The following is a 288,358-nucleotide window of genomic DNA, read 5'->3' on the forward strand; positions in this document are numbered from 1 at the left end:
ACTCTTCAAGCTCACTGTACTTCTCCATACTAACAAAATTGTGCGTCTAGATCAAAATCTAGAGTCATCTTGCCTGTTTGGAGAGAACTTGCATTCGCAAAACTTTTGACAACTTGTTTATCTTTAACACCATAAACTAGAAAAATTCCTTTAGTGCTTCTCAAGTACTCAAGGATTTGTTCTTGGTAACTTTCCGTATGCTTATTCTGTATTTTCTTGAAACTTGCTACACATGCACAAGTCATATGTAACATCTTGTTTTGTACATTTCATGGTACATGTAATGGTCCCTTTTGCAAAAGCATTAGGTCCACTGCCTTTACAACTCAACTCAACTAGCTTTTAAGGCACTGAGTTTTACTGAGTGTAAAACCATGAGACATGGGAAGAGATCCTCTCTTAGAATCTTGCATCTTGAATTTGTCAAGAACCTTATCAACATAAGTCTCTTGATTAGGTCCAGTCATCCTTCAAGATTCACTTTGTGGATTTTGATTCCCAATATGTACTCAACATCTCCTAAGTCTCCCATATAGAAACAATCTTTCTAACCATTGCTTGACTTATTCAAGTATTGATATATCATTTCATATGAAATGTATGTCAACTACATACTAGACTAAGAAGACCAATTGCTCGCACTAAACTTCTTGTTTCTACAAGATTTCTTTTCATTCTTCCAAGGTAATCAAACTGTTTGATTTCCTAATGAATATTTCAACTCCTTAATGCTTACTTCAATCCATAAATGAATTTCTGAAGTTTGCAAAACTTTCTAGGAATTTCTGGAATTCAAAATCTTAGGTTGTATCATATACATGTCATCCATCAAGAACATTTCATGAAGGTGATTTTAATTTCCATAACTAGAAATAATCCGAATAGGCTTACATGACTAATAGGTTTGACCCTATTTGTAAGACTATCATGGACTAGCACATCTTTACAGACATGGAGTCCATTCTGGATTTCTTGGCTTTCAGCCACTTCCTGAGTTGGCACTTGTCCAAAGCTTGCTTGTAGGTATGGATTCCAACCATTCCAATAGGAAAATTTTAGAATCCACTTATTTACTAGAATTCCAACAAACCGTTTGTTTTAATCCTAAGTAACCTACGATAGGTATGAGCGACAATAGAATTATTCTCTTCAACTCATTGAAGCCTTTCATTCTAGTAGGACGATAGAAGTCTCGCTAGTTGAATTAGCTTGCTTCGACACATGTTTTATCAAATTAGCTGATTTCATGCGCATTCGTCTCTAATGTAGTGTTATCTACATCCATTTGTTGCTCCCTTTGTTGCTCGTCTCGAATCTCATCGAGATCTAACTTTACTCCCACTTGGCTTTGTAGGAAGACATTTCTTTCTATAAAGACACTATCGCGAGCAACAAACATTTTGTTTCTACGCGATTGTAGGAATAATACCTCTGATTTAGGGTTTATTATGTCATCTTTGTAAACAATTTACATAGATTTCATATTCCTTCAATCCTGTTTAGAAAAGATTACTTTGGAACATTTCCAGTCTATAACATTTATGACATCTTTTCTACTGCTTTGGTTAAGTTTCTGTTTAGTATATTCGCAATTGTTGTTGTTCTAATGCATATCCTCAAAACGATATTTGTAAATCATTAAATCTTGGATCGAACCATGGCAAGCAAAGTTTGATTCCTACTCTATACATACATTTTAATTGTAATGTTCCTGGATTGTGAACTAATTCAACAATTCCTTTAGATGATCATTTGATTTGAGTTAAATATTTATCACAACAATCATTTTGTGGTGCTAAATTGTTTATCTCAAACTTGATTTTACATTTCATTTTGGAATTTTGAACATTTCAATGATTCCAACTTTTATTTCATTAAGTAAGTATCGACATATTTACTTAAATCGTTAATAAAAGCAATGAAATAGTTTAATCTTTTTGCTATATCTTGAACTTATGGTACACACACATCATATGTTTGTGTTCCAAAACGTCATTTTAGCTCTTTTACCCTTTCAACTAAAAGGTAACTTGGTCATTTTATCAAGCATGACTTCTAATTCTCAAGTGATTCATAATCATATAAGAGTAAGACTCCATCCATAACTTTGGATGTGCAAATGGTTTATGTGACCTAACTTTACTTTGTTATAAGTATGTTTGCTTTGAATCATCTAAATTTACTTTTGTGATCTACGTATATCAATGTCATAAATAAAATTAACTCATATCTAGCAAAATGAAAACAATTTATTACCTTGGTCATGGATCAACATTTGTCCAAGCCAAGTAAAACCAAATCAGTATTCAAAACAAGAAAACCGAAATATTGTCTCATCAAAAACTGGAAATAGTTCTAAATGTCATGATAAAATAATCAGAAATTAAAACTATGAAGCTATCTCTGGCCACTCAAATACTTCTAGTGCACCTTCAAGCTCCATCTCCATGCTAGCTTCACTTGCTTGCAGTTCCTGTGCAACATCATAATGTTAAGCACTGCAACTTGGTATCACATACCTTAGTGAAAGTTAAAATGATTATAACTTAATACCTGAGGTTGATGCTCCATTCTTCTTCTTGAGGAAATCAAGGTATTTCTGGCAATTGCGTTTCCAATGCCCCTTCTTCTTGCAGTAAAAGCATTCACTCTCACTTGCAACTTTGGGTTTTGGATTCGCCTTAGGCTTTTCAGGAGCCTTGGCAACTTGCTTGCATTTGCTCTTGGCATTAGCCTTTTGCCCCTTCTTCTTGAACCCCTTTCCCTTTTGGATCATAAGAACTTCCTTCTTAGGTTCCTTAGGGATTTGTTTCTCAGCACTAACCAGCATTGCATGCAATTGACTCATAGTCTTTGCATTTGCAGTCATGTTAAAGTTCATGATAAACTGGTTGAAACTTTCTAGAAGTGAATGGAGAATGATGTCTGTTGCCAAATCATCACTAATTGGGTACCCCAGTTTCTCCATACTTTGAATTAGGCCGGTCATTTTGAAAACATGATCATGAACTGTGGCACCCTTCTCCATTCTACAATCCATAATCTCACGATGAAGCTCATACCTTTCAACTCTAGCTTGTTTCTTAAACAAAACTTTGAGCTCTTCCATGATTGAATAGGCATCCAGGTCCTCAAAACGCTTTTGAAGACTAGGTTCCATAGTAGCAATCATTAAGCAAGTGATAGGCATAGCTCTATCATGAGCTTCCTTGTGCTTCTTGATATCTGCCGCAGTTGGATTTTCTGGCAGAGGTCCTGGTAATGGGGTATCAATGATATCCTCCTTACCCTCAGATTTCAGAACAAGCCTTAGCATTCTTTCCCAGTTGGAAAAGTTTTCCCCTGTCAACCTATCCTTTTCAAGGAATGGTCGCAAATTGTAAACGTTGTTGTCATTGTTATTACGGCTACCCATCTATGTCAAAATAAGGCAAAGTTTAATAATTATGTTTAATAAATTAAAGTACCACAAAACATATTCATTTGGTAACTTTAAAACACTTTATTCAATGATTAAATGATCCCAATTGAATTTTAAGTGATTCCAAGATCCTTTATTTGTGCAATAATTGACCGGACTGAGGCCCTGCCATCAACCATTACATTTTCAAGGTGAGTAAACTCTTTACTGATTACAACTCTTGTAATTCTTGGTTGAATAATTAACCATCACATGTTTAATTATTACCCTTAGCTTCAAGGTTCTAAACTGATCTTTAGGTAACCTTGTTGAATTTAACCAATTAAAAGTGTAGAACGTGATCTACCCCCACTTCCCCAAGATATATTATGATGCTCTGCTGAGGCCGACCCATCACAAACGATCAAGGTTTTCATCGGGTTTTTAATTGGAAAAGCTGCATCAATATTGCTGGGATCTAGATTCATTATGTTGTGATTATTTAGTGAACTCTAGCGCATCATCAAACAACATAAATAAACCTAAACATGCATAATCTACTAATGCAATAAAATATGACATAGTATGGCCCCTTAGTCCTAAGAAAACTAGAAATGAAAATGCTCCCACTTGAATCATCATGGATCTTCATCCACCTTGCTCGTTTGGGCCTTCACTTCATGGGCTTCTTTTGGGCTAACACCATTTAAATAACTATTCTATTTACATTAAATAAAGGTTATGAAAATACTCAACGGTACGCAGACCGTATTTAGATTACAAAAATACATCACGATACGCAGATCGTATTTAAGAATCTATGGGCCATACTAGTCTATATATATAGCAACATAATATCATATATTATAAAAGTGCCATATAATAAATCACTCAACATGCTTGTCTAAACTATAACATCTTATGATCATAATAAAGACAACGCATTTCCTAAAATATCTTACATATTTTAATCATAATTAGATAATATCATATATTATTCATGACGGTTCATAAAATATCATATATCTAATTTAGTCATGAGATAGAATCAAATCATATTTTAATCTAGAAAGATAAAATCATATTTAATCTTCCATGATTATCCTAACTAATTTAGGAGATTCTATCCTAATTACTAGCCAATCAAATAATTTTAAAATCAATTACATCCTAATCTAATTATGGGATAATCACATTATTTAAATCAATTATTATCCTTTTGGAATATGCTCAGAATATCCTCATCAATCTTATCCTTAATTAACCACTTTAATTTAGGATAATTATCAAAATAACAAACTAAATATGGATAATATCAAATATAACAACTTTTGAATATTTGATTTTATCCTTAAACAAAAAGATTTTATCCAAATAAAACCAACTTTATCTTTTAAATTAAAAGATCATATTTTGAAAATATTTTAACTTATCCAAAATAAAACCAATTTTATCCCAAAATAATTCGTAATTATCCTGAAATAAATTTTTAAAACAGAATTTTTTTTTTTTTTGAAAAACCGCAACCACCAACGCCGGCCACCGTGGTTGGCTAACCGAAGCTAGCCACGGTGGCTGGCTGCCGTGACAGCAGCCACTGCCGCAAAGGGCAGCAGCGTGGAGCTGCTTTGCTGGGGCTGCAGGCCACCGTGTGTGGCCAGCCGAGGCTAGCCACGGTGGCTGGCTGCCATGACAGCAGCCACTGCCGCGCAAGGCAGCAGCAGCACCGAGCTGCAGCCGTGGCAGCAGCCGTGCAACGGTTGCACGCTGCTGCCCACAGCCACCCTAGACCGCCGCCCTCCCTTCCCTCCCTCTTGGACGCCACCTGGTCGGCAGCCGCCGTGGCTGCGCCACCCAGTCGCGGTTGCCGGCCAAAATAAATTAATTTTTTTTTTTGTTTTGTGTTTTAATTTAATTAAAATAACATTTATCTTAATTAAATTAAATTAGTCCATAAGATTAATTTTAAATCATATTCAATTTCAAAATAGGGTTCATCATAAAATTAATCCCAATTTAATTTTAACATTTAAAATTAAATCTATGATCATACATAAAACATTTTTATGCATAATTCAACCTAATTAAAATTATGAAACATAAAACGATTCGAATAAAACCATAATCAAGCACAAAAATCATATTTTAGGGCTTGGAATTTTCGAAATTTAGGGTTAGGGTTTTCGAAATTTTCGAAATACTAGGGCATAATTCGGTCTCTTTATGGCTATTTGAGCATAATTAAATCGCATTTAACCGATTCGAAAAGTTTAATCACATTAAAATAATAATCGAACCATAATTAAATTAATTTCTCCCTCTTAATTGATTATAAAATTAACGTGGACATCAAATTATCGTATTATTATGATCTAGCGTGTTAATGCAAGAGGCTAACTGATACCACTGTAAGAGTTTATAGGTACTACGCAGCGGAAATAACATATATGAATCATATTCAATAAAGTACCTAATCCCAAGAATCACATGCATAACACACAAGACACATAATCATACCTTTGAAGCGTGAATTCCACGAAGCTATTCGACAGGCAAATCAGGGAGAGAATAGAGCCCCAAGTGTTGCTCCTCTACTTAGTCCACGAGATTCGAACGAGCCGTCCACCAATACTAGATTGGTCGAGTGATTGAGGAAAACCGCGATCACCACCTTTTCGGACAACCGACCACCGCACGAACCACCACCACGAGACACCACCGTGCGCCGGGAGGAGGAGAGAGCCGTGAGAGAGGGAGTATGAGAGGGGTTTGGTTTCGTGTTTGCTAATTAGGGTTTGATCTAAATGATCAGTCAATTCCTTGCATGCAAACCTAGGCACCTAGTCTATTTATAATCTCATTATAATTAGACTAGGGCACGAAGCCCAATAGCCTCTCAAAGCCCCTACATGGCCGGCCACCTAGAGTGATGAGGCCCATGATGTGCCTCGTCCTCTAATGCTCGATCTAGCCCCTTTGTGTGACCTTATAGGATCCGTCCAATTGGGCTTTGGCCTATTTTACTAGTCTAAAGATCGTAAGTACCTCTAGCTATGGCAAAACGACGACCCAAATGTCCGGACTTAATTATCTCCATAATTTGATCCAATTATATATCTAGTAATTGCACACGACGAAGACATAACTCCTTCAGAAGCATATTTATGAATGGGCATGAGTGAAGAGCGAATCATGCTAGTTTCTATAAGTATATGATGTGTTTATTGCTTTATTTATTTATGACATTGTTATTATGCGTAACTAACGAAAAGGTTTTGAGTTCGGTTTGGTTTTAATAAGGGCCTACAATGGTTCCAAGTTGTAGGTTGACTTTATTTCACTTTGTTTGACTTTGGTTTGACTTTACTTTCGTTGGTTGACTTTTTAAGTTGACTTGTTTGAATGGTTTTGAAATTAGTCTTCCGCTGTGTGTCTTTGATAGTTGCCTTAGCCGTTTTCACGGTGGCGGTAATGTCTTAGATATTCCTATTTAAAGTTTTAAACAGGGCAAAACAGGTATTTTAAAAGAAAGGAATTTCTAAGGTGTTACAAATAGAGAAACCAGATCATCAACGACGAGGTGCAGAAGCTGATCGAAACTGGAAAGATTAGGGAAGTGAAATATCCTGATTGGTTAGCAAACGTCGTCGTGGCCAGCAAGAAAAATGGCAAATGGAGGGTGTGTATCGACTTCACCGTCCTCAATAAGGCATGCCCCAAAAACCCTTTCCCTCTGCCTCACATTGATGCAATGGTCGACGCCACAGCAGGACATGAGTTGCTGACATTCATGGACGCCTATTCTGGATACAACCAAATATTGATGCACCCGGAAGACCAGGAAAAGACAGTGTTCATGACGGATAAAGGTATATATTGATAAACTTATGCCTTTTGGACTAAAAAACGCAGGTGCAACATATCAACGGCTCGTGAACAAGATGTTCAAGGACCAGCTAGGAGACACGATGGAAGTATACATCGACGACATGCTCATCAAGTCAAAGAAGGCAACAGATCACATCTCACATCTCAAACAGTCCTTCGACGTCCTACGTCAGTATGGTATGAAACTACTACTAAATGTTCCTCTGGAGTGTCCGCAGGGAAATTTTTAGGGTACATTGTGATGCAACGAGGGATTGAAGCCAGCCCCAACCAGATTAAAGCCATAATCAACATTCAATCCCCAAAGAACGTCAAAGAAACGCAAAAGCTAACAGGACGTGTCGCAGCGCTAAACCGCCTCATTTCTAAATCATCAGACAAATGTCACCTATTTTATGACGTCCTCAAAAAGAGTAAGGGATTTGAATGGACTGAGCAGCACGAAAAAGCTTTACAAGATCTGAAAGCCTACTTAATGACTCCTCTACTACTATCAAAACCGAAACAACATGAAACGTTGGAGCTATACTTGGCCGTCAGTCCAGTAGCAGTCAGTGTCGTCCTTGCAAGAGAGGACCAAGGACAATAACTGCCCGTATATTATATAAGTAAGTCTTTGCTTGATGCAGAGACCAGGTATTCCTCACTTGAAAAACTCATACTTGCCTTATATACAGCTGTTAAAAAATTACGTCACTATTTTGAAACTCACCCAGTGGTGGTGAGGACTAACTTCCCGATTAAGTCTATGTTGCGTAGGCCCAAATTGACACATAGATTAGCTAAGTGGAGCATATCCCTCAACACTTACAACATCACTTATCAGCCTAGGACCGCAATCAAGTCCCAAGCACTTGCTGATTTTGTGGCAGACTTTAGCCCAGAACTAGAGACTTCAGCGAGCAAAGAGTTAGAAGACATCAACAACGTCAACCAGCAATCAGTTTGGACAATGTTCTGCGACGGCTCGTCTAATCAACGCGACGCCGGGCTAGGAGTTGTGCTAAAGTCGCCACAGGGGGAGTTGATAGTACAATCCATCAGTTGTGACTTCAAAGCAACAAATAATGAAGCGGAGTATAAGGCGTTAATAAAAGGAATGAGGGTAGCCCGGGATCTACAAGCTACGGGGCTCAACGTCTTCAGTGATTCGTTACTAATCGCCAGCCAGCTAAATGGAGAATTTGCCGTTAAAGACTCCAAAATGATGGCATACCTAGAAAAAGCAAAAACCCTCGCAAAAACATTCAACCCATTCTCCATCAAAAAAATACCCAGAGATAAAAATACTCAAGCCGACGCATTAGCCAACCTCGGCTCAGCCCTCAGAAAATCACCGTTCACCAGCATACCCCTTGTCCACTTAACAACGCCATCAATCGACACCACATCAACACCAGATGTCATGGAAATAACAACTGAAGACAATTGGACGACGCCTATCTTGAAGTATTTGAGAGATGACGTCCTCCCAAGCGACCCCCTCGAAGCAAAGAAAATAAGGTATAAGGCGTCCCAATACACCATTTTACATAACGTGTTGTTTTAAGTGTCCTCAACAGGTCTTCTTCAAAGATGTCTTGTGGGCGACGAACGATGGGAAATGTTGCAAGAGCACCACGACGGAGAATGCGGTAGCCACGCTGGAGCGAGAGGACTAGCAACCAAGCTGCTCAGAATAGGCTACTTTTGGCCAAAGTTGAGAAAAGACGCAGAAAAATACATTGCAAAGTGCGACAGCTGTCAACGTCATGCAGGGGTATCACACCAACCACCAGAAATGATGCACCTTACGCTATGCCTCTGGTCATTCATGAAGTGGGGTATGGACATCGTAGGCAAACTACCCCAAGCTCCAGGACAAAAAGTCTTCATGCTAGCCATGACAAACTACTTCTCTAAATGGATCGAAGCCGATTCATTTACCCGGGTACGCGACAAATAAGTTATATCTTTCATATGGCGTAACATTATATGCAGGTTTGGCATCCCATCCGAAATTGTATGCGACAATGGATCACAATTCATCAGTGACAAGACCAAGAGATTCTGTGAAAAATGGAACATCAAACTCTACACATCCACTCCAAGATATCCACAAGCAAATGGGCAAGCAGAATCAAGTAACAAGACCATTATCGCGTCATTGAAGAAGAGATTGAAAGATACCAAGGGAAAATGGGCAGAAGAATTACCTTCCGTCCTATGGGAAAACAGGACAACTCCGAGGACGTCAACAGGCCAGACGCCCTTCTCTTTGGTGTACGGTTGTGAAGCAGTGCTCCCATCAGAGGTGCGTATCCCAACAGCAAAGTACGGACTCATGACAACAGAGCAGAATGACGAGGAAATGGTTACTAACTTAGATTCAAGTGAAGAACTCCAAGAAGCAGCACTCATAAGGATGGCAGCGCAACAGCAAGTAGTAGCCAGATGCTTCAACAAAAAAGTTAAGGCAAAAGTCTTTAGAATTGGTGATTGGGTATTGAGGAAAGTCTTCCAAAACACCAAGAACCCCGCAAATGGTAAGCTTGGGCCAACATGGGAAGGACCTTACCAAATCATTGACGTCGCAGGTAAGGGGGCATATAGACTTATGTCTCAAGAAGGTAAAATCGTTCCATGAAGTTGGAACGTCACACACTTAAAGACTTACCATTTTTAAAGCTTTAATGTTATGTCTAAATTTCAAAAGATTTCAAGTTTGCCGAGTTTTCAATTCAAGTCGTTATTTTTTCTATTTCATCACGAGTATTGACTTTGGCATTAGAGGGCTGTTGGCAAAAACGCCAACGGCCAAGTCTAACGCTTGTTTTGCAGAATAACTTACGCGTCAGCGGAGAATTTTCTCAAATCACAAGGAATGTTCCACGCCAAACGCTCAAGAACCCTAAGATATTGGCGTTACCGTCATACATTGGGGGCAAACATAGGCTGTAACACCAAATTCAAATAAGGCTCCCTACGCCAGTGGCCTTGACGCCAGTTTCACAAGCGGCCTTGACGCCAGTTTCACAAGTGGCCTTGACGCCAGTTCCACAAATGGCATTGACGCCAATGGCCTTGACGCCAGTTTCACAAGTGGCCTTGACGCCAGAAACCCCTTAGCAAAGATTATGAAAAGCTTGTAAAAGACTTAAACGTCTTTTTCGTTAATTAAATTTTTTCAAATATTTTTTGTAAATACGCATGTTTTGGCTTTACCATACGAATAAAGACAAAAGTTAGAAACATTTGCATAAGTTAAAGTCAAATGCATGTTAACAAAATACTGCAGGAAACAAAGAAAGCAAGTTGTTCAAAATACAAACGCCACAAACAAGGCGTCCAAAACACAAAATGCAAAAGTTCACAGATTCAAAAACATAAGTCAAGCAGAACATCAAAAGAGAAAGATGCCAGCAGTCAAGCGTCCTGAGCAACATCCTCATCAGCATTCCGAACCTGCTCAACATTCTGAACTGGGGTCTCAATCAAGGCAAAAGACATGTCCTGGACATCGGTTGGCACCGACTCAGCTGTAGACTTGGCCTCTTCAGCTTCTTTCTCTGACTCAGACTCGATATCAGTTGCGGTGCCCAAAGACTGAAGGAAGATGTCAATCTCCCTCTGAGCATCCTCCTTAGTCAGACGATCAACCAAGAAGCGCTTCAAAACCTTGGCACGCCCAGTCAGCTGCTCCAGACACTTGGAGTCCTTGGCATCCTCTTGGACGTCAATCAACTCTTTCTCCAACTCAAACGCATTCTTGGTCATGGCAGCAACTTTCTGGTTCAAATCTTTAACACTTGTGTTCAAACCTGCAATTTCATTGTTTTTCTCCTCAAGTACTTTTTGAGCAGCGTCCAATGAACGCTTCACTTTGGCTAACTCCTCATTACTAGTACGAGCTTCCCCTATGGAAGCAGTAAGTGCATTCTTGACATTGCGCAGCTCATTTTCATTTGAAATAAAGTGGCCCCGAATGGCCAGCGGATCCTGAAAAGCCTGCAAAAACAAAGTAACGTCAAATGACGTGTAATACATTCAAATAAGACAGAAAAGAAGAACAATCCTCTTACATGCAATTGCAGGTTGATAGCTTCGCCAACTATCTCTGGAGGTTTGAACTGACTCAAACGCTTAGCAGAACCAGGAAAAAATAATTTTTCTATGGTAGGCCATAGCGACGCAGTATTCGGTTCCCCAGATAGAAAACTGGCAGGATCCCTAACTTCATATTCTTCTTCTTTGATTTGCTTTTCTTTACCAGATGAAGAACGAACGCTGGAAACTTTCTTGTCCACAGGTTTCTTCTCAGCAGGTTTTTTCTCACCAGGCTTCTTATTAGGAATCTTGACGTCAATGGGTTTCGCGTCAATAATCACCTCAGGGGCAGTCGAAGCACCAGATGTTTGCTTCCTTTTCTTCGCAGTCTCTCTCAATCATCTCACCCATGGTCATGGAACTAACTCGGGTCTTGGAAGAGTGAGCAGCATCTGGAAAAAACCAAAGAGTCAGGAAAAATCAAAACCTTTAAAGAAGCATAATAAAATAAGGTGTCACCTGAAGTCATAGTCGTGGTATCGCCAAGAATTCTCACGTCCTCCTCCGTATTAGAGCTCGACTGTTTTGAAACTTCAACACCAACACAAGGGAACATCCTATCTTTAAAAGGAACACTCAAAAAAGCCTTCACCTTGTTGTCACTCTTATCTCTAACAGCGACAGCGTTTACGTCAATCACTGCAAAACGAAGCATATAAGAGAGGTGTCAACCACAAATACCAGCAAATGACAAAGAAAAAGCGAAGTATACCTCCGCCATGCCACCCAATCCTTATCCATTGGGCGTCTTCCCCGAGAGTCTCTTTGTCAACAAACACATAACATGTCTTCCATCCACGATCATTGGCATTCACTTTCCCAACTAGGGCAGAACGACCACGTCGCACATGAAGGGTACATCTGTTAGAAGCTTAGACATGGATTTTGTATACATGAGCCAAATCAGAAATATCAAAGGGATCTTCCCAGCCTTCAGTCACCTTCGCAATCACTTGAGCAACTCCCCAGACTAGGGGCATCACTTGCCCTGGGCTCAGGTCAAGCACCTCCATGAAGGAACGAGTTAAAGTATTAAACTGAAAATCAAACCCCAGCTTAAAGGGATATTCATAAAAAATAATGTGGCCTTCAGGGCAGTCCTCAGGACGCAGGTCCTTAGAAGGAACTACCATCAAAACACTCTCAGGGAAGCCCGCCATGGAAGCAAAGGACGGAAGCTCCTCTTCGGTAACTGTCCTAGAAGGAATCTCAAGCGTCGCCATAGTCTCAACGGGTAAATCCCTAGATTTCTGGAAAATTCTAAGTGAAAACCTAGATCTAGAACTACCCCCTTTCATCTCAAAACAAGAAATTAAAGAAATTGAAAGTCAAAGTCGAAGAAATTACCTGAGTAAGAGTAAGAAGATCGCACCAGAAAAGCCTCGAGGAGCACCGGAATTCTTCGATTTGAAAAGTTTGAAAAGTTTAAAATTTTTTGAAAGAGTTCAAAGTGAATCAGGGAAAGTAATTTCTCAGCATTTATAAAGGGTAGTTGGAAGTTATTTCATCAAGAGAAAATGGGGAAACGTGAAGCAACGTGGAAGTTGAATAAATTGGACAAGGTAAAAGTAACGGTCAGAAAATTCAGGGTGAGTGCGCTGAGTTGGCAGTGCAAGATTGTTACTTCGAATCTTGAGGAATCCAAAGCAACAATCAGGGGCAAATTGTTAGTGCAGAATTTTCATGACGCGTCTAAGGCTCAGGCGTCGCGCAGAAGCGTCATCCTAAGTTCACAACTGACGTCCCTATAATCCAGGGAATCATTTGACTAATTCCGCAACCCAAGAAGCCCGGTATATTCAGCAAGATAATACCGTTGTTTAAACCTAGCAGGATCAGAAGAATGGGTCAATAAACTAACCTCCTTATTTCATGGAAAAGATAATCATTGAGATTCAACGGTTACCTTGAAGACTTAGGCTGTCGTTTTCTTCTTATAAATAGGGATGTATTTTAGCTGTAGAATACAGACTACACTCTCTCTCAAGTATTCATTAAGCTCTTAAGAACTACACTGTAACAATTGATTATTCATAGTGCAATCGGTGGATCTCTCCCACCCGCAGTTTTTCCCACTTCATTGGGTTTTCTGCGTCAACAAAATATCGTTTTGTTCATCATTTATATTTCGCATTCTTTTGATTATAGCATGATTGTCTAGCCGTCGACGTCCCAGCCTAACGTAGTTCCTTGACGATTTTTGCCATTAACAGTAAGTATAGTCAATTTAGGGTTCTTCGATAGTGGATTATTGAACTTTATTTATAATTACTGAATTTATGAAAGATTATAATGATCCATTTTGCTGGTAGAATTTTGTTGTGTGCAATTTAAGTTGATATACTTAAGCGAGACGAATTTGATGTGATTTTTGGAGCCTAATTTGATAATTTAGTCAAATTTGGTTGTTAATACCCAATTTAGAAGCTTATTTACTTTGCAATTTCGCCTAAAATGGAATTGTGAGGTTGGGATCATGGATTCAAACAAGTGATATTTTGAAATGTGTTGCAGGTTGTTGTTTAAAACCTTCTATTGTAGGACAAATTATGTAAATAGACCTTTTCTTCCCCGGTTCAGGGTGGCTGCCTCTCTCAGAGTCGATTTTGACAATTTGGAGGCCCAGGGCAAATTGATTATTAAAAAAATTATTTATTTTTATAATTATTAAATAGTTATGTAATTTGTTAATTCGTAAATAATTTTATATAATTTGTTAAATATTTTTTCTCTTTATTTAATTGCATTATTTGGACATTTTCACTATTCACACTTTTCTTTTGCCTTCTTTTGTGATTTATATTATAATTAAATATTATATTTTTATAATTTATTTAAATAAATAACTAGTAATCATCAATGAATAACAACTAATCAATCATCCATAAGTATATATTTCAATAACTATATATTTAATGACACTGCACACTAAAAAAATTCGTTCTTTTTTTTTTTTTTTTTTTTTGAAACAATTCATTCTTGGTTTGATAACGCACCATTCTTTTTTTTTCCTTTTTTGTAATTTTCATATGGAAAATATTAGTGTAAAATAGAAATGCATATACATATGATAAGTAAAAGGAAAGTCTCACATAATACAATAAAATAATGAAAAAAATAACCGCAATAAGTCGAACTTTAGGTGATCTTCCAATATTAATTCAACTTTAATAAATTAAAAAATAAGTCTAACATTGATGTCTATATTCCATAAAATATTTTAAGTACTAGAATTTACTTGTGATCAGTCAAATAAATCATCATTTGACTTATACTATAATGAACTCTCATTTAAATAAGAATTGTCTTAATTAAAAATAAAATATAGCTTAATATTAACATATACAAAAAATTAATTTTAAGTTTAATTATAAATAATTTTTTAAAAGACTAGGGTGTCGGGTTTGGTGTGGAGGGCTGGGTGGTCATAGGTTCGTGCCGACTAGAGTGGGTGAGAGTTGTGTGGGTTCGATGAATCAGCTAGGTTGGGGCTAGGTGGGAGTTCGCCGCATAAGTGTGGTTTGAGAGTAAGGGTTGGGCTTTGGTTGAGAGTTTGCCACATAAGTAGGGTTCGAGAGTTAGAGTTAAGGTTTGGGTGGGTATTCACTAGACTGGTTGGGACACTAAGGTGTAAAGTTAAAATGTATCCAATTAAAGGAATTGATGTAGTATTAGAGAAACTCCAATAGTAAGCTAATTAGCAAATTAGCTTTTTTAGGCTACATAAGATTTTAAAGCTAATTTCTTTTGTAACTAGTTTGTGCATGCGTAGTATTAAAGAAGAATTTGTCATGCATGCGTCAAGATTACAGTTTAGCCCAAGCAATTTGGAGTAAGTGCAATTATTATGTGGTTTTGTTTTACTCTCTTTGTAGTATGAGTGACTGGTGGGAGCACTGTTTTGGTAATTTTTGGTAGGAAATAGTGAGTTTAATTACCATGTATTGGGCTACGTGGGGCGCAAGGAACAAATGAATGATTGAGGGTGAAAATCCGAATGTTGAACAAATTGTTGCCTATGTTTTGAAGATTAATACGAAGGGGCGTGAGGTGGCAAAGTTGTATAACAAGGGGAATTGATGGGTGGAAAGAGTGTCTTTGTGGGCGGGTCTCCTCTGGCATCTAATGTGGTTAAAATTATTGTTGATGCTGGTGTTTTGGGGGAGATGGGTCTGGGTGCAGTTTGCAGGAATAGTGAGGGGGTGGTACTTTCGGGAGCTACGGTGTAGTGGAGTGAAAAATGAGAGACTAAGTTTGCAGAGGTGAAAACGGTATTTTAGGGCATGAAGATTGCGAGACACAAGGGTATGAGTTGCATTGAGATCGAGAGTGATAATCTGGTGGTGATTGAGGCAATGAGGAAGCGTTTGTATGGCCCTAGTTCCTATCATCTAATTATAAAGGATATTCTAGAATTTTTTTTTCTTTTAATTTTACTAGTGTTTCATGGTCTGTTGTAAAGCGAGGGGGTAATAATGTAGTACACAAATTGACTCACTTTCAACCATGGGAGTTTGGCCAATGGGTGTGGAGTGATGTAATCTCTCCTCGCATTTTGGAAATTTAGTTGATCTAGATGTGTTTTTTTTTTTTTAAAAAAAAAGTATTAAAGCTGTCACTTCCAAAGTTATTCATTAACAATTTCCGTTTTACACAGAACACTAACCAACTCATACAATTAACTAAGTGAATTCTACACTTGCTAGTCTGCAACTGCATTTATAATAAAATGTAGGTGACCGTCAACTGATGTTAAAACCGCAAAGGTAACACTACCTATACAATTGTATAGTTCACACTTCACACGGCACTATTAGTATGCCATAATGGCCATGACAAAACAGTCATCCTAACCACATTTCTTTGAGGAAAACTCATCCTAAACACATGATAAATTGTGATTTATTTATGTTACCATACTTTCCTTTCGTTTGTTATAAACTCAGTTTAATTAATGTAATTTCAGTTGTTTTCAAATTTTATAAAAAAAAACAAAAAAAACCTACAAACAATTTATACAAGGTTTTTTTTTTTTTAACAAGACAAATTATACTCCCTCCGTCCCTTTATTACATGTTTATTTCTCATTTTACACGGGAATTAAGAAGGTTAAAGGTTCTTTAAAACTAATGATTGGGTGTATAAATATGCATGTGGGGTTAGAGAGAATAAAAAAGTGGTTGGGAATTAGGATAGAGAAAGTATTGGAAATTGATATTAAAGTACAAAATAGAAAAGGAAAAAGGGTGACAAATCATCAAAAAGAGAATAATATTGTAAAAAAGTACAACCTATAAATAAAAACAGGCACTTAATTTTGATGACCTAAAAAATGAATACAAACATGTAATAAAGGGACGGAGGGAGTACAAGCTTTGGTGTATGATGATAAAATTTGGGAAAGGAAGTGTAAATTTAAACTACGGCTATTTCATGAAATGCCACTGAGAACTTTAAAAATTCACCAAATGCCATCCAACTTTTCAAAATTCACTGTCACATCGTGCCAATAATGAGGCCTGGACGTTAACACTCCGTTAATGGGATTCTTAATTCACCAAATGCCACTGACTAATTACTAATTTTCACCAAATGCCATTACTTATTTAAGTTATTACACAGTATACCTCTAAAGTAACGACTAGTTTTTTCCAACAATTTTGTATTATTGTTGGGGCAAAGTAGCCGTTGCACACACATTCTTGTATAAATGTAAGACTTAGAACACATATTGCAACCCTCTTACTTGCATAATCATGAGTTTGAAATCAAACACATCTTCATCAACACACGAGTGTGCATATGTGCGCGTTCCAAAAAAAATTTGCGGTTGTGGCAGAAAATATGCGATTAGAAGTTCGGAGTCAACATCAAATCCACAAAGGCTTTATTACAAGTGTGACTCATGTAATAGCTTCAAGTGGTGCAAAGTTTTGAAGCCGCAAGAAGGTCAAAGTACGGGAAGCTACTATGATAGGGATGGACCGAGACATAGAAATTTGCATGATGAATTGAAGCATTTGAAGAAGAAAGTGAAACAGCAGCAAAAACTTCTCAATTCTGTTTTGAAATTAGGTGTATTGATGTGTGTAATATTTGTGATTGTAATGATGAAGTGAACAAAATGTAATTGCAATGAAATTGAATAAAGTGTTACTTTGAACATGTCTTTTATAATTCTTCCTGTTTCAGTCATGTTCATCCAAAAAATAAGGCCACTGTTCACCTAAAAAATTAAGGCCACTGTTTTCAAGTTTACACATAATATTTCCCAAAAAAAAACCAACACAACACAGCACACATTAGAATTTTAATGTTAAAAAACTAGACTCCATTAACAAGTATTTATGCATTCAAAAGTGCAGGGGTTTGGAGTTCAAGCAGCTTTCATTGCTCTCTTCTTGGGCTTCGAAGTGCTTGCTTCAGCTTCTATATTGTTGTTGTTTGCTGCACTTGTTGCTTCAGCTTCGGCATTGTTGTTGTTTGCTGCACTTGTTGCTTCAGCTACTGCAATCTTTTTCTTTGCTGCACATGTCAACATGTTGTGACCCAACTCATTGCATAGGATGCACTTAATTGTGATATGCCTCTTCCCTTTTCTTGCTTCATTTGCCCCTCTTCTTCTCTGCTTCTTAGGTCTACCCGCAGATTTTTTCACTGGGGGTGGTAGTATGTCAGGGAGGTTGAATGAAGGCCACTGAGTTTGGTCAGGCATTGGGTGCATATGCTCTGCATAAGTGTTTTTGTATGCCCTCCCTTTGAAATAAGGTGACACAAAATCAACAGGTTGTACCCTTTGGTGGTAAATCACCCTAAGAACATGCTTGCATGGGATTCCTGAATGCTGCCACATCCACATGTTCCAGCCCCTATCTTGATAGGAAAGTAGACATGTTGATCCCTCACCTCAAACTCATCACCACCACATGGTGTTGCATAGCAGAACCTGGACTCATCGGATCTTGTTTGCAGGATCTTGGTTGCATAGTCAGTGAGGTCTCCATCTCCCATGGTTGTTGCTTTATCAAACCTTGGAGCCATCCTCTTCATACACCATTGCCTTATAGCTGCAAAATGGAAACCATTTAACTGAATTAACAGAGAAAATAGAGTGATGTGTCAAACTGATTCAAGAACAGAGACAAAGCATTTTATTACCTTCAAGAAGTTCTAAAACTTGTAGATCTCTGTATGGTTGGGTGCATGAGTTGAAGGATTCAACAAAATTTGTTATGTTATGATCACAACAAAGTGTTGTGTCAAACTACTGCCTTGACCATGCCTCAGTTATACTGTTCAAGTACTCAACAGCCTTTGGATTGTAGGCATGAATCTTGGTCATAGCTTTGTTGAACACATATGTGTTGTAAGCATCAGCAGCAATCCAGAATAGCTTGTGAAAAGCTGTTCCACTGAATCCTTTTGTTTTGCAGTTGTTGTACAAGTGCTGACAGCAGATTCTTCTACTAGCTCTAGGGAATGTTTCCTTAACTGTTGCATCAACCCCCTACATATGCATTTGACAAGTCAATAAGCTGGAGTACAAAATAGAAGAAACAAAGTATGAACGAAAAAATGAAAAGTTACCTTCATCTTGTCAGAAATAAATGTCCAATCATCTCTGTTGCATCCCTCCTTCTCAAACAGACATTTCAAATTCCTCATAAAATAACCCCAACTATCAACACTCTCTGTACTCACTATGCCATAAGCAATCACAAAAATCTCATTGTTCCCATCAATCCCAACTGCTGTCAGTAGTATGCCTTTATAATATCAACTTAGATGGGCCTCATCAATGCCAATGATCGGCCTACAGCCTGCCAAAAACCCTCTCACTTAGGCCCCAAAAGAGAAAAAGCATGCCTTGAACCTAGGTTGGACATTTGCAGAAAGTTGTGTCCAAGTCACTAGAGCATAACTCCCTGGGTTGGTTTGCTTCACCATCTCAGCATACCTTGGAAGGAGACTGTAGGCCTCACCAAAGCCCTCATGTATCATCTCCTTGGCAATGGCTTTAACCTTGTAAAATAGCCTTTTCTTCACTTGAATCCTGTATCTTTCCATACAGATTCTTTGAAGAGACTCAACAGAATTGTTTGGATTGGCTTGAATATTAGATTGCTGATGTCTGCAAAGCCAATCAGAAGTTACAGCAGGATTTATCTCAAGCCTACCACAAGTTGCATGCTCCCCTGTTAATGTCTTGATTTCCCAACTGATCCTATCAGTCATGGTGGAAGCATGAATTCTCCAGTTGCAACCATCTATAGCACATCTAGCTATAAACCTTTGTGGGTCACTCTTTTCAACAAACACACCAAAACCTTCTTGTACACAGAAATCCTTAAAGACATCACTGAATGACTCTTTGTCTGCAAAGATTAACCAAGGCTCTAGTCTAATGGTTCCAAATTCCTAATGAGTCCAAACTTTTTCATTCTTGTATGTCTTATCCATAGGTGAACTCCCATCAAGATAATCTTCAAATTGCTTTTGAGGGATGTCATCATATAAGCATCCAACTTCTTCCTTATCTTCTATGAAGTCAGCAAGATCATCATCATCATGTTCACTGGCAGATGTTATGTAATCTGAATCCTCACTGTCACCATCATCAGATCTGTCATCCTCACTTGTGTCAACCCTAGCTGATGACCTCCTATTTCTTTCAAATTTCCTTAAACTCACCCTTTGCTCATTACTTCCCCCAGCAACCCTTTTGCCACTGTTCTTTTTTGTTCTGAAGCCTGGTGGTCTTGACCTACCCACCTTTTTGGATTTCTAAGGCATGGCATTTCTAGTTTGAGTTGTCACTGTTTCTGCTTGAGGTTCAACTAGTGGAGGTGGAACTGGTTGCTGAGGTGAAGGGGGTGGTGGAGTTGTTTGTGGTTGAGGTGAAACTGGTGCTTCAGGTGATTGAGGTGGTGGGGTTGTTTGTGGTTCAGGTGAAAGTGGTGGTTCAGGTGAAAGTAGTGTTTCAGCTGGTGGGGTTATTTGTGGTTGAGGGGAGGGTTGGGTTGTTTCAGTTAGCCTTTTTTTGGGTGTTCTTTTCCTTTTCCTAGGAGTCATTTTCCTCCTTGCACATGAGGTTTTAGGCTGGTTTAGAGGAGAAGTTGGTTGAGGGTGTTTAGGTGGAATAGAAGGCTGAGTACTTTCTTCAGGCTCAGGCTGAGATACCCCAAGGAAAACCTCATCAGCTCCTGGAGTGTCAAACACTCTAACATACTGAAGATCACCACCATCAACATTAGCAACAGGAACCTCAACTGCAACTTTAAAAGGTTGTTGTTCCTCCAACTCTCTCTCAGTCTGGGCCTTTTCCTGTTCCAATCTAGCTTTCTCAGCCATGGCCTTAACCCTTTTTTGCCAATTAGCCTCAGCATCCTTAAACACCTGCCTAGGACTTTGCTCTTCCTCCAAGAATATTACTATTGTTTCCCTACCTTGAAACCACTCCCACATTTTTAGCATGTCCCTATCCCCACATAACTCCAACTTCCTATTAGTTCTAGGTGGCAGTACATACAAAGTGAAGCATTTGGGAAGCTTTGAGGGTGACAACATGATTGAGAGGTCCACCAACCTTGATTGGTATAAGGGACCGACCGTTCTTGAGGCTCTTGACTTGATCAACGAGCCAAAGAGGCCCTCAGACAAACCCCTTCGTCTGCCACTTCAGGATGTGTACAAGATTGGAGGTATTGGAACGGTGCCAGTGGGACGTGTTGAGACTGGTGTATTGAAGTCTGGTATGCTTGTTACCTTCGGTCCCATTGGACTGACCACTGAAGTTAAGTCAGTTGAGATGCACCACGAGTCCCTTCCAGAGGCTCTTCCTGGTGACAACGTTGGGTTCAATGTTAAGAATTTTGCTGTCAAGGATCTCAAGCGTGGTTGTGTTGCTCTGATACCAACTGTCACGGTCCGGGAGTTTGGACCCCGTAACGTGCGGCGCGCTCTAGCCTTTTAGCCCCTCTCCCGATCAAGGCTAGCGTCCTTGCCGCCAAAAGGCTAGAGCGCGCCGCACGTTATGGGGTCCAAACTCGCGGACCGTGACAGTCAAACATGAACTCATACAAGTCCATTAGACTTGTTCTGTCAGTATCATCAACCAACACATCAAAGCCTTGATCTCTGTAATGGACGTCAAGCCACACTCTACTCGTCCTATCATCAATAAATGACATATTACTTTGCTGAACATCAACACACATCATTCATATCAACAACCACATAACAAAGCCTAACATACCAATACAGACATTGCCAAAATTCTATTTCAAGGAGTTCACAATCAAAAATCATAACAATGCCAAACCAATACCCACAAATACCATTTTCAACATGAATTTTAACATTAAATAACAAAATTCAAGTCAAATAACCACATTACACTGATCATTTCATAAAACCCTAACCCTAACCCAATTTTCGCAAAAAAAGTCAGATTCAAAACGCGAAATGCAGAACGAAAGTGAGATTATTACCTTGCTTGCTATTTCCAACACCTTGAAAGAATTTCAACTCACGAGTTTTCCTTCTACTTCCTCCAGTACTTGTCACCACTCTTCTGGTTCGCCCAGGTTCGGCAACAGATAAAGCTTCAACTTTTTTGCGTTTTTCATTCAGGAGAAGAAGAAAACTTCTTCTTTGTTTATGGATTTGAGGCTTTCAGTGATGATGAAAGCTCGAACAGAGGAAGGGAGTGGAATTTTTTTTTTTTTTGATCGAAATTGAAGAAGTCAGATAGTCAATGCAATATAAGGCGCCATTAAACACAATAAAGGGCATATAGGTCAATTCGCATTAACAGAGTGTTAACGTCCAGGCCTCATTAATGGCACGATGTGACATTATACTATTTGTCAATGGCATTTGGTGAATTTTTAAAGTTCTCAGTGGCATTTCATGAAATAGCCGTTTAAACTAATACTCTATATTCCGTAGTTTGTAAAACAAGTTAGTCAAAACCCTTAAAAGGCCTGCGCTATCCCATTTATTTATTATTAGACGGATCGATCCCTTTAATAACTGTGACGGCCCTGACGGGTCACAAGGGATCCATAGAATTGGTCTCTCTCAGATTAGTCAGACATCCATTGAAGCGCACTCAACGTTCTCCGTTGAATCTAGTTCTTGTATCCCCCATTGAAGCAACTTCTGAGGTAAGTTGTTTGTATTTGTTATCATCATATCAAATATCTCTGAAATCATGAGATCGATAATTGAATCAAATATCCCTATAATTATGAATCAAATTGTATTGCACAACACTTTAATGTTAGGATTTAACTATGAAATCAGAACTCTTTTCCCTCCTGCCCTGCCTCAGGGACGGGCCTGGTTGTAATTATTGGATTTTCGTTTTGTGAGAGCAAAATAAAAATTGTTTGATGCTACAATCAGGTAACCGGTAATTGATAAAAGTTGGCAAATTCGGTGATTTTAAAAAGAAATTTTTTCTGATATTATCCTTGCTAATATAGATATAGTTTGTTTAGCTCGAATATTAGTAGAATCTTAGGAAAATTATAGGTTTGCTTATTATGATGAACATAAATTGTTAGATAGTAGCCATTTCTTCACTCATATATAGCTATACTCATGTGATATAGTTATCATGTCCTTTTCTCCTTTTGTTTCCATGTCATTTCGTTTTCAAGATGAAGATGAATACCCAACATGCACTTATTGAATTCAATCTGTTTGTCTCAATATCTTTAGTTTGTTGGTACTATTCTGTTTTATTAAGGTGTCTCAACATAAACCTGTAGGCTTTTGCTTCCTAAAGTTTAATACAAGTATGTATTATTTTGTTGTATAAGAGAACTAGTCTTTTCCTTCCTAAATTTTTTTATTTGTTGTATTTTGATTTTGATTTTTTATAATGTATATATTAACCATGAAAGAAACCTTTCTAGTCATGCTAGACCCTCCAGGTTCGACTGGCTGAGTCCATAAATCATGATTGCTAGGGTGCTTATTTGGTTCAGTGTTCAGCCAAATGGATATATTGTTATTTGTACCTTCTCTTTGTAGCTCTGCAATGTATCAAGCTGATTATGATCATGTTTCTTTTATAGGAAACGCACTCCAGGAGCAGATATGCTAGCTAACAATTCCAATGATGACCAAAAGTGCAAAATTAGAAGGCTAGAACTCGCTGACAAAAACAAAGGTTTTATAGAGCTGTTGCGTCAGCTGACAGTTTGTGACTCAGTCTCGGACAAGGAATTTGAGGATAGATTTAAGGAGCTTGCCTCTGAGGGGGATGACCATATTATATGTGTAGTAGAAGATAATGACACTGGAAAGATTATAGCAACAGGAAGTGTATTCGTTGAGAAGAAATTTATTAGAAACTGTGGTAAGGTTGGTCACGTCGAAGATCTGGTAGTCGATGCTAATGCACGAGGGAAGCAATTGGGCAAGAAAATGATTGAGTTCCTCACTGAACATGCACAATCAATGGGATGCTACAAGGTTATCCTTGACTGTTCTACTGAGAACAAAGCATTTTATGAGAAATGTGGATTTAAGGAAAAGGAAATTCAGATGGTAAAGTATTTCCCTTAGTGAGAGTTTTCCTTGTGTTTTCGTACTTCTTCCATATGTGCATGCTTTACTGCAATAATAGGAGGGCAGGCTGATTTTGACAGATTGTAATCATTGTACAACACTCCATGACTTCACCATTTGAGGGAATGGTCACAATTTTTGTTCTTTGAGGAATTGAATAAAATGACCAAATTCAAGTACTCAATTTACTTGTTTTATAATAGTACTTATTAGCCAGTGAAAATATTCTTCATTATTTTTTACCATGTCATATCCTCAATTATGAGGAAATGGGTTAACTCCAACAAGCGGTGTACATTCATGATTCCCTTAAACGTTATGGAGCCAAATTGAAAGGCAAGGGATTAAACTCCTGAACTTGCTCACAGTCCTAGATCACCACATATCCCTGCCATGTCCATGTCAAAAAGGCATTAGAAGATGAAATATCATGTGGACGTAAGCAAATATGTGATGCAGATGCAGATAGAAACAAAGTGGTTGTGTGTTTACACATACTGATCATTTGCAAATTCTCGAGAATTTCACTTCCTAGGAAGAATAAAACTGTTTGGTGTATTAAGTCATGATAGGTGTCTGTCATCTTAATAGAAAATCATACGATTCAAATCAGGCCTCTGCATCAGATGGAAGCACAAAGAAGCTTCGGAGAAAATTTTGTGCAGCAGAATTCCCCCAAAAGTCTGTAATTTCGGGTGGTGAACAAAGAAATTTGTTATTCCAGTCAAGGATAGTTTGGCTCGTAGAGTTGTAGTAATACACGGATTGACAGTCAGTGCCCAAATCTTGAGGAGGCAGGAGGAGACAGTGAGCCACCTGCTGCTTGATGTTCTGAAGCAAAAAATTTGGGGTATATTATAATATTATTCCCCTTTGTGTTGATACTGGACAAATGAATAAGCTTTCTCTATGGAATTGGTGTAATTCTGTGATAAGTACAAACAAGGATAAGAACCGGTGGTGTATATTTTGGGTGATTTAAATAGTAGGAATTTTGAAAGATGACACAGCTGGAGAAGAATGCAATACATGGAAAGAGGTAGCACATACCCCCAGCAAACAGACATAAGTTCAATTCAGATGCTACCACTTTCAATGAAGGTGCTTGTGCCGTTGGTGCTGTAAAGAAAGATTGTGTTGGAGATGGTCACGTAGATGTTGCAAGGGTGCTGACAGCCTGTCATGGCCTTATTATTTCCTTTGAAGCTGGACTCCGCTATGCCATACTTGTAATAAAATGCATGTATAGCCATTTTAAGTAGGCATCAATTCTAGACTGTATCGTGTAAGATATTGTTAAGCATGATGCTAACTTTAATTCTTGCTCCTAGTTTTGCATGTAAACTGGAAATGGTAGCTCATAGTTAAGCAAAATTATTACGAAGATTTGGGATTGTGGATCAAAGTTCCCAAGAATTTGGATAGTGTGATTTGGCAGCTTAAAAGTGAATAAAAAAGTAAATACTCGCTAAATAAAAGTGGGACTTGATTGTATAAAAGGGAATGAAGTAATCCATAAAGGTAAAATGAGACTTTTATTTAGAGGAAAAGTTCTAGGGAAAAAAAAAATGGAACTTTTATTTTGGGACAGAAAGAGTACTAGAATATCCCAGTTGATCACCCAAAGAATCAGCTTAACTAGTGAATACATATATTGCATCAACTTTTACATATACACTGAAAATGTACAACCCTACTGCTAATAGAGCAACTTATTCTGCAAACCAGAGAGATTGCATCGATGTTAGTGAATTCATCGAGACGTTCCACAGCCCACCACCGTTCCACAGTAATTGCCTTCAGTTGTATAAACCATACTTTACAGACTGACCATGTCCGAACCAAAAGAATAAGTATGAAAGCAACTAAATTTTTGGGACTCAGCTTTAACCAATGTCGACAAATAGTGAACCAAACCAATAAGCTTTTCTTTTCCCTTGCTTAAATACAAATATACTATCTGCATCACTCTACACCTTGGGCTAGAAAAAATAATAAATTTACAGGTTAGTACGTGTTTGTCAGTCAGATCTCTCAAGTTCTTCAAATCTTCTGGTCCATTCCCGTTCTTCATAGTCTTGCTCATCTAGACCCTTTTCTGTGCTGTATACAATCCTCTCCTTACCAATGAATGTTCTCTGTGCCATGTCCCTAGCACTCAAAAGCTGAATGATAATCACGTTAGCTTATGAAAAATAAAAATTAAACAACAAGTTAATAGTAATAATCACGTTAGTGAGCCAAGAACTAGGAGGCAAAGCTAAACATGCAAATTAACACAGGAGCTTAGAACAGGTGAAAACTGAAACATAAAATGGCCAGATATAGCTCTGCAGAAGCAAATAAAGTTGCAAAAGTAATGTTTTGATTGCAACTTAAGTAAGAAACACAGGGTGATATGTGCTAGATCAAAAGACTTCACAAAATCTAAAAAAATAGTAACACCTGAAAGGCCTTTACATACTCATTCCGTTCTCAAATAATATTCTTGTTAGATTTGGAAACACGTATTTTGTAAAGTGCGGTTAGAGTGCAAGGAAAAGAGAGTTAGTAGAAGGCTCCACTTCACATGGGTTGAGTGAAATCTTTTCAATTTTAGTAACAAGAAGATTATTTAAAAATATCCTTAAATAATACGGAGTAAATGGAATATAGGCCGATTATTTGTGGCAATACAAATTCTAGAACAATCCACCAAAGGATCCTAAATCACATACTCCCTCCATATTTTATTCGTATTTTACTTGCTCCACTTTTCTTTTGCAGCCATATTTTGTTACTTGCTACATTTCCTCCTCACTAGTGATCCCCTTATATTATATTTTGATAATTTTCATATTCTCTCTCCTCCCACTTATACTCACTCTTGCTTTTTCAGATTTATTTAATTTTCAACCAACCCCATTTCCAACCAACCCCATTTCCATAATATTTTATTACTTTCGACTAATACTCCTAAAACTCCGCACATGGAGAAATGGAGCAAGTAATAAAATACAGAGGGAGTAAAAATAAACATCTAATTGAACTAGGATACCTAACAATAATAAAAAACATCTTTTTTTACACGTTATAAAAGAACAAGTAGAACCAAGTAGAACTAATAAAACATTAAAAGGATATGACTTATCCTAACTAGACAACTGGCCTAGCATTTTCCTAGAACGTCAAGCGTCTTTTTACCACCTAATTACCCTCACATCATAATAGACATATAACTAATATAACCAACCCAACACGACAACATATAGGTTACTCAAAAAAGATGATGACTTTGATTCTTTAGCAGAGCTACTCAAATTCATATCAAGGGGCATATCTGCATATGTAACCATTAGAATTTAGAAAGCACAAGCATACTAATAAAATCAACAACTCTAAGGCTATTAGTCTCTCATAAACATGAGGAAAGAGAGTTATCATTAGTAAAGACTTACAGAGAGGAAATCTACAACAAGGTTTTTTAATGTTGTCCATGACTTCTGTGAAAGTCAATATTGAATAAACGAGGCAAAATTGGCTCTTTGTTATTAATCTGGTAACTAGTATTAGGCCCAAGCAATGCTTCCGGTCAATACTTTGAAAATTATCTATAACTATACTAAAACAAAAGTTGTTGACATCATCAAGGTCCACATGGCAGAATATCCTAAATTGATCCACAAGGGCTATTGTGGTGTTTCTATAGAATAAATGGGGCTAGTGTGTGGCCCTATGCTGGCAGAAAAGGTTCCTATAGCAATTAGCAAAGCACCTCATCTCATAAAACCTTTAATAATCAGCAAATTTAGCCAAATTTCACCTAATTTCCACCTTTAACAAAAAGCAAGATACCAAGAGTTCCTAGATAAAGTATAAGAGCTTCTAGATAAAAATTTGTCAAGAAGATGCAGAAACACTCCCACAGAAACATTCCTAGAGGTGTCAAGAAGGATCCAGCATAGAAGATTTAGAAAAACTTCATGAAATAACTAGATCTTCCACGTTAAATGATAATTTCAGCAAAACCATCTAGCAACGACATAAAATTCAATAAATATTATGATTGAACACGTGCACTGGAAAACTTACCTTGCGTCTTAGAGAAAGATCGGGTGATTCAAGTGCCCGAGCTCGTAGTTTTCTCACTTGATTCCGTTTTTCTATTTCAGAATTTTTCTTGAGAGTCAAAAACCAGCGAACCAAGGGTATTGCAAAGAAAGAGCCAGCATAAACCTACAAAGTTTACATTGAAAACAAACATATACTATTACAATAGATAATTTCTCAGATCAACAAATTTCACTCAAGCAGATTTACTAATGTCAGGTGTAACTGGATCAACAAATTTCACTCAAGAAGTACTATAGAAGAAGATCAAGACAAACCTGAAGCGCAGGCAACAATGTCGAAGCTAATGAGAGGAATCCACTAGGTTTTACAGCCATGTCCCTTAATTTAAAAATATATTGGAAGACTAGAAGTTAGAAAATGAAAATTAATTCAAAGAAGAGAAAAAAAAATATTTTGATAGAGCCATACTTAAGCATGGTACTAAGAACAACCACTCCAAACAAATTAAGTCCACCCAATCCAATGACCATTGCTCTCTCGGCAGCACTGGTTTTGCTGCAAATATACAATGAAAAACTTAAATTACTGCTAAACAGGCAGGGTAAGGCATCAGGTATTCAGGTCCTCGACGCTAATGAAACATGCCTGAATTGCCACTTATTTTCTTTGAAGAATTTTTGTATACCATCCATAATTGATGATCGTTTCCCAACATACTCTCTCCTTCCAGTCCTTGCCGAGGAAGCAGTTCGCTGAAGTGATGGAAATCTGTATAATATGTTTCCCTGCAAAATGAACAGAAAAGTTGCAAGACAATTAATAAAATACCATAAGTCCAATGACACTAATGAAACCTACACCTAGCTTGGGTTATGCAAGACATCACATGTATTAATAAAAGGTATGTTCCTTCCTACTTTAACTCTTTTATTTAAGGTTCTTTTAACTCTTTTATTTAACGTCTTATAACTTTTTTTAGAATCAGGATTGCATTCAACAAGCAACTGCCTTCTTTCAATCTAATTTATCTATCCAAGTAATCCAACTTCCTAAATGCTGTCATTTCTCTCTTTGTCACCATTGAAGTTGTGAAATACACACATGGTTAAGTCCCAATGCACCGTCTACAAAAGAGAGTTAAGTCCACGGTTGCAAGAGAGAAAGAGCCCCAGAAAGACCAAGTAAATTAATCCATCCATACCTTTTAAAAAGTCTGAGATAACTTTTATGAATAGTGTTTGGACAATTATACCCTATAAAATGTTTATTTACTTATTTGCCCTCATTAATGCCAATTGCCTTTTTTTTAACTCTTAAGAACAGTGTACAGACCTTTATTCCCCTAAAATAATATTTTACATACTTTCTCTCATTGATGTTGTCTACAACTAAATTTGCAACATCAGGCCAAACCGAAATAGCTCCCCGGACATGGTTAGCTATCATGGTAGCAATTTTATAAAAATAGCACAGCTAAAATGACAAATATAGAGTAATAATAAAGGGAGAAGACAGCAATATGAGTTCACAATTCAAAGTTTCAAACCTCTTCATCTACTTCTGGCTGACCATCAAACCGTAGAAGCACGGGCAATATATACGAGTCATCACTCTGAAAAGACAACGATGGAAGCTTAATCATCGACAATATGGTAAGTAGTAAAAGTTTATCTAGATAGACAAACAAACGCCTCAGCAAGTTAAAAAATTCACTGCATGTCTTCATGTGCTCAAAGGCTCACTATTTTACTGAATAAACAATATAAGCATATACACAACTTAGGCAACTATTTAAAAAAAAATTAAAAAACAAAGCCTGGAACCTATTCCCTTTTTCAGATGATAAGCAGACAAAACCACTGAGAGAAGTTTTCAACATTGTAACTCTGCCACCTAAACAAGTATTAAGAATTTTAAACTCGGAGAATAGGGCTTGCAAAGATAGTAGTGAAAAAAAGTCCAGCTTCAAGAAAAAAAACTGGAATATAATTATAAGAAACCATTTTTTGTTTATTGGTTGGTTTGGCTGTTCGAACAGCTGAGTATGGATCTCAAGCCTTTTCACTAGAGATATCTTCTTTACTGTAAAAAAGGTGTTCTGACTTTTGAGTTCAGAGATAAATTTCACATGCCGAAGTCCCACCACATCTTAAACAGTCTCTTCCCTTCAAATTTCCCCTTCTTATCTTTCCCACAATTACCTTTCTTTGTCAAGATTTTTTTAGTTTAAATTCCATACATGGCATTCAGAAGGCACAGCGTACACAGCAAGGCAAAAATATCCACCCAATCAATTCCAGCCTCCGACTTTGATCTCGTTTCAGAGTTTCCATGTATTCTATTCCTCTTTCCATTCCTAACATTAAAGACTCTTACTAGAAGTGTACAACTATATTAAGGTACTAATGACTGTTTGCCCGAATAACTTTTGTAACCAAATGATATATATGCAACAGTGAATCATTTTGATGGGGGAGGTAGGGAAATGAAGGAAGATGTATGGCTGTTTGCCCAAATAATTTTTGTTAGCAAATGATAAAAATGCAACAGTGAATCATTTTGATGAGGGAGGTAGGGCAATGAAGGAAGGGCAAGAACTGTATTGATAATAGAGTTTCCATGAAGCAAAAAAAGAGAAATGTTTAGGAACATATGATTTTCAAAGTTTTAAAAAACAGAATTTAAGGTTTCTAATTTGAAGGTCCTGATTTTAAGTTAGATGAATACAGATAGAATAACAACTTTCCACTGACAGGAACATGATCACGCATGGCCATTTTGATTACATGAGCCTTAACTATTCAGGAAGAAACTATTTTCGGAATTAAGTGTCACCATAGCAAAAATTTACAAAAATCCAGTACTCAAATAAACGATACTGGAGATTTCATTTTCATTATAAGTGCTATAATAAACAAAATGTAAGCATTTAGTATTCAATGTCTTTGTTTGCCTGAGATATCATTATTTCCACTAATTTAATTTTCTTTGTACTTCTAAAAGCTTCTTTCATAGATTCACCTTAAATTAGAAATTTGGAACATGATGCATGTCGAGATTTTATCCTGCTGGCAGCAGCAGCAGCAACAACAACAAAAACAAATATATATAAAATAATAAAAATAAACAACTTTATACTCGTTTAAGAGCACCCAGGAACCAACCTCTTCTTCTGTCAGCACATCCAGATATGGTGCAAGTTCTTCAGCTGTAATCACTCCACCATTTGCCGCTATGTACTGTCCTATCTGCCAAAATCATTAAATTGAAACATTAAAGCAGTAATAAGATGATCACATGAAAACATATTTACATTAAATGAAACAATTGGACTAGCATATATTTTGACTTTTTAAAAAAAGATCAGTATACCATCAATGCAAAAAGGAAGCTCAGGATAGTAGAAAAATTGAAGGTTGAGTCACAGGCAAAAGGGTTAGGTTTTGCAAGGGCAGAGAAAGAGGAAATGAAAATTGATAACAAAACAAAGCACTGAAGATCTACTCACTAAAAGTTCATCCATTAGTTTGCTGACTTGCTGGCATTAGTTCAACAACACTATATACTACGATTCATAATTCATATCATCATCGTGATCAATCTTGGCCACAAAACATGTCTTAACCACATTTTACAGGTTTTTGAGCTTACTGTAACCAGGACATTAGCCAGCAACAGCCTCAAACCAGCTGTGTTGTCTGTGAAAGTTGTTCCGTGACTGTTACCACGATTGCAACAGCAACCAAGATTTTTGTCCATGATCATTACTATGAGAAGATACTGTTCATTACCTATTTATCAGATGATTCAGATCTTATTAACCTTAAATCAGAGATGATTTGGGGTTGAGAACTAACTAAGCTGAGAAGGTAAACCCTATGACCTTAGTAGCTTGACCTCTTCTCAAATCAAGTCCTAGTTATTTGATCTTACATCAAAGATCTTACTTTATAAGTCATGCTGCTAAAGTGCTAGATGTATCCTCCACTGAGACAAGAAGTTTGACAGAATGTACTCTAAGATAACAGATTTTCTTTTAACTTTTTTAGTACATTCTGCTACTAGCATCAATCATTCACAATATATCTTGTAGACGTAATGTTTGGTGTGGTTGGTGTCTATGCAAATTCAGACATTCAGTACTAATGTCATATTTCATTAGGTCGATTCAGGAGCAACCTAACACAATGACATCTGCCATCCCATGCCTGTATACATTGACTGAGCTTCAGGTCATTATTTTAAAAATTAAAGAAGATAAAATTTAAAAATAGAAAGAGAGAGAGAGAGAGAGAGAGAGAGAAGGAAAAAAACACACTATGTCAGTTAAAAAATGAATTTCTCAACAATGAAACAAACATCACCCTTGACTTTAAAAACAAATTTATAAGATCTCTCAAAAAAAATAAAAAATAAATCCCCCCCCCCCCCCCCCCCTCTCTCAACTAGAACTGAAAGATTGAAGAGGAGCATTTACTAGTCTGACAGGAAGGAGTACCAGCTCAGAACATGGATAACACAGCATAAAGCTTTAGAAAGAAACTAATTACTAGATGCAATGCTAATATATTACCAGCTTCCACCTCTCTTCTTCAATTCCTTGGTTTGGATCACCATCACCAAATACAAATGAGAAAACCTACAGCATAGCATCATGTCAAATAATTTAATGCTCAAACCCTTCTCCCCCAAAACATAAAGATGAAATATTTTCCACTATCAGAAAATTGAAGCATTATTCTGACTCACAGACTCAATGAAGTTCATGCCTTCATTATTCCCTCGTCTTTGAGTTCTCCTATAGTAATTTATATCAGTGTACCTAAAAGGTAAAATGGAAACAAAAATCTCAAAGAAGTTTCACCAGAAACAGACAAGTCTGAGATTTCTAAAGATAAAACAGATAGCAAATATAAAGGGACATTCTCAGGGAAACTTCTCAAGCAATATACTTCTGCAAGAAAAGTCTGAGAATCTTAAATAACCAAAAACGGATGGCAATCAATTAAAAGAAAACATTGAGCCATGATCCAACGTTATTCTTGTTCAACAGATAGGAGAACAATAAAGTACTCCATAGCAATAAAGCATAATTATTTGAAAGAACAAATCTTTACCAAAATAAATCTGCTGGGTTAACAAAGAAGCTGATATTTGGACCCGAACCAAATGATCTACCTCCTCGCCTCTTACGACTGTCGTCTTCACTGTCAAAACCAGTATGTATAGGAAGTTTGTCAGACCATGGTACTAGATTTGGGTATGACGATAATATGACAATGACTTGTGGGCATAGCATTGAAAACATACCTTCCACTTGAAGCAGCTATAAGAATTGCTGTAAACACAAGAATAATTGAAGCAATTAATGTTGTCCCAAATGAAACCCTTATAAGATATTCAGCTCCAGACTGCCAAAAAAGTTAGCAGAGGTGTTGACAAAAAGAAAAAAAATCCAAAGAATAGACCTAAAAAATCATTTATTTCCATGATAATTAAAAGATGATAATACCTTCGCCTTATCAGCCCAGGGTTCAATTTTCATTCTGAAGGATTTACCCACAAGCCTTGAACGATAATCCTTTGGGAAAACATAGAGAACATCACCTTCATCTGATACCTATTAAGCATTTGCAATGAAAAACTGAATATCAAGACAAGCAAATAAGATGACTTTCACAAAATATTAGGAAAATTAAATTGTGGAATAGCTAGGAATATATCACACAAAAAGTTGAAGATGTACAATTAAATCAGTGAAAAGTACTTTCAATTGAACTCTCTAAATCAGCTATGCTGGGATTTCAGAGGACAAGTAGCAGTGCAAACTGCAAAGCATATAATCACCATCAACCGAACAGATAATTCATACTTACATCAACAAAACAGGTAATTGAGGATTTAATTAGGCAGTGAAATTTGCATCAAATGTGACTATTGTTCATACAAGGAGTGGCAAATTTTGATAAAGCAGTAAATATCTAGTTGTCCAAAGAAAACAAGAAATCAATAACACCATTTTAATACCTCCGGCTCCTTTAAGCTAAAGGAGTAATGTACTGGCATCGCCTTCAGGTATTCAGGCTAGTCACTTACCCACCCAGTTAAGAGAGTAATGTACTGACATCGCCTTAAGTAATAGACTTTACAAATTTTACTAACTGCGTTAATCAATTGCTTGAACTGATCTAGTCGATTGTAACCCGAACTATGACTGAAAAAGCTCCTTTGATATTAACTAGTTCATAGTCTCCTACCATCACTATGCGCGACTAGTGATAAACTGATAAATTGCCAGTCGTGCAAAGCAAGCGCACAAAATTTCTCCTCACAAATTATAGTTTTACAATCACCCATTTAATTCAATTTGCTATTTTAACATTATATAATGAACAGTCTTACAATTACAAACAACTAGCTGTAAAATATATATGCCAAATTTGAATATATCATTCAATCAAACATTCAAACTAACAATTTAACAGATTAATGATTACAATTAAACTACTAAAAATTAAATATACTTCAAATTCATGATTATACCTCTAAGAAACCCTCAGTATCAGCAGCAAGTGCTTGCAAAGCTTTCTGAGCTTCGTTCAATTTAAGGCCAGCTTTGCTAGCAACATCACCAATGGTGACTCTTCCTCCATTAGAATCAATGGCGTCCATAGCTCGCTTTCGAACATCGGACGGAAGTTTATCGCTCTCCACCAATTTCCCCGGCTTAAACGACGTCGCAACATCGATGCTACTGCTGCTAGCTCTAATAGTCCTAATTCTAACCCTAGAATTTCTCAGAATTGGCAATGGTAAGTTGAATTTTTGAAAGGAAGGATGGTGGTGCTTGAAGACGACATTAATGGCGGAAGAAGAAGAAGAAGAAATGGGATTGATTGAGAAGTTTCTGGAGAGAGAAAAATGGCGGGATTTGGGAGTTGAAGAAAGACAGATTGAAATCATGGATGTCATTTGAAAGGTTGAATGAAGGAGAAAAGGGTTTGGTTTACATTACAGGTTCTTTTGAAGGTTTATTACAAAGGTTGAGTTGTGTACTTGTTTTGGATTGTTGGATTTTTTGTTGGAAGTGTGATAATTTCATGATTTGGAGTTGAGTGGTTCACAAAGAGAAGAGTAGCCACCTTGAATCTTTTCATCCTACTTCAATTAGGGGTGGGCAAAAAACCGTAACCGTTAACCGATATAATTGGCTCGTTTACACGGTTAATTTACCGAATTGTTAATTTAAACGGTTATGGCTAACCGAACCGCTATATATAGCAGTTAACGGTTACGGGTACATTTAAAATTTTAAGCAAACAGTTAACCGATGGTTAATCGTTAAAATAAATATATATTGTTTTATTTAATTTTTGTAGGAAAATATTTAATGAAAATAAATATATATTGTTTTATTTAATTTTTGTAGGAGAAATATTTAATGATGCAATTTAATTTTCTAGGTTGCTGGTTTGCCAATATGTCATGGTCTCAATTTGAAGATGATAATTTAATATGTGTAATATCATTAGATTGTATGTCTTTGTTATGCTTTAAAAAAAACTTACTAATTAAACTTTGTAATGTATTTGGTTTATCAGCTTGTCTTCTTAATTGCAACATGAATTTTACTTTTTGGTAAAGATGAATTGGAACATGGAATTTTATTTTGGTAGTGGTTTACCTGTAACCGTTCCTTACGGTTATGGTTCGCATTTTTTAGTAACCGACATAACTATAACCGTACCGTTAAGACTAAACGGTACGGTTAACCTATTTTGCCCAGCCCTAATGTCTTCAATTATGGGTATGATATTACAAGTAACAAGGCTTCGATTCGACTCTATGGTTTAACTCAATTACTTATAACTCTGTATCAACAATCTCTAGTAGATGTGCGCACACACACACACACACACAAAAAAAAAAAAAAAAAAAAAAGGGTTTACATTAAGTAAAACATTTAAGATAAAATACTCTTTACTTTATAATTTATTAAAAAAAAATTCGATTAAGGTCATGTTTACTTCAACATATTTTAGATTGGAATAGAAAAATAAGTTCATATCAGATCAGAAAAAACAAGTTCAGTTTAGTTAAGAGATAATAAATTCTAACATATGGAGTATATTATCGTTTTATGTGCGGTTTTTATTGCTAAATACCTTTAATTTTGTAATGAAAAATTAAAAATATTAGTTATTAAAAAATATGCTACGCACATCATTACGAATCTAACTAGACCTAACTTAATAGATTTTTTCTTTATAAATTATCATACAAGCCAAAATTTGATCAAATCACTCAAGACTCGGTATCAACTATTTAATCTTCTTATTATAATTGTAAATGTTAATGGTCAAAGATCTAAGATCATATTCACTTCACCTTAAATTATAGGAGTACTTCGTATATTATTCAATCAATTAATTAAAGCCTTAATCCCATAAGTAGGGTCGGCTAACATAACCAAATTTTATTATTCCACGTAGTATCAACGAAATAATCAAATTTGTTTCATGTTAGCCGACCCCACCAAATTTTTATTTAGCAAAAATAATTTTAGTTCAGTAAAACTTAGTAAATTTAAAGAAGAAATTAAACAAAAAAAAATAGTAAATATAATTTTATTTCAATGCAGCAAAAAGAAAAGTAAAGTAAAGCGAACGAAGCTTAAGTGAAATTAAAAGGCGAACACTAAAAATAGGGCCACATTTAGAGCATCAACACTCGTGGTACAATTTTATACCACGGTGTAAATATTCATTCAAAATTTGCAAATTTTTACTACATTGGTGGTATAAAACTATACCATTTGATGGTATTGCTTTGGTCCCCGTGTAACCTGAACTAACCAGGTCATGCCATGTGGCCTGGTTATCATGTATTTTTTTATTTTTTTTTTAATTGCACTTTAAGAAAAAATTATAAAGTAGATAATTATGAAAAAATTACCATTGTTCATAATTTTTCAAGACCTACACATAGACACCCATATTGATATAGTTTAATATATTTTTTGAATTCGCTTTTTACCATCTAAATTGCTTATTTTATTTAATTAACTTTACAAATATTAATTAGCTATTTCCAATAATAAAATAAAATATAATTATAATTAAATTAATTGTATAATTAATACATATAGGAGAGAAAAAGTGTGGTGGTAAACTTTTTTTTTTTTTTTTTTTATACCATGGATGAGGTGATTTTTGGAGAAAGTATATTGTATTGTGATATACAATCGTTAACTTTACCAATGACCACAAAACGGTAACTGAAACTGCATTTCTCCATCTTCACGTATTCTGGGCTGAGTGCACTCTCTGTTTCTTTCTCAGCATTACAAAAATGGCAGCACCAAAACTGCCAATATCTATACTCAATAATACTACAGTTAAATCAATGGCGAATGATGGCAACATGCTTCGTTCTCCTCCTTCGAAACCGCTGCAGCGCCCAACCATGTCAGCTTTCGAAGCTCGTGTCTCTCTCCTCTTCGCGCTCGCTTCGCAATCTGCTTCTGTCTCTCAACGAGGTTAATTATGAAATTATTTGTTTATAATTCAACGAGTTTCAATTGATTTTTCCGTTTTTGTCTGGAATTTTCTAGGTTTTCTAGTTTGATTGATTTTAGGTATGTTTATGTGCTTTGATTATGTAGTTGTGGCAGATTTAGTAGCTGAGACTAGCAAGTATGTTGTTCCGAAGCGATTTGAGGGTCGGAATCTCGAAGAAGCTTTAATGACTGGTACTCCTTCATCTTCCTCTTAGCTTAGCCTCTTTTGTTAATTATTTTACTAATTGTAGCAAGTTTGATTAGTATTGAGAAATTTGATATTGTAATTGTATATTGGCATTGAGAAATTTATTTACATTAGCATTGAGAAATTTATTTACATTAGCATTGAGAAATTTAATTTACATGAATAACATAAGGTTGCTGGTTTGTGCAAATTATTTCATTAGGAGAAGTCATTCAACTGTTAATGATGAAAGTTTAGTAACATAGTTGAGTAGATCCGCTTAGGCTAATATTCTGACATTTAAATACAAGTCTGATAAGAAGATTATACAAGTGTTAATTGTAGTGTTCTAGTGTTTGTTGAGAAGCGGTGGATAGGGAGTAGAGTTTCCGAGTGTATCTTCACTTATTTATTGAGGTGAAATCAGCTCGTCTAGCAGCTTCACAATCTAGCCACCACATAATATTTATCTACTGCTTGCTATGCTTACAAGAGAATGAAAAGGAATGGTTTAAAGGAACATAAGAGGATGGTTGTACCCCTATTGTTTCAATAAAAATTGAATTTGTTTTAGGGTAAAAAAAAGTTATAACTTTCTTTATTTTATAGCCCTCATTTTCTATCAGCATACTCTCATTCCAAGTCCTAAATTTGTCACTAGTTGGTCCTTTTTTGAGAAGTAAAGAAAGAAGAGGGTGTCTTTTGTTGTGGGGATTTCGACTTTGATAGTAAAGACAATTGGCTAGAATTACAAGTAAGATTGTGGAGTATTCATAACAACAAATTAAAACAACAACGCCATAGCCTTATTCCCAAATGCATGAACCAAGAGTCTATCTCATGTGTTCATCCACAAAGATCCTCCTCCTTGAGCATGAGACAAGATGATATTGTGGATTATATTGGTAAAAGTAGGAAAAACTTAATGAAGGAAATTATGGCAAAGTAGACAAAAGTATTCACAAGAAGTGATACCATTCTGATGCATTTGTCTTGTGTGAGAGGATTTCCATCAGCAAGAACATCATGCATTAGTGCCTAACGGTCGCAGATAAATTTTGTGGCTAATTCTAATCCAGTAAATTTTGAAGAATTTGGCCATATCAATTGTACTACTTTTAAGAATAGCTTCTATTTGTTGTGATATATCATTCCACTAAAGCTATTAATGTTTTTTGGGTCTTGTTTCTAGTTCCGGACCTTGAGACTGTGAATTTTAAGGTGTTGAGTAGGAAGGACCAGTATGAGATCCGAGAAGTTGAGGTATCAACACTTCCAAACCACATTCTTTATTTTGTTGATAAGGAATACTTAAGAGTGTCAACTTGTAACTTAAGTTGCCTAGTATCTTTTCTTCATTGTTACAAAAAATATTGTTTTTGTGAATTAATGTTGTTCTCTGTTTGAGTTCAATGAGTATAATAGAGGGAGAATTTGCAATTGTGCATACTTGTTAAAGCACTATCTCTACTCCCCAACATATGTGTGCATTTGTTTCACTTGAACTAATTAGACTTATTGAACCTAACATGCCCTAATTTTACCTTATGTTTACACCTGATTGGACCTGATAACCTTGATTAGCCAGAAACTTATTTTCAAAAGGTGAAGAGAATGCACCCTAAATACTTACTCTTAGTTCAAATGTGTTTGTGCAATGATTTGTATGTGGAGAAATAATGTGTGATTTTGTAAAGTGCAAACATATGTTTGGTTTTCTTATAGCTTTTTTAGCTCAGATTGGAGGAGGGAAGCATAGAAGTTTTATTGTTTATTAGTCTGTTTCCTTCTATTATGTTGCTTAGACTTTAGTTAGTATCTTTTCTGTATCTTCGTTCACTTTTCATGTATTGGTTGGCATTGAGCCTTTGAGGGTAGTGTTTTGCTGAAAACATTTCTTATTTTCACCTTTTGTGTTGGATTCCAGCACTTTGAGTTTTTTCATGGTGGAAAACTATCTCACTGGATGGGACAAACAATATTCTCCAGTTCTCCACTACACAATTTTAATATTGTGGAAAACTATCTGCAAAGTTCTACTCATATATTGTTTTTATAGTAGCATTGATTATGCAAGTTTAATACTTTGTATGTGGTAGCATCAGATTTGCTAGTTGATTACTTTGAATGTGGTAGCATCATTCTCCATACATTTGCAATCTCTTTGTCCATTCCTTATGAGCTAGTGCTTCTAACTATTAAAGATTTTTGAATTTGCACTAGCCTTACTTTATAGCAGAGACAACCATGCCTGGGAAAGAAGGCTTTGATTTCTTTGGATCTTCTCAGTCCTTCAATATGTTAGCTGAGTATTTGTTTGGTAAGGTATTCATCAATATCTCTTTCAGTCTTTTGAGTGTTATCTCTTATTTTTGTAGTGCAAGCAAGGGTGGTCCACTCTCGTAACTTGTGTACTATATTGTGCTGAGATTGTGGCTCTAACGTGGATTTCACTTCGTAGAATATAACAAATGAGAAAATGGAGATGACAACACCTGTTATCACTCGTAGGACATCTGATGGAGAGAAAATGGAAATGACGACCCCTGTGATTACAAGGAGGGTAAGAATTTATCATTCTAGTTCCTATTTTCTGCTTACAGTTTCTGCACTATTTTTTTTTCTTTTTATAACAGGTTACTTTGAACTATACTGGTCTTTTTTGTGTTGTCACATTTAGCTGCCCTAGAACATTATTTATTTATTATTATTTTTCTGCAAGTTTATATGATTCTTCATGCATTTGGGCTTATGGAATATGTCAAACTTATTAGGAAAGGGGTCAAGAAAAATGGAAGATGTCTTTTGTCTTGCCTTCAAAATACGGTTCCAATTTGCCCATACCTAAAGATTCAGCTGTGAAGATCACTGAGGTGCCAAAGAAAATGGTTGCAGTTGCTGCCTTCTCAGGTTTGTCCTCTTATTATTCTATGAGGAGAAATGGAGGGAAAAAAAAAGATATCATTACTGATTTTGACTCTGAACTTAAACCGGAAAAAAATACTGGAGGATAATATGTTTGATAATTGGCCATTGGCAGCTTAACTAAACATATTGAAAATAACATGGCTTAATAAGGATATCTGAACACATGGAAATATCTATCTACAAATAACTAGTGTTGCTATACTAAACAGGATTGTGCTTAGTATATAGTTGTGATTGATTTCAAGTATCGTATACTACACAAACAACCTGCATGCAGCCCGAAAGATAACATACCAGACAACGCTATTGTGCAATCCAGCTGCATCATATTTCTGAAGTATACATCCATATACATTTTCTTGTAACTCTTGTATCCGAGTTTTATTTATTTATTATATTATTATTGTTTCTGTTGTTGTGATGTGAATAATATCTTCACAGCACAGAGTTCTGCCATCCATGAAATGCTTAAATTAGATTCCTGATGGCTATTTATGAAACAAGTAACAAATTAATTGCACTTCTGTCAATTCTGAGCTCCATTTATTTACTGTAGTAGTCTGAGAGATAAGATAGATTGGAAAACAAAAATTAAAGACAGTTTTTTAAGTTTTCTGTATGGACAACTATTACACCAGTTTCAGTCCCCCTCTGCATTTCACATAAATCATTATTAAAGGGATGGTGGCCTTGAGGATAAAGAATATAGCCATATCCTATTGGCAATGTGCATTTAAGTGTCTATCTTGTTAGAGAAACTTTACCCAATGAACTCTTTGCTAAAAGCAGTAAAGCCAAACCTATCAAGGTAGTAGAGGTTAGAAAGATCACGTCTTGCACATGAAGAATAGCATTGATTGGTATTAGAAGAATATTCCAAGAAAAATCCTCTGAGTATGGAATGTTAAATTTTGAAAAAGCTCAGGACCTTTACTCTAGGGTGAATTGAAGAGGTTTTATACTTTTGAGTGTGCTTAAAAGTTGCTCACCGGATGTTGGTATGACAATATTTTCTTGATAAGATTCTATCAGCTTGGTTGTTTCTCTGATATCTAAGATTATATTTCTTATTGTTTGATTCTCTGTGCAATGCTTGCTTAGTCTAATGTTTGATATTCTTCTACTCATGGTAAACTTGCTCTAAATAATTTGTTGTAATCTTATAATTGGAAACTAGGTAATGTCACTGATGAAGAGGTCAAACAACGAGAGTCAAAATTGAGAGATGCTCTGAAGAATGACTTGGAGTTTGAAGTTAAAGTGGGAGCTGAAGTAGAAGTTGCACAGGTAATACCATAGGGTTTCTGAGAATGATTTGGTAGAATTATTAAATTTTTGACCCCTACTTTTTTCCCAGATAGGTAATACATTCTATTTCTAATCAAGTGAATAAAGTAGAGGTAGAATGTTTGGGGCAAAAATATTCATTTTTTCATAAGCAGAGTTTTTCCAAGTGTTGCTTTGAATTTAACTTAAGGTTTTATTTTTGCAGTATAACCCCCCATTCACACTTCCATTTACTCGCCGTAATGAAATTTCTCTAGAAGTTGAAAGGAGGAACACTAGTTCTTAACAGCTCATACGAGATCCTTGAATGGAGCAGCACCAGATTATAGTCAATGACTTGATGAAGAACAAAATGATGTAAGAGTGTGCTTAGATCCTTTGAATGTGTATATATACAATTATCTTGTAATATAATTTATTTATGTATTTATCTTTTTCCTGCCTGTAGTCAATTTACAACTATTACCCTATCACCTTGGAAAAAAAAAAGTGTACCATCTTGTGAGTTTTAAACTTTCAAACAATGTGAATATCATTTAAAATAATTTCAGGGCTTTGCAATAAATTTTGGGCATTATATGGTGCTAGTTATCTGTCGTACTCTTCCAAACTCATAGTTACATTGTGGAGTGATTGTGTATGTATGTTTTTACTAAAGTTGTATGAATATATTTGAGCTTCAATATGCCGAGTTTGCTTGAAATGCTAAGAGAACAATTAGATTTGTGATTCCTAATATGTTTACCATGCAGAAGGCCATTTCAATTATTGTTTGCTCCCAAAGTTTACCGTCAGTTTCTTCTGTCGTTTCAGAAAAGTGCTCTGAAGGTTAGCACCTGTTTCAGATATGTTTGTTCAGCTTCTTAATCCGGTCCTTTCAATTTCATATCACTTTCATATCAATTACGGTTTGAATTCAATTCCCTTTCTAGGTGAAATCCTTGCACTAACAGATGTTTGAGAACCACAGATTATGATTCAGATAGTTGCTCCAGGAAATAGAATGGTTTCTTTGGAAAATTTCTCCTCTTTTTTGAATTCAAAACATCAGTTCCCTACTCTTAAGCACTTTGATAGGATTGAGGCTTCCTGATGAATGCAAGTATTTTCTTGGCTGACATAATAATAATAATAATAATAATAATAATAAATAAATAAAATAAAATAAATAAATAAATAAATAAACTTGGAAAGTGGAAATTATGGAGTAGCTTAGTTGACGAAAATATTATGAGTTAGTATTACTTTTCATTAAATGGGAGGAATTGCTTACCTCTAGCCAAGTTGAACTTTTTATGTGGGAAGTAATATTACTCATGAAGTCATGATTGATCAAACAACTTTTTACTCTTCCTAGGAATTGGAACTACTTAGGAAAGTCAACTTCTTAGGAAGTATTACTTCCAAAGGCTCCTATGTTCATGATCTTTTGATTGAACATAGCACAAATAGAAAGTTGATTTTTTTTCCATATGATTTCATATAATGATAAAAGTTGTTTGGTTAATCATGGGAAGTAAAACACCCCGCAAGAAGTTTAACTTCATTCTAGGGGGAACTATAACTTTCTAGGAAGTGATTTTATGGTGTCTTCAATTATTTTTGTTTCCTTAATTAGTTTTGTTTCTTTGTTTATATTACGTAAACCAAACAAGCACTATATTTGCTTATAGTTGCAGATTACTTTAGGCTCAGTTCACCATTGTTTGGGTTTGCTTTCTCATTTCTTTACCAGTCTTCTTTTCTTTCTCTGCTGGTAGATAAGCATGACCCTTGTGGTGCCAATGGGGTTGATAGATGTTCCACTTATGTTTATTTTCTATTTTGCATTTTTTAATCATCTTTCCATCTTATCACATTTTTGTTGTTTCAGTTTAATTTAAGAACCATTCATTCTATATTTACTATTCAATGCAGAAAATTATTATCATGTTAAATGTCATGGTAATAATTAATTGAATCTAGTAGTGGGTTTAATTATGGAGTATGAATATAAAACTCGAGATGATGTAGAATCAAAAGGTGAATGATTTGTAAGATAGAAAAGAAAATTTAGGAGAAATAAAAAAAGAGAAACTAGTTCTCTATATGTGATGATCAGTATTTGAACATGTCAAACCCCTGTATTACTTCAAGGCCCCAGGTTAAAATGATTATCATGCAATAGGTAAGAAGCAACAACTACTTTAACCAATTTTTTCTGAGGTTGCTATTATGAGAAGTGTGGTGGGGATTATAGTCCTACCTAGTAAATTTGCCTGGTCAACCACCAATATATCATGGTGCTGGTAGTGATATCTATTTCTTGACTATGAAAGTAGTATCTGTTGTAACTTACACATATTAACCATCCATTTTCGCAGGAGTTGAACATGCCATTGCTAAAGAAACCTTTTGTTTTTTGTTGTCTTTGATTGTAATGGACTTGATCAAACCTTTGACTTAACTGTACTTGCTTCTTTTGAAGTATCGTGCTAGTTGATACTTTTCCAGGCCAAGGGTATGGTGAAATACTGAAATACTTGATGTGTGTTATGTTATGGTGTTATTCATTTATTTCTGTTGTCAAAGACATTAAAGCCTTTGAAAAGAGATCATTAGGTGATTCTTCCTTGGATTTTCTGCATAAACTGCAGAGTTCTTACCTTGAATTGAACATATAAATAATAGTAATTCTTATAACTGACATTTTTCCTTAATATAATAACTGGAATGATCTTGTAAAAATGCATTGCATAGAGTTGGGATCATATGGTTTATATACTCTCTCTCCTTTGGGATCTATGCACCAACAATTACCATCATCTATAGCGGATTTCATTATTTGCATGATTTGTGGGTAGTGTAGATGTACATGATCTTTCCTCAAAGAGTCAGATTAATTTTGTTTTGGATCTTTAGAAAGTGTAAGCTGGTTAAGGCTTGACTAAATTTATTTGTGCTATTGATTGTAGGTTCTCCTCCTGATAAGCTTGTTATTCCTTAGGTTAAACCCGACTTTTCAAACGTTTCCTAAAATCTAGTTGGTAAAGTTAAGTTTGAGAAGAACAGGTAGGTGCTGAAGTAATAATCAAAGAAAGAGGGTACCATGGATAAGAGAATTAGAGATTAAGGAATATAAATAGAAGATAAGAAGAGTTGATTAGAAGGTAAGTCTGTCCTAGAGATGTTGACAGCCATGCCAGTTGAAAGACATGCTCTTTAACACCAACATAGCTGGACCAATTAGGATTATTTTTACATACATCACCCTACCCGAGTTATGACATTCTCTTTTCACTTTAAACTTTGATTTTCTGTGCCTGAACTAGACTTGCCTAATGAAGATCTATGGTCAACGCAGACAACTTCTTCAGTATGCCTCCATAACAGGTCTGAAGCTCTGAACTGCAGCTTTATTTGTACTTAACTTAGTTAAATCTGTGTAAGTGTTACTAGTTACATGACCTGCCTTGACACAATAAGAAACTTGTATGAAGGTCACGTTCTGTTTTTGAAGCTGGGAATCTTAATTTTTCAATTTCCTGCATGTTTTTCCCCTCAACAATGGATCACAAAATGACTTTTTTTTTTTTTCTTTCTAATAATATCTTAAGAGTAAACAAATTAGTTTTAATTAACCATTTAATTATTTTGTTTAGTCACAATAAAAAAAAAATGTATTTTTTTTGTTTAGTTTATGTGTTTACGTGTTGTATGGGAATCATTAATCTTCACCAGTCTCCTGTATCTGTTTTCATGCAACGTAGATGACTGTATTGGATGCTGTAGGCATGTAGATGTTTGGACAATGAACAAAATAGACACAAAAGCAACACTTGAGAGTAAGAATACTAGCTAACAGAATGTTTTGTATTAATATGTTAGATTGTATGGTGTTGAAACAAAATATATGGAAACACTTTGTATTAGTCTACTTCATGTATGCTTTTTAAAGCAGGCATCCATGTCTTGCTTCCATAACTCTGCTCATCGAGCTTCTCAGTCCGACACCTATCATTCTGTGGCTTTGAAACTAGTTCATCCAGTGAGACAGCTCCTTTTTCTAGCATCTCCTTCAGCTCTTGCTTGCTGATGACCAACTTTATGGTTAAACTTTTGTCTTCGCTCTTACTTTCTTTCACTTTTTCTGGTTCAGCAAACCTTACCTTCTTTTTAACCTTTGGAGATTGAACTGGAAGAGGTATAAGATAGTACAGGTGACCTGCCATCAATTCGATATTTGGCTTCATATATTGCAGGACTGGAAGATTATCTGACAGTCCATGTCCCTGGAATTCTGACAACACGTCGATTACTCTCATGGATGCTTTGTATTCGAGTATCTTACCATCAGGTTTCGCAACCTGTACTAGTTTTCCTTGTGATCTTAAGCAATTCCCCATGACTGAATGGCTTTTAAGTAAGGATATTTTAGAGATTAATATGAGAATGAGAACTATTTTTACTGAACTATCAATGGATTATGTTATGGAATTTACAAATTTAAAGGCCAGTGGCTAAGAGCTTTATATACAAGTCTGATTTCTTCTGACCCCACTTCTTGATTTGGTTGATTTTGAGTTGGACTAAAAACTTTGTTTATTGCTCACTTTTTGTGAAGTGATTGTGACTTGATTGAGAGTTGAGACAGGATTATCCCATCAAAAAGCACTAAATTTATAAGTTGTGCAACAATGTGCTCTATTGTCGTTATCTTGAAAGTGACTTGAACAACATAATAAAACTCTGTTTTTACTTCTTTTGGCTGGTTAGCAAGGTAGGAGTAAGGCAAGACAATCCAATCCTTGGTAGAAAATTGCCGTAGTGGTAGCACACGGCTAATTGGTTATGGTGGCATACTCCCTCCATCCCAATTTAATCACTACACTGACTTTTGTACTATTCATATAATAATTTCAACAGTTCACTAATATATAATGCATAGGTATGTTTGTGATATTAGTCATTTTGATGTGTAAATTCATTTATAATTCATGCTAGAAAATTATTCAATATAATGATTAAAATTATGTGTTGAGCCATTGAAAAGTATGAAAATCAAACGTGGCAATCAAATTGGGTTAGAGGGAGTACATATTCGTAGATACACTTTGAATGATTTTAATATATATCTTACAGTAAATACCTTAATGATTTTAATATATGTCTTATAATAATACCTTAAATGATCGTGGTGGTATATTAGATTATCGTGAATCTCATGATGGTATGTGCACAAGTTGGTAATTCTCAAGTAGTGATTTTATCATTGCGGAGCAAGTTGGGGATAGTTTTTGGATTCACTGTATGCCATATTCATTTGTTATGATTAGCTACTTTATTTTTTCTATTTTGTTTTTTCTAGAACCACTAAGGTTAATTAGATAGTGGGCGGTTGTATACAGCCTGATTTGCTTGACTATTGTATTGTAAAATTGACTATCTTTTTATTGTAGGAAATGAAGCTCATTGGATTAAGAACGCATGCTTGAAGATATAGATAAAGAATTAAGTCTTTGCTTTGGTCTTGGTCGGTAAAAGCTTGAAAAGCATAGCTGATCTTTCATATAAACATAGGGCTGTTAATCAAGCTTTAAAAGCCAGAGCAATATAAATCTTTTGTTTTAAGTTATATCTTTCTTTTTTCGATAACTTAAATGTTCTTTCATATTTTAATAATTTACAAACTCCAAAAACACAAAAACAATAAGGATACTACAGTATATATTTTTTTAAAAAAAATTTAAAGTAAAACTATGTGAAATGTAATTCGAAAAGATTTGGCCCTGTTCTAGACTTCTAATTGCCTTAATTTCATTTATTTAAAGTTAAATAAGGGGTTTTTTTATTAAAAAAAAAAAAAAAAAAAAAAGAGTTATCTAAATTCAGTTTATAGACAAAATTATACTCCATATGAAGAACGCATTCTTATTGTAATCATACTCGGGATAAAGTAGATAATGTGTAGTTTATTGGAACTACTAGAGGGAAGAAAAATATAGGATGGATGGAAATTACTAGCTGCACTTTTTTACCGTCCAATTGTGTCTTTCAAATTCAGGTAGTGGAACTTGCTTTTGATTGCTTTACTATTTGAAACTTGGGTTATGGAATTTGTACTGCTTGATGGCTGAATTAATTCTGTATTTACCTTAATTATGTCTCCTTATTACTTTCTTGGACGCCACTAAATAATGGCATAATTGGGTTTGGATTAGGTGCTCGAGTCTTGGCTGTTGTCTCAATTAGTGCTTGGTGATGGGCTGATGGTGTAAAAGTCTCAGCATTTTTGTGTATGTGAACTCTGTTGTTTTCTCAAAGTCTACCCCACATTGGCCATTGCTTAACATGTTATAGTGCAATGCTGGTGGAGTTGAAAATAATTCATTGGGTGGCCGAACTTATGTTGATAATGTGTATTTATTAGGAAAACTATGATAAAACTATGGCTGAGAATAAAGTTTTAATGAATAAGTGACTAGTGTGCGATTCGAGTGATGTCCTGCATGGAACTGATGGGAATCAATAAAATGCAAAATAAAATATAATCAAAGTTGCGTAGGAGATGTATTTTGAGTAAAAATAAGAAAGCATAAATATGATTATTTTGGCTAAGATAGTAAGACTTAAGCTAGTTATTTCAGGGGTGGAAGGAGGGTTTCTAACCAATTAAATCAACTTTGATTCTCCTCTTAAGTTATTAAGTGATGGTCATAAGTTCAAACTATATAAAAACCATATACACTTCCATACTTTAATACTTTTTATATATTACCTCCGATTTTTTTTAGTTGCAATTTTGGAATAAAAATCGGAGATAGTATATATTACTCCGTATCATATTTTAATATTTCATATACTAAGGACTCTTGGCACATGATGAAAGAGTGGAAAGGTACTTTTAAGAAGTACAATTGAGAGTTATTTTCCATGAAATACAAATATACAATTACTTAGTAAAACCTTACGTTTTTTTTAGAAATGAAGTCGCAAATAATTTAGGTTGTAATACATGTCAGCGTGATGGATGTGCTTATGTAAAAGATACGAAGTACATAATGAAAATATCCACTAATGAAGTAATGATATATCCACTAGCAGTTAATCTCATGATTCATGCTTTACTTTGAGGAGGAAAAATTAGCCACTAATAGATATTGGCCAATACACCGTAGAACTATTAGTTAAGAGAAAAAATACAAGTTAAATTACTAGGATAAACTTTTGGTGTGTTTATCCTAAGGGTAGCAAACTAGCAACATAGTTTTTCCACCAAAAAGTAAGGACATTGAAGCCAAAAAACTTGAACTAGGTCTATAGCTTCAATGTCCTTTATTTATCCATCTGTTTTTAGGGTTTTCGTTTACTTTAACCCCGAAAATGATTATTGGGTTGTCTCCATTAAAGCATTGAGATCTATATCCTCCACTGAAGCTGCTTCGAAATTCTACATTGAAGATGGTGTTTTCCATTTTTTTAAAAAAAAGATTTGGTTTTTTTAATCAAAAATATATTTATCTAATGATCTAGCACGAAAAATTTAATTGGATATTGCTCGTTAGTTTATCACTTAATCCTCTTAGGCATGCAACTAGATTTATTGGGAAATGAGGAAGAAGATCATCAAATGAGCAAGCTATTGGGCTCAAAATAGATTTATTCTATAAAATTATAAATTAGTTTAGCACTCTTGTTTACAATTCATAACATTCATTTTACACAAATTTTTACAAAGTGACTTTAATGAGTAATGGTTCCCTTTTTTTTTTTTTTTTTTTTTTTTTGTATTCTTGTACAAAGTGAGTTTTATATTAATATATTAGTTTTCCCTCAGAAAAAAAATTAAAAATAAAAATAAAAATAAAAAACATAATTAATTATTACTTCATAGAAATTTGTTAAAATATCAATTATCAGTATATGAACGTTTAAAAAAAATATCTTGTATTATATAGATTAAAAGAGAAAAATTAAATTCATATAGGTTCGTGATTTGGTTCATAAGAACACTTGTGAATAGTAAAATATTAAAGAGATTTCCTTACATTTAATATGTGCAGCATGCAAGTATAAATATATCTCATAAAGAATGAATATACTCATTTTTCTAATGCAAGAATGACTTTTGATAGTTTTATATTTAAAGACTCCTTATCATGATTTCGTTCATATATTGTTTGTTGCAAAAAGTTCGGTGAAATTGTAAGTTAAGCATTGCATGTTTGCAACCATTATTTCATTCACAATATATTTGCAAGTCTCATGCTTGTGAGCCCGTGTCAATAGAAAAAGGCCTTGTTCAGTAAAGTGTTTTTTGAAGAGCTTTTAGCTTACTGTGCCCTATTAGAGATTTGACTATTTAAATAAGCTAATTTGGGTGTTTGGTAAATAACTTATCAAAAGAGTTTTTTTACAAAAAGCTTAATATAAGAACTTTCTAAAATGAGCTTATTAAACAATTAACTTTTTGGTTGTTAAATATGCTAAAACAACTAACAATTAACAAATATTTACCAAACACTTTTATGCAATTAGGTATTTACAACCAACTAATATAACCAGCTAATCAAATCAACAAGTATAACCAATTAATTACCAAAGAGGACCTTAGTCTTTGATCATATGTTCAAATCCAACAGTTATACTCTTGGTCTCATATTCAAAATAGCCATATCTATACTTAGTATTTAAAAACACAAACCATAATTTTTCATATGACACATGTCATCACAAGTCACTCAATACCACATATGACACATGTCACCCCTTTTAATCTTTTTGTTTAAGTCTTAATGTATTCCATAACTTGCAAATTCAATTAAGAAAATGAAGTGTTTCATTTCCATCATAATAAAATGAAGTTGAACCAATTAATATACTTCACATAAACATATGAATTGAATCCCTACCTTATAAAAAGTAGAAAACATCTCTTAGGAATAGTGTACTACCAATTATACCCTCAAAACTATGTACAAAGTTGTGTACAAAGTTGTGTATTTACTTTAATACCCTCATTAATATGTTTACTATCATTAATATATTTAATGTTTTTTTTTTATCATTAAACATATCATCAATTATTTTTGTTTTTGTTAACTAATAATTTGTAATGATTTTTTTTAAATAAAAAAATTCTAATGCTTTACACTTATATGATATTATTATTATTATTATTATTATTATTATTATTATTATTATTATTATTTAAAAAGAAAAAATTTGTATGTACAATGAAACAGTTTATTACCAAGTGACTGTTTATTTTTACTTTTTCATAGTTGATCTTCTTATTTCCACAAAGTCTCTTGACTCTTGAGAACTTTGATTTGGAATAAATTCCTACTAACTTATCATTCCACCGCCCCCCCCCCCCAAAAAAAAATATATTGTCGTTTTTTAATTGCAACTATTGCTAAGGTTTATAAGCTTTTTTTTGGTGTTTAGAGAGCCACAACGGCGGATGATGAGAATCGATCCAAAGATCTCTTGGACCGGAGGGGAGCTCTAACCACTTGAGTTATCCCTCACTATGTGATTTATTAGCTTTTTAAGTGTACATATAAATAACATCATAGAATTTGAATGGGATTCATATATTAAATAGTTTGGTGATATTTGAGCAGGCGTATGTTATCAAGAGGTATAAAGAACTAAAAATCCTAAAATCAAGGGAAATCGGTGGTAGAAAAAAAATGGTATTAATTATGAAGAGAATTTAAGATGAAAAATATAACTAATTAGTTATTGATTTAGTATTGATATAGATATTAGATGGTCGTCGTAGAACATTAAAGAATTTGCTTACATATTATTACTCCATATGACCAAAGATCACAAAAATATTCATTTGAAGAAAAACACGATAGAAATATTATACTAAGTACTATTGAAACATGCACAACAATTAAGGGCCTGTTCACATTTACTGAACTAAACTGAACTGAACTGAACTGAACTGATTGGAACTGAACTGAACTGAATTGAGCTGAAATGAATATTTTATGTGAGAGGGAAATTAAGAGCTGAACTGAACTGAACTGATTGGAGCTGAACTGAACTGAACTGAACTGATTGGAGCTGAACTGAACTGAAATTAAGTAAATATGAACAGGCCCTAAGAGTTCTAAACTAACAATGACCGCTTAAAATATGAAGGGATGGAAAACAATTAAATATTATATAATAATAATAATTTTGAAATAACACTGTCAAACTTTTGAGGATTTAAAAAATAATTGTCTTAAAAGATTTTGGTGGCTTTCTTATAATTCTACAAATTCACCAAATATGCACATAAATCAAGTAGTACGTATTAAAATTACTAGGTCTATCACCCTAACCAAAAGTGTAAATACACGCCAATACAACTTCTCCGCAAGAGCTAGCCCCTCCGCGCGCATCGCGCGCGTAGGATACCCTAGTTATATAAAAATTGTCTTTTTAATTCCTAGACTTAAAACATAACTTAAACTAATATGTCATTTCATATCCTACAATTTTCATGTATATATACGTAACTAAATTTCATTATCTTTTTCCATAGTTCTACCCTCATTCTTTTTTTCCCTTTAAGTTTTAGCAGTGAAACAGTTACTTCGTACTTCGTATTTCATATCAAAAGTTTCAACTATTGAAAAACATACCTACATATAAAATAACTTAGGTAAGAACCCGTGCATCGAACGGGCCAAAAGGCTAGTTTGTTATAAAGGAAGAAAATAATAAAATCCAATGGTTGCAATGTTATGAAACAAGAGAAGTCCGTAACATAAGTCCAAGTTCCGAGAGTAGAGTAAGCTGACCCGCCAATTTTAAACACTTGTACGTGTATTCGTATTTGCCACCAAAGGAAATCTACTAGATCTTCCTACACTTGTGATTTTGTGAACTAAAAAAAATCATCACTTCTTTTATTTTTATTTAATAATAATAATAATATCTCCGGGAACTTCACCGGAAAATCATGGCCGGAGCTTTGAATTTCACTCCAATCCCAATTTTCCGTCCAAATTCCGGCCGGAAATTGCCGATAAACTCATTTCGAATTAGGGCTTCGACGGAAATCTCAGAATCAACAGTAGATTCAAGCTCTCAAGGTGGTTTAAATGCCGGAGCTTCGACATCAAACCCTAATTTTTCGGCGCCGCCGAATTTCAAGCCGCCGGAGCCGAAGCGGTTCGGTATTAGACCGGATAAGACTCTCGATATTCTTGGCGCTTCTCTCTCTCTCATCTTTCGATTGGGTACCGGCGTTTTTGCTGATGGGTAAACTCTAATTTTCTTCTTAATTACTGTTTATTTGTAATTTCTGAGGTAATTAGATGATTGTAGTATCAATTAGATGATGATATTAGAGTGGTTTTGTTGATTATGGTTGAATGCATGGAAGTTTATTTGGGATTTTTGCAATTTTGTATTTTGAATGGATTATTTGATAAATGATTAAATGATAATATATGCAATCATGCATAGGATAAAAGTTCCTCAAGTATATTTTGTGTTTTGAATGGATTATTTGATTATGCATGAAGAAGTATTTTGGCAATTTTGTATTTTGATTGGATCATTTGATTGTACGTTGCTAAGATTTTGTATCATTGTATATCTAGTCTATGGTAGGTAAGTAGAACTTGAAGATCTAACGCTGTCCAACAAACAACAAACAATGTTTGCTACTCACTTGACACTCCATATTTAGTAACAATCGAAACTTTTCGAAGTAACGATTGCCTAACAAATGTAACGACGTTCAATCTTGCTTTTACTTCTTGTGATGCCAATTCGGAGTTAGTTACATAGCTTGGAGCTTATACACTTACAAATCATCTTTTTCTCTTTTCTACTTGTCTGTGAATCCAGCTTCTCTGTCTTTTTACCTTTCCGTTCTCTCGTGCACACTTGTCAATTTGATATATGTGCTCTTCTTTTTCACATTGTTTGTCCTAGTTGAATTCTCACAAAGATTGAGATAGTAATCATAAACCACTAATATTACGTTGTGAAGTAGCACAGTTAGTGCATAGTGAGAAATTTGTTTTGGAGGTTGGACTTGGGACATTCCTTCTAAAACATCACAAAAAGGAAAGGAATACAAAGGAGATTCCTTATTGGAGGAAGTATGTTTCCCTGTAAAACTAGTTTGTCAGTGACTCAATGCTACCGTGAAACTGTTTGTTGCATTATGGGGGCGTTTGATTCGGAAACTGGAAATGGAGTAGAAAGGAAACAAATAAGAGGGGGGAAATGAATCATTTAGCTATTACCTTTTCATTTGTTTGGTTTAACCATGGAAAGTGTATTTGTTAAGAGGAGGGTAAGGGTATTTATTACCCCAAGTTTTTGAGAGGTAACAAATGAGGGGTAAACATTACCCTTAGATAATGGTAATTGTTACCATACCTTCAAACCAAACACACGGTAACAGGTATCGGTTTAATCGAATCCGTTTCCAATCCAAAAAATACACTAACCAAACGCCCCCTATGTATCTTGACATTAATTTACCATCAAATGCCCAAATATTGGACAATATGAGCTGCAGAGTAACCAAGGCTTCCTTTATATCAGTGGTAAAGTACAGGAAACTTGAAGTGGGAACCTGATAAATTTTTTACCCAATGTAATTATCCGGTTCCTTGCCTGCATCTATCTAAATTAGGAGCCCTCTCATATACCTCTTGAAAATATTTTCTGCTTGTTGCAAGGGAGTGCAGTTTGATGTTTTATATAATTAACTAAGCTCCTTTACTTTGTGCCTACAATTATCTATTCTTCAAATGTCTGCTGTGATAAACTGAATTTTGACTTATTCCTTGTCAAATAGAATGGCTGGAATTTTGCTTGATCAGAATAGCTGGTCTTGGCTTGTACAGTGGTTCCAGTATATGATTTACTTTTTCTACTCTTTAACAGGTATTCTGTTTCCCTTGTTTCAAAGGATGAAATCCCATCTGACCAATATGCTCTGGAAATTGCTGGTAATATGTTTGTTGAACTCCCTCGTTGTATAAGGTTTGCTTTCCATAAGACTTTATGAGGCCGTTCTCCCTTCTCAATTTTCTTGGATGAGTGTTCCTCTCTTTGGAGATTGGGGGTTCATGAATGTTCTATAAGTTTCCCACTAGAATTTATTTATACAAAAGTATTGATATTTTGAATCAAAGTAGCTCTATTAAGGAAAACGCAAGGATGTTTGCAGTTTTTTCAATTATCTCAACCTGTTCTATAGTTCAATGAGATAGTTTTTTGTAAAAACAAGTTTAAAGTTCCAGATTTTAGTGCAAGATATTGACTTGTGTTGAGATTCTTGAAAGTTAAGGATTAGAATAACTAATTTCAAGCAGCACACCAGTTGCTTGCTAGCTTGGACTTTTTGTTCTTTTTCCTGGATCAATATCTTTACTATCAGCCTTGCATAGATCAACCTGTTAGAAAGTTTCTCCGTTAAAATTCTTGTTGTGTTCAAAATGTATACTTAATCAGGTCACTTAATAAGTTAGCTTCTCATTTGCTTGGATTGGTTAGAATTCGGAACTCTTTTTGTGAATAAATTAGTTTTACATTTTCTTAACTTCCTCTTGGTAATTTTGGAAAAAATATGAACTATATCTGATGCTCTTGTTTTTGTGTACATTTGTCTTTCCACATAGGGGCTTTAGATTCTTACAATGTAGATTTGTTAAGAAAGTGATGTGTATAAATGTATTTGTGTAACTTTGTCAGCTGAAGATGTTAAACTGTTTTTTATATAAATTTTATGTGATAATTTTGCTCCCCACTCTTTGTAATAGTCCATTTCTGGATGAAATGATTGTTTATACTTTATACTTTGAAATTTAGTGTGTGATTAACATATATACTGCTTGTTCTTCTTCAATTTTATTTGATTAAGGTTTCAAGTTGAAGGAGAGCTCAAAATTAGGACCACGTCCTGAAAAGCCTATTGAGATATATGAGTTTGAAAGGTATTGAAACTGAACTGGCATTTCATCCCATCTCTGAGTATTGGTGTTTGAAGAGCAATGGACAGCTTGTGGCATCTTCATCTTTAGCATAGCCTTTTACAGCTTATTGGCATTTAACTAATTACTTTGCTTCTTTGGCATCATCATATGTGGCCTGCAACACACTGAGTACATCAGTTGTCCCTTTTGTCGAAAGGTACTGATGATTCATTATTTCATTCACATTATCACGATATATATGGAACTTGACTGATGATAATTTTCTCCAGCATGTAATTTGCATACCTTTCCTGGGATTGTCCATATAGCTGATCTTCTAATGTGTAAACAGGTCAGGGAAATTGTAGCAGTGTTGGATCTTGATGTTTTGTACTATCCTTGCCCTAGAAATGGGCCAAACTTCCGTCCGAAAGCAGTTCAGTTGGGTGGAAAGAAGATGTTTCCTTACATGGTATGACAACATACCCATCAAATCTTATGCCATGTTATTCTAACTGAAAACCATTTTTTGCTGTAGAAATCCTTTCCCACTTATGTGATTTCACCATTAATGTGGCAACTCTGGCAAGTTTAATTGTTTTGTTCGTAATCAGATTTAATTTTAGCTCATGTAAATGGAAGAGATATAATAATTTTTGCACCCTTAGAAACTGAATTCCCCCAAAAAGATAGGGACAACAGTCCTCTGCTGTATTTGAGAAATTTAGCCTTGAAACCCTTTGTTTTTGTTATTTTTGTGTGGTGAAGTAACCTTATAGTTATGTATCAGATAAAATTTTAAGATTTCCAAAAAAAACCCCACCATGAGAACACTTTTATCACCATGGCTTCACCATAACTACTGAACCCAGAGTTGACCACTAAATAGTTCCGCAAGCCCCTCCATGAGAACTAGCCACCAGAAAACCTTTTAATCCGACCAAGAAAGGGAAAGAAAACAAATCACCATAATCCGACGAAGAAAGGGAAAGAAAACAAATCACCATAAGAGCTGAATGATGGAGAGTATATGGTGGTTTAATCTGGCCACAATGGTTATATATTTGAAATTTATGCCAAATTTGACCGTCAAAGATGCAAATATGAGATATTGTATTTTTGTCAGAGACAAGAAAGAATAAGATGATGGTGGGTGTTATAGGAAGTGGTGGTGGAGGAGATGGGCATGGGAGTGCAATGGGGATGTTAGTATCAGTGGTGGCTGTTGGATAGGGGCCTATTGCTGTTGGTGGTGGCTGGTTGTGGAGGTGATGGTGGAGGCTTTTGTTGCAGTGGCTGTTGGGTAGTGTGAAGGGGCCACTTCACCACTTAACGGGCTGTATCCATTTTCAGACTATTGTTTTCTGACTTTCTCTAGAACACACATCATGTCTATGAGGTCATTCGGTAGTATTTAATATGTTATTGGCCTACTGCTATAATTTGCACAGGCATAAGGATGCGATGTAGGATTTTCCTTTCTTTAAACTTATACAATCTGTATGAGCATATGGTCATCCACTCTCCAAGTTAGTGACCCACAACTTGAGGCTACCACTCTCCAAGTACCACTCCAAGGTAGTGACTTTAGGTCACAGCTCTCCAAAATGATTTTACTCACAAAATGCCTTCCTAATCCTTTCTCATCTCTCTATATATGTAAACGGTTTCAACCCCTAGGATGATTCTAGAATGAGCTTTTGTCTCATATGCACAGGTGGCAGCTCTCTCTCTATTTATACTAAATCTGATGACTATTAACAGAATAATATTAGACTACTTGTAATGCCCCTCCTTTGGTCTGTTCATTACAATTATGTGCATTTGTTTTGATGACAAGTCTTTCCAGAACCACCAACTTTATAGGTTGGCCCAAGTGTTTGGTTTAGTATTATAAGTACAACTTCTGATTTCTTAGAATCTGGCCTATTGATCCAGTCTCTTAGTGTCTAGTTTACCTCTCCTCTCCTTGGCATTATGTTAAGATTTCTTTTTTACACATGTTTGAATAAAAGAAATTAAAACCAGTCATTGATTATGTGATTGCAGGTGGATCCTAACACTGGAGTGTCTATGTATGAATCAGATGATATTATTAAGTATTTGGTCAACAAATATGGTTCGTCACCTTCTCCTCATTATTTGTCCAAGTTTCTTAATTTCATTTGCCTTGCTTGCATGCCAAGCCCATTGCTTAATTCTGCCATTCCTTCTCTTACATATGGCTCTACATTGTTTTTTTTATTTGTGACCCATAAAGTTTGGTCATTTAACTTCTTTTACATCGACTCTTCCTGCCCTTTCTTGGTTTGCTTTCCAATTGAACTGTACATGTTGGATATCAGGGGTTCTTCGTGTTTGAGAAGTGGTAAGCTGGGGATGCACTTGTATTTTAACCACTATACTTTATCTTCCTTAAATGATATAAACCTACACATTTACTCATAGAAGAACAGGTTTGTAGTTAATCTGTTGATGGAAAATTGATATAACTGAGATTAACATAAGAAAATAATTTGGCTCAAATCTCTGCTTGTTTGGCCAATGACGATTTTATCATCCTTTTTATTTATTTATTTTTCAAAAGTATGTGTAAAATTATGTGGATATTCATGTCAGGTGATAGCTGAAGAATTGATTAAGGTATTAGGTAACATTTAGTTCAAATTACACTCTTAAGCCATTATGCTTTCTTGTTTAATTTTTCGATTGTTTTGTTGTTTTGTGTAATATCTTAGTGTAATTTTTGTGCTAGGAACCAAGAGTGTTACAAGTTACAATATTGAAGTACCTTGAGAATCTTTTTGAAAACCTTTCTATCAAACATTTTGAAATGATTTAATAAACAACCTGAACAACAGTGAATCAAGGGATTTATGGGATGATAATTAGGTAATAAATAGCAGAGTTGGCTTAAAATTTGCTGAAAGTCAATTCTACTGATTTGTATTTTTACTTTAATCTCTTAAGATTTAATTATCTATCTTCATTCTTCAATATATAAAAGAGCCCCTATGTGATGATAGGTGTAAAAGTATATGTAGATGACTTGATGCTATGAAGCTTTATTTAAGGTGTTTTGATCTGATTTTTGTAAAGTGTGGTCTTATCTATTGTGCATTTGATCTTTTTTTTCCCCCCTTATCTTGCCTAGAATTTTGACATGATTAAATATAAAGTAATAAGACTAAGGTGAAGAGAACAAAGTTATGACTAAGGTGAAGAGAACAAAGCTTTAGTCCTGTTCTTAGATTTTCTATATTTACAGTAATTCAATCAGTATAACGTTTATTGAAAAGTCACATGCATCATGCTATCCAGTCTATTCATTCCTAAAAGCCTTTGATATATGCAGCCTTCTCCTGAAAAAACGAAGAACCTTATATTTTTTTTCCAACTTATCCTTTGATTTAAAACACAAGAAAGAAATAGTAGATATCTAATGAATAATTTACCCATCATAATAGCTCATTAAGCTGCACTTTTGTGAAGTAGCGTATGGCTATTGACTTCTGATTACGAGGCAATAAGAAGCAATCTATTTGTCATAGCAAATAAGATTACATTTACATGACCTCTATCCTGCCATGGACAACTGCTGTTTTGATAATGTTGAGGTTATACTTGTCTTCTAATGAACAACAGTTATATATAGGATGCTTATGACATAATACTATCTTAATGACTCCAGGTTTTTTCAGTTTCCAAACCCTTTTCGATGAAGAGATTAGTGTTTTTTACTAAAAAGTTTTACAAAGTAAGGAAAGCGCTTGAACGTTGGATTGATTATGGATATAGACTACCAACCCTTGGTCTCCTTTTTAGTTACCCCCAAAACAAAGTTCTATCTGCTGAAACTTTGATATTTTATTTGGTTATTATTTATTAGAGAAGCAATTCTTCTCCAATCTTTATAAATTTTGTTAATTACTAAGGTCTGTTTGGCCAAGCTTTTGAAAAACAATTTCTGTTTCCTAGAATTAGTTTTCCAGAAACTATTTCTAAAGAAACACTTTCCAGAAACAAAAGTGTTTGGTTTCAAAAGAATTAAAAGTGATTCTGAGAAACAGAAAGTATTTTACCGTGTTTGGCCCAATTAATTAGAAATTGTTTCTTACACATGCTATTTATAATAATTTATTTAATAATTTTAACAATTGAAACACCTAAATACTCAAATCAGTGCCACATGATGATAATCAAATCAGAGCCACATGATGATAGATAATTTATAGTAGCAATTAAAAAGAAGGGGAATAATCCAATTTTCAACTTGAAGATGACGAACCCAACAATAAGGACAAATAAAATCAACATCAATTGCAATTATTCACCTCCTTAGCAGATCTCCTAGTGCGTGAGTATGTGGGTGAATTGGAGGAGTAGTTGAAGTTGTGCAACATCAAATTCAACAGTACATTACAATAAAATCAAAACAACCTTAAATTAAACTCAGACATTTGATGTTGTAATTGCTACTTGTGGGGCAATAAGAACAGGAAATTAACAGCAACCACAACCACACCAAAGCTTTTGGGTGGTCGGAAAGGCGGCGTCAGTGGTCAAGATTCCATTTTGCCAGTGTTGATGGAGGATGTATTGCGCTGTGAGTTTGGACTGATGAAAGTATAGACTTATGAGAGAGAAGATGGATCCTCTTTTTCTATTAGATAGGATATTAGAGGTCAATTTGCAAAAATTAAAGGGTGTTTTTGTCCAAAAAAGAAGTTTCATTAAATGGGTAGAGCAGCTCCCCGAGAAACAGCAAGAGGAAGCTACAATTTGGTGCTTCTCCTTCTACACTCCCTAGAAGCTATTTTAGGCTTCTTGATAAAGTGTTTCTATTTTTAAAAAATCCCTTGTTTGGCCCAGCTTCTATTTCTTAAATTGAGAAACACTTTGAAAAACTTGGCCAAACACCACCTAATGTGCCACCAGTGAAAACTCCTAGCTTGCAATTATTATTTGGTAAATGTTGATCTAAATACTACTTTTTTCCTTTTTACCTTAGTTATTATTTATTATTTATCTCCCTTTTAGTTATTATATATATCCCAAAATTTGTAATCTATTAAAGTTGCTATTGTCTAGTTAATAGAGAGGAAAAAAAAACATCTTATGTGATACAAACAAGTTTCAGGCTTGCAGCCACATCTTAGTAAAATAAGTCAATTGCACTTTAGATAATGTCAAACATCCTGAATTTCCTAGATAAAATATCTCCTCTGTGAATGTGCAATCTAAAATATATTGCAACTTATCTATACTTCTCTAGAGGTCCTGTACATTTGTATGACTTTGAGGGTCTTTTATGCAGGTAATGGTCAAGTCCCTCTTTTGTTGTCTCTAGGCCTACTTACGGTTAGTATCTCAATTGCTTTAAATGTAGTTATTGAAACACTAATAAACGACTAATTCAACTTTTTTGGCTAATTTAGACCTTAACTGAAGGATTTGCGATGATTGGGCGCATGGGTAGAGTAAGTTGCACTTGGCAAAACATTTTCTGATTGCAAAATTTCTTTTGGTAGCTGACTCCAGTAACTGACATTTGTTCTTCTGCCTTTCCAATTTCCTTTTCCAGGGATCATCTTATACTCCAGCAAAAATGCCACCTAAGCCACTTGTATTGTGGGCATATGAGGTTTACTTGTCAACTTTAATACTATCCTTTTTTTTTTTTAGTAATTGCAGCATGTCCCCTTGGCACACATGTTAAGGGAGCGACTAGAGAATTTAATAAAAATAGTTAGCTATAATACTTAATCACCAATAACTCAACATGTCCCTATTATCGGTTTTCAAGTTAATTTAGCTTATTTGTCCGTCTACCTTCTCTAATCTTTTCCTTGAAGTGTGTCCCTAAGGGACCTGTTGCAAACTTGCAATAGTTAAACAAAAAAAAATAATAATAAAATAATAATAATAATAGTAAAAAGGCTTCATTGTACCCCTTATTTTTTATTTATTTTTTGAGTAGAGGGGAGGGGAATAGGAAGACAAATTATACTTCTTGTATTGCCTATATTTAAACATCAATTTTTATGGAGTTTAATACCATGTCTATTACTTCAGGGTTCTCCCTTCTGTAAAGTTGCTCGTGAGGTGCTTGTGGAATTGGAGTTGCCACACATTCAACGCAGGTACTGTGTAGAAAGTTTCTATATAGCTTATTTGTTTGTTCATATTTTATTGAATGAAGTTGCAATGTTTTTTCTTTGCACAACACTAATGTTGAATAAAGTATTCGTCTAATGTATCATACTCCTTCCATGCTATGTTGCTAAATTTTCTTCTAAGGATGTCCTGACATTGTTGTCCAGTTCCTATTACTGTACACACTAAAGTATTTAATACCTTCAATATTTTAGAACGTGTTTGGATGAAAGTAAGATGGTAATTTTCTCTGAAATAAAAAAAAAAAAAAAAAAAAAGAAACAGAAGTAATATGGTAATTAAGTTGATTTTTTTTTTTTTTTTTTTAACCTGATAGCGAATGTGCAGAGTAACAATTTAGTGAAGCAATACATCTTTTGTCCGACATTGAAGGTCTGAATTTTTATATGGATTCTTTGTCAAAGAAAGCAAGCATTGAGCATAATTTATGAAAAAAAAAATTTTGAAAGTCATGGAATTTTTGTTTTTGAGAAAATCCTAATTCAAAAGCTATCAATATTTATCTTTTCTTATTTAGAAATATTGATGAAGGTTTACATGTCCTTATTTTCAACTATGATAAGGTTTAATACTTTTTTTTTTTTTTTTTTTTTTTTTTTTTTCCAGCTGCGCTCGTGGCAGCCCCAAAAGACAGGATCTGTATGCAAGAGTTGGTCATTTTCAGGTAAATTCCTTTTTGAAATAATAAGCTGCTTGTCCCTTATGTTGCATTAGATGATGCAGTAAGCTCTAACATTATTGTTTATGCTTCAATAATATCTTTTTAGGTGCCTTATTTAGAAGATCCAAATACCGGAGTGCAAATGTTTGAAAGTGCCGAAATAGTAGATTACCTAAAAGCAACATATGCTTTTTAGTAGCAGATATTCTGAGGCGAATGAAGGTTCTCTTCATCTTGTAGATAACTATATGTGCTTGATATACCTTTGTTTCTTCTTTCTACATGGAGGTCATGTTTGTGTGTACATTTAAATCTAGTCAGAAATATATTCTCAACATTGTCCTCATTGTCAGTCCATAAATTTGCCTGGAAGATTCTATTCATGTTCATCAAATCTCAGTTGTGGCATTATTTCTTTCAAGTTGTAACTTTTATTCATTTAATTATCCCTATATATCTTATGACCACTAATAATGCTAATAATTTTGTACCTCTTGTGAATTGGTAAATTTGGTTTTCTTCTAGGACAGTACTCTGTATTTATTTATTTTTGGGTGGTTAAGGAGAAGGCGCTACTGGCTAGAATCCAGGCTGGGTTAGCTTGCAAGTTGCCTTGGGAGAGGGGGAGGGTAAGGAAATTCTTACCCCCAAAAAGTGTTCTAGTGGGGTTTGATTTTATAACCACATGGTTAAGATATAAATCTTTCCACTAGGCCAAGGCATGCTTGGTTCAGGAATAGTGTGGGTCTCAAGAAAACACTTATACACTATTTTGGGATGTCTCTTCATTTATTTAACCAGTATATATGGAAGAAAAGTGGTTGGTCATAGGCTCCAGCATGGCAGTGCCGCTGTTATTCTGTTTTTGGTTACTGAAGGCAGTGTAGATCGAGTTGTTTTGGTGTTTCCTGTCTCTTTAACCCAATTTGACTACCTGCTGCATGAGATACCATCCAAATCAAGAGAGATTACAAAGATTGTTCAGACTTTCACCATGTCATCTGCTGTCTAGGTGAACAAGGATTACCTAGAAACCTCTAAAATATTGTATAATTGCTCCGTATAGTTTATGTGCTCTTAAAAGCACGCATATGCTTCATCCTCTCAAAGAAACTATTACCCAGGTGAGGTTTGTGTTTCTAGACAAGTACGACGCTCAATGTACTGGGTCAGTGGCGTAACTTGTGTGAAACAACAATCTTGTTGGCGTCGCAGGTTCTACAGGAGTACATGTCATTTTATCTGATGAGGGTTTAGCCGTTGAGGACCCTAAGACGGCTAAGACAATGTTATACAATGTTTCAAACACATCCCCAAATCTCAAAGAAAATCAACAAAAAGAATGAGAAGGTGACAGGGGACTGTAACAGAGAAGAATTTCAATCCTATAGAAAGTTAAGCAGCAACAGTCTTTGTACTAGGGAAACATGATTCTTAATCTTGATCCACACTTAAAGAATAATACGATTTTATGGTTCGATGAAAGGGAATGTATTTTCATCTTTGGTAGACAATTATTATCTGCTCAAAACATCCATATTATGATGTTAACCTAGAAGGCCCAAGGTTATTTCTGTCTATTTCTCCCTGCCTTTTATAATTCTTCCTACTTCTCATTTTTCATTCTTTGTCTCTCCCATTTTGTGCAAATCCAACATAACTGTCACAAAATATAGAACTGGAATGAATGAAGACCATGTTTAGTTAGTTCTTCACATGAGAAATCATGTATACTTGTAGGGTTGTAGCATACAGCAATAGCTTGGACCAAAAGGATCAGATTCCGTATTGCATGGCTCTAGAAACCGAAACAATCGCGATGCTTCGAGGTGAAGAAGATATCCTCTAGATGTGGTGATAGAATTATTAAGCTGCCTTTTCTTCTACTTGTGAAGAAACAAACAGAAAATTCCAGAGTAGTTGTTCCTTTCACAGCATGGCACCACCATTATCTTGCTCAATGTTCAGAGTGCAACTGTTTAATTGTGACCACTAACAGTGCACGGTGCACTCAAAGTGTGTTAGGAAATGCATGCATGCATTCCAATATGTATGTGGGAGGTTTTATTTATTTGTTTGACTTATAAATTGCTACCTAGGACTTTTTATTTCATCCTTACATGGTGGCTTATATTATATTATGACATTCTTTTTCTTTAATTTTGGACCAAATAATTTGTTGATTTTGGGTCGTATAATATTTACATGTCATGCTTGAGTAAAACAGTCAACCCATAATTTGAGCATACATCTCAATAGTTGATGTGTGGCTCATTTCAACTTACTCCCTCTGTTTCAAATTAACTGTTACATTTTTTTGTTTTTGGGCGTATCAATAGTTTTGACGTATGTGTAATTAGAATCGAACATATATAGTGTCACCATGAATACAAACAACTAGTGTTTAATAAGCCTAACTAGTGTTTAATCGCATCCAAAAATAACTAGACTTCAAGACAAGGACAGACATGATAAGATACGTTGCTCTTTAGTAGACTCTTAATTTTACTATATTGGCATCAAATTTTGGTTGCGTTGCTCTTAAGTAGACGCTTTACTTCAATTACCATTATTTATGACTATTATAGCAACAAAAATTAAGATCCTTTAACTGTGAAACAATAATAATCCTGTTAATGGCATATCTCATCTCTAATTAATTTTACAGGAACTTCCTATTGTTAATGGACATTTTGGCCCACCAAGCCATATCTAATTAAGCTCAACATAGTTTTTTTTACATCTTATAATAGTTTTTTTTTTTTTTTTTTTTTTTTTTTTTTTTTTTTTTTTTGAGGAATTTAAGGAGAAGAATTGCTATATATACCCATCAGTGTTTCCCATCATCGAGTGTAAATGCAATGAGCTAAATAAAACAAGAGGAAGAGAAAAACAGAAAAGCTTAGCCATTTATTCTTTGGTATCACAAATCTAAGTGTGGTAAACTCTGTAGGTAGAACAATATACAATTCTAGAGAGTTTTTTCTGTTTGTGATTCAGAAATAAACTAGCAAAGGGCAAGAAAATACAATGATTTCGTCTTTTCCTGCCCTTCTCTTGTTTTGTGCTTCCTTCGTGTTCATCGGTGCCTTTGCCTCAGGTACTCTATATCTCTAACGTCTCCTTGTGTATATTACACAGCCTCTCCAATAACTTTAACTAGTTTAGGCCTAATCGCCTAAGGATAATGTTGCGTACATCAGGACATTCTTTACCATGATTAATATTATGTCTTTGTTTTAATTAGTTGTATAACGAAAACTCTTTCACTTGATTGTTTTGAGATTATAATGTTTAGTTATGCTGTTTAAGCTATTGAAATTGACCTTATCTTACAAAGTTAAAACTGATCAAAGCATAAATGATTACAGTCCCTTATAATACATATATTTTTTTTTTGTTACATGAATCAGAGGATCTTCCACTGTATAATTATTCAGAAGTAGATAAATGGGGAAGCAAGCACCCAAACTATACAGCTTGCTCTGCCGGCAAGAGGCAATCCCCTATCGATATCAACACCAACGACGTTGTCATCAACAAAAACATGAAACCTCTGACTAGAGACTACCACATTTACAATGCTTCATTGTCCACTGATGGCATTGAAGTCGAGGTTATATATTTTCCTACTAAAGCCCTTGTTACATATAATATGTTTGAGTATTAATTCTGAAAGGAATTCCTATGAACGGTATGTAATAATTCAGGTTGTATTTACTGGTCGAGGAGATTTGATGTTCGATGGAGAGACATACAAGTTGAAGCAGATGCATTGGCATACTCCTTCAGAGCACCGCCTTAATGGTGTCCAGTAAGCTAAATTCTTCTTCAGTCCTTTAGATTTCAAGACTTGATTACGAGGGATTGGGACATTGTTATTGTGATTAGTAATTTTAGACATAATATTTTTCATTAATGAAAGTGTTTTGTTTGAATATTTGTATGTGCATTACAAAGATACGCGGCAGAGCTACATCAGGTATATGTTGCTGCTGATGGCAGCCGGTCTGTTGTAGGGATCCTTTACGAGTATGGCAGACCTGATCCTGTTCTTACTATGGTATGTTCTTGTTAAATCTAATTCATTTAGCTGTCTTTAAATTTTAACCTTTGAAAATATGGCGAACAAATCCATTTAATGCGTGTACGTGTTTGTTTAATCTCAATGAATTTCAGCTAAAACCCCAGTTGGATGAATTAGCTAAAGAACCATGTCAAGATCATGAAAGAATAGTCGCGATTCCAGGGTTTGATTCAAGATTCTTGAGAAGGAGGCCTCGCAAATACTACAGATATCCTGGCTCTCTCACTACCCCTCCTTGTGATGAGAATGTCACTTGGAATGTTCTTACCAAGGTATGTATATTGTATAACAATAATTACTCCCCCCATTCCTTTTTGTTTTTTTTACGTATTCTATTTTAGGTGTTTCCCTTCGTTCTTTATATATCCTTTTATAAAATACATTATCTTTCAATTATTTCCCTAAAATTATGTGTCCACCATCAATTTTATATCCATTAAAATCTTTTTTTTTTTCCCAAACTTTTTTACTCTATATTTATGCAATAATTTTTGTTACATTTTTTCCAAAACTCCCCATTTAATTAAATCAATCACAAAATTAATATCGCACCTTGTTAAATTGAGTACAATGATGAGTAAATATTGTTTTTTTGTGAAATATGTCAAACTTATAATTATGGGAAGTCGAGACAATGTGACAACTAAAACTTGACATAACCGGTAATGAATGAGAATAGTTATGAGCCAAACTCAATGCACACAATAAGAATGGCTACATATCATGCTATTGAATACATATGTGATAAATGGCTTATACATTCCTCCTTTTAATTTGGTTGTTGATTTAAAATTTAGGTGAAATCGATTACAAAGGATCAAGTTGAAGCTTTGAAGGCACCTCTTTGTGAGGCCAATAAGGTCAAGAATGCTAGACCAGCACAACCACTTAATGGAAGGAAGGTCCAACTTTATGATGGCAATTAGCAAAGAGTATAAATCTAATTAAGTTGTAACCTTTGCTGGTAAATAAGTCAGTTTTTAACTAATTCATGTTCATTTTGCTTAGTCGAGCACAAGATCAAGCCTGAACTTTCATCTGAGCTCAAAATTTTGCTCAAGTTTAGTTTGTTTAGGAGACATATTGTGTTAAAGCTCGGCTGTTGAACAACTTGTATAATAATCAATCCGAGCTCATAAACTATTTTGTTCATCTATGAGCTTCAATTTGTAATATAAAGCTTTGCTATCAAATATACATTTCAATATCATGTTTTGATTGATTGTTTTTGGTATCAATCATATAGAATATATAGCTTTGCTCTCATTTATATATTTTAAGATTTCAATATCACGTTTTGATTGATTCAACCTTTAAGAGTCTCCACTTCAGATCACTTATTCGATCCAATGCTTGTGAGCATAATATAAAAAAATTTGTTTGAATTTTCCAAAGCTTTATACTTAAAGATAAAAACTCATCATAAAAAGAAAAGGGTAATTTAAACACACGTACTTATTATATATGTATGAATAGTTTGGGCCACTGCCTTAATCAGCAGCTAGCTTCTACCCCGCACTAGATAGATAAGCTCATCCCTTGAAGTTTTTGTTTGTACAACTTCTCTCGAATTGACACCCTTTGTGATCACCTTACCCTCTTAGGCCTTTCCACAATAATAATACTACCTAGATATGCTCGAGCTACTTCTCTAGCACATCAACAATTTGCACACTTTTAACTACTAGCAACAATTATGGGCAAAGATAATAATGCTATCATCCCCAAATAAAGAATAGATAGGACACTTTTAAGACCAAAAAGGGTCACCAAATGCCACACAAGTTTCCTCAATATAGTTCTTGGTGCGTATTAAACCAAAGTTTCTAAACATAAAATGTACACATATAGTGAAAGCGGAGGCTTTATAATGGTTTCCTTGTACAATAAAAGGAACCAATGAGATGTGGTTAATCAAGCCATAAAAAGAATCATTTATATTCCTTTTGTTTGTCTTTATTGTTTTCTTAACTTTTATTAATCAGTAATTTGAGTACGTAAATCAAACACATCTTTTATTTCATGAGAGAAGTCCTATCAATCCCATTCCCACATTAACTAATTCATTTCTATATACTATGCACAATTCTTCCTAAAATTGCGTGTAAACTTTTGTCATTTAAATCAAGTATAAGTCAAGGTAAAAAATTCGTCTGTTTAGATAAGTATCTACTCCATATTATGTTTAGGCAATAGAATATCTATTTACACAGTTACCACCTACTACAACAAATAATTAATCTGATGAGCAAACTTTACTTGAATAGTGAATAAGTAAAATTATGAATGACCAGAGTGCATTATATCCTTTCGAATCATCATACCACTTTAATTTTCTTTTTTTTTTTTTTTTTGCTCTCTTTTTGTTACCTTTTCAAAAATTCTTTATTAAGATGATTAATTACCATTGTTTAATGTTTATAAAGAACATCATTTCTATAAATAGCATATTTAATCAGTTAAAAATAACTTTTAACCAAAATTCCATCAAATTTTGACCATTTAACTATTTAAGCACAATATTATTAGTAAGCAATATTATTAAAAATTGAATGAGTGATTGGCTTTTAGATTTTCTAGGGATTAACTAGCCAAGTTTAGCTATATCTCCTATCATCTAGTAAAAATAGTTTAATTTACGAAAGGTGGAGAAAATCAAGAAACCAAATCCACAAAGTTATGAGAACAAAACTTGTCAAAATTAAGTTGGTAATTAAATAGTTTTGCTTATCATTTTTGAACAAAAGTCACATTACAATGGCATTCAATTCTATCTTGATCTTCTTCTTTGGTGTTTCCTTCTTGTTCATAGGTGCCTTTGCCTCAGGGCCGCCCGCAGGTACTGAGTTATACATTTTTGTTAGCACTCATGCATGCATGTTTTACAAACTTATTGGAACATTTCCTCCCCTAAGGACCCTAACATAAGTCTCCATTTGCGCTTATCTTTACATGTATTATGAATTATGATTATATAACTCGTATAGTTGTATATTACAATATATTTATAGGGAAAAGACAAAGTTTAAAAAAGGATAACAATCATAACGTACTTACTTAGGGGTAGCTAGGTCAAAATATAAATACCTAAAATATTGAGATTGCAGATGTCATCTGATCTAAACTATAAATTGGTTAAGTCTAGATGTAGTATGTCAATTATGTTTGAATCTCACACAAAGCAAGATAATAGAAATGGGCACCATAAGAATGTTTACCCTTGACTAACATGTGGAGACTCATCAAGATTTTCTTAGTTCGTGAATAATCTATTATACTATAATATTCGGAATTTTTTTTTTCTTCACATTTTCTGCATCCTTATTAATTTATATAATATAACATGTTGGATAAAAAAAAAAAAAACGACGACATTTTGAAGAGATAAAAAAGCTACAGTTTGAAGAGAATGATGCCAAATAAGTTTCATTATTATTCTTATTCCTTGCACAAATTATACCTAGTTTTTTTGTTAATGTTCAATTGGTCGGAAATATATGTAGCAAAATAATTGTTGTATTAACATAAATTTTAATGGTAAATTTTGCAGTGTGCTCATCGGGTAAGAGGCAATCCCCAGTAGATATCAACACATATTTTGCAATACTCAACAAAACCTTAGAACCGCTTGAAAGAGAATACCATTTTCATGATGCTCACAACACTACATTTGTTACTGATGGCAAACATTTGGAGGTTAATCAATTTTCTATATCATTTCTTCTTATTCTTTCACTTGATTTATAAATTACTCCCACAAATTCTTCCCGCTTGTTATAAATAATGTAATATGTAAATACTTTTCCAAGAGAAATATAAACCGATAATACGAAATTTAGCATTACAATTCACTGGATTAAGTTGAAATAATATAATTGTGATTTGAAAAAATTAGAATAAAGCAAAATAAAATACCTAGTTTATGAAATGACCACTTTAAATGAATGGTGGAATGAATTTTATGGAATAGAGAATATGCTTTACCAAGAAGAATAACTCTTTACTCTCCATTTGCCTAATTTTACACCATGAGTTAAAAACTAAGATCTCATTGCACTGTTGGTAATCACATACCCAACTTGTAATCACGCCTAAAACGTGCAACTTTGTTAACTTCACTCTATTGCTGGAATAGAAACAAATGTTCAAAAAAAAAAAAAAAAAAAAAAATGATGATAATGAAAAATACAACAAATCACATTAATCTGCTTCAATTTGAACAATAATTGGTCATTTTTATTTTATCCATGGTTGGTATCATCTTATTTTTTTTTTATCTTTTATACCCTTGGCACAACATGAGTTGTTGATATGACTAGCAGAATTAATCAAAAATGATCAAACAATTTGGAAATGAAATAAAGAAAAATAATATAAAGAGAAAGTTTCATTATTAATTTTTTTTTAGTAATACGGGTCGGTTCACATTTACTTAATTTCAGTTCAGTTCAACTCCTAATTTCCCTCTCTCATAAAATATTCATTTCAGCTCAGTTCAGTTCATCTGTTCAGTTCAGTTCCAATCAGTTTAGTTCAGTTCAGTAAATGTGAACAGGCCCTAAAAGTAAATATATTATTAAAATATAATATATATGCTTTTTTATTACACAAAAAATTCTGTAATTATTATACAGTCAAATAGAGAATAGTTATGTGTGTTTCGTATTAGACTATTATGCACAAGTATATATACAACCTAACGAGATTAGGGCTCATTAATTCGACCCAATTACTATACACTGAATAGGCTTAACATATTCTCCGTACTAACTAGATAATCCGTCATTTGAAATTTTGACTTGAAAACTAAATATCATAAATTTTACTATAACTAATACTTCGTTACTTTTTGATCTCTCTATTTGTAAGAGAATACTACCCACTATATATTTTTTATCACATTCATTGCTAATTTAAATCAATAAAGGTTAAACCTTTTAGAATTGTCACATATAAAATTTTGCTATTATAATAGAGGTTGCAGTTTTGTTTATCTGTACATAAATTATAAGAAATTATTTTGAAATCAAAATGTTCACGCATTATGCAGATATCTTTAGGTGGGGGTGGAGAATTAAAAATATATGAAAAGACATATAATTTGACACAACTTCAATTTCATACTCCATCCGAGCATCGGTTTAACAGTGTCCCGTAAGTCATTTTACTCATTACTATTTACTTTGTCTGGAATTTAAACCACCTCTTTCTAATTAGTCATCGTCCTCATCGAATATAAATCATCTCATTTTTGCCAGAGGAATTTCAATCCAAATCCAATTGTTAATGGAGATTAGACATTGAAAAAGATAAATAGGAGATTAATTTATCACATATAATAAATATGTCTAATGTCTCATATTTATAGTTGATTTATGGAGGTGCATAAAGTGTGTAGAAAAATCTACCCACATAGTTCTAAATTAACTACATAACTTTAGAAGTTCCATGAGCATACACCATTTCTTTTATTCTTTACAATTTATTGCCAATAAATCAACATGACAGAATTTCTTAAAAACCATGAGACATACAAGTAATTGGACTTTAAAAAAATTGGCCCACATTGGCCATAATAGCCCCACACGTACATTGTAATACTTTTTTTTACGCCTTACAACATTTACGAGCTACAATAAATAGTGTGAGACTTGAGATTGTCTCACCCAATACTTACTACCAAGTATAATATTGCACACAACATAGCTTTTTTTTTTTTTTTTTTTTTTTTTTTTTTAACATAGGTGGTTTAATTTTTTTTTTTGTAAAAGTTTTATGTATAATGCTAATAAAAGTTGGATGTGTGCATGAACCATGTAAGATATGCTGCAGAGCTACAACAGATACACGAAGCCGCTGATGGCAGCCGAGCAGTGGTGGCGATTCTATTCAAATATGGACCACCTAGTCCTTTCATTGACATGGTAATCATACGCTTTAATTTTTTTAGTTTCTTATTACCATTATGTGGTTAAAATAAAATATGTTTGATTGATAAGAATAAAACAAAACAAATTAAAACATCATATGAGAATTTGCTAGTTCCTTCCACGATGAAAATTGTTTCAAATGTAAAATTTAAAATCTTAAATTTGTAACTTTTCTAGTAAAATCTTAAAATTTGGTAGTTGGTACTAAATAAAAACAAGTTACTCCAATATTTAATTAAAGAAATAGCTTATTATTTCATACGAAGTACTCGAGAGGTATAAAAGAAAGATAAATGAGATAATATAAGTAGTGTGTAAACTTCTCTTTTAAATAATTAGTAATGTAAAGTAGTAAGAGAAATTTTTGTACACCTTACCAAACATAGCTTAATTAGGGCCTTTATTATTTTGGTGTTTCACCCGTTTCACCCTTTGGACTAATTCGGATTCAGAGATCAGTTTTGGGTGATTAGGTTCCAGTCCCCTCCCAATTATTGTTACAGGAGATCGAACACACGGTCCTTTCTACCAAATGTAGCCCCAATAACCACTACACAGTACAACAACCAATTGGTTGATTAGGGCCTCTATGCATGGTTTATGGTATTTTAATTAGGGCCTCTATGGTTCATGGTTATTCAATTATACCTTTTTTACTTCATATCATTATTACAAAGTAAGCCATTTATAGACAATTTCAAATAGTATAAGTTTTTTTTTTTTTTTTTTTTTTTTTTTTTTGATATATGCTTAATAATCAAAGAAAAGATTACAAACGATGGAATAAATTCGCTATGTATATGCTATTTAGAAGAGCTTTACTAGCTCCAAGATTATATAGAGTACAAATAAAACATAAGTACAACTTCCTCACAAGAACACGCCGGCTTGAGCATCCAAGTTGCCTTCGAACATGCTGTAGGAGATACCCAAATTTTCCTGTGTTGGCTTTGGATCCCCATTTTTGTTGATGTTGGGAAAAGTACGGAAAGGCAGAGAACACGCGGTTGTTGGCATACATTAACTCGGGCTCAAAAAGACACAAAGAGTCTTTAACATTAGATAAAACATGTAGTAATAAAAGACGATCAAGGCTTAATGACACAATGAGTCCCTTTTACAAGAGGCTCGGTACCCTTAAGTGTGGGTACCTTTGATCCCTTCTCTAAGGAAGAGATCATTACCATACTAAAAATCCCCAAAAGAAAATTTTGGGAGCCCCCATGTTGGAGAGTAGGGTTGGGATAAAGGTTTTTCAAAGCAATAGATTGACAATCCATTGCTAAGCTGAAACGGTGAGTACCAAGTGATAACACACCATTACTCTGTCGACCGAACAGGTCAAAAAGCGTAACAAAATAAAAACCACAAGCCAAGACCACCCTCAAGAACCAAAACAGACCACAAACAAGGACTATCCTTGAAATTACCGAAACCTGAAAACCAAACCACTTAACGAGAGGCTTAAAACACCCCCTTAGCCCCCCAAACATCATGTAAAACCACTTAATTAAACACAAATTAACCCAATCAAAACAACAAAAGCATCGAAGAATAAGTTTATTGGAACGTAATAAATTCAAACAAAATAAGTTTAAATACTATTAATTAAGTTCTATTCCGATAAAAACAATTTTAGACAAAATATTAAGCAAAACAAAGTCTTAACTATTAATCAATAAGGGGTCTAAAACATATTAGTCTTAATCACATGGGGCTTCCACTGATTATTAGAACAAGCTACGAGCATGACATACGCAATAAATTGAAAAACCTTTGTTAAAATATTAATGAAGAAATAATTTTTGTATAAATGTTTCCAAATAACAATAAAGAAAACACGACCACGCTTTTTATGTCCCTTTGCATTATTATCATGAGAGATCAGCACTTTCCTAATAACTTCATACGAGTATATGTATATGGTTCTTGTCAAGCCAACATTCACTTGCGTCGGTTAGGAAGAATAAGCAATCATGCATCATGCATTCATGCATGTCTAATTTTATTATGTCATTTTTAGTCCGCAATTTTTTTAAATTTCTTGATTTTTATTAATTTACGCTCCATCCGTTTCTAAATACTAGTACTCCTCCGTATCATACTACGAGTATATTTCTACTTTAAGTGAGTCGTTTTGAAAAAAGTAATACACAGGGGTAAGTCTTGTATGTGGCTAGCCACATGGGGTGGCCACATTAGGTTATAAGAGTAATCTTCATTTATATGTATGAGTAACCTCAATTTTTCATAAGAGTAACTTCATGGTGTCCATAAAAGTAACCCAAATTCATTATATGAGTGAATTTAAGTAATTTAAAAATAAGTAACTTCATTTGTTCATTCGAGTAACCCCTATTCTTTTGTTTTAAAAAAATGAAATAATAATTCCACTTATTTAAGAGAGTAACCGCTATTTCTCATTTAAGTAACTTACATACGCGTTAAGCACTACTAAAATTCGGCCGAATTGCGACCACTTATTTACGACCGCCATAAAAACGGTCGCAAAAATTGCAATTTGCGACCGTTTTTCAAGCAGTCGCAATTTTGCGACCGTTTTTTAAACTGTCGCAAAATTGCGACCGTTTTTGGCCAAAAAACGGTCGCAAGAGTGGTTGAACAATTTTTTTTTTAAAAAAATACATGTGTAAAATAATTATAAACGAAAATTAATCTATTACGACCGTCAAAACGGTCGCAATTTGTGAAATTTGCGACCGTTTTATACACGGTCGCAAATATCCAAAATTGCGACCGTTTTATAAACTGTCGTAAATATCAAAAATTGCGACCGTGTTTTAAACGGTCGTAAATTTCCCAAATTGCGACCGTTTAGACGGTCGTAAATACGGTTATATTTTTTTTTTAATAAAAATAGGGTATTTAAAGGTGCTCACTTCACCCTAACCTAACCTAACATTCATTCAGCCGCTTCTTTCCTTGCACACTCTCTCTCCCCTTTCTCTCTCCTCTTTCCCCTCCATCTCCTTCTCTTTCCTTTCTCCTTCTTTTTCCTTTCCTTTTCTTCTCACGTCTCTTGTTTGTTCTCATCAATGGTGTTAATTTGCATCAAAATTCTTTCTCCCCCATTTTTGTTCTCTTTTTCTTCTGAATTTCGTCAACTTGGGTGTTTAATTTTGTCTACAAACCAATAATTATGGTGTTTTTGGTCAAATTCGACCATAAAAATTCCAGATTTGGAGTTTTCATGGTCGAATTTGACCTTATAAACACAAAGAGGATGAATTATTTTATAAGGTATGTTGATTTTTCTGAAAATTTTGTTTGGTTTTGTTATTATTTCATTTTTTTTGTTTGACTGTATTTATATTCATACGGATTTTGTTTGATTTTTTATTTTTCCCGATTTTTTTGTCTGATTTTTGTTGATGTTTATTCGAATTCATGTTTGGTTTTTGTTATTTGTGGTTTAGATTTTTGTTGATTTTTTTTCGATTTTTTGGTCGGTTTTTTGTTTGTTTTTTTTCGATTTTTTGATTTGCTTTTTGTTGATGTTAATACGAATTTTTGCTATTGTAGTGACAGTGTTGTTGATTTAGTTTTGAGGGTTTTTTTTTATATATAAATTCATGTGTTTGGTACTTTGGTGGTATGTTTGGGATGTGGGTTTAATTTTGGTGGATTTAGTTTTTGTGGGTTAGTTTCTTTCGGAGATGCTGACCCGGAGCGAAGGAGAGATGACAAGGTAGTTATGGTTAACGGTGGTGGTGTGTAGAGGTTGTTTAGGGATGGCGGTGGTGGTGGGTAAGGTGGTTTGAAGCGTAAAAGTATGCAGGCCAGTGGAATGTAGCTGCTGGTTGCATTTGATTCTGTTTTTTTTTTTATTTTTTTAAACAATTAGCGACCGCTGAAAGCCGTCGCAAAAGTACGGTCGCTAATTTGCGACCGCTTATGACGGTCGCTATTTTCCAGAATTACGACCGCTTTATAAGCCGGTCGCAATTATTAACATTTGCGACCGTTTTTTGAACGGTCGTTGAAAATTATAAAAGCGGTCGCAATAAATTTGCGACCGTCAAACGGTCGTAATTATCTTTTTTTGCGACCATTGAAATAACGACCGCCACGTTACGACCGTTGACGGTCGCAATTAATTTTGCTATTTTTACGACCGTTAGAGACGGTCGCAATTTAGCTTAATTTTAGTAGTGAAGGTAACCTCATTTGCTCACCACCGTAACCCTTTATTACTTAATTAATTGTCTTGTATGTGATTATGTGAAGTGGCCACACCATGTGGCCAGCCACATATAAGAGTTTGTGAATACACATTATATCACTTTCTAAATAAAGAATTACTCGTAATAGTATAGAACTATAGACAGCATCGATATTATGTTAGAGACACAAACTTTCAAATGATATTTTTAGTATTAAATTTTAAATTCTTAGAATGATATTCAATCAAACGTGGCTTCTAATTCAGGAACATAGTTGTGTTATTCAAAAGAATAATACGTAATATACATATTTCTTATTAATCGATCAAAACGGAGTAAATAATACTTCGTATATATTTATAGAAGAATATGTAGCTTAACAATTTGTACACGTCGTTTATTTTAACCTTGTACTATTGTCGGATTTGATTTTTTTTTTTTTCTTTTTTTCTTTTCTTGTTTTAGTTGAAGCCCCAATTGCAAGAACTAGCTAAGAAACCTTGTACAGAACAAAGGATTGACATCCCAAAGTTTGATTTGAGCTTCTTGAGGAAATGGCCACGCGATTATTATCGATATCTTGGCTCTCACACTTCTCCTCCTTGTGATGAAAATGTCATTTGGAATGTGCTTTGCGAGGTACATATATACACTTTAATTATTATCATCAACTTATATATATATATATATATATATATATATATATATATATATATATTTCAAATTTATCATTTATTAATATACTCTTTCAGGGGGGAAAAATACACCCATACTTTTTAATCGGATTTGTAATCACGTTAACAAATTCAATTTGGATTAGTATCGTGGCAATTAAATTCTTAAAATTAAAATAGTAGCTAAGGGTCTGTTCTCTTCATATTATTTTCAGTTTAGTTTATTTCAGCTCCAATAAGTTCAGTTCAGTTCAGTTCAATTCTTAATTTCCTTCTCTCATAAAATATTCAATTCAGTTCAGTTCAGCTCCAATAAGCTCAGTTCAGTTCAATTCAGCTCAGTTCAGTCAATCAGTTGAAGCCCTAAACTCTCAAATTTATCGCTGTTATACATGCATATTATAACATAATAACATAATTAAAATATTTTTGTTATAGGCTAAAACAATATCAGTGGAACAAGTGGGTGAACTAAGTGCTCCTCTTTGTGAAGAAAACAAGAACAATGCACGGCCCCTGCAACCATTGAATGGAAGAAAGGTCGAGATGTATGATGAGGTTTAATTTAGTTAATTTAAGCATTTGTTTAAATGGGGCTTGCAATTGTCTAGCTAGCTAGCAAGACAAAATTTTAAAGAGCTAGTACGACTCTTTTTTTTCTTCCACTTTTTAATTTTTATCATTTATTTTTTTAATTGTATTGAAAAATTATGAGAAACAACATTTTATTAGTGTTCTGTGAGAAACTACTTTTAATACATTTTTCTTTTTACATAATAATACCAAATGCATGCCGGAATTTGTTACATCCATAAAATTCTGGCGTTGATCAATCATGTGTTCACTATTTCTTGCATTAAAATAATATTACACTTTTTTCATTTCACACTCGTGTTCGCTATTTCTTGTATTAAAATAATATTATACTTTTTTCCATTTCACACATTGTAATATTTTTCTATTTGCACATGTTTTCTCTTTTTTACTCTCCTTATTAATCACATAAGTCCATATCTTTATTCCTCTTTATCTCCTTTCTCTTCTTAAAATCAGTGTCCCGTCACCATGTTGCAATATTTGGGGAACGAATGAAATATGATACTAAATTTTCTACAATTGACAGAAAGCACAATCAACTACCAAACCGTCCAACATATACTTGTAATAATATACAAGTAGTATAAAAAATTTCGGATCCTTGTAACATCTACTCCATTACACGATAGAATTTGATCTTAGGAATATTACACCTAAAACAGACCAAAACTGCTAATCATGTAATGACTTCCAAATAGGGAAATTAAATATTTAATTTCAACAATAAAGATTGAATGATTGGAAAAGCTTAAATAATTGATATCAGGTGTAGTAGCTACTAGTTAGGATTTCATAGTCATAAACATCTATCATGGAGATACTATATTGTATAAAACAACTGTATTTACTACATACTAATCATTGTATTGATCTAGGATTAGTTTCAAATGCATGGCAGTTAGCTTCTAATTAACCACTTTGGTCTGTAGTTAGTGGATTTGGTTGCAAGCCAAGATATTTCATTTGTGCATCTCAATAATAGAAGATGTCACCTTTAACTAGCTTAATTCGCAAAATTTACACATTTAATGAATACGTAAAAATCTAGGATTAAATTCTATTTATCTGTGTTTGAAAGTTGAATCTTATTCAAGTCGTATGAAATTTCTCAAACTTAAATGTATTCAGATATGGCTATTAATACGTAGTATAACTTTAGATGAACACGCATAATTCTATATGCACCCAGATACATGTAAAAACATCTCTGAATCACGTGATTATAATGAACTAAAGAAGTACAAAGTATGTACTAGTATAATAGTTTGCAAAAGCACGAACATTGTGGGGATATTGTAAGTTTGGAAGCGTGTGAGAACAATTATTATTAAAATGGAGTAGTAATTGTTCACAATACCCTTGCACTAAGGTGGGTTTTTTTTTTTTGGAACAAAGGTGGTTGACATAGTGACATGTATAGACAAATGACAAACTTGTCTTCAGCATAAACCTTTAGCTCGAGCCTCCTTTGCCACTGAAAGATTAGCAATGTTCACATCAATCACATGTATTTTAACAGTACAATAATGTTTCATTTTTCATGTTTTTTTCGCCTACAATTCAAGTTTAATTTAGAAATTAAAGTTAGTAGTTTCGGCTTCTACTTTATATTGTTGTCAATCTGGTCAATTTTAAGAATCGAGATGAGTAATTTTAAACTCATACTTAGTGAGAATGATATTTATAGTCTAAACAAAAAATTGAAAATTTGTGGAGATGTCAAATTTGCCTTAAATATTCTATGTCTATTCATGAGGAACATGAACGAAATAATGAATGTTTAAAAACTCACCAAATTGTGTCAATGTAATATAACATTAGATTATGTACCAAACTATTACATGAAATGTAGTCGTATGTATATATTGGTGAATATGATATTGTGAGCTATCATTGTAATATATGTACTCCTTCTCCTGTTTACTTTTTAATTGCAATAATTCTCTGATCAAAATGTTATAACTAAATGTAAACGGAGGAAGTACCTTATTCACTGAACTTATTTGACTAAATAATACGGAGTAATTGGTAGCACATCTATTTTATCAATTGGTAGTGCATGGTAGTGCATGAGAGTTGTTAGTAGTTACTAGTTAGTACACCAAATGGTCAACGTTTGAGCAAAACAAACATTTAATTTTTGAAAAAGTCATAACCAAAGCGCCAAATTTTTATCAGAGCATTATACACTACTACTCCGTATTAGAGTAGCTACTTTAACCCAAACATCTAATGCAATTAGTTAGTAAAGTCAGCTAATGATGCACCCAATAAAGCTAATACAAATGACTAATAGCTAATTGCTTACTACCAAGTACAATCTTATTCAAGCAAAGGTTAGGTTGGAAAAATTAATCAAAATACTTGACGCATTCCAACAAGCTATATATGGACCTATAGAACTCCATGATATCACAAATTTATCCAATTTTTGTACATCTAAAATGTCTCAAAATTATTGCACCAAAAATAAAATGTCTCACAATAAAAAATATGCTTCGGTCTTGTCATTTGGATGGAGATGGAAGCAACAACCACTACTCCATCCCCCCGATTCTTCACTAATAAATATAGAGAACTTACGTATTATCAATAAAGCGTTTATGTATTCTGGATAATGCGATATATGATTAACTAAGTCTAAAGTTTTATCTATAGCAAGTAAGATTGATAAGTTTACATAAATTTCAAATTCACACGCTTAAAACTCCAAAGTCCTAACATTCGATGTTGTCGAGTGCTCGAGTTAGAATAATTTCAATTATTCATCTTAAAATTATCGTGATAATTATTTTTATCAAAAAGTAAATTCAAAAGATCATGAATCTATATAGAAGAAGAAATCACAAATTGTATTTACAAACTATATAACAAAATTCTTCAACCATGTCACTAAAAATATGAAAAATCCTATAACCTAAAGTATGAACATATATAAAAACTCAGACGTGAAGTTGAAACAACCAACAACACACAACATTACACCAATGTCAAAAATGACCCAACAAAATATAACAAGCTCATAAATTTTGACGTGTATATATATAAATCCTGCGTCACCCTATCAAAATGGGACCCACTTACCTTCTCCCACGTCATACAGACATTGGTCCCACCGCCCGCCAATCACGATCCACATCTACCTCTACAGGTGGGCCCACCTCTCTCCGCCGCCAGATCGGACCACCACCCAACGGCTCAGATTTTGCCCCGTCAGCCTCCATGTCACCGGCCCAACTATCCGATTTCCGGCCCGAAGCAAACCGCTTCATTCCTCCTAAACCGGGCGGTTCAACCGATCCTGCTTCACTCAAACCGTCACAATTATTCGGGTTAAATCCGCGTTTTTTCTTCGAATTATTCCTCTTAACCACTCCAACAAATTCCTCATCGTCTAGTCGTTGAGGTTGTGAACTCAAGTTATTATTACCCCGTTTAGACTGGAAGATAGAGCGGAAATTCTTCCAAAACCCGGGTTTCCTTTCCTTTACACTCTTATTCCTAACCAAACCCGACTCAATTCCCTTCTTCCCTCTTCTACTCCCTTTCCTCGACTTCACCCTTCCCATACAAGAAACCTTCGGCGAACCCGGTTCAACCACCGGTTTACCTGACGGTTCAGACCGTTTCGGAAAAAGCCGCACCCTCGACGGCCGACAATGTCGCCGGTTTTTAACTTCAGCGTAGTTCTGTTTCTGCGGTTTAGGAAGCGCAATTAACGACGCTTTAGACTTCAAATTCGCCGAATAACGCTGAGAACCGGCGGAAATATGAATAGGATTTAGGTTACTGGAATTAGTATTGGACCCACCTTTGCCGGAATCTTTCCGGTCGAGAAAAGCGTTGCGATCGAGCCAATCGAGTTCGGCGTCTTTGGAGAGCCAAAATGACTCCGGCGCGTAGTCCGGTGGTGGGATCGGTTCCTCCGCCGTGGAATCGTCGTCGTCAGCGGTGATGGCGGTGGTTTCGCAGGTAACTTTGCGGTCGTGTGCGACGCCGGCGCAAACTGAGGCGAGATCAACTTGGGGCATTCTTTGATGAAAGAGAGAGAAAGAGAGAGTTTGAATTTTTTTTTTTTTTTTTTGGGGAGGAAAGGAAAGAATAATGTAATAAAGGGGAAATTAGAAGGTGTGATGTAATTGTAAATTGGAAGTTTTGTGGGGTCGGAATGAGGTGGATGTGTTTGGGTTTGGTGATGATTTTTGGAGGGAATTTCAACTATGTTGACTTCTTGTGTTTTGTAAATTTTATGCTTTTCTTCATGATTTTTATTTTTTATTTTTTATTTTTTTTTAATTACAATTATTATTATGTTTCATTGATTGTTTAATTACAAAGTACTTTGTATATGATCTTCATTTATTATGAGAAAACTATATGTAGCACTCCTTTCCTTCTCATTTCCAAATTGGAATAAATATGAATGATTTTAGACGATCAAGCCATATAAAAAAAATGGTCATCTTTTATTTAATGTATCTTGATTGTCGAGGGGTTAATTTGCGGATAGATTGTTATATGCATTCAGGTGTACCATACATCCAATTAACCGTAATGTTAGTTTTTGTTTTTCATTTGATGCTAGAATGAAAAACAAACATCATAAATAAGAGCAAATAGTTATAGGTGTACGGAACACCCGAGTGTATAAAACGATTTCTATTATTTGCATAAGTACACTTTGAGAGGTCGAAAGATTATTAAAGGTTTATGATGATGTATAATGCAAATTTCACTTTCTGAAGTGTTAAATTTAGATTTTTTTTTTTTTTTATTTTTTTTTTTTTGACAAATAAAGGACGTTTTCTTTTTTTTGTTACCTAAAAGTAGTCTTATTGAAGTTGATATCTCAACTTTGTCATAATTAATACTCCGTAATTTTATAAAATTTGTACTCCGTATTCTTATTTTTTGCGATAATTTTTTAAAATGATTACAAGTTGTAGAAGAGATAATTCATCCATAGATATTTTCTTTTTTTTTTTCAAATGTAAGATGAATGATCCTACTAAACCGACACCTCTCACAGGCTTAGTCAGTCCAGCTCTGTAGGTCATCGCTTAAGAGTGTAAAGGGAGGAGATAAGGGAATCCCCTTACTCCCAAGCATTTTGTAGTTGGTGGGGCTCAAACTCATAATCTCAAAGTAACAAGGTGAGTTCCCCACCAACTCCACCAAGCTTTGCTTGGTTATTCATCCTTTGCTTGGTTATTCATCCATGGATATTGCATACAAATATATGAAGCTGTTGTGTTAATAATTCGCTTTCGCAACCATCCTCCAACCAAACCTATCCACCTAAATCACTACTAAATCAAAGATTAGCTAAGAAGTGGGCATTTGTATTACTTTCGTTTTCAATATTGACCAAACAAGATGAATTCTATAATGTAATTGCTTCCTCTAAGATAGTACTAATTATAGATTATTATAGTAACAAAGAACCTTTTTTAAAAATTAAGACAACTATACAATCACAAGCTAAATTCAAGAGTTGAAAACTACAAATTATACCATTTACGGTATATCTAATACTTGTATGGTGTGTTCCAATTCTATTTACCTGATTTTTACTTATCTGATCTTATCTAAACTTATCTGATATTATCTGAACTTATTTGAACTTATTAGCTCTTATTTGAACTTATTAGCTCTTATTAGAGCTTATTTTAGTTATAAATTGAACTTGGCTATTCTCAATTAACCCTTATCACAACTTATCTAAACTTATTTTCTTGAACTTATTAGACCTTATTTTAGTTGTAATTTGTACTTAGGTAATCCTTATCAGAACTTATTTTTCTTGAACTGAATTTATATAAACTTAACTGAACTTAGAGAAGGTATTGCATGCGTACGTGATATGTCTATTTTATATAGTATTTTACCCCCGTCCCTTGGTCATAATTAGTAGTGTTTTTGGCTCTTTAGAGCCACTTTTATTACTAATATGTGTTTTCTAGTGTTTTCGTAGTTTTGGTAGAGTTTTGTAGGGAATTGCACCTTTGGAGCATTTTCCCGGGATTTTATGGAGCAACTACGAGCATTGGAGGAGCACGACCATCTTTCATAGCCCAAGATCGGTTAGAGTAATCAAGCCGGTGAATAAGGGCTCGACTTGTGTGAAGATGAGGCATTTGGACCGAATGATTTAAGCCCCAAAGAGGATATTTGGTTTGGGCCAAGTTACGAGCCCAAACGAGGAGTCCAAGCGGCCCAAAGGTGTCCGCCCGATGATCCGCCCGATAGCGCGCCCGATCGGGCGGTGCCTCGCCCGATTGGGCGCATGTTTCTGGAGGACGTTTTAAGCGTCGTTTAATTTGTTTTAACTTAGGATTTTCTAGCTTAGTATAAATACACTTTTGTTGAGCGAATTTAGGGGGGAATTCTTTTCTCCCTTCCCTTACTCTCTCTTTTCTCTCTCTAACTTTTCTCTTTCTCTCTTCTCTTAAACTCTTAGTATTATTTTCTCTCTCTACAACTCTTGTTCCTTTTAACTTTGGTAACGATTTCTTCTCTTTTAATCTCAGTTATTTATTTTATTTCTTTACTCTATCATGACTACTTTTATTGCTTCGTTTAGTTTAGATTTAATTATGTCTGAGTAGTTTAATTCTAGGGTTTATGGGGATCCATAATTAATATGAAGGGATAATTTGTTATTATTGATATTTGATATTGCATAATAATTTCGTGTTGAATTGTTTTAATTCTTTGCAATTAGATTATGAATCGAGCAAATGTGATTTGATTGTAAAAGTATAGCAATATTGAATTGATGAATCGAGCAGATGTTAATTTGATATTAAAGGCTATTTTCAATAGGAACTTAGATCTAGTAAATTGCGAGAGCCTGTTAGATCTATGTTGATTAATAAATTGCGAGAGCCTGTTAATCATGTTATTTGTGCAATGTTGATTATTGATTGTCATGTTTTATCCCAGAATATTAATTATTGGTGAACCTGTGACCCTAGGCCTTCTTATTATTGTTTTTCTCCCTGAACTTGATCTCCGTAATTTAATTCCTTTTTACAATAACAATATTGGTTACCTTGATAATTTAGATTATAATAATTAGTTAGGAATATAAAGACTTGTTTTCCTGTGGATTCGACCCTACTTCCCTATCTATATTTAGTTAGTGGTTTTAGGAATTAGTACGGACACAAGAACTGTTTGGTGCGAGAGGCTTGGGTGATGTATTTTACTTGTTGGCTGATATGTTTCATGTGTTGGCTTATATGTTCTTTTTTTTCCTTTTGTTGTCTGATATTAGACATCATTTGGCTTATATATTTCTTTAGTTGGCTGATATATTTATTTTGTTAGCTAATATTTATATTTTAATTGTTGGCTTATATGTTTCATTTTGTTAGCTGATATGTTTATTTTGTTGGCTAATACGCTTCATTTGTTGACTGATACAGTTCATTTGTTGGCTGATATATTTCATTTGTTGGCTGATATGTTCCTTCTGTTGACTTATTCGTACCTTTTGTTTGCTGATTTCATCATTTTGTTGACTGATATGCTTCTTTCGTTGGATGATATGTTCCGTCTCTTGACAAATAAGTACCTTTTTTTGGCTGATATTTTACTCTTATTGGTTGATATATTACTCTTGTTAGCTGACAAGTTTCTTGTGTTGACTAATACATTTTTATTAATATCTCATATGTCCGCTGATATGTACATTTTGATGGCTGATATGAGTTGTTTGTTGGTTAATATAAGTTTTTTGTTAGCTAATACTAAGGAGTACTATATTTATATCTTTCTCTCCCCTCTTTCTCCCTCTTCCTTTCTCCTATTTCCTCTTTGATTCTCACGCAACATCCCACCCAAACCCAACAAATCATTTTTATTTCATTATCTCTCCTCTTTCCCCCTCTTCCTCTCTTTCTTTCTCCCTATTTCTCCATATCCCAACTATCTCCATGTCCCCAAATAAGAAATGAAATTACTAATTCCCCAACTGTCGCCCAATATATATCCACCATCATCGTTCACAAAATCGCCGCCCAACCTGTAGGAGTTTTTAGGTACTACGCAGCGGAAAAACATGAATCATATTCAATCAAGCACCTAATCCCAAGATCGCATGCATAACACACAAGACACATAATCATACCTTTGAAGCGTGAATTCCACGTATCAATTGATTGACAAATCAAGGAGAGAATAGATCCCCAAGCGTTGCTCCTCTACTTAGTCCACGAGCTTCGAACAAGCCGTCCACCAATACTAGATTGGTCGAGTGATTGAGGAAAACTGCCATCACCACCTTTAATGGACTAGCCGACCACCACGAACCACCACCACCGCAAACCACCACACTGGCGTCGAGGGAGGAGAGAGAACCGTGAGCGAAAGGAAGGTTTGAGTGCTTGGTCTCGTGTTTGCTAATTCGGGTTTGATCAAACTGATCACTAAATTACTTCTTACATGCAAACCCTAGGCACCTAGTCTATTTATAATCACATTATAATTAGACTAGGGTTAGGAAGCCCAAAACCCTCCAACCCATTCCATGTGGCCGACCATACTAGGGGATGAGGCCCATCTTGGGCCTCGTCCTCTCATGCCCAATCTAGACCCTTTGTGTGACCTTATAGGATCCGTCCAATTGGGCTTTGGGCTATTTTACTAGTCCAAAGATCGTTAGTACCTCTAGCTATGATAAAACGATGACCCAAATGTCCGAACTTAATTATCTCCATAATTTGATCCATTTATATATCTAGTAATTGCACACAACGAAGACATAATTAAATCCTTCAATCTCCCACTTGTCTGAGACAAGTATGCAATATTCAAATTCCTTAAGTCAATATGTGTCGATTTAATAATATGATTGCATCACATGCCGAGATCATATTAATCTACAAATCGTTTCTTGAAATCTGAGTTAGAATTACAAAACCAAATGATTACTTAGTTATGCATTTGAGTGCGACCATGTATTTTCTGAATTCTCCCTCTTCAAGCGGCCATGAAACATTCCCTAATTTAATAGGTAGACTTAATCCAATCTTGTGACAACAAGGCTCCCACTCAACTTTTGAAATAACCAAGAAACACCCTTTATAATCTCCTGTTACGGGTAGACGTTTGAGTGTACCACAGTCATAACATCCATTGAATGAAATCAATGTTCCACTCATGTCAAAGGAATCCACTAATATATCCGGAAGCTCTATACTTGAACTTCAAATTAGGTCATTAGTTCGATCATGCATCCTTCATGCATATCCAAGTGACTGACCGAGCATCATTATGCCCCTATAGCCCATGAAACTGCGCTATTCAATCAATCTTACATGCTAGTCCATTTATTGAAATCATTTATGTCCACTTTAATAATTTCGAACTAGGAACTTAATGATATATGAATTTTATTCACCTGTGGGGTTTCATTCACCAGGTCATCAACCTGATGAGCCCATCAATTCATAATTATTTTGAACATTTTATTTAATTTCCAAAACCATAATTAAATAAGAGAAACGAAATTTCTATTTTAAACATAATTCTGCAAATTGATGCATTTCTTATGTAATATGTTTTCTCAAAACATACACAACTTAAATTACATAAATTGCTTCAATCCAAGACTTTAATATGACTCTCAAGGGGTTTAGTGATTTCTCACTCATAATAAAACTTTGCAGATCACGACATTCCGCTTGTCATTGATCTCATAAATGAGGTGATATCTCATATCTATTTGTTTGGATTTGTGATGTGACCCTGGCTCCTTTGTTTTGGCAAAGGTGTCCTTTTAGTCACAAGACCATTTGATCCAAATTTCCTCCTTAACTACTCTTACTGTAGCTAAACACTCATATTCTGACATTGAGTATGCGACAGTATTCTGCTTTGAACTCTTCAAGCTTACTGTACTTCTCTATCCAAACATAAACATGCATCTAAATCAACATCTAGAATTATCTTGCCTGTTTGAAAAACTTGCATCCGTATAACCTTTTGACAACTTATTCACTTTTAACACCATTAGCTAGAAACATTCCTTTAGTCCTTCTCAAGTACTCAAGGATTTGCTCTTGGCAACTTTCAGTATGCTTATTCTGAATTTACTTGAAAACATGCTACACATGCACAAGTCATATGTAACATCTTGCTTTGTACATATCATGGCACATATAATGGATCCTTTTGCAAAAGCATAAGGCACATTATCCATACAACTCAACTCTACTAGCTTTTGAAGGCACCGAGTTTTACAGAGCGTATTACCATGAAACATGGGAAAACATCCTCTCTTAGAGTCTTGCTTCATGAACCTGTCAAGAACCTTATCAATATAAGTCTCTCAATGTTGTCCAATCATTCTTCAAGATTCATTTCGTGGATCTTGATTCCCAATATGTATTTAACATCTCCTAAGTCTTTCATATGGAAACAACTCTCTAGCCGCTACTTGACTTATTCAAGCATTGATATGTCATTTCATATGAATTGTATGTCATCTACATACATGACCAAGAAGACCAATTGCTCCCACTAAACTTCTTGTCTCTACAAGATTCCTTATCGTTCTTTGAGGAAATCAAATTGTTTGATTGCCTAATCGAAATAAATGTTCCAACTCCTTGATGCTTACTTCAATCCATTAAATGAATTTCTGAAGTTCGCAAAACTTTCTAGGAATTTCTGGATTTCAAAACTCTTAGGTTGTATCATATACATACCATCCATCAAGAACATTTCATGAAGGTGATTTTGATCTCCATTGCTAAACTTCGTAATCAAAATCAGCAATCACTAGAAGAATCCGAATAGGCTTACCCAACTAATAGGTTTGACCCTATTTGTAAGACTATCATGGACCAACACATCTTCATAGACATGGAGTCCATTCTGGATCTCATGGCCTTAAGCCATTTCTTGAGTTGGCACTTATCCAAAGCTTGCTTGTAGGTTGTGGGTTCTAACCATTCCAATAGGAAAATTTTAGAATCCACTTTTTTCTCAGAATTTCAACAAACTGTTTGTTTTGATCCCAAGTAACCTACAATAGGTATGAGCAACAATAGAATTATTCTCTTCAACTCTTTGAAGCCTTTCATTCAAGTTGGGACGATAAAAGTCTCGCTAGTTGAATTAGCTTGCTTCGACATATGAATTATCAAATTAGCTGATTTCATACGCCCTTGTCTCTGATGTAGTGTTATCCACATCCATTTGTTGCTCGTCTCGAATCTTATCAAGATCTAACTTTACTCCCACTTGGCTTTGTAGGAAGAGACTTCTTTCTATAAAGACACTATCGCGAGCAACAAACACTTTGTTTCTACGCGATTGTAGGAATAATACCTCTTAGTTTCCATGAGAAAACCCATGAAGAACTATTTGCCTGATTTAGGGTGCATTATGTCATCTTTGTAAACATTTTACATTGATTTCATAACCCTTTATCCTGTTTTGAAAAAATAACTTTGGAACATTTCCAAATCATAACTCTTATGACATCATTTCTGCTGCTTTGATTAAGTTTCCTGTTTAGTATATTCGCAATTGTTGGTGTAAATGCATATCCTCAAAACGATATTTGTAAATTATTAAAGCTAAACTAGGATCGAACCATGACAAGCAAAGTTTGATTCCTTCCTTTAACATACATTTTAATTGTAATGTTTCTGGATTGTGAACTAATTCAACAATTCCCTTTTAGATGATCTTTATTTTGAGTTAAATATTTATCACAACAATCATATTGTGGTGTTAAATTGCTTATCTCAAACTTATTTTACATTTCATTTTGGAATTCTTGAACTTTTCAATGATTCCAAGCTTTACTTCATTAAGTAATTATCAATATAATTACTTAAATCGTTAGTAAAAGCAAGAAATAGTTAAATCTCTTTGCTAATTTTGAACTTATGGTACACACCCATCATATGTATGAGTTCCAAAAGGTCATTTTAGCTCTTTTACCCTTTCAACTAAAAGACGACTTGGTCATTTCACCTTATCAAGCATGACCTTTAATTCTCAAGTGATTCATAATCACATAAAAATAAGAGTCCGTCCAATGTAACTTTGGATGTGCAAATGGTTTATGTGACCTAACCTTACTTTGTTATAAGTAAGTCTAATTTAAATAATCTAATTTTGCTTTTGTGATCTACTTATATCAATGTCATACAACAAAATGAAAACAATTTATTACCTTGGTCATGGATCAACACTTGTCCAAGACAAGTAAAAACCGAATCAGTATTCAAACTAACACTGAAAATTGTCTCATCAAAACTGGAAATTGTTCTAAAATCATGATAAACAGATTAGAAAATAAAACTATGAAGCTATCTCTGGCCACTCAAAAACTTGTAGTGCACCTTCAAGCTCCATTTCCATGCTAGCTTCACTTATTTGCAGTTCCTGCGCAACATTGATAATGTTAAGCACCGCAACTTGGTATCACATACCTAAGTGAAAGTTAAAATGTTTGTAACATAGGATATTAGGTAACTCTTACCTGTCACTTCATCCTAGTGAGGACATCCTTGTTCAAGCACTGGCTTATTCTCTTTTCAGGTAATTCTCTGCATGATTCTTGAGTAAATCAACTAGCTTGACTGCAAAATCCTCACCCTCTTGTGAAAGTTTCTCGAGGTCAAAACCATCATGTAGAGAATGCGAAATTATATCATGAACCTCATGATCTTTGTATGGTCTCCCTAACATACTCATGCGGCTAAATAGTTGAACCATCATATCCACATGAATCTGTACTGACTGGCCTGGCAAGAGTTTTCTCGAAATTATCTCGCCATTGATCTTGTAGGTTTCAAACCTAATACTTCCAGTCCAGGAGTCGTCGTTCTTGGGAACCATATTAATGATTTTCTCGACGTTTCATCCAATTTCCCATCAACATGGGAATTCAGTATTCCATTGCAAACATCACGTAAGCACTTGAATAAGAGATAAGGTTCATAATCCATGAATCTTCTAGCCCAATCCTCTGGAATGGAAGATAACATTACATATGCGACTCTCTTAGAATCTGAAACATTTCTCAAATGCTTCTCAGGAGTCATGCCTAGACTAAATCTGCCCTCGATTAGTAAGTCTAAACGAAATTCGAGATTTTCGTTCCTTAGAAAACTTCTAAGCTCGCTTTCCCAATCGTTGAAGTTGAGAAAATTAAGCCTTGTTTTCATTGTTGGTGGAAAAGAATTACTGCCATCATTGTTACGGCTACCCATCTATGTCAAAATAAGGCAAAGTTTAATAATTATGTTTAATTAAAATTTAAAGTACCATAAACGAATTAATTAGGTAACTTTAAAACACTTTATTCAACATTAATTGATCCCAATTGAATTTTAAATGATTCCAAGATCCTTTATTTATGTAATAGTTGACCGGACTGAGGCCCTACCATCAAGCATTACATTTTCAAGGTGAGTAAACTCTTTACTGATTACAACTCTTGTAACTCTTGGTTGAATAATTAACCATTACATGCTTAATTATTACCCTTTGCTTCAAGGTTCTAAACGCTTTAAGTAACCTTGTTGAGCATAATCAATTAAATATGCAGAACATGATCTGCCCCACAATGCCTAAAATAACAATTGACACTCTGCGGAGGCTGACCTATCACTCACTATCCAAGGATTATTGGGTATCTAATTGGAAAAGCAATCTCAATATTACTGGGACCTAGATTCATTATGTTGTGATTATTTAGTGAACTCTAGCGCATCATCAATCAACATAAATAAAATCTAACATGCATAATCTACTAATGCAATAAAACATGAGATAGTATGGCCCCTTAGTCCTAAGAAAACTAGAAATGAAAACCTCCCACTTGAATCATAATGGATCTCCATCTACCTTGCTCCTTTGGGCCTTCACTTCATGGGCTTCTAAGGACTAACACTATTTAAATAACTAATCTATTTACTTTAAATAAAATTTTCAAAAATACTTAACGGTACGCAGACCGTATTTAGATTACAAAAATACATCACGATGCACATATCGTATTTTAGAATGTATGGGTCATACCAGTCTATATATACAACAACATAATATCATATATTATAAAAGTGTCATATAATAAATCACTTAACATACTTGTCTAAACTACAACATCGAATGTTCATAATTAAGGCAACGCACTTCCTAAAATATCTTATATTTTAATCATATTTAGATAATATCGTATATTATTCATGACCAATCATAAAATATCATATATCTTAAATTAGGCATGAGATAGAATCAAATCTTTTTTTAATCTAGAAAAATAAATCATATTTAATCTTCCATGATTATCCTAACAACTTTAGGAGATTCTATCCTAATTATTAGCCAATCAATTTTAAAATCAATTATATCCTAATCTAATTATGGAATAATCACATTATTTAAATCAATTATTATCCTTTTGGAATATGCTCAGAATATCCCACTACTACATTTTTAATCAAATGCAACGACATAAAATGGGCTAATGCAACGGTTTATTTAGTGCCGTTGCAATAGGGTGGGTCTAATGCCACGGTCATTCTATATTGCGAAATTAAGTGGGCTAACACAACGGCCTCTAAAATGCAGTTGCATTAGGTGAGCTAATGCAACTGCTCTTATTTTTATAATTTTTTTTATTCTTTTTTTTTTAATTAGTAAAATAAAGAATACAAAGTTATTACTAGCACTAGCAGTTTCTCATTGTTCATTCTCTCGTACTGTCGCACTCCGCATAATACTCTTCCAATTCTCCAATTCTATAGCTTACTCCATTTCTTTTCCTTTCCATGCTTATACTTTGTCATCTTCATATTTTCTCATTTTCTTTCATTTCACCTTACTAATTTTGTGATTCAAATTTTAGGGTTTGGGTTCTTGGTGTCTTTCAATTGGAATTTGGGGGTTTTACTCTACTTCGACGAAATTGTGAAGATTTTTATGGGTAAGCTCAGATCATCTTCTTTTCTTCTCCTTCTGTATATTTCAATGTTTTTTCATTTTTCGTTATCTGATTTAAGTAATATTGTTGCGAAAATCAACAATAATTCTTCGACTATATTCAGATTTTCAACTATATGATGCTAAGAGCAAAATTTACAAATTTTTGACTATATTCAAATTCAAATTGCCCAATTGTGAAACAATATCAACAATTACAATTAGTTATAGTTGCTTTAGGAAAATTAAGGACAAAACCCCCAAACAATGTAAGGCTCAATTGTAGTTAATTGCTTGAATATAGAGTATATAAAATGGTGTATTTTTAGGCTTTAGAATTGTCTCTTCTTTAATTTTTTGGTGAAATCTGGTCAGATTTTCATGCCCACAAAATCTTGTAAGTTTTTCATTTTATTTTACGGCTTACTTTTTTTTTTTTTTTTTTTTTTTTGTCGCTTCAATTATTGGTCATTATTATACAAAATGCTGCAATTATCTTACATTCTATAATTGTTCTAAATATATCAATTAGGATTTCTGCTCTGAATTTCTGCAATGTAATTAATTTGGGATATTTTTTTGACCTACCTTATCATGATTATATTTGTTTGAGTGATTTAGTGAGTTTTAAATTTAGATGTGCTTTTTAATGTTGTTTTATTTGGAGTTAATTAGAGTGTAGGTTGATGTATCGATTGGAGTTATTGGTTGATGTTTCCTTTCATTCAAGGAACTAAGTACGCACTCATTAGTTTTGGGCTCTAGCATCACTGATGCTTTTATTTCTGTGATTACTTACAGCTTTTCAAAGCCAGAGCTGCTTGACTTTAGTGGGTAACGACTTATTTTAATTTTTCATTGCTTAGTCAAATTTGTCATTCTCTAGCAAGATTAGGTTGTTTCTAGTTTACTTGGTTTACCCAGAAGAATCTTATATTGGTTTGTTGTTGATGTATCTATCATCATTGATGGCGGCATTAGAATGATATGCAATGTACTCTCCCGAATTTCATCAAGATAATTTATAGTGCTTTTCCCTAATATTACTTAAGTAAATTTTTATTCTTGGCTTGGATTTAACTGTGCCAACTTTTTTTTGTTGGTTTCAATTTTATATCATCTGTTTTGCATATGAATAGGTGGTATTAAATTTACCTTAGCTCAATTACCCTTTATTGAGTCAATGGACTGTGTGGTATGTCTATATGTTTTCTTGAAATGGTGACGTTTTTGTGGATGAAAGTAATGTTAACGAACCATAGAAAAGTAGCAAGTTGCATCATGTATACCAAACTGGTTGCTCATAATTTTTACACCTAGATTCATTTTTGATTTAGTGGATTAAACATAATATAGGCTTCATATTTACTTAAATTGTTCAAGCAGCTGATTGTGCAAGTTCTCTGCTCAAGGTTATTGAAACTCAGGTTTAATAATTGTCTCAAAAAATATTGATTGATAGACTACGCTTGTCTATTGTGTCACTGTTATTTCATCTTGTTGATTATTAAGTATGGACAGGTTCTTAAATTTGGTTTCTTTGAAGTAATATCCATTTAAAATCTACCTTTGTAGCCTTAGTACATAACTTCAGTGGACGTAATCGTATTTAGACATTTTCTGTAGTTTGACAATCCTAGGTGCTTGTAGAAATGTAGCTAACATCTATGCTTTAATTCTTATAGATTGAAAATGCTCCCTCAGAACGCCATTTACTAAACAAACGAATGGCTGATGGATCCAATAAAGTTAGAGTTCCTCACATTCTGGTGTACTATTAGCTTTATGATAGTGACCAGTTTTTAGTATCTTAATAGGAAGGTAAAGTATCTTACACCTTTAGTCTATGTCTTAAATTTTTATATTATATCCTTGTAAGTTTTAGATCTCAGAAAATACATGTTTGGTGAGTTTAAAATAGTTAAAGGTGAATAATTAAACTATGTACTATATTATTATAGGAATAGTTAATATGTTCAAATAATCTAGAAACATCTTGCATACTCTATAATAGATTTGTGTATGATAAAACTTACATGTAAAACAAAGGAGAGGCAATGACAGTTCGTACTAGCTTCCATTACATATGATATGGTATTTGGTAAATTTTTTAACCTAATAATTTGTGTACTTGTTCCATTTCCAATGACATTCATTTTTATAATATTGTGCACGTTATGCTTCTCTTGTATGTGCATGATCCCAGGTTTATACTTATGATCAACATGGCAGTAGGAGTAGGGCCAAGCCTCCTGTTTCAATTTCAGTTGGGAAAAAACAAACAAACATCAAGTTCCTTTTTTTTTTTTTTTGAGTGCTCGATACTTTTATAATCCCATTTGATTTGTTTGTACGTGTGTATGTTTTGTTTATCAGGATATTTAGATCCATTGGATATGTGTAAACAGTGCTAGAGGTAGATACTGAAGTTGAAGAAGATGCTTTCCAAAATGCTTTACTTGAGAAATTGGAGAAGTAGGAGAAAGAAATGATAATGCGGTCCAAAGAATTGTTGAAAATATTATTTGGAGGACAAAATGATTTAGTTTTACCTTTTAATTGTTTTTTTTTTCTTAGTTTAACTAGTGATGATTTAATTTTGTAAATTTCCTTATAGATAACAATGTACAAACTTTTAATTTATACTAATACAATTCTTTTTTTTGAAGTATTATTATTATTATTATTATTATTATTATTATTATTTGCATTAGGTGTATGCACAGTGTGGCATTTGGTATAAGGAACCGTGGCATTAGGTATTATAGCCCTAATGCCACGACAATAATGTTGTTGTTGCATTAGGTCTTGATCTAATGCAACGGATCATGGATGTCGTGGCATTAGGTGTCATATGCCGTTGCATTAGACCTACTGCAACGCCAGCAGATGTCACGGTATATGGCCGTTGCATTAGGCCTAATGCCACGGATTTTGATGCCTGATGCAACGTATTTGGGGGTTGCAATAGGTCAAAATGTAGTAGTGTCCTAATCAATCTTATCCAAAATTAACCACTTTAATTATGGATATTTACCAATTTAACAACTTTAAATATAGATAATATCAAATATAACAACTTTTGAATATTTGATTTTATCCTAAAACAAAAGATTTTATCCTAAATTAAATTGATTTTATCCCGAAATAATTTTGTAATTATCTTGAAAAATTTTCAAAAACAGAATTTTTTTTTTTATGAAAACGGTGGCTGTACGGCTGCTGGCCACCGTGGTTGGCTAGTCGAAGCTAGCCACGGTGGCTGGCTGCTTCGTAGCAGCCATTGCCGCAAGGCAGCAGCACGCCGTAGCAGTGGCAGCCATGGCAGTAGCGTGCAACGCTTGCACAGCTGCTGCCCCAGCCACCAGGACCGCCGCCCTCCCCTTCCCCTCTCTCTTGGACCACCACCAGGTCGACAGCTGTCGTGGCTGCGCCACCCAGCCGCGGCTGCCGGCCTTATAAATATTTTTTTTTTAATTTAATCAAAATAACTTTTATTAAAATTAAATTAAATCAGTCCAAAAATTAAAATTAAATCACATTCAACTTTAAAATTAGGGTTCATCATAAAATTAATCCCAATTTAATTCTAACTCTTAAAATTAAATCGATGATCATACTCAAAACATTTTTATGCATAAATGAATCCGATTAAAATTATGAAACATAAAACAATTCGAATTAAATCAAAATTAAGCACAATAATCATATTTTAGGGCTATTAATTTCGAAAAATTTGAAATTATTAGGCTTAGGGTTCGAAAATTTCGAATACTTTAGGGCTAAAATTAGATCCTCTTCATGGCTATTTTGAGCATAATTAAATCGCATTTATTCGATTCCAAAAGTTTAATCACATTAAATATAATAATTGAACCATAATTAAATTAATTTCTCCCTCTTAATTGATTATAAAATTAACATGGACTTCAAATTAATCGTATTAATATGATCAAGCGCGTTCATGCAAGAGGCTAACTAATACCACTGTAGGAGTTTATAGGTACTACGCAGCGGAAAAACATGAACCATATTCAATCAAGCACCTAATCCCAAGATCGCATGCATAACACACAAGACACATAATCATACCTTTGAAGCGTGAATTCCACGTAACAATTGATTGACAAATCAAGGAGAGAATAGAGCCCCAAGCGTTGCTCCTCTACTTAGTCCACGAGCTTCGAACAAGTTGTCCACCAATACTAGATTAGTCGAGTGATTGAGGAAAATTGCAATCACCACCTTTAATGGACTAACCGACCACCACGAACCACCACATTGGCGCCGAGGGAGGAGAGAGAACCGTGAGAGAGAGAGGAAGGTTTGAGTGCTTGGTCTCGTGTTTGCTAATTCGGGTTTGATCAAACTGATCACTGAATTACTTCTTACATGCAAACCCTAGGCACCTAGTCTATTTATAAGCACATTATAATTAGACTAAGGTTAGGAAGCCCAAAACCCTCCAACCTATTCCATGTGGCCGGCCATACTAGGGGATGAGGTCCATCTTGGGCCTCGTCCTCTCATGCCCGATCTAAACCCTTTGTGACCTTATAGGATCCGTCCAATTGGGCTTTGGGCTATTTTACTAGTCCAAAGATCGTTAGTACCTCTAGCTATGATAAAAAGACGACCCAAATGTCCGAACTTAATTATCTCCATAATTTAATCCATTTATATATCTAGTAATTGCACATGACGAAGATATAAATCCTTCACAACCCACGATCATCACCGTTGATCCTCAATCGCCGCCCAACCCACGACCATTATCGTTCACAAAATCGCACCACCTCCAATTGAAACCACCACCAAAGGCGTCGGTGGCTGTCGCGGCGATGACCGTAAGAAGGTCGTCCGTCAAACCCGACCTTCAATTCCCAGTTGGTCAATTACGTCAAAGATGACCATACCAATTTTTTTTAATTGTTTTGGTTTTTTTTTTATTTTTTGGGGTATTGAATCTGAAATGGAGATTGAAATTGTTGGTTTTAGGTGTTGAAGTTAGCAGGGAATAGAGGTTTAAGGTTGAATCTGAAATGGAGGATCAATTTCTCGTTGTCGCTACCTTCTCGCCGCATAAACACTTGGGTGTGGGTGCCCGCTCCCAATAGTTTGCGCTGAACTTATTATACCTAAAATAAATGAAAATAAGGTGAACAGAACAAATAGAGTTCTTTTTTCATGCCATGTTCTATGCTGACTATGCCCAAGCCAAGAGCAAAAAAAAAAAAAAAAAAAAAACCAAAAAAAAAAACAAAAACAAAACTTTAGCAATGCATATTAAACCCTTGGGGGCTCATGGAAGTGAAAAGGAGATATTGAATTTTGACTCCAAGGCAATGTTGTATTCGGTTTTTTGTTTGAAATTGCATGAATGCTTTATGTGAAAGAAATCAAAATAAGTCAAGCACAACAAGGCTCAAATCTAATGGTAAAGTTTTGGGAGAGATAGATTCACGTAAGTCTACCATCTTCATTCTCCTTCTTCCCCTTTCTCTCTCCTCCCGCCTATCAATGGCGGCCAGATCCTCCATGTTGGGTTTCGATGAGTCCGACTCACCGCGGAAATAAAACCCGAGCCCAAGAACAAAATCACAATTAATATAACAAAATGCATAAATAACAAGATTAGAGAAAAGACTAAATTACCCTTGTAGCGTGCTTTGCTCAACCGGATTGAACTCTTACTTGAGAAAGCCGAGCCTCACAAAGGGCGAGGACCTCTGACGAAGTCCACCCACAATGCGACCCGACCGATCTACTACTTGGAGGTTAGCCAAGTCCGATCAAAAAGACTACCCAAGTAATTAATAAGCTTATAGGTTTTCTCTCAAGTGGAGATACCTAGCTAATTGAGCTCTTACTCAAGTGAACAATCCCAAGGTATGCCTTGGCTATTTATAAGGAGTGCTTCCTTATGAATTCCTCTCATCTTTCAATGTGGGACTTTTTCACAAAAACATCCCACATGGAAAGAATGTTGAATTCAATTCCTAGTTAAATAAACCAAGGAATAACTAAGTAACAAGTGTCACATGGTTAGGTGAGGACCACTTCCTCACTTGCTCCCCAAGGCAACTCACTTCCATTGTGAGCTAACCATGTAGCACCCAACCTTGAGCCCCAAGTTGGGTTCGGTTAAGCTACCACCTTTCGGCCCGCGTCCATGACCTGTCACCCGGCCCGCGTCCATGACCCGACACCCGGGTCCGCGGCCCTTGCCACATGGCGCGCTGCCACTTGGTGGCTGCCACATTGCGTGCTGCCACGTGGCACACTTCTATTTGGTGCGCATCCCTAGCCTTTCGCGCGGCTAAGGTTTTTACTTGTTACTTGAAACATTCTCCCGTCTCGCCAATTCCTAAATTTTGGCTCGACTTTTAAGATTTGGTTCTGACACTCTAAGCTCGGAATCCGATGTCTTTGTTCACAATACTCGAGTGACTCATTAATTCCTCTCGGATTAATTCGTCGTGTTGGATCGTTAGTTACTTTGGTGTGACCCGAAGGGTTCAGTCAAGATTAAGCTGTGATATTATACATTAATATTACTGATCGGAAGCGGCCTCCACCTAAGCATTCCGATCACTTGAACTTACTAAATAAATAGTTTTCTAATAGCTCCGAACCCTCTATCGGAATAATACACTTGTTCGAAGGACACCATTCCTATCACTCCACCACTCTCTGCCTCCTCTCCCCCACCTCCCAACTTGCCAGAGATTATGAATGATCAGATGCAACTTACTTTGGCGATCAGTGCTTCAAATTCAGAGTTTCGAGATGATCTAGAGAATGACCAGATCTATGCTTCTACTCTGTGAGTTTAGGGAGGTCGAATTCTATTGATAATGGTCGAGATAAGGAGGATTTAGGTGAGGCGACTTTGTCTCGATAGTTTTGGGTGAATTTAGTTAATTTGATTTTGTGAAATTTGATTGTGGAATTGTTAATTGATGATAAAATGTAGGAGTTTGTTAAAGATGATGTGAAATCTGAAAGTTGAGAAGAGAGAAAATATTGTAGTCATGGAAGAAGAAAAGGGTCAGTGGTAAAGGAGAAAATAATGTTAGGCATTAGATGTTTATTGTTTGGTATTTAATTGTTATTGTTTGGTATTAAATGTTTATTGTCAGGTATTAGATTAATATTAATTTGTTTAATATTTTTCAGGAATTTTAAAATTTTAGTCAGGAATAAGATTATTTTCGTCAGGAATAAGATAAATTTAGTCAGAAATAAGATATTTTTTTTATCAAAAATAAGACTATTTTAGTCAGGAATAAGATAATTTTTATCAGAAATAAGACAATATTATCGATTTTATCAAATGTTGGTGCTTGAGCTTTGATCGGGTTTCTCAAACCCGCACCTTTTTGTTGCTGAGCCCGGTCTCACGTGAGTCCGTTCTACGCAAAACCTTCTCATGTCTAATTGTTTCTTTTAACACATATTTGTATCCTTTTAAACTGGAATATCTTTGATTTAAGAAGGATTTATTATTACACCGGTGGTTTGATAGTATGGATAACACCTTTGAAGGATTTATGTATTCGTCAAGTGCAATTACTAGATATATAAATGGATCAAATTATGGAGATAATTAAATTCGTTCATTTAGATCATCGTTATATCATATCTAGCAGAGGTACTAACGACCTTTGGGCTAGTAAAATAGGCCAAAGCCCAATTGGACGGATCTTATAAGATCACACAAAGGGCCTAGCTCGAGCATGAGAGGACGAGGCCCATGATGGGCCTCATCCCCTAAGGTGGCCGACCATATGGAGTAGTATGGAGGGTTTTGGGCTTCGTAACCTAGTCTAATTATAATAGGATTATATATAGATTAGGTGCCTAGGGTTTTGACGATGCAATTCAGTGATCAGTAAGATCAAACCCTAATTAGCAAACACGAAACCCAACCCCTCTCATACTCTCTCTCTCTCTCTCTCTCTCACGGCTCTCTCCCCTTCCTCGGCGACTTAGGTGGTTCGTGGTGGTGGTGGTTCGTGCGGTGGTCGGTTGTCCATTAAAGGTGGTGATCGTGATTTTTCCCTTCACTCGACCAATCTAGTATTGGTGGACGCCTCGTTCAAATCCCGTGGACTAAGTAGAGGAGCAACGCTTGGGGCTCTATTCTCTCCCTAATTTGCCGATTGAATAGTTTCGTGGAATTCACGCTTCAAAGGTATAATTATGTGTCTGGTGTGTTATACATGTGATCTTGGGATAGGTGCTTATGAATATAATTCATGTTTTTCCGCATATAGTACCTATAAACACCTACAACCTTATATTTATCTCATTGTTTAGCTCTATCTAATTCACTCACATATATAGAGAAGCTAATCTAGTTTCTCATTCAAATTAAAAGAGAGAGGTTAATCTAGTTTATCAATAAACTTTTAAAACTTAATTGGTCACACTATTTTTAAGGAATGCCGCACCACACAAGATATTGACATTAATTCTAATAGGAAGAGCTGTCAAAAACCGACCCGAACTGGTGAATCCGAACCATTTCGAAAAGGAACCAAACCGCTAAGAACCTGTTATTTTAAAACTGTAAACCGACCCGACCCGATTTTTTAAAACCTGAAACTGAACTGATCCGAATGTTTGAGAACTATTAATGAACCGTACCCGTTATCAAGCAGAACTGATACAACCCGGAACCCGAACCCGAACCGAGTACTTCCGAACCCGATAGCAACCCGACCCATTGTAAACCGAAACCGTTTAAACCCGATAAAACCCAAATCGTTTACAACCTGTAACTGGTTAGGATCGAATTGTTTATAACCCGTAATAAGTTACCAAACCTTTTACAACCCGTAACCGATTATAAACAAACCGTTTATAACCCGTAATAAGTTACCAAACCGTTTACAACCCGTAACCGATTATAAACAAACCGTTTATAACCCGTAAGTCCGTAGCCCGTTATGACCGTAGAGTTTTTTTTTTCTTTTTTTTTGGTATATTTTATCGATAGTAAAACAAAATGGTTTAATTTGAATTGCGAAGTATTTATATTGAATAGGTTTGGAATTTTGATGTCATTGAAACTCTTATGCTAAATTATTATCGTCCTTTTACGAGTAATGGCTTATGGAACACTATATAATTGTTATTTGATCCTGAAAATCATTATACAAAAAAGGGACATACAGCTAACCAACTAATTAATACTCCGTATGATCTATTGTAATAACTAATTAAAGAATTTTGAGGATATACTAGAAGATATACGTTAACGAAACCCGTTTAAAACTGGAAAAATCAGTTGTCAAACCGACTGAGTTTAACTCGAACCGATTATAACGTGAACCATTACAACCCGACCTGATTAAGACTCGATATGTTTTGACCCAAAACCCGCTTTAAACTGACAAACCCCGTTTTTAAACCGACCAAATTTAACCCGAACCGATTATGACCCGAACCAATTATAACCCAACCCGATTAGAACCTGACCTGAAAAGAAACTGTAATAAAAATAAACCAAACCGAACAGACCCGAAATTATTTAAAATCGACCCGAACCGACCTGATAATAATTCCAACCTGTTAAAAACCGACCCATTATAAACCGAAAACCGATAAATCGAACCCAAAACCGAACCGCAAACCCAATGACACCCCTAAATAGGATAGGACTCTATGACTCTTTTTTCATGTTACATTAATTATACAGATTAATTAGCTTTCTAAATTAAGAGAATGATATATATCCTAAAATATTCTTAAAACTTTTGAAAAAAATTTAGGTATTTAAAAATCATGATTATCCATGAGCAAATCATTCAATTCGTACCATAGATTCTAGAAACTACTGCTTTTATTTAGAAGTTCTAGAACTTAGTACCATGAATAAATCAGTGTGCTCTTCTACTTGGTAAATGGTAATTTCATGTGGGTACTCATATGACAAATCTAAAAATCATTGAGTAGAACATTGTCTTAAGGATTCTATAAACTGCAATTCAAACAAGTCAATATGGGAGGTGATACACATAGACTTAGTCTATGTGTCTCCCCACATAGACAACCACTAAAATGGTGACAACACGTTATTAATGAAATAGATGAGCGGGAGTTTATGGCGGTATAACTTGCTTGTAAAATATGCTTTTATAGAGGAAAGAGGGGGAAATTTGGCGCTCTATTGCAACGGAAAATTTTGGCGCTGCAAATTCATGAAAATAATATTTCTTAGCAATTTACTTGTAGTATGTTAATCTTTTGAGCGGCCATTAATAACAATTCAAAGTGAGTGAAGATATTCCCAAAGTAGTAAGAATCGGAGGTAGGCAACAATCATCTTCTTGTTTTAGCCAATGTTATGTTGGATATATTTTTCCTATTTTAACATGGTGCCCTTTATTATTCATAATGACTAATATATACGAGTATATATATATATATATATATATATATATATATATATATATATATATATATATATATATATATATATATATATATATATATATATATATATATATATATATATTAAAACTTTCATTAAAAAACATTAACCTCTTATGACCCTTGTAATAGCACTATGAAATTAAATTTATTCTAATAAAATAACTTTTATTATAACATAGTATCCTTTCTTTCTATTTATAAAATGGTTATAATGTCTTTAATATATATTAGTGGTCCATAATAAACTAATGCGAAACAGATGCTTTTAATAATTTGTAGTATAAGTGAAGATAGTAAGCTAAGGGACAAAAATTATAAAATATTTATTTAAGTGGGGATAGTGATGAGAGAGTAAAACAATAAAATAATAGTGATCCGAGTCTTCATTTTTACTAAAATACGAAGTGTTGCGATTATTATGTAAAAGTAAAGTGTTACGGTAATATTTCATAGTAAGGACATGCTTAGTTCATTTTATTTTTACTTATTTCAAATAAGATTAGAAAAATTAAGGCCAAATCAGATTAGATACAGAAAAATAATTAAGGCCATATTTAGTTAAATTTGAGGTCACAAATAAATTGGGAAAAAATTATTTCAAAAACACATCGATTTGCTAGATACTCCCTCCGTCCCTTAATTATATTCTTACTTCTCTCTATTATGTGAGTAATAAATGCTAGAAATAGGAATCTAATAAAGGGATAGAAGGAGTAGTAAACAAACATGCTTGTACCTAGGGATGTCAGTGGGGCAGGTCAAGTAGGAGACCTGCCCCTGTGGGACGGGGGTGGGTCCCGGTTTAGCGGGTGGTGGGGCGAGGATGGGGATAAAAACCATACCCGCCATGGGTGATGTGACGGGGGTGGATTTTAGGTTGTACCCGCCCCATCCCCACTTCATACCCGCCCGCCTTACCCGCCCTACTTCGTATCCGCCCCATACCCATATCCATATATATATATATATATATATATATATATATATATATATATATATATATATATATTACTATTTTAAATCTAAATTAAGTAAAATAATATAGTAAAAGTGTAATACTTTGTAATAGACTTACATTATAAACAAAAAATAAAATGTGTAACTTAACAAATTTTTTTTTATAATCATTATGATGTAATATAGTGGTGTTTGGAATGTGGGGATCAGGCGGGTCTTAGGTGGGGATTAGGCGGAGGTGGATATCCAAGTGGGAGGTGGGGCGGGGATGGTTTTGGGATTGTACCCGTCAAGGCGCGGATGGTTTTGGGATTGTACCCGTCAAGGCGGGGATGGGGATGTATTTTGGACCCGTCGTGGGGATGGGGATGTATTTTGGACCCATCGCAGGGATGGGGGTGGAGATGGGGATGGGGATGGGAAAGCCAACATCCGCCCCGACCTGCCCCATTGACATCTCTACTTGTACCAAAGACATATTTTGTCACACAAAATAAGGTGTTTAAGATATAACTTTACAAAATTCACCTCAAATTGGATTATTAAGGGCCAAAATATTCACCAACATCTTAATCGAGTAATATTATTATTGACACGCAAATTCAGACATTAATTATGCTTTTTTTGAATTTTTGCAAAGAATGTTTAGCTTAGATTTCTCCATTAAAGTTTAAGACAACACCTAAAAAACTTAACTAATTAGTTTTCCTGCTAGATAATAGAGTCACGCAAATTGATATTTTTCATAATAATGTGCAACCGTAGTCTTCTTAGTAATTAATTTTGGAAATATTTTAGCAATAAGCTACATTTTGGAAATGCTTTTATTTAAATAAATCAGATGACTTAAAAGTTACAACACACTTAATTGTACTTATTATCAATTAATTGTATTTAATATTGTTATAAACTTAAAATAACCACCCACCCCCACTACATGAAAGGCCTCACCCTCATCCACCGCCAACCACCAAACAAACCACCTCCCTAACCCTTCACCCTTTTATATTCCTCCTTGCCAGCGGTCGACCACCTTTTTGCCCACAACCCCTTTATCAACCCCTCCATAAACGCCACCCGAGACCTGCCCAAACCGACCTCAACAACCCATTTGCAAATTCTTATTTACCTTATAATATTCATATTTTCATACTAATTTTGCTATCTAACATCAATAATACAAGTTTTGAAACTATCATAAAGGTAACACTTCCTCCATTTATATGTTCTACCATCAACTCACTTCACCAATTCACCATTAATCACATACCCATTATTTCTTCTCAAATGTTTTCAATTACTATAGTTATAGAGAATTCATCATCTTCTAAAAGATCTACAATAACTAACTTATCTAAATTCACAAACTCTTTTCAAGTTGAAAATCACATATTATGCAACCATGACTAAGAATTTCAGGAAAAATATTCACCAACAAACGTCTTTTTCATATTTATAACATTTTGTGATATTTATGTCGATACTATACCACAACTAAGAATTTGATATGAATTTTGTTAATTAAACATTCATTTTCAATACAAATAATACTAAAACAATCATTTTTGATACTAAAATAATACGGATGATGAATTACAAAATATTTTCATAACAATTTCAATACTACAGCAATACATCTGGTCTCCGTCGTCTCTTTCGCTCGCTCACCTGCCCACATGCCGTAGTTTGCCTTTGATTTCAGCCTCCGTTGTTTTCAACTATCGTATGGACCACATCACTTTATGATTTCGCCAACCATTGTTTCATACTCTAAACCACATCAATCTTTGAATACACCGACCCTTCCTTTCCTCTCAACCACCTTACTCACCTTAAAGCCACCATCGTCAGCCCTCACTTTAAAGCCACTGTCGTCGGCCTTCACCTTAAAGCCACTGATGTCGGCCCTCCCCTTAAAGCCACTGTCCTCAGCCCTCACATTAAAGTCATCGTCGTCGGCCCTCCATGGTGTCTTCTCTCAAATCCCCCAACATCATTCACCGCCAAAAGTACAATCAAATTCAAATTTATAATTCAAAATTCAAATTTTTTCATTCGCAAAATTTTCAAAGGAAAATTTCAAAACTATTCACGTGCACCGAGTGCGACAACTTCTTCAACCAATAGAAATCTTTGTTTATGTGGGGTAAACATAGACTATGTCTATGTGTACCCTTTTCGAGTCAATATACGTATGCTTCTCATTTTCTTTTACTCCAAAATTTGAAGTTGATGTGCGTGTAGTACGTAATGATACTCTCATCACTAATCACTATTTCACAACATTCGTCCTTCCTCCATTTTAAAATAAATCTTCCATTAGATAACGCAGAATTTTAATTAATAATTATCAAAAAGTATAAATTGTAAAAAAAAATTTAGTTGATATTCGAAAATTATACATAAAAAAATAAATACCCATCCACAACATGACTATAAATAATTTTATATACTCTGTATAAAGCACAAATAGAGATTACAGTGATGTATATGTTAAATTGTTAATATTCGTATTACAAAAGTCAAAATGAGACAAGTATTTTGGAACAAGGGACTATCATATTGACTTTTATACTTTCAGCATCCGTTACTATAATTTTGAGAAACTCCATTGCAAATGAAACATAACAATTTAAGGATTCTTTTTTTTGAAAAAAAAAATCACTTCCTTAAAACATTATCACATGAAATCTTGTTGGATGGTATACATTTGTCTTAAATTTTCAAATAAATACTCCATATGTAAATTATATACATATATATATATATATATATATATATATATATATATATATATATATATATATATATATATATATATATATATATATATATATATAATTGTAATAAGTAATTTGAGATATTATATAATTCCAATTTTGCATTTTGAAAATGTGAAAGGGAAAAAAAATGATAGATGGAGCATATCTTCACATTAACTAGCACAATTTTCATACGAAGTACGGAAGTATTAACTTTAACCATAATGTCTAATTACAACTTGTACTATGCAACAATACTCACAATAGACATCATTATTTTTAATTTTTGTTGGTTTAAACTTAATAAATATAATTAAAATATATTTATAATTTTAAATATAGCTATTTTAGGTCAAAAAATGTGTTTGACAAACATACCTAATCAAAATAATGCCATTTTAGCTTGTAACACGAGGGAAGCATATAATAAAAGTACCGTCGGCTATTTTAGAAAAGTCACTTTCTAGAGTTGAATAATACGAAGTGGTAACTACTACAATAGTGGAGAGTCTAATGATTTGTAAAATCAAAACACACATTTCTTTTTCAACTTTACTATAAATAAAACAACATTACTTTAGAGGGTTGTGACAAAATTTTGTCTTAGGCCGTCATCCACGACTAACAAGTCTCTAGCTAACCTTTATGCATAATTGGATTCTTGATGATGACTCCACGAAAGCTAAATATATAGAAGCAAATTGCAAACTCTACATCTCTACAACTTATTAGCTCGGGCAATGCTTCATGGTGATGTAGTTGATTCCTAAGTATAATTTAATACCAACATATTTTGTGCATGCCCATCTAACTACATGATATTACCAAATTTTATATAATGAATTATAAGAAAACGGGAAATTTCACTCACAAATTAAACATTTACTTGTTATAATCATCTTGAAGTACAATTTTGAAAATGTTGAGTTTATATATTATTAGTTCTTTTCTAGTTGCAGATCTTTACACTATTCATACACTTTTTTTACCATCTTTTGTGATTTTACTTTTGTTTGTTAAAAAAAAATACAATAATGTGTTTTTTTTTGGTGTTTAGAGAGTTACAAGGGCAGGTAATGAAAATTGATTCCATAATCACCTGAAACCTCTAACCACTTGAGCTATCCCTGACTCACACATGTGTAATAGTGTTATATTCGTCTCTGTATATACCTTGGAAATATTAAGTTTATTTATGAGTAGTTTTTACTAAAAAGTAAAATATAATAAAAGATATTTATAGTATAATTTATGCATTGACAAGTGTGAAACACCCCGTGTTGACAACATTAGTAGAAGATGTAACATTTACTCCCTCTGTCCCTTATTTACATTTCTATTTCTAAAATTACACGGGAATTAAGGAACTTTGAGTAACCTTAAAACCCATGATGGAAAAGTAATGTGGGAATTACAAAACATTTATTGTTGTCTTTGAATAAAACAAAGATAGAATGATATTAAATGAAGCACATGTCATCAATCCTTTTTTTAAAAAAAAAGAACCAATCACGTTTTTTGGTGAAAAATACTCCCTCCGTTTCAGAATGATATTCCTGTTTCGTAAATCAATGTAAATTTTTACCCATCTTTGACCGCAAATATCTTTAATCTCACACTGCAAAAATTATTAAAGTTAGATATTAATAATCTACTCACCAAGACGAATCAAACTAGATCCCATATGACTATATCTGTTCCTTTTGATTAAGAGAAATTTAGAAGATTCTCTCTTTTTGAAAAAGGTCAAAGATTCCAAACAAGACTATCATTGTGGAACAGATGGAGTAAAAGAACCAATCATATTTCAGTATAGTACTGCACATGAATTCAGAATGTTTAAAAGGGTGAATGCCAAAATTATGGTTTCTGTGCCTTTCATTGCATAACTAAAAATAATAAAAGTAATGCCATATCACAACTATTTAGGGATAATTTGGGGATATTTGGCAAAAATTTACTTACTAAAAAGGAAAAGTAAGAATGTAATTTTAAAACACCCAAAATGGAAAGCAGGAATGTAAATAAAGGAAGGAGGGAATACCTTATTTTTTGCTTAAAAAAATGGGTAATGCTATATGTAGCCCTAAGGGCTATATATAAGCATTAAATACACTCTTGAAAATTGTATAAAATTAGGAATTCATGACAAAAACACGCATAAATCAATATAATTAGTGTTTATATTTTTATGATTTCTTAACTTTTTACGATTTTCAAATGTAAATTTAATGCTTATATGTAGCCTTGGGCTATGTATAACATTTTCCCAAAAAAAATTACCTTAATTTTCTATAATTTAACTGCCCTTGTTCCCTAATATTAATTGAATTATTATATTATTCTTGAGCTTGTATTATTATTATTGAACTAAATTTTTTGTAATTTTTTTTTACACCGACTATCTTATGTATACTAATTTGCTATTGTAAAATTTAGTGAGAATAATTTAAATTTAGCAAATTACATTTTTTTTTTCAAAACCAATTTAGCAAATTACTAATATTCAAATATCACAACAAATTATATCAATATTTTCGTAAAGTATTTTATAGCACACAATGAAATACTAGTATATATATTAATATACTCATGGAGTCATGGGATCCTTTTATGAAACTTAAAAAATCCTTTTTAATCCAGAACAAAAGAGGGTATAACACTAGTTTTTTTTTTGTTTTTTTTTTTGACGTAATCTAACACTGGTATTTTATGAAAGGACAAAATACAAATATACAATGCCCGTTGTATAACGATTGTTGGCAGTCTTGGCACTAGTGAGTAGTGACTAATCTAAGCGTTTTATTTGAATAGCCCATAAGAAATGATAGGATGGGCCCAGCCCATTGTTTTTCACGACCCTCATGTTTTAAAAAATGTGACTCAAGGCCACTCAGCTTCAATTTAAAATTAAGTTTTGGCCTTGATTTTTTTTTTTTTAAGAAACACCCCTGAGTTAATTAGATCAATTTAATGTAAAAAGTAATCTAAACCTTTTTTTTTTTAAAAAAAAAAAAAAAAAAAAAAAATTATTATAAGTCATCTCAAATTAAGTCATAATACCACAAGACGGACAATGTAAATTGTAAGATTCCCTTTATGCTCTCCTACAACTCCACAAGTCTTCATTTCTCGCATCCTTATATATATTTCAAGTACTAGTGTAACGCGTTTGTAAATTATACAACTATACAAGCCTTAATGTGGGATTGTTAATTAAGGGAAAAGATCCTTATCGGTGCTTCTAACAAGACATAAGAGGTGTAAGTCCAAATGTGAAATAAAAGTTTATTTGAGGAAAAGTTTAAAAATTTTAGGTAGACTTGACATAAAATCTTGTATGGACCTGATCCACATTAATAATTGCTGTAAAGTCTAAATTCTTTTTGTATAGTTATACTTCCCATACACATAACGAAATAAAAAGGCAACATCATTTGATTGTTAAAATTTTATATACTATGCCCCGTTCACTTCACCTTATTTTTGCTGAATTGAAATTATTTTTACTGAAACAAAATTATATTTGCTGAACTGAAATTAATTTTACTGAACTGAAATTATTTTTGCTGAACTGAAATTATTTTTACTGATTTTCTATTATAATTCTTCTTTAAGAAAACTGAATTTTACCGAACTGAACTTAATTTTACTGAACTGAAATTATTTTTACTTAATATTATTTTTGTAAGGTGAAGTGAACAAGGCATATATGTTGTTTTTCTTATGTAATTACTACTAATTATGGACATTAAATGATATAAACAAAAGAAAAAGAAAAAAAAAAAAGGCAACAAACAATTTCTCAAATTTGAAAATCTATAATACTTCGGAGATAGATTCTTTTATTCACCCTTATGGCTAATCCGGATTCGGAGATCAATTTTAGGTGGTAAAGTTCCAGTCCCCTCCTGATTGTTGTTGTGGGGGATCGAACATGAATTCTCCCTACCAAGTGTAGTCCCAATTACCACTACACCAACATCCAATTGGTAGTCATATTTGGATGATGAGTCATCTAATGTGTGTTTGTGGATTTAGGTTTATGTGTTTGAGGCCATATTCACATCTAAATTCAATTAGTATCTAATTAGTAATTACTCAATCTGATCAATGAATTTTTAATTAACAAGTACATTAATTAATTTTTAGTAGACTTTTTTTTTCAAACTATATGCTCGATTTAAGTTGAGTACTCTCCCCATTCCATAAAGAAAAGTAATGTGTAGAACGGACTCACGTGAATCCGGTCATACAAACAGAAAAAAATTCTTAATTGTCAAAAATTAGATAATAATGGTCAGATATTAAGTTATAAATATCAGATATTAGATTAAAAGTGTCAGAAATTAGATAATAATTATCAGATATTAGATTATAATTATCAGATATTAGATTATCAGTTTCAGATATTAAGGTTTAATTGTCAGAACTCAGAAATTAGATTATAATAGTCAGATATTATATTATAATTATCAGATATTAGATTGTAATTGTCAGAAATTAGATTATAATTATTAGATATTAGATTAAAAGTTTAAGAAATTAGATTTAATAGTCAGATATATTGATTTATGAGTATCAGAAATTAAATTACATTACCATTCTAGCCACTGCGTTCACAAAAGAGTTTCAACTGATATATTTGGCCTTCATGTACACTCTGATACAAAACCAATATGAATCTTCAACTAAATTTCACAAAAACATTAACCATGTATTACAGTTAATGTGCGATCTCCAATCAGCAATCACTATTGAAGACACCAATAATTTACCTCAAGCATCAATATACTCCCACTAACCAGGCCTATTTGAAAAGAAGAAACAGGAACAGGGCAATCAGTAGACACAAGTATAATTATCAAATAATATATTAAAAGGGTCCCCGGCGTCAGGGAATGGGTGGGGGAGGGTCGCTGGCGCCGAGGGATGGAGGGGGAGGGTGGTTGCTGGCCGCTGGCCGCTGACAAGTGGCTAGGTAGTGGCAATGGGTGGGGATGAGTGTGTGCATTATATAAATCGGACTCACGTGAAACCGTTTCACGCAAAATCTTCTCATTTCATAATGTTAGTCCCATATAAAATCAATCACATAAAATAAGAAAAGAAGAATATTTGGAATATAACATTAAAGTATATTACAATTCATAATTAGTTTACCTTATTTAAGTTTTTTTATATTTTATTTTAGAAATTATAATCATAATGCATAATTCAAGATAGAGATTTCTATATTTAGAGTCTTGTCATCAATCCATAACTAATTAATTCCAACAAAATTAAGTTAAAAATGAAACATATTCAATATGGGTACATCTTTTTGAGAGGCCCAAAATAGTATATGGGAGTAATGAGACTAATATTATAAAAAGGAGGAAGTAATATTTTAGGTAAAATCTAATACTAGTCATATATATTTTGAATATAGTTTGAAACTGGTCTAATACTTCACTCTAGTTATCGGATACAAATCAGTTTCGACAACAAAGGTGAATCCTAAATGAGCATGGCTCACTTTTGCATTCAAAAAAAATAAAAATAAAAATAAAGTGAATCCTCGAGTCATTGAAGATTACACTTAATAAAATAGCACTAGGAGTGAGAAAAGTAAGTACTGGTATATCTAGTATCCACTAAGGCCCTGTTCTTTTGAGCTTTTGGGCAGAGCAGAGCAGAGCAGAGCAGATTTCAGCAGAGTAGAGTAGAGCAAAGCAGAGCAGATTTCAGCAGAGCAGAGCAGATTGAAGCCGAGCAGAGCAGAGCCGAGCAAATATTATTATTATTATTATTATTATTATTATTATTATTATTATTATTATTATTATTATTATTATTATTATTAGTTATAAGTATTATAATTACTATTATTATCATTATTATAATTACTATTATTATTAAATATTAATTATTATAATATTATTAATTATTAATTATTAATTATTAATTATTAATTATTAATTATTAATTATTAATTATTAATTATTAATTATTAATTATTAATTATTAATTATTAATTATTAATTATTAATTATTAATTATTAATTATTAATTATTAATTATTAATTATTAATTATTAATTATTAATTATTAATTATTAATTATTAATTATTAATTATTAATTATTAATTATTAATTATTAATTATTAATTATTAATTATTAATTATTAATTATTAATTATTAATTATTAATTATTAATTATTAATTATTAATTATTAATTATTAATTATTAATTATTAATTATTAATTATTAATTATTAATTATTAATTATTAATTATTAATTATTAATTATTAATTATTAATTATTAATTATTAATTATTAATTATTAATTATTAATTATTAATTATTAATTATTAATTATTAATTATTAATTATTAATTATTAATTATTAATTATTATTATTATTAAATATTATATATTATTATTATTAAATATTAATTATTATTATTAAAATATTAGTTATTATTATTAAATATTAATTATTTATTTTTATTATTATTAAATGTTAATAATAATAACAATTATTATTATTATTATTAAATATTAATTATTATTATTATTATTATTAAAAATTAATTATTATTATTACATATTAATTATTATTATTATTAAATAGTAATTATTATTATTATTATTAAAAATTAATTATTATTAAATATTAATTATTATTATTAAATATTAAAAATTAATTATTAAATATTAATTATTTATTATTATTATTAAAAATTAATTATTATTAAATATTAATTATTTATTATTATTATTATTAAATATTAATTATTATTATTAAATATTAATTATTATTATTATTATTGAATATTAATTATTATTATTATTAAATATTAATTATTATTATTAAATATTAATTATTATTATTATTATTGAATATTAATTATTATTATTATTAAATATTAATTATTATTATTATTAAATATTAATTATTTATTATTATTAAATATTATTTATTTATTTATTATTATTATTAAATATTAATTTTTTATTATTATTAAATATTATTTATTATTATTATTATTAAATATTAATTATTATTATTATAATAATTCAATATTAAGTATTAATTTTAAGTAGAGCAGAGCAGGGTAGAGCAGATTGAAGCAGAGCAGAGTAGATTTCAGTAGAGCAGAGTAGAGCAGAGCAGAGCAAAGCAGCTCTAAAGAACGGGGCCTAAATAAACCAGAACTCACACCAATGCAACAGACAACAGATCTTATTCGAATTTCTTTTTCCGGCCGTTGGGGGTCCCGTTCTAGACAGGGAGATAACGGTTAAAAAAACGCCCTAACATTCAAAATTATTTTAATTCTGAAACATCCTTCAATTCATTATTATCTTCCACCACCTTTTCACCCCCATCAATAAACTTCTCAGTTAAACTGAACCCAGATGAAAATTACTTAGAAAAATTAAGAAAAAAAAAACTCAAAACTTTTAATTTTTTCAATCAATGGGTTGTGTATCATCCAAACTATTGAAGAAAAATCTCAAACAAGAACTCTTGTTTGGGAGTGGAGATTTGCCAAATCACGTTGTTTCTCTTAAATCTAGCACTCTTGGTGTTCTTAAACTTGACCAAAATCAAAATTTGAACAAAACCCATGTTGTTTTTCCCTCTTCTTCTAATTTCCAAGCAATTAAGAAGAAAGAGAACAACAATGAAGGCAAATCAGAGCAGAAAAAGGAAGAAATTGGTACTAAAGTTGGAGTCTTTGGGTCAAAAAGATTGCAATCACAGGAAGAATTAGAGGTGATTAATACTTGGGAATTAATGGAAGATCTTGAAGGTGAAGGTGAAGATGAAGGTCTCGCCTCGAAGCCGGGGTTTCGAGGCGAGAGAAGCCCCTTCAAGCGATTGGTAACAAGTCAATTGAGTTCACCAAAAGAGGGTAATAATAAATTAGGAGATAAAGAAAACAGAGGAATTGATAACACTAAAAAACAGCAATGTTATACTACTCCAAGATCAGGTGGGTTGAAATCATGGAAATTTTCATCGAATTCGACTAATAAAATTCGAAAGGCGAGTTCAATGGATAATCCAAGGAGGAATAATTCAGGGGTTTCATCATCGAGGAGGAAAAGTTTAAGCCCGTTGTTCGATCCGGAGTTAATTGATTCACTTGAGAAGGAGTTGTCCTTGGAAAAAGAAGAACAAATCAAAGAAATGGTATGTTCTAAAGAAGTTAAACCAGTTTTAAAGTATAAGCACTTTTCGAGGAATAACAAGAACTCTTGTTCGACTATACTCAAGGGGTATCCGGAGAAATGCCCACCTGGAGGCGAGGATTGCGTGGTCATATATACAACAACACTGAGAGGGATCAGGAAGACGTTTGAGGATTGCAATGTGGTAAGATCAGTAGTGGAGTCGTACAACATTCGAGTGATCGAAAGGGATGTTTCGATGGATTCCGGGTTCAAGGAAGAGTTAAGGAAGTTGATGGGTACAAAGGGAGTTAAGGTGCCAATCGTGTTTGTTAAAGGGAGGATAATCGGAGGCGCCGAAGAAGTTGTAAGGTTGGATGAAGAAGGGAAACTAGAAGGGTTGTTAGAAGGGATTGCAGCAGCTTCAATTGGGTGTGAAGGGTGTGGTGGAATAAGGTTTGTAATGTGTATGGATTGTAATGGAAGTTGTAAGGTTTTGGATGAGAATAACAAAAATATGGTTAAGTGTGGTGAATGCAATGAAAATGGACTAATACAATGTCCAATTTGTTGCTGAAAATGTAACTAAGCTAACTCTTTATTTGTTTGACTTGGTGGAACAAAGATTGGTTGAAGATTATAAGGTAGTTTTAGGGCTTTTGTTTTTTGCTCTCCCCGACCCCGGAAATTATCGTATGATCCTGAACTATGTGTTCCTGGTTTGTTAAAGGTAGGATTAGTCTTATATCTCGCCTAAATTGTTATTCATTTCGGTTTGTATGTTGATTGGATTTATTTATTTTTCTTCCCAACTATTATTGGTTAATTTGTGAGTTGACTTTGTTTATATTCATATTCTATGGCGTGTAACTTTTTGTTGGGTGCAAATTTGCTGTGTGATATGGGATTTGTGTGATCATTTAGGGACATTGTTGATATTCATTTTCTATGAAGAAGTTCCATTTTGCTCAATTTCTGTCGCTACTTTGCTAGTGGATCTTGGTACATTGCCCTCCACGTACCGTTTTGGCCTTTTGGTTGTAGAAAAGCAATGTCCTTTTGGTTCAACCGTTTAAGGACTCCAACCTTTGGCAATTTTATGTGCAGTAGTCTCTATTAAAAAAAGGTGTTAAAAAAACTAGTAAAAAAGTATTGTGTGATTTTGTGGTCGATTCCTTCCTTTATGATGATGGTAAAAGAGTTTTTTTTTTTTTTTTTTTTTTTTTTTTTTTCTTACCCAATTCCATTTCTACGACTACTTATTTATTTATATTATCTACTATGAAAAAAAATATATATAACGATATAACCCCACAAGGATTTGTTCTTTTCAATTACAAAAAATAAAAAAAAAAATAATAAATTACTCATTATATACTTCTTCAATTTCTATACTAATTTTGACCATATTTTACTACTCATAAATATAAATTTTGTAACCTTCATTGCCCTCCAGACTCTACCAACACCAAAAAATCAAAAAAATAGATAGATGCATTATAGATTCATATTTTGATAGATTTAATCTACATCTACACATACTGAATAACATTAATATATATATATATATATATATATATATATATATATATATATATATATATATATATATATATATATATAAAAGAGCAAGATTCACTCAGAAGCTAACACAGACCAGTCTTTTCAGGATTGGGTTTTGTATTATATCCGCCTATTTCTAGGTCAGGATGGTCACAATGGTCATAGGACTACTTTTTTATTGCGACTTTGTGGGGTTTGTGGTTAACACGGAATAACAGGGTTTTTAGATCCTCAACGCCGGCTAACCCGTCGATGTCGGCGATAATATCTGAGGGATTGCGACAATAGGGTTTGTTCTCCAACAAACTTGAGGATAGTCTGAGATCTTTGCACCCGCCAGAGATGGCTGAAGATTACCCACCTGGATTTATGCGTGTTGTACTTCATAATAGTGGGATGAATGTGATTCCAACGGTTATTCTGGTTGATGGTTCTTGGCATAAGCACACTCATAGATCAGGGATGGGTTGGTGCCTAGAGAGTGGTGATCCAGGGGATCAAGGGCAACGCCTACCTACAAGGTCTACACTAGCGGCAACAAAGTCATTGCAAGCAGTAACAATATACACGGATTTCGCGTCTATGATTCTACTACTGAGAAATACACAGGTAAGTGATATTGGTCTTCGTTGGATGGCAGATCGAATTCGACAGCTGAGCACATGTTTTGATTGGTGCTGCATCCATAAGGTTCAATGGGACTTGGTCCAGAAAGCTCATGACTTAGCTACTATAGCCTGCAATACTTTCGTCCTTTAATAATTATATGTAATTTGCTTAAGCTTATGTCAAAAAATATAAATAAATAAATAAATAAAATAAAATAGAATATAAATTACTAATTGTGATCCCAACGTTATTCTAAAGAATTTTGATAAGAACATAAGAAATAAGAACCAGTAAATTGAACTTTCAGATTGATTCACAACAGCCAAAAAATGTGAATCAAATTTGAAATATATTCTTCAATTCTTTGATTTCTTTCAATGTCCTGCCAAGTTAGCAATGATCATCAATATTCTCAAAAGGCTACAACGAAAAATTAACAAAGTTTGTGAGGGTAAGTTAAATTTCATTTTTGTTTGTTTGTTTGTTGATGAATGTATATTTTAATTAATTAATGAATTTACATATATGCCCTTATGAATATTTCTCCTACTTCCTTCTCTCCCTTTCTTAGTAATGGTAATTTAGTCTTTTAATTTCTTTTTATTTCTTTCATCCCCAATTGCTTGCCCCCTCTCCCGTCAAAAAAAAAAAAAAAATTACTTGCCCCCTCGACCTTGGCTTGGGGGTAACAAATTGACGGGGAATTCTTTGAGATTTTTATAAACAAGTCCAGATTTCCATATTCGACTACAATTTCCACCAAACAAACATGTTGTAACTTTTCTAATATAGTTTCCGTGCTTGCTTCATTTCTCAAAATTACGATAACACTCTCAAATACTTTACTAACTTAACTAAAGTACCATGTACATATTAGAACTTACTCGGATCGGATTTATCAGTGAAATGTTTTAGTTCAATAGGATGCCATGTTGCCTCTTAAAACTACATAGTAGTACTATGTGTTATCAATCAAACTTACTTTCCTATAAACCTTGTGAATGTTACACTATGTTAAGGTCTTACTTCTACTTCATATATATTTCAATTGCAGTTATATTGTTGTTATAAACATTTTACTACGTAGAATAAATTCTACTAAAGTAAGTGTAAAGTCTTCAACTTGTACTTGTATAACTTTCAAGCAGTTTTATATTGTTGCTATAAGTGAACATTTTGGAATAAACTACTATCCTATAGTAAGGTGTAAAGTCTTCAACTAGTAAAACAGTCAAAGCTAAATGTGCATGAAATATTTGAATAGTTTCCCTGACAGTATATTGGATCAACAAATAAAATAATAAATATATCAATTTTATTATCATAAATACTGAATTTTTACTGAATAAATCACACACTGATTATATTATCGTACACGTCTATCATCTGCTCAAATTCTTCTATTTGCGAGATCTATATTAGATAGTTATCCTAATTATTGAATTGTAATCGTAAAAGTATTACTATTACTGAATAAAAGCAACACCATCACAATTTAAATTTCAAACGCAAACTTATTTTCCGTAACTTCAAAGATCAAAACTAACAATCTCCATCTTATTTTAAACCCCATTTGTAGAACTTAACGATAATTATCTTAAAAAAATTGAAGATTAAGATAAGAATTAACCTTATTATTATTGTATTTTATAACCCAAAGTTTTTATTAGACAGATTGAATTCTGGTTGATGGGCACTTTACTACTCTTCAACCGCTCATCTAGTGTTGCTTGTTTTCTCTCTCTTATCTTCATTTTCCCCAATTTTGCTCTCTTATCATGCCATCAAACAAGAGAAGAAGAATCAAATCGTAAGTTCTCTTGATTCAATCTTTTCAATTTCAATTGTATTATTGCTTAATTTCTATGTTTATTGAATTTTTTTAATTTGATTTTATGGGGTTTGAATAAATTAGGGTTTACGTTTATGAGGTTGGAGCATTTATTGATTATTGTTCATTATTTTTGAATTGGGTTTTATAGAATTTCAAATTTGATTAACTGTTAATCAACGATCTGCAATTCGAGTCCAGAAATTTATGTGGGTGTGAGTAATTCAATTGTGTGTAAACCGTGTTCATTGATCTGTTTCAATTGTAGATTATTCATGAGAAATGAAATCGGGGTTGTGGGTTGATTGATTTTGCTGATCATGAAGTGTGATAAGTTTACTGGATTTTTGCATAATCATCTAGGGTTTAGAATTGGGATGTAGAAGATGAATACATTCGAATTGAGTTGTTGCATTTTGGCTTTTTATCCTATTTCAGATGTTTAGCAGTCTGGTTTCCAATGGATTTGGTAGAAAGAGGATTAATCAAAGAGGTTTTATCTAATGATTCATTTTTGGATTTATCTTATAAGGAATGTCATTTTTTGTTATGCATTGATATTTTAAGAATCAGGAGCTCAATGATTATATGTTCTGGATAGGTTGTCCGCGGCTATTAGAGATGACAGGAAGACTTCTGTTGAGGTGAAGCAAGACACACAGGAGCTGCCTTCCTGGTCTGATCTTCCTGCTGAACTTTTAGAGCTGATTCTCTGTCATTTGACCCTTAGGGAGAACATCCGTTTTTCTGCTGTTTGCAAGAGATGGCACTCGATTGCTGTTTCTGTGCGCCTAGTGAACCAGCCTCCCTGGATTATGTATTTTCCGAAATTTGGGGATCTTTATGAATTTTATGACCCTCTCAGCCGCAAGACTTATTCTATTGAATTAGCAGAGTTGAGTGGATCAAGAGTCTGTTACACAAAAGGTGGTTGGCTACTGTTATACAGACCCAGAACTCATCGCCTATTCTTTTTTAACCCCTTCTCCCGGGAGTTGATTAAGTTGCCTAGATTTGAAATCACTTGCCAAATAGTTGCTTTCTCTTGTGACCCAACATCTTCAAGCTGTGTTGTGTTTACAGTGAAGCATGTTAGCCCTACAGTTGTTGCTATAAGTACTTGTTTTCCGGGGGCAACAGAATGGACAACTGCCAATTACCAAAATCGCCTGCCTTTTGTCAGTAGTATATGGAACAAGTTGGTTTTCTCTGATGGGAAATTTTATTGTCTTAGCCTAACTGGATGGCTTGGGGTTTTCGATCCAAAAGAACTTACTTGGAATGTTCTGGTGGTGCCTCCTCCAAGATGTCCAGAAAACTTTTTCACAAAAAACTGGTGGAAAGGTAAATTTCTGGCAGAACATAATGGAGACATTTTGGTGATTTACACCTGTTGTAGTGATTACCCAATTATATTCAAACTTGATCAGACAAACATGGTATGGGAAGAAGTAAAAACCTTAGATGGGATTACTCTCTTTGCAAGCTTTCTTTCATCGCATTCAAGAACAGATCTTCCTGGAATAATGAGGAATAGTGTTTATTTTTCTAAAGTTCGTTTCTATGGAAAACGATGCATATCATATTCCCTGAAGGACTGTAGATACTATCCTCGCAAGCAATTTCATGACTGGGGAGAGCAGGATCCATTTGAGAGCATTTGGATTGATCCGCCCCAGGACCTCTCTATTTTCATGTGATCATAACAAATTCTGTGAGTTTTTACTTTAATACTTGTCGTCACCTTGCATTATTTTGTTCATCTTAGTAATTTTTGTTGCTTTGAACTTACAGTAGGTATTCAACTACGACAGTCCTTTTGTTTCCCCATTTCAATTCTTGAGTACATGTTGTTATACCCTGCACGCCATGAAAGCTTGGTGCCATAGTGGTTTTAATAAACTCTTCTTATGTTTCTCTGAGTTCTACCTACCTAACCCATACTTGCAACTAGTGTCACTCAGTAATTATGATCCTCTGTGCACCATTCGGATGCTAATGCTCTTTCAAATTAGAAAACTCCTTGATAATTGTAATTTGCTGATCTTGGTTTGATTTAGCCCAGTTGTGATTTTGTAATTTACTTTTGCAAAGTTTTAAAGCATTGCTCTTGCAGTCTTGCTGAAAGTAACCTGGTCACACTATTAGTTATGTGTGCTAATCTCTGGATTTTGCATAACTGGGCTGTCTTGTCACATATTTCTTCTCAGTTATCAACTCAAATCATTGGAAACCCATAGAGGACAAAAGTCCTCTTTTACTGTTTTATTTTATCTGCTGTTTATAGAAATGGGAGTGCTTTTAAAACCAAATTTGAATGTATTAAGATACAAGTATTTTATTCTTACTTCTGTTATTCTCTGCTGTAAACCTGGCTAGCAAAGAGCCAGTTGGGCGTGACAATATGTTAGCTATACCAATTAATTTTATTTTTCACTGGGTCACAATAAACTTTAAATATCCTCAGATCTCTGTTGTAGTAAATTGGTAATGAAGATGTTTGCTCGTATAACTATGAACTTTGTGAAGAGTTTGGTCTCCTGGCCCCTCCCTCCGTGCAGGAGAAAAAGAGGTTAGGGAAAAAAAACCTATCTGACAATGATCCATCTGGCTTTTCTGCAGGTAAATTATGTTTCAGTTATTTCTGAAAATTTTGCGTTGCTCCTAATGCCATGTTCCTCGATGATAATAAGGAGCAACTGTAAGAGAATTCAGAGCCCCTAAATCTGAATAAAGGAGTTTTGGACAACGCTTGTAGCAGTAGATGTTTTTTTAAACAGTGGATAGTTTTTTGTGAAATCAGTGTTAGAAGAAGAATAATAGAGATATTAGCAAAGGTCACATGTTTTGTGTTAAAATTGAGAGATTGCACCCTTCATATGGTGTCTGTATTACTTGTTTAGAGGACTGAGACATGTTTTTTTTTTTTAAATTAGTCGACTAGAAGCATAGTGGTGCCGACCAAGTCTGTAGTCTCATTGTTTGGCAACTCTTGCTAGATCATACCTGAATAAATATATTGTGCTATAATGCAGAATTCTTCATTTTTTCTGAGCCACAACTTTGTCTATTTCAAGTTGATGTCAGCTAACTTAGTTGCAAGGAACTTGGAACTATGCTATAGTCTTCTTGTGATTGGCCATTCATTTCTTGTTGTGCAAAAACCTAATTTGAGTGCTTGGAGATCCTTGAGACTGCAGTTACATAAGCACACACATAATCAAAAAAGAGGTGAGGAACAGAGGGAAGACATCTTCCCAAGTTCACCGAAACTTATCAGTTAATCATGGAAGCTTAAAATCATAGCCCCAATTCATCAGGAGGCAGTTGTAATCAAACTATCTGTTTGCTTCTATTCCTGTGGCAGATCAATACATGATAACTGCTCATGCTGAAGACTCTGAAGAACAGATTAAGGCTGTACGTCATGTAATGTTGATGCCTCAGTCTCTTTGTTAGCTTCTCCAATTATTATTCTTGTTCTCTATGTTGTTTTTCCGACTGTATGACTTTTGTTTCAGTGATTCAATCCCTTATTTCGAAATTATAGGGGTTTTTTTTTTTTAATTATTTTTTATTTATTTTTTTGACAAGGGAAATTATAGTTACGCTTTTCTTCCTTAAACCGTTTTTACATATTTGATTATACTTTCACTTTTTCTTATGTATGGCACACGTTATTTTATTACTACGTTCTACTTTCCAAACACTCCACTATAAGTTAGCCCCCACCACTTTTTCGCAACTAAAAGTTTATGCTAGCCAAAAATAAGCAGTTTTGCTAGTTCAATATTGTTTGGAACCTTTACAAGGTTATGGGAAAAAAAATTCAAACTCGGTTTAATAACCTGGCAAGTAAATGATTAATATAGGGCAACCTAAAATAAGTGACACTCGGTAGTACAATTTTGGAACAACGGTAAAAACTACTCCATAAAAGTTACCTTCTTATAAACGTCACCCAAAAAATTGCTGATTGGAAATATTTCATCCAATCTAATTGACATATACTTCCTCCAATTTTTTTTTTTTAGTACTAACAACATTTCCTAAAATAGATACGTTATAATACTTGCAACAACTATAATTTGAAGGGTTTTTTCAGTAGAAAGTGGTACTATTGCTCTTATTTAAAGCTTATAAGCCATTTAATTATACTCTTAACAATCCACTTTTTAAATACCAAAGTGTGATGCAAGTATTAAAAAACGAAGTTAGTATATTAACATTCTAAAACCCAATTCCACAGCTTATTTGTGTAATTGTGTTCATTTATTCGCTCAGAAACTGGAAAGAAAGTATTTATAGTTTCGTAGAAATGTTAGAAATCCTACAGAATTCATCCATTGTCGAAAGACTACTATCAATGGTAATAACAACGAGAAATAATAACACAGGCATTGAGCGCAAGGGCATAAGTAGAGCATAATTCACTAGAGTACAATGCAAGAATCCACCTACCTTCAAATCCTTGCCCAGCCCCAAAAGATCATCGCCTAAGACTTCGTTGAGTATACATTACCATTTGTGAACCAAGCCAGCTACAACTAGACATGACATTAAATTAATAGACAAATCCACAAGATAATACAGGTTGATTTCATTTGTAGAGTACATAATTCCTGCAATCCTAACCATAAATTAAATTTGTTACAACTGTCAAAAACGAATATTCCAGTCACACCATCCAGATAGAGAGTGGAAGGCCTCAGCGGCTTAACCTCAATAAGGGTTGTAACGACTCCGTCCCCGACCACCGCCATTATAACCACCCCGCTTTCCTCCACTAGAAGAGCCACCCCTACCACCACCACCATTTCTACCGCCTCGATGTTGCTGTGGAGGGGGGGTCTGTGGATGCACTCCAGGTTGTTGCCTACAGCCAGAGAACAAGGCATTTTACATGTCATGAGAAAAAACACACATCTCCGAGCAAAGAGGAACAAGGAACAAAAATTCATGTTGATCCTTCTAAAAGTAATGAAACGAATTGCCATATTAGATTTAACAAATGATATTACTATGAAGTTCAACATGGAAAGATATGCAAGGGGATAAAAGGTCAAATGCTGCTTTCACCTCTAAAAACTTATGACAGGAATAGTTTTGTTTCACAATTGATTCACATTAAAATTCAACGCAAAAAGACATGCCCATGCACACACACAAGAGAGAGAGATTATAATGGCTCTCGTGACTCTACAAAAATTCCATACTGGTGTCAACAACTGGAGTTAAATTTAAGGTGTGTGTCTTGAACCTATATCCGGCTATATGCAATGAGTTGTAACACATCAAATTATAGAGTTTTCTCTAATACCATACTACTCATGGCGCATCAAAAGCAATATCTCCAGTCACATCATTGTATGCTTTCAAAGACACACCATTAATCATTTTCAGATCAAAGGGCATCTTATATTTTGCACAAGTAATTTAAAGAAAATTTGGTTGAGCATAGACCCTCCATGTTATTTAGAAAGCCATGCCTTGTTAAGTTTTGAAGGCTTATATTTCTAATCCACCAAAACCCTCCAATTCTATAACTTGTTTATTTACATCGAGCTGCTCCACCAAAAGACAATGGTGATTGCATCAAGCTCAAACATTAAGAAGACAAAGGTCCCAACAATCCCAAAGTTCCATCTTACTATTGAGCCTTAATATAATCACAAATAAGCTCCTGTAACTAGTTAGAATATTACCCTAGAGATTGGATGAACAGGCCAATGTATCCCATTTCTACTAGTTGAAGGCCTTGAAGCAATGTTCCATTGTTTGCCAAATTTCCAAGTATTCTCTTCAATCTAAACTATGGGCCACAAAAATAAGCCCCCAGATACCTAATAATTTGTGCCTCCAGATTCCAGTTACATAGTACTCATTGCCTTCTTCCGCAACACTGTTTCTACAGTGCATAACTACACCAATCATCGGAAGCCCGTAGAGGATAAAAGTTCTCTTTTACATTTTTTTCCCTTTTTTTTTTATATATTTTTTTATTTTTTATACATGGACTTGAAACTTTTTCAGATTGTATCAGCATACCAATACTAAACACCAATATATTGGAGCACAAGCAAATTTCAAAAAAGTCAAATAACTTTCTGAACAGTAGTTTTCGAAAAAGGCACCAACAAGATGAAATCGTTTTAATGTTGAAGGTAAGTACTCCATAAGAATGGCTATTATATCCTTCCCTGCCCTTAAATCCCATTGTCTTGCATATAAAAACTTGAGAGCTCCTAAAGGTATTAAGTAGTACATAAAGGCGAGATTTTGATTTGACCAACCTCACAAGCCAAGCAAAGACCTACAAGGAACTATATGGACAGAATGCTGCAGTCACACTTGCACACCTCTGAATCTAGATACAGGAGTACTGCTAGTCAACCGGCACTAAGTTTTAAAGCTCTAGACAATACAGGCCCTTATCCTTAGCAAAATCTAGTAGTCCACACAAAATATACACCAATTCTACGACATTTCTTTCCAGAATGGGAGATTGCCATTTGAAGCATCAGAAAGAAGGAATATGGATAAGAGAGAGCAGTAATTGTTTAGCAACAACAAAGGTAAAGCAGCAATGTCCTTTCTTTTATCCCAGTAAATTAAGAGAAGTGAACAGGGGAGAGAATTAACATCCCAAAACTAAGACGATGAAAGGGTAAAAAGTAGAAACTAAAAATAAAAAAATAAAAAAAATCATAAATCAACAGTAGTAACTTACAGTACATATCCAATCCTTCCATCTGGTAGAAGCATCGGCATCATTGCCATACCAGCAGGACCTGAACCTCTCCCGCCGCCATAAAGTAGTGGCTGAAAAAAACAATAATAAACGTCAGAATTCAACCAGAACAACAAGGCACAGGGAACAGACTGGTACATCAAACTTAAAAAAAAAAAAAAAAAAATTTAAAAATGACAATAAAAATATCACTTCTCATTTTGGTTAATGCTTCAATTATGATCATTTATGCAAGACAGACAGAAAAACAGATGCAAAATTAAAACCTCAGTTATTCACCATCAGAAAACCTTCTCAGAACTATTAAACAACAACAGCAATTAAACCTCAGCCCCAAAATGAGTTGGGATCAGCTAACTTGAATGGTCATAAGGAACCGTCCAAAAAAAGGTGCAGACAACATTAAAGCTACTGGAACTTTTACCCACATCCAATCCATATAAACTCCCTCGATTTGAATAAGGCAATATTTTCTGATTACCTATCGTAAAAGGTACTTTAACAAAGCACATGAAAAAGAAAAATTACAAAAAAAAAAAAAGAAAACAAAACAAATGAGCCTAAATCCTCCCAAGGCAATGCATTTATCCAAATACAATCCATATAATACTCTCTCAATTAGGATAAGACAATATTTTCTGATCACCTATCAATAAGGTACTCCCTCCGTCCCTTATTTACATGCCTATTTCTTATTTTTCACGGGAATTAAGGAACTTAGAGATTCCTTAAAACCCATGATTGGGAAGTACAAATATGCATGTGGGGTTAGAGAGAGAAAGAACATGTAGTTGGTAATTATTGAAGAGATAGAGAGAGAAAGTGTTGGAAAATAATGTCAAAAGTACAAAAATATAAAAGAAAATTGATGACAACTCATCAAAAAGAGGGAATATAGTTAAAAAGAACATTCTTTAAATAGAAATAGGCATGTAATTTTGAAACCCCCAAAAAGGAAAGTAGGCATGTAAATAAGGGACGGAGGGAGTACTTAACAAAGCACATGGAATAAAAAAAACGAGCTCGAACCCTCCCATGGTAATGCATAGACTTTAAGCTTCCAACATTTTTTCTAGGAGAATTGCAGTGTTCTCCCTCACTTAGAAAAAAAAAAAAACAGAACCAAAAGTCATAACTCATAACAATAAAAACTCAAGGATCCCTCAGCTCATTTAGATCACTTATAGATTGCAGATACTAAAATCATTTTTTTTTTTTTAAAACAAAATGCAGGGTTCATAAACTGTAAAGGTTCAAAAAGACTAAAATGGAAAATAGCTGCAGATATGCAAATCTTAAAACTGTCTAATGCGGTCAGGTCATCTCTTAGAATGCACCTTGCCTACATTTTTAAAAAGCACTCTACCACAGTCAACTACTGCCTAAGGCACGCCTTAGACACGCTCTTCCATATACTGTTCACTCTTTTGAGTTAACATAGATAAATATTTGCAGATATGCAAGTCTAAAAAAGCTCTCTCTATTCCTTTTTGTAGCTCCTGCTAATTTTATTCAATGTTCCTTTTTGTCTCAGTATGGAATATTTCCGTTGATGTCCTACAATTCCCACTTTAGCCCTTAATCTTTCCCTTGTCATTATTACACTATTGAAAATCCTATCATACGGTCACTCCTCCCAAACTAACCAATTAAACCCCAATCCCCCCCCCCCCCCCCCTCTTCTCTATAGTCTCTCCCTCTTGACCTTCACCAGCCAACAACGCATAAAACCCCAATGTCACAACCCAAGATCAGTCCATCTTCCAGATACAACTCACTACAATATAAACTCCAGCCTCATATGCCTCTACCTTGTGGTCAGCCCCCTCTCTCTCTGTCTCCCTTGTCTAACCACGACAACACCACCGTCTCCAATCTTGAATGCCACACTAGTTCCAAACAGTTCACTCTTGTCCACATGTTTTAATCTTTCAAAAAGTTTAAATTGTGGTGGTGTGGATTTGGTGTTGTTAAGTTCTTGGGGGAGTCGAATAAATACTGAGGGGATGAGTATTAACTACTTGTATTAAACTAGCAAAAATCCCCAAATTAGCAATCCTGAGAGCTTTTTTTAAATATGAAGGTTCCAATAGCCTGTGGCTTTTGAGACCCTTCATGACAAGAAACACAAGACTGCCAAGGGAACAAAATCTATTAGTTTGGGTAATGAGAACTGAAGCAGAATGATCCCACAGCTATAACTTATTAACTTCATCAAAATCTTAACTGAATAGAAAAATAAAGAAATTAACATCATTTTAAAAAATTATAATAACGTTGCTGAAAATTCATTATGAAGGGTGAACCAAATATGCGATACAGTCACAATAGTTTCCATGGCATGCATCTCCTAAGTTATAACTCACTGTAAACAAGTAACAATTATTGGTCCAATTTACAAACTCAAATCAATACTACAAATAATTGACATAACAGAAAGTCAGAAACCACATCAGACACCACCATAATGGCCTTTAAAGAAGATAATATAGAATGAAGTCAATTTTTCTCCTCACAATTACAAACAAATTCTTACTTGAGTTAGGCCTGGAGTCACTGGAGCACCATATCCTGCACCAACAGCACCATATCCCCCGCCAAACATGCCATAGCCAACACGAGGCCCGTAATTAGGAAGTAAAGCTGATCTCTGATGATTGGACCCTGATAATGATTTGTCAGCCTGTGGCTTTGCCAAAGAGCAATCTAGAACTTGACCTGTGACCCCCAAAATGAAACCAAAGCCCCAGCAATTAGCAGCATGCATCAGAGGATATAGAATCTAAGAGAAACCATCAGGACCAAACAAGCGAACCAACAAAATTACCTTCAAGTTCATATCTACCGGTGTTCTTCAAAGATTTCAAAGCACTTGACCTTTCTTCAAAATGCACAAAGCCAAATCTGCTGTTCTCTTGCCCAGCTTTTGCAGGTGGCAAAACAACTTTGGTAATTTTCCCATGTCGCCCAAACAAATCCTTTAACATATCTTGCGTGACATCTTTGGGCAGGTTCTTGACATAGACAGCCTTAACCTATCAATTTTACCCACATGAAATTCAATTACTTACACCATACACTTCAGACCATGAACCAGATTCAAATCAACAGTTACGAAAACTACAAATGATCAATCAGTCATTATAACACATAAAAATACTTGTATAACATTAGAGACTCAATGGCCTACTTAAGTGATAAGTTTATCCAGACTCCAAAGACATCTTTCCTACAAGCCAAAAGTTCTTAATTTATGGTTTAAGTGGTGGCTCATAACTTCAGAAGTCATAAAGCATGTCACAAAACATAGAAAACAACATATATAACAATCAGTAAAGAGACTAAGGAGCAAGGACTACACTCAATGTAGTACAATCATGTTGCCAGGCAAATAAAAAGTACACCTACATAGGAAAGCAAGCATTCTCAAGCCAATAATTAGATTGATTTATCATTGTATTAGCAATTTTTTAATATCACCATTATCTGATTTAACCACACATGATGTTGATATAGCACAGTACACCTCAACCAGTTGATGCAATTAATAAAGTACATAGGCTGCATCTTTAATATGTAAATCCAACTCATACACAGAGCGTTAAAAGGCAGGCAGCACAAATATGCAATGGTGATCCAAGAGCCTATAAGAATCCATGATTATCACATATATAAACAAGATTCACAAAGCACAAGACCTGACAAAATACACTGCCAAAGGTATAAAATTAATGCACCTTAAGACAACCTAAAGGCTATCATCCACAAAGCTTTGTGCCTTGGTACCTTGAGACACATTTTATCATATATAAATCTTCCCTCTATCCATACATTAAGTAATTGAAAAGGCACAAGACAACAAAATCCTAGCTACTTTTGACAGTAAAATGCTAGAAGAGATCAAGTGCTGTAATTAGGCATTTCAGAAATTATTTGCAGGCCTCTTAAAATTACTAATTTGAACAACAAAAAACAATGACACAGATAATTCAACACTTGGGCAGGAAAAAGAAACAGAGTAAGATACCTCAGACACTCCAGAAGATTCTGCGTTCGATCCGCTCTTAGGACTAGGGTCAGCCCAACTGACTGTAGGAGACTTATCACCGAGCCTGAAATCAGCTTTAGACATCTTCTGTCTTGCATAGTCAGCACAAGCATGATTATAGTACTCAATGAATGCAAATCCACGGTTACGACTGGAATTTTGTAGGTCCTGCAATTATATCAGATAACCACATTAACAAGAAGAGTATCAGTAGAACATGCCCAAATTATAAAGAAAAGTAAGATATACAGGATGCAAAGGAGATGCATTAAAACCTTCAGGAGTTCAATAGCAATCACCCCGGGCCCAAACTCTGAAACCGCATTCCTTAAGTCTTCTTCGCCCAATGTTTTAGGAATATTACCAATAAAGAGCTTATGCTTAGCCTGTGATGAGGAACATCTTACTTTCTTGCCCTGAAAAGATATACAAATAAGTGAACCTACTATAAAAGTGATAAAGCCTCTGTCTGTCTTGCAAATTTACAATTATCCCCTTTCCAATATATTAATGAGGCCTTCTGAAATGCACCATTACTGTTCTCAAATTAATCAGCACGTATAACTAATTTGCATTAGCAGTTTAGTAGAGACATATATTTAACCATATGAGATGCATACAAGTACTCATTAGGTATATTCTAGATGAGAGCCTTCTTATAAGAATAACGAAGAAAGCAATCCCAGGTTACCTTCAGTTCAGTGCCATTCAATTTCTCCATAGCTTTAGAGGCCATCTCCTTTGTCCTGAACATCACAAAAGCATATCCTTTGTTTTCACCTGGCTCTTTGCCTTTCATTATCCTGACCTGTAGTCACAAACAAACATAATCATAAACATGTCATCGTTTTACATCTAAACCAGAGTAGAGCACACTGAAACAAAAACATACCTCCACGACTTCTCCTATAGATTCACAAAAGCCCCTCAAATCTTCTTCGGTAGCATCTTGAGGTATATTACCAACATAAACTTCTGAACCATGAGGAGGAAGTGCAAGGAGCTCAGCATGCTTTTTTTTGTCATCCCCTTCCTCCATATCAATATCAGCATCACCCGCTTTTTCAGTACCATCAGCCTCCTCCTCCTCTTCTTCTTCTTCTACTTCTTCCTCTTCCTCCTCTATCTCTTCCACCTCCTCTTCTACCTCCTCCTCTTCTTCGACCTCTTCCTCCACTTCTTCTTCCACTTCTTCGTACTCAACCTCTTCCTCTAATGTTTCTTCAGGATCATTTTCCCCATCCAAATCTACCTTCTCCTCATTTTCAATCTCCTTTTCTGGTTCACTGGCCTTCTCATTTGTATCTGGGACTGTAGCTGCTGCTGCAGCGGCTCTTGTCCTCGGCATCTTGTATATCTAATCTGGAAGGCTTGCTAAATTGCTGTGGAGGAAGCACAGAAGCCGGGTGCAACCCAAAAAAGAAAGAAGAAAATGGTAGAAAGGAGGAGCAATCGAAAGGCCAAAAGGAGTTGCACAGTAAGAATCTCAAATGAATCTGTGCCATGATTTATGGCACCAAGGAGTTTGAAAACTGAATGAACAATAGAACTAACAGAAACAGGCAAGAAAGAAAACTGAATGACAAAGAAGAGGATGAGGCGATGCTCAACAGGTTCAAACAATGAATTTTTATCCGAAATTAGATAGGGACTTCCGCCCAGACAAGCAAAAGGCAAGTTTTTAAGTTTACATCTAGCGATTATAATAATGGAAACAGATCAAGAGAAACAAGAAAAAAAATATAGTAAATAATGAGAAATCGGTATCAAGGTAGCTTTATAGCTAAAAAAATCGCAACATTAACTCGATGCTTGGGCGTAATAAGAATCGACTGCCCAGATTTGATAAGCCGAACACGGGAATTATATGCAAATGTCATTTGTTAGAGCTTATGTATAGGATTCTTAATTCAACTCAAATTTTACAACAACCTAATCCCCAAAACTCCATTCAACCTAAATCTTTCAAACCCTAATCAATAATAGTGAGGGTACGGCAAACGTTTCGTCACAATTGGAGAACATAACCCCTGGTAAATTTCAGCAGACATTCAAAATCAACAATAATAAACACTCATTACACACAAATCATGCATTTAAATTTGGGATCCACTTTTCCCACAAAATAAAAATATCAATTTCATTGTTTCGTCCTAACATTAATCAATTTAAGGGTTCTGCAGCACAATATCAACTAAATTTGACTCAAATTCTTGCCACTTAAGAAAACGAATGACAAAAATCTAACCTTTAGAAGAATTAAATTATACCCAATAGTTCAAAAATCAATCCACCTTAGAAGAACCCTAAACTGAATTAAATTAACGATTAACCCTAGATTGTGAAATTGATATTCGAAGATTAAACAAAAAAAACAAATCTTTACCTCAAAAGCTGCTTCAGTCGAGGAGAGAGAGAAAGCTGAGAAGCTGCTTCAATAGTTAGATTCAAATTTCAAGAACAAAACGAAGAGAAACTTTCTTTCGTTCGTTCGTGTTTAGTGTGTTGTAGCGGCTGCTCAACAAACTAGTTAACAGGCTGTTTACACAAAGCTATTCAAAGGCAGCCCAAATTCAAGTGTCCGCACGGATATTTGAGTGCAAATTTTTAGGTAGTCCCGAAACTAGCTATATCTGATTGGTCCCTCATTTTAAAAATGAATATTTAGGGTCTGTTTTGATTTATTAAATTAAGATGAGCTAAACTAAATCAAAGTGCATTGAGCTGAACTGAATTGATTAGAAAGAAGAAAATTAGGAACTGAACTTATTGGAGCTGAAGAGAACATGCCCTTGATATAACAAGAATGAATATTTTCTTGCTATGGGATATTTAGGCTATGTTCACTTCACTTTAAAAAAATAATATTCAGTAAAATTAATTTCAATTCAGTTAAAATAAGTTCAGTTCAACAAAAATAATTTCAGTTCAGTATAAATAATTTTAATTCAGTAAAAATCAATAAAATTAAAGAAGAAATATAATAGATTATCAGTAAAAATAATTTCAGTTCAACAAAAATAATTTCAGTTCAGCAAAAAAAAATTTCAGTTCATTAAAAAAAATTTCAGTTCAGCAAAAATAAGGTGAAGTGAACGAGACCTTATTCTTACAAAATTAAATGTTCATTTTCATAATATCAAATGTTCATTCTTATAATATTAATTTTCATTTTCATACTATCAAATGTTCATTCTTATAATATTAATGTTTACAATTTAATATAAAAAAATAAACATTTTCTTGCTATAGGATATTTATTCTTATAAAATTAAATGTTTATTTTCATATTATTAGATGTTCATTCTTATTATATATGTTCACCAAATTTTTGTCACTTTCTTCCTCCAAATCCACCATCATTTTTTCTTTCCAAACCTTCAAATTCATCCTAAAATGGCGGTAGCACTACGAGCCACATCCTCCGCCATATCATGAGCAGTCACCTCTAGAATTCCGCCATTGATGGGCAGAGCTTGGTGGTTGTGGTCGACGATGTGGTGGGGTCATGTGGATCCGACACCTAAAGACCCTATTCTTTGTGTACACCGAAGCTTTCTTGGCCTATCCTTCTCCTAACAAAGTTAATGTTTATTTTATACGAATAAATATTATACTGCATGATAATGAACATTTACTTTATAAAAATGAACATCATACTACATGAAAATGAACATTTAATTATTGAGAAATATAAAATTATTGTAAAGTATGTTTAGTTAGAAAATGTTCATGTTTGCTACAGTAAATGTTCATTTTGGAATGAGGGCCACGAATATGTACTTGGTCACGAGACCAGCTTTCAACAACTAATATTTGAGCTCAGACTTGTGAGTTATGACTTGTTTCACTTTTTTTCACTAAGGCTCTGTTTGGTTTGATTTACTTTAGAAATTATTTTTATGGAAATTCTTCGCTTTCTTTTATTTGCAACACATCTCTATGACGCGCATTAAATAAATAAGCTAACCAAAATAATTTATATACTTCTTGGTTAATGCTTCTCTATTTTTGGTGCTAAAATTATTTTGATAGATTAGCTTGTTTACTTACTCTAATCAATCAACTCCTAAAAAAATGTGTCCAAATGGTGTCCTCTGTTTTCTTTTATTTTGATAGATTAGCTCATATCACGGGGTTAGAATTTTATGTGAAATGTATTTTTTTTTATTATTATTATTATTGAGGATTGTTCAAGTGCAAATTGGGTTGTTTTCCATCCAAATAAAATAAACAATAAAGATATTTACAAATTAACCATAGCTAGCAATAAAGATATCTACAAATTAGAAGTTATTGATAGAATAAATTATATGAACAAATTGCAACAATCTCTGCAAACAATGGTATCTTTAACTATAATAAAAAAAATCCAAGGACATGTTCTGATTTACTGAATTGAGCTGAACTGATTGGAGCTGAACTGAATATAGTTGAAATGAATTGTTTATGAGAGAAGGAAATTAGGAACTGAACTAAATTGATTGGAGCTGAAGTGAACTGAACTGAAATTAAGCTGAAGAGAACGGTTCCAAGATTAAGTACTCATCAAATTCACAACAAAAATCTAATTCTAAATTTGACATCTGAAATAAGGTATAAAATCTTTGTTAAAAATAAAACTACAAAATTAATTAAAATTTATCTTAATATGGTGAAACTAGTCACATATATGGAGAAATTAGTGTAATTAATTGCAAGAAATTTGGGAATTCATCTTTGGTGAATTGGTTATAACCAAGGTAAATTGATTTGGAGAGAAAAAGAAAGAGAAATTTAATTTAAAAACAGATGAAAGGATTTGTGAAAGAAAATGAGAAAAAATGATACTGACTTTTATTGACTTGTGGGTGAAGATGAGAAGTAACATAAGATAATGACACTTGGTTTCAAAATAATTAAAAAAAAAAGGATAATGACACTTACTTCTTAGGAGCTTTGTGGGTTATGAAGTGAACAATTTAATGAAAAACTGGAATTCAATAATTTGTAAAAGTAACATGTAAATATAGAGATGGAAGAGAGAAAGCAAAAACAATTATCTAGTATAATCATCCAATAGCAGTGATGTATACAAAAATCTATAACTATTAAAAGTGAGAACTTGGCAACTTGAAATCCCCTTAGTAATAGTGTGGTGACCTTTTTGCCCCTCAAAATGTTCAAGTACTATTCTGCCCTTATTTGCTCTTTGGTGATCTGTTTCCTTCATTTTTGCTCTGTCAGGATGCTTAGGTGGCGCTTCCTTGTCTTTTGGTTACTTTGTGAGCTGACAGGTGGTGGTTGGAGTGCGCAATTGTTGCTGCTGTGGTTTTCTTCATGCAAAGATGGCATTGCTTATGGTGTGCTGCATGTGTAGGGGAGTAGAAGCGTATTAGGATTAGGAGTGTTTTAGGAATTGTGTGCATTTGTGGTGTTGTATTTTTGTTTAATTATGGGATTATCTTGTTTAACTGTAAAGTTTTGGCAATTTTTTCATGGAAATCGTTGTTGTGCATTGTAATTTTAGGATTAAATTTAGATTGGTTTGTTAGGTTGGGAAAAAAAAATCATGTTTAATTGTAAAGTCTTAACAGCTTTTCCATGGAAATCGTTGTTGTGCATTGTGAATTCTTTAAGTTTGGAGTGTTTTTTTTTTTTTAAAAAAAAATTGCTAGATCAAATGTTGATATTATGTGTTGATTAAAAATTGCTAAATCATATTAGAGTATTTTGAGGGATTGCCTAATACATGTGCTAATTTAAGGGCTGCATTTATGCTTGCAATTAGTGAGCGTTTAGGAGACTGCCTTTATTAGTAACTGTGTTGAGTTTATGTGGCTGAGTGTTCAGCTCAATTGAGGCTTAAAATTCTTAGTTGCTTTTGTTTTGGACGGTGCTGCTGTGTTCAGGGTGTGATCAGGCGTGCTAACAGTTACCAATGCCTTTTGTATTTGTTTTAAGGTTATGTTTGTTAAATTTGACTTTAAGCTTGGCGGTCTGAGTTGGGCGGCTTAATCTGCTGGAGTCAGCTTCATATCCACTGGTCACTCCCTTTATCCACTGGTTGACTGGGTGTTTTGTGTTGGTAATTGTAAAAATTAAGTTTGGGTGGTTATAAGAGGGTCTTTGGTATGCAGAGGCTTTTCCTCCTTTTTTAAAAGTAATTTTAGATTCAACTATAATAATATTTTAAATTAAAAATAGGAACAAAAAAGGGGGTTTATAAATAGGGTCTGCATTCAGTGGGTGAGGGCAGGAAGAGAGGAAGCAAGGAGCACTGTGAAGGGTTAGAGCATACATTGAGGTTGAGGTATAAATTTAAGCTTTATAATTTTTTTGTTAGAACTTTATAATGGACAAGCTTTGCTATTTTGTGCTTGGGTGTAAGTATTAGTTTTGTTGGTTTCAAGTAAGGCTCCATGGTTAGCAAAATCTTCATTTTACAAGCTCATTGTCCATGTTTGCATTGCTTCAGTTGGATTTCTTAGATGGACATTGCAACTGTGTTTTCTGCTGCCTTATTGTGCAAGCCATGCTGCCTTTGTATGGTGGTCAAGTACTTCGGGTTTCTTTCCTTTGCTGCTGGAGTAAGTTTGCTGACCTTTGGTGATTTCTGCTGTTCTGCTTTATCCTCAATCAGTGGTTGCCTGGTTTGTTTCTGTTTAGGTTTGGTGGTCAGTTTTCTGTTATGTTTTGTTATTTAAAATGCTGTGTTTGTGGTTCCTGTTGATGATTCTGTCTGTGAGCACTGATTCTCTTCTTGTGCGTTTTTTTTGACAGGTTCTATTAATTTGACATTCAGGAGAGAAGCATTCTGTAAGTATTACTGTAGTTGTTTAATATATGGAGCTTTGTTTGTGTGCTTTGCTTTCTGTTTAATAGTACTTGTAATGTGTGATTATATATATTTGTTAAGGTATCAAGATCTTTTTGGTTGAATGCAGCAATTTATTATTTTACATGTTTTAGGCTGTGATATAATATGTGGTCTGGTGTGCAATTTGTGGTGTGTTTGAGAAATTCACTTCGAGAGTTAGGTCGATTTAGGCAGCCAGTTTGGGCTTATTTACCTGTAGGCTACAACTTGCCTGTTGAGGGTCCTTAAATGTGATTGTTATTGTAAGGATACATTTAAAAGACATGCTTATGTGATCAGTTTGTTAAGAGTTGCTATAAGTTACAACCTTTGACCTAGGGAGGGATTTGTCTTTGCCTTACAGTTTAGCTATGGTAAAGAAACTATGTCTTGTTGGTCTGTGTTTGAGGACTTAGGTGTTCTGGTTTTCTTATACGCGGTTTTCTATACGGACAGGTGATGGCCCCCCATCCTCGGAATGTATCCATTTCCTACCAGTGTTTGCTGAACCAGGTTGTGGCATGTTTAGAACTGCCAGCCCCTCTGTACACTCTGTCTGTAAATGGTGGAAATGCTGTTGAGTTGCACCTTGATACGGGTGACGTGTTAGGGCCCTATGTGTACAATGGCGGTCCGGCTGATACTCTTAAGGCCTCAATTGAAAAGGCATCTGAGCTGGCTGTTAGGGGGCTAAGGGCTGAATTTGGTGTTCAGGTCGATGATTGTTCAAGTGACAGGATTGGCAGGCTAGAACGTTGCGGGTTTTTGTATGAGATGAAGCGCTTGGGATTGGAATCTATTGAAAAGCCTAATGGGAAGACACCTATGAGGTGGCCTTCTGTTCCAAATCAGAAACGCGCTGCTAAGTATGTCTGCATTGATTACTTAGATGTCTTGCGCACATTGGCTGCTGAGACTGGAGCCAGCGTCTCATCAGTTGAAGCTCTAGAAATAGCTGACAAGAAGTGCATTGCTTGGCTTACAATATGCACTCCATGCTCATCTGGTGGTCTAGAGTGCATATACAGTTCACTAACTGGGAAATGCAAGACTGCTGCTCAAGATGCGGCAAAGAAAGGAGTTGCCTTTTTATGCTCAAGCTACAATCTAAACATTGTGGATTTAAATCATGCAAATGTAATTTTCGCTGGGATTAAGTGTGCTCTGGCAAAGGAAAGTTTCATGGCAGTTAAGGAGCGCGTCTTAGGTGTTCAGCAGCCCTTGCATTTACCTCTGTTCTTCACTGCAGCTGAGTGCAGCACTCCTAAATCTACTGCCCATCAGTTAAAGTCTTCTGGCTGCCCCCCAGCTGCACCACGGAAGCCTAAAGCGCGGCCCAACAAAGCCTCTCGGGCTACTATTACTCCTGTTGCAGTCCCTGAAGACTTAGAGGTTGTGTTTAAGCGTAGGAAATTAGAATAGAGTCTAGGGTGGGGGGGGGGGGGGAAAGCTTTTTGGGGGTTGTTTTGTGAACATGGCACATTCTTACAGCCAAAGTTAAAAATGCTTGTTTTAGAAACTATCTTATGTTTCTTGTTTGTGGTGGCTAGCATTACTTATGTTTGTTATTCCTAAATGGCTGGAGTTTGTGAGTGTGCCAGAATCTATTGTCGAGATTATGTAAACTTATGCTTTATATGTTTAATGATAATGATTCAGTTTCTTCCTTTTAATTCTGGATTATTGTCTGCTATTGTTTCTGTTAGAGCGCTATTTTCTGTTGTTCATTAAATTTCTGTTTTGTTTGCTTGTTGTTAGACTTGCTGCGCTCAATATTCTGCAGCAGCTGTGTTTGGCCACAGTTGTTGTGATGCTGCCATGAGTAAGGAAACTTGCCTTCTTTACTTTCTGGCTGTTTGTTGTTAGGCATTTGCTAAGTGTGGTGGTTTAAAATCTATGTAATGTAGATCGTTGTCTTAATTACAAGACACCTGCTAATGCTCGTGACAGCAAACGTACACGGGCTTTGGATGCTATGGTCCAGCCATTTTCAATACGGTATAAATTGCATACGTGATGTTGTTGTAGTTAGCTTTAGTGCATTATGATGCGCAATGGTGTTTCACCTAATAATATTCTGCAATTGCAGTGAACCTGGTGAAACAAGTCTTCAAGGTGCACAGCAACATGTAGATAAAAAAAAAAAAAAAAAAAGGCCAAAGCCTAATCCAAAATCAGAGCCAAAGCCAAAGCCTAAACCAAAGAGTGAGCTCCTTTCATGAAAAGTGCTTTGTTGTCACCTTGCCTTATAAGCTAATTTTACACGTTGTGCTGCAGTTAACCCGTCTGCTGTTATTGGTAAGCCGTTGCCAGCTGGCCCTCTGCAACTGAAGATGCTGCCTCCTTGCCTGAAGTGTGGTGCTAAAAAAATTGAACATGAAACATTGCATTTCTGTTGTGGAAATGGGGATATCAAAATTGCTTCAAATGAATACCCTCCTGAATTGGAGCGTTTATTTACATCTGATGATGAAGATGCAGTGCACTTTAGGAAATATGCTCGGCTGTATAATAACTTATTTGCTTTCAGCTCGTTCAGGGGTGACCATGAAGCTAAAACTGGAAAAGGCATTTATGTGTTCAAAATGCATGGTCAGATATACCATTTTCTGCCTGATCTGTTGCCAAAAGAGGGAGGCCCTAAGTTCCTGCAGTTGTATTTTTATGATGGCCAATGTGAGGCTGCAAATAGGACTAAGTGTTTTCCAGAAGTTAGGGATGATATTATTGAAATTCTAATGAGAGTGACCAAAGACAATCCGTATGTTCGGTTTTTTCGGTCTTTAAAAGAGATCAATGTAACTGAGGATACGCAAATAGTTATCAATCAACATGCAGTTTTGGACCAGCGCGTGTTCAATGCGCCAACAAGCGATGAAGTGGCTGCTATATGGACAGACAATACAGGCTCTAGCAACTCAGAAGGTCCATACATCTCTGTATCCGGTAGATCAGATAAGATTCATCGAATATATCATTATTATGGATGTTATGATCCATTGCAGTACCCTCTTTTATTTCCCCATGGTGATTGTGGATGGGCACAGGGATGTGCAAAAATTACAGGGATCAGCAGCAGCATGGTTCAACAGCAGTAAATCCTGTGCATTCATGTTCTGTTAACACTGAAGAAGATTTACTTGCTCAGGAGGCTATTCGTGAGTCTCTATATTATCATGGTCTAATTTGCTTTTTTATTGTTGCTGTTTGGTGAAAAAAATGCACATTTCAAAACAGCTATGGCTAAGCTAAAAATAATTTTAGCAAATATTTTGAAATTCCCTAAGCACTGAGTTTGCAGTCACCAAGGTCATTGTGCTCACTATATTCTGTGTTTTATGTTCAGGTGCTTCGGAAAATAGTGGAACTTCAGACAGGCATATTTCCCCAAGGCAGTATTATGCATATAAGCTTCAAAATCGTCCGCACAATATGCTGCTTCGTGCAGGTCGGTGTTTCCAGCAATACATTGTAGATATGTACATCAAAATAGAAAATACACGGTTAGATTTCTTCAGGCGAAATCAGCAAACAATACGTGCTGATCTCTACCAGGGAATTTTAGATTCTGTAGAAGGAGGTGAGACAAATGCTATAAATGTTGGCCGTAGAGTTATTCTTCCTCCGACTTTTATTGGAGGGCCACGCGATATGAAACGGCGGTACCTAAATGCAATGTCATTGGTTCAGCGCTTTGGAAAGCCTGATTTATTTGTTACTATGACATGCAATGCTAAGTGGCCTGAAATAATAGCTGAACTTGCTGATGGGGAACTTGCAGAGAATCGTCCTGACCTTATAGCGCGTGTTTTCCGGTCTAAACTTATTAGCCTTAAACATGAGATCATGAAAAAGCATGTGTTTGGTGAAGTTGAGGCAATGATATATGTAATTGAGTTCCAAAAAAGAGGCCTTCCTCATGCTCACTTCTTAATCATTCTTAAAGGTGAATACAAGGTCAAATCACCTTCAGATTTTGATAAGTTTGTGTGTGCTGAACTTCCTGTTGAGTGCGACAATCTTCGGAGAATAGTCTTGGCCCATATGATGCATGGCCCTTGTGGCTTGCGAAACCCTTCCTGTGGGTGCATGAAGAAGCAGACAGATGGCTCTGTTGCTTGTAAATATAATTATCCTAGGGCATTTCTAAGAGAAACAACAAGCAATGAGGATGGTTTTCCAATGTACCGAAGGAGAGACACTGGTGAAAGTGTGCGTATTCGGGGAGCTAACTTAGACAACCGGTGGGTCATTCCGTATAATCCCTATCTGTCGACACTTTTTGACTGCCACTTAAATGTTGAGGTTTGTTCGACAATTCAGGCAGTAAAGTACTTGTACAAGTACGTGTACAAGGGTCATGATAGGGTGTCATTCAGTGTGGCTGGCCAGCAGGATGCTGCCTTGGATGAAATTAAAAACTTTCAGTCTGGCAGATGGGTTTCTCCATGTGAAGCGGCTTGGAGAATTTTTGGATTTGACTTATTTGAAATGCATCCACCTGTGCAGCCCTTACCTGTGCACTTGCCTAATATGCAAACTGTTGTTGTGCACCCTAATGAACGTTTAGATGTTGTGGTTCAAAATGATAAACGTTCACGCACAGCTCTTACAGAGTTCTTCAGACTGAATGCAGCTACTGTTGGTGGTACAGGTCACCTCTACAGCGAGATGACTGAACACTATAGGTGGGACAATGGAAAAAAGTCATGGCTTCAAAGACAAAATAAAAGAATAGTTGTTGGACGCTTGGCTTTTGTTGCTCCAGGTGAGGGTGAAAGGTTTTTTTTACGTCTGCTCCTTATTAATATTCGGAGTCCTAAGTCCTTTGAAGATCTGTTAACAGTGGGAGGGCAACTCTGCTGTACTTTTCAGGAAGCAGCTATTAAAAGGGGCTTAATGGAAGCAGATAATGCAGTGGTTGCTTGTTTAGAGGAGGCATCAGAAGTGCAAATGCCTGTAGCAATGAGACAGCTCTTTGCTACTATCCTTATCTTCTATCAACCCAGAAATCCTAACACTTTATGGCTACGCTTCTACAATTCATTGGCGCAGGATTACAGGCATGCAAATCCAGGTGATGAAGACAAAGCAAGAAGACTGACTGTAAGATCGATTGAGTAGTCATTAGAAGGCATGGGCAGATCCTTAGCAGATTTTGGCTTAGGGCATTTAATAGAAGCTGATGATGCAGAAATCAGGAAAACCAAAGACATTGCTGATGCATTGGAGGCACCAATACCTGATGAATGCATCTCTTGCAGAGATGCTTTAAATTCAGCTCAGCAGATAGCATTTGATAGCATTATGGAACATGTCAATGAAAGCATTGCTGGCTGCTTCTTTGTAGATGGTCCTGGTGGGACTGGAAAAACTTTTCTGTATAATGCATTATACGCTGAGGTCCGACTAGCTCACAAAATTGTGTTGCCTACTGCAACTTCAGGGATAGCAGCTTCAAACATACCATCTGGCAGAACAGCACATTCCAGATTCAAAATTCCTCTTGATTAAGAGATATCTCTTGCATGTGATGTTCCAAGACAGGGTAGCCTGGCCGCTTTAATTAGAGCCACTTCTTTGATAATATGGGACGAAGCATCCATGGCACGACAGGAAAATGTGGAGTCACTAGATCTGCTTCTTCGGGATCTCTGTGACCCTGATCAGGTATTTGGAGGGAAGGTGGTTGTATTTGGAGGAGATTTCAGGCAAGTCCTCCCTATTGTTCCTCGGAAGTCTCAGAAAGAGGTTGTAGCTGCAAGCTTAGTCAGCTCATACTTATGGCCTAAGATGATAAGATTCCGATTAACCGAAAACATTAGAGCTAAACACAATCCTATATATTCTGAATTTTTGCTGGCACTTGGAAATGGACAGCTGCAGAGCACTGAAGTTGATTTTGTGCAGTTGCCACCGCACATTGTACATTGCTATGACCCAGAAGTCGTTCCTGTACCAGCTGTGGCGTCTGCTGCTTTCCCGGAAGTTGGCAGCATGGACATGTGTCCAGGCAATTTTACAGAAACAGAAATCCTTACTCCCATGAATGAAGATGTAGATTCAATCAATACTTATTTGATTGACCAATTCCCGGGAGAGCATGCTTCATACAAAAGCTTTGACTCTCTACTTGATGATAATTGCACCCTCTACCCGACTGAATTCCTCAACAAATTATGTCCTGGAGGTATGAGCCCTCATGAACTCATCTTGAAGATAGACTGTCCTGTCATCTTACTGCGAAACATAGCGCCATCTGAAGGTCTTTGTAATGGAACAAGGCTTATATGTAAGCGTTTTTTGCCAAATAACATCTTGTGCGTTATAACAACAGGCCATTACAAAGGGAAGCATTGGTTTCTGCCACGTGTTAATCTTCGTCCTTCATCTTCAGCAAATTATCCATTCCAATTTGAGAGAAAGCAGTTTCCCATTAAACTCAGTTTTGCCATGACAATAAACAAGTCACAAGGTCAAACGTTGAACAGAATTGTCGTATATCTTCCCCAACCTTGCTTTTCACATGGTCAACTATATGTAGCACTCTCACGCGCTAAGAAATCTGAGAAAGTCATTGTCTTCACACCAAAGGTATCTACTGCTTTATCTGCTTCACATGTTAAAAATGTTGTTTCTTATGATGTCCTAAGGTTAGCTTCAATCATTTAGCCAGCTGTAACTATGATATTTTTGAGCTTGTCACAGTTTAGTTTCATTAGTTTTTGTGTGTATAGCCTGTTGCAATTTCTGAGTTCATATGCATATCTTGTATTGTTGCTGGATTTAGATACATCCAGTAACTCTTTATTTTATATGCTATTGCCTTTATTTAATATCATTTGCGTAATTGCCTTTGCCATTATTTATTTTATGTGCTAGACTGCATGTGCTAAATATTTGCTAAACAAAGAACTGTCATTCTTTACTAGGCTTTAACAAAGACAGCCATTTTAAAACATCTTCTGGCTAAGACTTAGCTTAGCATTAGTACAAAGAACAGATATAACACAGCGATAACTCTCACATAGGTCACATAGGACAATACACTTAATAAAACTTAAATACCTAGACATTGAAGACTTAATATCAGCCTAAACACATTTCAGGATACATTCAGGGAATTTATAGCATTTACTTAGATCCCTAGCGGTGTAGCACAGGTGTAGCAGCCAATTAGATGACATTAAGTCTTTCCTGCTTAAAATGAAACTCCACCTGAAGCATCACTTGCAGGGGTGTATGATGGGCTAGAGTGATGGTGAATATCGGTGCTGTGAAAAATAGGATGGCCAGTGTACTTGCTTGTCCCTTCCTGTGAGTTTTGTTTAGCATCGACCTCAGCAGTTTGCATGCAGCAGTCTCCTTGTTGACTGGCCACCTTATCTTCTGGTTCACCAAAACAGAGATCAGAAACAAGCTTCTCTAGCTGTTGCATCCTTTCCTCAAGTGAATTAACGCGATCCACCACTGCCCTTATGCTTGTTTCTTTAGCCGACCCGTGCCGTCCACTACTACTCTCCTTGCCCTTGCCCTTGCCCTTGCTTGCCATTTTGAATTGTTTACTTTGAAATATGCTGTATGGAATGGTTAAGATATTGCAGCAAAAAACTATAGAACTGTGCCAACTTAGCCTCATTTATATATACAGAGATGGTGCATTCTATTGTTTTTGGGATAAAAATGTGTCTTGCATGAGTCATCTCATCACAGCTCATACACCACAAAATTGGGTTAGACCTCAAAAAACACTAATGGACAAAAGAGCTTACTCATAAGATCATATACTGCTTAACATGACTTATAGCTAAAATTGCACACAATCAGTATGCAGTGGTTTAGAACCACTTAATGCACTGCACAACATACAAGTGGCTGTCTGATTGTATACAGGTATATGACATGGGCTACAGCTATATGTTATTGTAAAAAGCCAGGCCTTTAATTTGCATCTTTTGTTTAATCATCTTGGTTAAATTATATATAGATTAAAAGGTTTTTTTAAAAAAACAAAAAAAAAAGGGCCTAATATATTCAGCATTGTGCCCTTTTTTATTATGTCCTCACAGACTATTGTTAGGACTTATTACATCAAACCCAAACTAGGAAGTGTTCATAGTGATTCACATTGGCACTAGATTTATATCAAAGAGCGCAGGGTATCCTTTTCTATACTTAATTAATGCGCCTTGATTTTCTTGCACATTATACCTAGCTGTGAAATTGATGACTTTTGTAATCTCACATTTGGTGATTAGTCCACCATTCTTCACACACTTCGCTTTAGCATGAAACTGTGTATCAAAGTGCTGAAGTAATACATGGCTTGAGTCCTCAAGCTCACTTAACCAGTAATTTGCAAATTCGACAGGCACATTCTGCAGACAACAAGATAACACACAATGTTATTCCATGCAAATAGCTTCAAACTTTTTTTTTAAAAAAAAACAAGCACTTATTATAGACACATACAATTGTCCCTTTCTTAAGATAAGGTGCTGTAAAAATAAATCTAAAATGCGGCTCACGACAATGATCTGCAAGCTCCTCAAGGCGACCATTTGTTTCAGCCATGCTTGCTGAGCTGCCATGATAGGCTGGCTTACGTCCTCGCCTCTTGCTCGAGCTACTATTGCCCTTGTCAAATCCGCTGCCTTCTGTTCTCCTGCCCCCTGTTGGCCTCAGTATCTGAACATAGAATGTACTCTCGCCTGTGTACGTAAATTTGAGACCATCACCTGGGATTACACCATTGTCTCTGACAAAATCACACCAGCCACCTTCTAAAACAGTCATCCAGTTATTTCCATCCTCTTGTTGTACCATGGTAGCTTGCCAGATTCTAGATTTATCATGCACTAGCAAATTCACACCCTCAAATCCTTCATATAGTATGCTTTGAAATTCATCAGGGATGTGCTGTAGAGTAAAATGCATAGCCAAAATATCACCACGATAATAAAATTAGCAATAAATAATAAAAGCTAGGCATATAATAATTTTAACATCCACAATAATGCTAACTACATGTATTACAGCATAGCAAGATAATAGTTCAATAGACTCTATTTCATACCACTATCTCTGCATCCTCAGGCTGATAGCGAACAGTAAACGTAGTTGCATACTCAGCCATTTAACTTAAAAAACAATCTGTTAGGATGGATTTTATTGCCTGTAATCACAATTTGATAAGCATTCCATGCTTGATGGCAAGCAGTGCTATATATAGAGCCAAAAACAGACCATTTTTCTTTATCACATTAAATGCATTTAATATATCTTTGACAAGAAAACACTTAAATAAGATTCTGTTTACAGACATTGAAACAGAAGCCATATTCAATATTCTTTTTGAATATTCAATGGCAGTCATAATTACAGGTCAAAAAATTCATAACACTCATAATGCTCCACAAATATCTGTATTTTAAAACTATCATAAATGGTTTGATACAAATTCAGCATATTTCATATAAATCAGATATCCTTAAATAAATTATATTATCTGCACAGTGACCAGCATGTCATTTTTTAATGCCAAGCATTGTAGTTAGGTCAACTGTGCTCACAAAAATTGTGTTGCAGTAAATAACATATTATTGTCAAAGTTAGCCCAAATTGTTTTCATTAGACTTTCAACCCTTGATTAAATGCACATTTTTTTAAAAAAACTTGAAAGAACACTGTTTTCAACATATAAACAAGTGACTGACTAAAGAAGTGACTGACTTGCTCAGGTTGCCAAATATGTCTTAATACAAAATATATCTTTAAAGAGGCCATATATTATGTAATGGCCTAATCCCAAAACCAATCCTAAATGTGTAGTTCTATAAGCCCAGCTTTACCTTAGTCTAAGTCCTAATCCTAACACATATGCTTATGGCCACATATACAGCCCATTCTTTTGATTGCCAATATATTTACATTTCTCAGTCCATTTCAGCTTTCAACATCCAAATTCTTTTTAAAATACAAAAAAAAAAGGCATCTTGGATGACAGTAATCATAAAACAGCTAATTATCTAATGGTTATTAAACAGAACCATCCATCACCTCCTTCAAAGCTATTACACATAAGACAACTACTCAATCCAATTTTAACATGATGCTCTAAATAGACATTGAAAAGAATCCCCTTTTTCCTAATATAGAGTTCTTAACTATGATAGCCTCCTGAGTATTTTTAAAATCGAAAAATCTAAGCATTGCAACTTGCAAAATAAAAAGCAATGCAACAGAACCAGTTTAAATGCTGGTTAATAGATTGCTCTCATCATTGACATTTTGTGCACATAGGGTATTAGATAGCAACTTCTTTTCAACCAACTCCAAATCTTCAAGAAATATCTGCATTGGTAACCTTCAATGCTGCACAAATCAATAAAGCAGTTCATATTTCTGGGGAACTAAAGCATTGTAGCAGCCTTTAATCCGTTGGTTAATAAGCTATTCTCATCATTACTTAATTTTGCACACAGGTTGTTAGGCAACACCTAAATATTTTGCTGTATATTTCTACTACTATAAGTACAACATACTAACAACTACCTTGTTTCCTATTACAACATTCTATACACAAGTTGCTCCAGCTTCTTCTTCTCAGTCAACTGCATATCAGAGTAAGTCCATTAATGCCTTCTGCTATTTATTTCTATCCTATACAATTAATGATAGTAATATTATGCATGATATAACTATATTATTCTTTCTTATACTGAAATTTTCATATACATAGCATTTAATATCAATCATTTCTCCTTATATCATGTAGCAACCTAGATCTATCATATCTGTCTACCTATTATTGTTGAATTTTTGCTTGCAATTCCTACACTTAATGCTTCACAAAACTATTTCCCTACATCTGTTCCATCTAGCATGCTTAGAAAGCCCACTACTTATCTGTACAGCATTAATTTTTGTGGCACTGCATAATAGTTTTGCTTCCAGTTTAGGCACACTAATAGCATGAACAGATTACACTTGCCTTACCTTAGTGCTTGCATAAATCAAACTCTAAATTAGGTTATTGTAACTTTAAAAGTTCCTGTGCTGATGAAAGCCTGGTATATGCCTTGATGTCTGCTTAGTAAGCAAACATATGAAAGCTACTTAATGCTTTGATTAAAACTTAGGCTAAAAAAAATTAAGAAAAAAACAATTTAGGAGGCTGCCTAAAGCATAATATGTGCATGAAATATGTTTAGTTGGACAAAACACTCACATGTGTATATTATTAGATGAAGCCTGAATATGTGCCAGTCAGCAAGCTAACTCCTAAGAGCAAATCCTATAAAATCAAGGTTGCTGTGAAGGAAAAGTCTCTTGTCAAAATTCCCTCTAATAAAAGGAGGTTCCAGAAGCTTGTCTTTGAAGACGATGAGGTACGGCCTTATAATGTTGTTATCTTATTCTGCATGCAATGTTGACTGCCTTTTTTCACTAACACTTTTGGTTGTGTTGTTATGTATACAGGGAAATGAGATTAGAGGAACATTGTTTGGAGATGAGATTGATCACTTCAAAACAGTCCTTGAGCATAAAAAAGAATACATAATTTCAGATGCTCCTATCAAAGCTACTGACCCCAGATTTATTAACAAAGAAGGACCGTACCAGATTGGCTTTGGAGGAAAGATTGCAATCCAACCTTTGGTGCCTGATTCTGGTCCTGTTCTCCCGCACTATACTCCTATTGCTGATGTTCCTCCGACTAGCAATGATAATGATCGATTTGGTAATGCTGTTCATTTCTATACCTAGATATGCAAGTGCTTTTCATGAATTACTCTAACTAAATGTCTGGTGCATTTACTGATCTTCAAAATTCAGACATACTTGGTGTTGTTGTTCACATGGAAGATGTTCGACAAAAGACTTCACTCAATGGATTTCCATTTTATGTCCGCGACATTGCTGTTGTTGACCACAGTGTTTAGAGGTTTTCAAAATTAATAATGCTAATGATTACTCCACACATTTTAGGCTACCAATAAACTTAACAAAATGCTTTATCCATGCAGGCCTGACCAAGCTCTTATTATCTCAGTTTATGGCGAGCTAGCTACTGTTGACTGCCAACAATTTAGTAATTGGTTAGACTCTTTCAAGATCATAAGCTTTAGGCATTTAAAGCCAGCTACACACAGAGGTAACTTCACTCCAGCAGCTAAACATTTACTGCCTTTGTTTGCTGTTTTGCCTAATGCTGGACAAACATTGCTAGGTTTTTCCCTGGCATCTTCCATGTCAACAACCATTGATCCAAACCCTGTTTCTCCTGAGGCAGCCGCACTGCGCGATTGGTACAATCAACTTATACACTGTCAATTTAGCATGTCCTCTGCCTATTTGTCAACCTTGATCTATCATTGCTAATTCATTATAAGTATGTAGGGTGCAAGGAAATGTTGATAAGTTAAATGACTGTGTTGCTCACCAACTCAAGCGGATTGAAGACCTTAGCAGCAAAAATGTCACACCAGTTGCTGCAATTGCTGACAAGACGGTATGCTCAGCAGATTAGCTCTGCAACACAAACTGCATCACTCCTCTCGATTTCTGACATACTTAATTTTGCAGTCAGCAGATGTTACTCCTGACACACGCTTCTGGGTAAAAATAACAATCCCTAATCCTCAAGAAGAAGATGTTGTTGCATACATTGGATGTGCAACTTGTAGCAAGCGCTGTGACTACTTTCAAGGCTCTAAGTTTATGTGTGCATACTGTGGAGAAGAAAAAATTGCTGAATTAAAGTATGCCTTAATTTACTACACTAATTATACTACATATGTACAGCAACTAATATCCATTCAATCAATGCAGGAACAACTTCACCTTTGTTGCAACGGATGGAACTGGCAGCATCCGGTTTACTGCTTTTGGCGAAGAATGTGCAAAGCTGCTAGGCTCTACGGCCACTGCACTTCTAGAAAAGAAGAAACAGGTAGTTAACAGCTCACATACTCACAGTCTAAATTTCAGCACCATGCTAACTATACCTGTGTAATGTATAGGAAACTTGGCCAGAATTTGCTGCTCTAGCCACTACACTACAATCTAAAGCATCCCTTATTCAAGTTGGTCCTGCAGGCACCATCAAGAGGTCAGGCGTGCTTAAGTGGTACGTAAAGGCTGTTTCACTCGAGCAATGATTGCAGCATAATCAAGCTAATTGGGCTTCTAATAGGAACACATTCCCCTAAGATAAGCTAGGCTTATCCTTTTGCATGCGTTCCTATTCGACGCCTTTAAGACAATGCAAGATTACTTAGCCTATTTGATTTCCCTTGCCTTAACTACTCTTAGTGCACATTAGTAGTTATGCCAGCCAAACATGTTAATTACCATGGCTTTTGAAGACTTTGACCTGCTGTCACAATATGCACTTTATTCTTGCAGCTTTTGTTGAAACTAATTTGCTATGGCTATGTGTGCTTTTAATGTGATAAGTTATGCACTTGTTCTCAAGGCTTAAACTAATGCCCTTAACTATTGAGCTGCATATCTATACTGACTTTTTTTGCTTTATTCATTACTATTAGCATGTTGTTTCATATTCCTAATGAAGTGATCGCCTCTTTCAAATTACAAAACTCAGATGGCTTCTTGATATAACAAGTTTCAGAATCTCAAAGAGTCATTCTTGCATTCATTTAATCTTTCAGTTTAGGACACAATGCTTAATCTCTGTGAATATCAGCCATTTTGATAATCGTATCCAAGACAACACAGCGCACCAATAAACATAGACATATACTAAATATGATCACTGCTGAACAGCCAATCCATATGATCTTCGCCTTCTAAACACCTTTCTTCCTTAATCAAAGCAAGGCTACTGCCGATTTTAAGCTCCTGTTTCCTCTCCCTTTCCCGAGCAACTTCAGCGCACTTTGCAAGTTGTACATCGATATCTTGCATTTCCTTCGCCAAATCTCCTAATTTCTGGGTAGCATCAAGGCGCGCCTCAGCCGCTGCGTAATATCGACCACGAAGGTTTTCTTTCCTTCTTTCTAAAATCTTGCGGTACCATTCTGTAAATGGAGTATCCTCATCACTTTCAGCCATAACAGAGCTTAGGTTTCAAGGCTTAATGGAGGGTCAAAAATGATAATTGCAAAAGCCTTTTCAATTTGCATCAAGAGAAAAAAAAGGATTTTCTGGGATTTGTGACTGATCACTCTGCATTTTCCCAATTTAAACCCCAAGCCATCACTTGACGCCTTTTCGATTGTCTTCATAGCATGCAGATGTAGAAAGGACACCTTGTTTCAGACACTGCACAGTAATCGAAAAGCACTACAATTTTAAAACTAATGGTCTAAATGTTTTTTTTGAACAAAAAAACTTGTTATATATAGCTACTACTAAGAATATCCAAAAATAGAAAGCGACTTTCGTTTTCGTTTGTTTAATACCAAACACGACTTTTACCGCGAAAATTTTATTTGATATAGAATGTCTACTATATACATTTCACTAAATATTATATACACACTATTAACCCGTCACGAGTACAAATTAAATACACCCGATCGTACCATCACAGTGTAAATTTAATACGCACAATTCCATTATACAAGTACCAAATATCTAAACTAAATATTTTAAATTTTAACAATTACAGTTTTGCTCATATTTTCTAAATTTGATATAACAGCACAATAAAGTAATGCTCATAGATAACAAAAAAATTACTAATCTATATACATTGATAGAATTGCAATTATAAATAACATAAATGTCCCAACAAATTAATTATGCCTTTACATTAAACACTAAACGGTATCCTCCCGATTCGCCATTCGGAGCGCGCGCATCGCGCGCGCGGGGGCTCGAAAACTAGTAACTATCAAAAGGGGTAATGAAAGACACTATTTTACAACATTCCCTTTGGATGTTCATTATTTACAACAATATAATACCCACTAATGTGCATAGGATGATGACTCATAAAAATATCTTACCAGGAAAAATCCAACAAAAAACCATGGATAAGGGAAAAAGAATGTAGCGCACAAAACTATCCTCATAATAATATCACTACAGATGTAACACCTCGACCCCAAACAAATTAGGGAGAGGTCTATTGTCACGAAATGCGCGTCAAGAGCCAACATCTGTCCTTATGGACCAACACAAGTCCTTTCGGCGCATTTTTTCGTCACTCATGCGCATCCCAGGAAAACTTCCCAGGAGATCACCCATCCCAAGACTACTCCCAGCCAAACACGCTTAACTAAGAAGTATCTTAGTGTGGTACCTAGTTTTTAGTGGACAAAGATTAGTCTATAAAGGTTCCACTTAAGTGTCTGATAAGACTTATAAACAAAACTTAGAGTAGCCACCTTATTTTTATCCGAATAAGGACGGATTTTAAAACAGTCAATTTTAAAGAAAAAAAAAATCAACTGTTAACTCCATAAAAATAAATTAGGCACAGGGTTCGGGGTTTAGGTTAAGAGAATCGAACGTCTGGAACTCGTCTTCCCTTCCGTTCTAAGGAACGGGTTCTTACTATTGCGTTGTTAAAAATCGAGTTTTAAGCCAGGTTAATCAAAAAAAAAAGATATAATAATTAATGTAAGGTAGGTTTGAGCACCAAAGTTGCACTACGTACCGATCACAGTGAGATTTTGAATTCACTCACGGATCAAAACCTTCGTAGTTCGGACAGATGCCATGTTTTAAATAACCAATTCCATTGGGTATTTAATTGGGTAGTTAACATAAACGTCATTTTTTGTAAGTGGGATCTTAGTGATCTTTGACGGATTCACTCATAAAAGTAAAATGAACCACCTTGGTTGAGGAAAATCACCCCGATTAGTGATCACTAAAAATGTCTTTTGAAGAAGATAATTCAACAAATGCGTCCCAATTGACGACTTTTTTAGTGGGTCAAGGTATTTTTTGGAGTGAAACTATAAGGGTTCACTGTATAATCTCACTTTGGATTTAAAAACACTCAAGGGTAATTTTTGTAAGGTTTTAAGGGTTATGTTTTTAGGCTTAATGGAATTGACCAAGTAAAACACGACACCTGTCAAGGCCTTACTTCCAAATAAAAGGGAACAATAAACTATTTAATCATATCCGATTGTCAATTAATCCATCGGGTAATTATAATGGGATATAAGCTTATTTTTATGGAGATGGATAATTGTTATAACCTTATACAACTAAATAATTAATCTTAACCTCATGTTTGGAAATGAGGCCATAACCTTATATTAACTATCATTAATTATTAAAACAAACAAGCAAAGTTATGATTCATTCTTGTGTTACAAAAGGGTTTGAAATAAGAAGGTTCACAAAATTATAACAAATTTTAAAGTTTGTTAAAACTTTTATTTCTGAAGTCATCTTAAAATAAAATTAAAGTCCTTAAGACATCACTTATTTCGAAAGTCATCTTTTAAATAATATTAAAGATTTTTAAAAAAAACAACAACATTTTGAATTAAAGTTTGTTAAAAACTCTTATTTCTAAAGTCATATTTAAAATAAGATTAAAGATTTTAAAACATTTTTTATAATTAAAGATTGTGAAAAACTCTTATTTCTAAAGTCATCTCTAGATAAAATTAAAGTTACTTAAAACTCTTAATAATTGAAGTTCTATAAATATAAATACATAATATAGTGTAATATAGGTTCCATGACACCATTAGTTTCTTGAAAATAAATTAATACAATTTTTTTAAAAAAAAACAATTAAGAGAAAAATGTGTCTATTTCATCTCTTTGATAGCTTAAACTAAAAATAAAAATCATAGAAAAATCGAAAAAATTATTGTAAGATACGGTTGGAAAGCTCTTGAAAAGTTCTATCACTTGAGTTAAAGAAATAGAACTGCTTTTGGACGTAAGGGTTGTTTTATAGGCCATCTTTGGGACGTGGTAAGTAACTCTTCACTCTTGAACATCCTTTACATAAACTCTTAATTCCTTAGGTCTTTAAGCTCACTTTAAGAAGGAAATTATTCTTAAAAATGTATCTTAGACAAACACATGAATGTGTTAACCTTTTATATTTAAAATGCATTAGAAAGAGATGTCATGCAAAATGCAATTAACCCCCCCCCCTCTTTTATAACCTATCACCTTACCAATAGGCTTGGCTTTCTAATGTGGAGTAATAAAAGATTTAGGGCTAATTTAGCACCTAATATCGTCATTACCCCTATTGGTAACATCACATGGAAACAAACACATTAGTTAGCATAATAATAATAATTAAGGAAATTAAGAAAGGAATAAAGATAATACTTTAAACTAGAAGTAGCAATTTTTTGGATAACCCTTCTTGCTTATCAAGGACTAAAAGATGATAACTCCTTAATTAAAGTGAAATAAAAGAGACTAGGTGATATTTTTTTTGGAATTTTGATATATTAAAAGAAATCAGTGCAAAATAAAGCTAATGAACTTTTTTTGATTTTTGATTATAGAAAATAAACTTGAAAAATAAAACTAAATCTTGAGAAATAAACTTTTTTTTTTTTTTTTTTTTTGGTTTTAATATAGAATAAGAATACTTGAACAATTAAGTTAATTTTTTAACATAGATGAAAATAACAACAATACTTGAACTTAAAATTTTTTTTGTGTTTTTTTTTATAGGAATTAAAGATAGTGACAATACTTAAATAAAATAACTTCTTAATTATATGATTCTTTTATAAGCTAATAACTTAAAAATAAAGCTAAATTAGAGAGATTTTAACTAAAGCAAAAGATTAGAGGAGAATTTTTTAGAGAGAATTTTTAGAGAGAGAATTAGTAGGAATTTTTTTTTTAAATGAGAAATTTAGGGGGGTATTTATAGGAAAATAAAGGGGTTAATTTGTAAATAAAAAAAAGTAAATAAATTAAACTTCAAGGATTTAAAAGGTAAATATCAAGATTTTGGTAATAATGAGAATCTTGATATTAAATTCTTTCGTTTTATATGTAATAAACTACTTAATCTGTTTTACAACACTCAAACTAATAAAATAAAGAAAACCGTAATTAAATCAGACTCTAATATTCATATAATAAAAAGGTTCTAAAATGCCATGGTATTACAAAAAAGAAAAAACCAAGTCATGTCACAACTCAAAAGTACTCACATGGTACACGTATGGCAGAGTGCTTAAATTTATTTAGTGACTATTATACTCATCAAGGTACTAAAACAATACTTATAAAATAAACATCTCTCTAAGATGTCAGCTCTGAAAGTTACACAAAGACATTAGGTTACAATACTAGTAGGGGTGGACAAAATATTTTCAGAGTTTAAAAAAAAAATAACCCTTGCCCTTATTAGACAGTACATATAAATTACCAAATAAACATCTAACCATACGACAAAATCTTATAAATACGAGCATTACAAACAATAACCCTTACTAAAAGTATAAAGTAAGATAAATCATATAAAATCATAAGATTGACATGGTCAAAGTGAAAATACACATGTAAAATCATACAATATTAAGTCATACGACATAAATTTAAGGTAGTCAAGAGTAAAATATATTCCCTTAACCGAATGACCTTTAAAGAAAAGGTGAACTCTTATCTTGCCTCACTCTACTAAAACACAAGTTTATATTTATCATAGTCGTAAGAAAAAAAGATAAAAGATACAAAACTAGATCAAAACAACAGGAAAATGAATAAAATAGAAGATTAAAATCACGTCGGCAACATAAATAAACATAACAGAAATACTATTTGAATAGTGTCAAATAGTGTTTGAGTAGTGTCAAATAGTGTTTTGAATAGTGATATGCAATATGTGACGCGTATGAAATCTAGCTGTCCCAATTAACGTCAGATACAATTGATCCAAATTGAAATTTATTGTATACAATATTAACCGTAGGGAATAAAAAAAAAGGTAACATTATTTCACTATTGACAATGTTCATCAGAATTGACGAAAGGATACAAAAACTAGACTGAAATAAACAAGTCATAAAAAAAAGATAAAAGATAAAAAAACAAAAAACAAAAAGAAACAAAAAACAAAAAGAAACAAAAACGAAATAACAACAAAAGAAAAATGTCAGAACTCAGAGTGCCATGAATCCACTATCAAAGTGGACGAATAATCGTAAGGAAGGAACACGATCTTACATTACCGCTGAAAAAAAACTATTCATCTAAAGCTCAGCGTAACAAACATACACAATTATACATGCGTAACAACCATTTAGGTGTGGGAATATTTGTCATTTCCCTACATTGGTTGGGCATGAGTCTTTAGAGTAGTGGACTTTATAAGTAAACTAGTCATATAATAGGGTATTGCACAAATCGCAAAAATCACTAGATAAAATAAAAATAAAAATAAAAATAAAAATAAAACTCTAACAGTCTAAGTGAACATACAAATATACTTATTATACTCTAAAGGAGTAAACAATGCTTGTTTATGAAGAAAATGACATATTCCCCTGACGAGACAAAAATATTGTACTTTGTACTATACGATTATTATACATATACATATAAAAATACGGTCTAAAATACCTACTTTTACTATAAAAAGAAAATTACCCTTATCCAAAATCTCCACTTACCACTTAATTCTTATCTTCTTCCATCTCCCTCCTTACCCGAAAAAACCAAACAAAAACCACCATTAAACTCGACCACCATGTTTCAAGAAAACCAGGAAGATCAGCCTGTCTTCACCTTTGAGGAAGACATGAGGATGATACGGGTGTACTTTATGTACATTGTGGGGCTAGTGGTCCTCCTAATAGCTGTATTAATTTACTTGTTAATCCACAAGTAAAGCCCGAAAATTACTTCGGTGGAGCAGGGTAAAAATGCATGTAGTGTTAGCTGTACTTCAATATTTTGTAATTTAGTAGTTTAAAAGTACAAATTGTAACATGTATTTTGGAAATTATGAGTAAAAATCATTATTATTACTCGTTTTCTTTGTTTTAAATGACAAAAAAAAACGTCATTAAGTTTATAAAAATATTTAGCAAAATGATAATAATTATTTACAAAAACAATAAAGATAATAATAGTAATAATTACAAAAGTAGGATCAAAATTTGGTGTCTACACTTAGCACATGAGTTCTCTAAAAGAAAGATGCTCTTGTTGATGTGAGTAGTATATTAAATCCATTTAAAACAATCATGAGAGGTATTACAACAGATCTGTAAGATAACGCAATCTAATGTATCGATGTAGTTCTTAATTGTTGTAGTTGGAAGCATCTCAGTATATAAATTTGCCAAATATTTACTAGAGCGAATTTATAAAATGTTTAAATCGCTACTATTTTGAAGATCATGAGCGAATTTGCCAAATATCCTACTTTTCTTTGTTTGGGTTGTGAAGGTGTGAAAACAATATTCCCAATGATAGAAAATTGCATCATTAAATTTTGTTTGGTTTGATGTAAAACAATTTAAATGAAAAATGAAATTTTTTTTAAAAAAAATCTTCAGAGAAAATCACAATTGCAAATAATTATTAGTTTTCTTTTGTTTGATTCCCAACAAGAAAAGTTATAGCAACTCCAATGGTAAATTAATTAGCAAAATAGCTTTTTATGCCATATAAGATTTTAAGATAATCTCTTTTGTAGCTAGTTTGTGCTCTATTAGTTAGCTATTAACTTATGATTTAAATGAGTCTAAATTTCTTAATCAGCTTTGTAAAATTAATTTTATTAATATATCAACTACTCTAATCTTTTTGGTAAATCTTTTCTCAAGCTAATTTGCTTGACCAAAGTAATTTCATAATTTAGTTCCAATGGTCAAGCTAGTACCTATTACCTAGGGGATATTTTAAATTATAAGCAAATCTCTATCTACAACCATTGGAGAATGGAGATGCTCTTATAGAGAAACCTTACCGTAATCATGCTCCATAAATCAATAAATACTTCAATGAAAATACCACACTTTAGGGAATAATTTCAAGCATCCCACACTTGAGCCCACTGTGATCATACACTTAAGCATGGTGGCGTCCAAAGAGAAGGAAGCTAGAGCAAAAGTGTCGCCAATAAGTTTTAGGAACTTGTAAACTGTTCATAAGGTGAAGGTTACACCCCTTCACGATCCATGAGATCGCTAACTCCATAGTGGTCCTGAACCATGACTGGATATTCGGGGATGAAGGTACAAATCCAACCTAAAAGAGATTGAACTTGCCCTAAATAGGCCTCTACTTTATTCTTCTCATATTCATGTGCGCTTTCTGACTAACATACATCCAATATATTAATCCTAAGCATATTTAATCTATGTTGATTAAATATTAATGCACAAACAAAGCTATTATTGGCGATCGCTTGAATTAAAATCATATTAGCCTAAATAAAATTATTAATTATCTTATTAAGCGTGATTTCAAGTACAAATTACCTTTAAACCTACAAGAGAGGGCGTGATCAAACAATAACAATAATATATCAAGCAACATAATAATATTGATACAACAAATCATCATCATCATAATAATCTCATCAAAGCATAATAACGTTAGCAAGATCCTAAGCATGATACTAAGACAATTAATAACAAATTCTAGCATATCGCTAAACAAATAAGATCAAAGCTTTAGCCCTAACATGATACTAGTATGATAGAAGAAAATAGGAAGCAACCTACACATGATATTAGAAAGCAATAAATAACATCCTAGCATGATACTAGGAATTAAAATAATCTAAACATGCTTTCTAAAGATATATAGCAATAAAACAACTAACTTACTTTGTAGCCTCGTATCTCTTTCTATCAAAACAATACACACGTTAGTAACTTCAATAAAAATATTAAAACAGTAAATCTAAGAAATGAAATATGGATTTGGGACCAAACCCTCAGAACTATCAACCTTTAACGTCTAGGACGAAGGCAACTTCGAGCTTGGTTAGGTGCGTCTAAGTCTCATAATGGACGTATGGTGTTTGAAAAAAAGGAGGCTTAGAAAAAGGGAGAAAGAATAAGCTTCTAGCTTTGAGAGAGAATAGAATAGAATAGATGATTGTTGGTGAATTGAAAACGGGGAATAACACCCCTATTTATAGAGAAAACTGTCCAGAAATGAAAGAACAGAGTCTGAAATTGACTCGGAGTAAAACTGCTCCCATCGCAATGTTATAGAGCTATCGCGATGCGATAGACTCCTCGCAGCGCTATGGCGTGGATATGATAAAAATGTTGTACGGAGTCCTTTTCCCAATATAATTAGGTAATTAGACTCCGTAATTATCACAATTAAAATCAGTTTTAACATTAAAACACTTGTTTTATTCCAAATTAAATTCATCATCTTTTCTAAATAAAATAAAAGTATAATTATTAATCCTAATTCCACTAGAACTTAAAAGAACCTTCTAGATTATCCTACAAATTTAAAGTCAATCCTAATGACTTTAGGAATAACAATTAATGGGCCCTCAACTTGATCATAGGGCCGTATATAAAATTCATTTTGAGCTCAGTTTAGTATTCTGACCATAACTTCCTCATTATTCATCGGAATTGGGCTTATAATATATCATTGGAAAGCTCTTTTCGAGCCTCATCCAACTACACTATTATTAGACCCATATCATGGACCAAACCAAACTAGACTGGACATTTTCATAAACAGGGTACGAAAAGAAATATTTTGGAAAACAGAAAGAAGTATTTTTATTAAAAACAAGTCCATCACGAGACTCTTCACATTTCACCTCGTTCGATAATCAATGACGTGAAAGATATTCATCACTGGGTTTGATTTTGGGGAGACACAATCAGGTGTCTACACACACTTATTACCATCTTAGCTACAACCAAATCATTCTATACATCTACATAGTTATATAAATACATTTTAGAATCTTATATAATGTATAAGTAATTCAAAATAATTTATTGTTGTCATTGTATTATTATAATTTACTGTCAATTAATAAATCAACAAGTCTTTATTTCAATCTCTTTAATAAAAAAAAATACTCAAAGTAACACCCGGAGCAACGCTCGGGCCACACACTAGTTTCTCCTTATTAACTGCAATTAATGCCTTACATAAAATTAGGGTTCCACCCCCTTCCCCCAAATCTTCAATGGAATCAAATCTTATCTATTCTAGAAATTCATCATCTAAACATGACATTTAATCAAGGTTATCAAATGTGAATGCTACACAATTCTTTTTCATTTAAGATTCATGGACGATCCATAAAAATGGAACAAACAAAACTTATTTCTTGTGAGTTTTACTCTCAATACCGTTCAATCGAGGCGTAAAGCACCGAGTAGATTGACGATGAGATATAACTCATATCAAAGGTCATTAGAGGTGATCCTCCTTGCTTTGAAGGTGTTGCAACTAGCAAGTATAAGAGTATATAGAAAGGAAGCAAATTAAAAGAGCGCCTAAAACTCGTAAAGTTGGACCGAGTTTAATGGGCTTTTTGGGTCTAACCAAAATAAATTAAATAAAGTCGGGCTAGTTCTATCTTGATCATATCTATTAACAATAAGAGACTATTGCGTGGAGTGTTATTCAGTCTATGAAAAAAAAAGAAATTTTTTCAACTCTTAAATTTGTTGACTATAAATAAGGATGAGATCAACTACGAGTAAACATGTAAATTGCGTAATAAAGAAGAGGAAGTACTAATGTAGTGTTGTTATGCATTTGCAAATGTATAACAAATACTAAAATATTAAAAGTCACATGAAGAAAGAGAAAGGAAGAAAGAGAAAGATGTGTGGGTCCACTTCTAATTATACCACTAAAAGTTAAAATAATACCATTAGTTATTTAGTGATACTATATATGCACATAATTAGTACTACTGAATGTATATATAGTACCACTGAAATATTCATTGGTACTATTTAATCACCTAATGATACTATTAATCACTCAATGGTACCACTCTAAAATCAAGTATTAAATTAGGTACAATTACACTCTTACTCCTCGTTATGCAATTGTTCTTGCATAATGGGACTCCCTTTAAACAAGCTCAATAAAGAAAGATGAAATTAATCCTATTATTACTTGTTCCATGGTGCGTATCTATGTTACTTGTTCCTCTCAACTCTCTCTCTCTCTTTTGAAGTTAATTAAGAAGTACTTCTTCCATTTTTATTTAGTTGTAACACACCCCTTCGACACGCATATTAAGGAAGATATTAGACTAGGTAAATGGATAAATAAATTTACAAAATTTTACCACTTATAAGAAGAAAGGGATAAGTTGCTACGATTTAAATTTCATAGCTTAATTCATTCGTTTATCTAGTTTAATCACCTTCTCGAAAGACGTGATAAAAGGTGCGTTACAAGTAAAAGGTGTGTTACAAGTATAAAAAAACAGAGGAAATATGTCTTAGGACTATTTTTTTATTTTTTATTTTAAAAAATACAAAATGCTAATATTTCATGATGATTGGTCTTTATTACCCTTACTAACTCCCTATCTGCTTTCTGGGAAATTCACTACTATTTTCTAATTTTCTTCCATCTTCTTCTTTCTCTCTTTTCAACCAACAACGACCACTTCTCTCTCACCAGTCACCACCGCTATAACCACCACCAGAAGCGGTCATCGTAGACGGGCCCGGCAAACAAGGAGGTAAGCTTTTTAGTTTTATTAAATAATTTTTATCGGCCAACATTACTTGTGGCAAAATGCCTATTGCCGGTGATTAAGGTCAATTGCCGACTAACGACGGCCGTAGTGGTGGTGGTCGTTGCTTTAGCTGTTCACGTGGTTGTGGTATGATGCAGAACATAGAAAATGTAAGTGGTTGGGTCAAGTGGAAGAAAGGAAGCTAGTAAGGGTAAATTAGAACTTTTACTGTATAATGTTGACGTTTTGATCAATTTTGTTGGCAGTATTTAGTGTTAATTAAACTCAAATTGAAAGCAATAAAAATTGTGGTTTGTACGTTGAATCTCGGTTAGATCAATAAAGGTGGGGCAGAGGCAAAGGTAGTAGTTTGGTGAGAAATTGGTGTCATGAATATTAAATCAAACTAGTCTTCTGGCTCGTGCAATGCACGGGTTATTCGTATAAAATTGTATTGAGAGAAAAGTGAGGAAATATCAGTAAGTCATTATACGGTATAATATGTAATCAGAAACATGATTAAAGAAATTAAAATTTTGGAACTTTAATCGAAAAAGAGGCTTAAATAGAAGGTGGAAGGGCTAAAATTAAAGAGAAAATAGGAAAAGGTTGAATTAAAGGGGAGAGATGAAGATGAAGAGATGAAGTGTGTATGAAAGATGAAGTATAAGTTTAATGAAAGAATTAAAAAAAATGGTATAATAAAAAATTAATAGTGTAAGTTGACATGTGGCACTATGGTTAGAAAAGTGTAATAGAATGGATGGGGACACGTGTCTTTCTTAGTTTCTTGGTTACAGTTTTTAAATATTAAATAAAGTATAGATACACCACGTAATTTTACAGTTGGAAAAAGAGGAGGTAAAAAAAAATTAATAATAATAAAATAGTGTTCCGTTAATATTGAGATCCAAATCTGAATTTCATGATATTTTAAATTCATTGTATTTTCATTGATAACAAAAGGCAGCCTAACTCACCGACATGTTTTAGTCACCCTCGCTCTTCCCTATTACTCATTTGTTTCATTGTTTGTTCGTGTCGCGTTATAAATTAGTGATTGACTGGGGCGATATCTCGGGTTATTGCATAAATTAGCGGTGGTACCCGGGTTATTATATCACTTGTTTGTGTCCTACACTTATATGTAGTGGAGGTCGATTACTGTTTGATAAGTAATTGCAATATTAATTTCCAACTTCTATTTCTGATTTGAAATATTAAGTTCACCTCCATTGTTATTGTTCTGAAGAGAGATGACGGAAATAGCAGCAGTAGAAACGACGACAGTAGCAACAATGGCGGATAGTAATGGCGTCAATGCCATGGCTGCATCACCTCCGCAAGCTCTGCTAGAAAGGCTTAAGGATTACGGTCAAGAAGATACTTTCGCCTTCTGGAATGAGCTTTCTTCTGATGAACGCGAGCATCTTATCAAAGATATTGAGGTTTTTTTATTAATTAATTTTTATGTACTGTGTTGTGCAATTATTCGATCATGCATCTAATAAAATATGCGTTGTTGATTTTATTGAAATTTTTTGATGAAATTTGTTCAGAGTTTAGATCTTTCCAGGATTGATCGGATTATCCGATGTTCGTTTCGTTCTCAAGGTTTGTGGCTTTGTTTGTATGATTAGTTATCAATTAGGTTTGAAAATTGGAGTTTGAATATATATATATATATATATATATATATATATATATATATTTCTAATTTCTAAATTGATGCAAAATTTTGGGTTAAAAGGATTGCCGGCTGCGGCGATTGAGCCGGTGTCGGAGGACATTGTGTCAACGGTGGAGCATCGGACGATCGAGGATAGAGAAAAGTGGTGGAAGATGGGATTGAAGGCCATCCATGCCGGCAAGTTGGCTGTCATCCTTTTGTCCGGTGGTCAGGTAATTATTTTTTTTTTTTCAATATGAATATTATTTACTTGTATTTATTTTCTTGTCGATTATGATTATTTGTTGGTGTTGTTGCTGTAATTGTCAATGAGCAATCGAAATCAGATACCAAATTATTGGTGGTGTTATTTCATAGTTTATGTTATTTGGTGATTAAGCTATAAAAGTAATGTTAATGAGTGATAGAAATCGGATACCAAATTATTGTTGTAGGATTACTTTCTGATTGTTTGTTGTTGTCGTTTAGGATTATATATTTAAATTTTTTAAAGTATATTTAGTGAACAATAAAAATCAGATCACTAATATAAAACTGTAGGTTCACTTTTTGAGTGTAATCATGCTTATGCTTTACATTTTCTTTCTTTGTGTTATCTGCAAGTTGCCTTTTATAGGCGCAAATGCAATCATGATAGTCTGTTTATAAAATTATGTATGTTTATCTGAGCATCTTTTATGGTTGACCTTTTTAATTAATCTACAATACTCAGTATTAAAAGGCATTTTGTACTCGGTATAATATTAATTTCCAAACAGGGTATGTAAATAATGCCCCGCCCTACATTATTTCAAATGCTGAGGATTTTATATTGAAGGACCTCTATGCCATATTTTAACTGATTGTATGTCATAGTTGAGAAAACTATACTAGTGCGGAAGCTTAAAGGATACCATTATCTTCAAAGACGGAGCATAATCTTCTGCACAAAAGGAAGAACCAAGAGGAAATGGGAGAGAGAGAGGAGAATTGTAGGAGTGGATGAACTACGAAGGGGGTGGATGCAGGATGGCTAATTACATTTGTATAGAGAATTAGTTTCAGCTTAATATAATATGCAAATTAAAAATGCCTTTGCATATTAAACTAAAGAGTTCAATTGGAGGATAGTTGATATTAATTAGGATTCTTGTCATAAGTTAAACTTTAGAAATTTGGGGGAGGGTGAAAGAAGAATTTTATTTTAAAAAGGGAATGGAAGTTTAAGGAGAACGCAGAGTAATATCTGTGCAATGGTGACTTTTGTTACGTGTTTGTCAATGTGAAATGATGGGTCTTCATGTTATGCTGTCTCCATTATTCTCGAAGTGCATATTCACTTAATTTTGTTGTCTGTATGATTTGTTTTAATTTGACACTTGCTAAGATCCGAATATACTAATGTCTCAAATGCTGATACAGGGAACTCGGCTTGGAAGCTCAGATCCTAAGGGTTGCTTTAGTAAGTGACAGCACTATTTTTATCCACTTGCTGTATATTAAATTCCTCATATAGGGCAGAACTTTTTACTTAATGTCATGAAATCTTCTTGCACCTATATTTTTGTTATTCATTGCCTTATTCCTGGATAATCTGAATCAATTATGAACCACAAACTACAGTCACACTCTGTCACTTGCTTATCATGATGTGTATAGGTCTATAGCATGAGGTAAGTAAATGCTATCCTGTCTGTGGCTGCCATGTGAATTTTTACATAATTAGCATACTACTGAATTTGATCTTAAAAGATTATAGTCCATGCGGTAAGGGACATTAGCCTTTCCTGTCTAGTGATGAGTGACAAGTTCTTTTTCATGCCTTTTGCTATGTTGAAGTTAGTTATAATTTAAGATTGTTTGATTTTTTTTTTTTTTTTTTTCTCTAGCCTTGAATAAGACTTTTATCGCTCTAATTTCATCCATTTGCCTTCTGTGTCACATCTTATAAACCCCTATAGCATACTATTTTTCTTTAAATTTCTAATTTATTTACTGTGTTCCTTATATCTGCAAGTATGCTCATGTGTGGATTTCATCATAATTTGTGTCAGATATTGGCCTTCCTTCCAGAAAGTCACTTTTCCAACTTCAGGCAGAGCGAATTTTGTGTGTTCAAAGATTAGCAGCTCAATTTATGAATGAGGGTAAGATTTTTTGAGTTGAAAATGCCATTTCAGTTTTTTTGTTTTTCTTATGGTATTCTAATTGCTTTTCGATTTGCACCCTTCAGGATCAGCAGATGTTGTACCAATCCACTGGTACATAATGACTAGCCCCTTCACGGACGAAGCAACACGCAAATTCTTTGAAAGCCATAAATTTTTTGGTCTTGAAGCTGATCAAGTATGAGTTTAACATCTTGCTTCTCCACTTTTCTTTGACTAGCTTTACTATACAATTGGTAGTTTAAAATGTAGTTTATTTATTTCTTTTATTTTAAAAACTTATATGAGACGCATCTTCGATGTAGGTGACGTTCTTCCAGCAGGGAACAATACCTTGTATCTCAATGGATGGAAGATTCATCATGGAGACTCCATATAAAGTGCGTTCAATTTTTTTTTTTTCTTCATGCCTTAAAATTTTGATAACTGTTGTCATATTTTGTATGTTTTAGTGTCAATTGTGATGTGTGTATGTCTTTATATCTGACCCAAGTAACTTCATAATGATTTCACAGTATGTGTGTTTATTTTTTGTGGGTAAAAAAATTGAAATTTGGTTGAATTCTCTAACTCACAGGAATAGAGAGTGTTATATATAGGAATCTGGACTTATGAGGATATTATGAATCGAATCTCAGGACAAGTACTAAGTTCAATAATTAGCTCAACATGAGGGTTGTTGGACTAGAAAGAGTTTTTTTTGAAAAGTTTAAAAACTTCCTTCATTTCACGAAGTTCTTCTCATGTACTAATTAATTTAAATGTGGTCAAATTCAAATTTTGACCATCTTTGGTAATAAATATTTCCTTCATTTTCTTTTATTTGCTACATATTCTTTTTTGGAAGTTGAAAAATGATAGCAGCATTCTTTTATTTGGTCAATGGTTCTTGCTATCTCTTTCTTCATCACATGAATTATGTTGGAGGTTAATTCTGGCTATATTTGGTCAAACCAAATCAGCACTCACTCTCCAGCTTCTTGCTGCAGTTGAAAATCTGTAACTCTTAGGAATGTAGTGGGCTCTGTCCAACCATAACAAATTTGTTCCACTGTGTAGCTTTCATGAAGACCAACACATCTATGCAAGTTTGCATAGGCATTTGAAACCTGGAGTGTGCCTCAACTCTAGTTTATTTCAGAAGCCTTTCTTCCTCTTATGCAAATCATGCTTTATCCCATGTCATATAGCCCAATGAGGCCATGATCCGTACACTCAATAACTCAAGTAGTCCAAATGGGGCAAATGACCAGAAGAGTACCCTTGCCCTTCAACTTATGCACATTAAAGCAAAGCTTTCAATTCTTATGACCAACAATAGGAGAGGGATTTACCTTAATTGCTACACCCACATCAAATGCTACGATGGCTGCTATATAGAAACCTACGAGTATTTAGATGCTGCCAAATGCTCTTGCTTTCTATGCATGTGGTTGACATTTAGACTTGTTAAATAAATATATTTCTAAATTAATGGCTCAAGTGTCTAAACTCAGATGGCAAAGGCTCCTGATGGGAATGGAGGAGTTTATACAGGTAAGGCATTTTTCACATATCTACACCTTTTCTGATTCAATGAATTCTGTGTATCATAATTTCAGTACCCATATCATGTCCGCAAGTTGAAGTGTCTGATTACTTTTGCTATATGAACCAGCTCTAAAGTCTTCGAGACTGTTAGAAGATATGGCTGCACGAGGAGTCAAATATGTAGATTGTTATGGTGTAGACAATGCACTTGTAAGCTCTCCTAATTACTTTTTTTTCTTCTCCTTTCTTGTTGATATATGTGTTAGCTATCTTATTTGCTATTATATTGAATTGCTGATAGGTTCGCGTTGCTGATCCCACTTTCTTGGGTTATTTCATTGATAAAAATGTTTCAGCTGCTGCCAAAGTTGTAAAGAAGGTAATTTGAATTCATATCATCGAGGTTTATAATTTGCTAGTCTATATATATATATATATATATATATATTTTTTTTGTCTTATCTGTCTTCTTTAATGTTTTATGTCCATGTCTTGTATATTTACAGTCTGATCTTATGTTTTAATATCCCATTAAAAGTTGTGTAACCTCATACAACCATCTTCACCTCCACACTAAACTGCATAACACAGGAACAAAAATTCATGAGAAAATTTTCCATTGAGCTTTGGCAGAGCCTAAAGATATAAACCCCCCCCCCCCCCCCCCCAACACACTCACACACACAAAAAAAAAAAGGACAGCAGTAAATACAGATGTAATCTAGCGAGATTATGTACCTTTTTCCATCAGGAATTCAGGATCGAACGCCAAAGGCATTTATAGGCCCAAAATGCCCCTTAACACCTCCAATTTCTTCTGTAAGAATATAAAATTAAATAACATAATTGATTACATTCTTGAATTCAGCAAGTCACTGAGAATATTGGCTTTTACTTTGCAACCATAAAAGTAATGGCTTAATTTACTAGGCAAGAAAACCTGTAATATAGAGGACTTACGTGTTTTAAGTTTTTGGTTTTCAAAGCAATGTACATATTTGCTGCAAATCTACTGAAAGGCGTCGAGTACAAATTCAAATGAAATATGATGTGCAAAGCTAAAGCTTATAAGAAACTCATATAGTATGTAAACTATAGCTAATTATTACTACAGACATGAACATGGGGGAGATTGCTCTTCTTTGACCAGTTATTCATTAAAATGTAAAAATTGACTTGAAAATGCAGAACATCTGCACGAACAGACATTTTATATGATTACTATTTGTGGACCAAGTGCATTTCAAAGTATCAGTTAGCTGATATGTCTTTCAGTCCCTTTTTTACCCATTCATAATGATAGCAAAAGCAGTTCAAAGTATCAGTAAACTGTTCAGTCTTTCAGTCCCTTTTTTACCCATTCATACTATTACAAAAACAATCATTCATTCACATATTATTATGTGTAATATACCTTATCATAGACTTTTGCCTCAAACTTTCCTGCACGATGATCTGTTTTCGTCACAGCTATTGCTTCCTGGTCACCTCCAAGCACAACCTATAGGGGGAGAAAAACACTATATAAGCAATGTCTAATGCTGTAGGTGTCCAACAGTAGGCAATATATATGAGAATATTACTGAATATATGAACAGTGACTCACCGAGAAAGTGATCGATTTTCATGGAGAAGTCATAAACCCTCGTCGAACATGTGGTAAAATTGCTTAAATTTTGGATTATTTTTCTTCTAATCTCTGCTGGTAATGTTTGATGCGTCCACATTTCTTTTCAAAACAGTCATACTGGCTGAATTTGCGTTTCTTTTCTAGATACATATATGTTACATACTTCGTATTGTTCCTTTATCGCGGGATTTTAAAAAGCAGCGTGCTGAACCAGTAATTATCGGAATGGTAACATGGAAATCCGTTACGTTTCGGCCGATTCGCGATGTATAGGCTGAGTTTTCGAGCCATGCTCTGTCTTTTTCTTTCTTGCTGCAATGAAGCAAGAAAGAAGATATAATCTCTATATCGTTACCAAAGTATAAAAGCTGCAACTTAAATGTGTTTTTGTCCTTCTAATGTGATACGCTAGAGTCAAATTGTATTTAGAGATAAGAAGAAAATTAAAATATTTGCATATATAAAATTCTGTTGGCATCTTTATTTGATGAGCCAGTATTCAATAAAATATCTTGTCTAGGAGATTATTTTACTTACAAATTGAGAAGGGACTCTTGACTTGCATAAAAATTGCACTATTATGTGATAACAATAAATTCTGTCATCTTAACTTCCCATGTATTCTAGATACATATATGTTACCATTGAGTATATGTTTGTCTGGAGTATATTTCATGTTCATCTGATGTGCAGGCCTATCCCCAAGAGAAAGTTGGTGTATTTGTACGACGAGGAAAGGGTGGCCCACTTGATGTGGTTGAATACAGTGAGCTAGATCCTTCAGTGGCTAGTGCAGTCAATCAGGAAACTGGGCGTCTTCGCTTTTGTTGGAGTAATGTAAAGTACTTTTGCCTTATGTCTGTTTTCTTAGAATGTTAGCTTTATGAGCAATGCATAATGAAACATATATTTCCTCATAGTTTTTATAGTTGCAACATTTCTTCTTTCACATTTTCCAAATCATATTTTCAATCACTAACATCTCTAAATATAACTAGTAAAAGTTATAAAAAAATTATTGAGGAAGTATAAATTGAGACGAATCCAACAAGACCCCACATTGCTATATTTTTCATTATGTACAAATTGTTAAAAGAAATTCGAAGTGGGTATGTGACTAGTGCAAAGGTCAAACCGTTGCAACTAAAAATAACAGAGGAAGTAGTAAATTATGCTTCCTATTAATGTTTTGCTTGTTTTTTTGTTTTTTTTTTTTTTTTTTTTTTTTTTTTTTTTTTTTTTTTTTTTGCACATATCAGGTTTGCATCTTAACTTCAATTATGTTGTTTAGCTTCATGCAATTCCTATAACTAAACAAATTACAATTATGTGGTTTAGTTTCAGTTTCTTGATTTTTTTTGCATATATGCTTTTTACATGGCCGTATAATCCATGCAGCTAGCACCCTTAGTATTTAAGGGGTAGTGGTGATGGACCTAGGCCTTTTTTTAGGCTGTTCTAATGAGCTCCTCCTTTGCCTGAAGACCCGTCATCCAAGTCGATCCAGTCGGATTTGGTTGGTTAGCCTAATTTTCTGGGTTTAAAGTGTTTTTAATACCAAATGTTTTGCTTGCTTTCAAGATTTTACTTATGTCGAAAGAATGTAGTTACATTGCTTTTAGTTCATCTGGTCGAGTCAAACTATTTCTATTAAAAGTGCATATCTGTCAACATTTAAGGGCATTCTATGTATCATTTTGTAAAGCTAGTTTTAATTGGGTCCAGGTTGGGTCTTGGTCAGGTCATTTCTCACAAGGCAAGCTACATCTCTCTTAGACTCTTAGTCCTGTCATTGGGACTTGGACTTGAAAAGGGCTACCAGACTCCTTATGCCTTTAGAATTTAAAACGAATTACTGCTATAGTTTATGAAAGAATTAATTGTAACGTGTCCTGCAAGTTGTTCTTCAGGTGTGGGACGTAGAGTCTATTGACCAGAGTGTTTCGCGGTGCTATATTTAACTTTATGAATTACAAAACAATCCTAAAATTTCCTCTCCCTCTAATATATATGCCTTTAGAGTTAATCTTCCCTCATAAATTGTAATTAGTTGATGTTCTGATAGGTTATCAAATAAATTTCAGGTTTGCTTGCATATGTTCACCTTGGATTTTTTGAATTCCGTGGCCAATGGACTGGAGAATGATAGCATGTAAGTATATATATGATGTGCGTTATTTTTTCAGACATATGGTTAATTTTTTTTGTTTATAATAGGATATCAAAAGTTTTTCTTTTCTGATATTTAATATTTTTCGAAATTCTACTCCTTGGATTATGCTCCATATTATGGTGGATATGAGCTATTACAATTGTTGGTTTTCTTGAGAAAAAGTAAAATCCTTAATGAATCATTTGGATGGATTTTAATGAATCATTTGGATGGATTTTGTAGTTTAACAGAAACAAGTTTCAATAGGCCACATTGATATGAAGCCTAATATGCTTTTATAAGACAACTATTTAGTGGATTAGCTTTATTGTGCTCACTAAGGTTGTAAATATACTGAATAAGCCTCAAGACTCGCTAAGATATGATATATAAACTAGTTCTGTACTTCATCCTAGGTCCCAACTCCCAAATATCAATGTAAAACTTAAACTAAGCTTAAAGCTGCAACTAGCCCCTAATCAAGTTTAACAATATAAACTAAGATGCTGACTAACAAAGCCATAACACACAAAAACAAGACTAGTATGTGTAAAGAACATTGCCTTCAAATTCTGATTTATGGTTGAGTGTGTGTGGGTGTGTGTGTGTGGGGGGGGGGGGGGGGGGGGGTGAGTGAAATTATTATTTTTTTTCAATATAGCTGTTGGAAATTTCATACCATGGTTGAGGTTGCCGCTTGAATTGTTGTCGTCATGATTTGGTTGCAGTTATCATTTGGCAGAGAAGAAAATACCATCAGTTAATGGATATACAATGGGGCTAAAACTGGAACAGTTCATATTTGATGCCTTCACATATTCTCCTTCTACTGCACTGTTTGAGGTGATCCTTGTCTATCTGCTTTTTTTTTTTTTTTTTTCCTGACACTCTAGCTATGAATGAGAATATAACACCCTTTTATTCCATTCTCAGGTTTTACGAGAAGAAGAGTTTGCACCTGTAAAAAACGCAAATGGGGCAAATTATGACACACCTGATAGTGCGAGATTGCTTGTTCTCCGTCTTCATGCTCGATGGGTGATTGCTGCTGGTGGCTTTCTTACCCATTCGGTGCCTTTATATTCAACTGGTAATTGCTCCTCATTTTTCCTTAATAAATCAATTCATTCCTTAAGCTGGCGGAGCAGAAATTGCAAAAATACATATGTTTGAAAAATATTTGAATTATCAATGTTGTCAAAAGTGGTTTGTTATTTTGTGTCTGGCTAAAGTTTGAAACACTAATTTAAAGGTAAAATCACTGCCTTAGCAAATTCAAATCAGAAAATGGCCTTTGCCTTCATGAAAAAATCGACCTTTTAAGTTCAAACCACTGAACACCATATTTATTTTCTTCAACTACTAGAACACCTCTAGGAACTCCACATATCCTTCCCCTCTTGTGACACATATACCTGGAATTGTAGGCTGATAGGTGGTCATGCACTCTAATTATTATATTATATACCTTCTAGATATTGAGTTAAAACACTCGAGTATGATGCAACTATTAATTTTCTCAGAGCAGCATGGTGTTGGCATTAAACGTAAGATATTGTATTCGTCATTGTTCACAACTGTAAACCTCGTAGTGGTTTTACCTTTTTCTATTTGCAAACTCTGTGGTTTTACATTGTTTTAACTCCTCTCTCTCCCCCCCCCCCCCCTCCCCAAAGCACACACACAGACAGACACAGAAGCTGTTGACTTTCTGAATTTTCTACAAGAATAATCTTCAAATCAATCCGTATTTGGGAAATTTTTTCCCTTGAGCGTTAATAAACTTATTTACTTTTTGATGATGGTATGTGCTCAGGTGTTGAAGTTTCTCCGTTGTGCTCTTATACGGGGGAAAACCTTGAAGCTATTTGCCGTGGAAGAACCTTCCATGCTCCTTGTGAAATCACATTTTGAATTTGATTTATGATTTGTATATCAGGCATGTCATTTTTTATGAAAAAAGATTAGAAGAGATATAATCATACGAGTATGTATATACACTCAACTTCATGAGTCGAGAGTTTGAATCATTTTGGCAGATATATTGTTCAATAAATAAGAAGCTTTTTTTATGCGCAGCTTGATATGTGTTTTGAATTATTTGTTTGAGGAAGGCTGATTAGTGGTAGTGGCTCTCATCTGCGATGAAGTCTGGAGATTGGTTCAACTCATTAGCCTAAATGTTGAGACGATTCTTAGCTAGAGCCCGTAGAGGAACCAATCTCCATGTCAAATTAGAGAAGATGAATAGAGTGAATGATTTTCTGTGTATTGTATTATGTTATGCACAATGTATTTATACAACCTAAGAGTAGAGATTAGGGCTTAAACATAGGCCCGTATGCTATACATGATATTAGGCTTAACACTCCCCCTCAAGTTGGAGCATGCAAATCGCATATGCCCAACTTGCCAAGTAAATACAAGAATTGGTGTTTGCTCAACGCCTTAGTGAAAATATTCGCTAATTGATCCGTTGTCTTTACATACGATGGACTAATAACCCCTTCAGGAATAGCATCTCTAACATAATGACAATCAACCTAATGTGCTTAGTACGTTCGTGAAACACCGGATTCCGCGCAATGTATAACGCTGATTGACTATCACAAAACAAGCTCATCGCTCGTGGGTGTGAAACTCCCAAACTGTGAAGAAGAGCCTTCAACCATTTTAACTCATCAGTGGCCTTAGACATCGAACGGTACTCTGCCTCAGCAGAAGATTTAGAAACAGTATCTTGTTTCTTAGTCTTCCAAGAAATAGGAGAACCACCAAGAAACACCAACCAACCAGTAATCTAACGTCTCGTCAAAGGACAACTAGCCCAATTCGAGTCACACCAGCTTGTCAAATGTAAATCGCAATCTGAATTCAATAGAATCCCTGACCCGAAGAACCCTTCAAGTAACAAACCGTACGAAGGGCTGCCTCCCAATGATCTTTACGAGGTTGTTGCATAAATTGGGATAAAACATGAACTGTGTACACCAGATCAGGTCTAGTGAAAGACAAATAAATCAAACGACCCACAAGCCGCCGATACACTTCGGGGTCTACAATAAGAGGAGTTTTCGAGCTAGCGAGAGTATGATTTTGCTCAATAGGAGTACCTGTCGGATGTGCCCCTAGCAAACCAAACTCTGCAATAATATCAAGAGTATACTTTCGTTGACATAAAAATATGCCCTCCTGGCTCCGAGCAACCTCAATACCAAGAAAGTACTTCAACACACCCAAATCTTTCATATGAAAACAATCACTCAAATATGATTTGAATGATGAAATTGCAGAGGAATCATTCCCGGAAATTATCAAATCATCAACATACACTAGAACACGAAGATGAACATCTCCATGATTTAGAGTATATAGAGAGTAATCAGAGTACGATCGTAGAAATCCATACCTTTTTAGAGAATTGGCCAATTTAGAGAACCAGCAACGAGGGGCTTGTCGTAGGCCATATAGAGATTTCCGTAGTCGACATACCAATCCATATTGAGAACCATGGAAGCCGGGAGGAGGTTTCATGTAAACTTCCTCATCAAGGTCGCCATGAAGAAATGCATTGTGAACATCCATTTGAAACAATTCCCAATTTTTCGCTGCAGCAACAGTTAAGAAAGCACGAACGGTGACCATTTTAGTAACGGGAGCAAATGTTTCATTATAGTCAATACCCTCAACCTGATGATTGCCAAATATAACAAGGCGAGCCTTTAATCTTTCAACTATGCCATCAGAATTATGCTTCACTTTGTATACCCATCTGCACCCGAGAGCTTTCTTCCCTGGAGGTAATTCTTCCATTACCCAAGTCGCATTATCTTCCAAGGCCGAGATTTCTTTTTGCATAGCCTCCTTCCAACCCTCATGTTGCATAGCCTCTTTGAAATTACAAGGCTCAACCACCGAATCTATAGCTGCAAGTCGCAAAGAAAATTTATCACAATTCACAAAGTGTGCTAAAGGACAAGGAGTACCCGAGGAGCTTGGAGGAGAGGGTAAACTTGGAGAGATAGATGAACTCGAAAGAGATATAGTATCTGCAACATAGTCACGATGCTAACCCGGAGGATGTCGTTCCCGTTGTCCATGGCCCAAATCAATAGAAGAAGAAGAAGAGGTATTTAGACCAGCCACGGGGCTGCTGTCCGAGGCGGAACCAGCACCAACAGCGCTGGTAGAACCACCAGCAGTGCTGGCAGTAGCTGTTGTGCTGGTAGAAGCAGCAGGGTCAAGGGCAGCGGTAGCAGAAGAGGTAGAAGCAATAGTAGCAGAAGAGGCAGAAGCAGTACCAGCAGAAGCAGTAGCAGCCGCAGCGGAGTTCTAGTGGGGGCTGTGAGCCGCAGCAGGGTTGCGGTGTAGGCTGTCAGAGGCCTCGGTGTCAAAGGCAGCCTCACCAATTGCCAAAATATGCTCAAGGTTGTCTAAGAAATCAACATCAACCCCATTGGTAGCATTAGACACGGTGGTACCATCAATGCTTGTATCATTAGAGGTGCAACTAGTGGCAAACGGAAATTCGTTCTCATGAAATTTGACAATAACCCACAAACACACACTTTTGGCTTCGAGGTGTAAATTTATCACCCTTAGCCCTTTGATAATGAGCAAAATAAAGACAACTAAAAACTCTCATTTCATCAAAAAAAGGTTCTTTGCCAAACAAGACCTCATATGTTGTTTTATTGTATAGTACACGAGAGGGAGTACGATTAATCAAATATACTGCACCAAGAACGCATTCACCCCACAAAGCAATTGGCAAATTGCCTTTAAACAATAGTGCACGAGCCACATTTAATATATGTTGGTGTTTACGCTCAACCCGGCCAATCTGTTGTGGAGTACCAACACACGAAGTTTGAAATAAAATTCCATGTTCATCAAAATAGGGAAGCATGTGTTTAAATTCCGTACCATTGTCACTCCGGACACACTTCACAGACACATCAAATTGAGTTTTAATCATAGCAAAAAAAGAGCAAAAAGAGGAATAGACCTCAATTTTATTATTCAACAGATACACCCAAACACCTCTTGAAAAATCATCGACAATAGTTAGAAAATAGTGGCACCACATGTAGACAGAGTCTTATATGACCCCTACAAATCACAATGAATCAGTTCAAAAATGCGACTAGCACGACTATCACTTATAGGAAAGTTATCACGAGTTTGTTTAGCTTGAGGACAAATTTCACATGCTTTATGTACATATTGACTATGAGAACTACCTCAAATAGCAGGAAGTAACTTGACAATTCTTTCTGACGGATGCCCCAAACGGCGATGCCACAACTCAAATGTAGAGACCTCTGGACCTGTGACTGCACATACTTTTAGAAGACGCTGAAAATAGTAGAGTCCATCTAATCGTTCACCTCCTCCAATCAGGCTCCCCGAATTTTGATCCTGTATAGCATATAAAGAACTAGTGAATCGTACATAACAGTGAGTGTCATCAATCAACTTAGACACCGAAATCAAATTACAATTTAATTTAGGAACAAATAGGACGTATTTAAGAATAATTCCATCTGCCAATAAAACACGACCCTCTTTTGTTGCAATTGCTTGAGCACCATCGGGAAGACCAACAGGGCATGGTAAAATTGATTGAGTATCAAGTAGAGGAGACTCGTCACTCGTCACATGATTAGAGGCACCCGTGTCAATAATCCAAGATAAAGAGAAATAATCACCAAACCGGTTGTTTGACAAATAATCGGTGCTGAGTGTAGAGTAGGCTGCCATCGTTGCGTGAGCAAGGACATCAACATCAGGCTGATTAGAGGAGGGAAGAGAGTTGCGGGAGCAGAGCAGGGAGGTTAGAGGGGGCTGATTAACAGCAGCAGTAGTGGCGTGAGGAAGGGAGCAGGGCTTATTAGCAGTGGCGTGAGGAAGAGCAGTGGCTGTAGAGGTAGGAGATAGAGAGGCAGCGGTCAGAGATTGTCCGTGGTTGTTGACGAGCCACCAATTAGGGTAGCCGTGGACCAAGAAGCAAACATCATAGTCATGACCCGATCGTTTGCAATGGGTACAATTTAAATTTGATTTATCACGTCGCGGCGATATAGAAGTAGTATATGTCAAAGAATCAAGTGAATTGCCTTCACCCACCATTGTTGATTAAGCAATAGAATAAAGGAGATTAGAAAAATTAGAGAAAAAAATAATTTAGAGTTTTTAGGGTTTAGAGTGATTTTGGCTCCGATACCATGTCAAATTAGAGAAGATGAATAGAGTGAATGATTTTCTGTGTATTGTATTACGTTATGCACAATGTATTTATACAACTTAAGAGTAGAGATTAGCGCTTAAACATAGGCCCGTATGCTATACATGATATTAGGCTTAACACTTCATTTTGACTTTTTGCACTATTCACATACTTTTCTATATTAATGTTGATGGATGATACTTAAGATATAACATTGTCATATGGATACTTGTTAGGAAGATATTACACACTTCCTATACTACCCTTTATCCCCGTAAAAAGGGTAAACAAATACCCATTTTGTTTTTTTAAAGTACCCAAGTTTGACTCGGCACATTTGCCAATACAGAATTTTAAACAATAGTATTTTTAATTATGGGTTTTTCTAAGCTTTACCCCTTAGGTTCTTAAAATTCTAAGCTGTACCCATGCTTTTTGAAAATTACCAGCTGTACCCTCCACCTCACATTTTTTAATGTACAGTAACCTAAATGTTAACTCGTCGTTAGGACTGTGTTTAACACTTAATTATTGTAGTATGGAGGCAATTTTCCCGCCCAAAATTGTTAGGGTTTATATTAGGATCTTCCTAGTTCATTTCTTATGTGGTCTACTCCCGCCCTCTTCTTCTCCATTTTTCTTCTAATAAATGGCGAACTCTAGGTCTTCATTTCATTCAACCAGTGAATGGGATTTTATCAGCCCCAAATGCAATGGCAGGCCTCCTTTAGATTGCAAGTTGCACGTTTCTTCTTCAACGAGAAACCCTAGGAAGGCATATTGGAGGTGCGATTTCTGTAAATTTTTCGAATGGGTGGGGCCTGAAACCATGGTTTGGAGAGGGCAGCGTGTACAAGGTGTGGGTGGTGGTAGATCTAACATTGTTGCGTTAATGGAGTTGAAGCATGAAATAGCAGAGTTAAGGAGCAAAGTTGTTAAGGGTGCCTTCAAATTGGGGTTGATTAAATTTAGGGTGGTTATCTTTGTGTTGGTTGTTATTGTAATGAAAATGTAAGGTTTTTTTTTGGTTTTTTTTTAATTAGGTAGGTTAATTTATGTGGTATCATGCTATAAGATCTTTTAAAAGTATGAATAAAGATGTGGTGTTACAATTTGTGTTTAAATATATCAGTCAGCAATTGAAACTACATAAATGACATAAATTATAGCAATTGAAATCAGTTACAATATACAGCCGGCTGACTGATCATTGCATGCATCACACACAAATTGTTTGTGACAAAAAAATGACCTGACTAATCAGTGTACTCCCAAAATAATGCCTGCCAAAAGCTAACATAGTTTGACCCAAAAAAATACAACCAGTATAATTAGTTACAACCATTTTCAGCCCCAAAAAATTACATTCGTCTTGCCCCAAAAAAATACATCAACACTTAGTCTAAGAAATTACTGTCCTGATTCAAAACCACCATGCTGAGTTTGGTTGTGGCTTGATGCACCAACATATCCTGCTGCACCACCATTTCCTGCTGCACCTTGAATCATCCTTTCAATTAGTGCAAAATCAAGATCAGTGTTGGCTTGTGGTTGTGCTTTCTTCCCTTTTTTATCACTCTTTTTTGGCACTGATTTACCTTGTTGTTCAGCAACCTCCTTGACAGTAGGACCACCCTTGCAGGTTTGAGTGTTGTGTCCAAATGCTTTGCAGTTGCTGCATTGGACAATTTCACTCCTTTTGCCTTTTCTTTGCTCCCCTTCTTCTCTCCTCCTATTCCTTGAGGGTCTTCCAATGCTTCTCTTCAGTTTTGGAGGTATTAGGGTAGGAAAACCATCTATATATGGCCATTGGTCTTGATCTGGAATAGGAAAAATGTTACCACTATAAGCTTGTTTGTACCTGGCTACACTGAACCAGTCATTGACATAGTCAGAATGGATCTTTCCCTTCGTGCAAAATGGCTTTGATTCCATGTTTACATGGGATGCCGGTCAATTGCCATCTCCCACATACACATGTTCTTGCTGTTATGGACATTGGTAGCCTAGCTCTCCCATCATGGATTTCATAATTTCCTTTACCAGAAGGGTAGGCTTGACACACCCTACTGTCCTTTGTCAGAACCCTCAGTCTATGCCTTATGCTTGGACAAATGCCTTCTTGCCAATGGTCTGCAAGCTGTTGTCTGGTGGCATGTCTGACCATGGCTATTCTTCTGACACCTGATCATATAACACAAACTTACATTAGCTTCAATTGCACTTTAAAGTATCCTAACATATCAAGTTAAAGAACATCAGTAATTACCTTCTAATAATGTTAAAACAGGGTAATTTCTATCAATCCCAATTGTACTATTAAAAGACTCCACAAAATTGTTGGTGTTTTCATCACTTTTCAAATTGGGGTCAAACATCCATCTAGTCCACCTCTCAAGTGGACCTATTTCTTGAAACCACTTCACTGCTCCATATCCAGCATGCTTCTGAACTTGAGTCATTGCCTTCCTAAATGTGTAGTTAGAATAAGCATTGGTGACACCCCAAAATAACTTATGCATTAACAGCCCTGGATAATCCTTCTTAAAGTTCTTGCAAAGGTGTCTGGCACAATATCTCCTTGGAACCTTGGGCCAAATTGCATCCAAAGATGGGTCTATTCCCTGTATAATCAAAGTTTAAGTTAAATAAACAATATGCAGTCACCTCTAACTTAAAATAAGTGGTAAAGTTTACACATTTCACCTTCTGCCTATTGGACATTATAGTCCAGTCATTTCTCCCATCTGTAGTCAGAATTTGTTTCAAATGGTGAAAGAACCAAGTCCAACTTGTCTTGTTTTCAGAATCCACAATAGCCATCGCCACTGGAAATATTTCATTGTTGCCATCTAGGGAAACAACAGACAACAAGATGCCACCATAGTTTCCCTTTAAATGACACCCATCCACACCTATTAACCCCCTGCAACCACTAATTAAACCCCTAAATTGTGCAGCAAAATTGATAAAAATAGATGAGAATTGCAATGATCTCCCAGGCTCAGGGAGAGTAGACCAACAACAAAATGCAACCGAACCTGGATTTGCCCCCTTCAACAGTTCACAATACTTAGGCAAATGTGTGTATGATTCATCATGCCCCCCTTGAATTATCTTCATTGCTATCCCTTTCATTCTGTAAATGGTTGATGTGGCCATACTCAGCCCATATCTCTCCCACAACAATGCATTCAAAGTCTTCCCCTTAATGTCAGGATTAGCTCTTATATCCTCAAGCAGCTTAGTTGCATCCCATTCACAGTTGCACATAGGGTTATTAACTAGGTTCAGTCAGAGGAATGGCTTTTTTTTATCTTCTTGATAGCCCATGTGTGATTATCAACTAACCTAGCTGCATAAATCCTCCAATGGCACCTTTCATTTGCACACTATGCAGTGTATCTGTAGTTGTCTGCCCTCCTCACCACTAATGCAAATCCCTCCTGTATACAGAAATCTCTCAACACATCCCTAAAATGCTCCTTGTCTACAAACAACTGCCATAGCTTCAACTTAATTCTACCAAACTCATCTTCCTCAAACACTTCACCATTCATATACAGCCTACTCATGTAAGACTCATCTTCACAATCCCATTCACTTGTCCTAAATGGTTCCCACCCACCATCAACATAATTTTGATTCAACAGCTCATTAATGTCACCCTCCTCATACTCCATACTACCATCACTGTCAGACTGTACATCATCAATTCCATCAGGTTGATACTCACCATCACTATCTGAACCACTTTCAGTTAAAGCACCAATACCCTCATCACCCAAACAAGAATTATCAGATTCAAGCCTAGCTCTAGTCCTTTTTCTTATTGTCATACCTGGTACATCAACCTCATTAGTAGTGCTAGTACTTAGCTTAGGAACAGGTGGCACCCACATACCCTTCCATTTTAGTGTTGCCTTAGGGATTTTTTTACCATATGGGAATGAAACAGGCTTTAGACCAAGGTTTTGCACAGGGTTAGATTGAGATTGTAAGGTAGGAATTTGGGACAAAATATGATCATTTTGGGTCAAGGTGGAATCTGATTGGGTTAAACCCAAACTTGGATGGTTGCTCAAAGATTGGCTGAACCTAGGGCTTCTTCTTGGGCTTGTAATAGTAGGGACCATCTGGGATTGAGAAGGAGATTTGTCTAAGGAAGGTTGAGCTAATTCAGGAGAACTAATTCTTGGGCTTCTACTCCTAGGACTGTTAAAGGAAGTATCAACATGTGGTGGGGAGTTATGTGTGTTAAGTGACTCTGAAATTTGGGCCTTTTTGGATTCATTGGGCTTGGCCCTTTTGACAGGTAGCTTAGGTAATGGGGGTTTTGATGGTCCAGATTCAACAGCTTTGTCACCAGTATTACCCACCCTAACCTTCTCAGCTAATTTCCATATCAAATTGGGTTTCTCTAAACACCCAATCCATATATATATCCTAGCTTCATCAACTACCTCAAACATCTTCATTACTGTTTTATCATCAGTTAGTCTATGGCTTTTCCCAGCAGTACAATAACTAAGAACAGGATATTTGGGAAGTTCATAACCTCTAGAGCTAAATTTATCAACCATTTCATTAATGACATCTATAAGCAAGCATCGATCGACATCATCAATCTCAATATCAACACAGTTACCTAGAAAATTCAATTTCAACAACCTTTCACCCATTCTGCAATTATACAAACCAATATAAAAATAAATACAATATAATCACATTCAACAAACAAACACATACATTTCACAAAAATTAAAGCCCAAAACTTAAAACACGATCTAAACCCTAGAATTTCTAGCAAAAATCATTCAATCCCTAAACCCAATTGCGTAAAGGGAATTCCGGCCAAATAATCAACGCAAATTCAATCAAAACAACATAATTTAAGGTTACACTCACCTGAAAACTTGAAAGTTTTGTTTTTTGGTTGATGAACACAAACTTGCAACTACCCGCTCTTCTCTACATCCAAATTTGACCAGCTCCTATAACCTCTAGTCGCAAGTGGAATTCCGATGAAAGGAACCACCTTTGATACTGAAATTGGGGGGAAAATCTACGGTTTTTAGGTTGGGATGATCGTCTCAGATGACCTAAGAACAGAGTGAAGTGAAAGTTTGATCAAAAGTCGAGGATTTGGAGGGGTTTTGAAGGTTTTTTTTTTTATTAAATATTTATTTTACAGGATTATAATAGACGCCGTTAACGGTATCTAACTTCTGTTAAGTATTGTTCCCTTACTGGTTACTGTACATTAAAAAATGTGAGGTGGAGGGTACAACTGATAATTTTAAAAAAGCATGGGTACAGCTTAGAATTTTAAGAACCTGAGGGGTATAGCTTAGAAAAATCCTTTAATTATCAATAACTATGAGTTATAAAAAGTAGATAGTTAGAAATTATACATTGAGACGATTCTAACAAGTATCCATATGACAATGTTATATCTTAAGTATAAATCATCAACATTAATATAGAAATGTTGTGAATAGTGCAAAAAGTCAAAATGGAGCACTTAAAATTTCCAAAGGATAATTCAGGAATTCATGGTTCCAAAGGATAATTCAATCATGGTTCATGGATTATAGTTTTATATCATGCAAGGAGTGACTCTTTAAATATAAGTGGAGTATAGAGTATATAATTTCAGTGGGACAATAAACATGACTCCCTAAATTCTAATTTGCATAACCTAATTTTTATGACGATTAAATTTTGCAGTACTTATAATTGCGTATTCTTTGAGGAAACCGCCCCAGTTTCTCAAAATGAAAAACAAAATCTGTTTCTCAAAAGGTTAAATTTGTAAGATTACAAGAAAAAATTTCAAGTTTCTCAACAAGAGAAACAAGATATGTTTCTCAAATGGCAAAGTGGTAAATAAATGCATTATTTTACTGTTCATCGGCAAAACTACTACTTGAAGTTGTGATTTCACCTTAAATCGTTATTTTTTTTAAAAATTCTTTTTCCCCTCAAAAAAAAAAAAAAAAAAAAACAATTTAGGGTGAACCCACTACTTCAAGTAGTGGTTTTGCCGATGAACATCACTAGAAATGTTGTAAAGCCTTTTCATCTCAGATTCATCAAAGGAGTGCTTCAAATTTCTCACAGCTCCAGAAAGAGTGCTTCAATTGTTTAAAAGAACATGTAAAGAACCCAAGGGTTTTTCAGAATTTGAATCAAGAGCCTCTATCATTAAATTTGAGATTGAACTAAATCTAGCAGCTTCTGCGATGTTCAAACAAATAACATGAAAACAAATCGCCTTATCACCACTTTTTTCCCATTTTGGAGGAGATATAGAGTGGTCAAAATCACATTGACACCAACTTGATTTTGTAAAAATTTCAACCTCGCCCCATCATCATAACAATAGGAAACATCAATGTCGGCAACATTACTACATCCTTTTATCTCAATAACAAAACCATGCACAATTGATCAATTGTGGGGATTCCTCCAATCTTTTTCACAACACACTCCGTAGATATATAGAATTTTTGTGGATAAAAAAGGTAGCGGTCATATCTTTACCTTTGAATAAGCCTTCAATCCTCAGGGTACATACATGATGCCTTATATCATCATAGGTAGCAAGTTTTCTATAGTGTCGAGTTCCCCATCTTAAGCAAACTTCTCTCAACATGCGCACAAAATTCTTATATCTAGTACTCAAGGGTTGTTGATCTTCGACTTCAAAATATATGTTAAAAGTGAGTCTATCTTGGATTCTTAATTTTTTTAAATCATATGTCCTGGAGAATGACAAAGAACACTCTTGTTATATCATTAAAATTAACACATTACAGTCATATATGGATTAATACAATAAATTCGCATTGAAATCAAAACAGTGTATATTAAGAGACATTTGACCTTTAAACAAAATTATGAATATCAATTACTGAATATATAATAACTTCAAATAAACATCCCTATCATATTCGTAAAGGAAAAAAGGCAACGAGCATGCTATTATTTGTAGAGCGTTTTATTTTGCGTAAGATTCTGATCGTTTTCTGATCTTTTCGGTCGTTTTTTCCTATAAATAGGGGACACTTTCCTCCGTTTTCAGGCACCAACAATCACCTAAAATCACCAACAATCATCATCATAAATATTAACAAATTAATAAATTATGTATAATTTTATTCGTAAATTAACAAATTAGCCTAGCCTAAACACACACCATATGAGACTCCAATACACCTAGCCAAGCTCAAAGTTGTCTATGTCCTCAACGTGAAAGATTGATAATTATAAGGGTTTGGTCCCAAATCTATATTTCAATTAATATTTGATTTATTTATTTGATTTAATATTTTATTAAAGTTTACTAACGTGTGTATTCTTTTAATAGATGAGGTACGAAGCTTCAAAATAAGTAATTAATTAGATTTCTAGAGAAAAGTTCAAAACTTACTGCTTTTTAATGGAGGAAGACATGTCGGCTCATATAGTAGTTTTTTTTTGTCTTTTTTTGGCTTTTTATATGGAAGAAAATCTTTAGAGTAATTTTGTTGGAGATGACGCTCCAGTTGCCAGCAACTCAGCAAGCAAGCAGCAAGTCAAGCATGGAGGAAGTATAAATGGAGGTTTGATATGTGTGGGAAAATGCATAACATGACATTTATGTAAATATTTTCCAATTTTTTTGTAATGGGTTTTGAAATTGGAGGGAAAATCTGAATTGTATAGTAAAAATTTGAAATGAAGTGGGACCCATGTCCTAATTAAAAAACAATTGAGGCTGAACCCCACTTGTACTTCTTTTTTTCAGCAGACCTACAAAATCTTCTTCCTTAAAAAAATCGGGTGCCTTTTCACCATAGTTTAACTCGAAAATCCTTGCAAAACTCCAAATCCTCCAAAACTACACCTTTTTCATCAATTAATGCAGGAACTCTAAATAATTTTAAGTAAGCAATGGAGTACCTTGAAACCACTGAGGATATCGAAAGGTACGCCGGCGGCGATCGAGTATGGGTTGAGCATTTGCGAGCCTATTTCCGATGATGATTGCAGTGGCGAAGTAGATTACGCAGCAGCGTTGGAGGCAAATTAGGTGAGTGATTAAAATTATGTGTTAAAGAGTATAAATAGATTTTAGGGTTTGATATAGGTATCGATGTGAAAATTTGGAATTCCATGGTAGTAGAAGATAGAGTGAAATTGACAATGACGCTGTTAATTTCTGTTAATCTCTGTTTAAAACGCTGTTAATTGAAGCATGAATTGGTAGAAGCAAGTAATTTTAAACGCTGTTAATTGAAGCATTATTTCGTAGAAACTACAATTTTTGTGTGTGGATATAATGCTGGGTTTGTTGCTACAAGTGTGTTTAATTATGTTTTACTCCAAGTTATGTTTTTTTTAATAATCATAATTGATTATTGTGTAAAATTATGTTATAACAAGCTGACTTGAGGTGAATGTTATGTGTACATGAGGTTGTTGTTGGGGAAGAGTCCTTTAAGACTCCAACCAAAGGGAAGGGTAATGTCTCAATTAGTGTTCAGATTAAGGAGCCTGCTGAAGTGGAGATAGAGGCTGCTTTGCCACCTCCTTCTATTGGAATGGTCTTTGAGTTGATGTTAGAAGTTGATGAGTATTTTAGGAATTATGGGCAGCAGAAGGGGTTTGGTGTTGTGCATGCAAGCGGTGCCAATAATGGAAAAGGTGCGAAGAGGAATTGTAGGTGGACATGTAAATGTTATGGTAGGTCTCTTCGAAAGAGGAAAAAGAGTGAAGTGGGTTTAGTCTCAGATGCTCAAATTAGTGAAGATGAAGATATGTGTCCTAAGCGTAAGTCAAAAAAAGTTGATTGCCTTGTGTTTATATATGCAAATGTGAATGATGTTGGGCAATTGGTGATTCGTAAGGCAAAAATGGAACATGATGGTCATATTCCTACTCCCAGCAAATCAAAGAGTATAAGTAAATTCAGGATGAAATTTTTGGTTGATAATCCTCATATTGTGAGGCAACTTTTTAATGACCAAAGGGTAGGGGTGCCTGTTTCGAGCATCTATAGGTCTATGGCGTGGTAGAGGAATGGGTTGGAAGAGATGCAGTTTGAGCAAAAAGATTTACATCACGAAGTGGCAAAGCAAAGGAAAAGGATGTTTTGTGGGCAGATGCAAGGAGTAGGGCGACTTATGAAGAGTTTGTGGGTAGATGCAATGTCCTAAAGATGGTTAAGACAACCCTGAGTCATCGGTGTTGAATTTACAACATCCAAGGCATTACCATTTTTTTTATCTACGTGAGTAATATAGTACCATTTTTTTTTTAATATAAGGTTAAACAAATAGAACTAAACAATATTCTTATAGGGTGATAAGCTAAAATTTTTTATGTGGCGAGGAGATGTGTCTTGTACACTTGTTCCTGCTGTACCTTGTGGACATTACACCAAGCAAAGGCCTTACTTATTTGGTGAATATGATCCATCGTCCACCTAAGGTTGACATCTGTGACCCTTTCTTTCTATAAGCATATGTACCATAGAAGTAGAATCCGTGTATATTGTAACGGCCTGCAATAACTGTTTGGCTTCCAAGTCCCCCCACCTAAGGCCTTCAAGAACAACATTCATTTTTGCATGTAAGGCCGATTGATCCAAAACCATGAGCCGCGCTCTCCCAAATCGCCCCTGAACTCCGACTTCCAGTACCTCTAGACACCATTCCATTCTCGTATGCCAAGTGTGCTTTATTCCACGAGCCATCTACAAGTATTGTCGTTGTAAACATATTTCTCCCTCCACCATATATCTTGTAATATACCTCGCAAAAACCCCGAGGAATGATCCAAACCTTACTCCGGAGGATGCAAACACCGTAAACTATCCCCTGAATTTGTTGTAAACAAACCATGTTGCCTTGACCCTTCTGAAATAATAGATGGGGTTGACTAGGGTTGTTTAGAGTAGGGGTGAGCATGGGACGGGTACCCGTACCGTTAGTACTAACGGTTCGGGTACCCACTAACCAAAATCCCTAAAAGTGATATCCATAACCCAAACTGATAAGTTCGGATACCCGGACTCCGGGTGCCCGGATTTTCGGATCGGTTATCGGGTACCCAATAAGATATCCAATAATGATAATTAAACTTAATTATGTAGTTATTATGATATAATTTACCATTAATTAACAACAATATCATATAATTTTGACCAAATTATTAATAATATTACTAATCATTGATATTATAAAGTAATTATGAAGTAAAGTAAGAGTTTAGATTTAAAAAAAAAAAAATATTTAACTAGGGAAAAAAAGCAAAAAAATGCTTATCGGATCGGATCGGGTAACCGTTAATTTTATAATGATACCTAATCACCATACCCGATAACAAATTATCGGAACGGGTACTCGAACCGTTATGGTTATCGAATCGGGTACCCTAATTTTCGGAATGGTTACGGATTGGTTTCTCGGGTAGTTTTGCTCAGCCCTAGTTTAGAGTGTGGTTTGGACCGCACTAAACTGCAATTTCGCGGTTTGAAAATTGCAAAGCGGTTTTTAAATATGACCAAATTGCGGTTTGCAGTTTATTTAGGTGCGGTTTTCAATTTTTTTTAAACCAAACCGCAAGACCACAAGCCGTCAAACCGCACAACGTTAAAACGTTTTTATATTATATTTTTATAAAAAAATATAAATAAAAGAAATATAAAAATATGGAGAAATATTTGATTGTTAGTAAAAAAAAAAAGGTTAAAATATTTGAGTTTTAATATTAATTATAAATTTACAATAACAGATAAAATGAAAGTTTTCGAAAAAAAAAGTGTGATAAAAAAGTGGTTAAATCGCACCGCACCAAACCGTATTTTGTGGTGCGGTTTGGTTATAATTGCGGTATAGTGCGGTTTGACAGATTTGCAAACAATGACACAAGAGATAATCTTAATAAAGAGGCCATGACTATAAAGATTTCTTTGTTTCAAAAATAATCGAGGAGTATACACAAATAGTTCATTGCCAACAAAGACTAAACATCCACACTTAATAAACATTTCTATGTTAATATAAGCATCACCGGGTGATTCAACAATTGTTGATCTATAATTGTAGAGCCATTTAAAGCTTTTGAATCAAACATCGCTATTAGGTTTTCTAACAAATGTATAGGTATAATACAGGGTAATACTGTTTTAGAGATTTTTGGATGTCACTCGGGAAAGTTATAGCAGTGAATATGTCCCGCCCGATCCTAATACCTGCAAACCAACGAAGCTCCGGTTTATCACAGATTCGCCTCCGATGGTCAAGTTAGTACCGAAAGATGAAGGATGAATAAGCAGTAAAAGCTCGCAAATGTAATTTGGTATATATTAATTGCACTTAGGAATAATTAATTATCATTTACCCATCATTAATTATCAGTACATATAGTGCATTGAAATGCGTGCTAACTAGATTAATTAACCTAATTTACAGAAGTTGTTAGCGTTCTGAGGTAACCTGCTGTAATACCCTGTATTTTTGAGAAGTATTTTCTAATTAATTAATTTCTAAAAAGGGTATTTTGGTAATTTATTTTATTATTTGAATTTTGGAGCCAAAATGATATTTGAATTTTGGCGCCAAAATATTTTCAAACTTAATTATTATTTTGGATTTTAGAAAAGATTAATTATCCATTTAATTATTTTAATTAAATTAAATTATTTATTTATTTTCAGATATTTTAATAATTAAAATACATTCCTTTTTTATTAATTAAAGGGCCGAATTTACTGACCAATTAGCTGAGGAATCTTTGGATTTTCTAAGTATTAGAAAATCTGAATTTTTTTTTTCTAGTTAATTTGGTTAGAATTATTAGGATTTTCCCATTAATTATTTTAGTAATTAAAAACCAAAAATTTATTAAATATTTCTTGGATTTTCAAAAGCTAAATAATATCTAATTAATTAGCTAATATGGTCCAAAATTTTGGAGTATTGTTTGCTTAAGAATTTCGGCCAATTAGAAGAAATGAAATAGATTATTGTTTAGATTTTTGTAAACAAATATCTTGAATAAAATCTCCTTATTTTCCTAAATCTCTTTATTTCAATCTAGCCAATATTTGACCATGCAATGACTTTCCTTAATTACTTCTTAATTATTCTCCAAGCAACCTTTTTTTACCTTCTTTAATTTCATGATCAACCATTAATTTCTTACTTTCTATAATTAAATAAATACTTGGCCATCAAGCTTTTATTTTCCTTAATTCCAAGCTTTGCTCTCCAAGTAATGCCTTATTTCGAAACTTCCACGTTTCATTCTAAATTTAATTTCCTTATTAATTCCTACACTTATAAACCCATAAATACCCCATTCATACCTCTCATGTTAATCACACCAAAACCCAATTCTCTTCTTCTCTCTTATTTTTCCTTTTTCCTAAACTTTTTCCTACTTTTCTTCTCCTCTTTTTATCCTGTATACCTTTGAAGCCAATTTTCGGGCACTTCTGGTCGTTGTTTGGGGTTTTTCTTTTTCATGAAAGATTGTTCCTCTAGAAAAATCCTTGAGGTTAGGCACAAAAATCACCAAATTTGGAGTTATATATATTGAAAGAGTTATGGCCTCTGCAAGTTTTGCCTATTCTTTCCTACGCAAATCCATCTCTGTTTAATTCTATTCCTTTATTTCCTTCATGGTTAGTTTTCTAAAACATATATGTATTTCAAAGTTATAAATTTATATAAAAGTATTATTATTTTTAAAGAGTTTTGTAGTCCATGCACATATATATTATGGTTTATATTTAGAGATGTTGTGATAACCTTAAGGTTATATTAATTGCAAGGTGTTTTCGTGATTGAACTTTGAAAGTGGAAAGTGTTGATTTGAGATTCGGAATCAAGGTGCGTTTAGATGGTTAGATCCTTTATTGAAGTTTTTGATTTAATCAACTTGTGTTATGTGATTTGAATGAATATTTTAATTGAATTGAATATCTTGTTTTATGAAATAAAGTATGTTTGAGGAATTGTTTTATTATCATGCTTTAATAAATTATGTTTCTAGAATTGATTTTGAAATCATGTTGAATTGAATTTATTTGATTGAAAAAGTATTGAATTAAATTGAAATTATTTGATTGGAAAAGTATTGAATTGATTGAATTATATTTAAAGGATTGATTTAAAGAGTATGTTGGAATTATAAAAAGAGTTTGGATTGGAAATTATAATTGAAAGAGTTGAATTACTTTACAAGGATTTAACTAGAGGATGAATTATTATGAGGATTCATTGAAATTATTAATTGCTTTACAAGCAAGTTATTTAATCCTATTATGTGGATTTGGTTGATAAGACTATGTACTTTGTATATGACCTAGTCTTTACTCATGGATAACCTTTCTACATAAAGATACTAACTTGGGAGGGGGGGGTGCATATTTAGAAAGAGGAATTAGATTAAAAAGGAATTGATTTTCATTAATTGAAATCATATTTAAGTTATTTAATTATTAATATTTGAGAATTGAGATTTGATTTGAGATTATGAGAATTGAGTATTGGATTTATCATTGGATTATTATGAATGAGTTTTTGAAAACATGTTTGCAAATAAATTGAATTTACATGTCTTGTGTAGGGAATATTTCAAGCATCCCACACTTGAGTCCCACTGTGATCATACAATTAAGTACGGTGACGTCCAAAGGGAAGGAAGCTAGAGTAAAAGAGTCGCCAACAAGTTTTAGGAACTTGTAAACCGTTCACAGGGTGAAGGTTACACCCCTTCACGATCTATGAGATCGCTAACTCCATAGTGGTCTGGAACCATGACTGGATATTCGGGGATGAAGGTACAAATCCAACCTAAAAGAGATTGAACCTGCCCTAAAAATAGGCCTCTACTTTATTCTTCTCATATTCACGCGCACTTTCTGACTAACATACAATCAATATATTAATCCTAAACCTGTTTAATCTATGTTGGTTGAATATTGATGCACAAACAAATCTATTATTGGCGATCACTTGAATTATAATCATATTAGCCTAAATAAAATTATTAATTATCTTATTAAGCGTGATTACAAGTACAAATTCCCTTTAATCCTGCAAGAGAGGGCGTGATCAAGCAATAACAATAATATATCAAGCAACAAAATAATATTGATACAACAAATCATCATCATGATAACAATATTCTCAAGGCATAATAAGATTATTAGCAAGATCCTAGGCATGATACTAACGACATTAATAACAAATCCTAGCATGTCACTAAACATTAAAAATCAAAGCTTTATCTCTAACATGATACTAACATGATAGAAGAAATAGGAAGCAACCTAAACATGATACTAGAAAGCGATAAATAACATCCTAACATGATACTAGGAATTAGAATAATCTAAGCATGCTTTCTAAAGATATAGAGCGATTAAAACAACTTACTTTGTTGCCTCGTATCTCTTTCTATCAAAACAATACACGCGTTAGTAACTTCAAGGAAAATACTAAATTAAACAATTAATTTAAATAACTGAAATAGGGATTTGGGACCAAACCCTCAGAAATTATCAACCTTTCACATCTAGGGCGAAGGCAACTTTGAACTTGGCTAGGCGTGTCTAGAACTCGTGAATGCGGTATTGTAATTGTAAAAAGGCTAGGCTTAGAAAGAGGGAGAAAGAATAAGATTTTAGCTGAAGAGAGAGAATAGAATTAGATCATTGTTGATCGTTGAAAACGGGGAAATACGACCCTATTTATAGAGAAAAATAGTCCGAAAACGATAAGAAAAAGACCGAATCCAATCTGGAATAAAACTACCTCTGTCGCGGTGCGACGGTTCTGTTGTTTCGTGATAGTTCACGCGTTTTCTAAAATCCGTACAGAGTCCTTAATCTAATTAAATTAGATTAATTAACGTCTATACTTATCTTTTAAAATCAGATTTAATTCTTTTAAAAACACTTGTTTTATTTCAAATAAAATTCTTTATTTTCTAAAAACATAATTATTAATCCTAATTCCACTAGAACTTAAAAGAACCTCCTACATTATTCTAGAAGATTATAGTCAATCCTAATGACTTTAGGAATAATAATTAACGGGCCCTCCACTAGATCATTGGGCCGTATATAAAATTTGTTTCGGGCCCAACTTAGTATTTTGGCCATAACTTCCTCATTATTCATTGGAATTGGGCTTATAATATATCATTGGAAATCTCTTTTCGAGCCCAATCTAACTACACTATGATTGGACCCTTATCATGGACTAAACTAAATTGGACCGGACATTTCCATAAATAGAGTACATTTTCGAAAATAGAAAGAAGTATTTTTATTAAAGCAACCGCATCACAAGACTTTTCACACTTTCACTTCATTCGATAATCAATGACGTGAAAGATATTCATCACTGGGTTTGGTTTTTGGGGAGACACAATTAGGTGTCTACATCTTGCACTTAAGTGTACTTAGCATAATTTGCTAATTCATATTTCCTATTTGCTTTGGTTCGCCCTATTTACCTTGTTGGTAAGCAGTGATGAATTTTCAGATGGAGTTGTGTCAAGCATTGGGATTCAAGGGTTCACTTTGCCTAGTTTAGGGTTTTTATTTTTAATGTAGTTTTTGAATATTATAGACAATGGTTTGAATTATTATTTTTATTAATAAAGTATGAGTTAGAATTTCCGCTTTAGTAGTAGCCTTGTGTAATCATGCGGCGGTAATACGCCTAAGTTTATCTCTACGGTATAATTATACATATTAAACTAATATTTCAGTAGAGGGAGATTTAGGGGTGTAGACACTTGATTGTGTCTCCCCAAAACCAAACCCAGTGATGAGTACTTTTCACGTCATTTGATTATCGAACAAGGTGAAATGTGAAAAGTCTTGTGATGCGTTCGTTTTAATTTAAAATACTTCTTGCTGTTTTCGAAAATATTTCTTTTCTTACTCAATTTTTATGGAAAATGTCTGGTCCAGTTTAGTTTGGTCCATAACGAGGGTCCAATAATAGTGTAGTTGGATTAGGTTTGAAAAGAGTTTTCCAATGATATATTATAAGCCCAATTCCGATGAATAACGAGAAAGTTATGGCCAAAATACTAAATTGGGCCTGAAATGAGTTTTATATGCGGCCCAATGATTAAGTGGAGGACCCATTAATTAATATTCCTAAAGTCATTAAGATTGACTTTAATTTTCTAGAATAATCTAGGAGGTTATTTTAAATTCTAGTAGGATTAGGATTAGTAATTATATCTTTTAGAAAAATAAAGAATTTTATTTGGAATAAAACAAGCGTTTTGAAAGATTAAATCTGATTTTAAAAGATAAGTACGGACGTTAATTAGTCTAATTTAATTAGATTAAGGACTCCATACGACCTTGAGTTAACGCGTGGACCATCGCGAAACGACAGCTCCATCGCGTCGCGATAAAGCTGTCACGCCGCGATGGAACTTTACTCCGAATCGAACTCGATCTTTTTCTGATCGTTTCGGGACCTTTTTCCTTATAAATAGGGTCGTATTTCCCCGTTTTATTCATCCACAATCATCTTTTTATTCTCTTCTTTCTCTTGAGAAATAGTTTGTTCTTTCTCCCTCTAGCCTTCCCTTTACAAATACAATACCGTATTCACGAGTTCTAGACACACCTAGCCAAGCTCAAAGTTGCCTTCGCCTTATATGTGAAAGGTTGATAATTTCTGAGGGTTTGGTCCCAAATCTCTATTTCAATTATTTAAATTAATTGTTTGATTTAATATTTTCATTGAAGTTACTAACGTGTGTATTGTTTTGATAGAAAGAGATACGATGCAACAAAGTAAGTTGTTTTATTGCTCTATATCCTTAGAAAGCATGCTTAAATTATTTTAATTCCTAGTATCATGTTAGGATGTTATTTATTTCTTTCTAGTATCATGTTTAGGTTGCTTCCTATTTTCTTCTATCATGTTAGTATCATGCCTAGGATCTTGCTAATATTATTATGCTTTAATGAGATTGTTATGATGATGATTTGTTGTTAATATTATTATGTTGCTTGATATATTATTGTTATTTCTTGATCACGCCCTATCTTGCAGGTTTAAAAGGAATTTGTACTTGTAATCACGCTTAATAAGATAATTAATAATTTTATTTAGACTAACACTAGGTGAAAAAACGAAATTGGCACCGGTTCAAAACCCCTTAATGCCACCGGTTTGAACCGGTGCCAATGTGGGGGGGTGCCAATTACTAGTTTGAAAAGCCACCGGTTCAAACCGGTGGCAAAAATGGTTATTGGCACCGGTTAACCGGTGCGAAAAATGGCCCAAAATTTTTTTTCAAATGTTTTTGGCACCGGTTAACCGGTGCCAAAAGTGCCCAAAAATTTTAATTTTTTTTTTCACTTAACAATTAAATTAACTAAAAAAATATAACAACATCACAATATAAATCGAATTGGTTTCAATATAATCCAAAATTTACAATATATAATAAAAAAATTACAATATAGATCAATTACAACATATAAAAAAATAAAAAAAATTACATTATAAATCATAAAAAAATTACACTGTACAATATACTTGTAAATCAAAAAAAAAAAATTACAATATAAAAAAAAAACCCCATACACATATCAATATTCTTGCATAATCAATGTACTTGCACCAATTAAAACAAAAAAAAAACAAAAAAAATGAATTAATAAAAATAAGCTTCGGAAAAAAAAAACCAGAAATTCAATCCAAAAAATTCAAACCCAGAAAAAAAAAGAAGAAATTCAAACCCAGGAAAAAAAATTAAAAAAACCAGAAATTGAAATCGATCGAAATTAAAAAAAAAAATCAAAATCGAAAAAAAAAACCAAAATTGAAATCGGAAAAAAAAAACCAAAAAATCGAAAAAAAAAACCAATTAAAATTTGAAACCCAAAAATCAAAATTGAAATTAAAAAAAAGTGAAAATCGAAAAAAAAGAACCAAAATTGGAATCGAAAAAAAAAACAAAATCCAAAATAAAAAACCAATTAAAATTGAAACCCAAAAATCAAAATCAAAATTGAAACCCAAAAATCAAAATCGAAATTAAAAATAAGTCAAAATCGAAAAAAAAAATTGAAATCGAAAAAAAAACCCAGAAATCGAAAAAAAAAAAAATCGAAAAAAAAACCAACTAAAATCGAATTGAAATGGGAAAAAAAAACTAGAAATCGAAAAAAAAAATCAAAATCGAAAAAAATAACAATTGAAATCGAAAAAAAAAATAAACCAGAACTCGAAAACAAAAACCCAGAAATGGAAATCGAATAAAAATCGATTAAAATCTCATAAAATGGTGTTGCATGTCTTCGTGGTGGTCTTCGTGGCTCGTGGTAGAAGGAGATGAGAAAGAGAAGGAGGAAGTGGTGGTCTTTGTGGCTCGTGGTGGACTTGAGTGAGCACTGAGCTTTAAGGGGTAGAACGAAGGAGATGAGAAGGAAAGAGGAGGAGAGGAGAGAGAAAGAGAAGGAAAGAGGAGGAGAGAGAGAGTAGGGTTTGGGGGGATTTAAGGGGTGGGTTTTTTTTTAATATTAAATGGCACCGGTTCATTGAACCGATGGGCTTTATGTTTTCGCCACCGGTTTGAAGTGAACCGGTGCCTTATATACTGGTTCATTAGGCCGCCAATTTTTTAGCCCATTTTTGCCACCGGTTTGGACTGAACCGGTGGCAATAAGAGGGTGCATTTTTGATATTTTCTACTAGTGTAATATGATTTTAATTCAAGTGATCGCCAATAGTAGTTTTGTTTGTGCATTAATATTCAACCAACATAGATTAAATAGGTTTAGGATTAATATATTGATTGTATGTTAGTCAGAAAACGCATATGAATATGAGAAGAATAAAGTAGAGGTCTATTTAGGGCAAGTTCAATCTGTTTTAGGTTGGATTTGTACCTTCATCCCTAAATATCCAGTCATGATTTAGGACCACTATGGAGTTAGCGATCTCATGGATCGTGAAGGGGTGTAACTTTCACCCTGTGAACGGTTTACAAGTTCATAAAACTTGTTGGCGACTCTTTTACTCTAGGTTCCTTCCCTTTGGACGCCACCATGCTTAAGTGCATGATCACAGTGGGGCTCAAGTATGGGATGCTTGAAATATTCCCTAAAATTTTTGGCGACTCCGCTGGGGAGGATTTCTATTTTAATTCCTAAAATTTATTTTGGCAATGATTTAGAATGGGTGGATGAGACTCGAAACGTTCTAAGTATTCATGTGCGTAATTTTGATTGACATTATTGGCGTAAGCATAAAAAGGTCCGCATTGGATAGACCATCCGTAATGCGTCAAAAACATAGGAATTTTACATGTAGGAAATTTGGGAAATATCTTTCACAACTAGAATCGAAAAAACGCTGCGAAAACAGTGCCCATTGCAGCGCGATGGCTTTATCGCGACGCGATAGCAATATCGCGGCGCAACAGGGCTATCGTATCGCGATGGTCCCTGTTGTCTCGCGCTAAGTTTTTCCAATACCAAGCCAGAAATCTGGGTTCTTGCTTTGATCGGTTCTAGTATTGTTTGCTCGGTTCTACTTCCTGATTGAGTTTTTTCTCACTTTTCTGAACCCATACGTGTTCTACATATGGCCATAACCCTTTGGGAATTCACGCTCCATCTACCCAATCGAACGCTCATTGCAGCGAAGGGTAGATCTGAGTTTGTGAATTCACCAAACCATAGAAGCAAGTTTAACTTGTGGGCTCCCATCCATACGCGCCAACCCTTCCAAAGGTAAGGCTCCCGCGCGATGCATCCGGACTCATAACCATGGACCCTCTTTGACTAACCCTTATCCTTTAACTTTAGAGAACTAGAGCCATGGTTAGGTTGCAACTCATTGCATCATATTGTGCTTATTTGACTACTTATGCATTATTTGCTTGTGCATAGCCTATATGTGATTAAACTAACCGTTTGGTTTGACTTGTGATTATAAATATGATTAAATAAAATAACCAATGACTAAAGGACTTTGCTTAAATTAATTTGAGCTAATAAATATGTCTAAAATTGAGTCATAGTTCCTCTGTGTCAACCCGGATTTTTATCCTCGTATATTGCACAAGTGTCAAATTGTTTTGGTCATAGACGGTGTTCTAGGAAGAGTTGCGAGTCGTACAACCTATGGATCTGTAGCCCCGAGTTTTATCTTTAATTTGACATTGGTTTCGTCCAATTCAGAGTCACAGATTAAAAGTTATGACTAAAATAGTGCATATACATGAAGTCTTTACTTAGTCTTTGTTTGAGTCTAGTCACATAGTCTAGTCCCAGGTTATGACACGAGTCTTGAACATATCACTTACACTCACAAGTATTCACGAACTTTGTACATGCTCTTTTCTCACCATGACCATGTCTTAGGTTCATGCATGAGTCGCTCTTTCCGTCATTTGAATTAGGGGTCCACTCTATTCCTAATTTTTCCATATCTCTCCATCTACATCATCTTTCCACTCTCTAAATGATTTCTCCATGCCTATCACTCCCCACATTCTTCCATGATCTCTTCCCATCTGTTGGATGTTGAATTGAGTTTGAGTCAAATAATTAATAATAAACATCCATGACTTCCCTTTCCACAACACTTGGTCAAGGAGAGAAGGGCGTTTAATCAAGGACAACACTTTCATTCAAATATTACTATTTGATAAACCGATTCAACAAAAGAGAAAAGCTAAGAAGAAAATGGCAACCCAGGAAGAAGTCAATGAACTTAGGCATAACCTTGCCAATTTAACAAAGATGATGAAGACCATTGCTCTTCAAGTCAATGACCCTGTGGAACAACAACAGATGGAGTGAATGGAAGAAAGCTTGAGCAAGCTCTCCAATGACTATAAGTTCCAGGGGATTAGCTCCTAAGGGGTCTCAGTGGACAAGGAACTTCTTCCAAAAAATTTTAATGCCAATGACATCCCTTAGTTCAAGCCAACTGACAACCCCTACTTCCACTTAAGAGCTTTTGAAACAATAATGAACATTAAGGGGATTGATAGGAAGGTTTTCCATTCATTGTTTTCACTATCTTTAGAAACCGTTTGTCAACAATGGTGCTTTTCCCTTAATAAAGAGAAGATCTCTTCTTGGGATTTAATAACAAACGCTTTCATTAATAGATACAAGTGCAACATCCAAGTTGAAATTGAACATAAGGAGCTTGAGATGTTAAAACAAAAAGAAAACGAAGGATTTACTTCCTTCTTCAACAAGTGGAGGGAAACTTCTTCTAGGATGATAGAAGTTCCTACTGAAAAGGAATCTGTGAGGATTTTGATCAAGAACCTCCAGGACAAGTACCAAAGGCACCTGAAATATCAATGCAATTTAAACACTTTCAAAGCTGTCTATGACATAGGTATTGATATTGAAGACGATCTTGCAAAACAGAAAGCTACTAACCATAGTAACAACAGTGGCTGGAAAGGAAAGAAGAACGATAATCCTTCTTCTTCCGAAAACACCTACTCTAGTAATAATGTTAGTACCTTTGACCTTAACGAAGTCTTAGCCATAGATAACCAAAGACCTAAGAAGCAACTAAGGAAAGAGTTCACCCCTATTGGGATGAGCTACGATACCGCTTTCAATCGACTCCATGCCAAAGGACTCTTCACTCCTATTGGACCTCTTCAAGATCCATCACCCGAGAACAGGTCATCCAACTGGGATTCTAACACTCATTGCAAGTACCATCAAGGTAGAGGGCATACTACTGAGAGTTGTTGGAAGATAAAGGAGGTCATCCAATATTTGATCGATAATAACAAGTTTCCCATACCTCCAGCTGGCAAGAAGGCCGAATGATGATAGAGCACAAGACACGAGGCGAGCTTCAATGACAAGATTTCGTGACCTCTTCTTCTATTTTCTATTTTATTCCTCCTTTCTCTAATAAGTCTAGCATAGGCATTCTTCATCTCCCTCATTAGATTTATTAAGAGTTTGTAGTTTATCCTTTTCCATTTTAATAAAATGAGCATTTATTTCTTTGCATATGATCATTGCATCGCATAAAAAAAATAAAAAATAAAAAAAATAATCATTGTCGGACTAAGCACAAGGTATACTAATGATTTGAGGCACCTCTTGTAGCCGCATCATACCACTTTCACCATTCAAATATACATCCTTTTTTGATAAACCACTTTGAGCCTCGTCTGACGATAAACCTTTCTTTTTTCAACCCACATTTATTTAACCTTGGAATGGGATGGTGTGCAACTTATGCAATTTCAAAAGCTTGAGTGATTAAAGATTAAAATAGCAAAAAGAAAAAAATAATAAAAGTGTGCAAAAGGGCAAGTGTTCCAATGTCATTGATATGAACACGTCTCAGATTGCGTCTCTTATTGAGTGCTCGGTATCGTGCCTGAGAAACATGAATGCCAAGTGAGTGATTGACCGCATGATCGGGATTACCCACACTTATCAAAATAAAAAAAAAAATGCAAAAGCAAAAAAAAAGAGAGAGCAAAAATATAAACAAAAGAGAGTTCAAAAGTGAGGAAACCTCAAGCATACAAATATAAAGATTCAAAAGCAAGGTTGCACACCTTGGGGGTTTATCTAGGGTCTTGAGCCTTTATCCCTTTCTTCTTCAACCTTTAGCCTAACTCCGTTACAACCCTTGAAAGACCTTTTTGAGGTATACACACTCTTGTGCGAGGTTCGGCTAGAGCTACATTCGGCCTGATTCCTAACGGATACGTAGGCAACAACCGTAATAAAATGCATTTACATACATATTTACATTCATACATGATTATAACAAGGGATCTCCAATGCTCATCCCTATCCACTTAGAGCTAGACTTGGGGGCTTGATCCCTACATCATTAGCCTACCCAGCCTAAGAGTCACCATTATTTGACTCTTTTCAAAATACTTTTCCACACACTTAGCCTTTGCGACCTAACTAAGTGTCACTTTCACACACATCACAAATACATGACCAAATAATCGTTCTTTTAGGAACCCTTTGTCATGAAATCTTAACACAACGTTGAAGCATGCACGCCTCATCATATCAAAATCACTCATCACTTGTAATCATCATTGCATCGCAAAGTATGAAGTGCTTAGCCTCCGTGCCTAAGTTACCTAAATACTTTCATCATCGATTCAAAAATTGAGATAGCCTAGGATGTTACAATCATTGCACCATGAGATACAACATTAGCGCATACACTGACTAAGCTCATTCAACATGCACCATCAAACATTCAAAAACTTCACTTCTTTCTTTTCACGTTTTTCTTTTTCGGGAGAAAGTCGGTACCCTCCACAAAAATGACGGAAATTTTTTGCTTTTATGCATTACAATGCACACACAAGTCATGCACATTGAGTCATGTCGTGTCATATCACATCGAGTTGAGTCTACACACATGTGTCAAAACACATTAAGTCACACAAGAGTTAAACACTAATTGAACCTTGAGTCAACCTCAAGTCAAAGCAATCATAATGTCAAGCACAACAAACCTTAGGTCAAACCTAAGAAAAACATAAGCAAAGTCCTATAGTCCAAAACATAGATGCAGGTGCACTAAGTCCCGGATGGACAAGTGATCTTTACAAAGGTCTAAGGCAAAATACGTAAGTTTTTTCAAGACATGAGAAGCTATCACTTCCAAGGCGTGAAGATGAGAGAATTTGACAAGACGACTCAAGGCATAGTGGTCTTCGACAATATCTCCTAAAGATATGGAAAATGTCACCTTAATTTGAGAAGGCGGCTCAAGGCGTAGTGATCTTCGACAACATTCCCTAGGATAAGAAAGTTGTCACCCGATTTGAGAAGATAGCTCAAGGCGAAGCAATCTTGGACGGCGTTCCCTAAAATGTGGAGGTTGTCAAACAAAACAACTTTGATTCAACAAAATTGATTGTGTCCTAAGGCATGGACGACTCACACAACAAGTTTCTCAAGGCGAAGAGACTCATAATTATCGGACAAGTTTTCCCAAGATGAAGATAAATTGTCGATTTATGCACACTTACCAAGGCATAGAAGTTGGCAATTGCATCCCAAGGCGTGGGTACTTAGTGGAATTTCACTTATGAATTACTTAAGGTGTAGGAGCTCACGACAAGATTCTCAAGGCGTGGGAACTGTTAAACTATTAGACTTCCCAAGGCGTGGAAAATCATCATTCAGAAGACTGCTCAAGACGAAGGAGTCTACGACATGTTGCCCGAGGCGAGGAAATTTGTCATCATTCATTTGTGAGTTGCTCAAGGTGCAGAAGCTCATGATTATAATTCCTAAGGCGTGGAAGATTGTCGTCCAGTGAATCGCTCGAGGCGTAGTGGTTCGCGATAGAATTCCCGAGACGTGGAAGGACTATCACAACAAAACTAAAGATGGCTACAAGCAGCAGTCTTTGACGATGTCACGAAGTAGAGAAGAGATTGTCTATAGCGGCGAGGTACTGCCGTGGCGAGGTACTGCAACAACCCCGGAGATGACGAGACACTGTTACCTTCAGATAGCGTTCACGAGGCACTGTGGAAGTCGTCACCAGCATACAACAACAAAATTCGGTTACTCTAGAGAAGTGTGCTCGACGGTGCAAGATACGAGTTTCTTAAACTCTTTTATCTGTTTAACTAACGCTAGTTTGCAGGTATCGACGTTACAAGAATGATTCAGGATCGCTGAACGTTCTGAATCATTCTCCGTCCCTATCACTACTTTGACTTTTGTTTTCGAAACTTACGTTTCTCCAAACTCAGTCAAAGTGGGGGCTTCTGTAGACACCTAATTGTGTCTCCCCAAAAACCAAACCCAGTGATGAGTACTTTTCACGTCATTTGATTATCACAAGGTGAAATGTGAAAACTCTTGTGATGTGGTCGTTTTAATTTAAAATACTTGCTGTTTTTGAAAATATTTCTTTTCTTACTCTATTTTTATGGAAAATGTCCAGTCCAGTTTAGTTTGGTCCACAATGAGGGTCCAATAGTAGTGTAGTTGGATTGGGCTCAAAAAGAATTTTCCAACGATATATTATAAGCCCAATTCCGATGAATAATAAGGAAGTTTTGGCCAAAATACTAAATTGGGCCTGAAATGAGTTTTATATGCGACCCAATGATCAAGTGGAGGACCCATTAATCAATATTCCTAAAGTCATTAAGATTGACTTTAATTTTCTAGAAACTCTAGGAGGTTATTTTAAATTCTAGTAGGATTAGGATTAGTAATTATATCTTTTAGAAAAATAAAGAATTTTATTTGGAATAAAACAAGCGTTTTGAAAGATTAAATCTGATTTTAAAAGATAATTACGGACGTTAATTAGTCTAATTTAATTAGATTAAGGACTCCGTACGACCTTGAGTTAACGCGTGGACCATCGCGAAACGACAGCTCCATCGCGCCGCGATGGAACCATCGCGTCGCAATAGGAGCAGTTTTACTCCGAATCGAACTCGATCTTTTTTTTATCATTTCGGGACCTTTTTCCTTATAAATAGGGTCGTATTTTCCCGTTTTATTCATCCACAATCATCTTTTTATTCTCTTCTCTCTCTTGAGCAATAATTTGTTTTTTCTCCCTCCAGCCTTCCCTTTACAAATACAATACCGCATTCACGAGTTCTAGACACACCTAGCCAAGCTCGAAGTTGCCTTCTCCTTAGACGTGAAAGGTTGATAATTTCTGAGGGTTTGGTTACAAATACCCCTAAAGCCCAAACACTTAAACAAGCAAACCCTAAAGTCCCACCGCCTCTTTCACTCTATCTAATCTCTCTCCTCTCAGATTCAATCCTCCCCTTTCTTTCCATCAGACGCCCCTCTCAATCTCTTCATTCTATCTTCTCTTTCATCCACTATTATCCTCCTCCGATCTCTGCAACTCCATCGCACCACTCCAGCTACTATCTTTTGATACTCACGACTGCTTCACCAGCAACCCCTCAAACACAGATCCACCAACGATGACGTCGGCGGCGCCTTCTCTGCGGCATTACCCCGTACTGAGTTCAATATAGAGGAAAGAGGAATTAAGAAAACAACTCTATAATCCTTGATTTAGTTGCTGTTTCTTTTTAATTTGGTTTTTGAAATCTAATTGTATTTTTTCTTTTCTTTTTTTTTGTTAAATTTACATACTCCTGATAGATGCAATTATTTTAGGGAATATTTCAAGCATTACGATAACCCCAAACTTGAACCCCACTGTGATCATACACTAAAGTACGGTGGCGTTCCAAAGGGAAAGAAAAAGAGCAAAAAAAGTCGCCAACAAGTTTTAGGAACTTGTAAACCCAAAAGACAATCCAAAAGGACCATCAACTACTCCATAAGGTCTTGAACCAAATAGCGTCCGGGGATGAGGGTATGAATCTAATCTACAAAAGAAAGGACTCGCCCTATAAAATAAGCCTCTACTTTGTTCTGCTCGTATTCATGTGCGCTTTTCGAATAACATACAAACATTATATTAAACCTACCCTGTTTATCTATGTTGGTTGAATATTAATGCACAAATAAGACTATTATTGGCGATCACTTGAATTAAAATCACATTAGCCTAAACCAAATTAATAATTATCTTATTAAGCGTGATTTCAAGTACAAATTCCCTTTAAACCTGCATAAAAGGCGTGATCAAGCAATATAATAAATATATCAAGCAACATAACAATAAATCAATAATAATAATAGTCAAGAGCATGTTAATAATAAAGCTTAAATAATAATAGCAAGATCCTAGGCGTGATACTTAACAAGATTAATAACAAATCCTAGCATGTCACTAAATAATAAAGATCAAAGCTTTAAACCTAACATGGCACTAACATGATATTAGAAAAGAGTAAAGGCACCCTAAACATGATACTAGAAAGCATAAAATAACACCCTAACATGATACTAGGAATATTAAATAATAAACAAATCTAAACATGCTTTCTACATTGAAAGAGAGTAATAAGATTACATACTTTGAAGCCTCGTACCTCTTTCTAATAACAAAATACACAAGTTAGTAAACTTCAATGAAAATAATAAAGAATAATTAAAGAATTAAAGAATTGAAATCAAATTAAATAAAGTTTAGACTAGTTTTGGACCAAACCCTCATAAATTATCAACCTTTCACGTCTAGGGCGAAGGCAACTTCGAACTTGGCTAGGTGTCTCAAGATCTTGTGAATGCGGAATATTGTGTATAAAAGGTAGTTTAGAAAGAGAGAGGGAGAAAAATAAGAATTAAGGAAGAGTTAATGAGAATTAATTGTTTGTGAATTGAGAAAATTAAAGAATAATTGAATGTGAATTGATGATTCTGAAAACAGAGAGTCGGACGCTATTTATAATGAAAATAGTCCGGAAAATCATAGAATTTGATAAGGAATAAAACTCCACGCTGTCGCCAGGAATTAACTCTGTCGCGACGCGACAATGTCTGTCGCGAGGCGACAGGGTCTGTCGCGCGGCGACAGAGTCTGTCGCGCGGCGACAGAGTCTGTCGCGTGGCGACAGACTTGTCGTTTGGCGACAACCTGTATTAGCGCGTTTTTCTTCACGCGGAATCCGATCTTTAATCAACTTGATCTACGGAATCCGTACAGAAGATAAAATATATATTTTTAAGATAATAAAACGATATTTTGTTCCAAATAAAAATCTAGCAAAGATAATTAATTATTAAATCTAATAATGTTAGAATTAAAAGGAACCTTCTAGAAACTTCTAGAAAACTATAATTATTCCTAATAATTTTAGGAATAATAATTAACATTGGGCCCTCCTCTAGATCATTGGGCCGTATTTAAAATAATTAACCAGGCCCAGTTTAGTATTTTGGCCATAACTTCCTCAATATTCATCGGAATCGAGCTTATAATATATCGTTGGAAAGACCTCTTCGAGCCCCATCCATCTACACTATTATTGGACCTTAATTATGGAACAAACTAAACTGGTTCGGCTATTTTCAAATAAATAAAGTCATTTTAAAAAACAGAGAGAAAAGAATTTAATTAAAACTAAACCGCAACACTCGACTTTCAAACCACTTTCACCTAATTCGATAATAACACAACGTGAAAGGCATTCATCACTGGGTTTGGTTTTGGGGAGACACAATTTGGTGTCTACAGAAGCCCCCACTTTGACTGAGTTTGAAGAAACTTAAGTTTCGAAAAAACGAGAGTCAAAGTATCGATAGGGACGGAGAATGATTCAAAACGTTCTGCGATTCCAAATCATTCTTATAACGCCGATACCTGCAAACTAATCATTAGTTAAACAGATAAAAGAGTTAAGAAACGCGTATCTTGCACCGTCGAGCACACGTCTCTGAGCGTAACCGTTTTGCTGTTGCTTCATTTGTTGTTTGTGACAACACCCACAGTGCCTCGTGAACGCCATCGTTGAAGATAACCATATGTCGTCGTCTTCAATATTCTTGGTGACAATCCTCCACAGTATTTCGGGAACATCGTCGAAAATAACTGTATGTCGTCATCTTCTAGGTTGTGGCCGTATGTCGTCACGGCAGTACGTCGCCGCTATAGACAATCTCTTCTTTACCTTGAGGGACCATCGAAGTTGACCTTACTTCGCCATCTCCACTATTTGTGACACTACCTCGCCACGGCCGTGCTTCGCCACTAGACAACTCCTCTCTATGTTGGGACATCGCCAAAGAATCATTTTACCTATTGACCCTTAATATACCGTTGGTATCATTGCTTTTGTATATTTGTGCCAGTACTTTGGTGCTTTTGCCTTTGTAAACCATTACTTTGGTGCATCTATTGAACCAATATTTCGGTATATCTGTTGAACCAATATTTCGGTGCCTTATTTGTTGAACCAATATTTCGGTGCCTTATTTGTTGAACCAATATTTCGGTGCTTTATTATGAGCCAATACTTAGGCGCTTTAAGCTAAGTGAGACGATCTTCATCAAGTCGATCACTCAGTGTATTGCAATCAAGCTGACTAAATCAGGTCAATTTCCTTAAAGGGGCTAACTGGCATACCAAGGAACCCAAATTACTAAACTAGACCCACAAAACCATAAGGAGGGGACATTTTTCGATACATTCGGCATCTCTCGCGACTTGCGACCTCCGGCGCCATAGTTGTACCTGTGTTTATTTATTTTTGACTTTTGTAGGACTTTGTCTATTTTATTCATATGACTTATGTACTAGACATTTGTATATATTTGCACTTTATTATTTATTAACATTTTATTTGCCTGATTTATTATTTTGTAACAAATGTGTTGTGCATGTAAGTGTGTGAGAAAGTGTAATTTTTGCGCAAAAGTTCCGTCATTTTTAATATTAGTGGAGGGTACCGACTCTCTCCCCCAAAAAAAGAAATGAAAAAAAGAAAAAATGAAGGAAGAAAATATGATAAGCCTAGAATTAATTAAGCTTAATATGAAATAACAATAATAATAATAATAATAATAATAATAATAATAATAATAATAATAATAATAATAGTGATAATAATAATAAGGGTGTATGAATAGGAATAGAACAGTAAGTCAAGTCAAAGTCGAAATCAAGTACGTAAAAACACGGTTTCCTACGCGTAAAATAAACCGGTGTCGTGTAATTCATCCTGTCGCCACGCGACAGGGTCTGTCGCCACGCGACAATTTTGTCGCCTGGCGACAGACGCGCTTTCCTGTTTCCTACAGGATTTGAAGTCTGTCATTAAAAAAAGGTTATAAATAGCCCCCGAATTATCCGTTTACTGCATAATTTAACCAGTTTATTAATTAGCTAATTAACTAGTAATCATGCCGTTAGCTAAAAGAACGTTTTGTGGATACATGGATGAATGGTGTCGTCAGTTAACTGCTAAAGATAAAAAAGCATTAGATATTTGTCATATGGGGGGTATGTTTGGAATCAAAGGGATGAGTCTTGACATTGATTTTATTTATTCTGCCATAGACTATTGGGATATTGATACTCATTGTTTTAGATTTTTCCATGATGAAATATGTCCTTTACCGGAAGAATTTGGAGCCATTATAGGTTATTATTCCACAGGTCTTGCGGTAATGCCTAGAATCAATGAATATTATTATAAAGATTTTGAATGCTTTTTTGATTTGAGGGGTACGGCTTTAAAGCATATAGTGCATGGGAATATAGTTGATTTGACAGAATTTGCACATTATTTTTATGATAATCCTAATCCTGATTTCCGTGTCTATAAGAGAAGGGCTTTTCTTTATTGCTTGTTTAACCAATTACTCTTAGTTAGTGGTAATGATAATGAAGGCCAATCAATGATTATATCTGTTATAGAACAAGTTGAACCTGGGAGAAATCCAATGCCGCTAATTGTTGGAGAGACTATGCTATGGTTGGATGCATTAAGAAAGAATCCAAGAGCACCTTTTCGAGGTTCTCCAATTTTATTACAGGTATAAAATAATGCTATTTTTAATTTACCAAGAATTAAAGAATATTATTTTTCACTGTAATACTAATTAAATACATATTTTATAGATATGGCTCATGGAGAGGTTAAAGCTTATTAATCCTCCTGACGATATACACACATATGTTCCAAATTGCATAGTCCGGCGAAAGAAACGATTTTTGAAAATAGGTCGCCGTGAGTGGAGCAAGGTGTTTGCTGCCGGTGACTTTACCATAAACTGGATTGTTCCTTGGTGGAAGATTGAGGCGATGGTTGGTTGTAGTAACCAAGCATATTGTCGTCTCCTGAGCTTGTCAAGATTAACCTTTTATTTTCCTTGTAGAGTTATGAGACAATATGGTCTCGCACAAACCATTCCTACCGGAGATCTCCGTCGTCCTTATGAATTTCCTGTGTCACAAGAGATCGACCGTTTTGACAGATATTGGAGTGGTAGGCCCTTATGGGAAGTGATTACCCACAAGGAACCACCTTGTTTGTCAAATAAAGTGAAACAATGGCTTGATGGAAGATTCCAAAAATCTCAAGTCAAAATTGAGAAGACCAATGTGAAGGATCGTCTAGGCGACAAAAAGGTCCCTGCTAGAGAACGTCTAGGGGAAAGGTTTGAATTCAAAACTCCTATTATGCCAGGAAAGAAAAGTTCTAAGAAAAATCAAGGAAAAAGAAAAGTTGACTCTACAAAGAAGGAAGCTTAGGTAGAAAAGAAACATGGAGTTCTAGCGGAGGGAGAAACCATCTATACTAAGATAGAGTATAGGTCTTCTAATGGTTGTCTCCTAGCAAAGGTTATGGATCAAGAGGAAGAGAATGAAGACACAAATTGGAAAAGAATCAAGAAAGAGAAAAAAGATTAGAGCATTGCTTTTCCTTTGATTTATTAGACAAAGTTAATTTGTTTTAGTTAATTTTTCAGCTTTTATTTTATCAATAATGTACTTTCTTTATTAATTAATAAAATTCCAGCTTTTATTTTAATTAACTTTCAATCAAAGCAATGAAATCAATTACAATATTTATTTTTCAGAGAATTAATTCGAGTACGGAAGTCGAATAAATTTCCAGAATATGCGAAACTGGTCTAGACACTCGCAGAAAGCTGGCGCTGCTATCTGATTTACTGTCGCTGACGATTTGGGCTCCGTCGCCTGGCGACAAAATTATCGTCTGGCGACAGAGGCTATCGTCTGGCGCCAGTTTTGAGATTTCGCAGACATGCGTTTTTTACTTCGGGGATACAGAATTTGAAGAGATTAAAGTGGCCGCACCCTGTCTGGGTTGCCTACGTATCCTTGGTTTAAGGAATCAGGCCAAACGTAGCTCTCTTGAGTATTTCACTCAAGTACTTATGGGTAGTATTTCTTAAGTTGGTCAAGGTTTGTCATGTTTGAAAATTCATTGCCATCCATATCAGTTAATTTAGCCGCGCCTCCTGACAAGATTGTTTTGACAATATATGGTCCGGACCAATTAGGTCTAAATTTGCCTCTTGGGTCCAAAACATTTTTTCTTAATGCTTTTAATACCAAGTCCCCAACCGTGACATTTCTAGTCTTGACCTTCTTGTTGAAATGTCTAGCCATGCAGGTTTGATAACATTGAGTGTGATGTAGAGCCTCTAGTCGCTTTTCATCGAGTAGGATTAGCTCTTCATATCGTGCTCTAGTCCATTCGACTTCATCAAGTTTACTTTCTAACGCAATGCGTAGGGAAGGTATTTCTAACTCTACAGGTTGTACGGCATCCATTCCATATACTAAGTTGAATGGCGTATTTCCTGTTATGTTCGGATTGACGTGCGATAACCCCACAGTGCGAAGTGAAGTTTGTCAGGCCAATCCTTATAATTTTCAGTCATTTTCTCGATGATTGTTTTTAAATTTTTATTAGCAGCCTCAACTGCTCCATTTGCTTGAGGTCTATAAGGGGAAGAATGGTGATGTTGAATACCATACTTTTGTAGCAATTCTTCACATTCGGCTTGAAAGTGAGTTCCATTGTCACTTATCATTTCATGTGGGATTCCGTATCGACAAATTATGTTTCTTTCGATAAAGAGTGCTACATGTTTGGCGGTGAGTTTGGCATATGATTGTGCTTCCACCATTTTGTGAAGTAATCTATTGCAACCAAGATGTATTCATGACCTCCTGTTCCGGGAGGTGTAATCTTTCCAATTATGTCTATTCCCCATGTAGAGAAAGGCCATGGTGAAGTGTAGGTGTAGAGAAGAGAAGGTGGGATATGTTGCAAATTTGCGTAAATTTGACATTTTGGGCATCTTGTTACATATTGATGACAATCTCTATTCATGGTGGTCCAGTAATATCCTTCTCGCATTATCTTTTGGACTAGCATTTTTCCATTAACATGTGTTCCACATATACCTTCATGGATTACTCTCATAGCTCTTTGAGCATCCTTTTTGTCTACACATAATAGAGCTCGACCCTTAGGTACCCTTTTGTGTAGTTCATTTCCTATGAGTACAAACTGGGATGCTAAGAGTCTTAATGCTCTTTTCGCTCTTTTGTCAGCATGAGGAGGATATTCTCCTTTGGTGACATAATTTAATATATCTATGAACCATGGTTCTTCTTCAAGTTCTTCTTCTTGAATCACTTCATCATCCTCTATAGCTTGAATATATGCTGGTTTATGCCTTTTTTCTATGGTTAAAGGCATTTGCTCAATTTCCTTAGGTATTCTGACCATCGAGGCTAGTCTTGCCAAGGCATCGGCGAATTGGTTTTCCTCTCTAGGTAGGTAAGTGTATTCCACTTTTTCCAATTGATCGGTGAGAGTTTCCAAATACGTTTGGTAAGGAGCTAAGCTTTCACTCCTAACCTTCCATCTTTTGGAAATTTGATTAATAATTAGGGAGGAATCTCCAAATATCCGGAGTTTTCTTATGCCTAAGGCTAAAGCGGTTTCGAGGCCTACCACACATGCTTCATATTCGGCTGCGTTGTTGGTGACGTCGAAATCCAATTTAATGGATATAGGGACATGTTCTTCTTTAGGTGATACTAATAAGACTCCTACGCCGCATCCCTTTTGGTTTGAGGCTCCATCAAAATATAGAGTCCATGTATCATCCTCTGTCATCATTAAACTTTCATCTGGGAATTCATTCTCTTCTAAGGGTGCCGAATCTTCTATTGGGAAATCTGCTAGAAAATCCGAGACCACTGATCCTTTAATCGCCTTTTGAGGCATAAACCTTATATCGAACTGGGCCAAATTTACTATCCATCTTGAGATACGCCCGTTAAGTGTAGATCTTTCGAATAGGTATTTAAGGGGGTCCATTCGCGAGACTACGTAAACGGTATGTACGAGCATGTAATGTCTTAATTTAGTTGTGGCCCACACCAGTGCGAAGCACAGCTTTTCCAATGGTGTGTAGCGTGTTTCATGCTCGAGCATCTTCTTACTTAGGTAATAAATAGCATTTTCTTTGCTTTCTACCTCTTGTGCAAGCATAGCTCCCATTGTTTCCTTTGTGACGGTTAAGTATAGTCTTAAGGGTATTCCGGGGAGTGCTGGAGCTAATACAGGAGGATTCGAGAGATAGGCTTTGATCTTTTCAAAGGCTTTTTGACACTCATCGTCCCATATGATTGGTACATTTTTCTTAAGCTTCTTGAATATTGGTTCGCATATCGTGGTTAACTTGGATATGAACCTACTTATGTATTGCAACCGGCCAATAAATCCCCGAATTTGCTTTTCGGTTTTGGGCGGTGGCATGGACATGATTGCTTTAATTTTGGTGGGATCTATCTCTATTCCTCTAGAGCTTATGACATATCCCAAGAGTTTCCCTGAGGTAACTCCAAAAGCACATTTGGAGGGGTTTAATCTCATGTTGTATTTTCTTAACCTTTCAAAGAACTTTTTTAAAGCTATTGGGTGTCCTTGGCGGTCTTTTGATTTTACAATCATGTCATCCACATAGACCTCCACTTCTTTATGCATCATATCATGGAGTAGGGTAGTTGCTGCTCGTTGGTAAGTAGCACCCACGTTTTTCAACCCGAATGGCATTACCGTGTAGCAATAAGTACCCCAAGGTGTTATGAATGTTGTCTTTTCCATATCTTCTTCGGCCATGAGGATTTGATTGTATCCTGCGTACCCATCCATAAATGAGAGAAGTGCATGATTTGCTGTGTTATCTACCAAAATATCGATGTGCGGTAAAGGGAAGTCGTCCTTTGGACTTGCCTTATTTAAATCTCGATAGTCGACACACATTCGAACTCTACCATCTTTTTTCGGAACCGGGACAACATTGGCGACCCATTCGGGGTATTTGGATACCCTGATAAAACCTGCAGTTATTTGTTTTTGTACTTCTTCTTTTATTTTAAGAGCCACGTCGGGTTTCATTCGACGTAACTTTTGTTTTACAGGTTTCATTCCTGGAATTAATGGTATTGTGTGTTGAGCTATTTCTCTGTTAATGCCTGGCATATCTTCGTATGACCAAGCAAATACATCGATAAATTCTTTAAGTAGATTAATTAAATCGATTCTTTCTTCTTTGTTTAGTGTTAGTCCGATTTTAACTTCTCTTTTAATGGTTGGATCTTTTGAGATATCAACCGTTTCTGTATCCTCAATTATCGGTGTCTTATTTTCAAGTGTTTCCACTGCTTTAATTATTTCTTTATCATTTTCATCATTAGTTAAGCAATGCTCGTCATCTTTTAGAAGAACAAGAAGAATACGGGGAAGAAGACATATTATTAAATTCAGAAGTCATTACATCAAATAAAGAAATGTCCGTCGGGACTTGATTGCTAACTATCCTAGGAGTAGAAATAGAAGATGAGGGTGCTACAACTAAAGACTTAGAAGACACGATAGGGGAAGACTCTAACTCAGACTCTGACTCAGACGATTCTTCGAACATTGGTCCTTGTCCTGTAGTCATTGAAATCTTCTTTCCATTTGTAGTTGTTACCTTCACCGTCTTGCGCCATCCACGCTCTTGATCTTTTATTGGAGTGATAAATTCGGAGGGGTCAAAACTTTCACTTTGGAGAACCGCTTGGATAAGTGAAGAATCATCCTCCGTGTATCTTGATTCATTCTTTTCTCTTCCAAAAAGGAGTCCCATGACATTAAAGTCGAAACAAGGAGGTGCTTTCTCCTTATAAATTGGAGCTGGGATCTCGTCTAGGAAGCAACAATCCAAAAAGATTTCGAACCCAGGTTGTCTTATACCATTTACAACGAAGGGTTCGGGAAATTCATGACAAGGATAGTCCTCTCCTTCTCTTATAAATTGTCCATTTAAAGTGAGAGGATATTGGTCCATGGGTATCTCCCTTTTTTGTGTGCGGGCATTTCTTCGTGCTCTTGATTTTTCCTGGGCCTGCTTAAGGTCTTCGCGAGTTGGTTCAAAACCAAGTCCGAAAGTATCCAATTTAGGGAGGCCAGGTACGCCCATGTGTTTAGCTATTCCTTTCTTCTTTCCTAGAGTCATTCCAGGAAAATGTCCTTGCTTTCTTAGGATAGCATTCGTTGTCATGTTTGAATGGAGGTCGTAATGAAGAGGGGTCCTTTCATCTTCCTCTATTAAGGAGACCTCTTCGCTAAAGCCCCACAAATCTTCATCATTTTCATCATGTTCCACATTAATTAGTGGATTTTCTACTGTTTTGATTCTCATAGATGAAGCATCAATGGTAATTGGAATGCCTCCAACTATGGCCTTTACTTGTTGATGAAGAGATGAAGGGACGGCCTTTAAATCATGAAGCCAAGGGCGTCCCAATAGCAAGTTAAAAGATGCCTTGATATCTACTACTTGAAATGTAGTGGCATGCTCAATTGCACCCGCCGTTATATTCATGGTAATTGTCCCTAATGCTTGACGACGTGAGTTATCATAAGCTCTTATGCCTTGAGTTGATGGGGATAAATCATCATCTCTTATTCCCAACATTCTTGCGGTTCTAAGTGGGCACACATTGATTGCTGAACTGTTATCCACAAGAGTCATGGGGACGTTCATTCTTTTGCATATGACTGTGAGGTTTAGAGCTTTATTGTGTTTTGTCACCTTCCGGTGGTAGATCTTTATCCGAAAAAGTGACTAAATTGATTGGACTTGGAAGGTCACTCGTGAGGAAGTTAGCAAGTCCCTCAGGAGTAGTGTCCGAAACTATGCCTACTTTAGCCAATGCATCCATGACTGCAACTCTATGTTCTCGAGATGTGGCTAAAAGTTTCCATACATTCATTTCCACTTTAGTCTTTTTTAACTGTTTGACAACATCGTTGTCTTCTATAATAGGCACGGGAATTTGCTGAATAGAAGGTATAGATTGTGTTGAAATGGGAGGTTGTATTCTCCCGGACCTAGTGAGGACATCTATGGGTGAATCCTCCTCGTCCCAAAAGTCACTTACTGGGTATATTGTTGATAAAGGAGTTTCTTCAATGTCTTTAAGGTAAACATCCTCATCGTCACTGTCCCATACTCCATTAATCATGGCATCTTGTGGAAGTTGAACTAATTTCTTCTCATCAATCAAACGTTGAACCAAGTCCTTAAACTTGAAGCATTGCTCTATTGTATGTCCCCCTGATTGATGATATGAACAATAATATTTGTCTATTCTTTTCAATGATTCAAATGGTCTTGGTTCGAGAGGTTGAACTTTTCCATTCTCGAAGAGCATTTTGAACATGTTTGTGTATGACGTCCCAATTGGAGTATATTTTCTATTATTCTTTTTGGGAGTGTCAATTACTTGGAGAGAAAAAGGTTTCTTTTGTCTAGATGGGGGTCTACTTCTAAGTAACTCATTTTTCTCTTTTATAGCCTCAAAGGTTTGTGAGATCAACTTTTTCAATTCTGTCAATATTAATGTCAATGCCACTACTTCTTGCTTGGTTGCAGGTTCCTGGCCATGGAATTCGAGAGCATCTTCGAAGATTTCTTCTTCAATGGTCTCGATAGGCTCTATGAGGCTAGATGGATCCTCTTGGTTTTCTTCGTCGGAAATAGCTAAGGAATCCGACAGCGGTGCGGTATTGATACTTGGTTTCTTACTTGCAGGAGGCAATGGGAGCTTGTTACTATCGATCAAGTCTTGAATGGCTTCCTTTAGTCTCCAACAATTTTCTTTAGGATGACCCCTACCTTGGTGATATTTGCAATGTGCATTTGGGTTCCAGCTAGCCGTTCTCCTTTCGACAGGTGGGTCCCCAAACGGTCCAATAGGAGTTATAAGACCTTTTGCATGTAAGCGATCAAATGCGGTGTCATAACTCATACCAATAGGAGTATAATTCTTCCTAAATGGTTTCTTTTGTCCTTGATTATTATTCATTGCCAAAACTTCATTTAGAGGAAAAGTGCTAACATTATTTGAGTGGGTAGATTTGGATGAAGAAGGATTGTCGTTCTTCTTATTTTTCCAACCACTACTTGAGTTGTTATTAGCAACTTTTTGTTTAGCAAGGTCATCTTCAATACTAATTCCAATATCATATACAACTTTGAAAGTGTTTAAGTTGCTTTGGTACTTAAGGTGCTTAGAGTATTTTTCTTGGAGGTTCTTAATAAACATTCTAACGGATTCTTTTTCACTAGGCACTTCAACCATTTTTGCAGTAGTTTCCCTCCACTTATTAAAGAAGGAGGTGAAACCTTCATTTTCTTTTTGTTTTAGCATTTCTAATTCTCTATGATCGGTTTCAACTTGTATATTGTATTTATACCTTTCAATGAAAGCGCTCACAATGGATTCCCAACTAGAGGTTTTTTCTTTATCAAGTGAAAAGTACCACTGTTGACATACAGCTTCTAAGGATAATGAAAATACAGAATGAAATGCTTTTCTATCTATCCCCTTAATACTCATTACAGTTTCAAAAGCTCTTAAATGAAAATAAGGATTGTCCATAGCCTTGAACTTAGGGATGTCATTGGGATTGAACTTTTGTGGGAGAAGGTCCTTATCCATCGAGACCCCTTGGGAGCTAATCTCTTGAAATCTAAAGTCGTTGGACAGTTTGCCCAAGCTTTCCTGGATTAGGTCCATTTGTTTTTGTTTTTCAGGATTACTTATTTGCAGCGATAGGTTTTACAACATTTCAGCCAAGTTGGCTACCTGTCCCTTGACTTCATTAAGTTCTTCTTGACTAGCCATTGCCTTCTTAGCTTTCCTTTTCCTACCGATTGGTTTGTTAAAAAGTAAGACTTGAACAAAAGTGTTGTCCTTGATTAAATGCCCTTCCTTTCTTAACCACGCGCTGTAATTTAAACCATATTTGTTTTAATACTCGACTCTAATTGACTTGACTTTATGTTCAAAAGATTTAAAAGAAAAAGTGAAAAAATGGGGTATATATTTTAAGGGAATTTAAATAATTGGAGGATTAATATCCGACTTACCCCCCTAAAAAAATGACAGAAAACACGCATTCAAGACTCTCTAGACATGGTCATAATGTGACAAACATGTTATGTGTGTGCTTTAAGTGTATGTGAGTGACATACTTTGACTACTAGTGTATGACCATGGGACTTTAAGTGCCTAAACTCAATTAAAGACTTAAACATGGTTTGAACCATTAACAAACTGATTAATCCGATTAGTAGACTGTTAATTAGACTCGTCGTGATGACTCGAGCAAGAAAACTGGACTGTCGCTAAAACGACAGAACTGTCGCCACTGTTTAGAGCCTGTCGCCAGACGACAAAATTGTTGCCAGGCGACAGACACTAAACTGCAGCGCCACAGTCCAAATTCCTGCGCCATTGCTGGAACATTAATCTGGACTGTTTCCAGTAATTTTACTCTAAATGGACATACCTAAAGTCGTATTAAGTTGAATTGATTAATTTATTAACCTTTAATTAATTCAAAATTAATTAATTAATTAGACAAAGTCCTTTTAGTCATTAGTCAATTTATTTAGTCTTTAACACAAGTCAAACAAATGGTTAACACATATATAATAAATACAAGCAAGGGTGCACAAGTAGTTCACATAGTCACAAGATGAGTTTGCAACCTAACCATGGCTCTAGTTCTCTAAAGTTCGAGGATATGGGTTAAGTCAAAAAGGTCCATGGTTAAGAATCCATATGCATTGCACACAAGCCTACCGGGAGGGTTGGAGCGAATGGACAGGATTCCGCGAGTTCGTGATGAAATCGAACTCGACGCCATGGTTTGGTGGATTCACAAACATTACACGTACCCAAATCTGAACTTTGCACATGATAGTGGAATATTTCATTGGGCAGGTGAAGCAGGAACCCCCAGAGGGTTATATCCATATGTAGAACACATATGGGTTCAGAAAAGTGAGAAAATGACTCAATCAATAAGCAAAATCGAGCCAACAACACTAGAAATGGTCAAAGCAAGAAGGCAGACCCCTGGCTCGGTATTGGAAGAACTTGGCGCCAGACTACAGGGACTGTCGCCGCAAAAAAGCTTCTGTCGCCAGGCGACAGAAACTTTTTACGGGCGACAAGCCCTGTTTTCTAGACGCTAGTTCCTACATGCCTTGGCAAGTTTCTGTGTTTTTCGAATTTTCCAGATTTCGCATCATCTTTTCGATTCTAGTCATGAAAGATATTTCTCAAATTTCCTACGTGTAAAATTCCTATGGATTGACTCATGGGGTGCTCCCATGAGGACCTTTTAATGCATATGACAATAATGTTAATCAAATCACGCACATGAAATACTTAAAAATTTTCGAGTCTCATCCGCTCATTCTAAATAATTGCCAAAATTAAATAAATTTCAGGAATATAAATAGAAATCCTTCCCCAGTGGAGTCGCCAAAAACTGTAGGGAATATTTCAAGCATTACGATAACCCCAAACTTGAACCCCACTGTGATCATACACTAAAGTACGGTGGCGTTCCAAAGGGAAAGAAAAAGAGCAAAAAGAGTCGCCAACAAGTTTTAGGAACTTGTAAACCCAAAAGACAATCCAAAAGGACCATCAACTACTCCATAAGGTATTGAACCAAATAGGGTCCGGGGATGAGGGTACGAATCCAATCTACAAAAGAAAGGACCCGCCCTATAAAATAGGCCTCTACTTTGTTCTGCTCGTATTCATGTGCGCTTTTCGAATAACATACAAACATTATATTAAACCTACCCTGTTTATCTATGTTGGTTGAATATTAATGCACAAATAAGACTATTATTGGCGATCACTTGAATTAAAATCACATTAGCCTAAACCAAATTAATAATTATCTTATTAAGCGTGATTTCAAGTACAAATTCCCTTTAAACCTGCATAAAAGGCGTGATCAAGCAATATAATAAATATATCAAGCAACATAACAATAAATCAATAATAATAATAGTCAAGAGCATGTTACTAATAAAGCTTAAATAATAATAGCAAGATCCTAGGCGTGATACTTAACAAGATTAATAACAAATCCTAGCATGTCACTAAACAATAAAGATCAAAGCTTTAAACCTAACATGGCACTAACATGATATTAGAAAAGAGTAAAGGCACCCTAAACATGATACTAGAAAGCATAAAATAACACCCTAACATGATACTAGGAATATTAAATAATAAACAAATCTAAACATGCTTTCTACATTGAAAGAGAGTAATAAGATTACATACTTTGAAGCCTCGTACCTCTTTCTAATAACAAAATACACAAGTTAGTAAACTTCAATGAAAATAATAAAGAATAATTAAAGATTTAAAGAATTGAAATCAAATTAAATAAAGTTTAGACTAGTTTTGGACCAAACCCTCATAAATTATCAACCTTTCACGTATAGGGCGAAGGCAACTTCGAACTTGGCTAGGTGTCTCAAGATCTTGTGAATGCGGAATATTGTGTATAAAAGGTAGTTTAGAAAGAGAGAGGGAGAAAAATAAGAATTAAGGAAGAGTTAATGAGAATTGATTGTTTGTGAATTGAGGAAAATTAAAGAATAATTGAATGTAAATTGATGATTCTGAAAACAGAGAGTCGGACGCTATTTATAATGAAATTTTAGTATTTTGGCCACATTCATTAAGGTCCAATAATAGTGTAGTTGGATTAGGCTCAAAAAGTGCTTTCCAACGATATATTATAAGCCCAATTCCGATGAATAATGAGGAAGTTATGGCCTAAATACTAAATTGGGCTCGAAATGAATTTTATATGTGGCCCAATGATCTAGATGAGGGCCTATTAATTATTATTCCTAAAGTTGTTAGGATTGATTTTAATCTTCTAGAATATCTAGAAGGTTCTTTTAAATTCTAATGAGATTAGGATTGATAATTATATTTTAAAGAGTTTTATTTGGAATAAAATAAGTGTTTTATGATAAATCCGATTTTAATTTGATAAACACGGAATTAGCTGCTTAATCATATTAAGAAAAGGATTCCTTACAAAGCGCGTTTTATCTTTTGATTAGCGCCAAACGACAGAGTTTGTCGCCTGGCGCTAATGTCTGTCGCCTGGCGCTAATGCCTGTCGCCTGGCGATAGATGCCGGTTTTATTCCGTATAGAGCTTGAAGTATTTTCTATCGTTTTCGACCTATTTTTCTATAAATAGGGGTCGTATCTCCCCGTTTGCATTGACCAACAATCAACAATCATCTATTCTCTTCTCTCTCTAAAGCTAGAAGCTTTCTCTCTCTCTTTTTCTAAACTTTCCCTCTTACAAAATTCCACATTCATTAGTTCTAGACACACCTAGTCAAGTTCGAAGTTGCCTTCATCCTCGACGTGAAAGGTTGATAATTTCTGAGGGTTTGGTCCCAAATCCCTATTTCAATTATTTAATTTAATTGTTTGATTTAATATTTTCCTTGAAGTTACTAACGTGTGTATTTTATTATTAGAAAGAGATACAAGGCATTCAAGTAAGTAATTTAATTATTATTATTTTGATATAGAAAGCATGCTTTGATTATTTTGATTTCTAGTATTATGTTAGGATGTTTTATTGCTTCCTAGTATCATGTTTAGGGTAATAACTAAGATTTCTAATATCATACATGTTTCTATGATGCTTCCTATTTCATTATATCATGTTAGTATCATGTTGGGGATAAAGCTTTGATCTTTAATGTTTAGTGACATGCTAGGGTTTGTTATTAATCTTGTTAGTATCATGCCTAGGATCTTGCTATTATAATATTATGCTTTATTGATAATATTATGATAATGATGATTGTTATTATGTTGCTTGATATATTATTATTGTTATTGCTTGATCACGCCCTCTCTTGCAGGATTAAAGGGAATTTGTTCTTGTAATCACGCTTAATAAGATAATTAATAATCTTGTTTAGATTAATATGATTCAAGTGATCGCCAATAATAATTTTGTTTGTGCATTAATATTCAACCAACATAGATTAAACAGGTTTAGGGTTAACCTATTGATTGTATGTTAGTCAGAAAGTGCACATGAATATGAGAAGAATAAAGTAGAGGCCTATTATTAGGGCAGGTTCAATCTCTTTTAGGTTGGATTTGTACCTTCATCCCCGAATATCCAGTCATGGTTCCAGACCTATGGAGTTAGCGATCTCATGGATCGTGAAGGGGTGTAACCTTCACCCTATGAACGGTTTACAAGTTCCTAAAACTTGTTGGCGACTCTTTTGCTCTAGGTTCCTTCCCTTTGGACGCCACCATGCTTAAGTGTATGATCATAGTGGGGCTCAAGTGTGTGATGCTTTAAACGTTCCCTACAGTTTTTTGGCGACTCCACTAGGGAGGATTTCTATTTTAATTCCTAAAATTTATTTAAGCAATAATTTAGAATGAGTGGATGAGACTCGAAAAGTTCTAAGTATTTCATGTGCGTAATTTTGATTAACATTATTGGCATAAGCATAAAAAGGTCCGCATTGGAAAGACCATCTGTAATGCGTAAAAAACATAGGATTTTTACACGTAGGAAATTAGGGAAATATCTTTCACAACTAAAGTCGAAATAACACTGCGAAAAACTGGAAAATTCAAGAATAAAAAGCTGCCGAGGCATGTAGGAATTAGCGCTGAGAAAACAGTGCCATCGCTAAGCGATGGCTCTGTCGCCTGGCGACAGTAATTGTCGTTTGGCGACAATGCCATCGTTTGGCAACAGGCACTGTTGTCTCGCACTGAATTCTTCTAATACCGAGTCAGAAATCTACCTTCTTGTTTCGACTAGTTTCTAGTACTGTTTGCTTGGTTTTACTTCCTGATTGAGTTTTTCCCTTTTTTCTGAAACCCATATGTGTTCTACATATGGCCATAACCCTCTAGGAATTCACGCTCCATCTACCCAATCGAACGCTCCTGGCAACGAAGGGTACATCCGAGTTTGTTGAATTCACCAAACCATGGAAGCGAGTTTAACTCGCGGGGTCCGTCCCATCCACTCGCGCCAACCCTTCCAAAGGTAAGGCTTCCGCGCGGTGCATCCGGACTCATAATCATGGACCCTCTTTGACTAACCCATATCCTTGAATTTTAGAGAACTAGAGCCATGGTTAGGTTGCAAACTCATTGCATCATATTGTGACTATTTAACTACTTGTGCATTATTTGCTTGTGCATAACCTATATGTGTTTACACTAACCGTTTGTTTGACTTGTGAATGAGTCTAAATGAACTAATTAATGACTAAAGGACTTTGCTAAATTAATTAATTAATTAATTAATATAAATGATTAAAGTTTAAATAAATTGATCGAACTTGAGTTAGTACGACTTTAGGCTAATACCTTCAAAGTAAAATACTGGAAACAGTCCCAGACCAATGTTCCAGTAATGGCGCAAAGGTTTGAGCTGTAGCGCCACGTGCTGGCGTTTAGCGCCAAGCGACAATGTTGTCGTCTGGCGCTGGTCTTTAGCGTTTGGCGACGGTCCTGTTGCTCCGGCGACAATCCAGTTTTCTGCTCGACTCTTCACGATGAGTCTAATTAATCAGTTTGCTTAATCGGTTTAACCGGTTTATTAATGACAGTAGTCATGTTTTTAATTGAGTCTAAACACATAGTCCCATGTTCTCACACAAGAGTTAAAGCATGTCACTCACACTCACTAGTCTTAGCACACACTTTGTGTATATGTCACTATGACCATGTTTTAGGTTCATGCATGAGTCGTCCTTTCTGTTATTTGAGTTGGGGGCCTATTCTATTCCTAATTCTCCCATATTTCTCTATCAACATCACTTTTTTCACACATATCATTCTTCTTTTTCTTCCATAATCTCTTCTCATCTATTGCATGTTGAGTAGAGCTTGAAGTCAAAATAAAATTTACCCCCAATTTCCCTTTCCACAGCACTTGGTCAAGGAGAGAAGGGCGTTTAATCAAGGATAACACTTTTGTCCAAGTACTAATTTTTTGATAAATCGATTCGACAAAAGAGACAAGCTAAGAAGATAATGGCGTCTCAAGAAGAAGTCAACGAACTTAGGAAGGACGTGGCTAACATAACTGAAATGATGAAAGAGAGAAGGGCGTTTAATGAAGAAGTCATGTGAGATATTATTATATATGTCTACATGTGTAGTTTTATAACAGAAATGAAAAAAGGAACGAAATGCATAAAATAACTCAAAACACTGAATTTCATATTCATAAGATATGTAATATTAATTCATAATAATAAATTTGTTCAAAAGAAAAAACGGAGCAAGTAATTAAAATCGGAGGGAGTATAAGGTAATTACACTGTAGCATTGTACATGAACAACAGTACAAGAAAAACCTTGAGTGAGAAAAGTGGCGCGAGAAACAATAATTTAATTTTAAAAGAAAAAAAATGCTCTCTAAAATTGCGACTGAGAAACCCTATTCCGCTGAAGAAAAGGATCAATTGATCCGCTCCAACAAGAATCCCAAACGCAAAATTACTTAATCTATTTTTAATGATAATCGAGATGATGAAGAAATGGCTGATGTGAATGATGATAACCCAGGGAAAGATATGTCTAATATGGTTATTCCACCACCGCAGCCCATGAATGGTGGACTGCTCTCTTTAAGAGACAAGGTGCAGGGTGGACAAAATAGCAGGGCTGATTTTCAACCTATTGTTGATCTGGTGAGGAGGACGAGGATCTTACTTCTGATGATGATGAAGAGATTCTAGAGGAAACCCTTAATGATGAACGATGTCCAATCATTAAGCTCTAAGGAGGAGAAAATGAGATTGAGAAAACCATGGAAGTCTTCACTGATCATTAAAATGTTTAGTGGAAAAATGGGTTACATGGGACTTATGCACCAAAGCTTGGTTCGTGGAGGCGGATGCACGATCCGCATGGTGCATCCGCTCCAAAGTACAAAGAGGCGGAATGAACATGCAGGTATATACTAATGTACATGGGCATATAAAAGAAAATAGTGTTTATTTATAATGTACATGGACATATACATAAAAGAACATAATGTTCATTTATAATGTACATCAGATTTTTGTGCAATAATTTTGTATATTATTTTTGTATAATAATATAATTATTTTTTTTTGTATAATGAAATAAATAAATAGATTATTTTTTTTTACCATAAATTAATTACAAATCATTTCAATTTTTTTTACCAAAAGTTCACTTTCTCTCTCCAAACAAAACTTCAAACCCATTTAAATTCCTCAAATCTCAAGCAAAATTTCAAGAAATTCGAAATTTTGAGTCCAAAATTGTTCAAGATGACAAATAAAAACAAAAGGTAAGACCAAATTCGACATTCATACTTGTTTATTTGTCATTCATACTTGTTTATTTTGAGTTTGAGTGTTTGTTTTTTATAAATTTGATTGAAAATTGTAATATTTGATTTTATTGGGAATTAATTGCGATTTTGATGTTATTTTGTTGTTGCAATGAGAAATAAAATGAAGTTCTTGAACAAGATCGACCGATTAATACATTTTGGAAGAAGAAAGCAAGCAAATAGACAATTTTAATAAAAGTTGTAGATTCAAATAATACAATGTACATTAAAATACAGTAAAATGTTCTTTTTCATATACTTACATGATGCAAATAATACAATGTACATTAAACATGTAACCAACATTATAACATATATGTTCATTAGAAAATAATACAATGTACATTATAATACAGTAAAATGTACTTTTTTATATACATACATGATCATTTATACCAAATGTACATTTACTATATGAATAATGTTCTTTAATATTATCATGTTCTTTACTAATATTACAAATGTTCTTTAGATTTACAAAAAAAACATGGAAAACTAGATGTTCTTTATAAAATAGTTATATGTTCTTTACAAAACAACTATATGTTCTTTACTGAACAACTAAATGTTCATTCCGCCTTTTTTTTAAAGAAAACCGGATGCACCAAGCATGGTGCATCCGCCTCCACAGAAAAAATTTCACTTATGCACAGGCTAAAAAAGAAGTGGAATATCAGAGGAGAATTAGCTCTCACTGACATTGGATGCAATTATTATATTGCGAGGTTCACTAATCAGGCGGATTATAATTATGTGTTTACTCAAGGACCTTGGCTAATCGATGACAACTACTTGACAATTCGGAAATGGATTCCTAATTTTGTCCCTGATGAATCACCGATTAAGGTCTTAACTGCGTGGGTGAGAATTCCTAATTTGCCTGTTGAGTATTTCGATATCAATTTCTTAAATAAAATTGGTTCGACAATTGGAAAAGTCCTACATGTGGACAAAACTACGGCTCAAGCTGAACGTGATCAATTTACACGGTTGAGTGTCGAAATTGATCTGTCAAAACCTCTGCTAGCCAAATTCTGGCTGAAAGGTCGTGTTTGGAGGGTCCAATATGAAGGTATTAAGATGGTTTGTTTTAAATGTGGCAAGTTAGGACACATTGAGGATGATTGTATTCCAAATGTTGAAGTTGCTGATCATGGGCATATGACAGTTCATGAGAATCCTCCTCATAAACAGGGTGCCAAGCGAGAGGAAGTCGAAGACTTTGGGTCATGGACGCTTGTGAAAAAGCCTGGTAGGAAAAAAAAAGTCCGAGAGTGGAAAAACCGGTTCAAAGAGGTGGCCAAGTCTAATCCTGGTGGTGCTACGGTATCGAACAAGGTCCTTGCTGCAACTTCAAGAGGAGAGGGTAAAAAAGGAAATAATAATGTGGGAAATATTTCTAGCACAAATCAAGGAATTGGTTCGAGATTTTCGATTCTAATCAAGAAGAAGAAGGGGCTGAACAAAAAAGGCAACAAAATATGGACACTGAAGGCAATTCAAATATTTTTTAAGATAATGATGGAAGTTGCTTTGCTATAAAAAATTTGGGTGATTTTTCACAATATTTGTTACCAAAAAATAATCTTTTACCTAATCACAAGGAAAAGAATATATCTTCTTCTCGAGGTCAACCAAAATAAAAAAAAATCCCGTCCAAAAATTATCAAGTGAAGGAAATTCAATCTCTTAAAAATAAATCCGTCCCACTCAAGGATATTGATGCCAATTTCCAAGCTAATGTTGCCTTAACCAAGCCTATCTCCACGCAAGGAAAGGAGAATAACTCATTTTTCTTTAAAGCAAACCAAGAAGCCATACTAGAGGACACTTCGTTGCACATCTAGGATTTTGACAAACAGGCTAACTCAATCTCTGTGACCTCCCTAAGCGACGCTCATGTCTCAAACACAATCCTTGATCACACTAAAGATATCCCCGGAGAAGACCTTATGCGTGGGTCAACCTCTGGACCAGGTTTATCTGGTGACCCCCCTGATTCATGTTTTAGAGATGCAACTAGAGTCGATGCTACCCCCAATCTCGGATCCCCCGAAATTGTTGGCAACATTGAAGATTCCCATTGAATTTCAACGTTTGTTGCGATTCATTAGCCAAGCTTATCTATTATCGTTACCCTCCATACCTGTTTCTATGGAAGATAGCATACCAAATTTAGCTCTGGATTCTTTACCTATCACATGTATGGTGTGGAATGTACAAGGTGCAGGGAGTAAGAATTTTATTTCCTCTTTACGAGACTTAGTGAGAACAAACCAACCGGATGTTCTAGCTTTTGTTGAAACCCATATGAGAGGTGAGCAAGCTAAAAAAAATATCCTCGATGTTAGGGTACACTAGACACACACGAGTAGATGTAATTAGCTTTAGTGGCGGTATATGGGTTTATTGGAAGCCTGAGATTGTCAGTGTAACCCCGATTCTTCAGCACAAACATCATATTACTATGACTATTTCGAGAACAGGAGCAATTCCTTGGTACTTCACTGTCGTTTATGCAAGCCCCGATCCTTCTCAAAGAAAAGAACTATGGGATGAGCTTCATTGCAGCTACTCATAACATTCCTTGGCTTATAGCTGGTGATTTCAACGACATCCGTTTCTCATCTGAAAGAAGTAGTTCGTGCTTAGTAAATACTCGTAGGTATACTCGTTTTAATTCTTAGGTGGAGGATATGGACCTTCTCGAAGTTGAGTTCTCCGGGGCAGCCCATACTTGGGCAAGAGGCCTAACCCCGGAAACTATACAAAGTAGGAGATTAGACAGGGCATTATGCAATGAAAATTGGGCTATGCGATTTGAAAGAGCTTCAATGAAACATCTTACTGCTTTCCACTCGGATCACTGTCCATTATTTATATCTCCGAACGGTTAACCCCCTTGCAAACTCTTCATCGTCCATTCCGATTTCCGGCAACATGGATGTCTCATGAAAAGTTTAGTAATTTTGTGCGTAATAGCTAGGATTAGAAGAATTCTCTCATGCCGACACTCTCTAAGCTATCCACTAATTTGCAATCTTGGAATAGAGACGTTTTTGGCAATATATTCAAGCAAAAAAGAACCTTGATAGCGAGATTGGGAGGAATTCAAAAGTCTCTAGCCTCGAAAATTGACAGGGATCTGTTAAAATTAGAAGCACGACTTCGAAGAGAACTTGATGAAATTCTTGATAGGGAGGAAACTCTATGGTATCAAAAATCTCGAATTGAGTGGCTTAAAAATGGAGACAGAAATACCACTTTCTTTCAATTGAGCACAATTGTAAGAAGATGGAAGAACAAGGTTCTAACAATTAAAGACTCGAATGGGGTGTGGTTCCATGATAAATGTGAAATACAGAATCATATTGTGAATTCTTTCACTATTTTATTCACAGGGGAGGGTGAGCTGCATTACTTTGATGTTCCCTAAGATATTTTTCCAGAGCTGCTCTCACAGGATTGGTACTCACTTACTCGACCTTATTCTAAGCTCGAGATCGACTTGGTAATTAAAGAGATGGGGTCTTTAAAATCCCCCGGACCTGACGGGTTTCAAGCGCTCTTCTTTTCGAGAAATTGGGATGTGGTAGCTCAAACGGTGTATGACACACTTATTCCTATTATTGAAGGCAATGGCATTCCTACAAGTTTCAACGAAACCTTTATTGCACTTCTGCCGAAAGTTGAGCAGCCAGAATTGGCCTCTCAGTTTAGGCCAATTGGGCTATGTAATGTCGCTTATAAAATCGTCACCAAAGTCATCATTAATCGCTTAAAACCGATTCTCCCATTCTTAATTTCCAACACTCAAGCAAGCTTTGTTCTGGGACGTCAAATCACCGACAACATTGTTATCATGCAAGAGGTTTTGTACACTATGAGAATAAAGAAGCAAGGAGCTAAAGGGTATATGGCTATTAAGATTGATTTCGAGAAGGCGTATGATCGTCTTCCTTGGTCTTTTATTTGTTATACTCTTGTTCAAATGCACTTACCTATCACTATGATTGATCTCATCATGGAATGTGTCACCACTGCCTCTCTTTGTGTTCTTTGGAATGGTGAACCGTCTAAAAGCTTTACTCCTAGTAGGGGGATATGACAAGGCGACCCACTCTCCCCCTATTTATTTGTTATGTGCATGGAACGCTTCTATCAATTCATTGAAGAAGCAATTGCTAATAATTTCTGGAAACCCATAAGAGCAAGTCGGGATGGGCCAATTTTATCAAATTTATTTTTCGCCGATGACATTGTGTTATTTGTGGAGGCAAGATTGGATTAGGATGATTTTATTCATACTTGTCTTACTCGGTTTTGTACATTTTCTGGTCAAAAAGCGAGTTTACCAAAATCCCGAGTTTATTTTTCCAAGAATGTTGATGCCTCACTTCAATCTGATATTTGTTCGGCCTTGGGGATGGAAGCAACGGGCGATATGGGTATGTATTTAAGGATGCCTACTCTCACTAGTAGGGTCACTAAAGAAACATATAGTCACTTGTGCGAAAAAATTGATTGACGTCTCAGTGGTTGGAAGTCCAAGTACTTATCGTTGGCAGGACGCATCACTCTTGCTAAATCAACCCTTTCCACTATGTCGTTCTACTCTATGCACTCGACTAAAATCCCTCGATCCATATGTGAGGAAATCGATAAAAAGACAAGGAGGTTCATATGGGGTGGCAGCGAGGATCGAAAGAAAATCCATCTTCTTTCGTGGGAATTGTTGCAAAAGCCGAAGGAGTTAGGAGGTGTGTGAATTGTTTCAGCAAAGCAAGCGAACGCTGCCTTCCTAACTAAACTGGGATGAAGGGTGTTAACTGAACCCAATGCCCTTTGGTCTAGTGTTCTCCAAGCTAAATATTACAAAGGCCGGTGCGATGTTGATATGTTTGAACCGAAACAAGGAATGTCAAATGTGTGGAGTGGCATTATAGAAAACGCAAAGCTGTGAGTTCAGCTATTGAGAATGGTTCACATTCTCTTTTCTGGGATCATCTATGGGTGAGTGATAATTCTCTCAGTGATATGGCGATTTCCCATGTTCCTATGGAATTAGCTGGATCAACTGTCGCAGAAATGTGGGAAATTGGTCAAGGATGGAGGTGGAATATTTTTGCACCGTTCTTAAATTCTTATACTTTGAAGCTAATTCAAAACCATGAAGTGTGAGAAGATCCGAACATCGGTGACTTGGTCTACTGGAAAGGAGACTCTAAGGGACGATTTACCATTAAGTCAGCCCTTAGCATCATGCGTCATGAAACCAATGTGCTTAATAAAGAGTGTTGAGATCTCATTTGGACATCACGTGTCCAACAGCTAATTCGAGCATTCTTGTGGCTTACTTGCCACGATTGAATTCTTGGGAATCAAAACCGTTATAAGAGGCTGCTTACTAAAGGTCCTAGTTACTTTATTTGTGGTCACAGGGAAAAAAGCACCATCCACTTGTTGCGGGATTGCCCTGCTGCCAAACAAGTCTAGAGAATTTTCCTTACTCCCACTTTATTTCAGGGCTTCTTTCAAGGTTCACTAAAGGACTGGCTTTTTTTTAACCTTAAAGATTCTGGCCATGATGATGATCAAGGTTGGCCGACTCTCTTCAGAATCATTGTGTGGTGGATTTGGAGTGGCGAAATTATTATGTTTATAATCGACGTGATGAGATTGTGAAGCCTTTAAGAGTTTAAATGAGCCAAATGTTGGTACTTCCTCGAGGCCTATTAGGCAGCAAAAGTATGTGAAGTGGCAGCCTCCTGATTTCGGTCGGTATGTGCTTAATAGCGACGGTGCAGCTAAGGGGTGTCCCGGGCCAGTAGGGGGTGGTACTTTAATTCGTGATCAAGAAGGCAAGTTCATCTCAGGTTTTGCTGCTAATTTCGGTCATTGCACAACCTTTAGAGCTGAGGTTTTAGCTCTAACCCAAGGCCTTGAATTAGTTAAGAATTTACAGATTGAAAAGTTAGAAATCCAATTAGACAACCTCGCATGTGTGCAAATTCTGAAGCAGGGGACATCTATTGGAGGTGAGAATGTGCATGAATTAAAAAGGTGTATCAATATGCTTAACCAAGACAGCTGGGAGGTAAAGATAACTCATGTGTATCGTGAAGGAAATCGCGTGGCGGATTGGTTGGCCACCTGCGGAGTCTTTCAAGATATGGATTTTGATCTTCTTAGTTTTATTCCTTTAGGCCTTATTAGTATTTTAGAAGAAGACGCTAGGGGGGTGGCTTTTCCTCGCCTAGTTCCTTCTTAGTTGTTTGTCTTTGTCTTTGTGGTTTTTCTTTACTTTGCTTGTGTGCTTGTATAATAGAGCGTACCTGTGCTAAAGCACGGATATATTAATCGTATATATCAATGTTTTTTTATTACTACTCCATACAATATTATTAATTTATTTGTGTAAATATGATAGTGGAAGTTATCGAATTTGTTTAGTAGAAGTTATGGAATAGGAAGTTATCATGGAAATTAGAAGATTTTTTTTTTTTTTAAGTAAAGTTAACAAAAATTGAGCATTTAGAGTTTGGAGTGTTGTGATTAAAATTTAAAAAATGACTCTACAATTATATAATAGACTAGAGTGTGCACGTGCATTTTGCACGGGATATATATTATATTAGAAAGATATTAAATATATAATATAAGAAAAAATATATTTTAAATACGGAAAAGTTGATTTTGATTTTGTAACTTAGATCCTGTTCTTTTGAGTTGTTGTAGTATGTTTGTGGACTTTTGGTCTGGTCTGCTCTCTGCTAAACCCTGCTTAACACTGCTCTATTAAGTATTAATAATCTGTTGACACTTGTTCTGCCTTACTAACACTGCTCTACTCCGCTCTACTAAATCTGATGTTCTCTGCTCTGCTCACAAGCTCAAAAAACATGGTCTTACTCTATATATCAATGGGCACGCAATGTGGTCAGCTATTATAGGGTTTACTTTGTTAAATCTATAGAGGTTACCCATTCAGTGTTATAAGGGTTACTCAGTTAGTGCCATAGGGGTTGTTCCATAAGTGCTTTAGGAGTTATTTTGTTTTTTTGCAAGCAGTTATTCGGTGAGGCTAGTCACGCAAAAAGCGTACTTACATTTTTTTTTTTTTAATTTAATGATTAGAGAAGTGGAAGTTGTTTGGAGGGTAGTCCCTAAATAAATGCATATAATTGAAAGGATGGGGATTTTGAATGCTATGGTGAATTGTTGATAAAGGACTTGTATACCCATATGGCATATATTATACTAAGTATATATAAAAAAAAATGTTAGTAGTGTTTTGAAAAAAAATTAAAAAAGAGTATGATGGGTATTTTTTTTTTATGTTAAAAAAAATTAAAAATAATAAAGTGGTGGGAAGGTAGTTATTGTTTTATTTTATTTTATTTTAATTTTTTTTTTTTAAAAAAACAAATGCATGAGAGTTTAGCATTAGGATTTTGGAGGCTTCTCGTTAAAACGACTCTTAAATTATATATAAGACTAATTTTGTGCTCCGTGCGATGTCGGGTTGTTTATTGAATTTTAAGATAAATTTATAATCAATATGTCAAAATTTAAAATATCTCATTGATACAAAATTAGTTACAAAATGTTCGATTTAGTACATTAAAAAAATAAAAAATAAATAACAAAAAATGAATCAAATAAAATAAATGTTCAAAGCACGTTGAGTTGACCCGAACCCAAAACTTTGGACAAGGGTTAATATTTCTTGATTCGTAACCTAAAATGACCTAGTCCGAAATGACTCATGACCTGATCCTAATTGACAGGTCTATATAGTAATAAAATTCTACTTCATATTAGATTGTGAAGTATATTATTTTATCATAAAATTCTATCCAAATAGAGCCAAAAAAAAAAGCTAACTTTTTTATCTTACGAAATCTATTTAAATCTATCCAACATAACGCTACACTTGGCAAAAAGTTGAAACGCCAAGTGTCATTGTCTCGTGACCTGGCTAAAATTTTAGCTTTATATATCAGTTACATGATTTGTACTTCTGAAATATTGTTATTTTATCGAAAATAAAACTCTAAACTAACAAATTTATCCTAAAATTCTATCCAAATATATTTTTAAACTAATTTTTTATCTGATGACGTCTTTTAAATTTATCCAACGTGGCGCGACACTTGGCGAAAAGTTGGAACGTCAAGTGTCGTCGCCTCGTAACTTGGCTAAAAGTTTAGCTTTATATTGATTAGTTATATGATTGACTCATGAGAATAAAAAATAAGAAATAAAAAACAGAAAAGTGGCGCGAGAAGTTCCACTAAAAATGGTTATCAACCATTTTTAAATCTTCTAATTTTAGTAGTTTTCTACTTCACAATGTCTTATACAACTTCATAGTTTTCCATCCTCCTTTCTTCAAATCAATTTACACCCTAAAACCCCAAATCACACTAAAAATTTCAACTTTTCCCTCAAATTTCCCCCTAAATCTTCAATTAAACCCTCAATTTCCCTTAAATTCTCTTCAATTCCATCATCCGCTGATTCACTCTCCTCTTCAATCTCATCTTTCCAATCAATCAAACCCTATATTCAATCGGAATGGAGGTTAATCCTTCAAGGTTGGACTTGCAGCGCAATTTCTGTGTTTTCTCTCTCCAAAATTGTTCCTAAAGCTGGACAATTATCCCTAATTTTGGGTGATTTTCGTTTGATTAACAACGATGTTGCTATACTTGCTTCATACTTTGTTGTTCGATTGGTTGCGAATTACTTGCAGCAGGCGTTCTTGTGGGAGGCAGCGTTCAATTGTTCCTATAAGATCAGGGCTTATGTTTTTCAGAGGGTTTTAGAGAGAGATTTAGGGTTTTTCGAAGGCGGCGATGATCATGGTGTTTTTGTTTCTTCTGGGGATATCTCACACCGGATCACTTCCGAGGCTTCTGATATTGCTGAAACAATCTTTGCTCTTCTAAATGTGAGTTGGAATTTATCTTTTGATATTTTCTCCAATTTGAATTTCGTTTTTGCTTGGAATTGTTGTTGGTGATTGCTGGAATTGTTTAAATGCAAATTGGTCATGAATTTCAATGCTTGTTTTAATTTTGAGCATTTAAATTTGATATGATTTAGCAGTTTTAGGAAGAAAAGATAGAAATGCAAAGATTTGTGTAAATGAACTTTTGTAAGTTTGTTTATGGAATGGGATTTCTACCTTTGTACAATCAAGTTGAATGCTTGCGTCGAGGCACTTGTTTGGGTGTACCTGTACATAGTTTGAACCAAACTTTTGCAATGAAAGTAATTCAATTTGACTTTGGATATCTTATAACTGCTTTTGTTGATTCTTATGACAGACTATAGTTCCTTGCACTCTCCAGATATCGGCTATGGCAGCACAGATGTTGGTCGTCAGCCCTGTTCTGTCAACGATATCTGCCTTGGTAAGGAATAACTGACCTAAACCCAATTTTTATTTTCTTTTTTTTTTTGTTTGAACTGCTACTAAATGACTTAAAGTATTGTGTATATAAAGGTTATTCCTTCTGTGGCACTTGCTATTACTTTACTTGGTGCGAGGCTTCAAAGAATTTCAAGGAAGGCACATCAGAGTATTGCTGCTCTTTCCACTTACTTGAATGAGGTCTGTTTAGGTACCTATTGGAGTATAACAATCTCATTTTAGCATCTTGGTTGATAATTTTTTTTCACTTGACCACATTTTTGGTCCATAATCGAAACCTTTGGTGTGGAGGAAAAAGGAAAATTTTTACACTCTAGAAATATTTAAATGCAGTTATGGTTTTTCTAGCAGTTTTTGGGCCAATGCAGACTAATGTGTTGATTAGGTACTCCCCTCAATCCTTTTTGTTAAAGCTAGCAATATGGAGTGGACCGAAAGTGTTAGGTTCAAACAGCTTGCTCATGCCGACCTGAACCGACAGTTAAAAAAGAAGAAAATGAAGGCCCTCATTCCTCAAATGGTGCAAGCTGTTTATTTTGGAGCTTTGCTCATCTTTTTGGCTGGGTCGCTCTTATTATCCAAGGGATTCTTCAACGCTTGCAGCTTGATCACGTTTTTTACTTCCTTGGCCTTCTTAGTTGACCCTATTCAGGTAATAGTTTGGTCTTAGCTCTCTTACCCTCCCCTGCCCCATCAACACACAACCGCAATTATTTTTTATATCAAAAAAATACTCCTCTTGTTGACCTTAGAAACAAATCTATTAAGTGGAAGGCAGAGATAAATATTGTTTCTTGTAAGAATTAATGTCTCAGGAAGCCACTATATGGAGATCTTGATATGATATTGAATTATTTCTCACTGAATTCCAACAATAACAAAAAGAGACTAGAATTTTATGACCATTCAATAAAACTCATAAGGTTTCTTATGTAACCGGTAACCCTGTGTTTATTTCATTTTTTGTTCTTCCATCACACAATAAGGTGCTGTTTAAAGCTGTCAAACTGAAAAATGATCATTTTGCAGGGTGTTGGAAAAGCATACAATGAGTTGAAGCAAGGAGAGCCAGCTATTGAGCGTTTGTTTGATCTTACTAGATTCACCCTCGGGTAAGCAGTGGCCAGATTGGTTTTTCCCCCTCTGGCTTGGGGATTGGATATACCTTTTTTAAATGCTTCTTACTATCTAGAAGTTGAAGCGCCGAGTTCAATGTAAACAAGATATGTAGGATTGTAGGGTTTTGTTGCCCCATCTTGAAGTGGGAATTTTTTTGTATTTAATGGAAATCCAGACATTAACTAATTACTGAAGCTTATCCTAGCTTCTCTCATGGATTAAATATCTAATTATAAATGTATGCCAAGCTATATTGTTCATTCTAACCTGGTTCTGATTGGAATTTCTTTCTTTCTTGTATGTTCTTTTTCTTCTTTGTCTTATCTACTTGTTTCTGTAACACCGTACTCATCATTCCCCAAACCCATGCACCCATGCCTGGTTTCAAGATATCTTTTTTTTTTCTTTCTTGGGACTATGGAGTTTATTGATGACATAATTTTGTGGAAATGGAAATCCCCTCACCAGTTTATTCCCTTCAACTTCCTATTTGTCTACGAAAACTTGACTCTTCTACTAGCTAGGCCACCACAAATAGACATATCAGGTAGAGGATAGTAACATCTGCCTTTTACCATTTGATTTCATCTTTCTGTGAAGGGTTTTCTTGCAAAATTGTACTAGCTGGAAGGGTGGCATCAATCTAAGTTGGAGTGAGTATCACTGGATAAGTGGCAGCTTTGTGGATACTGGATACCACCCCCACTATGAGGAATTTCACATTGACTTCCATTATATTGATAGTTTCTCAAATTAAAATTACTAAGATCTTTAATAAACGATTTTGAAATTTGAAGTGACTAGACTTAACTTCTGAATGCAGATTCTTATTTGAAATGTTAGTATAACATGAGAATGTGACAAAAGATGGTAGATCGAGGTATCAAAAACTACTTGAAAAGTGTACTTTCATATAAATTGAGCTCAATGGTATAAGGGCTAATTTCCAAATTCTATGGTCTTCAGATGGTTTCAATGTGAGCAATATGATATAATAGACTTCAATTATGTAAAGGCTATGAATTTCTGTTGTTGTACATTTTACTACTTTATTGTGCCAAATCGCCATGCCTTTGTGATTTAATACTATGCTTGTTTCATTTCAATATATATCTTATGCATTCTAACATCAACTATTGATATCATGCCTTTACAGTTTGTATTTCTGGAGGGCAATCATACGATTCATAACTGACCTAGCTTTTCAATGATGTTCTTACTTTCTTTAATATACAGGTGATAGAGAGAGTGGATGCAATTCATATAAATTCTGTCAGAGGTGAAGTGAAGTTTTGCAATATATCATTTCGATATAAAGATGGTTTACCCCTTGTCTTGAATGGAGTTGACCTCCACATTAAAGCCGGAGAAATAGTTGCTATTGTGGGCCCATCTGGAGGAGGGAAAACAACGTTGGCTAAACTTCTTCTTCGCCTCTATGATCCCTTGCATGGTGAGTCACAACAGGCTCTCCTCTCCTCCTAAAAGGGCACATATCCTCATATCACAAATTCTATTAAGTTTTACTATTGATTTTGGTCTAACTAGAGATATTGTTTGTTTGCTTCTCTGTTTGGTAGGTTGTATATTAATTGATGGACTCAATATTCAATGTTTTCAGCTGGAGAGTTTACGGAGACATGTTGCTTTAGTGTCCCAAGATATTGTGAGTACAATACCAATGATTACCAATTTCTCCCATATTTTTTTTTACGTATTTGCAGTTAGAAAATTTGTATAAATAATGATGGGATAATGTAACTTTTGACTATGTAATAATGCCTAAATTAAATGAGTAATGAGTTACACTTAGGTAGGTTGTATGTCATGAACTAATAACTGAGAATTTCACTTTCTATTGGCTTATATGATTCTTGATTTAACCTAGATGCCTTTGCTGACCACTGCTTAGTTTACTTCTCATCCAACTCCATAATGCTTTGGACCTCCGATTGGAGACTTTTCAGATTGATCCTTGTATCAAACGAAATTGTTTTTTTTTTTTTTTAATCTTATTTTAAATATCCGGTGTTGTGCCCTAAATAATTAATACTGCAATGGATCTGAATCTGATTGTTAGTTGGGAATTGGGACCATGTTTCCTCCTGTTGCCTAACTATCAACTTTGAACACAAATTCCAGGTCTTTTATCAGAGAAAAAACCCTCTATTTTGTGTCTTGTATGAGGTTATCTCTGTGATGAAAATGGTTTGTTCCTTGGAGATATTTTCTGATTAAAAATATTTTTTTTTTCCATTTTGCTGGAGATCTACTAGATGCTGTTTTCAGGGACAGTTGCTGAGAATATTGGCTATAAAGATCTTATGAGAGGAATTGACCCGGAGAAAGTTAAGCTAGCTGCAAAAACTGCAAATGCTGATGAGTTCATCAATTTGCTTCCTAGAGGGTATGAGACTTATATTGGTTCACGAGGCTCAATATTAAGTGGGGGGCAAAAGCAAAGGTTAGTCCAATAATGAATTAATTGTCTTTGTGGCTATTATTTAAATGATTTATCACTTCATGATAAGTCTATGACGAAAAATGAAATGGAAATTAATACTTCATTTATATAACTTAACACTAACTGGACCCCATATCCTCTTACTTGGCTCCTGGCATTCTGCTGATGCTAAGATTGTAGGTCATATGCTAATGTAAGCAACTATATCCTTCTGGATGAAGAGAATTTAGTTCTTTAAGACCCTTAATCTAAAAGGGGTTGGCTAACTGAATACCACAAATAAAAATGAAGAACAGTGTACTTGAGATTTGGTCCATAGTAAATAATTCTAAAATTGCTGATGCTGATCCTTCGATTTCTGTTGAATTTAAAGGGAAAAAAACAGGTGAAACCAGACCTTATCCTATTCTAGGCTTTAATTGTGCAAATCAAAAGTTTAGCTTGACACAACAACCACTGACCACCAATCAGTAGCATATTACTAGGTCTTACCATTGAAAGTATTTTGTCCATAAGTATTGTGATTAATGTTTGTTACACCAATCAAACTGATTTCAGATAGCATAATAAGAAGAAATCTGTTCCAAGTTTTGTCCTTCATAAATTACACCAACTCGTATGTAAATCATGTGATGTTTGTTTTATTTGATATGTTGTATTAAAAGCTTTTTTTTGGGGTTTGAGGGCTGATGATGTTGTGGGTTTTGTATTATTCTACTTCTGTCTTATTTATCTATATACTCATTTTCCATTTATGTTACCCCCCCTCCTTTTTTTTCTTCCCTGTTCCACTCACTTGTATTTTATTACATTTTTGACAAACTACCCTTTACTATCTTTACACGCTCTTTTCGTATGTTTTCTATTTGTTTCTTACGCTCACCCATCTTTTTACTCCATTTCTCCTACTTTATCCACCTTTTTCTTACAAATGCCCTCTTTTTTGTATCTACTAAGTAGAATAAATAAAGAAAGAAGAAAAAGAAATTGGAGGTAATATATTTTATGGGGCAAATAATCTGCGGGGAAGGGGGCTGAATCTGGGACAAACTATAACAATTTATTTCTTTCCAGCTTCAATATTGTTTTATATGTCTTGTCATTGATAAAAGACAAATGCAACTCATCATATTTGTAGTCAAGGATTATTCTTTGGTTGACATTGATAGCTCATTTGTTGTTGCCCCTATGCAGGCTTGCAATAGCAAGAGCTATTTATCAGAACTCCTCCATTTTGATTATGGATGAAGCAACTTCTGCCTTGGATAGCAGGTCTGAGCTATTGGTGAGACAAGCTGTGGAGCGTGTGATGAAAAATCATACTGTGAGGACTTGTGCTTCTTCATATAGTATCTTTTTTGCACCCCCTGCCCCACCCCTCCCTCATCATCATTGAACTTTTTGTTGTTTAATTTTCATCATGCTATATATTTTGTTTTGGCATTGAATTGGCTACTTGTATCTTTCTTCGATACCTTGCTATTTCATTTGAGTAAAGTCTTGTATCTCATCATTTTTACAATTGCTCCAATCAATTTAAGCCGTGCTGAGTCCTGAACATAATCTAAGATTACAAACAGATATTCTGATTCAAATTTGTACACTTGCCTCTTTACTTCTCTTCTTTTGTCTTTATATCCAATTTTTTCCTGTGCATATGGTTGCAAGCCTGTAACTACGATGGAAAAGAAGGGCCCCTGAAGACTTACTTGTCTCTCTGGCAGACTCATTAGCTTTTGTATGTTCGTTATTTGTGCTATATGCTATGTGTAATACTAATGCTCTCAGTAGATAGGTTGATAGGTGCAAGGTTGTGCTTTGCATAGTGAGCTAATTAACCAAGCTGCTGTTACTGGGTTGATTTCTGTGCTTCCGCCTAGACCCTAGAAATCCATATGCACTTAGGAATTTTGATGATGTTCATAGAATCCCAACTGTTTTTTTTTTTTTCCAGCTTCTTAGAAAAAGAATTGCTTTTCTGGTACTTTTTCAGCTTTGGAGACTCAGTGGTCTGTTAGATGCCCTGTTGCCCCATGTTGGTGCATCTTTAATTAGGATCTGCCAGAAGCACTGCCTCTACAATTAAGAGGATTTTTATGCATATTGACCTTCTCCTTACCAGTTAGGAGAAATCAATCTGCATCTGCTGCTAATAGGAATATGCTATCCTTTGTGTGGTCCACAAATTGTAAATACCATCAAGTCATGCCAAGTAGGTGCTTACCATGATTTTCATCCTGAGTTTTCTTAAGCCTTGCATGGGTTTGTGGGATTTATAATGTACAAGTATACAACTTTTTCATATGTTTATGTTTTTATTGACGATAAAATCAATAGCGAGATCTCATGTGCTTGAGGTGATGGGACTGATGGCAACCAGCTATCTTATCCTTCTACTGTAATGGACTAGCCTAAGGAGGGGCAATATGGGTAGTCTAGTGTAATTACTTTATTAGGTCAATAGTCTTATAGTCCTTAGTTTTAGTATATATAGAGAGAGGGGGAAAAGGAGGAGTTACGCAGAATTTTGGAGTGAATCCTTAGGATAGTTGTGACCTCAATTCACTGTTTTGAAAGTCACTAATATGAGATTTGTTGGCAAAACCTACTACCTTTTGTAAGAGCATCAGCAGGTTTAATATAATTTCAAGCTTTCAGCCTTAAATTTTCTGCTTATTTATATAAATATACAAATCAGATTGCTAGTCTATTACATCTACTAGTCCAAATTAGGTTGACTGTTGGAAGGATAAAATGCAAGAGCTTCATAGTAGTGCTGGAGTGTGATTAGCTTGATGGTAGTGCTGAATATTCTGTTCATCGGCAATTGGTTTTCCTATATTGTCTATTAAATCATAGTTAAAATATGTGAAATTAATGAAATGATAAATTGTTCTGCAAAGTTGTTAGCTTGTCACCAGTAATTGGCGCTTTGTTCCCCATTTGTGTGAACTCCCATGCAGCTAACAAGGTAATGTCTAGAACATCTGAGTTAATGTGGTTGAACTGATTTCATGTGGAATTTGTTATAATATTATCAGTCTTTGTTTTCCATTTTCAATGAGATTATTTTAAAACCTAATGATTGTTTTTGCAGGTTTTGGTCATTGCTCACCGGCTTGAAACAGTTCTGATGGCTGAGAGAGTAATCCTTCTAGAAGCTGGTAGGCTGCGAGAGGTTGATCGTTCAATGCTAACAAATAATTCCCATGACTTGCAATCATCAGCTAATCTTGTCATATGAACTAGATCCAGAAGAATGCCGTGCACTGGAAGGACAGGCTAACCCCTAACGCCTCATTCATGGCCAACTACTATATTCTTGTTTCTGGAGCGATTGTATTTCAAAGCTCTACAGTGTGAAGCAATTGGTGATTGGCTTTAGAAAATAATGGAAGATCCTGATCTAATTTTTGAGTTACTTTCGGGGTTAAATATTTGGATTTCCAAATCAAAGTAAATATTGGTTGCAACTTTCTTGTTCAATCTGGGTAAAGGTGAATCAGGAGTTAGGATACATTTTTTGCTATGTTTACTGCGTATATAAGAATGCAAATTGTAATATTGTTTATAGATAATAATATAATATTGATATAGGTAGCACTGTTTTTTTTTTTTTTTTTAATTAATTTATTGAAACTTGTCATGAGTTTTTTTTCTAATTGTATGACCGTGGATTGATCATGTCTTGATGTCTATATTACTATGTATAATTTATTTGCATTTTTAAGATGGATTGTTTTAAGTGTTTTGTCTCAATGACTATTATCAAACGGTTTGAAGGCCTTTGAGACCGCCTCAAATAAGACCAACTTCGAGGTCAGCTTAACCAATACGCTGCCCGATTTGAGACTCTATTAGAGTTTTGGGTTGTAACTTTCTACACCTCAAATGTTCACATTTATATTAAATGTAAATATGGAGGACATATCCTTGAGTTCAGGGGCGGATTATTTAAGGGGCTCAGTGGGGCTTGGCCCCTGTTGGATTTGGGAAAATTTTTTGTAGTAAAATGAAGTAAAAGGCTGATATTTGCATGCGCTTAGTTCAATAAGAATGGCCCAATAAATACAACAAGCTAAGTCTCTTTTTATTCACCTAGGAAAGCAACCCAATTCCCAAATAATTAAAGTCTGACAACCCACAACCCCATGTCCCCCCACCCCCACCCTCCTACGGTTACATTTAATATAATTAAGCACTTTTTCCAAATTACATGTCAAAATAGCAATTGTTGGCTAAAACTAAACAAATTATCAATATACTGTAATTCGATTGTTTTTTGGTGCAATCAAATTGATAAGTTATTTTGATTAGTTTTTAGCCAAAAATATTTTATACCCCTTACCATCTATTAGAAATTCACATTAAATTTATTAATAATTTTTATAAGCTTATTATATTATATTTTTTTTATGACATGCATATTGCATACAATTATGTTAGAAAATTTTGGCCCCTAAAACAAAAACCTTCAAGATCCGCCACTGCTTGAGCTTGACCAATGTAAATTTGGTTTGACTGTCAAAATGTCTGGTGTAAGAATTTCCCTTCAATAAATTTACAACAAATCCTAATTTCCATGTATTAGTGTGAGACTCTGAGTATAAACTAATTTATTGACAGTAAAAAAAAAAATTAACACGGTTAAAGCACATAGAACTTGCTTAATTAAGCTTGTCCACTTACAACTTTCAGATAAACATATATAGGCCTTGTTTGGCAAACGGCTGTTGGCGGTTGGCTATTGGTTGGTTCACTTGACTTGTTTGACCAGCTGGAATGTTTGGCTGTTTATAATGGATTTTGAAATTGGCTATTTATAAAAGTGTTTGGTAAATTAATTGTTGGCTGTTGGCTATTTATTAAATAATTTATGGGCCAACAAGCCAAAAGCCAACAAAAAAAAAGCTACTCAAAGCAGCTTTTTCATTTTGGCTTAAAAGCCAGCTTTTTTGCTGACTAAAAAGCCAATTACCAAACACATTTTTTGGATGTAGCCAAAAGCTAACTAAAAAGCCATTTACCAAATATGGCCATAATACGAATACCAAATAGACAAAATGTTTTTTTTTTTTTTTTTTGACAGGGAATAGACAAGATGTTAAACTATTTTGGTCATAAGAAATTATATTAGCTCAGGTTTCAAGATAATTTAAACTAGGGGAAATTACATTCAACCTTTCTAATGTAATAACACGTAAAAATTATTTTCGATGAAATATAAAGAATATCTAGATTTAAAAATATTTATAGAGTAAAGTATACACTAAATAATAATAATAATTGCTAATGCAAAATTATAAGATTAAAGACAAAATTGATGTATCAATTAACTTGAATTTTGTTGTGATTGCCTTTTTAAATTATTTCTCTCTAATCTTCTTGTTAATTGCAAAGATAGCCCCTGCCAAAATCAAGATGACCCCAGATACTATGATGGTTGTTTTCATTGGCTGCATTGGATCATTCTTTGCACATTTCTTCTTTCCTTGGGGCTTGTTTGGTTTTGATAAATCCTTCAATGACATCAAATAATATAAGTCAATATGACAATATAATAGAGTGCTATTATGGCATCATATTGTAATAATATTTAATATTGACTCAACCCTAATTTCCCGTAAAAAGTAACCCTAATTTGTACCTAATAAATTATTTTTCAAAATGAGTTTTTTTTTTCAATTTTTTTTTTAATTATATATATATATATATATATATATATATATATATATATATATATATATATATATATATATATATATATATATATATTTTATTCGACTTATTTTGTACCTCTAGAATCGATCTCATGATCTCTTGAAAACGGGAGGGAAGCTCTAACTACTTGAACTATCCCTCACTCTCTAAGATATTAATTAGTGAATATAATATTTCTTTAGAATTTATAATTATGAAAGTATATATTTTAGAAGATTGTTTCCTAATTCCTATCTTATGATATATAGAAGGCTTTATATAAATACTCTAAGATAAAAAATTCTAGATGAATCACGTGCAACTCCACAAATTTTTGTATGTGGCTAGCCACAATTTCTATTTTTTTTTTTTAAATACCACAAGTGTTCTCTCTCCTTTTTTCTTAGCTTGTTCTCCAAGCTAAACCACACATCACCAATAACATATCTCTACTCCACCCATTTTCTCTCTCCTCTTTTCTTAGCTTTTTCTCCAAGCCAAACCACACATCACCAACAACCATATCTTTACTCCACCCATTTTCTCTCTCCTCTTTTTTTAGCTTCTTCTCCAAGCCATACCACACATCACCAACAACCATATTTTTACTCCACCCATTTTCTCTCTCCTCTTTGCCAAATTGCTGCAATTAAAGCCCGAAATTGTAGAAATTGGGTGTCAAATTGCTGTAAAAACTTGCGATTAATTAACCTTAAGATCATCAACAACATTTGAATTAGTGAAATTGATGAGAACCAGATAATGTGAGCTCGTATCCTTTGTGGAATCTTAGATCGAACATTCTTCGTCAAAAATTCAGCAACAGAAACAACAATAGTATTATGAGTAGATTGTAGAATATTTGTAGGGTGCGACTGGTTAGGTCAGGGGTTACTTAGCTTGTAGGGTGTTACTGGTTTGGTTAGGGGTTACTTGTAGGGTGTTATTGGTTTTGGTCAGGGGTTACTTGTATGGTGTTACTAGTTTGGTATGGTATGGGGTCTACAAGTAACTCTTGAATAAGTAACTCATACAAGTAACCCCTGAAATAACTCATATATGTAACCCCTGAATAAGTAACTCATACAAGTAATCATTGAATAAGTAACTCATACAAGTAACCCTTGAATAAGTAACTCATACAAGTAACCCTTGAATTAACTCATACAAGTAACCCCTGAATAAGTAATCCCTGAAAAAAAAAATACAAGTAACCCCTGAATAAGTAATCCATACATACAAGTAACCCCTGAAAAAAAAATACAAGTAACCCCTGAATAAGTAATCCATACAAGTAACCCCTGAAAAAAAAAATACAAGTAACTCCTGAAAATACAAGTAACCCTGACAAAACCAATAACCTCGTTATGCTTGTGAATAGTAACCCCGTTATGCACGTCTAGGTCCGTTATTTTTGCTGATTTGGCAGCAGGCCACACGGTGTGGCCTGCTGCACCAAAAAGGCTCTGGTGCAACTCACGGTTTGTTCATAATAAATCATTTAATTTTGTTCATGATAATGTTTTATTATAAATCTACGTAGCGCTTTTAAAAAACTAATCTTACGTGGCATAATCATATATATTGTAGCATTTTAAAAAATTAATTATGTATGTATGAAATATTTGAACTATATCGATAATAAAACACAATGTAACATTTTTATCTTAAAAAAATCTATTCAAAATAATTAGCATCCCATGTGTCACAATAACAGTTATTTGTCGCTTACGTAGCACAACACTTGGCGAAAAACTGAAATGCAGTATCGCTGTCTCGTGGCCTGACGACGAGACCGGCTTTATATATTAGTGATGATTAGATTAGACAGATAGATTAGTTTTTTTTTATAATCCTAAATCTAACGTTATACTATTTACTACTCCCTCCGTCCTTTTATTAGAGTTTCATATCTCTTTATTATGTGAGTAATAAATGTTAAAAATGAAAATCTAATAAAAGGACAGAGGGGATAAATAATATCTTAACAACCTAAACAATTCTAAATATATTATTCTCCTAATAAAATCAATATAAAAATATATCACACTTTTCTGATATTGATTATAAAAAGGTTCAATTTTACCTTGGCCATATTGGAGGGCCTAGAATCAACTTCGAATTCCGTGTGATTTCCAGGATTCAATTCCCCATCTACATCTGTAGTCGGAAATGCTGCATCATTATTCATTGCATCAGCTAAAGTTTCTTCATTTGCCATATTCTTATTGATTCAATTCTTTTTATTTCGTTTTGCTATTTTAAATGATTGTATGAAATTTGTGATTTAAGAGAATATAAACTTTTTAGATTAGTGAAAACAATGAATGACAATATGCAAATTTTATAAATCCTCCTTATTGGCTTGGAAAACAAGGTTCCTACGAATTTGTCTCTAACGACCCTAACTATAAACACTATTACTTGGGAATTTTATTATTTTTTTTTTACTAAATTTAAAGTCTTTTTTTTGTGCACAACCATTAAAAATTTTATGTTTAAACATGTCATTTGGCCATTTGGGCCATGTGTCTTGTAATTGTTGGCTCCCATTTTTTTTTTCAAAAATAAATAAATGAAAGAGACCGAGGTTATTGTCGTTTTTTTTTCAATTAATTGAAAGAAGAGGTTATTGTCTTGTAACAATTTACTAGATTAGTACTCATGCGATGCACGATTTAAGAATTTAAAAGATAATTTTAGTAATATTATATTATTAATTAATTAATAATTTTACAACCAATCATATGAAAGAGTATTTTTAGGAAGAAATACTTCATTAATGCGTTTTTAGTAATTAATACTCATACTTTTATTTATTTTTTAAAATATAATCTTTCTAATATTTGAATTTATTTGTTGCAAAGATAAAAATTAGAAATAAAATGATTGAAAAAAAATGATGTCATTGTTATAAAATATGTTATTATGGATGGTCATTATAGCTTGTAAATATCTCTTTTATGACTACCTTAAGTATGGTAGTAATAGCATCCTTATAACCCTCCTTTGTCATTAGTCCACATTAATCCTCTCATGAATGGACTCTTCATTGTCCATATAAGTTACATTGTTCACATCTTGTATATATATAGATGGTCATGAAATGGATGAATAGAGACAACACAACTGCATATCTATCTCTCTCTCTTATATTCTCCCTTTCCTCTCTCTTATTTTATAATACGTTATCAGCACCATACTCTAAACAAACTATTACATTGATCACTCCTTAATTATACTAGCCAAAAAAAAAAAAGTCCAAAGTGAAAAATGTCGAACCTTGCCAAGCTCGAATTTGTGGCCCTTGATATTACCGGAAAGAATTATTTATCATGGGTGTTAGATGCTGAAATACACCTAGATGCTAAAGGGTTTTGTGAAACAATCAAATAGGCTAATAAGGCAACAGCTCAAGATAAGGCTAATGCCATGATTTTCCTTCGCCATCACCTCCATGAAGGGCTCAAAAATGAATATTTAACTGTGAAAGACCCACAAATCCTTTGGAGTAATCTAAAGGAAAGGTATGACCACCAAAAAACAGTGGTACTCCCTAGAGCTCGTTATGAATGGTTGAATTTGAGATTACAAGATTTTAAATCTGTTAGTGAATATAACTCAGCTATGTTTAAAATAACTTCTCAATTGAAATTATGTGGAGAAAATATTCCTGATGCAGAAATGCTTGAAAAGACATACTCCACTTTCCATGCTAATAATATTGTCCTGCAGACACAATATAGAGAAAAAGGTTTTAAAAAATATTCTGAATTTATATCTTGTCTTCTTGTGGCTGAGCAAAATAACGAGTTGTTAATGAAAAATCATGAATCACGTCCTACTGGCTCTACTCCATTCCCCGAAGCGAATGTGACAACCCATAACGGGAAAGAAACTAACAACAGAGACCATTAGAGTAGTAGTGGTCGAGGTAGAGGTCGTGGTCGCGGTCGTGGCCAATGGCGTGGTCGCGGTCGTGGGCGTGGTTTTAATGGATATGGTAGAGGTCGTGGAGGTCATTACACAAATTATCATTCCCACCAGAAGTGGGAACGTAGGGATGGTAAAGAGAAAAATGAGACCAATATATGTTACCGTTGTGGAGGAAAAGGCCATTGGTCTCGGGTTTGTAGAACTCCAAAGCATCTTATTGAACTTTATCAAGAATCATTGAAGAAAGGAAAGAAAGTTGAGGCAAACCTTGTTCTTGAAGATGGTGAAGGTGATTTTGATTTTGGCAATGCAAATCATTTCGATGTTGCTAATTTTCTTACTTCCCCAGAAGGGAATAATTTTGATTTTGGCAGTACAACTCATTTAGAAGTTGGTGATTTCTTCAATGCCCCGGAAGGGAATAATTAAATTTATATTATTTAATGTCAACTTTAAGTATTAGACTTTTTCTAGTTATTTACTTATGTTATTTTCTATGGTTGTAATAAGGACTTTATATGCTTTATGAATTTATGAAATATTTGGGTGTTTTTTATTGAATTATTTATTTTATCATCTTTATTTTTATGCTTAATATTTTGACATATATTTTATTTCATGAAGAACATGGATATTATTCAAGTTCAGTTTGCTATGAATGGTGAAGAATTATGTCTTGCTGACAGTGCAACTACTCATACAATACTTAGAAATAAAAAATACTTCTCTACATTAATGATGAAAAGGATTAATGTGAGTACCATATCGGGTAGTACAAATATTATTGAGGGCTCCGGAAGAGCCACTATAAAATTGCCTTGGGGAACTGAAATTAAAATAATTGATGCTTTATACTCCCCATTGTCTCAAAGAAATTTATTAAGTTTTAAGGATATTCGCAACAATGGCTATCATATTGAAACAATCAATGAAGAAAATAGCGAATTCCTTCAAATCACAAAAATAACTCAAGGCACAAAACATGTTTTGGAGAAACTCCCTACATTCTCTAGTGGTTTGTACTACACAAAAATCAATACTATTGAAACTCATGCTATAGTAAACCAGAAGTTTACTGATAATTTTGTTTGGCATGACCGGTTAGGCCATCCTGGTTCAATAATGATGCGAAAAATAATTACGAATTCATGTGGACATTCTTTGAAGAGCCAGCAGATTCTTCATAATAATTTTTCATGTGCTGCTTGCGCAGTAGGCAAGTTAATAATTCGCCCATCACCAGCTAAAATTAATTTTGAATCAATTAGCTTAGTTTTCTGGAACGTATACAAGGAGATATTTGTGGGCCCATACATCCCCCATGTGGACCATTTAGATATTTTATGGTTTTAATTGATGCATCAACTAAATGGTCACATGTGTCCTTGTTATCAACTCGTAACCTGGCGTTTGTGAGATTACTTGCCCAATTGATTAAGTTACGGGCACATTTTCCAAATACTCCTATTAAGACTATTCGGCTTGATAATGCTGGTGAATTTACATCTCAAGCTTTCAATGATTATTGCATGTCCATTGGGATAAATGTTGAACATCCTGTAGCACATGTTCATACACAAAATGGTCTGGCTGAGTCATTAATTAAACGTCTTCAGTTAATTGCTAGACCATTGCTTATGAAATCCAATCTCCCAATTCTGCTTGGGGACATGCAATATTACATGCAGCAGCACTAATTCGCATTAGGCCAACAAGTTATCATAAGTTCTCCCCATTACAATTGGTTTATGGTCAGGAACCAAATATTTCCCATCTAAGAATTTTTGGATGTGCGATTTATGTTCCAATAGCTCCACCACAACGCTCTAAGATGGGTCCTCAAAGGAGGTTGGGAATATATGTTGGGTTTGAATCCCCGTCAATAATTAAATATCTTGAGCCTACAACAGGTGATTTATTTACGGCTCGTTTTGCAGATTGTCATTTTAACGAGTCACTTTTCCCAACATTAGGGGGAGAAAAAAGAGAGCTGGAAAAGAAAATTAAATGGAATGAATTATCATTATCCCATCTTGATCCTCGAACTAAACAATGTGAACTGGAAGTTCAAAAGATAATTCATTTACAAAGTTTAGCGAATCAATTGCCAGACTCGTTTGCTGACCCAAAAAGAGTGACCAAGTCACATATTCCAGCTGTAAATGCTCCATTTAAAATAGATGTCACGGAAGGACAAAATAAATTTGCTAATGAGTCAAAACCACGACAGAAACGTGGAAGACCAATAGGTTCCAAAGATAAGAATCCTCGGAAAAGAAAAGGAGCATTGATTGATGATGGTCAAATTGAGGAAACAATTTCCGAAGGATCTCTAGAAGAGAATTTAGACATGATACAGGAAGAAATTCAGGTACCTGATAATGAAGAAATTTCAACAAATTATATCATGTCAGGAATTACATGGAACCGAAATCAAATCGACGTCGATGATGTTTTTGCATGCAATGTAGCATTAGATGTCATGGATAATAATGAGGATCATGAACCAAAATCCATTGAAGAATGTAGACAAAGAAATGATTGGCCAAAATGGAAAGAAGCAATTGAAGCAGAATTAAAATCTCTTGAAAAAAGAGAAGTATTCGGACCTGTAGTCCGTACACCTGAAGGTGTAAAGCCAGTGGGATATAAATGGGCCTTTGTGCGAAAGAGAAATGAAAAGGGTGAAGTTGTAAGATATAAGGCACGCTTAGTTGCACAAGGATTCTCACAAAGACCTGGTATTGATTATGAGGAGACATATTCTCCTGTGGTGGATGCAACTACTTTTAGATTTTTGATTAGTCTGGAAATAAGAGAAGGACTTGACTTACGTTTGATGGATGTAGTCACAGCTTATTTATATGGCCCACTGGATAATGACATTTACATGAAGCTCCCAGAAGGATTCAAACTGCCAAAAGCAGCAAAATCTAGTTCTCGAGAACATTTTTGTATTAAATTGAACAAATCTCTTTATGGATTGAAACAATCTGGGCGTATGTGGTATAACCGTCTAAGTGAGTATTTGTTAAAAGAATGTTATAAGAATGATTCTATCAGCCAATGTATTTTTATAAAGAAATTTGGATCAGGATTTGTTATAATTGCAGTGTATGTTGATGATTTGAATATCATTGGAACTCCTGAAGAGATTTCAGTAACTGTCAATTATTTAAAGAAAGAGTTCGAAATGAAAGATCTTGGAAAGACAAAATTCTGCTTGGGGTTACAAATAGAGCACCTAGAGAATGGAATCCTTGTGCATCAATCAACATACATAGGAAAAGTTCTTAAAAGATTTTCTATGGATACAGCACATCCATTGAGCAGCCCTATGGTTGTAAGATCACTTGAAGTAGAGAAAGATCCATTCTGACCTCAGGAAAATAATGAAAAAATTCTTGGTCCTGAAGTACCATATCTTAGTGCAATTGGAGCACTAATGTACCTTGCAAGTCATACACGACCCGACATATCATTTTCGGTTAATTTATTAGCAAGGTTTAGTTCATGTCCAACCCAGAGGCATTGGAATGGAATTAAACATTTACTTCGTTATCTTCAAGGTACGAAGGATATGGGTTTATTTTTCCCAAAGTTGTCCAAAGAAAATTTGATTGGTTTTGCAGATGCAGGTTATTTATCTGATCCTCATAATGGTCGATCACAAACTGGATATGTCTTCACATATGGTGGTACTGCCATTTCTTGGCGTTCTATGAAACAAACTATTGCAGCTACTTCTTCCAATCATTCTGAGGTTTTAGCAATTCACGAGGCTAGTCGTGAATGTGTACGGTTAAGGTCGGTAATTCAACACATAAATGAAGTTTGTGGTTTATCATCTGGGAAGGAGGCACCGACAACTTTATATGAGGATAATGCAGCTTGTATTGCTCAACTTAAGGAAGGATACATCAAAGGCGACAGAACAAAGCACATCTTACCCAAATTTTTCTTCACTCATGATCTTCAGAAGAATGGAGACATAAAAGTATTGCAGATTCGTTCAAATGAGAATCTAGCAGACTTATTCACTAAGGCTCTTCCGACCGCAACATTTAAAAAGCTAGTTTATCGTATTGGATTGCGTCGTCTCAAAGATCTTCAGTGATATAATAATGAGGGGGAGTAATTGCGCGCTGCACTCTTTTTCCCTTATCCATGGTTTTTTCCCACAGGGTTTTTCCTGGAAAGGTTTTTAATGAGGCAGCATATATACGCATTATTCTATTTTTAGATAATGACCATCCAAGGGGGAGTGTTATAAAATATGTTATTATGGATGGTCATTATAGCTTGTAAATATCTCTTTTATGACTACCTTAAGTATGGTAGTAATAACATCCTTATAACCCTCCTTTGTCATTAGTCCACATTAATCCTCTCATGAATGGACTCTTCATTGTCCATATAAGTTACATTGTTCACATCTTGTATATATATAGATGGTCATGAAATGGATGAATAGAGACAACACAACTGCATATCTATCTCTCTCTCTTATATTCTCCCTTTCCTCTCTCTTATTTTATAATAGTCATAATCAATTTTGGAGGGAAATTTTTTATTTAGAAAATGACATGTGTACAAAGATGATGTCAGCGGTTTTAACTTTAGTAATAGTTATAGATAGATTTGTTTTTCATATTTGTCAAAAACCTATAATTTTACATTTTTACCCATTTAATCTTTAATTATGCATTTATAAATATTAGATAGTATTAAGGTAGACACTAAGATCAACCTAATAAGATTCCATACGAATGTGTTGTAAGCGATAAATCTCTCTTTTTTGAAGTAAAAATGGGTATTAAGTTTAGATTTCGATTACCGGCATGAGTATTATGTTTAGATTTCCACCACATCTACGTTATCACTTATGTATTGGCAAAAAAAAAAAAAAAAACTCCCTCCATGATTTAATAAGTGTTATAATTTGAATGACACATAATTTAAGACAATTTAATTGACTAAAATAAGATGTAAGTGGGGGTAATTGGAGTATTAAAAAATTGTAAAAGAAAGATATTGAGATTAATAGTTTATTGAAAAGTAACGAATATGAGAGAAAATAAATAATAATAAAAAAGTAGTAGTGTAGTTAATTAATAGTTTATTGAAAAGTAATGAATGTGAGAGGAAATAAATAATAAAATAAAATAAATAAAAAAAGAAAGTATCGGCTTTAGGGTTAATAGTTTATTAAAAATAATGAATGTGAGAGGAAATACATAATTAAAAAATAATACTGAATAGCTTATTGAAAATTAATGGATGTGAGAGGAAATAAATAATAAAATGTACTCGTAGCATTTAGTAAGTGTAAAAATTATTAAAACACGAAGGGACTATGAAGATTGCATAATGAAGCTACGTCAATCTTTAATGATGAAGGTAGATTGGAAGAAGTAGTTTCAATAAAAATTTATTCGTAAACTATGTTTACTACTGAGTCGGTTATCTTGGGTGATAAAACGACGGGTCGGGTTGGACCTTAACATGAAATGTCGTGCCCAAACCTGTAAAAAAAGTGGCATATTCTTACATGCATCATCATGCATGTATAATAGATGCAACACCAGCCCAAACTCAAATCAATCAATACAACTCTTTGTTTCCTTTTTAAAATTTTTTGTTTCCTTCTTCCAAATTATCTCTCTTCTGTTTTCTTTCTTATAATAATTTTGATCCAAATTATCATCAAATTCTTCAATATAATTTCTTCTCCTCTGTTTTTCTCCTTTAATTTGTTCTTCATTTTCTCCTTCCTTTTTTTTTCACATTTATTTCACTTTTTTTTTTTTTTGAATTTGTTTCTTACAACATGGAATTAGTTGTTATTCCCGAAGAGATCTTCAATGCATATTAGTGTTTTGTTTTGTTGATTTGTAATCAGGTTCTTTATGTTAGTTTCAATTGTTTTATTTTTTTATGTTTGATTTTTGGTTAGCTTCGATCAATTTGATTTGTGTATGAATTTCGATTCATAAGCATTTCAGAAGGTGAACATATACATAAAAAATATGAACATATGGATTTCAGAAAGTGGACATATACATTTCAGAAAGTTTATAAAAGCATTTTAGAAAGTTTACATAAGTATTCAAAATATGAACATAAGCATTTAAGAAAATGAACATGTGCATAAAAAATATGAACATATGCATTTTAAAAAGTGAACATAATCAAGCAAAATACGAACATAGGCTTAGGTTCCCTAAAAGTGAACATAAGCTTTTCAGAAAGTGAACATAGACATAAAATATATGAACACATGCATTTCATAATAGATATATGAACATAGGCATGCTTTTCAGAAAGTGAACATATACATAAAATATATGAACACATGTATTTTAAAAAGTGAACATAACCATTCAAAATATGAACATATTAATTGTTTTCCTTTGTGAATGCATAAAGAATATGAATATAAAATTTCACTAATTAACCAACAATTTCGAAGAATAGAGTTTCGAAAAATTCAGTTAAAAATTCACATAAATTCGGACAAAAATCAGTGAAAGTTTACCTTTTCTGGGGATAATCCTGTTGATTTTGCATCTCTTCTCGTATATCCACGTACTCTAACAATTAGTTTATAGTGAAGTCAAATCATGTAGAGGAGAGAGAATGAAGTTTGGAATAAGGATGCATGTAAGACTAATTGTAAAAAAGTAATGAACTTGTCGAGTCAAAGCAGGCCTTTCAAGCCGGGTTCAGGCTTTTTAAAAAGCATTTCTAAGCTTATGCAAACCCCCCTATCTTCGGGCCGGGCCAATTGATCACCTCTACTTGTAGTAGACATGTATGTTGTAGAATTCTACTTAGTTATTCGAATATCTAAAAAGTTTCCTTTCCTATCTAAATTGGGTTTCTCCAAAAATAATCCAATAGTTAGTTGATAAACATAGTTTTATTTCCTAATTATGTTAGATTACTTACCAGCAATCACCTCTTATATAAGTACTTCGTAAAAATTAAATACCCATCACCATAATCTTGACGAAACACAATAACGAAACGTTTACCAAGAGATATTCTAATGCAAATAATTTGTTGATTGCCAGTTACTACTATCTTACGATGTTGTCAACAATTTTCATGCATTAAATATACATTTGACAAAATTGTTTCAGACCCTATGTTCCCAAAATTATTCCAATATCATAATTCTACTCGTAATGATTCATCTATTATTGCTTATGACAGCAAAACAAACTCTTCCATCTTAATTGACTATGATCATGATTACCTTTGCGAGTTTCGCCTTGACAATTTGCAATTTTTCGAAGATAGAACAAGAATAGTTTTAAGCGGATGTAGTGTTGTAGCTTCTAGCAATGGGTGGCTACTTGTTTGCTAGTTGTTTTACCATATTCGGTCGTGTTCGGTGTTAGCTTTGTTACGCTTGGTGAATCCCATCACGAGATGTTGTGTAGTCCTTCCTGAAACACCATGTCAACTAGCGTGGCGAAACCTTAACGGATCCAACAAGACTGGCCTATTGGAGGTTGTTAAGTTGTGTCAACAATATGGTAGTACTAAAATTGTAGCCGAGGTTTTGACAATAGGTACGGCGGCTACTTGTTCTTGGGAGGTCATGGATACTAAATGCTCGATTGGATTGATTCGAAGCAAGGCAGTGGCTTTGAATGGTGCTCTACATTGGCTTGTAGATGATAATTTGATACTAAGGTATGATCTAGACGAGAACAAGTTCGAGTTTGTCCCAAAGATGATTGTTGTTGTTTCCTATCTAGATGTATTGGATGGGATGCTTTGTGTAGGTTCTTCAACCATCGACGGAAAAGGTGTGGAGATTTGGGTGATGAAGGAGTATGTTGTCGAGAAATCTTGGACTCGTTTTACCGTCATACATGAACTTGATGTTAATAATGCAAGTTTCCAGCTAATTCCTGAGCTTAAAGATGGCAAGGTATGGATATTGACTACCAAATTGTCATCGTCATCGCATAATTTCTTCCTTGATGTATATGATCCTAATGAAAAAAAGAGGGATCAAAGAGTGCCTTTATTGGAGGGGGTGGATGAAGTAACTAGAGGAAGGATGACGATCATTTTGTGCCTAGCTTCTTGGAAACAAGCTTAATAATCTTACCAATATTACTATTTACGTATGTGTATTGATCAAGAAAGAGCCCAACTTAGTAAGCATAGTAATGGTCTGCTTTGCTAAGCAAGTTTTGAAATTTGTACATAAAAAGAAACTGATATTCCAGTTTTTCCAAAATTTCAGAAGTGTATCGAGAACTTTCCTGAACTTGTTTCCTAATTATTCACTGTCAAAAATTACATATGTGGTGGTATAACACATCATGTGTTTCCAGACATATCAGAACAGAGGAATTGTATAATAAGTACATCAATAGGCACGGGCAGAAATTCATGTGGTTGGAGTTGGCAATTCAAGAACCACTTTCAAGCAGAATTTCCAGGTTACACCTTAGAGGTAAAGACTGATACGCGTTTTGGCATTGATTCGTGTTTAGCATTTCTTAAGGCTAAATTTCCAATCAGTTACTTGAACCAAAGCCACGAGGACTTGGTCTGGCTGAACCTGAATCTGCATATTGCTTTCTTGACGCTGATCTTCTCTTTCTCCTTGCAGTTCCAGGTGGAGCCTATTATAAAGAGAGAGACTATACCAGTAAGACATACATCGAATTCACATTGACAACAGATTTTGTTAATGCCTAACAAAACATACAAATACACTCATTACATATATCGTCAATCATCTTTGCTTTCCAAAGGAGCCATATGCCATATAATTTTTAAACTGTTTCTTTTTCTGCCAATTCAACATAACTTGAGTTGTTTCTATTACCACAACAAAATATGTAATGAATTAAATGGAATTTGTTGTCTATCTTTACAAACACTTATTTTTATCCAAACTAGAAAATTAGGTATTTAATGTTTATAAGAGCAACTGAGGGACATAAAAACAGCACATGAGCATGCAGAATAGGGTTTTGCATTTTCATGAATACTAAGCAACCAAAGCTGTGTTTTCATGCAAGTACTGAAGTAGCTATCAGAATATAACTCACATCAAGTGGCTTTTTTTTTTAATTTTTTTTTTTTCTTTTTTAATAGTGAGTTGCTGAGAGACAAAAGTATATTTATATTTTATTATTATTTATCATAAAAATAACATCACATGCGCTATTCTCAGGATTAGAAGATGACTATGGATCATTTATATGTACTTTTACATCAATATACCTTTATATCTGAATAACATATATCAATATACTTTTATATTCCGTATCTCAATAACAGGTCTCAAGTTCAACATGCCCAAATTGGAGAAATCAAGATCATATAAAAACTTATTTATAGACAATAGAACAAGCATATTTCAGAACCTGTTGTTCGGATTTAAGTGACTCTTGAAGGTTTTCAAGGGCAGGTATAGATCCACCTTCCATTGCACCCATTAAATTCTTCATGCGGACACGCATTTGGAAAAGCTGAGCCACAAGCTGACTAACCTGGATCATGATAATAAATCCAGTTTAAATTGCTATTTTTATGCTCCCGTGAATATTTTGTTTTGCATTTTCTCAATATCAGGTTAATAAAGTAGCCATACGTACCTGCTGTTCAGTTTTCCCTGATTCTTGGGCAACCCTTTTTCTCCTCGTTGGAGATTCAGCCAAGAGTTCTGGTTTCTCTCTTTCCTCTGAAAACCAAAAGCACTCAGAATGGCCAGAAAACATTATACTGACAGATCAAACAGACAAGTAATGTAATACATTATTTGAACAGACTATCAAATATTTATGCATAACTGAAACAAAATTTATCATTCTTACAAGCAGAAGGATGGATCAATACCAACCAGTACATAGCATTCATGCTTACAAGTCATTATTACAGCAAGGGGGGCATACATATGATAATAAGAAAAAGGGAATAAATACATCTAAAGAGGAAGAAGTGTTAACCTAATGACTAATGAGTGCCTGAAAAGGCATCAGGTGCTAATCTTGCTATTAGGCTAACCTAAGCCAGCCAAACCCCAGAGCCCACCCGTAGAGTCATACCATAGAGAAATAAGACTTCCCCACAAAGACTTCTAATAATGATTCTATTCGTCGACCAATCATTAATTCTCTCCAGCTGATCCAAAAAGCCCATATCACCCACCCAATTAAGGCAGTGTGAAAAGAGTTGATCTATGGATGAATGGTAAAGAGGTAAAAGTGGTATATCCATGCCAATTCCACACCGATAATCTATTCCAAATCATAAATTCATAATAATTACACAGGCACCACTTTATGGCGTGCACAAAATTGCCCACTGCTCTAATTCAAAATCCCTGGCTACCCCGGAAGCAGGCTCTGTTCCCCTCCTTCACAACACCTCTCACTCTCTCAGTGATTTGTCTACCTCTCCTGCATCTCTATCTCTTAAAGTATCCAAGCAAAACCCAATTTGACATGGTCGCAGTAAGCAGGAAAGTTTCAGTAGCTTATTGCTGGTGCCTCCCTTTTATCCTTTCAATCAATCAATCAATCAATCAATCAAAGCCTTAATCCCAAAAGTGGGGTCGGCTAACATGAACCAAATTTGATTATTCCGTGTAGTCATCAACATAAATCTTTCTCCTCCATCCCTTACGATCCAAAACTTCATCCTCACGTAAATCCATGCACTTCATATCCTTCCTCACTCCTTCCAACCAAGTCATCTTTGGTCTCCCTCTTCCTCGTTTAATCCCTCCATGGTCCCACTCTTCCACTCTTCGCACCGGTGCACCCTCGGGTCTCCGTCTTACATGTCCAAACCAACGCAGACGATTTTCCCTTAATTTATCTACAATGCCCGCCACACCTACTTTCTTGCGAATAACCTCATTTCTGATTCTATCTCTTAAAGTGTTTCCACACATCCACCTTAACATGCGCATTTCCGTAACCTCCATCTTTTTAATATGCTCTTTCTTAGAAGCCCAACATTCTGTACCATAGAGCAACACTGGTCTTATGGCAGTCCTGTAGAATTTTCCCTTCAACTTTAAGGGAATGCTGCGGTCGCATAACACTCCCGTGGCCGCTCTCCATTTAAGCCACCCTGACTTAATCCTGTGGGTCACGTCTTGATCAATGTCACCATTCTTCTGGATGATCGACCCTAGGTACTTAAAACATTCACTCATGGTCAAATCCTTTCCATCCAAACTCACCACTTCATTGCTTGTCCCCCTCTGAGTGCCAAAACGACATACCAAATATTCAGTCTTACTCCGACTTAGCTTAAACCCTCTAGATTCCAACCTTTGCCTCCATTGCTCCAACTTGACATTAACCCCATCCTTAGTCTCATCCACCAAAACGATATCATCTGCGAACAGCATACACCATGGAACCTCATCTTGAATTGGTCTAGTTAATTCATCTTGAATTACTCCCTTTTATCCTTTCCTTAATTAAAATAGTTCACTACATTAGGGATGTGGAGGCTATTAAAAAGAGAAAGTTATGTACAGAGGCCAAGCACTTAAAAAGGCTTAGGCATTGGTGAGAAGTTTCCTGACGACTTCACATCATGTAGCAGTGAGCACAACAACTAAGTTACCACGACTAAAATGATGTGGAGATCAGGGAGAAAGATACTCTCTGAAATAATCCATTGTTGTTTAACCACATGTTGTGCACATGTGGGTTATCCTACAATAGGGATGAGGCTAGATATCAAGCTCTTTATAGGCTTTTACTCGAGTAGCTACTCCATTACCATTGCTTTGGGGTGAAACCTCCTTTGGGCTTGTTAGTGGTCTGAACTCTCCACCACCTTCCTGGGTAGCCTAAGCCCATTTTCAATATTCTCCAAGCTTGAACAATCATCTACAATATTTAACCGAGAAATTTCAAGACATTTAAATACCTGCCAACCCACAAGGCCTCCATGCCTAGCCTTTCTTAATTGAAAGTCCAAATTCTAAACATCATGATATGGTAACCCAAGTACATTTTTTTTTTTTTTTTTTTGGGGGGGAGGGATTTCTTACCCAATCAAGTAATTAACAACTAAGAAGCTTGTCAATGAAGAAACTTAGCTAGCCCCTATAACAAAAGCCAAATCCCTGAATCATGACAATCAAGACTTTAATTGGGCACTAATCAGGGACATGGAATCATGATGTATAAATACTTGATCCATTGGAACAGTTGAAGACTTGAAGGAAGTTTGGACAATCAAAGAAAACTAAAAATTAACAAAGAACGGAGGTAAGTTAAATGTCAAAAAAACAAGCATTATATGTCCATGACAAATCAGAATAGAACCTGGGGTCATTGCTTCAATCATTGCTTCCATTATCTTCAAGCTCTTCTCCGCTTCCCGAATTTGTGCAGGGGTAACCTAAATTAATAAGACGGTCAAAAAGGCTTAATTTCATACATTTCAAGTCCTCAAAAGGATTGTTGAAATAAACAAAAACAATTTATATATGGATCCATAATCTAGCAGTTTTAAGTTACTTACCTTGGACATGCCTGGAATCATCCCAATAACACGGCTAACTGAACCCATCTGTGCAACTGCACGAGTTTGCTTTAGGAAGTCGTTAAAGTCAAACTTTGCACTCATGATCTTCTTCTGAAGGTTTTCAGCATCTTCTTGTTGCATCTGAAAATGGTTAAGACACCATGTTGAATTGCAACCTTAAAAAAGTGTAATTCTATCATTATATATGACACTTACGACTTCTTGTGCTTTCTCCACAAACGAAAGAACATCTCCCATCCCTAATATGCGTCCTGCCATACGATCTGGGTAGAAAGGTTCAAGATCCTCCATGCGCTCCCCTCGGCCTACAAGTTTGATTGGCTTTCCTGAGACCTAAAACCAATGGAAAAATCAACTATAGTAGGTTAGTTGATGCACATAAACTTTTGAGTAGCAGAAGATTTATCCAAAACCATGATACTTAAGCATTATTGTATAAATTATGACTGAAAAAGGATTTAACTGTTGGCATATCAACATAATGTGTAAATATAGAAGTAAAATGTCATAGGTTAGATACACATGCAAGGTTATTCCAGTTGCAAGGCTGACTATATGCAGAGTAGTACAAGGATTTAAAATTTGGTCTAACATGCTTTGAAAGGGTTTAATTCTATTTTGCTTCAAAAAAAGCTTCCTAGCTGAGCTATCAGGAATTAAGCATGTACCCATCAATTATATTATATATAGAAAAAAAAAAAAAAGCAGGATGTAGCTTCATGTGAGTTCCTTGGGTACATCACTAATTTTAAAGCCTTGAATTGGAAGAATTTGGTGACTGATGGATGTCCCAAGAATTTAACTTGAAACAAAAGAATATGCAAATAAGAGGACTAGTTATTTTGTTATGGCACCAAAAAAGATTATTCAACAAGCAAATGTTGCTCATTTACAGTAACCACTATTTATGAATTATAATAATACTAAGATTAACATCCACCACAAATGAATTATAATCACACTAGTACCCTAAATTCCAAAACCTAAATTTCCACTGCTAATACACTATCTAAACCAAAGATCAAACTTCCATTTACAGGAGTATTGTAAGATTCACTTCAAACCCAATCACCCAAATCAAAATACAAGTGAAATGAAAGAAATAGAGAATAGCCTCCTATTCCTAGTTTGAGAACTAATGGCACAGCTTGATGGATGGTGCCATCAATATTTCATTTACAATATTGGATATAGATGTTGCATAAAATGAAAAGTAAAACGAAGCTCTCTTCAGATAGAAGACTTTACACATACACTTCATAATCATCATTACCTCTTTGACACTGAGAGCAGCCCCACCTCTAGAATCTCCATCAAGCTTTGTTAATATAGCACCAGTAATACCAATTTCCAGATTGAATGTAGTAACTAAAGCTGCATTTTCAAAACAAACCCACAAAAAAACAGAGAGAGATGTAATTGGGAAATAACAGCATGGTTAGCTTCATTATCCTAGAAGAGACATAGATAGGCTCAAAATTATCTTTGCCTTGATACAAATGAGTCATAAACTCATAATGGAATACAAAGATTAAACAAGCAACAGATTATTCTATACCTGCCGCTTCTTGACCAGTCATTGCATCTACAACCAGCAAAACTTCGGTAGGATTTACTGCTCGTTTCACTTCTTTTAACTCATCCATCATTCCTTTGTCAATCTGCCAAATTGAAGCTACAGCTAAGTCCAGTTTATGGAGCCAACCATGTAATAGCAACTAGACCATGGGATTGGATTGATGCAACATCACCTGAAGTCTACCGGCGGTATCCACAATAACCACATCAATATTTTTCTTTTTGGCCTCTGCTAAACCTTGCTTAGCTATATCTGTAGGATCTACATTAGTACCTGCTGTATAGACAGGCACATCCACCTGTCACAAGCTTGATGATAAACATGAGAGTGGATATACTTCATTTACAGAGAGAAAGCACATCAAAGCTATCACCATCCTATGAATGTTGATATTATTATTACATAAAATCAATTATTCTTAAAAGACAAAGAAACAAATGATAAATTCTACAGTTTTACAGAACCATTCAAGAAAAGTAGATTAAAATGGCCTTAGATTTTTTTTTTTTTTTTTTTTTTTTTTGAGGATCTTTCAAAAATAACCATCCTTACTAACAAGGGGTAAAGCTGCACAAAACGTGAAACCACTGGTCCTCTTATCCTAAACTCAAAAAGATCCCTCATGTAACTAGTTTATACAAATAGTTGCATGAGAAAGATCTATAATTTTTATCATCACCTGGGAAAGATTCCAAATATGTGACAAATTCAAGAACCAACCAACTTCTCCAGATTCAATCAATTTCACATGAGAATGAGAAGCATGTTATTGCAAACTCTGTATCTATCAATAATTAGCATAAAGTATTAAGGTTTGTAGGGTAAGAGGTAGCTATTCTATGTAAGGTTTGTAGGGTAAGAGGTAGCTATTCTATGTATGGGTCCAAAAATGCATCTGATGAAACAATGTGAGTTTATGGTAACTAATAAAATTAATATTATTTACTCTTCTGGTTTGGTCCCATCATGTCAGAAACGAAATAGCTTAATTCACCATATTGATTTCAATGCAAGTTTTTTCTTTGAATATTCAGCTGTTTTGCATTATGAGTTCACAAAAAAGACACTAAGAATATTGAACATTCAGAGTTGAATCTTCGACATCTCAAGCACAGGTTATATGGAAACCAAAATGGGAAAAAAAATCCAAAATGCTGATACTCGTTTGTAATTTACAGAGACAAGAGAACAACACATAATACAGGGAACTTTAGGTCATTACCTGCTTTCCTAGAATTACAAGTTGGTCTATTGCTGCAGGTCTGTAAACATCTCCTGCAACCAGCATGCAACTCTTCCCCTGAATGTAAATCCACATAATTTTTACACAATAGAGCAGCAGGAGAATGTGTAACAACAAAATAGTTTGTAAGCTCAAGGAAAGAATTCATTTACGTACCAGCTTCTTAAGATAAAAAGCTAACTTGGCAGAAACAGTTGTCTTCCCAACTCCTTGTAATCCTGCCAATAGTATCACAGTGGGACCAGATTTTGAAAAAACAAGCTCAGAAACCTCTCCTCCCATTAACTTTACAAGTTCATCTTTTACAATCTGCAGCAGTAATCAGGCAGCAAGAATTACAATCAGTGTAACTAAAACATCAAGCTAGGATTGTGCGCATATACTACAGCTACAATCTATCAATAAAATGAAGGAACCAGAAAATTAAGCCTTTGATTTTTTTTTTTTTTTTTTTTATTTTTTATTTTTCTAGCCATTGAAAGTCTAATGCATGATGAAAACTTCAGTACATAGTCATATCAGGTCGATGCAGTGAGAAAGAAACAGAGGCAAGAGAAAGGAAAAGGTAATTAAAAGTAGGCTAATAAGTGGCTTCAGCAGATCATACTTTGACCAATTGTTGATCAGGTTTAACTCCTCGGATCAATCCAACTCCAACAGCTTGATCACTTACAGACTGAACAAACCTTCTTACTACTGGAAGGCTCACCTGTCATGACATGAATCAAAATAAAATCACGTTATCCAGGATCCAGCATGCTTTTACTCAACAGCAACACAACTGACTAGAAACTCACATCCGCTTCCAAAAGAGCTCTTCTGATATCTCGCATAGGTTCAGCAATGTTTTCTTTGGTCAGGACCTCTGTCGAAATAGATGAAAAGAACATGGGTTACCATCTCTTTTTCACACGAATGGTTTATATATATATCTGAACAATAGCAGATTCTAAGAAGCTTCCGTGATTTAGCAATAAAATTCTCTAAGCTGCCAATACTTATGAAAAATAATTAAACCAACATGGATGTGTTATCCCAGATCATCCAATTTTCCAGCCACCACGGACGTGCTCATTCTAGCACGGACATATCCCATGGATACACAACCCACTTCACTTCCTCAATTTCTCCAATCAAAGCCAGCAACCTTATGTCTTCAATTTTATGCTTGAACCATCTCACATAAACCCAACAGATCTCTCTACACATCTTAATAAGGGATTTGGTGTAATTATTTTGAGTACAATAAATCAACTTCGAAACATCACAAAATAATTTTCATATTGTCTCAAATTCTAAATATTCTATGATTATATACACCCAATATAATTAAAACAAAATTAAAAATCAAAGCTAACAACCCAATACAATATGATCATAAAATTTACCAAAAAAAAAACAACACTACCTAAACGAAATGCGGAGTAATTTAAATTACATTTCCTCAGTTTCTTTTTAGTTGCAACAATTTAACGAATTAATACAAATACCTTGGCCTCGGAGTTTGGACCAAGCAGCTTCGAGGCCAGTGGTAAGCTGTCCGAACATCTCAGCCCTAATAACCCCTCGCATATCTCTTTGAGTAGTTAAATTCACCGCCTTCAAATTCACAGCTCTCCATAATTCCCTCTGTCATTCAAACCCCAATTTCTCCTTCATCAATCAAAAAAGGTAAAATCCCTAAAATTGAAAATTAAACCCTCGAAATTGGGCGAAAATTGAGAGCTTACAGAAAAAGGATTCCGGGACGAGAGGCCGACAGCAGGGGTTGAACCAGTCCATGAAGAAGAGAGATAATTGGTGGTTTTAGTGGGAGAGGAGAGAGAAGAAAATTGGCGGGAAAATGGCGAAATTGCAGTGAAATGTAGAGCTTCCATGGAAATGGGTATCTCAGTTTTCTCTCTCTAACCAACTTTCTCTCTCTACTGTGAGAATTGGGAAGCGAAGAGAAGAGCTTACCTAAGGTGGTACTGTAATGGTGATGGAAGAAAAGGAAGTGAGAATATCTTATCCAGCTGAAAAAGATGAATATCTTATCAACTACTTACGTTATTTTTAATGGAGTTAATTGGAGATAGTTTGATTAATAGTTATATCCACGTCAAGTCGTCAACCAACGAAAACCCTTTCTTTTTTTAAATGCTACACGTCTACACTTGTCTCATTTGACCGTTAAGAAAATAGCTAGTTTTTGGGTCCGTTTTACATACGGATTGTGGTTAACTTATACTACCTCCATTAAAAAGATGACGCGTATTCCTTTTTAGGAAGTTTTTTTTAGTTGACACGTTTTCTATTGGGGTAAATTTTTTACCTTGTATTTACAAGTTACTTCACTTGCTTTTTCATTCTCTCTCACTCTCTCTCCTCTCCTTAATATATGTGTCTAAATCAAACGCGTCAACTAAATAGAAACGGAGAAAGTACTACGTATGAATTAGTAGTAATAATTGTAGAAACAAAAGCTTAAAATTGTAAAATTAAACCTTTATTTGCATGATAGTTAATCAATAATTTGTAAAAAAAAAAAAAACCCACTGAATACCAACCTTTGTTTATAATATTACATTTTTACATAAATATAAAGTTATAAAATTCCTTTTTATTAATATATTTCTCTTACAATGCGCTTAATATCTTGAAAATAAAGGCCCTATGACATGCAGACAATGTAATTTCTCGAAATTTTCGTAATACTTTTGCATAAAATTCTTCGGTCTTCTTGTCAAATTTAAGTATTTATTCTTTGTCGCCTTAATTTTTTCCGTTTCAATCATCATCTTCTTTGTTGTTGAAATTTTAGATATAGTTTTGATAGATATTTCTCTAAATTTTTATTTTTTTGGAACTTAGGTGATGCTAAAAAAATTTTATTGGAAATTTGAATTTATGTAGAGAGATTATGAAATATAAGGGGTCAATGAATTGAATTACAATATGAGTAAATTGAATTGAAAGATGGAGGAAGAAGAAGATAAGGTTTATGAAATTCAATTTGTTGAATTAAGGTAGATCTTACAAATTATAAAGAGTTATGGAGAAATAAAGGGGAGATGAAGAAGTTCTTTGAAAACATAAGAAAAAAGAGTTAAAGAGGAAGAATAATTACAAGGAAAGGTAGAAGGGAAGAAGGACATGCGACAATCTTGGTTTATGTATTTAAATGCTAAGGGTCTGTTCTGATTTAATAAAATGAGCTAAATTGAATTGAACTGAACTGAACAAAACTTATTGGAGCTGAATTAAAGTGAACTGAACTAAACTGAATAGAGATGAAATGAATTGTTTATGATAGAAGGAAAGTAAGAGCTGAACTGAATTGAAGAGAATAGACCCTAAGTAGATATAGATATAGATACACTTAACTCCCAAACAATCTTCCCCTTAACTTAACTTAACTTAATGGCAGTCGACAATAAAGCCTCCTAGTTTACTCCGTCAAAATGATGTCTAAATTAGCTTTTACATATAACATACGAGTAGTAATTTTCTCTTTGGATGATAAATTACTAATGTAACGTTTCGTATATTCTCCAATGTTGTTGCTAAATGCTAATGAATTGAACTACAAAGTTTCACTCAAGCCTAATGATTGGTTTTTACTAAGGATTGAATCTAACGCGGCTTTAGAGAAGGAATTTATCCCAACTTATTAGTATAAGCAAGAACAACTTTTCTATATCCTCAATTAGTCACTTATATATATGTCTATGTATTTTTAGAGTGGAAGCTAAAAACAATGTATACAATTAGCTATCAATATCTAATATTGTTTAGCATCAAAAAAAAAAAAAAACAAAAAAAAGCGTATATTGTTGTATGTTGGAAAGATTCAAAAGTAGTACGGAGTATACAATAATATTGATGCCAAATTCAAGTTTCGTATTTTTAGTTTTAAACCTACTTAATTCTATAATCTAACGGAAAAAAAATTGATGACATCATAAACAAATTTGAAGGGGAAATTTTTAATAAGAGCTTGACATATAAGACACTTTAAGTTATTGATGACATCAACACATTTTGTTTTAGTAATAGTTAATAAATATAAATACTTAATAATTTTTTTAAGAGAAAATACCTAATTATCATTAGGTAATTAATTAAACTGCAAAAAGCATGTAAACGGTTTCTCTAAAAACAAATACTAACTTGGGGGGGGGGGGGGGGGGGGGGTCCGCACATAGAGCACACAGCCTCATAACTATTTTAAAAAATTATTGAAATAAAAAATTTATAAAGTCATTTTAATTTTAGTGCATCTTTGTGAGAGACCAATCACTTCCAAGCGTATTTCTATCATTTTGCTTTTTGTATATATATATATATATATGTGGGGCAAAAGCTAATGAGCGTCCTCGGGACGTTAGATAAGAGAATTAAAGTGCAAATATTAGAGTAAAATTAACATTAATTACACCGAATGATGCGTGATTTTGTCATGCATTCCTAACTTAATACCATTTCAACCAATATAATTACTCCTTATCTAACGCCCCAAGACGCCCGTTAGCAAGATCCTATGTGTGTGTGTGTGTGTATATATATATATATTTTTGAAGAGCCACGTAGGATATAATTTTTGAAGTGCGTCATGTAGGATTATAAATTTTTGTTGTAACCAATTAAATAAGTGATTATTAGTTTCCTTTATAATTAAATAATTCAAATGCCACGTAAGCAAAATTAACGAATGAAATTTTTAAATTTAAATTAATTATATATTATATATTATCTTTTAATATTAGGAATTTTATCTAAATATATAATAAATTTTAGCACATTAATACAAAAAAAAAATTATTTTAAAAAAATCAAACAAACCGTGCATCGCACGTGCTTCATCTAATATGTATACTAAAGACGACATACTCTCTCTATTCTTAAATAAACGACACGTTTATCTTTTTTCTTTTTTAATCACTATTCATATACTAACTTAAACCATCGTTATTTACTAACGTACTAAAAACAAATGTTATTATCAAATATATTATTGTTACATAAATGTTAATATAAAGTTTAATATAATATCAACTTTAAAATATTTTTTTATTAATTAATATTTAAATATGCATTGGCATATGTGATAACTTTGATTGTGTCAATTATTTAGGAATAAAGAGATTACAATTCATGCTATTTCATATACTACAATGTTTTTTAAGCACGAGGTTTAGTTTGACTTTGAATGATGAATCTCAATTTCACATCCAATAAAGATGATTACTTAAGAATGTTATTGATGAAACAACCTTAGCTTGCCCTTCATGGTTTAATTAACTGCCTTTAATTCCACATCCAATAAAGACGACACAGCTAACTACAAATGACCTTGATTGAGTGGTACCAATATTAATAGACTAATTGTAGAAACTAAGATAACAAAGACTCCCTATATCATCCCTTATTTTAAGCCAATTACGAAAGTCAAATTGACTCTAAACCATTCTAACTTAAACAAATATGATTGTAGCTCATATATTTTAGAAATGTCAGTAGGAAATAAGGGTGTGATTATGTTTGATTAATGCGGAACAAGTCAATGAAAAATAAGAACGAGAAAACCAATAAAGAAGATAAAACAAAGAGCACAAGGATTTATGTAGTTCGGTCAAATTAGACCTACATCCACGGGTGGGGGATTCGAGAGATTCTTCACTATAATGGAGAAAGAACGAGAGATTATTACAAGGAATCCTTAATTTAATGGCTCAAAAGGTATGATCTAATTGATCAACTAAAGGGTCCTTTTATATATACTCCCTCCGCCCACTATTATTTGCACCAAACGTCCTTTTTGCGGACTCCTAGGCAAAACTTTTAGTGTAGTTTAATTAAGTTTAGGTGGGTTTAATTAAGTTGTAAAAATGAGGGAAATAGGAGAGAGAAAGTGGTCCCATATGTTTAAGTTTGATAATGGGTTAAAGTAAGTGGGAAATAGTGGTCTCATATGTTTAAGTTTGGTAAGATGGTTTTTTACACTTTAAAATTTACTAAAATAGGAAAGATAAAAAATTGTTGCACATAAAAGAAAGCACCCATTTAAGGCAAATGTTGCAGATAATTGTGGGCGGAGGGAGTATATATATATATATATATTTATTTATTTTATTTTATTTTTTTTTGAAGACAAAGGGTCCTTTTATATATAACACAAGGAAATAAACCAAAACCGTAAATTGTTCCTAAAATATACTCAAATAGACATTATAGAAAAGATATAATTTTAGGAAATTATCCCTAAAATAATTAAGCTTAAAACCGTTAAAAAAAACTGCAAGTTTGACTAGGCACGAACGTTTCTGTTTTAGGCACGGGTGTGCGTCATCGAGTACCTCGTCAGTAAATTTCCAGCATCATCAGTTCTTCGTAAAACATTCATAACTTTCTCGTTTCTTATCGGAATTGGGCATATGACCCATCTTTGGAAAGTTGTTGAAACAAGCTATTACTTCCAACTTGAATCACCTCAAAATAACTTATAGTTTGAAATATATCTGCATTTAAAGTCGTCCCTATTAGATTTCGAGTCCCAATTTAACAGTTAGCATTAAAAATTAGGAGACGTCATTAGTCCTAATTAAAGTAATCACATAAATGTTTAGAATAATTTAATTTAAGTTACTTCCTAACTCATAACTATAGTGGTAGATTCAACAAAAGAAGGGGTTTCTTCATTATACTATCTAAACTAAGCAAACATTCACAATCAAACACAATGAAAGTTAACAATCAAACATATAATTGCAAAATTGATGATTTATAACAAGCATCTTCAAATACTAATTAAATCAGAAAAATTAATAAAGTAGATTATAATAATCCAAACCAATACATTATACTAATATTAAATCAAAATAAGCCAATAAGATTTGTAAGGCAAATAACAAGGTATAAAATCAAAACAATTACGAAAGAAGAACGATAGCGTCAAGAGCACATGAAGGCCAAGACTGCATACACAACCTACAAAATAGGTGGTTAAAGTAAACAGTTATGTTAGAACAGGGAAACAAATAGGAGGAATTCAAATAAGAGCAAAATGAGTTGTTAAAACTCTCGAGACTTTAAAAAGGAAACATTGGATAAATGATATAGGTCCTTTAGTATGCTCAAGTTCAAAGTTAGCACGCAGAGTTATTATACCGCAATTACTTTTTTTTTTATATGCAAGTAGGGATAAAGCATTAAACCAGAAAGAGTTAGTAGGTATAAGACTTAGTAGGTATAAGAGTTAAGGAGGTTCCCCCAAAATTACATCGAAATAACAATGTTAAAGTCCTGATTAATAGTCATCCTGTAATTCTTTGTGCAGACACATGATTGTGACTCCCCAAAAACCAAACCCATTGATGAGTACCTTTCACGTCTTTGATTATCGAGTTAGTTGAAGAGTCTCGTGGATTTCTCTTTAGACTTAATCATTTTTAACCTTTCCCTAAATGTTTTAAGCCAAACTCATTTATTTCGTGCCTTCAAGCCCAAAATTATTCATTTCGTGCCTTCAAGCCCAAAATCATTCATTTCGTTCCTTCAAGCCCAAAAGCATTCATATCGTGTCCTCAAAATCATTCATTTCGTGTCCTCTATATAAAACGTCCCAACCAATTTATTTTGGTCCATGATCCTGGTCCAATGATTGTTCACTTGGATGGGTCTTGAAAAAAGCTTTCCAACGATATATTATGAGCTTAAATTCGACTTATAACAAATAAGTTATGGCCAAAATACTAAACCAAGCCCAAACCGGACCTAGGTCCATCTTACCTACGACCCAATGATCATGTGAGGGTCCAAATACCATAATCCCAATCCTAAACCAATCTAATATCATATCATATCAAATCATATCACTAATATAAAAATCCGGTTTCACAGCCAGACCACGAGATAGCGACACTTGTGTAGGGAATATTTCAAGCATTCCACACTTGAGCTCCACTGTGATCATACACTTAAGTATGGTGGCGTCCAAAGGGAAGGAAGCTAGAGGAAAAGAGTCGCCAACAAGTTTTAGTAACTTGTAAACCGTTCACAGGGTGAAGGTTACACCTCTTCACGATCCACGAGATCGCTAACTCCATAGTGGTCTAGAACCATGACTGGATATTCGAGGATGAAGGTACAAATCCAACCTAAAAGAGATTGAACCTGCCCTAAAAATAGTCCTCTACTTTATTCTTCTCATATTCATGTGTGCTTTCTGACAAACATACAATCAATATATTAATCCTAAACCTATTTAATCTATGTCGGTTGAATATTGATGCACAAACAAAACTATTATTGGCGATCACTTGAATTATAATCATATTAGCCTAAACAAGATTATTAATTATCTTATTAAGCGTGATTACAAGTACAAATTCTCTTTAAACCTGCAAGAGAGGGCGTGATCAAGCAATAACAATAATATCAAGCAACATAATAATATTGATACAACAAATCATCATCATAATAATCTCAATCTCATCAAAGCATAATAATATTATTAGCAAGATCCTAGACATGATACTAACAAGATTAATAACAAAATCCTAGCATGTCACTAAACAATAAAGATCAAAGCTTTAGCCCTAACATGATACTAACATGATAGAAGAAATAGGAAGCAACCTAAGCATGATAATAGAAAGCAATAAAAACATCCTAACATGATACTAGGAATTAAAATAATATAAGCATGCTTTCTAAAGATATAGATCAATTAAAACAACTTACTTTGTTGCCTCGTATCTCTTTCTATCAAAACAATATACACGTTAGTAACTTCAATAAAAATTAAATCAAACAATTAATTTAAATAATTGAAATAGGGATTTGGGACCAAACCCTCAGAAATTATCAACCTTTCACGTCTAAGGCGAAGGCAACTTCGAGCTTAACTAGGCGTGTCTAGAACTCGTGAACGCGGTATTGTATTTGTAAAAAGGCTAGGCTTAGAAAAAGGGAGAAAGAAAAGCTATTAGCTTGAAGAGAGAAGAGAATATAATTGGTTTTCGATGATTAAAAACGGGAAAATACAACCCTATATATAGAGAAAGTAGACCGAAAACGATAAGAAAAGACCGAATCCTATTAGGAGTAAAACTGCCTCTATCGCAGAACGACAAGGTTGTTGCGCGCTAGCTTTGTCGTTTCACGCTGGTTCACACGTTTTCTAAAAACCCGTATGGAATCCTTTATCTAATTAAATTCGATTAACAACGTCCATACTTATCTTTGAAAATCAGATTTAATCTCTTTAAAAACACTTTTTTAATCCAAATAGAATTCTTTATTTTCATAAAAGATATAATTATTAATCCTAATCTCATTAGAACTCAAAACAACCTTCTAGATTATTCTAGAAAATTAAAATCAATCCTAATAACTTTAGGAATATTAATTAATGGGCATTCCACTAGATCATTGGGCCATAAAACCATTTTAGGCCTAATTTAATATTTTGGCCATAACTTCCTCATTATTCATCGGAATCGGGCTTATAATATATCGTTGGAAAGCTCTTTTCGAGCCCAAACCGACTACACTATTATTGGACCCTTATCATGGACCAAACTAAATTGGACGGGACATTTTCATAAATAGAGTACATTTTCAAAAACAGAAAGAAAGATATTTTTATTAAAACAACCGCATCATAAGACTTTTCACACTTTCACTTCGTTCGATAATCATGCAATGATGTGAAAGGTATTCATCACTGGGTTTGGTTTTTGGAGAGACACAATTAGGTGTATAAAACTTGATATTCCAGTTTTTTGCCAAGTGTCGTGCCTCATAGGTAAACATTAGGTATTATTGTGACACATATAATGCTAATTAGACGATTTTTGGATAGATTTTTTAAGATAAATTGTTGCATAGAGTTTTATTATCGATAAAATTCTAGTATTTCATATATACAAAATTAATCATAACTTTTAATAAATATCCTACAACTAAATTCTATTTCCATCATATATAAAATCCATTTTTAAAACTTCTTTAAAATGAGATCCATTTGTAATATATATGTTAATAAAAAATAGAAAATTAATAAAAATAAGTTTTAATTAGAAAAAAATAATTTTAGTTTGGTAAAAATACTTTCAGTTCATTAGAAATAATTTAAGTGCAATAAAAAAATATCAAGTTAATAATAACATAGATATCTATTACAAATAAAATTACAAAAAGTACACTATTATATAAATAAGCGACCTGATATCGTATATTTAAATATTTTATATTATCAAAAGGGGTTATAGGATTGTATTTAACTTTCAAGCTAAAAAGTTTAGGATAATCCGAACATCGCCCGGGCACAAAACTATCATATTACTAATATATAAAGTCGGTCTCACAGTCAGACCACGAGACAACGACATTTGACATTCCAATTTTTTGCCAAGTGTCGAGCCACGTGAAAGATAAATACGTATTATTGTGACACATATGGTACTAAGTAAGCGATTTTAGGATAAATTTTTGAAGATAAAATTATTGTATAGAGTTTTATTATCGATAGAATTCTAATATTTCATATATACAAAAATAATCCGTACTGTTAATAAATATTTTATAACTCAGTTCTATTTTAATCATAAAATTCATTTTAAAAAGTTGTTTAAAATAAGATCCCTATATAATATATTTAATCACAAACTTTTACACATATCTTGCAAACCGTGTCACTAACTATTACAAGAGTTACTTTGTTAGTGCTTTAGAGGTTACTTGGTCGATGTTATAATGGTTACTCAATCAGTATTATATATATTATATAAAAGTTTTTTAAAATAAGATCCATTTATAATACATTCAAAGTAATAAAGAATTAGTAAAAATAAGTTTTAGTCGATAAAAATATTTTCAGTTTAGTAAAAATATTTAAGCATGATATCACATGTCTAATATTCTGCATTATCAAAAGTGATTAATTGATCGTATTTAACATTCAACCTAAGATGTTTATCCTAAAATTCAATAAACAACTTGGGCATTGTCCGGGGCACAAAACTAGTCACTAATAGATAAAGCCGGTCTCGCAACTAGGCCACAAGACATTGACACTTGACATTCCAGTTTTTTGCCAAGTGTCGCACCACGTAGGCAACAAATAAATATTATTGTAATTAGATTAGATGTCATATTAGATTAGATTGGATAGATTTTGTAAAATAAAAATATTGTATAGAGTTTTATTATCGATATACTTCTAATATTTCATTTATACAAAATTAATCATAACTTTTAAATAATATCCTATAACTCGATTCTATTTCCATCATAAAATTCGTTTTAAAAAGTTCTTTAAAATAAGATCCACTTATAATATATTTAATTTATTTTAAAAAAAAATAGAGAATTGGTAAAAAAACTAAGTTTTAATCAATAAAAATGATTTGAGTTTGGTAAAAAAAAATCAATTCACTAAATTTTTTTTTAAGTTTATTAAATTATAATTTCAAGTCAATAATAACATAATATCGTTACAAACGAGGCTATACAAAGAGTACACCGGTATATAAAATAAGCGATATAACCGTATTTAACGTTCAAGCCAAAAAATTTATTCTAAAACTTTATCAATTATCAGGGCATCTCCCGGGCACAAAACTAGTAACTAATGTATAAAGTTAAAATTTTAGCCAGGGCACGAGACAACAACACTTGGTGTTGTAACTTTTCGCCAAGTGTCATGCCACGTAAACAATAATTAATTATTAGTATGACACATGATTTTATTTTGATATATTTTTGTAGGATAAAAATTTTGGATACATTTAGATAGATTTTTTTAGGATAAAAAAGTTAGTTTAAGGTATTGTTTTCAATAAAATTTGGATAGATTTTTAGGATAAAATTGTTGGTTCAGAAAATTTTTTTAGATAAAATTCCAATTTTTATGTATAAATTGAATTATAAGTTTCAATAATCATCTTATAAATTCTTGTTTCAAAAAAATAAAAATAACTATCTTATAAATTTAATATTTTTATGTCATACTGGTTTTTCAAATATTTCAAAAAAAAAAAAAAAAAATCTAGAGTGATTAAGCCAAGATATAAAAAATATTATATTAATTATTTAAATATAAAATTAATTAAATATTATCTTTTGATATTAGAAATTTATCTAAATTTAAATTAATTAAATATAAAATATTATCTTTTGATATTAGAAATTTTATCTAAATTTATAACAAATTTTAGCATATAAATAAAAAAAAAATTCAAAAAGTTAGGATTTATTAGGAACTTCTAGAAGTCTCTAGAAGGTTCTAATCTATGCTTTTCAAAAGATAAAGATCAAAGAGTTTGAAATTAAATAAAACTCCTTTTTTTTTTTAAAATCCTAATCCCGTTTGAATGCAAAGATGTTCAGATATGATTTTGTGCCTCATAACAAACTTTATCCAAAACTGACATTATCTCACTATTTCTGCCATATCTTTTATTCTACAAAAGATATCAATAGAACTCTAATTGGGTTGGAATTTGGAAAGTAGACTTCCAAAGCATTCCAACGATATATTATTTATCTTATTTCGATTTCTAGGTCAAACGTTATGATAAAAACAAAAACCGCAAAACTTGCTGTTTATCGTGTCGCGACAAGCCTGTCATGCCATGATAGAACCAACGCGTCACGATAAAGATATCGCGTCGCAATGGAACCTATTTTATTCCAATTCGAATTCAGATTTTTTAATAATCCTTTGGCTCTTTTTTTTCTTCTTATAAATCGAGGTCGTTTTCCCCCATTTTCAATCATCAACAAGCTTAATCACCAACAATCATCATCTCTTCCCCTCTCTAAGCTAAAGTTTATTCTCTCTCTCTTTCTCTCTTTCTCTCTTTCTTTCATGTTTTCTAGCCTAGCCTAAGCCTAAACACATCCCATTACATATCTTTGATTTCCTCCAATCAAACACCATACCTCCTTCACGAGCCTTGAATACTCCAAGTCCTTCTTTGATTTCCTTTTGGACGCCACCATGCTTAAAAGCATGATCACAGTGGGGCTCAAAGTTGATGTTTGAAATATTCCCTACACTTTGCCATCATATCCGCAACCTTGTTAGCATCCCCCCCCTCTTCGAATTGAATCCTACAACTCTGGATCGTCTCCATTAGGCCCCTTTCTCTTTTAATTTGGTCTTGCTATTTTATTCTAGCACTACCCACAAGATGAATGCCTCTATAGTTCTCACCCTTACCCTAGAGAAATTGGGCCATAGTACTATTTAAGTTGTTAAAGATAAAAGTGGGAAGCAACAAGCTTTGCATATGATAGTTTGGACTAGTGTTAAGGATAGAGGAAATCAAGCATAACCTACCAGCTTTAGAGAGAAGGGAAGACTTCCAAGAACCCAGATTTTGAGAATTTTTTAGGATGTAAATGATAAGGGAGGAACCCTTAACTAAGCTCTGTTTGCAGATCAGAGCTTAAGAGATTTCTAGAATTTGAGAAATAGAAGGGAGCAGGAAGAAGAAGAAGAAGAAAAAGAATATCAAAATAGAGGGAAAAGAGAGGAGCGAAGACAGAAATAGAGATAGGATGTTGTAATTGATTTTCTTATTCAAAATATTATAGCTCCTTCTATTTTAATATTCTTTTGCAACTCACTACAGCCACACAATCTATAACACCTATAACATAAAATATTCTTTTATAATAGCCAAAAGTAACAACTTGGAAAACATAATTGAAAATAAAAACTCACTAGTTCTGATTAAAAACCTCTTGAGGATGCTAAACGGGTTGTTGTTGGAAGGGTTAAAGTGGAGCATTTGGGGTGCAAAGGCATTGTTGTTGGAAGGGTTGAAGTGGAGAGTGATGATGGTAGACATATTCGGTAGTGGCATGATAAGTGGCTGTTATCTGATTGTTTACTTGGGACTCCTATTCAGGGCCGACCCTCTCCCTGTGTAAACAGGCCTACTGCACAGGGCCCCCAATTTTATGGGGCCCATTTTTACTTAAAGCCCAACCTAAAAAAAAAGAAAAAAAAAAGAAAAACTAAGGTAAGCCATTGTTATCTCCGCACTCCGCACTCCGCAAGCAATCAATTTACTTTCTAAATTCCAATCTACTTTCCATCAATCTACCTTCCATTTTCAATATCAAACTTTCCAAATTCCAATCTCCAATTTAATTTCATTACTTTGAATATGAAATTTCCATCACTTTTTCTATTCCATATCTCATTCAATGCTAAATTCTCATTAACCTTCTTATTTTACCCAAAAATAATTAGTAATTATCTCACTTTCCTCTTCCAATTTTCAATGGAAGAATTAATTTTTCAGTCTTTACCATTACTTCTCTTGATTTTCGTTTATTATCGAACCTTCAAACGGCTAATTTTTTTTACTATTTATAAATTTCCAAACAATTTCAGAATTTTCTACAACTCCTACTCAAAATTATTTTTGGGAGAAAAAAAAATACGATTTATAATATTGTTTGATGAGATTTGATCTTTCTGTTTTGGAATTTTGGTTGTGGAGTTGTTGATAGCCTTAATTGCTGGGATTTGCCGATTTAGGATAGTTGGATTAATGGATTTCTAACTAAGGCATGCATTATATATATATATAATATAATATAATATAATATAAGTATTATAATCTTTTTCCGTTAGGCCCCCATTTTATAGTTTAGAACAGGGCCCCGAAATTTAACGGGACGGCCCTGGGACTCCTATTCTATTACCAAATAGGCTACATGATGAAGATTAATGGTTTTTTATCTGATTGAGGAAAATTTTGCTATTTGCTATGCTCAATCTACACTTTACCCCTGAGGATGATAAATGGGCTGCTGCTATACCTTTAAACTACCCTGCTACAGATGATAAGAGATATTAAGGTTACCCTGGTGAATGGTGATGGTGTATTTACAGTCAAGTTTGCTTATTGGGTTAGTATCCTTGGATCTAGGATTGCAGCAAATGGAACAAATGAGGACATTTGGAGGTCGGTTTGGAATCTATAGGGCCCTTGAAGCTTAAACACTATCTATGGCGTGCTTGCTCTAGATCTTTAGCTGTTCATGCTGAAGTTTATAGACGACACATCAGATAGGATGGAGTTTGTATGCATTAGGGCTGTGAGCATGTGACTATAGACACATGCACTAATGTACTGCATAGTAGTCAATCATATTTGGGCTACTGGACACTTTCTAGATTTGCAAGACATATCTGAGATGTCACTCCTACACGGGTTTAGACATGCAACAAAGTCACTAACTAGGAACAAATTACCGATTTTTGCAACTTTGTTGTGGGCTTCATGGACGAGCAAGTTCAAAGCTATACATGAGACTACATCACACGATTCTATTAGCATCGCTGCAGGCTTTATAAGGTATGTGGATGACTACAATCTATATGCAAGTAGAGTGTTTGGTAGGGTATTTTCCAAGTACTACAATTGGCACTAAGGGAAAGTTTATGTGAGTCTCTTCCAAGGTAAGGATTATAATAACTGGAGGTGAGCTGCCCCCATAAGTTTTCAGCTATTAATCATGAAAAATATCATGGTTTTGTATCCCTTTAGGCAAATATGGCATAATGCAATGGTAGAGGTTGATTATAAATTACTTTACACGGTGGAAGTTGTATTAGAGAATAAAAATGATGAGGTTGAGGCAGGACATACTTTGGACTTATAAGGTGTAAAACTAGAGATAGGAAAGCATAAGTTGGGACCGAGATCTTAGATTCCTTGAAGCGCAGGGAGTTGCAGAAAAAATTCCTATCATTCTAGAATGTATTTTTTAGTACAGAATTTTTCATGCTCAACTTCGTCACCTTTTTTACCCATCTTATTTTTCATTCTAGTTTCATTAATTTGGGGATATGGCATTATGAGTTTTGTTAATCTCTCTTGGAACATAATTTAATTCAATAGAGCAAAAAAGATTTTAAAAAAATCACTTAAATAAAAGAGTTTTACAATGTGTACATCTGAATGGCTGACATGATCATCAGGAAGATGGTCACGTCAGCACGTCTGTCCCTATAAAAAGGATTATAAAAGAAAACAATTCGATTGGCAAATTTAGAATAACATCCCAAAAAATAAAGAAACACACAATAACATTTTCTGGAGTTGTTTGATTCATGGCGAAATCTGGATATGAAGTATAGGCTATATTGATGTGTAACATTTAAATCAAAATTAAATAAATTATACAATTCGTCAGCACGTCTAGGGTCGTATTTCTCCGTTTTCATTCACTCAGAATCATCAAGATTCAACCATCCTTAATTCTCTCAAGCAATAGCTTATTCTTCTCTCTTTTTCTAAACCTTAATACAAAATTCCGCATTCACAAGTCTTAGACACATCTAGCCAAGCTCGAAGTTGCCTTCGCCCTAGACGTGAAAGGTTGATAATTTCTGAGGGTTTGGTCCCAAATCCCTATTTCAATTATTTAATTGTTTGATTTAATATATTTTCCTTGAAGTTACTAGCGTGTGTATTGTTTTGATATCAAGACATACGAGGCATCGAAGTAGGTAATTTAATTGCTCTTTTGATATAGAAATCATGCTTTGATTATATTGATTTCTAGTATCATGTTAGGATGCTTTTATTGCTGTCTAATATCATGTTTAGATTGCTTCCTATTCTTTCTTCTATCATGTTAGGGATAAAGCCTTGATCTTAATTATTTAGTGACATGATAGGATTTGTTATTAATCTTGTTAGTATCATGCCTAGGATCTTGCTAATATTATTATGATTTATTGAGATTATTATTATGATGATGATTGTTATTAATTTGTTGCTTGATATTATTGTTATTGCTTGATCACGCTCTCTCTTGTAGGATTAAAGGGAATTTGTACTTGTAATCACGCTTAATAAGATAATTAATAATCTTGTTTAGGCTAATATGATTATAACTCAAGTGATCGCCAATAATAGTTTTGTTTGTGCATTAATATTCAACCAACATAGATTAAACAGGTTTAGGGTTAATATATTGATTGCATGTTAGTCAGAAAGCGCACATGAATGTGAGAAGAATAATAGAGGCCTATTTTTAGGGCAGGTTCAATCTCTTTTAGGTTGGATTTGTACCTTCATCCCCGAATATCCAGTCATGGCACTATGGAGTTAGCGATCTCATGGATCGTGAAGGGGTGTAACCTTCACCCTTGAACGGTTTACAAGTTCCTAAAACTTGTTGGCGACTCTTCTACTCTAGCTTCTTTCCCTTTGGACGCCACCATGCTAAAGTGTATGATCACAGTGGGGCTCAAGTGTGGGATGTTTGAAATATTCCCTACAATTACATATTTACATTTGTATCTATTAATGAAGGCATGTGTGATCCCATCCCAAGTAGTATTTTTCTCAGGGTCCACAGAACAGTACCACTGTTGGCACACTGGCTCCAAAGAAAAGAGAAAAATGAGGGGAAATCTTTCTTAGCAACCCCGTAGATTCCCATGATTGTCTCAAAAGCTCTTAAGTGAAAGTAGGGATTGTCTGTAGCCTTGAACTTAGAATGTCATTGGTAGAGAACTTGTGTAGAAGAAGTTCCTTATCCATTGAGACCTTTTTGGAGCTAATCCCAAGGTACTTGTAGTTATTAGACATTTGACTCAAGCTTTCTTCTATGCGCTTGATGGTCTCGACTGGTACTTGTTTGTTAGGATCATTGACTTGAGTAGTAAGCGCCTTAAGCATCTCAGCAAGTTTATTGACAGTTTGCTTAAGTTGGTCAACTTCTTCTTGACTAGCCATTATTCTAGACTTTCTTCTCTGTTGAATCGGTCCATCAAAAAGTAGTACTTGAACGAAGGTGTTATCTTTGATCAAACATCCTTCTCTTCTTGACCAAACGCTGAGGAAAAATAAGTCATGGATACTCGTTGTTAATTATTTGACTCAAACTCGATTCATAGTGTATGAGGGGAATGATATGTATGGAGAAAGAATGTAAGATGAAGGTGTGTGAATGTAGAAAGTGTGTAGGAAGGAAGGTGTAAGGTATGAAAGATGTAAAGGGAAAAAATGTATTTGTGGAAAGAATGTAGAAAAATCCAGGAATAGAATGGACCCTCAACTCAAATGACGACTCACCCATGGACCTAAGACATGGTCATGGTGTGAAAAAAGACATGTACAAGGTGTGTGCAAAGACTCGTGAGTGAAAGTGTTATGTTCAAGACTCGTGTAATGACCATGTGACTAGACATGTGATTAGACTCGAACAAAGACTTAGTTAGGACCTCATTTATTAATGAAATTAAATAATTATGTGAATCAAACTCGACAAGAAGACTCAAAAAGAAAAGACCAAACCATCACGAAGCGATGGAACTACCGCGTTGCGTCGGCTCCATCGCTGCGCGATATATCTATTGTGTCGCATTGACGGCTGACGTTTCGCGTCATAAGCCAAACTTCCATGCTATAAATGGAACGTTAGTTTAACTTGTTTTCGGTAATTCTTTTAAAAGGGTAAGCCTATAGCCTTGCTAAGTCAAATATGTTTAGACCTCATGAATTCAAATTAATTAATTGATTAGAAAAGTCCTTATAGTCATTAATTAGTTTGTTAAGACTTTGTTTATAATACAAGTAAAGACAAACGGTTAGTTTAATCACAAGTAAGGATGCACAAGTAAGAGATGCACAAGTAGTCAAGTAGTCATAACATGATGCAATGAGTTTGCAACCTAATTATGGCTTTAGTTCTCTGAAGTTCCAGAATTATGGTAGTTAAAGAGGGTCCATGGATAGGAGTCAAGATGCATCGCGCGTTTGGTGAATTCACAAATTCGGATGTACCCGTCGTTGCACGGAGCGTTTGATTGGGTAGATGGAGCGTGAATTCCCAAGGGCTAAGGCCATATGAAGAACACACATGAGTTTCAGAAAATAAGGAAAAACTCAATCAGGAAGTAGAATCAGCAAAACAATACTAGAATCGGTCAAAATAAGAAGGCAGGTTTCTGGCTCGATGTTGAAGAACTCGGCCCGAGAAAGTTCCTACACTTCGTAGCAGCTTTCTGTGTTCTCAGAATTTTCTGATTTTTCATAGTATTTTTTTGTAATTCTAGTTGTGAAAGATATTTCCAATTTTCCTACGTGTAAAAAATCCTATTTTTTGACGCATTATGGATGGTCTTTCCAATGCTGACCTTATTATGCTTATGCCACCATGTTGATTAAAATTACGCACATGAATATCTAGAACGTTTCAAGTATCATCAGCTCATTTTAAAGTCAATTGCCAAAATAAATTTTAGGAGTTAAAATTAGAAATCCTTTCCAATGGAGTCGCCAAAAACTGTAGAGAATATTTCAAACATCAACTTTGACCCTCACTGTGTTCATGCATCTAAGCATGGTGGCGTCCAAAGGGAAAGAAGTTAAAGATAAAAGAGTCACCAACAAGTTTTAGGAACATGTAAACCGTTCACGTCGAGGTCTAAGGCAAATTTGAGCTTGGTTAGAAGTATTTGAATCTTGTGAATAAGGAATGGTGACTAATCAAAAAAAATATCAAGGATGTGTATGTGATGTATCTAGGTTAGGGTTAGAAAATCAAGAAAAGTGCGAAGGTGATAGAAAAAGCTTTAGCTTGGAGAGGGAGAAAAGATGATGATTGTTGGTGAATGAAAACGGAGGAAAAAATCATTATTCATAGAGAAAAAATGACGGAAAAGATCAGAAAAAGAGTCAAAATCCGACTCGGAGTAAAACTGTTTTTTGTCACGCAGCGATATTTCTATCGATCAGCGATATTTTTTAAAAGATAGAATTCGTACGGAATCCAACTTCCATTCAAATTTGATTAGCCATGTTTCCATACGTATTTTAATTTTATTAGAATTTAATCTATTAAAAACACATGTTTTATCCAATATAAAATTCTTAATCTTTATCTTTTCAAAAAGAGGATAAATTAGAACCTTCTAGAAGATTTTAGAATTTAATAATCAATCCTAATGGATTTAGGACTCAAAACAACCTTCTAGATAATTCTAGAAGCTCATAATAAATCCTAATGGGCTTAGGAATGATGTGAAGGTTTATGAACCGTTTACATAATTATTGGGCCGCGGGTAAGGCTTGGTTTGAGCCCAGTTTAGTATTTTGGCCATAACTTCTTCGTAACAACTCAGATTTGGGCTTATAATGTATTGTTGGAAATCTTTTTTCAAACCCATCCAACTAAACAATAATTGGACCAGATTATGGACCAAAATCAACTAATTTGGACAATTTTTATTAAAAGGACACGAAATAAATGATTTTCAGGACACAAAATGAATAATTTTAGGTTTAAGGGCACGAAATGAATTATTTTGGATTAAAAAATTTAAAGAAAAGTTAGAAAAAGAGAAATTCATCAGACTCTTCAACTCTTCACCTAACTCGATAATCAAAGGTGTGAAAAGTACTCATTGGTGTTTGGGGAGACACAATTAGGTGTCTACATTACTAATATTTAAATATGTGTATTGGCATGTGTGACAACTTTATTGTGTCAATTATTTAGGAATAAAGTACAATTTATGCTACTCCGTATACTATAGTGTTTTTCAAGCATGAGGTTTAGTTTGACTTTGAATGATGAATCTTAATTTCACATCCAATAAAGATGATTACTTACGAATGTTATTCATGAAATATGAAACAACCTTAGCTTGCCCTTTATGGTTTAATTATGTGCCTTTAATTCCATATGCAATAAAGACAACACAACTAACTACAAATGATCTTTAGAAGTACCAATATTAACAGACTAATTGTAGAAACTAAGATAACAAAGACTTCCTATATAATCCTTTATTTTAAGCCAGTTACGAAAGCTAATTTGACTTTAAGCCCTTCTAACTTCAACAAATATGATTGTAGCTCATAGAATTTGGAAATATCAGCAATAAAAACTAGGAGACGTCATTAGTCTTAATCAAATTAATTACATATATGCTTAGAATAATTTAATTTAAGTTTCTTCCTAACTCATTGTAATCATAATCGCAGATTCAACTTAAGAAGGGGCTACTTCATTATACGATTTAAACTAAGCCAAATCATATAATTAGCAAACATTCACAATTACACACAATGAAAGTTAACAATCAAACATATAATTGCAAAATTGATGATTTATAACAAGCATTTACAAATACGAAGTACTAATTAAATCAGAAAAATTACTTAATTAGAGTATAATAATCTAAAGCAATACTCCCTCTATCCCAGTTTAAGTACAACATTTTGATTTGATACGCTTGCCGATTCATATGTTTGACCGTCGACATCTTTCATTATATATTCATAAAAGCTATAAAAAGTTTATTTATGAAACTATACATTAAAATAAAGCCATGATTACATTGGTTTTTATATAATAGCTAAAAAAGATTGTCAAAGTGAGATGTGTGAATAGTGCAAAAATTCAAAACGTTGCGAGTAATTTGGGACGTAGGGAGTACATTATGCTAGTAATTAAATCAAAATAATCCAATAAGGTTTGCAAGGTAACTAACAAGGTATAAAATCGAAACAATGCGAAAGAAGAAGAACTTATAAGTTTCAGCTCAAGAACATTTGTACAATACTCCGTTATTCTTGTTCGCCCTTGAATTTGAGACTAAACTTTCCTTCAATGACTATCTTCTCTTCCAATTGGCTCAATTTAAAATCCATTCAAAACCCATGCTCTCATGATATACGGTTAGGTTATGTATCCATATGAGCACATAAAGTCCCTTTATATACATATTTTAAAACGAAAAAAAGAAATAGTAGAATAGATCCGAAATATGACTATAAAAAGTAAAATTAGGGAGTTAAAATTTCTTAAAAAAAAATATATATAAGGAGTTTAAATATGGACAAATATGCACTCATCAACATCTAAAAAATCTTAAGATCTAAAACTACATATCTTAAGCAGTCAAACACATCCGTTCCTCGGAGGGAAAAGTTTCATGTAACCAAACAACTGAAGCACAAACAACGATGAAGAATAACAGCTCCAGGAGTACATGAATGCCAAGTCTGCGTACATAACCTGCAAAATAGGTAGTTAAAGAAACTAGTTATGTTATTATAAAGAAACAAATATGAGGAATTCAAATGAAGCAAAAGCAATTGTTAAAGGGTTGTTAAATAATATAATCTGACTCACATTCGAGAAAAATAGGAGCAAAATAGATTGTTAGAGCTTCTACACAAATAAAATAAAATAAATTTATTCATATAAATCATTTAAAAAAACATATAAATACACTTTTCTAATGAATTACGAAAACAAATATCATTCTTATAAGAAATAAAAATGTATTTCGTTACGAAAATATTACAAATTTGTTTTGTAACTAAAGTATAAAAGCTTGTGTAATGTATCGGTAATATAGTTGAAGTAAAAATAGTTTATACGATATGAAACATTACATGAAATAAGTAATATTAAAATTATTTATATACTAACAAATTACATATAACTACGTAAATATTATATTGCACATAGTTAACACATATAATAATGTGTATTGATTGATTACTCTAAATGTATATACTCTTATTATTCCTTTATTAAATAATTTAATTCTAAATAAATCATTATTTCTTCATATTATAAATACTTTTAATAATGAATTTTTTTTTTATTAAAAACAAGTGGGGTCAAAAGTTATTCCCTTTATAAATATCTATATCTATATTTAGTATTTAAAAATTCAAACCAAAAAACACACATGTCATCATTTTATGACACTTTCCCATCTTATTCACTTTTTCAACCAAAAAAGCCACGTGTCTAAACTTCCCTATCTTCTTAACTCCTTCATTGTGCTTCCTAAATTTTTCATATTTTCTTAAAATAAATACAGTATTAATATTAATTAACCCACAAAAATCCAAACCAACAAAATAGAAATGCATCTTGAGCTTCTTCATCTCCAACGCAATTTATCTTCATCTCCCCCCTTTTAATTCAACCTTTAATCAAGCTTAATTGTCCGTTTTAGCCTTTAATTTTAGTCCCTCAATCAATCTTTTTCACTCTTTATTAGTAGCCTCATTTTGAATTCATTACTCCAAATAATAATTCTTTAATAGTTTAGAATTGTATGAGAGACAATATTATTCATGCTCACAAACTAACTATCAAACAATACTCAGATCAACCATGTGTTCATAATACAAAACTTTAGAAACTATTCCTATAATAAGCCCGTACGTCGGACAGGTCAAAAGCTCAGTTTTTAATTTAATTAATTCACCAAATAAATGATTTAATAGTAGCCACTAACCAGACAAGTGGCAAATTAGGTCTCACTTAATTCTTCATATGGAGTACTTTTTAAAAAGAATGTAAATTAATAATTACTGTAATAATGTCTTTTAAAAAACAAATTACTGTAAGAAATGTGTTGCCTTATTATAAACAATTGACACATGTTTAGATAAGCCCTTCATTGTTGTTATAGGTCGCAAATTCTTACTGTTACTGTGCTTGTTCCCTTTTGGAGTTACCGTTGTCGTTTCCACGATTGTAGCGACGGTTGTTCAGTTGCGGGTTTGAATTAAGGCTATAAGTGGTGCTTTCTTAACCATTTTTTCCCTTCAATTATTATCCCTTTAGATTTGACCTCGACCTATTTTAGTGTTGGTTTAGGTTGATTGGTTAATAAGTCATTGTAGTTGCATATTTGTTTGGATGTTTGTTTCTTTAGATTGGTTCTATAATTAACTCGCTTCTATTGTTTAATTAGTCTTTGATATTGGTCGTTTTTTTTATTTTTTTTTTATTTATTTAGCATACCTTCCTATATTACTTGACATATTAGGTGTTATGTTATTGGTATATGATGAATGCTTCCATGGTTTTTGGTTCTATATGTCTTTGCAATTAAATTTATCTTTGTACAAGAAATGCATGTAATACCTGAAATTGCAAATCGACATCAATGCAGCCAAGCCCATGATTTCCAAGCCCATATAATCGACTTAAATTGATTACCTGCACTTTTATTTATTGTTTCCTATTTAATGATTGTCATGCATTCGCAGATGGCTTGGACACAATGCCCCGACAATTAGATTATATATATTAGAACGATTTGGAGGATAAACACAAGAGGGGCCATATATTTCTTCTAGACACGTATCATAGCTACTTTACTCTAATAATTAAATTTGCGGAATTTTCACCAAATACCACTGAGTTTTAACAAAATTCACCAAATACCACCAACTTTTTTCAAATTCACCAAATACCACTCACTTTATACAAATTATCACAAAATGCCTATTTTCTTAACAAACATTAGCCTGCCGTTTGTGTTAGTTTACTAATTCACCATATACCACTCTAATAAAATTTATTTAACCATAACCCAAACCTAATAACGACTACTTTTTTTTGAAAAAAAAACTAGCCGTTGCCATTTATAACGGCTAGTTTGTGTATAAAAGCAGCTTCCTATAGGGATGTAAAGCACAGCCACATCTTAGTTAATTTACAAAGATGTCCACACACTCTAATTCGTCATCCTCTTGTTATGAATCTTCATGTGTGAGAGTGCCAAATAAAGTGTGCTCATGTGGAAGGAAATTTGCAATTAGGAGCTCCAATTCGGCAAAAAAATCCTCAGAGATTGTATTACAAGTGTGATGTTTGTGATAAATTTAGATGGTGCAAGGGTCATATTGAGCAAAATTTTGGTTCGGGTTATTAATTCAAAGTCGGCAATGCGTTGATGCACAATTTCATGGAGATGAGACTATGTTGAAGCAAGAGTTGAAGCAAGTGAAGAGAAGACTAGTACAACAACAAAAACTAGTACATGGAGCAATAAAAGTAGGAGTAATTATGTTTTTAATCATTGTATTTGTAGCATATAAATAAGTTTTTCTTGTAAACAAAAAATTAGTGCTACATGAATATGCAGTTGCAGTCATTTGTGCTTACATATAAGTTTGTTGTGCAAAACTAGATTTAGGCCTAACAACTAAGCAATGTTTAACATAATTAGCTGTCAAAAATATGTTAGGCTAACAGAGATCAAACGCAGCAGCAATGAACTTCAAGAAGCTTTTTTGTCATCCTTTCTCTCCCTCCCCCTTGTGTTAGGTTGCTCAGATGTGCTGTCAGCTTGTTGTTTCTTTTTTGCAGCTTTTTTTCCTTACGTTGCAGGTTAATGCATTGTGTCCCAATTCCTTGCATAGGTTTCACTTGTTGTTCTTATGCCTTTTACCCTTCTTAGCTTCATTAGGGCCCCTCCTTCTCTGCTTTGTTGGTCTCCCTACAGTTCTCTTGACTCTAGGAGGAGCAATATCTGGGACATCAAACCCTGGCCAATGAGTACGATCTGCCATGGGATGGATATGGTCTCTATAAGTCATTTTATATGCAACCCCCTTGAAACATGCAGGCACATAATCAGTTGGTTAAAGTCTCTAGTTGTAAATCACCCTCGGACCATGTTTGCAAGGTATCCTTGAACCTTGCCACTTCCCACACCCACATGTCATGTTCCCAAGTGTGACAGGGAACTTCACATGCCCATCCTTGACTTCAAACTCTCCATCCCCACAAGCGGTCATGAAAGAACCTAGAGTCTTCACTCCTTGTCTCTAGAATACCTTTTGCATATTCTGTCAGTTCATCAGTAGGCTCCATATCAATAGCTTTGTCAAATCTAGCTCCAATCCTCTTCATACACCAGTTTCTCACAGCTGGTTTACTCCACAAATCAACACAAAAGCCAAGCAACACAATGAAAAACAAGATACATCATGCTTAGTTGAGGAAATAAAAGGAGAGGAGAGGAATTTTACCTTCCAATAATGTCAAAACAAGCATGTCTTTGTGTGGCTGTGTGCATGCATTGAATGATTCCACGAAGTTAGTTGTGTTATGATCACAACAAACCCTTCCGTCAAATGTATGGACTGACCATTGCTCATCAATAGCTCTAAGGTACTGCTCTACTGCTGCATCATACTCCTTTATTTTGGACATTACCTTTTCAAATACATATTCATTATAGGTATTGGCAGCAATCCAAAACAGGTTGTGAATGGAAGTCCCACTCCATCCTTTGTTCTTGCAGTTTGAGTAAAGATGGTGGTAGCAAATTCTCCTTGTTACTCTTGGAAAAACATCAAACACAGCTGAGTCAACACCCTTCAAAAAGAACACATAAAGTAGTTAGTATAGGTTGACAACATGTAAATAAAAAACAAAACTAATGAATGTCTAGTTGCTTACCCTCATTTTGTCACTAATGAATGTCAAGTCATCTTTTTGACATCCATATTTCTAAAACAAAATTCTGAGGTTCCTGAAGAAATAGGTCTAGCTATCTATGCTTTATATATCAACCAGACCATAGGCAATGACAAATATCTCATTATTGCCATCAATTTCTACTGCAGTCAACACTATGTCTTTATAATAGCCACTAAGATGTGCACCATCAATGCCTACTATGGGTCTACATCCACCCAAAAAACCCTTCACTTATGCTGCAAATGAAATAAAACATGCCTTGAATCTTGATCCTTCATTACCACTGTCAGTCCAGGTAATTAGTGCATAGGATCCAGGATTATTTGCTTTAATCATCTCATCATACTTGGGTAAAAGTGCATATGAATCAGCAAAACCCTCATGAATTTGCACCCTAGCTAAGGCCTTGACTTTGTAGAATAACTTAAGCTTCACATTAATCTTGTATCTTTCCATGCACATTCTTTGCAATGAATCCACTGGAATGTCAGGATTTGCCTCTAAGTCCTGCAACAAGTGTCTGCATAGCCATGCTGATGACACCATGGGATTTTCTTCAAGCCTCGCATAAGTTATGTGCTCCCATTCTAGCTTCTTGATAGTCCAACTGACTTCATCAGTTAGAACTCATGAATCCTCCATTTATAGGTATTAATTAGACAACTTG

At 34.5% G+C, this 288,358-nt stretch overlaps 17 protein-coding genes, 1 long non-coding RNA gene and 3 pseudogenes across 24 annotated transcripts; 14 read left to right on the forward strand and 7 right to left on the reverse strand.

Moving 5' to 3' along the window:
* The first annotated feature begins 7,151 nt into the window (after positions 1-7,151).
* On the forward strand, positions 7,152-9,914 carry LOC145571290 (uncharacterized). Its single transcript, XM_081630351.1, has 5 exons — positions 7,152-7,269; positions 7,313-7,465; positions 7,918-8,791; positions 9,046-9,111; positions 9,269-9,914. Exons 1-5 carry the CDS (start codon positions 7,152-7,154, stop codon positions 9,912-9,914), a joined length of 1,857 nt encoding a protein of 618 aa, XP_081486477.1.
* A 10,932-nt stretch (positions 9,915-20,846) lies between these two features.
* Positions 20,847-22,114, forward strand: LOC145571291 (elongation factor 1-alpha pseudogene; annotated as a pseudogene).
* Positions 22,115-22,405: 291 nt separating this feature from the next.
* LOC145572541 (glucosamine 6-phosphate N-acetyltransferase pseudogene) lies at positions 22,406-24,132 on the forward strand (annotated as a pseudogene). The gene is made up of 2 exons (XR_014096879.1): positions 22,406-22,542; positions 23,461-24,132. The product of XR_014096879.1 is annotated as a glucosamine 6-phosphate N-acetyltransferase pseudogene (transcript).
* Positions 24,133-25,465: 1,333 nt separating this feature from the next.
* Positions 25,466-35,082, reverse strand: LOC145570595 (uncharacterized protein At5g03900, chloroplastic-like). The gene is made up of 13 exons (XM_081629717.1): positions 34,553-35,082; positions 33,522-33,629; positions 33,320-33,420; positions 33,127-33,216; positions 32,759-32,831; positions 32,583-32,648; positions 31,174-31,257; positions 29,556-29,621; positions 28,655-28,794; positions 28,478-28,564; positions 28,324-28,387; positions 28,028-28,171; positions 25,466-26,121 (listed from the first exon to the last, which is right to left on the reverse strand). Exons 1-13 carry the CDS (start codon positions 34,979-34,981, stop codon positions 25,978-25,980), a joined length of 1,596 nt encoding a protein of 531 aa, XP_081485843.1. The 5' UTR covers positions 34,982-35,082; the 3' UTR covers positions 25,466-25,977.
* Positions 35,083-37,261: 2,179 nt separating this feature from the next.
* LOC145572542 (heme-binding-like protein At3g10130, chloroplastic) lies at positions 37,262-47,424 on the forward strand. 4 transcript variants are annotated; one of them, XR_014096880.1, is made up of 10 exons: positions 37,263-37,547; positions 37,674-37,760; positions 38,948-39,018; positions 39,979-40,080; positions 40,217-40,318; positions 40,530-40,665; positions 41,861-41,970; positions 42,176-42,327; positions 42,723-42,798; positions 47,409-47,424. XR_014096880.1 is itself a non-coding variant. In XM_081631508.1 (8 exons), exons 1-8 carry the CDS (start codon positions 37,361-37,363, stop codon positions 42,254-42,256), a joined length of 867 nt encoding a protein of 288 aa, XP_081487634.1. In that variant the 5' UTR covers positions 37,262-37,360; the 3' UTR covers positions 42,257-42,407. The 4 variants fall into 4 exon arrangements, 2 of the variants coding, with proteins under 2 accessions (XP_081487634.1, XP_081487633.1); XR_014096881.1 differs by lacking the exons at positions 42,723-42,798; positions 47,409-47,424 and adding an exon at positions 42,522-42,585; XM_081631508.1 differs by lacking the exons at positions 42,723-42,798; positions 47,409-47,424 and having other exon boundaries at positions 37,262-37,547; positions 37,683-37,760; positions 42,176-42,407.
* Positions 45,879-46,355, reverse strand: LOC145571292 (uncharacterized). Its single transcript, XM_081630353.1, has one exon. It carries the CDS (start codon positions 46,353-46,355, stop codon positions 45,879-45,881), a length of 477 nt encoding a protein of 158 aa, XP_081486479.1.
* A 5,345-nt stretch (positions 47,425-52,769) lies between the features above and the next one.
* Positions 52,770-63,174, forward strand: LOC145570596 (uncharacterized). Its single transcript, XM_081629718.1, has 12 exons — positions 52,770-53,220; positions 54,868-54,932; positions 55,847-55,919; positions 56,097-56,115; positions 56,251-56,370; positions 57,948-58,017; positions 61,216-61,259; positions 61,337-61,378; positions 61,483-61,542; positions 61,974-62,041; positions 62,682-62,739; positions 62,843-63,174. The coding sequence occupies exons 1-12, from the start codon at positions 52,919-52,921 to the stop codon at positions 62,930-62,932; spliced, it is 1,011 nt and encodes a 336-aa protein (XP_081485844.1). The 5' UTR covers positions 52,770-52,918; the 3' UTR covers positions 62,933-63,174.
* Positions 63,175-65,576: 2,402 nt separating this feature from the next.
* Positions 65,577-68,030, forward strand: LOC145572543 (alpha carbonic anhydrase 1, chloroplastic-like). Its single transcript, XM_081631509.1, has 6 exons — positions 65,577-65,836; positions 66,150-66,352; positions 66,447-66,550; positions 66,697-66,799; positions 66,916-67,095; positions 67,621-68,030. Exons 1-6 carry the CDS (start codon positions 65,767-65,769, stop codon positions 67,747-67,749), a joined length of 789 nt encoding a protein of 262 aa, XP_081487635.1. The 5' UTR covers positions 65,577-65,766; the 3' UTR covers positions 67,750-68,030.
* A 1,550-nt stretch (positions 68,031-69,580) lies between these two features.
* LOC145572544 (alpha carbonic anhydrase 1, chloroplastic-like) lies at positions 69,581-78,175 on the forward strand. The gene is made up of 6 exons (XM_081631510.1): positions 69,581-69,662; positions 70,374-70,519; positions 71,874-71,977; positions 72,645-72,747; positions 77,403-77,576; positions 78,050-78,175. Exons 1-6 carry the CDS (start codon positions 69,581-69,583, stop codon positions 78,173-78,175), a joined length of 735 nt encoding a protein of 244 aa, XP_081487636.1.
* Positions 78,176-81,223: 3,048 nt separating this feature from the next.
* On the reverse strand, positions 81,224-82,443 carry LOC145572545 (uncharacterized). Its single transcript, XM_081631511.1, has one exon. The coding sequence runs from the start codon at positions 82,237-82,239 to the stop codon at positions 81,304-81,306; it is 936 nt and encodes a 311-aa protein (XP_081487637.1). The 5' UTR covers positions 82,240-82,443; the 3' UTR covers positions 81,224-81,303.
* Positions 82,444-92,947: 10,504 nt separating this feature from the next.
* On the forward strand, positions 92,948-95,828 carry LOC145572546 (uncharacterized). The gene is made up of 3 exons (XR_014096882.1): positions 92,948-93,164; positions 94,846-94,981; positions 95,537-95,828. It is a non-coding gene; the product is annotated as an uncharacterized LOC145572546 (long non-coding RNA).
* Positions 95,829-114,664: 18,836 nt separating this feature from the next.
* On the forward strand, positions 114,665-116,800 carry LOC145572547 (uncharacterized). The gene has a single exon (XM_081631512.1). The coding sequence runs from the start codon at positions 114,791-114,793 to the stop codon at positions 116,063-116,065; it is 1,275 nt and encodes a 424-aa protein (XP_081487638.1). The 5' UTR covers positions 114,665-114,790; the 3' UTR covers positions 116,066-116,800.
* A 2,378-nt stretch (positions 116,801-119,178) lies between these two features.
* LOC145572548 (F-box/kelch-repeat protein At1g57790-like) lies at positions 119,179-123,266 on the forward strand. Its single transcript, XM_081631513.1, has 3 exons — positions 119,179-119,470; positions 120,093-121,205; positions 122,114-123,266. The coding sequence occupies exons 1-2, from the start codon at positions 119,439-119,441 to the stop codon at positions 121,189-121,191; spliced, it is 1,131 nt and encodes a 376-aa protein (XP_081487639.1). The 5' UTR covers positions 119,179-119,438; the 3' UTR covers positions 121,192-121,205; positions 122,114-123,266.
* Positions 123,267-124,036: 770 nt separating this feature from the next.
* LOC145570597 (heterogeneous nuclear ribonucleoprotein Q-like) lies at positions 124,037-132,840 on the reverse strand. 2 transcript variants are annotated; one of them, XM_081629720.1, is made up of 9 exons: positions 132,677-132,840; positions 131,183-131,672; positions 130,982-131,098; positions 130,566-130,706; positions 130,270-130,458; positions 129,070-129,277; positions 128,779-128,960; positions 126,222-126,313; positions 124,037-124,367 (listed from the first exon to the last, which is right to left on the reverse strand). In XM_081629720.1, the coding sequence occupies exons 2-9, from the start codon at positions 131,636-131,638 to the stop codon at positions 124,214-124,216; spliced, it is 1,539 nt and encodes a 512-aa protein (XP_081485846.1). In that variant the 5' UTR covers positions 131,639-131,672; positions 132,677-132,840; the 3' UTR covers positions 124,037-124,213. The 2 variants fall into 2 exon arrangements, with proteins under 2 accessions (XP_081485846.1, XP_081485847.1); XM_081629721.1 differs by having other exon boundaries at positions 131,183-131,983.
* Positions 132,841-142,732: 9,892 nt separating this feature from the next.
* LOC145571293 (uncharacterized) lies at positions 142,733-143,800 on the forward strand. The gene has a single exon (XM_081630354.1). It carries the CDS (start codon positions 142,733-142,735, stop codon positions 143,798-143,800), a length of 1,068 nt encoding a protein of 355 aa, XP_081486480.1.
* A 5,132-nt stretch (positions 143,801-148,932) lies between these two features.
* On the forward strand, positions 148,933-150,291 carry LOC145571294 (replication protein A 70 kDa DNA-binding subunit B-like). Its single transcript, XM_081630355.1, has 6 exons — positions 148,933-149,065; positions 149,184-149,439; positions 149,531-149,642; positions 149,717-149,892; positions 149,963-150,083; positions 150,154-150,291. The coding sequence occupies exons 1-6, from the start codon at positions 148,933-148,935 to the stop codon at positions 150,289-150,291; spliced, it is 936 nt and encodes a 311-aa protein (XP_081486481.1).
* A 12,445-nt stretch (positions 150,292-162,736) lies between these two features.
* Positions 162,737-172,983, forward strand: LOC145572549 (UDP-N-acetylglucosamine diphosphorylase 1-like). The gene is made up of 15 exons (XM_081631514.1): positions 162,737-163,204; positions 163,316-163,370; positions 163,507-163,658; positions 164,848-164,887; positions 165,480-165,572; positions 165,659-165,771; positions 165,899-165,973; positions 167,090-167,129; positions 167,251-167,333; positions 167,425-167,502; positions 169,447-169,590; positions 170,838-170,905; positions 171,634-171,748; positions 171,839-171,995; positions 172,722-172,983. The coding sequence occupies exons 1-15, from the start codon at positions 163,013-163,015 to the stop codon at positions 172,817-172,819; spliced, it is 1,503 nt and encodes a 500-aa protein (XP_081487640.1). The 5' UTR covers positions 162,737-163,012; the 3' UTR covers positions 172,820-172,983.
* Positions 172,984-173,387: 404 nt separating this feature from the next.
* Positions 173,388-177,037, reverse strand: LOC145571295 (uncharacterized). Its single transcript, XM_081630356.1, has 7 exons — positions 176,228-177,037; positions 175,625-175,748; positions 175,319-175,509; positions 174,979-175,237; positions 174,169-174,831; positions 173,822-174,048; positions 173,388-173,657 (listed from the first exon to the last, which is right to left on the reverse strand). Exons 1-7 carry the CDS (start codon positions 177,035-177,037, stop codon positions 173,388-173,390), a joined length of 2,544 nt encoding a protein of 847 aa, XP_081486482.1.
* Positions 177,038-178,544: 1,507 nt separating this feature from the next.
* On the reverse strand, positions 178,545-180,407 carry LOC145571296 (uncharacterized). The gene is made up of 4 exons (XM_081630357.1): positions 179,841-180,407; positions 179,404-179,758; positions 179,096-179,318; positions 178,545-179,004 (listed from the first exon to the last, which is right to left on the reverse strand). Exons 1-4 carry the CDS (start codon positions 180,405-180,407, stop codon positions 178,545-178,547), a joined length of 1,605 nt encoding a protein of 534 aa, XP_081486483.1.
* A 48,009-nt stretch (positions 180,408-228,416) lies between these two features.
* LOC145571297 (ABC transporter B family member 29, chloroplastic-like) lies at positions 228,417-240,184 on the forward strand (annotated as a pseudogene). Its single transcript, XR_014096570.1, has 12 exons — positions 228,417-228,480; positions 229,067-229,476; positions 231,721-232,335; positions 232,715-232,801; positions 232,894-233,001; positions 233,207-233,473; positions 233,851-233,940; positions 235,177-235,393; positions 235,521-235,606; positions 236,217-236,404; positions 237,599-237,728; positions 239,502-240,184. The product of XR_014096570.1 is annotated as an ABC transporter B family member 29, chloroplastic-like (transcript).
* A 14,083-nt stretch (positions 240,185-254,267) lies between these two features.
* LOC145570598 (signal recognition particle subunit SRP54, chloroplastic-like) lies at positions 254,268-263,481 on the reverse strand. Its single transcript, XM_081629722.1, has 15 exons — positions 263,145-263,481; positions 262,905-263,043; positions 262,212-262,279; positions 262,022-262,123; positions 261,571-261,723; positions 261,394-261,471; positions 260,344-260,469; positions 260,151-260,253; positions 259,866-259,966; positions 258,788-258,925; positions 258,569-258,712; positions 258,370-258,445; positions 255,673-255,758; positions 255,442-255,567; positions 254,268-254,691 (listed from the first exon to the last, which is right to left on the reverse strand). The coding sequence occupies exons 1-15, from the start codon at positions 263,289-263,291 to the stop codon at positions 254,584-254,586; spliced, it is 1,695 nt and encodes a 564-aa protein (XP_081485848.1). The 5' UTR covers positions 263,292-263,481; the 3' UTR covers positions 254,268-254,583.
* Positions 263,482-288,358: the final 24,877 nt, after the last annotated feature.

The sequence above is a fragment of the Chenopodium album genome, chromosome 12, assembly GCF_948465745.1.
Source record: "Chenopodium album chromosome 12, dcCheAlbu1.1, whole genome shotgun sequence".
Lineage (NCBI taxonomy): Eukaryota > Viridiplantae > Streptophyta > Magnoliopsida > Caryophyllales > Amaranthaceae > Chenopodium > Chenopodium album.

What these genes read in the sequence shown, in the direction of transcription:
- LOC145570598 (XM_081629722.1), bottom strand. Translation starts at nt 263,291, where the DNA reads ATGGAAGCTCTACATTTCACTGCAATTTCGCCATTTTCCCGCCAATTT. An exon ending in TGGAGAAAGCACAAGAAGTC is followed by an intron (nt 258,713 to 258,787) that starts GTAAGTGTCATA and finishes AACCATTTTCAG; the next exon opens with ATGCAACAAGAAGATGCTGA. An exon ending in GATTGAAGCAATGACCCCAG is followed by an intron (nt 255,759 to 258,369) that starts GTTCTATTCTGA and finishes TTTGGTTTTCAG; the next exon opens with AGGAAAGAGAGAAACCAGAA.
- LOC145572544 (XM_081631510.1), top strand. Translation starts at nt 69,581, where the DNA reads ATGGCATTCAATTCTATCTTGATCTTCTTCTTTGGTGTTTCCTTCTTG. An exon ending in CTGATGGCAAACATTTGGAG is followed by an intron (nt 70,520 to 71,873) that starts GTTAATCAATTT and finishes CGCATTATGCAG; the next exon opens with ATATCTTTAGGTGGGGGTGG. An exon ending in CTAGTCCTTTCATTGACATG is followed by an intron (nt 72,748 to 77,402) that starts GTAATCATACGC and finishes TTCTTGTTTTAG; the next exon opens with TTGAAGCCCCAATTGCAAGA.
- LOC145572545 (XM_081631511.1), bottom strand. Translation starts at nt 82,239, where the DNA reads ATGCCCCAAGTTGATCTCGCCTCAGTTTGCGCCGGCGTCGCACACGAC.
- LOC145571292 (XM_081630353.1), bottom strand. Translation starts at nt 46,355, where the DNA reads ATGGGGAATTGCTTAAGATCACAAGGAAAACTAGTACAGGTTGCGAAA.
- LOC145570596 (XM_081629718.1), top strand. Translation starts at nt 52,919, where the DNA reads ATGGCCGGAGCTTTGAATTTCACTCCAATCCCAATTTTCCGTCCAAAT. An exon ending in TTGCCACACATTCAACGCAG is followed by an intron (nt 62,042 to 62,681) that starts GTACTGTGTAGA and finishes TTTTTTTTCCAG; the next exon opens with CTGCGCTCGTGGCAGCCCCA. An exon ending in CAAGAGTTGGTCATTTTCAG is followed by an intron (nt 62,740 to 62,842) that starts GTAAATTCCTTT and finishes ATATCTTTTTAG; the next exon opens with GTGCCTTATTTAGAAGATCC.
- LOC145570595 (XM_081629717.1), bottom strand. Translation starts at nt 34,981, where the DNA reads ATGACATCCATGATTTCAATCTGTCTTTCTTCAACTCCCAAATCCCGC. An exon ending in ATACTGAGGGTTTCTTAGAG is followed by an intron (nt 33,630 to 34,552) that starts GTATAATCATGA and finishes AATGCTTAATAG; the next exon opens with GTATCAGATGAAGGTGATGT. An exon ending in AAGAAGAGAGGTGGAAGCTG is followed by an intron (nt 31,258 to 32,582) that starts GTAATATATTAG and finishes TGATTTTGGCAG; the next exon opens with ATAGGACAGTACATAGCGGC.
- LOC145571293 (XM_081630354.1), top strand. Translation starts at nt 142,733, where the DNA reads ATGGCACGACAGGAAAATGTGGAGTCACTAGATCTGCTTCTTCGGGAT.
- LOC145571295 (XM_081630356.1), bottom strand. Translation starts at nt 177,037, where the DNA reads ATGGTGGGTGAAGGCAATTCACTTGATTCTTTGACATATACTACTTCT. An exon ending in ACAACCTTGAGCATATTTTG is followed by an intron (nt 175,238 to 175,318) that starts GCAATTGGTGAG and finishes AGCCCCCACTAG; the next exon opens with AACTCCGCTGCGGCTGCTAC. An exon ending in ACGGGAACGACATCCTCCGG is followed by an intron (nt 174,832 to 174,978) that starts GTTAGCATCGTG and finishes TGCGACTTGCAG; the next exon opens with CTATAGATTCGGTGGTTGAG.
- LOC145571290 (XM_081630351.1), top strand. Translation starts at nt 7,152, where the DNA reads ATGGTCGACGCCACAGCAGGACATGAGTTGCTGACATTCATGGACGCC. An exon ending in AGTGTTCATGACGGATAAAG is followed by an intron (nt 7,270 to 7,312) that starts GTATATATTGAT and finishes TAAAAAACGCAG; the next exon opens with GTGCAACATATCAACGGCTC. An exon ending in CTGGTCATTCATGAAGTGGG is followed by an intron (nt 9,112 to 9,268) that starts GTATGGACATCG and finishes CATTATATGCAG; the next exon opens with GTTTGGCATCCCATCCGAAA.
- LOC145572543 (XM_081631509.1), top strand. Translation starts at nt 65,767, where the DNA reads ATGATTTCGTCTTTTCCTGCCCTTCTCTTGTTTTGTGCTTCCTTCGTG. An exon ending in CATCGGTGCCTTTGCCTCAG is followed by an intron (nt 65,837 to 66,149) that starts GTACTCTATATC and finishes TACATGAATCAG; the next exon opens with AGGATCTTCCACTGTATAAT. An exon ending in CTGATCCTGTTCTTACTATG is followed by an intron (nt 66,800 to 66,915) that starts GTATGTTCTTGT and finishes AATGAATTTCAG; the next exon opens with CTAAAACCCCAGTTGGATGA.
- LOC145570597 (XM_081629720.1), bottom strand. Translation starts at nt 131,638, where the DNA reads ATGCCGAGGACAAGAGCCGCTGCAGCAGCAGCTACAGTCCCAGATACA. An exon ending in CTATAGGAGAAGTCGTGGAG is followed by an intron (nt 131,099 to 131,182) that starts GTATGTTTTTGT and finishes TTGTGACTACAG; the next exon opens with GTCAGGATAATGAAAGGCAA. An exon ending in TGAATGGCACTGAACTGAAG is followed by an intron (nt 130,707 to 130,981) that starts GTAACCTGGGAT and finishes ATATCTTTTCAG; the next exon opens with GGCAAGAAAGTAAGATGTTC.
- LOC145571296 (XM_081630357.1), bottom strand. Translation starts at nt 180,407, where the DNA reads ATGTGCAACTGTGAATGGGATGCAACTAAGCTGCTTGAGGATATAAGA. An exon ending in TAATGTCCAATAGGCAGAAG is followed by an intron (nt 179,759 to 179,840) that starts GTGAAATGTGTA and finishes TTGATTATACAG; the next exon opens with GGAATAGACCCATCTTTGGA. An exon ending in ACATGTGTATGTGGGAGATG is followed by an intron (nt 179,005 to 179,095) that starts GCAATTGACCGG and finishes TGACTGGTTCAG; the next exon opens with TGTAGCCAGGTACAAACAAG.
- LOC145572548 (XM_081631513.1), top strand. Translation starts at nt 119,439, where the DNA reads ATGCCATCAAACAAGAGAAGAAGAATCAAATC. An exon ending in AAGAGAAGAAGAATCAAATC is followed by an intron (nt 119,471 to 120,092) that starts GTAAGTTCTCTT and finishes TGTTCTGGATAG; the next exon opens with GTTGTCCGCGGCTATTAGAG.
- LOC145572547 (XM_081631512.1), top strand. Translation starts at nt 114,791, where the DNA reads ATGGGTTGTGTATCATCCAAACTATTGAAGAAAAATCTCAAACAAGAA.
- LOC145572542 (XM_081631507.1), top strand. Translation starts at nt 37,361, where the DNA reads ATGGCAGCACCAAAACTGCCAATATCTATACTCAATAATACTACAGTT. An exon ending in ATGAGATCCGAGAAGTTGAG is followed by an intron (nt 39,019 to 39,978) that starts GTATCAACACTT and finishes AATTTGCACTAG; the next exon opens with CCTTACTTTATAGCAGAGAC. An exon ending in CTGAGTATTTGTTTGGTAAG is followed by an intron (nt 40,081 to 40,216) that starts GTATTCATCAAT and finishes TTCACTTCGTAG; the next exon opens with AATATAACAAATGAGAAAAT.
- LOC145572549 (XM_081631514.1), top strand. Translation starts at nt 163,013, where the DNA reads ATGACGGAAATAGCAGCAGTAGAAACGACGACAGTAGCAACAATGGCG. An exon ending in AGATCCTAAGGGTTGCTTTA is followed by an intron (nt 164,888 to 165,479) that starts GTAAGTGACAGC and finishes AATTTGTGTCAG; the next exon opens with ATATTGGCCTTCCTTCCAGA. An exon ending in ATGGTGTAGACAATGCACTT is followed by an intron (nt 167,334 to 167,424) that starts GTAAGCTCTCCT and finishes AATTGCTGATAG; the next exon opens with GTTCGCGTTGCTGATCCCAC.
- LOC145571294 (XM_081630355.1), top strand. Translation starts at nt 148,933, where the DNA reads ATGTCTGGTGCATTTACTGATCTTCAAAATTCAGACATACTTGGTGTT. An exon ending in GCAGCCGCACTGCGCGATTG is followed by an intron (nt 149,440 to 149,530) that starts GTACAATCAACT and finishes ATAAGTATGTAG; the next exon opens with GGTGCAAGGAAATGTTGATA. An exon ending in TTCTAGAAAAGAAGAAACAG is followed by an intron (nt 150,084 to 150,153) that starts GTAGTTAACAGC and finishes TGTAATGTATAG; the next exon opens with GAAACTTGGCCAGAATTTGC.